The 227778-nt window shown below is 39.3% G+C and overlaps 3 protein-coding genes and 1 long non-coding RNA gene across 10 annotated transcripts; 3 read left to right on the plus strand and 1 right to left on the minus strand.

Annotated features, from left to right (window-relative positions):
• Positions 1 to 23285: 23285 nt before the first annotated feature.
• On the plus strand, positions 23286 to 28530 carry LOC115509701. The gene is made up of 3 exons (XR_003967462.1): positions 23286 to 23365; positions 25104 to 25244; positions 27698 to 28530. It is a non-coding gene; the product is annotated as an uncharacterized LOC115509701 (long non-coding RNA).
• Positions 28531 to 76450: 47920 nt separating this feature from the next.
• MGAT4A (alpha-1,3-mannosyl-glycoprotein 4-beta-N-acetylglucosaminyltransferase A) lies at positions 76451 to 199447 on the plus strand. Of its 4 annotated transcripts, none has more exons than XM_030310436.1 (16): positions 76451 to 76553; positions 81005 to 81331; positions 119394 to 119561; positions 121947 to 122087; positions 143990 to 144123; positions 164676 to 164722; positions 166471 to 166584; positions 168196 to 168271; positions 177164 to 177278; positions 178349 to 178479; positions 181368 to 181475; positions 181599 to 181792; positions 186195 to 186273; positions 186890 to 186956; positions 193263 to 193375; positions 197125 to 199447. In XM_030310436.1, the coding sequence occupies exons 2-16, from the start codon at positions 81238 to 81240 to the stop codon at positions 197284 to 197286; spliced, it is 1743 nt and encodes a 580-aa protein (XP_030166296.1). In that variant the 5' UTR covers positions 76451 to 76553; positions 81005 to 81237; the 3' UTR covers positions 197287 to 199447. The 4 variants fall into 4 exon arrangements, with proteins under 4 accessions (XP_030166296.1, XP_030166297.1, XP_030166298.1 ...); XM_030310437.1 differs by having other exon boundaries at positions 119394 to 119534; XM_030310438.1 differs by lacking the exon at positions 197125 to 199447 and adding an exon at positions 193483 to 194569.
• UNC50 (unc-50 inner nuclear membrane RNA binding protein) lies at positions 194742 to 217412 on the minus strand. Of its 4 annotated transcripts, none has more exons than XM_030310442.2 (6): positions 217325 to 217412; positions 215742 to 216025; positions 214829 to 214949; positions 201836 to 201975; positions 201649 to 201750; positions 194742 to 195018 (listed from the first exon to the last, which is right to left on the minus strand). In XM_030310442.2, the coding sequence occupies exons 2-6, from the start codon at positions 216019 to 216021 to the stop codon at positions 194939 to 194941; spliced, it is 723 nt and encodes a 240-aa protein (XP_030166302.1). In that variant the 5' UTR covers positions 216022 to 216025; positions 217325 to 217412; the 3' UTR covers positions 194742 to 194938. The 4 variants fall into 4 exon arrangements, with proteins under 4 accessions (XP_030166302.1, XP_030166303.1, XP_030166300.1 ...); XM_030310443.2 differs by having other exon boundaries at positions 194743 to 194982; positions 217325 to 217410; XM_030310440.2 differs by lacking the exon at positions 194742 to 195018 and adding an exon at positions 199832 to 200183 and having other exon boundaries at positions 217325 to 217407.
• A 144-nt stretch (positions 217413 to 217556) lies between these two features.
• Positions 217557 to 225895, plus strand: LOC115510501 (cytochrome c oxidase assembly factor 5). The gene is made up of 3 exons (XM_030310445.2): positions 217557 to 217743; positions 223733 to 223816; positions 225410 to 225895. The coding sequence occupies exons 1-3, from the start codon at positions 217645 to 217647 to the stop codon at positions 225449 to 225451; spliced, it is 225 nt and encodes a 74-aa protein (XP_030166305.1). The 5' UTR covers positions 217557 to 217644; the 3' UTR covers positions 225452 to 225895.
• The last annotated feature ends 1883 nt before the right edge of the window (positions 225896 to 227778 follow it).

A 227778-nucleotide genomic window follows, 5' to 3' on the forward strand; every position in this document is an offset into this window, starting at 1 on the left:
GACAGAGCATGAACGGGGGAGGGGCAGAGAGAGAGGGAGACACAGAATCGGAAACAGGCTCCAGGCTCTGGGCCATTAGCCCAGAGCCCGACGCGGGGCTCGAACCCACGGACCGTGAGATCGTGACCTGGCTGAAGTCGGACGCTTAACCGACTGCGCCACCCAGGCGCCCCTTGTTTTGTAATTTTTAATCATGAGTACCTTCATGAACTATGAGATGTTTTCATTCCCCTGAGGAACAAATGGATAATAGGCCTTATAGTTGTGGGGAAGGAGCGCTAAAATAAATAAACATGAAACATGAGAAAAACATGGGAAAACAGCAATACCTGCAATGGTGGGCCATAAAACAGAGGGACTTGGTTGTGGCAGAAAAAAACTATTTGAGAGTGGGTGGTTAGGAAAGGGTTTGCTAAAGAGGTGACCTAGTTATAAAAATGAACCAGCCTTGCAGAGATCTGGGGGAAAACAGCTAGAGATGACAGCTCTATAAAGCCCCATGCCCTTCCACCGGGCATGTTCAGGAAGCAGTGTAGTCAGCATGTACAGGACAAGGGGGAGAAGCAGGTGCAGACATCAGGAAACAGTCCGGACCACTTGTGGGTGGGGTGGCTGGCAGACCATGTGGGAGATGGATTTTGTTCTAAGTGCTTTGGCAAGTCAGTGAAGAGAAGTGATGGGAGGTGATGTGCTTTACATTTTAAGAAGATGGCTGTAGCTTCTGGGTGAGAATACACCGTATGGGGACACAGGGAAACAGAAAGCTAGAAGCCTATTCCATAGTCCATGTGGGATCATGGTGGTCAGGTCTACAATAATGATGGAGGTGACAAGAAGTGGATGGATTCAAAATACTTTTTAAAGAGAGTATAAAATCCATAATGCTGGTGGATTTGATTTGGTGTGAGAAGGAAAAGATGAAAGTACAGATGACACCTAGAGTTTTAGTTGGAGCTCCTGGATGAGTGGTGATATCACTTACAGAAATGGAGTGGAGGGAGGATATGCCACAAAAAGGAGTTTGATTTTGGACATTTTTAAAAATTCAATTGTAATTAACATACAGTGTTATGTTAGTTTCATGTGGACAATATAGTGATTCAACAATTCTGTACGTTACTCAGTACTCGTCAGGATGAATGTACTCTTAATCCCCTTTATTCACCCATCGCCCTTCCCTCTGGTAACCAGTTTGTTCTCTATAGTTAAGAGTCTGGTTTTTTGTCTCTTTTTTTCTTTGTTATGTTTGCTTTTTTTCTTAAATTCCACATATGAATGGAATCATATGGTATTTGTCTTTCTGTGACTAACATTTCACTTAGCATAATACCATGTAGATCAATCCATGTTGTTCAAATGGCAAGATGTCATTCTTTTTATGGCTCAGTAATATTCCATTGTGTGTGTGTGTGTGTGTGTGTGTGTGTGTGTGTATCTCACATCTCCTTTATCCATTCATCTATGGATGGATGGACACCTGGGCTGCTTCCATATCTTGGCTATTATAAATAATGCTGCAATATATATAGGTGTGCACATATCTTTTAGAATTAGTGTTTTTGTTTTCTTTGGATAAATAAATATCCACTAGTAGAATTACTGGATCATATGGTAGTTCTATTTTGGATTTTCCAAGGAACCTCCATACTGTTTTCCACAGTCACTGCACTAGCTTTCATTCCCACCAACAGTGCGCCAGGGTTCCTTTTCCTCTACATCCTTGCCAACACTTGTTATTTCTTGTCTTTTTGATAGTAGCCATTCTGACAGGTGTGATGTGATATAGAAGTTCTTCATATATTTTGGATATTAATATCTTATCAGTTATGTCATTTACAAATATCTTCTATTCAGTAGGTTGTCTCTTTGTTTTGTTGATGGTTTCCTTCACTGTGCAACAGTTTTTATTTTGATGTAGTCCCAGTAGTTTAATTTTGCTTTTGTTCCCCTTGCCGGAGGAGACATTGTTAGAAAAAGATTTCTACACCTGATGTCAAAGAGATCACTGCCTATGTTTTCTTCTAGGAATTTTATGGTTTCAGGTCTCACATGTGGATCTTTAATCCATTTTGAGTTCATTTTTGTGTATGGTGTAAGAAAGTGGTACAGTTTCATTCTTTTGCTGGTAGCTGTTCAGTTTTCCCAATATGATCTGTGGAAGAGATTGCCTTTTTCCAATTATATGGTCACCTCCTTTGTTGTATGATTTTGGACATCTTAAATTTGAGATTCCCATTAAACAACTAAATGGAAACACAAAATAAAGTTATACAGTTGGAAATGATCAGCATGGGATGATTTAGATGGGATAGGAATTCAGGGGTCTGGAAGAGGAAGAGAAGGGTCTCAGAAGTGATCCTAGGACACAGCAACACTTAGGGATTTAGAGACAGGAGCCAGCAAAGGAGGCAGGAAGGGTCTCTGAAGGAGGAGGAAAAGCAGGCAAGAGAAGAAAGAGCTGGAAGGAAGAGGGAGAACTCAGCTGTGTAGGCTGGGATCTTGGAGATCCAGCCAGATGGGAAAGAGAGTGACCATTGGGAATGAGAGTTATAGGTGACCTTGACAAGAGCAATTTCAGTAGAGTGTTAGGGACAGAAGCTCAAATAGTGAGTCAAGGGCAGCTAGCCTATTGAGACATCAGCTATGTTCAACTTTCAAAATGTTACTGTGTATGGTAGAAGAAATGGAAGTAGAGGGGACAAGGGGCATATGGCAACAGAGCATTTGTTTGTTCATTTGTTTGTTAGAAAAGACAAACAAGAGTGTGTTTATATGTGGATGGGAGTCAATGTGTAGGAGGAAAGAAGGGAATATTGTGGAAACAGGTCTTTCTGAAGCACACCTTGCCTTCCAGCTCTTCCCACAAGGATGAATGCCTACACCTGTAGGCTGCCCTTGGTCCTAGAAACAGGAGCCCCAGGTTTTGATCCAGCTGTCAAGGGAGACCCAGGGTGATGGAAATATCCTGGGTGTGTTCTTCCCCTGCTTGCCCTGGTCTTCCATTCCCACAGCCCCCTTCATACTTGAGACTCATGCATTTCTGTTGTTGTCTTTTCCCAGAACTTGACTCTTGGCGGTCTGCAGAAGAAATCTAGGCATACCTGGCATTCTTTGCCTTGGTCAAGTCTATTAAATATTTGATGGTGGAGTCACACAGTGTAGACCAATCCCGGAAGACATAACCCTCCCTAGCTTCCTAGTTCCATTGTCCACCCCCACCATCAGGACAAATTTCTCTTGGTTGTCTCAACCACATCAGGCCTATCTTCTTCACTCACAGTCATATACCACTCCAAGAGGCTTAACAGAATTTCTTCAAAACAAATGGAGTCATTTTGCCAGGGGAAATTTTGATGAATACATTTTTTTCCACTTCATTCAATCCTATCCTTTGATTAATGTTTAAAACCACCAGCAGCAGGATCCTGGGAAGTTCTTGTGACTCCACCCATCCTGAGTTGTCACACCTCACTCCTCAAAGCATCCATATTATAGGACTCAGTATAAAGCCCTGGAGATACTCTCCCTCTCGACTTCATATAGGTTTGAATAAGTCTCTCCCTAAGACCACAGTCACTGTCTCCGCTTGAGTAAGGCTGCCAATTGGAGAATAACCAAGGCTCCCTCATCCACACTGAGGGAGAACACTCATCTGTTTCATAGGACACAAGTCATCAAGAAGAAGAAAAAAATAAAAAACATAATACATAAATACATGTGCCCGTGAAATTTTAAGAAAAATACAATCAGTGAGGTGGGCTCTAGATATGCAACAGTTTTAAATGGAAGATGGAGGAATAAACAAAAAATGGAAAAATTAATTTCTTTATATTAAATCCTAAGAGAAGACAATAGGGAAATATTTCTATGGCAGCTGCAGTGGCTTCAAAATATGTCTACAAATTCTTTGAAATTCTGCCTTCAAAAGTGGAGCCTAATTCCCCTTCCCTTGAGTGTGAGATGGGCTTTGTGCCCACTTATAACTCTAGATAATGTAGCAGAAATGAGCATGTAATACTTCTGAAGCAAGGTAATGAAAGACATTGCTACTTTTACCTTTTGGACTGTTCTCTCTGAGAGAAGCCTGTCACCATGTCTTGAGGACACTCAAACAGCCTGTGGAGAAGCCCATCAAGAAGGAACCAAGACCTCCTGTTATGGGCTGAATTGTATCTCTCAAAAGTTGTATGTTGAAGTCCTAACCCAATTCCCAGTATGTCAGAATGTGACTGTATTTGGAGACAAGAAATTTAAAGAGGTAATTAAATTTTGGAGCACCTGGGTGGCTCAGTTGGTTAAGTGTCCGACTCTTGATTTCGGCTCAGGTCATGGTCTTGCAGTTCATGAGTTTGAACCCCATGTTGGGATTTGAACTGCTTGGATTTCTCTCTCTCTCTCTCTCTCAAAATAAACTTTAAAAAAGAGGTAATTAAGTTTAAATGAGGTAATCAGGGTGGGCCTGAATCCAATATGACTGGTGTCTTTATAAGAAGAGGAAGTTTGGACACAGATACACACAAAGGGAAGACCATGTAACAACACAGGGAGAAGATGACCATCTACAAACCAAAGAATGAGGCCTCAGAAGAAATCAAACATGCCAACACCTTGATCTCAGACTTCCACCCTCCAGAACTGTGAGAAAACACATTTCTGTTGTTTATACCACTTAGTCTGTGATGCTGTGTTGACAGCAGTCCCAGAAACTAACACCGCCCATCAATCACCAGCACCAGTTTGCCAGCCATTTGAATGAGCCACCTTAGAATTGGCCTCTATGGCCCCAGTCAAGCCTCCAGATGAGTGCAGCCCAGCTGACATACTGACTGCAACCTCACGCAAGATCCCGGGCCCAACTGTCCAGTGAGGCTGCTCCCAATCCTGGCCCACTGAAATTGTCAGGTGACAAATGTTGAATACAGTTTTAAGCTACTACATTTTGAAGTTATATAGTAACCGGTACCTAATACAGCAGTTTCATATACTTTTTCTGGGTCTGAAAGTGAAAAGTCCCTAATTGTTTTAAAGTTTGTATTTTCCTTGAGGTTAAGAATGTGACCATAAGCACAGTGTGAGAGATTTTTACTTAACGCCTCCCAAATTGCAGTCTGTCTTAGGGTCTGTGGCAGAGATAGCTGGGGTGGGGAGTGGGCTACACCAAAGACCTGTGAGACCCTTGCATAGTTTGAAGTTGTTTCTAGAAACAGATGTCCAGCCAGAGACTACATGTCCAGCCTCAGCCATCTCCTACCCAACACATACATCTACCTACACATGGGACCCTGTTGTTGAGTTCTGGCTAATGGACTGAGTGGCAGTGATGTGTGTCCCACACACAAAGCCCTAACTTTCTAGAGAGAGTTCAGGGGAAAATAACCAACATGGCAAGGAAGTATCCTGTGCAAGAGACTTTGGAGAAAGGAGGAGTTTAGCTCAGAAAAACCAAGGGGAGGCAGGAGAGGTATCTTCAGATGTTTGAAGAAAGAATTGACTTATTCTGTTTAATTCCCCAGGGAACAAACCAGGACCAGAAATGAAAGTTCAAGAGAAGGACAAAGAAATGTTCTAACTCATTGTCCAGCATGGGACAGGATGTCAGTCAGGAGTGAGCTCCCCAACACTCAAAGTGAGCAAGCTGAGAGAGGATGGCCATCACTCTGGGATGCTGTCCAGACCTTCACCCTGGAAAGGAGTTTGGATCAGGCAGCTTCCCCAGACTAGAGATACTCTGTATTTACAACATGTAGTTGTCTGAGGCAGGGCCTTTTACATTAGTTTTGTAATGTAATTACATTACATTGCTCTTAATACTAATTATTACCAAGAAGTAATCATCCATAAAATGATCCAAATGGGCTTTTATGCAGAATGTAGTTGTCCAGAGTGCTCTGAAAGCTTTTTATTACCAGAAGAAGGAAGCCATGCAGAACCAGCTAGTCAGAAGATGGGGCCTTCCCAGTCCCTCCCGACAGATGAACATGATGGGGGGAGGAATGCAGATCAGCTTCTCCAGCCGCACTCCTGAATCGTCCTGTCAGTTCTATTTAACTCCCATGTGGAGGGAAATATTTATTCCTTGGAAGACGAAAATCATCTCTGGTGAATAGGCTTTTTAGGACCAAATAGCAGAAATAATGCAGGCTGAATGCATGCATTTTGGGTGACAGCACAGGTGCTCAGGCAGTGGCTGACACTTACTTTATATGCATTGTCTAGCTTCCTTCCTGCCTTCTCCATAGGGAAATTATCCTTATTAGCATGGAAATAAAGGAGAGATATGTTTGTGATGCCCAGAAGATTATTAAAAACAACAACAGTCAGGCTGGTGGTTGGGGTGTGCTGGAGGAGTTTGCTTATTAACATCACCTAAGAGCACCCTGAAGTATTTGCAGAGAGACCAGAGGCCTCCAGACTTGCACGCCTATGAGCACGAGCTGCCCTCCTTGCCAGGTGCCTAGTTTGACAATTGCTATTACATTTGCAGAAAAACAAATTCAACATTTAGCCCACTATTCAATAAAGAACAACTTGCATCTGAAAGATTCCCCACAAGGAAAAGAATTCCAGTAACAAACTTAGGAAAATGCAGAATTGCTACGGAGACAAAGACAACCAGAGGCAAATCACTAGGGAGTCATTTAGACAAAATAAAGCCAATCTTTCAGAAGCTGAAGCCTTTAAATTTAGACGCCCTATCTTTTTTTCCCAAAGGTAGGGGAGGAGGGAAATGATCAGATTGTTTTCACTATCACCCACCCCCGCCACCTCATCTACCATCTTGTCTGTAAGGATCAGACACTTCCACTGGGTGGGCTGCCCAGGCTCCCATGAGGCCAGAGCAGGAGAGTTTGGATGCCTACAACCACAGAGTATAGCGACTCTCAGAGTGCCACCCTCTCCTTGACTGAATTACCGTGTCCTTTCAGATCTCTGAGCACAGGAAGAGCTTACAAAGGATGTGGGGCCAAGCACTAAACTCGAAGTGGCCAAATTAGGAGCCAGCTTTCCTGGTAGTGGCTGGAGCCAGACATGTGCTAGGTCACCTAGTGAACTTGGAGGTTCCAGCAGCTCCAGCCCTTAAAGGCTATGGTTCTGTGCATCTACGGGACACTTCTGCACTGGCCGTAGCTGGTTTCCAGACATTCTCTTCTATTTATGATCTCTTCCCATAAGGCACTGGACTTGCAAGTTGTTACAGGATTAACTGCATCCCCCCAAATTCATTGGTGGAAGTCCTAACCCCCAGTATCTCTGAGTGTGGTTGCAATTGGAGATAGGACCTTTAAAGAGGTAATTAAATTAAATGAGCTCACTAGGGTGAGCCAAAATCCGATATAACTGGTGTCCTAAGAAGAAAAGATTAGGGCACAGACATATACACACACACACACAGAGAGAGAGAGAGAGAGAGAGAGAGAGAGAGAGAGAGAGAGAGAAAGAAGACCATGTGACAACACAGGAGACCGCCATCTACAAGCCAAGCAGAGAGGCCTTAGAGGAAACCAATCCTGCTAATACCCTGACCTTGGACTTCTATCCTCCAGAGTTGAGTGAAAATAAATTCCTGTGGTTCTTTGTTATGGCAGCCCTCTAGCAAACTAATACACAGGTCTAGTGTGATCTATAGTTAGGGGTTAGAGTTCAAGTTCACAGTGGTTTGGAAATAAGTATTGAAAAGTAGGAAGTGGAGACTTTCAGGGGCCAACATGGCAGAGAAGTAGGAGGATCCATACTTCCTGCGTCTCTCAAACAAAGAAGGGCAGAAGCCAAAGGACTTTGAACACCAGAGCCTGGGAGGAAAAGAGACTGAATCTACTAGGAAGAAAATGGGCAAGCTGGAAAAAAGATTAGTGAGTAACTGCAAACTGGGGGAGATAAAAAAAAAAGGCCATGGGGCATGGAGGGGAGGGACCCCCTTCTGTGGAGAGACAAAGGGAAGAGAAAGAGAGGCTAGGGAAGTGCAAGGACCCTATCTGGACAGGAGAAAGGCCGCGGACTGAAACTGAGAGGGATCCGATCTCTGAAGGGCTTTCTTGGGACTGGAGCCGGCTCCCTGTTCTTGCACCTGGGGAGGAGGGGAGCCAGCTCTGGGTGTGGTGGTAGGTCAGGGGCTCAGTCCACGGTTGGAAAAAGTGGTTCCCTCCCGGGAAGGCTGCGCGATAGCACAGAAACTGCCTAAGTCCGCCACCCCCCGGGGGCGCAGTGTCTGGGCCCAGGGCGCAGTCTGCAGGAGGAAAAGGCAAACATCTCCCTGGAGTGCTGTGGGAAAATACAAAGTCTGCCTGCGTCCGCCACACCAGGGGCTTGCAGCAGCGAGGGCGGTGGCTCAGTCCACAGTAGGAGAAGGCGGTCCTCCCAGAAGTGTTGTAGTACAGACAAAGCCAGCCGGGACCACATATCGGGCCGTACTCAGAGGCACTTACCCAGTGCCAGAGCACACAGAGCAGGACTTTGAATCCTAACCAAGCGCAGGGTCAGGGGAGTTGGCAGAGCGAGGTCTGCCCTATCTGCGCCCACAGTGAGGATGACTCGGAGTCCCCCGGGTCCAGCTCCATGGAAAAGAGACTGGGGGATCACCATCCCCCCCCAATCACCACCACAAAGGCAGGGCCTCAGGGATCACCGCCCCCCCCCCCCCCCCCCCCCCCCCCCCCCCCCCGCTCCGGGGCCCATAGTGGAGGTGGGTCCACATTACACCAAACCACTCCCCTTTGCACTGGGTAACTGCATATCCACCGGAGCAGCACAGATCCTGGGGACAGCTCCTCCTGACAAGCGATGCAGCATTGCCTGGGTTAACTCTAGGTCAGTTCTGGATTTTTAGGTATTTTCTCTCCACCCCCCAACCCCCCATTCCTCCTCCTTGTCTCTTCCCTCCACTATGCTGGTTACTCTGGTTATTGGTCTGTCTAAACAGACATATTTAATCCATTGTCTTGATACATGTTCTACACCTCCTTCTTTACACTCCTTTTCTCTCTTTATGGAATAATTAAACCATATAGTTTCTCTGTCTGGGTAACTTTATCTTTGTTTCGTTTTCCTCTCCTCCTTCATTATTTTCCTTTCTCTCTCTCTGGATTAAGCTTTTTAGTCTCTCTGCCTAGTCCAATGTTTATTTTTTCTCCCCGCCCCCCCCCCCCCCCCCCCGCTTCTGTCATTTCTCTCTTTGTAAGTGCTCTTCTATCAGCACCGCCTCCACCCTCTTCTTTACTTGTAGTTGGTGTTTTGGGGTTTTTTTCTTTTTAGTCTTTAGTTTTTTTGTTTTTGTTTATTTGTGTGTTTACATGTTTTTGTCTCCTATTTGTCTATCTGTTTTCCTTTACAGGGATACTCCAAGGAACAAATCAAAGCACATCTGGTGGAGGGGCCAAAATATCACTAAGAGTAGGGTAATAAAATAACCAAAGTCACAACAGAGAGCAAGTAACAATCTCCGAAAAAACACCTCCTGAAGAGCCAGGCCCTGGACAGTGCATGACCCTCTTTTAATATAGCAGTGCTCACAGGTGCAGAGCACACAACAAGCTTTTATTTTTTATTTTTATTTTGTTTTAATTTTTCCAAATTTTATTTTTATTTTCATTTTTTTAATATGAAATTTATTGTGAAACTGTTTTCCATACAACACCCGGTGCTCATCCCGACAGGTGCCCCCATCAATGCCCATCACCCATTTTACCCTCCCTCCCACCCCCATCAACCCTCAGTTTATTCTCAGTTTTTAAGAGTCTCTTATGGTTTGGCTCCCTCCCTCTCAAACTTTTTTTTCCCCTTCCCCTCCCCCATGGTCTTCTGTTAAGTTCTCAGGATCCACATAAGAGTGAAAACATATGGTGTCTGTCTTTCCCTGTATGACTTATTTCATTTACACAATAAGCTTTTAAAATGCATAAGGGACAGAAAACTAGCCAAAATGATGAAACAGAAGAATTCTCCTCAAAAGAAATTCCAGGAATTAGCAACAGCTAATGAATTGATCAAAACCAATTTAAAAAAAATAAATAAATAAAAAATAAATAAATAAAAAAAATAAATAAATAAAAATAAAAAAAAATAAAAAAAAAGGGGCGCCTGGGTGGCGCAGTCGGTTAAGCGTCCGACTTCAGCCAGGTCACGATCTCGCGGCCCGTGAGTTCGAGCCCCGCGTCGGGCTCTGGGCTGATGGCTCAGAGCCTGGAGCCTGTTTCCGGTTCTGTGTCTCCCTCTCTCTCTCTGCCCCTCCCCCGTTCATGCTCTGTCTCTCTCTGTCCCAAAAATAAATAAACGTTGAAAAAAAAAAAAAAACCAATTTAAGCAATATAACTGAACAAGAATTTAGAATAATAGTCATAAAATTAATTGCTGGGCTTGAAAAAAGCATAGAGGACAGCAGAGAATCTATTGCTACAAAGATCAAGGGACTAAAAAATAGTCATGATGAAAAATGCTATAAATGAGGTGCAAAATAAAATGGAGGCGGCCACACCACAGATTGAAGAGGCAGAGGGGAGAATAATTGAATTAGAAGATAAAATTATGGAAAAAGAGGAAGCTGAGAAAAAGAGAGATAAAAAAAAAAATCCAGGAGTACAAGGGGAGAATTAGAGAACTAAGTGATGCAATCAAATGGAACAATATCCATATCATAGGAATTCCAGAAGAAGAAGAGAGAGAGAAAGGGGCTGAAGGTGTACTTGAACAAATCATAGCTAAGAACTTCCCGAATATGGGGAAGGAAACAGGAGTTGAAATCCAAGAGGCACAGAGAACTCCCTTCAGACATAATTTGAATCGATCTTCTGCATGACATATCATAGTGAAACTGGCAAAATACAAGGATAAAGAGAGAATTCTGAAAGCATCTAGGGATAAACGGGCCTTAACATACGAAGGTAGACACATAAAGGTAGTAGCAGACCTATCTAGTGACACTTGGCAGGCCAGAAAGGAATGGCAGGAAATCTTCAATGTGATGAACAGAAAAAAAATATGCAGCCAAGAATCCTTTACCCAGCAAGTCTGTCATTCAGAATAGAAGGAGAGATAAAGGTTTTCCCAAACAAAAACTGAAGTAATTCATCACCACTAAACCAGCCTTACAAGAGATCCTAAGGGGGACTCTGTGAGTGAAATGTTGCAAGGGCCACAAAGTACCAGAGACACCACTACAAGCATGAAACCTAAAGATATCACAATGACTGTAAACCCATATCTTTCATTAATAACACTGAAAGTAAATGGACTAAATACTCCAACCAAAAGACATAGGGTATCAGAATGGATAAAAAAAAAAAAAAACAAGACCCATCCATTTGCTGTTTACAAGAGACTCATTTTAGACCTGAGGAAATGGAATGGAATATACTTTCTTCTTGAGTATTGGAACATTCTCCAAGATAGATCACATACTGGGTCACAAAACAGCCCTTAATAAGTATACAAGAATTGAGATCATACCATGCATACTTTCAGACCACAATGCTATGAAACTTGAAATCAACCACAGGAAAAAGTCTGGAAAACCTTGAAAGATCATGGAGGTTAAAGAACACCCTACTAAAGAATGAATGGGTCAACCAAGCAATTAGAGAAGAAATTAAAGAATATATGGAAACAAATGAAAATGAAAATACAACAATCCAAATGCTTTGGGATGCAGCGAAGGCAGTCCTGAGAGGAAAATACATTGCAATCCAGGCCTACCTCCAGAAACAAGAAAAATCCCAAATACAAAATCTAACAGCATACCTAAACAAAATAGAACAGCGAAGACACCCCAAACCCAGCAGAAGAAGAGAAATAATAAAGATCAGAGCAGAAATAAACAATACAGAATCTAAAAACACTGTAGAGCAGATCAATGAAACCAAGAGTTGGTTTTTTGAAAAAATAAACAAAATTGATAAACCTCTAGCCAGGCTTCTCAAAAAGAAAAGGGAGATGACCCAAATAGATAACATCATGAATGAAAATGGAATTATTACAACCAATCCCTCACAAATATAAGCAATTATCAGGGAATACTATGAAAAATTATATGCCAACAAACTGGACAACCTGGAAGAAATGAACAAATTCCTAAGCACCCACCCACTTCCAAAACTCAAACGGGAAGAAATAGAAAACTTGAACAGGCCCATAACCAGCAAAGAAATTGAATCAGTTATCAAAAATCTCCCAATAAATAAGAGTCCAGGACCAGATGGCTTCCCTGGGGACTTCTACCAGACATGTAAAGCAGAGATAATGCCTATCCTTCTCAAGCTGTTCCAAAAAATAGAAAGGGAAGGAAAAATTCCAGACTCATTCTATGAAGTCAGCATTACTTTGATTCCCAAATCAGACAGAGACCCAGCAAAAAAAAGAGAACTACAGGCCAATATCCCTGATGAATATGGATGGAAAAATTCTCAACAAGATAATAGAAAATCAAATTCAACAGCATATAAAAAGAATTATTCACCGTGATCCAGTGGGATTCATTCCTGGGCTGCAGGGATGGTTCAATATTTGTAAATCAATCAGTGTTACATCATATTAATAAAAGAAAAGATAAAAACCATATGATCCTGTCAATCGATGCAGAAAAAGCATTTGACAAAATACATCATCCTTTCTTAATAAAGATGCTCGAGAAAGTCGGGATAGAAGGAACATACTTAAACATCATAAAAGCCACTTATGAAAAGCCCACAGCTAACATCATCCTCAATGGGGATAAACTGAGAGCTTTCCCCCTGAGATCAGGAACATGGCAGGGATGTCCACTCTCACTGCTGTTGTTTAACATAGTGTTGGAAGTTCTAGCATCAGCAATCAGACAACAAAATGAAATCAAAGGCATCAAAATTGGCAAAGATGAAGTCAAGCTTTCACTTTTGCAGATGACATGATATTATACATGGAAAACCCAATAGACTCCACCAAAAGTCTGCTAGAACTGATATATGAGTTCAGCAAAGTCACAGGATACAAAATTAATGTACGGAAATCAGTTGCATTTTTATACGCCAATAATGAAGCAACAGAAAGACAAATACAGAAACTGATCCCATTCACAATTTCACCAAGAAGCATAGAATACCTAGGAATAAACCTAACCAAAGATGTAAAAGATCTGTATGCTGAAAACTATAGAAACCTTATGAAGGAAATTGAGAAGATACAAAGAAATGGAAAAACATTCCATGCTCATGGATTGGAAGAATAAATGTTGTTAAAATGTCAGTACTACCCAAAGCAATCTACACATTCAATGCAATCCCAATCACAATTGCACCAGCATTCTTCTCAAAGATAGAACAAGCAATCCTAAAATTTGTATGGAACCACAAAAGACTCCGAATAGCCAAAGTAATTTTGAGGAAGAAAACCAACGCCGGAGGTATCACAGTCCCAGACTTTAGTCTCTACTACAAAGCTGTAATCATCGAGACAGTATAGTATTGGCACAAAAACAGATACATAGACAATGGAATAGAATAGGGACTCCAGTATTGGACCTACAAAATTATGGCCAACTAATCTTTGACAAAGCAGGAAAGAAGATCCAATGGAAAAATACAGTCTCTTTAACAAATGGTGCTGGGAGAACTGGACAGCAACCTGCAGAAGGATGAAACTAGACCACTTTCTTACACCATTCACAAAAATAAACTCAAAATGGATGAAGGACCTGAATGTGAGACAGGAAACCATTAAAATCCTAGAGGAGAAAGCATGGAAAATCCTCTCTGAAATCAGCCACAGCAATTTCTTACTTGATACATTTCCAAAGGCAAGGGAATTAAAAGCAAAAATGAACTATTGGGACCTCATGAAGATAAAAAGCTTCTGCACTGCAAAGGAAACAATCAACAAAACTAAAAGGCAACTGACAGAATGGGAAAAGATATTTGCAAATGACATATCAGATAAAGGGCTAGTATCCAAAATATATAAAGAATTCACCAAACTCCACACCCAAAAAACAAATAATCTAGTGAAGAAATGGGAAGACATGAATAGACACTTTTCTAAAGAAGACATCCAGATGGCCAACAGGCACATGAAAAGATGCTCAATGTTGCTCCTCATCAGGGAAATACAAATCAAAACCACACTCAGATATCACCTCATGCCAGTCAGAGTGGCTAAAATGAACAAATCAGGAGACTACAGATGCTGGCGAGGATGTGGAGAAATGGGAACCCTCTTGCACTGTTGGTGGGAATGCAAACTGGTGCAGCTGCTCTGGAAAACAGTGTGGAGGTTCCCCCAAAACTTAAAAATAGATCTACCCTATGACCCAGCAATAGCACTGTTAGGAATTTACGCAAGAGATACAGGAGTGCTGATGCATAGGGGCACTTGTTGTACCCCAATGTGTATAGCAGCACTTTCAACAACAGCCAAAGTATGGAAAGAGCCTAATGTCCATCAACTGATGAATGGATAAAGAGGATGTGGTTTATATATACAATGGAGTACTACTTGACAATGAGAAAGAATGAAATATGGCCTTTTGTAGCAACATGGATGGAATACAGGTATTATGCTAAGTGAAATAAGTCAGGCAGAGAAAGACAGATATCATATGTTTTCACTCATATGTGGGTCCTAAGAAACTTAACAGAAGACCAGGGGGGAGGAGAAGGGGGGAGAAGAAAAAAGTTAGAGAGAGGGAAGGAGGCCAACCATAAGAGATTCTTAAATACTGAGAACAGACTGAAGGTTGATGGGGGTGGGGGAGAGGGGAAAGTGAGTGATGGGCATTGAGGAGGGTGCCTGTTGGGATGAACACTGGGTGTTGTTATGGAAACCAATTTGACAATAAATTATATATAAAAAAGAAAGAAAGAAAAGTAGGAAGTGTACTTTCCCCCTGCCCTTCCCCGCCCAACTTTAATTTTCTTGTTTTAAGAATCAAGATAATGTATGCGAGGCATCTGGCTGGCTCAGTCAGTAGAGCATGCCACTCTTGATCTTGGGTTGTGAGTTCAAGCCTCACACTGGATGTAGAGATTACTTTAAAAAAAAAAAAAGAGGGATGCCTGGGTGGCTCAGTTAATTAAGCGTCAGACTCTTGATTTCCACTCAGGTCCTGATCTCACAGTTCCTGCTGACAGCATGGAGCCTGCTTGGGATTCTCTCTCTCTCTCTCTCTCTCTCTCTCTTCCCTTCCCCTACTCTCTCTCAAAATAAATGAACATTAAAAAAAGATAATGCAGGGTGCCTAGGTGGTTCAATCAGTTAAGCGTCTGACTGGCTCAGGTCATGATCTAGCAGTTTGTGAGTTCGAGTTTCACATCAGGCTCTGTGCTGACAGCTCAGAACCTGGAACCTGCTTCAGATTCTGTGTTTCCCTCTCTCTCTGTCCCTTCCCTGCTCTCACTCTGTCTCTCTCTCTCTCTCTCAAAAATAAATAAACACTAAAAAAAATTTTTTTTAAAGATAATGCATGCAGTATTAAAAAATCATAATCTGTATCTTAATCCCAGAAAACTTTTTCTGTAAAAGGCCAGGTAGTAAATAGTTTAGGCTTGCAGGCCATACAATATCTGTCACAATTAATAAATTCTGCTGTTGTTAACACAAAATCAGCCATAGCTAATAAAAGGAGTATGACTATGTTCCAGTAAAACTTTATTTACAAAAATAGGCAGCCAGCTGGAGGCCATATTTTGCTGACACCTGAGCTACAGGATAATATGAAATTAAAAAGTAAAGCCTGGCACTCCCACAGGTAGTCCCACTCACCAGAATAACCACATTTAGCTGGTTTTGTATTCTTTGGGTTATTACACCCATAATTCTAGGTAATATGCTTATAACTCTATTTCCTGATTTATTTTTTTTAATTTTTTAAAATGTTTATTTATTTTTAAGAGAGAGAGACAGAGCACAAATGGGAGAGGGGCAGACAGCCAAAGTCGGAAGCCCAACTGACTGAGCCACCCAGGTGCCCCTCTATTTCCTGATTTATTAATTTTACATAGCATCTACCAAGCCCCTTATGGAATGTGAGAAAATTGCGTGACTCACATTACCTCTTCCCTCCACTACTCCCCAAGATTCATCTTCTATAAACATATGTATTTATAGTTTTTCTTTTATTTACCTTTATTACTTTTCGTTTCTTTTTCTGTTAACAGGATAGCACTCCTCTTGATTCTCCATAGGATATGATTCCTTCATCACCTTGTGCTCTTCTCCATCCTTGCCCGACTGCTGTCAATTCCCCTATTATCTTTGTAGTACCCATGTTTTAATGTTTGCATTCCATTTTGTAAATTAACTAGGTCTTTGGTGCTCTGCCAGAAGTTGATTCTAAAAATGCAAACTAAGAAATGGCATTTACAACATTTTAATTATGTAAATATTAATCACCACATAACCAAGTAGTATGATTGGAGAAATAAATATAATTCTCTGGTACTAAATCCATCTCTTCACAGAGAACGTTCCAAGCATCAAAGCCACGTGGATTGTTTTCTCTTATACTCCAGCAAATACTCAAAATCGAATCACATCTTAGTTTGCAGTCTTATCCTGGGAATCCTATCATCAATCTTCAAAACTCTGGTTCTCTGCTCCTTTTTTTTTTTTAATTAAAAAAATGTTTATTTATTTATTTATTTTTGAGAGAGAGAGAGAGAGAGAGAGCACATGCACGCAAGTGGGGAGGGGCAGAGAGAGAGACACAGGATGTGAAGCAGGTTCTATGCTCTGAGCTGTCAGCACAGAGCCCAATGCATGGCTCCAACCCACCAACTGTGAGATCATGACCTGAGCTGAAGTCAGACGCTCAACCAACTGAGCCACACAGGCATCCCTGGTTTTCTGTTCCTTTTCCAGGTTAACCTATTCTTGTTTCATAGAATCAGTGCTCACACATGCAGCTCTGAGACTGCCATTTTTTTAATCCCCTCTATCCTTTCCCTGGGAACCTCCTCTTTGGGTTTCTTGTCTTAGTTCTTCTCTTTGAAACTATTGGTTATCCTCAAGGCTATCTTCATTGTCCTTTTGTATTTATGGACAAAAGCCAGACTGGTTGATCTAGAGTGTGTGTTGCAGGTTCTTCTGCACTTGTGTAGCCCTTTTCTCCCCAATTCCCCTTCTGGAATGGGAAGACCAAGTCCATGGACAGGGAAGGTCAACTAGCAGGCTTAATTGTGACCAGGCACTGAACTGTGAATTCTGAACCTTGAGGTTCTGGGAGTCAAGACAAAGCCTCTGTTGTCAGGCAGATTTCTCTTCTGTATCTTCTGAGCTGAGGCTCATTCTGTCATTACATCTACTTTCTACCTTCCAGAATTATATCAAAATCTTATCTGCTGTTGTATCCCCTTCTGTTCTCTGCTCTCTTGTGGAATTACTCCATTTCATACTCCATTTTACAGTCTTCTCAGTCTTCTCAGTGAAACTATGGGAAGGAGCAAGGTAAATGTGTGTTTTCCTCTTCTATCTTATCCTTCTTTTGCTTTTAAGCCATCAGCAGGCAACCTAGAAAACATGAAGCTGTGGGGTGCATTTGTCCAACAGTTGAAATACACAAGGTAGATTTACCTTTGGCAAAATCTTAAACCAAATAAGTCATACAAATATACAGCATGAATAAACTTAGACAGTTTCATATAAAACAATTGCTCAGATTGTTTTCATTGTTTAAATATAAGGAATAAGTACTTCTAAAAAAAGAGATTTGTCTGTGCCTAAATGTCTTTAACACAAACGTTCAACCTGGATTTCCCCTTCTCCAAAGAGTAAGTTATTGGCCACAGTTCTTCATATTTTAGGGGTTATTTGAAAGAATATTATTAATCCTTTAGGCAAAACTGTTTTCTCCTTCCTCCCTGTGCATTGATATCATTAATCATATTATCAGCCTGGAAAGCTAAAAGTGAAGTCAGCAGCCTAAGCTGCACTAAGTAAGGAGTAAGTTGATTGTTCCTATAGGAGCTTTGAGCTCACACACTGGCTCATGTGATTCCGGTGCTCAGTGTTCGGAGCAAAGGCTCTGGAAACCCTCAGTGAGCATTTGGTAATTGAATGGGTATTTTCTGAGCCAGGACTGTCTTCTTGAAGGATTCTCCCTTGGGAGAAAAGTCCTTCTAGCATCTCAATCCAGATGTCACATCCCCTTTAAGGTGTTGAAAGGGTTAATCCCTAGACCTTCTGAGACACAGAAAGCTGTGTACAAGGGGGCTGAGCAGGATTCACAGAAATGTGAGATGTGAGTCATTGGTTCCAGGAACTTAACATTCTTGATGAAGAACCATCAAAAGCAGCCAGAAGTCATGAAGGCATCTTTAAATTAATTGGACTCCTTCATAAATCTAAAGGATAAATTAAATAAATGAATTGTCTGAGGTCAGTTGATTTTCAGTTTACATTTCTTCTGGAACGACTGGACTACAGATTTATTACTGTGTTTCTGAAGCCACATGATTTAGTGCTGGTGCCTTTTTGAGCCTTTGATAACTGCCATGATCATTAAGGCCTTAGAAGGTATACAGATGTGTTTGCCACAATATTCACTTATGTTCTCTGTACAAAAAGCATGACCATGTTGCCAAGAATGTTACTTGAAATAGGAAAAAAATGAAGACTTTTTTTTTCTTTTTAATTCTATAATTAACCACTTAAATATCGTCTGCAAATTGGGCCTGAGGATTAAAAAGCAGCTTCTAGTACTGACACAGGGACACTCCAGACAAGGAACTTTGTTTTGAACGTGCCAAAGCGTGTAGGTGTTCATGAGTTTGCATTTTGTACCAGTGTAAAATGGATACTGTCTAACTTTTATTTCAGCCCCTTTGAGGGAGAAAGCCACCATGACCTGTGATGGTTGATTTTGTGTGTCAGCTTCACTGGATCCCCAGATGCCCAGCTATCTGGTTAAACATTACCTCTGGGTATTTCTGTCAGGGTGTTTCCAGAAAGAGATTAGCATTTGAATTGGTAGGCTGAGTAAAGCAGATGGCTCTCCCCACTGTGGGCATCTTCCAATCTGTTGAGGACAAACAAAAAGGTAGAGGAAGGGTTGGATTTGCCCTCTTGCTGCCTGACCGCTGAGCTTGAGCCACAGTCTTCTCTTGCCCTCAGGGCTCCTGGTTCTTAGGCCTTCAGACTTGGACTGGAATCTCCCCTCCTGCTCTCTGGCTCCCAGGCCTTGCAACTACACCACCAGCTTGTGGTGGGACTGGGACTTCACAGTCTCCGTAATCCTGTGAGCCAATACTTTAGATTAAATTCAGAAGTAAACAAACAAATCTTACTGGTTCCATTTCTCTGGAAAACTATCTACTAATACACCACCTAACAGTGATTTCAAATGTTGTATTTCAAGGAGCACCTGGGTGGCTCAGTGGATTGAGCGTCCAACTTCGGCTCAGGTCATGATCTCAAAGTTCATGAATTCAAGCCCCACGTCGGGCTCTGTGCTGACAGCTCAGAGCCTGGATCCTGCTTCAGATTCTGTGTCTCCCTCTCTCTGACCCTCCCCCCGTTCATGCTCTGTCTCTCAAAAGTGAATAAACGTTAAAAAAAAAAATTTAAATGTTGTATTTCAAGGATAATAACTATTTTGTCTGTCCTTCACACATTTTATTCAGGAATGACATTGGGAAATGTTTGTTCAGACTGATAATTTACCTGCTATCATTTCCGCCCGCTTTGGAAACAAGTTAGTGAAACATGGTGGACCAGAAAGTGTGTTCACTAAAGGGTGAAGCCATCCCCATTCAGGTGTGAGGGTGGGGGTGTGGGAGCATGAGGGGCCCGGGGAGAATGTTTGGATAACTTCCACTTTGAAACCAGAGGCAGGAACAAGGCTGTGTGCTTAATTTGACCTGGGAATTGTCTCTGGTTAGAAGCCAGCTTGGAGAAAGGTAAGCGTTCACCCATGGATGTGCAAAGGTTTGCCTCCTGCTCAAAAGGAAGGCTTGGGAAGAGGAGGGCATCAGTCAGGACTGTCATCCCTGCCTCCACCCTCCCACACACAGCTGACTGTAGTTCTCGGAGAGTGTACCTCCAGGTCCCTGAAGTGACACAAGTCTATAAAACCCAGGTGGTCATGGGCCTTCTCATGACAAGCTGTTGGAGTCTTATACCTTCATTAAAACTAAACCACAGCCCTGCAGTATTGCTGTGAGAGCCAGGCTAGAGGGGCTGTAGTCCATGATTGCTTTCTCTGTTGCCAGAAAGCCACCTTCAGGTGACTGCCCAGTGTGGGCCTCGATTGGCGCAAGAGGGTACAGGGGTACCCAGACCTTTCCTGGTGTCTCAAGGCCGTTCTCCTCCCAGGGTACTCTGGAGGCACCTTGATAGTGAGCTAGGTATATAGCTTAATAAAGATCAGGTACGGAGGTGCCTGGGTGGCTCAGTCGGTTGGGTATCTATCTTTGGCTCCCGTCATGATCTTATGGTTTGAGCCCCCTGTCGGGTTCTGTGCTGACAGCTCAGAGCCTGGAGCCTGCTTTGGATTCTGTGTCTCCCTCTCTCTGCCCTTTCCTTGCTCGTTCTCTCTCTCTTTCTCTCTCTCAAAAATAAATAAATAAATAAATAATCATAAAAAAAAAGATCAGGTACAGACATTTCCTACTTGATTTGAGTAGCTGATACTGGCTTCCAGGAACCTGACAAATTCTGTTCTGCTTAGCATCTACCACAGCCACAGGTAATAAATCTGGAATGAAGAGACATTCTTTCCTGTCACCACTGTTATAACTACCCTGAGGAATCCTTGAGTTATCCAAGGAGGCCTCATGCCAACCACCATGTCTGGCTTTCCCACCAGAGCAGTTTATAACCCAACAGCTATGACACTTCGATGAGGCAGATCAACACTTTGTTGGGTGTAACCAAGCTGCAAATGGATGCACAATATCAAAATAATAATAAGTTGTTGCTTGAGCTCTGAAGAAAATACATGTGAGAGCCGCGAGTGAGAGGCAGGGGGTAGCAGCTATGTATTTGCCCAAGGTGGGCCTGGGCAAGCTTCATGGAACGGTCAGGCTTTCAAGACAGGTTTGAGATGTAGCCAGAAAAGGGGAGGTTGACACTGAGGGAACAAATGGGCACGTGTTCCTGGCATCTCTGGGAGCCTGGCATCTCTGAAAGTCCTCAGGCCTCCCTGAGTACACAGTCCACAGCACCCAGGAGAGACTGGCGGGACTCCAGTGACCAGATGCTTCCAACACCAACAACACTGGGAGTTGCATTCTTTGAGGCTGGCTCATGGCCTCAGAAACTCGTTTCTTAACGGCTTCTTTGGACAAGTATGTACTGACCATCCACCATGAGCCGGGTACTAGATATGCACTGGAGGAGTCACAGAGGAAAGAATCAGATCCCACGGCAGAGACAGCGTGCCCCTCCTGTGCAGTGACACAATGTAACAACTGCTGTGGTGACAGAGGACCCCCAGGGGGCAGGCAGAAGATGTGTCCCTGACATTGGCTCGGGGGAGGGCAGAGGAAGTCAAGCCACATCTGGGGTGCTTGCATGAAGCCTCAAACCAGGAGTAGGAATTAGCTGAGGGGAGAGGGGGCACTGTGGAGAGAATGTTCAGGAGTTTAGAGTTTATTCTAAAATCCACAAAAAAATCACTGCAACGTTTTTGTTTCAATCCATGTGACAGGACCTTTGTCATAGGCTAACTACTCCCAGCTCTGTGTCTTCATTCCAGACTGGTACTCTGAACTCCATCTGCCTTCCCAGCACCTCCAGAAGCCTAGACACCTTCCCTACACACAAGTCTGGTCTTCCTAGCGATACTTCCTATGATACTGTGATATAGTAAGAAATACATATTTGCTCTTTGTCCTGGTTCCTGGCACAAGAGCTCCTAAAACCCTACAATTTCCTGATACAGGGGAGAGGAGAGTCTTTTGCTATTTGCCATAAGTCCCTTTCAAAAGTCCCCAGAGCATGCTAGGGACTCTCAGAGGATGGGGGCCAGTTGCCAGAGGAAGGAACCATGCACTTTCAGCCTCACCCCCAGACCTCCAGGAAGGGCTGAGGGATGGGAGACTGAGTTCAGTCACCTAAAGTCAATGATTCAATATATCGTGCCTACGTAACAGAACTCCCATAAAAACCATAAACGGCAGGGTTTGGAGAGCTTCTGGGTTAGTGAGCTGGAGGGTGGCGTGCCTGGAAAATGCACCCCCTTCCCCATACCTTCCCCTACATATCTCTTCCTTTTAGCTATTCTTGAGTTGTATCCTTATAGTAAACGAGTAAACATAAGTAACAGAACCAGACTGTGGTGGCTGGAGAACTGAATGGAAGGTGAAAAAGTGGCCAGTGAGGGTGATTGGCAGCAGGAGAGCTGAGTGTTACATTTTCAAGAATTTTGTGAGCCAGTTGTAAAATATAGTCGGTATTAAAAATTATGTAAAAAAAATTATGTAAAGTTACAATTAAGTGAATCACATTTTAAAACAGTAATAAATACTCAAAACACATCCCTCCCTAACGATTATACTACATTTTACAAACAGCTAGTCTCTTGAGGTCATTTTACCCCTATTGTGTCTATATAGGGACACACTTCTGTGCATGTCTTCATACTCTGTGTTGTAGTGATATCACACTGGTAGCTTGAAATTGGCCTTGATGTGGGAGTATTCCTACCACAGAAATCTGTGGACTGTACAAATCAGAGCTTTCTAGATTCCCAGAGAGCCAGGTGTTAGGCATTCACCAGAACACCATAGGTCCCTGAGAGCACTTAATGGAGAGTCATATTGCTATGGTAGCAAACCAGAAGGAGAAAAGATGGCAACAAACACAGATGGGTTTGTGCGATTCAGGGCAGAGAAGTGAGGACTTTTTTCCTGGTGACTTCCATTCTTGCGTGTCACTGAGGGCAGATTCAAGGGCTGAGTGTAAGGGAGCCAAGGAAGAAAGAAGCATGGAACTGGAGACCCAAACCAGAGAGGCTGCAAGATGAAGAGGTTGGAGGCAGAAAGAGACCAGGCAAGAGACCCAAGGCCATCAGGAGGAATGACACCAGAGTGATGGGAGAAAATGAGGGAGTAAACTGCATGGGAGGGATGGAAGGGGTAGGGAGAGTATCTGGATGTAAGACTTTAGAGCAGTCCCTTTTGAAAGTATCTGAGAGCTGCCCATGTGCAGGCATGGAGCCAAAGATAGTGGACACACAGTGGTGACTGAGACAAACATGTTCCTCATCCTCCTGCATTCTGGGGAGGAAGACAAGCAATGGGGGAAGACACATAACAATCACAAAATTGTGGCAGGCACTATGAAGGAAATAAAAGGATGCTGTGACACCAAGTAATTGTAGGTTTACTTTTTATAGGGTGATGGCCATAAACAGAACTGAAGACTGGAAAGGAGAAATCCATTTAAAATGGCCTTTTTAAAGTAGAAGGTGAGTAAAAGTATCTTATAAAAAGTAACTCTCCCTCCCATCCCAGATGCCACACTCCAATTTCCTCTCTAGAAGCAGCTATGGTTTATTACCTCCATTTCCAGAGATATCCGAGGAACAAGCTATTTGAAGATCCGTATGTGCAAGGGCCCTGAGGTAGAGTTGCTTGTGTTCTACTCTACCAACCAATTTGGTTCTTTTTTTAAAAATTTGTTTTAATGTTTATTTATTTTTGAGAGAGAGAGAGAGAGACAGAGAGAGAACCCAAAGCAGGCTCCAGGATCCGAGCTGTCAGCACAGAGTCCGACGCAGGGCTTAAACTCACTAATGGTGAGTTCATGACATGAGCCGAAGTCAGAGGCTTAACCAACTGAGCCACCCAGGCTCCCCTGCTTCTCAAACTTTATTTGCATACACGTCACCCGGATATCTTGTAGAAATCCTGATTCTGGCTCAGTATGTCTGGAGTAGAGTTTGAGATTTCTAACAAGCTCCAGGTAATTCTGACAGTGCTGATCCAGAAATTTCAGTCATAGTGGGAAAGTCCTGGGGGACCACTGGAGGCCAATCTAGTCAGAATGTCATGAGAGATGTGAGGATAGCTCAAGATGGGACTGGAGAGGTGGGCAGGGTATGCTCAGTCAAGACCTAGGGGTATAATAAGACGCTTGGATATTATTCTAAGCATAAGAGGAACTCACTTCAGGATTTTATGCAGAGTAGGGAGTAGAAGTGGCATTACATGGCATAATTTTTGTTTCTAAATCACTCAAGCTGCTGGTTGGGTAGGCAAAGTAACAGTGGGGAGACCCATTTGGAGGCTATTGCAGAAATGTCATCCAGAGATGATGGTGACCAGAATCAGTGTGGTGACCAAAAAGATGGATAGACCCTGTCAGACTCTAAATGGATTTTGAAGGTAGAGCTGAAAGAATTCCCTAATGGGTTGGCGATGGGCAGTGAGAGGAGAGGAATTAAGGATGCTTCTTGGGGTTTTGCCTTGAGCAAGCAAGTAACTGTGTTGCCATTTCCTGGGACAGAAGGAGTGGTGAAGGGAGGGGAGGAGTTTGAGAAGCCCTGAGAATTGAGTGAATTGTAGTGGAGATGTCCAGGAGTTAGATCTGTGTGTCTGGGGCTCAGAGGAGGCTCTTGGCTTGACATAGTGTTATGGAACTGGATCGCTGGCAGAAAAACCAAGTGGCACTCAGAGATCTTGGTGGATTGGAGTTTTATTTTACACTGGCGGGCTCAGAGGAGATCCTTCTCCAGAGATCTGAGTCCCCAGCACAAGCATGGGAGACAATTTATCGTCTGTTACTTCTGCATTCCGCATTAGTAGTAATTTGGTTCACACGGCAAGCAGGGCAGGAAGAAGAACCCAGAAGGAGTCCCTAAGCTAGGAACTAGACTAGCTTGTTAGTCCCATAGACCATCTTATGGTTCATAACTTTACTTATTTTCCCAGCAATATAAATTGGGAGTTGTCAGTGTCAACATGTTTTAAGGCCAAGAGAAGGGAAGAAACCAGCTAGGAAAAGGATATAGAGAAGAGCAGAGGCTCTAGGAAGAACGTTGAGGGACACCCACATTTGGAGACTGGGTAGAAGGGCCCACCAGAGGCAAGCTGGGGAGATGGTGTTGCATCTACTGCCCTCACAGGTTTGAAATGGAAAAGGGGCTACGGGCCTCAGGACCAAACGTATTTGCATTTTACCTTTTTTCTTTCTGGCATTCATAGAATGTGCTATGAACCAGAAGAGCAGGGCAAGAAGGTGAGTGAGGACCACATGTGGAACCCATCTCCCGGCTGTGGTGAGCCTAGCCCAGCACCTGCCCAGTGGATGCCTGTCTGTGGTAAAGATGAAACCTAAATCTGCAGGTCAGTCTCATACCAATGCAGGTGACAGGGCAGGAGAAGATGCCAGCCCCTTCCCTTTCCCATTCTGTTCATATTCTTTGTGTCAACCTATTACTCCAATAATTTATTCATTGTGTACCACAGCATCATTTTCTTATAATTTCATTATTACTGTTTCTAGATTTACCATTTCACATTAGATTTTTACACATGGGAGCCTAGGGGGGACATCTTTATTAGTTTATAACTTAAAATGAATATTTTATATATACACACATTTAAAATGAAGGCAGGGAAACTGTTAACCCAGTTTTATCTTAATGCTGAAATGTTATTATCACGAATTCTCAAGCCTCCGTGCACTGTGCAAACAATCCTTGAGGAAGGGATGTTATCAATTATTAAGAACAATTAAATTAGCATGGAGTTTGATTCTCCCCTAAGTTCTGTTTTGTAACTATGGAGCAGGGAGAGGACCTCTGTTCCCCGCTGGGTCTCCTGCTCAGACAAAACTGAAGCCCATCCAGCAGCACCCCCCCACCCCCGGGGAGGCCAGCCCCTGACCCACAGCTACTGCCCCTATCCTGCAGGGCACCTCAGGCCTAGGACATCTTCTTGGATGGAAGAATGAACCCAACTCCCAGGAAATTCTCCACAGGAACATGTGACCCTGATGTTTGTCACAAACTGGAGGAGGACGCTGTGTTTGGAGTTTGTCCTCCTCCTCATCTGTTAAGGACTGAATTGTATCCCCCTCAAAATTCATATGTTGAAGTTCAAACCCTCAGTACCTCAGAATGTGACTGTATTTGGAGACAGGGCCTTTAGAGACATCATGAAGTTAAAATGTGATTGTAAACACCTGCCCTGTTCCCAGGGCATGTTTACAACAGCTGTCCCCAGCCCCAGGTGGACACTGTTCTTCCCTAGAAGCCCCTTGATTCTTGACCCTGTGGTTAAGGAGTCAGACATTCCATTAAGAGCCTGATGACGTCTTTGTGAGAAGAGATTAGGAAACAAATGCACAGAGGGACGACCATCCATAAGCCAAGGAGAGAGGCCTCAGAAGAAAGCAAAGCTGCTGACACCTTGATCTTGGACTTCTGGCCTCCAGAATTGTGAGAAAACTACATTCTGTTGTTTGAGTCACCAATCTGTGGTATTTGTCTTGGCAGTCTTCACAAACTAATACACAGTCTGGGCCCCCTTCCTTACCATGTTTGGTATTCTCATAAGTGTGTCAGCTTTGCTTCCAAGGAGTCCCTACCTGGGCTTGCCCTCATGTAGATCTATCTCCTTTCTCTTTTTTAAAACAGGCTCTGGGCAGCTGTGCTTTGGAGATTATTAAAGTGTAAGAAACTTTGAATAGCTTAATATATTACTCTGATGATGGCAGTGACCCAGACCAGGAAATGAAAAACCAGGTTGAGAGGTACTTTGAACCTCATCGGCTGCCTTTGAACACACAGTAGATTCGAGGGGAGCAGAGGAACCCATCTGACCTGTCCCCACCCAAGGCCATATCTTGCACCTGCCTTGTTCCCAGGGCATGTTTACAACTGCCATCCGCAGTCCCAGGTGGTCACTGTTCTTCCCTGGAAGCCCTTTGAATTTTGGTCCTATGATTAAGGAGTCAAATAGTAACTGCAGCCAGGTGCTCCCTCAGGCCACCCCCAGTTGTTTCCTCATCCTGGGCCACCCCATCCTAATGAAAGGGATTGGGGTCTGTTCTTGCAGTGGGGGATCTGGAAACACCCCTGGTGCGGGGTGGGAGAGAGGCTTAGGAGGACTACTCTCACTGCCCCTGCTACCATGGCTGGGATAATCTCTTCACATAAATATGGATAGGGATTCTTTTTATGTTTATTTATTTATTTTGAGAGAGAGAGAGAGAGAGAGAGAGAGAGAGAGAAGGAGAGGGGCAAAGAGAGAGGGAGACAGAAAATCCCAAGCAGGCTCCATGCTGCCAGTGCAGAGCCCGATGCAGGGCTCAAACCCATGAACTGTGAGATCATGACCTCAGCAGAAATCAAGAGTCAAACGCTTAACTGACTGAGCCACCCAGGTACCCCTATAGGGATTTTTTTTACACAATATTCTACATCCTGCTGGAAAGAGCAAAGGAAAAAGCCCTAACAGTTATTTGCTTTGTGGGAATTTCTTACTCTCTGCAGACCCCTGAACCCCAACAAAATAATCCTCAATCTGGAGAAAACACATTTCAGGAAGGGTTCTGGATATTATAATTGTATTCATCTAGTCATATCAGCATGAAAAAGCATTTTTAAACATATTCCACCAAGCCCACCCCTCCCCCAAAGTTAAACCAATTAAATGCAGTTATCATGAGGCTATGGATAGCCTTGTCAAAGAGGCCTGACCTAGAAGCCGGACAGGTGAGGAGAATTAGTTCTGGATGGCTTAAGGAGCAGGTGGAAGGTACTAACCTATTGCCTGGATTTCTGGTTCTGCAGAGATTGGGAAGAGCCGGCTACTATCACAGGATGTCTACAAGTGAGAAAACTTCCCTGACCCAGATTCAAGAGGTCACCAACATGGAATTGGCCAAACAGAGTAAAGGCAGCAGATGAAGGACTGTTCCTTTCCCCATTTAGAGTGGACTTGAAGAATAGGAGATCTAACCAGAGTCCTGACCTCTTTCCTGGTACTCTGCACACAAATTTTAAGACCAGCCTGGGCTTTCAAGTGCAGGATGGGGAGGTAAGTGAGGCTGGTGATGCTCAGAGCTCACCTACCTTCTCAGATCCCCAGGGATTTCCTCTCTGCTATCAAAACCATGTGAGAAACAACAACAATAAAAAACATGCTGAAAAATGTTAGAAATTCAGCCACTTGGCAGCCTTGCAATAGCTAACAACTGTTAAGAGCCATTTGATAAACCCCAAACCACAAGTAGCCCTCAGCTAAAACCTGGTACTCTGTGTGTATTCTCAGGTAGGAAGGTTTAGAAGAGTCTGATGAAGATTCCGCAGTTCCCCAAAAGAGCCGACTCCCTGATTGAAGCTAGGGACTGTTCTTCTTTTAATTTGTGCAGCATTCCATACACTGGGCCTTTGGCAGCAGGCCTTCCTGTTAGATATGGGGACCACTAGGACCTCTGCTGTCTTCTTAGTGGACAGCAGAGACATGGAAGAGCATGGAAGAGACATGGGCTTTGGAATCAGATTTATTTTTGTTTGTGTCCCAGACCTACAATTTAATATATGTGACCCTGAGCAAGTTAATTCTTTCTGTGCCTCAGTTTCCTCATATGTAAAATGGGATAGTAATAACTACTTCTTTTGGTATTCTGAGACCAATTTCACTGTGTGTGTGTGTGTGTGTGTGTGTGTGTGTGTGTGTGTGTGTGTGTGTAGGGCTTCCCCCACACCACCAACAAGCACTGCTCTGACACCAGCTGGATGTTTTACAATTCAACTTGATTGTGACACTATGTCCCTGGAGAAAGCCTCAGGTTCCACAGGTTAAGGGTTTGGCCCTATAAGACTTCCCACCCCCCACCTCAGGTGCCAGTTGCAAGTCCAGTGCTTGTTACCTGTGCTTCTGACTGATGAGGGACCATAAGGCAAGCTGAGGGCCAAGCACAAGCTGGCACACCCCTGCCCCAAAATGGGATATGTGTGATATTCCTCAGGCACTCCTGGCTTCCCAAGAACAAAAGAAAGGACAGAAAATAAATGGAGTCTCCATCGGTTTACAAATATCTCACAATAGCCTAATCTCTAGGAACTCCCCACTATCTTAATGATAATGCTTTGCTAGAGGGAAAAACAACCTTAGTTTGACAATAGCTAGGCTTCCAGTAATCTGTAAATCCTCTTTAGCCTCCCCCAACTACACAGTATATAAGCAGTCACTCTGCACAACCCCAGTGCAGCTCTTCCTGCCCATGGGTCCTGTCCCATGCTTTATTAAGATCACCTTACTACATCAGGGTGCCTGGGTGGCTCAGTCAGTTAAGCTTCCGACTTTGGTTCAGTTCATGATCTCACAGCTCATGCGTTCGAGCCCCATGTCGGGCTCTGTGCTGACAAGTCAGAGCCTGGAACCTGCTTCAGATTCTGTTTCTCCCTCTCTCTCTGTCCCTCCCCCACTCATGTTCTGTCTCTGTCTCTCAATCATAAATAAATAATCATAAATTAAATAATTTTTTTAATTAAAAAAAAAGATCACCTTCTGCCTCCAAGATGTCTTCAAGAATTCTTTCTTGGCCATCAGCTCCAAACCCCCACCATCACCCCAAAACCCCATCACTGATCGCTGGCTTTCAATCAAACATTTTCACGACCTCCTCCTTGTGTTCAATTATTTTGCTAGAGTGGTCTACAGAACTCAGAGAAACATCTTACTAGATTACTGGTTTATTGTAAAAAGATATAACCCAGGAACATCCAGGTGGAAGAGGTGTAGAGGGTGAGGTATGGGGAAAGGGCACAGAGCTCCCATGCCCTCTGGTGCATCCCTCTCCTGGCATCTTCCATGTGTTCACCAAACTGGAATCTCTCTGAACCCAGTCCTTTTGGGGTTTTATGGAGGCTTCATTATACAAGCATGATAGATTAAATCATTGGCCACTGACAACTGATTTAACCTCCAGCCTCTCTCTCCTCTCGGGAAGCCAGGAGGATGGGACTAAAAGTTCCCCTCCTCTAATCAGGGTGGGTCTCTGGCCCTTGGGTGTGGCCCAAAACCTCACCTCATTAACATAACAAAAGACCTTTCTCACTCTCCATCCTTAGGAAATTCTGAGGGTTTGGGTAACTCTGTGCCAGAAATGGAGATGAAGATCACATATGTATTTTATATAAATCACCGTATCACATGACCTTACAGGGTTAGTGAGGATTAAATGAGTTAGTACTCGACCATAGCACACTGTAAGTGTGTTCAATAGCCATCATCGTCAGGATTAGCTGTGTGAGCCTGTTTCCCCATCTACACATGGAGCTATTATTATAAGGACTAAATGAGATACTAAATATCAAGCACCTGGCCCATAGTAATGTTCAGCTAATGTTTATTCCTTTTCTACTATGTTAGGAAAAGCTGGTAATTCAGTAACACCTCATCTGGCAGGAACATCATTGACACAGATGTGCTTACCAGTCTAAATAGCCCAACAGCCAGAATGAGTCTCACCAAGGTCATGCTCTGGGGACTGGCTTCTTCATAGTGACACTTTCACTTCCCAGACATAAAGTTCTTTTCAACACTTACAATGAGTCAGACACAAAGGCCACAATCTGAGCTTTATCTCATTTAATCCTTGTAACAACACTATGAGGTAGATATTATAATCACTATCTTACAGATGAGGAAACTGGGGCTTGGAGAAGGTAAAAAAATTTGCCCACAATCACACTGATGGTGTCACAACCCACTCATTAAATCCAGGTCTTTCTGACTACTGAGCCTGGCCTTGAACCTCTGTGCTTTCCAGAACCAGAATCAATTGTAAGCAGCTGATGCCATAGAACCTGTTACAAGCAGACAGGACAGGAGGGAGAGGAGAGAACAGAGTCGTCCTGGGCAGAGACTGAGTAGGAGCTTAATATCTCTTGGTTCCTCCCCAGCCATGCCATGCAGGCGTCCCTTCTCGTCCTTGCTCAGGTGTTGTCTCTTCCTGTTCTCTATTGCCAACCTGCTTTTCTTTGTAATTGCTTTATTGAGATATACTTCACATATGCGTAGAATTTGTCCATTTACAATGTAGAGTGCAATGGTTTTTAATATACCACAAAGCTGTGAATCATTAGAACATCATCACTATCCCCAAAAGAAACCCACACTCCTGAACCATCATGCCCCAACCCCCCCACCCATCCCCTCTAAGCCTTAGTCAGACACCCATCTACTTTCTGTCTTTGCAGATTTGCCTCTTCTGAACATTTCATATGAGTGGAATCATATTCTATGTGGTTCTTTGTGGCTGGCTTCTCTCCCTTAGCATCATATTTTCAAAATCTGGTTTTAAAGTAAATGAAAAATGGTTAAAGTTCAATATACAGTACTTGGCACAAAGTAGAGATGCTCAGTAAATACTTATGGAATTGAAATTGATCACAAATGATGGCCCTGAGTCATCAAGAAAAGGCTACATTACACTCATAAAATTATTTTTTCCCCATTTTTTAAATTTTATTTTTTTAATATACATCCAAGTTAGTTAGCATACAGTGCAACGATGATTTCAGGAGTAGATTCTTTAGTGCACCTTACCCATTTAGCCCATTCCCCCTCCCACAACCCCTCCAGCAACCCTCTATTTGTTCTTCATATTTAAGAGTCTCTTATGTTTTGTCCCCCTCCCTGTTTTTATATTATTTTTGCTTACCTTCCCTTGTGTTCATTGTTCTATGTCTTAAAGTCTTCATATGAGTGAAGTCATATGATATTTGTCTTTCTCTGACAGACTAATTTCACTTAGCATAATACCCTCTAGTTCCATCCACATAGTTGCAAATGGCAAGACATTCATCAAATTCTTGAAGGAAGCAGTGAATGATACCTTTTTGAAAATTTTCCATGAAGAATAGATCAAAACCGGGGAGCCTGGGAGGCTCAGTTGGTTAAGTATCTGACTCTTGATTTCAGCTCAGGTCATGATCTCACAGTTTGTGAGTTCAAGCCCAGAATCAGGTTCTGCGTTGACAGTGCAGAACCTGCTTGGGATTCTCCTTCTCTCCCTCTCTCTCTCTGTCTCTCGAAATAAATAAACTTAAAAAAAAATAGATAAAAATCTAAAATTTATGCTTAACTGTATCTCACTTGCTGGAAACTTGGCTTTCTAGAATGATTTGTTCTTGGAGACTCCAGATGGTGAAAGCTTTACTATACTATGTGTTCACTCCATTTTTTTTATTTGCTTAATTTGTTCTTTATTATTAAAGGTAACTGATGCTATCAAACCCCATTTCATATATCTGTGACTATTGATTTCCAAGTCTTTATCTCCCATCTTAGATGGATAGTTAGTATGTTAGTAGATTCTAACCATATACAGGGTCATCTCTGTGATTCATTGATTCATGCACCATCTTTTACCATCATTGATGAAAATTTAAGATATACTGGCCAAGACCAGCCAATGAAAACAGTCTCTTTGTGTTCCTAATACCGACAGTTCGACCATATTTTTCTGGTGTGTTGAGTGGTTTGTGTGAGATGAGTATAAACCCCTTGCTGAAGTTAATATGCATCATGTAAATGATAGCCTTTGACTTACCAAACTTAGAACCAGCAAAGTTTTACCAGTCCGGCAGGATTTGTTATTCCCAAAACCATTGAGTAGCATTTTGTGCTTATTCCCCGGGTGGGTTAAGTAGTAAGGGATCCATAATTATTAGGTATTTTCCTTTGTGACAATTCTGAGAATTATTTTCTAATTACTTTTTCTTTTTAATTGAAGTACAGTTGGCATACAAGATTTTATTAGTTTCAGGTGTACAACATAATGATTTGACAATTATATGGGAAATGTGCAGCACAATCTAAGTGTAGTTACCATCTGTCACCACACAAAGTTATTACAATGTTATTGACTCTATTCCCTGTGCTGTACTTTTCATCCCTGTGACTTACTTATTTTATAATTGGAAGTTTGTGCCTCCGTCTTAATCCCTTTCACCTGTTTCACCCATCCCCCACCTGAGAATTATTTTCACCAGTTTCTTATTTAGTTACCTTGCTAATTCTCCAAAAGTTATCAAAATCAATGGCAATTTTAGGCACTCTAAAGATCTCCAGGACTTGTGTTTTGTGCATATCTCCAATTTAAATAAATATGAATTAATTCTTTACTTCCATATCATCTTCTCCAAGAGCCCACTGTTGGCGGTAGCAGCTGCTGGCTCAGGCCAGACTTAGGGTGTGACGCTGCCTCCTAGGTGTTCCCCATGTCAGTCAGTGACAGCCTCCTAACAGTTCCAGGAACCTGCAGAACTATTCTCATAGAATGCACTGGAGTACCCTCGCCTTTCTGGAAAGTTTTGCTATTGGTCTCCAGTAGTCTGCGGGCCATGGCCGCAGCAGGATGTCCGGCTGGCCTAGAGGCATGGCAAACCCGCACAAACCCAGCCCCTCCTTCTCAAAGCTTCCCCCCACCTCTTCACCGTGACCCCTCTCCTCCAGCCCCATGCTACTGTTTCTCATGTTGCTCTGTTTCTGTCTGCTCCTAACTGGCAGGCAGCCAAAAGCCTCATCCACCAAGCCCGGAAGTCGAGTCTAGTGCAAGTTCCCCTTTAAGAGTAGGGGCTGACCCAGCATCTTGCTAATTGTATGGACCTTCCTCAGTCTTAGTTCTTGGTTGTGTTTGATCTCCAGGACTGACAAATGTTTACCGTCTTCTATGCCCATGCCAGTCTCTTCTTTGGAAACTATCTGGCTTACTCCCAAATTTCTGCAGCTCTATATTCCTAATTACAAAATGTGGAAAATCACATATAGAGCTCCATAGAAAGATAAATAGAACTCCCATATGTACCTACAATCCATCAATTCTCAATCTATTACTTTCAAATGTAGTTGATCATTCATTTCTGAGACCAGATGGTACAAAAATTATCATTCATCAATTGTTATGGTCTTTCAGAAGGGTGATTTAGAGGTGTGCCAGGACCACTTAAAAACCCTTAGAATTACTCACTCCACTCCTAGAAATTTGTCCTAAAGACATCAACAGATGTGCACCAAAATTTGTGTGCAAGAATATCATGCAGAGTTTCTATTTTGAGAAAAGTTGGAAACAGTCTTAACTGTCCAAAAATAGGACTAAACAAAATATGGTACATCAATATAGTGAAATATTATATAACCATTAAGTTATGTTGTTGAACAATATTTTTAAAATAAGAGAAATTCCAAAACTTCTGAAGAAACCTAGAAAAATAAAAATACATATAAAATGAAAAGTGAGATATACCACTTTATATAATAGTATTATCCCAATTTTGTAAGAAGAAAGAAAAATATTTCCATGTGGGCATGCTTAGGACAAACACAAAAACATTAATAGTATTTCTCTCTCTCTCTCTCTCTCTCTTTTTAAATAGTATTTATCTCTGGGTGGTAGAATTACTAGCAATTCAAAAAATATATTTTGTTGTATTTTGCAAATCTTCTGCAACAAATGTGCTATTCTCCTAATCAGAGAAACAATTATTGTTATTTGTTAAAAGAAATTAGGCCAGAAGAAAGGCAAAAACAAAACACAAAAGGCCTTAGCTGGATGTTTTTCTTAACTGCCTCACCCCATCCTTTCTCCTTGATGTAGAAAAAAGGGGGCACTAACATCTATCCTGCTAAGATGCTAATTCTGTCCTGCAGCTCTCAAAGGGACATATTTTTCCCATTTTAATTGTAAGGAAACAAATTCACAAAGAAAAGTGTGGAGAAACCAGGGTGTGAGCACAGACCCATCAGCTCTAAAGGTGTGTCTGCTGTCTGCTCTCCCTGATACCAAACCAGATTGACAAGAGGCCAAATGTGAGTCCCAGGCAAGGCTTTATCAGGGCTTGTGCTCAGCACAGGGGAGACGGCACAGAGGAAAGTGTCCTCAGGCTGACTCCCCAAGGAGAGGGCAGGGAGAGTTTTTTAAAGACACTTAGGTGGGAAAAGGGTGACATCTAAGCACGTTAAAGTGAGGATTTATTAGCACTTGTGCACTCAAAGGTCATCCTTCTTCATGTGTCTTGTGTCTAATTAATATGTTCAATCTCCACCCTTGGGGGTGATTTTTAGTATTGTAAAAAGGGGAAAGTCATGAAAAGTCAGCGCTGGGGTCGACCTTGGCGCAAACTGGTTTGGTCTTGTCTTCACCAGTCTTTGTAGTAGGTATCCTCTCTCCACTTCCCTGAAAGGTGCGCTACTCAGGAGGCATAGAGTTTGGGCTTTTTTTTTTTTTCCTTATTATCCAAGGAATACTGGATTTTGTGATCTGGGTCTAGGGGACCTGAATCCAGTCCCTGCTCTGTCTCATTCCCCCTGAGAGATTTTACCCTCCTCATTCCTAAGGGGAAGGGGACAAAGGTCTCATCTTCTGAAAGTGCTTCCTACTGAGCAGGAGCTGTTGTCCCTCTCCTACTTGGAGGTGTAAAAATCTCTCCCTAACTGTTCTAATGATTTCTAGGGGCTCGGATCCTCCTGTATTAGTATAGGTAGACTCCCTTGACTGGGAATTGTTGAAACCTGGAAGACACAAACTGTACCAGAAGGTTAAGGAGACAGGGCCCCAAAAGTAACAGCAATAAAATGATCTCTGAGAGCCCAAGGAAAGGCAAGAAACAAGTAGTGTTTGGTAGGTACCGTTAATAGAGTCCCAGATGGTTTGAGTGGTGGGGTTGTTAAAATTACGTAGCCATATAGCCCATTGGAAGATGATGTCTGCCCTTTGTTCCACCTCTCCAGAAACATTAATGAAGAGAAAACCAACTATATTTGCTTTTTTTATTTAAAAAAATTTTTTTAACATTTATTCATTTTTGAAAGGCAGAGAGAGACAGAGCACAAATGGGGGAGGGGCAGAGAGAGAGGGAGACACAGAAACAGAAGCAGGCTCCAAGGCTCTGAGCTATCAGCACAGAGCCCGAAGCAGGGCTCGAACTCACGGACCACGAGATCATGACCTGAGCCAAAGTCGGCCTCTTAACCGACTGAGCCACCCAGGCGTCCTGTACAACCAAATATATTTGTAATAGCACATATTCCTCTTTGTTTAGCTAGTGTACCATCCAAAGTGAATCCGTGGTCTAAGACTATTGAAGCCAGAGAATCTAATGATTTTCGTATGAGCTTAGAATCTTGTCCTGTCTTGGGTCACTACCGCGGACACAGTGGTTGTCACATTTTGCATGATAGCATTGTTGTTACCCCTGGTTAGTCCTATCAAGGAAACAACCAACCAAACTGACTATTTTGGCAAGCGGCAGACCTATTTTGATCTGGACCTTGATGATATCAGCCTTACACAATTGTCGGGGAGCCTGTCCCGTTGTTCAGCTGTTTAAATAATCGTATGTCCTTGGGGGCCTTTTATTATCCCCACAGAGTAACAGGCATGAAGATTGTGTAAACATGGGCCATTGTGGCAGTTTCTCTGAAGTTGACCTCAAGTTGTCCAGCTTTAGTTTGCAGGGCTTTGGGAAAAAGAACCTTTTTAGCTTTAGTTCTGAAGGATTCCAAGTCAAGAAAATGAAAGAAAATTGGAAGCCTTGGTTTGGAGAGTCATAACCAGATATTTGAGGAAACCAGAACAATTTAGGATCCAGTCCAGTTTTATAGGCAAATAACAAACATTTAAAGACATTTAAAAAACAAACATGCCCAGAACTAGAATCTAATATTCTAAAGGGTGTGTTACTGAAATGTAATCTCTCTCTCTAAAGTTACCCTCACTTTTGTCAAGGATAGCCAAATTAAAACTAATTTCTAAAAGAAGTACAGTTTTAACAAACGTGGCCTAATTATTTACATAAGCCAGCAAGAATAGTAACTGACCATATAGGTTTTAGTTTGTTTTTAAATCTGCTTTGCTAGAATTTTTTTTTTTTTTTTTTTTTTTTTTGCTGGAACTTTTTAAAAGGAATTGAGGAATTTTAGATTGAAGCCAAGCCAGATACCTGCCATCAGATTTGCCTGTAATACCTGTAGATTTGGGTGTATTCCTCTTCTCAAGGTCCCCAACATATCCTGAAGTTCTTGCACCTGCCAGGAAGTGACAGTCTTCACTTACCTGGTAAGGCTGCTGGGAACTCTATAAGCAAGGTATCAGGCCAACATTTCCAGGGGGTTCTATTGACTCCATAAAGTGAACCTTAATTCCTTAAAGCTGTCTGGTCATATCTGTGCCAATGTATGTCTCTCTCAAATATGACATTCTAGTCAAAGCCTTGGTAAAATAACCAAAGTTTCCAATGGTGTCCTGTTACATGAAAGAAAGAATACTCACTGAGAGTATCTGGATTCTGGAGGGTTCAGGTAGGGAGAAAAGATAAATGCTTCAATTTGTTCACACAGGAATATTTTATCATATTTCTGGAAGTTATGGATATTTTAAGAGAAAAAGTTTCCTCTTAAATCTGGAAGAGTAAAAATTAGAGAACCAGCAATGTTTTAAACAAGAGTCATAAAAACTATATCATCTTTCTTAATTCATTTGGTCCCATGCTACTAATTCTTATTCTGTCTGAATGTGGTTTTCCCATTAGTTCTGGAAATTCTTACCCAATTTAGTCATGATCTTAAAGATAGGGGCGCCTGGGTAGCTCAGTTGGTTAAACATTCGGCTCAGGTCATGATCTTACAGTTCATGGGTTCAAGCCCTGCGTCAGATTCTGTGCTGACAGCTCAGAGCCTGGGGTCTGCTTCAGATTCTGTGTCTCCCTCTCTCTCTCTGCCCCTCCCCTGCTTGTGCTCTGTCTCTCTCTCTGAAAAATAAATAAAAATATTTTAAAAAGAAGGTATCAGAAATCTGTATTTGTAAAAACAAACAAACAAACGGTCCTTTTCATTAATCTCCTTGAAGATGAAATACATTTTCAAGAGCATCAGAACAATAACTATAAAGGACAAAAACTCGAAAAATGACCTGGTTAAAAACCTGATGACAGCTCATTATAAGGTAATTGACAAAGAATTCTAGTTATTTCTGTGACACACAACATTTTAATAATTAGAATTACATGTGATGACATTATAACAGGACATATTAAAACTTTAAGAATTTTATGTGCTTTCTGGAACAGTTATAACTATAGCATTTACACATACAATAAAACCTAAGAAGGTCTATCATCATTTGTTTGATAATGTTTTCCATGTAACAAATCAAATAAGCAAGCTTAATTAGTCAAAAAGGACTTTATTTAGAATTTGAGTCTTGGGAAGTTTGTTAAAACAAAACAAAACAAAACAAAACAAAACAGAAGGTTTTAATGCCCATGCCTAAATAGGATCACAGATCATTACAAAACTCAAAACTTAATGATCTATTTAACTGAGGTGGCAATAAGAGATTCTGAAGGCAAAAACATTCCTTTTTATGGCTGAGTAATATTCCATTACACACACACATACACACACACATACACACACCACATTTTCTTTATCCATTCATCAGTCCACAGACATGTGGGACAGTTTGGATAATGCTGCTATGAACATCTGGGTGTATGTATCCCTTCGAATTAGTATTTTTGCATCCTTTGCACAAATCTCTTGTAGTGCAATTGCTAGATGTACATAGCTGTCAACAAAACTTAGCTCTTTAATTTTGAGGAGATTTAACCTTATTAAGGAATCAAAGACCTGATAAAGACAAAACATTATCCTGGGCAGATAAAAAAAATACCTTTGTTTACAATTTCTTGCAAAAAAGGAGAACAACATTCTAAGAAAACTTTGTCTTTTTAACAGAGAGAAAAGCCAAATTTTAATCTTATACCAGTGTACTTTTAAAAATTCATTTATTTCAATCTTAGTCCTTAACACACATAAAATTCTTTTCTAAAGATTCTTTTTCCACAAGCTTTCTAAAAATTTTTTTAATTTAGATTTTGCCCTAAGCTTTCTCTCTCAAAATAACCAGTCTCATTTTAGGACAAAATTATTTTCTCTTCCTTCAACAGAAATATATTTTCATTTCTCATACCTTTCTTATAAAAAACATAGCTTTCTTTCCTTGCCTACAGTGTTGATTTCCTTATCATTTCTATAATATCAGTTACATTTACCAGAATTTTAATTCTTAGAAACCTCAGTTTCTAGTAAAAACCAAGCAGTCAGCTATTGTTACATTCTTTAGGTTGGAAATTTATGCATACTTTTCATAATTTTTAGAAATGTTGGGTTTCTTTTATATAGTACAACTTTCAATAAAGCCTAAGACGTGCTTACTAGCAGACCTAAATTTATCTTTAGTTTCTTTGTAATAAGAAATCAAAGCAAAAGAAAGAAAGAAAGAAAAGCCAAAGCAGATAAACCTGTATTTAGTAGTCAATGCCCTAGTATTCTTATTTGGAAAAGACTTAGATATTTAATGAATATAACCCACTTTATCATCTAACTTAGCAAAACTTCAGTTTCAGGTTATCAAAGATTGTAAAAGCTATAAACCTTTTTGTTTACTCAACCTACTTGTTCTTAACAATCACCCATGAAAACTTTGTGAAACAGACAAAATTAACCATCATTTTCAGTCCTCTTTTTGTTGACAAACCGCAACAGTAGATAATATGAGCTTATTTGATTTTGCGTAAACCTTGGTAGAATAAAAGTGTTAGGTTTGCTGCTGATCACTCTAAAGACATGCCTCTTTCAGTTAAGCCAACAAACTTAAATTAGCGTTAATACCAAATTATTTAGCTGCGTCCACTAAAATGTCATCGATTTGTGACCCGTTGGGCACTGTTGTGGGGAAATCTGAAGTAGACAGTTTAAGTCCAGAGGAGCCCCTGGGCCCCTTCATGTTGAATTGGGAGGTGCTTTAATTTGAACCTCGTAAGGAGGTAGCACAAAAGTTTGGGGTGTTTTGTGCTCCTTGACAGTGAGGGTAGGAGGCACAGGGCTTGTATAGGAGCTGGCTACTCAAACCCTTCATGTGGTGGTGCAGGTGGTGGTGCAGACACAGGAGGAAGAAGAGGGGAGGGCAGAGGTGGTAGGGATGCAGCTGGCAAGGCCGGAGGCAGATTTAAGGTTTGAATTAACTTTCCTTTACCTCTGTCTCCTATCTCTCCCTCCCGCAAAACAGGCTTTTCTTCTGCACTGTTTATTTAAAATATGTCCTGGGGCACCTGGGTGGCTCAGTCGGTAAAGGATCCAACTTTGGCTCAGGTCACAATCTCACCTTTCTTGAGTTCAGCCCCGCATCAAGCTCTCCAGTGCAGAGCCTGCTTGGGATTCTGTCTTTCCCTCTCTCGGCCCCTTCCCCACTGGCTCGCGCTCTCTCTTTCTCTCACAATAAATACATAAACTTTAAAAAATAAAATAAAATATGTCCTAATGGATTTTGGGAGGGGGGTGGAATAGGAGTATTTCCCATCTTCCTAGGCAAAAGTTCAGAAAGAACTATAAATGAAGTCCAGAGTACCCCTGTTAACATTTTTTTCTCCTGAAAAGTTGGAGCTTCACTAAGTGAACTAAACGGCTTTCTTGATACGCTAAGAGAATCAAACCAAACCGCCCTACTTGTTAAATTTTTTTAATGTTAATAATTTTTGAGAGAGACAGAGACAAAGACAGCGACAGAGCATGAACAGGGGAGGGGCAGAGAGAGAGGGAGACACAGAATCTGAAACAGGCTCCAGGCTCTGAGCTATCAGCACAGAGCCTGATGTGGGGTTCAAACCCATAGACTGCGAGATCATGACCTGAGCCGAAGTCAGACACTTAACTGACTGAGCCACCCAGGTGCCCCAAAATCCCCTATTTGAAGGCAACCGAATGGGAACAAGGGATTCAAGAAAGTCATTCTGTGGCCATCTTTTCTCTTAGCTTAACATACACCCAGGCCAGTCAGTGTTACAATGAAAAAAGTCATTTCCTGTGGATATGGGTCATAGCTGTAAGTATGCCCATCAGACAGAATTCACCCCAGTGGCTCTGACATGGGACGAAATTAAGTCCTCCCATCCTTATACAGATTCCAGAAACAGACAGACAGATGAGGTACCTCTCAGCCAGACAGATTCCCCTCCTTCAAGGACAGCCTGTCTATGGAGTCACTTCTGACTTATTCCTCTTTGGAGCTGAATGACTTAGTCACTCATATTTCTTGCCAAAAAATTTATTCAAGCCTTATATTACTAACATCAATTAGTATAATGCCAATATAAAACAATAAACCCATTAACTTTAGCCCCTCTGGGTTATTCCCACAGAACATTACCAGTAACCCACAATAGCTAGAATAAAAGTCAGGACTGTCAATGCAAATTGAGAAGGTCCAGATATTAGGAGACTATGTGAATACACCTGTGAGATGCTGCAAAGCCAGAGAGGCACAAAGGGCCTTTGCTGGCACCGAATGCCAAGTTCCATGGACGCTCAGGTGTTCTCAGTTAGTTGCTCTGCTATCCTGCCGACTATGTCAAGAAATGTCAATGCAAAATGAACAAACTTTTTTTTAATTAAAAAAAATTAATTTAGATTTTTTAATTTCAATTTTTAATTTTTTTTTCAATTTTAAAGTAAAAGGAAACAAGTTCCATTTGAGCACAAGTTAGGATAATTGCTCAGAGTACACAATCTTCACAAAGAAGAGAGTGCTTCAGGGAAGGAACGTTTGGTGCAGGGTTAACATAAAAAGTTACAAATCATTAGACAAAGGACATTTCAGAAAGTTGTAGACCTCATCTTAACCTTCTAGTATGTGGAAGGCTGTATGGCTTCTGTCTCATGGGAAGTTGAGAGGTTTTACTCTTTATGTTAATGTTCCATTTTAGTAATTTTTTGAAGTTTATTTATTTTGAGAGAGAAAGAGAGAGAGAGATTGAATGCAAGCATGAGCAAGGGAGGGGAAGAGAGAGAGAGGAAGAGAAAGAATCCCAAGCAGGCTCCATGCTCAGCACTGAACTGGACACGAAACTCAGTCTCATGACCAACCATGAGCCAAAATAAAGAGTCGGATGCTCAACCAACTGAGCCACACAGGCGCCCCCATTTTAGTTATTTTTAAAATGAAGCAGATGTGCAATGTATGCTCAGGGTAGAAACAGAGCCCAGGCTCTGAGGTTTTGTCAAGTCACTTTGACCTTAGTAAATGTTAAAGTATAGCTTCCTTGGGAGCCCAGGTATTATTTAGGTGGTCTTCACAGAGACGATGAGATCTAACTGGGTGACAAATCTGACTAGAGAGGTAACAGGGAAGTCCACATGGTTCCTCTCCCCACATGTGGGAACAGAGGATGGAGAAGTACCCAGGAGTTTCTTTTTTTTTTTAATCTTCTTTTTTTTTTAATTTTTAGTGTTTATTTTATTTTATTTTTTATCTAATAATTTATTCATTTTTTATAATTTATATCCAAGTTAGTTAGCACATGGTGCAACAATGATTTCAGGAGTAGATTCCTTAATGCCCCTTACCCATTTAGCCCATCCCCCTTCCCACAACCCTCTGTTTGTTCCCCATATTTAAGAGTCTCTTATATTTTGTCCCCTTCCCTGTTTTTATATTATTTTTGTTTCCCTTACCTTATGTTCATCTGTTTTGTCTCTTAAAGTCCTCATATGAGTGAAGTCATATGATTTTTGTCTTTCTTTGACTGACTAATTTCACTTAGCATAATATCCTCCAGCTCCATCCATGTAGTTGCAAATGACAAGATTTCATTCTTGATTGCCGAGTAATACTCCATTATATATATATACCACATCTTTTTTTTTTTTTTTTTTTTTTTTTTTTTTTTTTTTTATATGAAGTTTATTGACAAATTGGTTTCCATACAACACCCAGTGCTCATCCCAAAAGGTGCCCTCCTCAATACCCATCACCCACCCGCCCCTCCCTCCCACCCCCCATCAACCCTCAGTTTGTTCTCAGTTTTTAACAGTCTCTTATGCTTTGGCTCTCTCCCACTCTAACGTCCTTTTTTTTTTTTTTTTTTTTTCCTTCCCCTCCCCCATGGGTTCCTGTTAAGTTTCTCGGGATCCACATAAGAGTGAAACCATATGGTATCTGTCTTTCTCTGTATGGCTTATTTCACTTAGCATCACACTCTCCAGTTCCATCCACGTTGCTACAAAAGGCCATATTTCATTTTTTCTCATTGCCACGTAGTATTCCATTGTGTATATAAACCACAATTTCTTTATCCATTCATCAGTTGATGGACATTTAGGCTCTTTCCATAATTTGGCTATTGTTGAGAGTGCTGCTATGAACATTGGGGTACAAGTGCCCCTATGCATCAGTACTCCTGTATCCCTTGGGTAGATTCCTAGCAGTGCTATTGCTGGGTCATAGGGTAGGTCTATTTTTAATTTTCTGAGGAACCTCCACACTGCTTTCCAGAGCGGCTGCACCAATTTGCATTCCCACCAACAGTGCAAGAGGGTTCCCGTTTCTCCACATCCTCTCCAGCATCTATAGTCTCCTGATTTGTTCATTTTGGCCACTCTGACTGGCGTGAGGTGATACCTGAGTGTGGTTTTGATTTGTATTTCCCTGATAAGGAGCGACGCTGAACATCTTTTCATGTGCCTGTTGGCCATCTGGATGTCTTCTTTAGAGAAGTGTCTATTCATGTTTTCTGCCCATTTCTTCACTGGGTTATTTGTTTTTCGGGTGTGGAGTTTGGTGAGCTCTTTATAGATTTTAGATACTAGCCCTTTGTCCGATATGTCATTTGCAAATATCTTTTCCCATTCCGTTGGTTGCCTTTTAGTTTTGTTGGTTGTTTCCTTTGCTGTGCAGAAGCTTTTTATCTTCATAAGGTCCCAGTAATTCACTTTTGCTTTTAATTCCCTTGCCTTTGGGGATGTGTCGAGTAAGAGATTGCTACGGCTGAGGTCAGAGAGGTCTTTTCCTGCTTTCTCCTCTAAGGTTCTGATGGTTTCCTGTCTCACATTTAGGTCCTTTATCCATTTTGAGTTTATTTTTGTAAATGGTGTGAGAAAGTGGTCTAGTTTCAACCTTCTGCATGTTGCTGTCCAGTTCTCCCAGCACCATTTGTTAAAGAGGCTGTCTTTTTTCCATTGGATGTTCTTTCCTGCTTTGTCAAAGATGAGTTGGCCATATGTTTGTGGGTCTAGTTCTGGGGTTTCTATTCTATTCCATTGGTCTGTGTGTCTGTTTTTGTGCCAATACCATGCTGTCTTGATGATGACAGCTTTGTAGTAGAGGCTGAAGTCTGGGATTGTGATGCCTCCTGCTTTGGTCTTCTTCTTCAAAATTCCTTTGGCTATTCGGGGCCTTTTGTGGTTCCATATGAATTTGAGGATTGCTTGTTCTAATTTCGAGAAGAATGCTGGTGCAATTTTGATTGGGATTGCATTGAATGTGTAGATAGCTTTGGGTAGTATTGACATTTTGACAATATTTATTTTTCCAATCCATGAGCAGGGAATGTCTTTCCATTTCTTTAAGTCTTCTTCAATTGCCTTCATAAGCTTTCTATAGTTTTCAGCATACAGATCCTTTACATCTTTGGTTAGATTTATTCCTAGGTATTTTATGCTTCTTGGTGCAATTGTAAATGGGATCAGTTTCTTTATTTGTCTTTCTGTTGCTTCATTGTTAGTGTATAAGAATGCAACTGATTTCTGTACATTGATTTTGTATCCTGCAACTTTGCTGAATTCATGTATCAGTTCTAGCAGACTTTTGGTGGAGTCTATCGGATTTTCCATGTATAATATCATGTCATCTGCAAAAAGCGAAAGCTTGACTTCATCTTTGCCAATTTTGATGCCTTTGATTTCCTTTTGTTGTCTGATTGCTGATGCTAGAACTTCCAGCACTATGTTAAACAACAACGGTGAGAGTGGGCATCCCTGTCGTGTTCCTGATCTCAGGGAAAAAGCTCTCAGTTTTTCCCCGTTGAGGATGATGTTAGCTGTGGGCTTTTCATAAATGGCTTTTATGATCTTTAAGTATGTTCCTTCTATCCCGACTTTCTCAAGGGTTTTTATTAAGAAAGGGTGCTGGATTTTGTCAAAGGCCTTTTCTGCATCGATTGACAGGATCATATGGTTCTTCTCTTTTTTTTTGTTAATGTGATGTATCACGTTGATTGATTTGCGAATGTTGAACCAGCCCTGCATCCCAGGAATGAATCCCACTTGATCATGGTGAATAATTCTTTTTATATGCTGTTGAATTCGATTTGCTAGTATCTTATTGAGAATTTTTGCATCCATATTCATCAGGGATATTGGCCTGTAGTTCTCTTTTTTTACTGGGTCTCTGTCTGGTTTAGGAATCAAAGTAATACTGGCTTCATAGAATGAGTCTGGAAGTTTTCCTTCCCTTTCTATTTCTTGGAATAGCTTGAGAAGGATAGGTATTATCTCTGCTTTAAACGTCTGGTAGAACTCCCCTGGGAAGCCATCTGGTCCTGGACTCTTATTTGTTGGGAGATTTTTGATAACCGATTCAATTTCTTCGCTGGTTATGGGTCTGTTCAAGCTTTCTATTTCCTCCTGATTGAGTTTTGGAAGAGTGTGGGTGTTTAGGAATTTGTCCATTTCTTCCAGGTTGTCCAATTTGTTGGCATATAATTTTTCATAGTATTCCCTGATAATTGTTTGTATCTCTGAGGGATTGGTTGTAATAATTCCATTTTCATTCATGATTTTATCTATTTGGGTCATCTCCCTTTTCTTTTTGAGAAGCCTGGCTAGAGGTTTGTCAATTTTGTTTATTTTTTCAAAAAACCAACTCTTGGTTTCGTTGATCTGCTCTACAGTTTTTTTAGATTCTATATTGTTTATTTCTGCTCTGATCTTTATTATTTCTCTTCTTCTGCTGGGTTTAGGCTGCCTTTGCTGTTCTGCTTCTAGTTCCTTTAGGTGTGCTGTTAGATTTTGTATTTGGGATTTTTCTTGTTTCTTGAGATAGGCCTGGATTGCAATGTATTTTCCTCTCAGGACTGCCTTCGCTGCGTCCCAAAGCGTTTGGATTGTTGTATTTTCATTTTCGTTTGTTTCCATATATTTTTTGATTTCTTCTCTAATTGCCTGGTTGACCCACTCATTCGTTAGTAGGGTGTTCTTTAACCTCCATGCTTTTGGAGGTTTTCCAGACTTTTTCCTGTGGTTGATTTCAAGCTTCATAGCATTGTGGTCTGAAAGTATGCATGGTATAATTTCAATTCTTGTAAACTTATGAAGGGCTGTTTTGTGACCCAGTATATGATCTATCTTGGAGAATGTTCCATGTGCACTCGAGAAGAAAGTATATTCTGTTGCTTTGGGATGCAGAGTTCTAAATATATCTGTCAAGTCCATCTGATCCAGTGTCTCATTCAGGGCCCTTGTTTCTTTATTGACCGTGTGTCTAGATGATCTATCCATTTCTGTAAGTGGGGTGTTAAAGTCCCCTGCAATTACCACATTCTTATCAATAAGGTTGCTTCTGTTTATGAGTAATTGTTTTATATATTTGGGGGCTCCGGTATTCGGTGCATAGACATTTATAATTGTTAGCTCTTCCTGATGGATAGACCCTGTAACTATTATATAATGTCCTTCTTCATCTCTTGTTACAGCCTTTAATTTAAAGTCTAGTTTGTCTGATATAAGTATGGCTACTCCAGCTTTCTTCTGGCTTCCAGTAGCATGATAAATAGTTCTCCATCCCCTCACTCTGAATCTAAAGGTGTCCTCAGGTCTAAAATGAGTCTCTTGTAGACAGCAAATAGATGGGTCTTGTTTTTTTATCCATTCTGATACCCTATGTCTTTTGGTTGGCGCATTTAATCCATTTACATTCAGTGTTATTATAGAAAGATACGGGTTTAGAGTCATTGTGATGTCTGTATGTTTTATGCTTGTAGTGATGTCTCTGGTACTTTGTCTCACAGGGTCCCCCTTAGGATCTCTTGTAGGGCTGGTTTAGTGGTGACAAATTCCTTCAGTTTTTGTTTGTTTGGGAAGACCTTTATCTCTCCTTCTATTCTAAATGACAGACTTGCTGGATAAAGGATTCTCGGCTGCATATTTTTGCTGTCTAGCACCCTGAAAATCTCGTGCCAATTCTTTCTGGCCTGCCATGTTTCAAAAGAGAGATCAGTCACGAGTCTTATAGGTCTCCCTTTATATGTGAGGGCACGTTTACCCCTTGCTGCTTTCAGAATTTTCTCTTTATCCTTGTATTTTGCCAGTTTCACTATGATATGTCGTGCAGAAGATCGATTCAAGTTACGTCTGAAGGGAGTTCTCTGTGCCTCTTGGATTTCAATGCCTTTTTCCTTCCCCAGTTCAGGGAAGTTCTCAGCTATTATTTCTTCAAGTACCCCTTCAGCACCTTTCCCTCTCTCTTCCTCCTCTGGGATACCAATTATGCGTATATTATTTCTTTTTAGTGTATCACTTAGTTCTCTAATTTTCCCCTCATACTCCTGGATTTTTTTATCTCTCTTTTTCTCAGCTTCCTCTTTTTCCATAACTTTATCTTCTAGTTCACCTATTCTCTCCTCTGCCTCTTCCATCCGAGCCGTGGTGGTTTGCATTTTGTTTTCCATTTCCTTTAAAGCGTTTTTCAGCTCCTCGTGACTGTTCCTTAGTCCCCTGATGTCTGTAGCAAGAGATTCTCTGCTGTCCTGTATGCTGTTTTCCAGCCCAGCGATTAATTTTATGACTATTATTCTAAATTCACTTTCTGTTATATTATTTAAATCCTTTTTGATCAGCTCATTAGCTGTTGTTATTTCCTGGAGATTCTTCTGAGGGGAATTCTTCCGCTTGGTCATTTTGGATAGTCCCTGGTGTGGTGAGGGCCTGCAGGGCACTTCCCCTGTGCTGTGGTGTATAACTGGAGTTGGTGGGCGGGGCCGCAGTCCGACCTGATGTCTGCCCCCAGCCCACGCTGGGGCCACAGTCAGACTGGTGTGTGCCTTCTCTTCCCCTCTCCTAGGGGCGGGATTCACTGTGGGGTGGCGTGGCCCGTCTGGGCTACTTGCACACTGCCAGGCTTGTGATGCTGGGGATCTGGCGTATTAGCTGGGGTGGGAAGGCAAGGTGCACGGCGGCAGGGGGGGCAGGCTTAGCTCGCTTCTCCTTAGGTGATCCACTTCAGGAGGGGCCCTGTGGCAGCCGGAGGGAGTCAAATCGCTGCCGGAGGTTTGGCTCCGCAGAAGCACAGAGTTGGGTGTTTGCGCGGAGCGAGCAATTTCCCTGGCCGGAGCCGGTTCCCTTTGGGATTTTGGCTGGGGGATGGGCGGGGGAGATGGCGCTGGCGAGCGCCTTTATTCCCCGCCAAACTGAGCTCTGTCGTCCGGGGGCTCCGCAGCTCACCCTCCCTTTGTCCTCCAGCCTTCCCGCTTTCCGAGCAGAGCTGTTAACTTATGACCTCCCAGACGCTAAGTCGCGCTTGCTGTCGGAACACAGTCCGTCAGGCCCCTCCGCTTTTGCAAGCCGGACTCGGGGGCTCTGCTTGGCCGGCGAGCCGCCCCTCCGCCCCGGCTCCCTCCCGCCAGTCCGTGGAGCGCGCACCGCCTCGCCGCCCTTCCTACCCTCTTCCGTGGGCCTCTCGTCTGCACTTGGGTCCGGTGACTCTGTTCTGCTAATCCTCTGGCGGTTTTCTGGGTTATTTAGGCAGGTGTAGGTGGAATAAGTGATCAGCAGGACGCGCGGTGAGCCCAGCGTCCTCCTACGCCGCCATCTTCCCCCCAACCAATATACCACATCTTTATCCATTCATCCATCGATGGACATTTGGGCTCTTTCCATACTTTGGCTATTGTTGATAGTGCTGCTATAAATATTGGGGTGCATGTGTCCCTTTGAAACAGCACACCTGTATCCCATGGATAAATGCCTAGTAGCGCAATTGCTGGGTCATAGGGTAGTTCTATTTTTAGTTTTTTGAGGAACCTGCATACTGTTTTCCAGACTACCTGCACCAGTTTTCATTCCCACCAGCAGTGCAAAAGAGATCCTCTTTCTCCACATCCTTGTCAACATCTGTTTTTGCCTGAATTATGTTAGCCATTCTAATGTTAGCCATTCTGACAGATGTGAGGTGGTATCTCAATGTGGTTTTGATTTGTATTTCCTGGATGATGAGTGATGTTGAGCATATTTTCATGTGTCGGTTGGCCATCTGGATGTCTTCTTTGGAGAAGTGTCTGTTCATGTCTTTTGCCCATTTCTTCACTGGATTTTTTGTTTTTTGGGTGCTGAGTTTGATAAATTCTCTATAGATTTTGAATACTAACCCTTTATCTGGTATGTCATTTGCAAACATCTTCTCCCATTCCATTGGTTGCCTTTTAGTTTTGCTGATTGTTTCCTTCGCTGTGCAGACACTTTTTATTTTGATGAGGTCCCAATAGTTCATTTCTGCTTTTGTTTCCCTTGCCTCCAGAGGTGTGTTGAGTAAGAAGTTGCTGTGGCCAAGATCAAAGAGGTTTTTGCCTGCTTTCTCCTCAAGGATTTTGATGGCTTCCCGTCTTACATTTAGGTCTTTCATCCGTTTTGAGTTTATTTTTTGTGTATGGTGTAAGATAGTGGTCCAGGTTCATTTTTCTGCATGTCGCTGTCCAGTTTTCCCTGAACCATTTGCTGAAGAGACTCTTTCCACTGAGTATCCTTTCCTGCTTTGTCAAAGATTAGTTGGCCATATGTTTGTGTGTCCATTTCTGGGTTCTCTGTTCTGTTCCACTGATCTGCATGTCTGTTTTTGTGCTACCCAGGAGTTTCAAAGAAAGTAACAAAATAGGGAATCTCCAGGTTGGAAGTGGGCAGTGGGCAGAGCATAGGGAGCTGGAAGAAGGGAAGGAAGAAGGAGAAAGAAAGAAAGAAAGAAAGAAAGAAAGAAAGAAAGAAAGAAAAAGAAAGAAAGGAGGGAGGGAAGGAAATGTCTTTCCACCCACCCCACAGGGATATCTATTCAGGCAAAATAACCAAACAGTGGCCAGGGGAGGAAGGCACTTTATGACAGAGTCAGCCTCAACCCACCTTCCTGCAAGTGTCTATTCAGGCAACTCACAGAGGAGAGGGGGAAAATGGGGTTTCCGGTGACTATCAGATTTCCAGCCACTACATGATGTGAGGGTTACACATACATTGGTCTCGCCTGTGGGACCCAAGTCTGCGGGTGCCATGCAGCCACCCCTACCTCTGCTGGTCAGTTACGGGGCCCAGGGCACGCTCGCACAGGCTAATCAGGATAAAGCTGCAGCCATCTTGTAGCCACCCCAGAGCATGAGAAGGAGGGGAAAGAACCTGGAAAAGAAGAGAGAGGTTTGGAGGTGATGAGGGAAGGAAATTGGGAAGGAAGAGAAAAGGGAAGAGTGTGCATGAAGGAGAGTAGTGGGAACCACGGGACACAGGAGACAGCCTTAGGTTGTGCAGGGACACTGCAACAGATGTTCAGGAGATGGCTAGTCAGCTGCATCTGACTGCCCCCAGGGGTCCCATACTCTCTCCTTGAGGGGGAAAAAGAACCCCTGGGGTCCTGGCAGAGTCCCCCAAAATACGATACCAAATCGGGTCCTTGGGTTTACTGAATAGTAGAAGTTGACAAGGGGCCAAATGTAAGTTTCAGGCAAGGCTTTATCAGGGCTTGTGCTCAGCACAGGGGAGACGGCACAGAGGAAAGTGTCCTGAGGTTGACTCCCCAAGGAGAGGGCAGGGAGAATTTTTTAAAGACACTTAGGTGGGAAAAGGGTGACATCTAAGCACGTTAAAGTGAGGATTTATTAGCACCTGTGCACCTAAAGGTCATGCTTCTTCATGTGTCTTGTGTCTAATTAATATGTTCAATCTCCACCCCTGGGGGTGATTTTTGGTATTATAATGAGGGGAAAGTTGATGAAAGGTCAGTGCTGGGGTCGACCTCTGTGCAAACTGGTTTGGTCTTGTCTTCACCAGTCTTTGTAGTAGGTATCCTCCCTCCACTTCCCTGAAAGGTGTGCTACTCAGGAGGCATAGAATTTGAGCTTTTATTTATTTATTTATTTATTTATTTATTTATTTATATGCTGGATTTTGTGGTCAGGTTGGAGGGGATCTGAGTCCAGTTCCTGCTCTGTTCCATCCCTATTTGTGATATTGTTTAAAAAGTTTATTTATTTTGAGAGAGAGAGAGAGAGAGAGAGAGAGATAATGCACAAAGCAGGGAGTGGGCAGAGAGAGAGAGAGAGAGAGAGAGAATCCCAAGGAGGCTCTGCATGTTAGCGCTGAGCCTGCTCTGTCCCATGAACTGTGAGATCATGACCTGAGTGGAAATCAAGAGTCAGACACTTTGCTGGCTGAGCCACCCAGGCACCCTGCTATTTGTGATGCTTGTAAGTTGCATCTATTCTATACTGGGGCTTTCTGTTTTATCAGAATAAACTTCCCCTTTGATAACAAAGACATTCTATTTTGTATAAAATTCTCATTCTAGCTGACTTTTTTAAGCTAAGTATACCTTAAGAGTGTCAATTCTTTAAATAATTATTGTAAAAAGACAACCTGATTCCTAGAAACATATAAACTATCAAAATTGAAACAGGAAGAAATGGGAACGAACAGACTGATAACCAGCAAAGAAACTGAATCAGTAATCAAAAAAACTCCCAACAAACAAAAGCCCAGGGCCAGGTAGCTTTGCAGGTGAATTCAACCAAACATTTAAAGAAGAGTTAATGCCTATTCTTCTCAAACTATTCCAAAAAATAGAAAAGGAAGGAAAACTTCCAAATTCATTCTATGAGGCCAGCATTACCCTGATACCAAAACCAGATAAAGACTCCACTAAAAAAGAGAACTGCAGACAAATATCCTTGATAAACATGGATGCAAAAATTCTCAGGAAAATACTAGCAAACTGAATCCAACAATACATTTTAAATCATTTGAGAGAGAGAGCATGAGCAGGGGAGAGACAGAGAGAGAGGGACAGAGGATCCGAAGCAGGCCCCACACTGACAGCAGCATGCCCATGCAGGGTTCTCACGAACCGTGAGATCATGACCCAAGCCAAAGTCAGATGCTCAGCCAACTGAGCCACCCACTCAGGCACCATCATTCACCCTGATCAAGTGGAATTTATTCCTGGGTTGTAAAGATGGTTCAATATTCACAAAGCAATCGTGAAACACCACATCAATAAAAGAAAAGAACCATACGATCATTTCAATAGAGGCAGAAAAAGCATTTGACAAAGTACAGCATACATTTGTGATAAAAACCCTCAACAAAGTAGGTTTAGAGGGAATATACCTCAACATAATAAAGGCCATATACGGAAAAACCCACAGCCAATATCATCCTCAGTAGGGAAAAACTGTGAGCTTTTCCTCTATGGTCAGGAACAAGACAGGGATGTTCACTCTCACCACTGTTATTTAGCATAATACTGGAAGTCTTAGCCACAGCAATCAGACAACAAAAATAAGTAAAAGTCATGCAAATCAGTGAGAAGAAGTCAAAATTTGGCTATTTGCAAATGACATGATACTCTATATAGAAAACCCTAAAGACTCCACTACAAAACTGCTAGAACTGATACACGAATTCAGTAAAGTTGCAGAATACAAAATCAACATGCAGAAATCTGTTGCATTTCTAGACACCAATAATGAAACAGCAGAAAGAGAAATTAAGGAATCAATACCATTTACAATTTCACGAAAAACTATAAGATACCTAGGATTCAGCCTAACCAAAGAGGTGAAATACCTGTACTCTAAAAGCTATAAAACACTAATGAAAGAATTGAAGATGACACGAAGAAATGGAAAGACATTCCATACTCATGGATTGGAAGAACAAATATTGTTAAAATGTCTACACTACCCAAAGCAATCTACACATTTAATGCAATCTCTATTAAAATACCAACAGCATTTTTCACAGAACTAGAACAAACAATCCTAAAATCTATAGGAGCCACAAAAGACCCCTAATAGCCAAAGCAGTCTTCAAAAAGAAAAGCAAATCTGGAGGCATAACAATTCTGGACTTCAAGTTATATTACAAAGCTGTAGTGATCAAGACAATATGGTACTGGCACAAAAATAGACACAGATCAATAAAACAGAATAGAAAAATCCAGAAAGTAAATAGTCAATCTTTGCCAAAGCAGGAAAGAATATCCAATAGGAAAAAGTCTCTTTAACAAGTGGTGTTGGGAAAACCGGACAGCAATGTGAAAAGAATGAAACTGGATCACTTTCTTACACACACACACAAAATAAATTCATTATGAATTAAAGAACTAAATGTGAGACCTGAAAAATCCTAGACACCATAAAATCCTGAATAAGAACACAGGCAGTAGTTTCTTTGACATCAGCTGTAGCAACTTCTTTCTAGATATGTCTCCTGAGGCAAGGGAAACAAAAGCAAAAATGAACTATTGGGATTTCATCAACATAAAAAGCTTCTGTACAGTGAATACCCAAATGATACAAAAATACAAAAAAATGCAAAGGGACACATGCACCCTGATGTTTATAGCAGCATTATCTACAATAGCCAAACTATAGAAACAGCCTAAGTGTCCATGACTGATGAATGGATGGAGAAGATATGAGATATGTATATTTTATACACTATATCTATATGTAGATATAGATATTACACAGCCATAAAGAAGAATGAAATCTTGCCATTTGCAATAACGTGGATGAGACAGTATTATGTTAAGTGAAATAAATCAATCAGAGAAAGACATATACCATATGATTTCACTTATATGTGGAATTTAAGAAGCAAAACAAATAAAGGGTGGGGGGCGGGGAGAGAGAGAGGCAAACCAAGAAACAGACTCTTAACTATAGAAAATTGGTTATCGAAAGGGAGGTGGGGTGGGGGGATGGGTTAAATAGGTGATAGGGAGTAAGGAGGGCACTTGTTGTGATGAGCACTGGGTGCTGTATGGAAGTGATGAATCACTATATTGTACACTGGAAACTAATATTATACTGTATGTTATCTGACTAGAATTTAAATAAAAACCTAGGGTTGCCTGGGGGCTCAGTCGGTTAAGCTTCCAACTCTTGATCTCAGCTTAGGCCTTGATCTCAGGTTTGTGAGCTTGAGCCCCATATTGGGCTCTGTCCCAAGTATGAAGCCTACTTAAAAAAAATTTAACTAAAACTTAAAAAAGTAGTAAAAAAAAAAAAAAAAGACAACCTGATTGGTCTGAATAAAATTGAACAAATGAATGTTCCAACAAGCTGGATTATAGCATTCTTGCCTGTGTTTTATTATTTTGGTACGGTAATAATTATAAACAAATATCCAACACACAAATGTTAGACAAGTTACAGTTCATTGTCATAAGGTTAAGGAAGGTTGTCATCTCCCCAGTTCCTCATAGAAGATGCTCGTGGCTATTGGCATTAGAATTTTGCCTGTGTAGGTGAAGGCCTGATAGGTTGCGGGAAGCCCCAGGTGGGGACTGAGCAGGCCTCGAATACTCCTACGTGTCACCCCGGAGTCCATATGGTTGTGAGGTCACCTAGATTTGAGATACAACTTGTAATTATGTCACATATGTCATTTTGCCATTTGTCTGCGCCCGCATTTATCCTGCCACCGTGTAACAATGGCCACTGTGTCCTTTGTTGTGCTGCTAATTTGTTATCGTAAGACCTAGGAGGAACTGTGCACTCAAGCCTGAGTTGGGCGAAGCCCAACTATTATTCTTCACATTTTATGATTAGGATACAGGGACCAAAAATGTTAAGCAATTTGCCCAAGGTCATGAGTGCATCAATCTCTCAGAGCTGTACTGTTCAATACGACAGCATTGTGCTACTGTCACATGTGACTGTTGCTATGAGTACTCAGTGTGTGGCTGGTCCAAATCGAGATGTACTATAAGTGTAAACTCTGTCTTGGGCTTCAAAACTGAGTCTGAAGAAAGAATGTAAACTATATCTTTCATAATTTTTTTGTATTGATTACATATTTAAATGATTGTTTGGGATACATTAAGCAAAATATATTATTCAAACTCTTTTCACCCTTTTATTTTTACCTTTTTAAAATGTGGCTACTAGATGATCTTAAATTACAAATGGGATTCACATTACATTTCAGCTGGACAGTAGTGTCACAGAACCGATCTCTTCATCTATAAGGTGAAGTTTACAGTGAGAACACATGTAAAGTGCCCAAGTAGCAAGTGTTGTATAAATGGTTTTGTTCCTCCCCCCACCACATTTCCTCACCAGAACACCCATAGGTGAATTTCTAGAGGCTTTAATAGGAACGTTGTTCTTCTGTTTCCAACCAGATTCCTCTTCAGCAAGGGCATGATTTTAGTCATGAGTTACTCGAAATCTTACGGTGTACAGTTTGTAAATAGCAAGTCAGAAATCTGAAAACTCAGGCCAAGATCCTGAAACTGCCTTACCTACAGCAGAGGCATTAGAGAATGTACCCATTCATAAACTTGCCACAGATGCTGGTGAAAAGATGGACTGACATGTAGGCAGGAAATGCACACAGGGTAATTCATTGCCATTGAAGCTCACTGAGCATCTATCTGGTCGTGATATGAATTATTTATGGATTTCCCCTTGGCACCTTTCTGTTGCAGGTTAATGTCAGGACAGGACCTGCACTTCCCTCTCCGGCCCCCCTGCTGAGCAGCTATGTACAGGGTCAGTGCCCCATCCTAGAACTGGCTGTCCTCCAAGTGGACCCAGCAACTGGCCACTACAATTAGGCTTACTTGTCCAACTGCCAGAAGAAGGATGAATTCATCCAACAGCCAGCCCAGTACTCCTGAACGAGGAACTTGAGATAATTTATAGAATTGATTTATGCTGTTCCTCTTTCCACAAGAATTTGTGGTGGCTATATGATATAAGTGGGCTTTTGTTGAATTTACACAACTGTCCTCTAATTCCACGTTTCTGACGTCCCAGTCAGGAATGACAAATTCCTATGCAGTATGCTACAGTGCCCAGCAGTTACAGTGATGAAGAGTAAGGCAACGGGGAGTGGTGTGAAGAATGCCGGGCCCTCCAGACCCAAGCAGGTCATTGCCTTGTGAGGATGCACATCTGGGGCTGTTACATACTCTGATTTTTCACAAGAAGTCAAATTCCCAGATTTTAATGTGGAAATCTCATGATTTTAAAACTTGGGGACTGGGGCACCTGGGTGGCTCAGTCAGTTGAGCATCTGACTTTGGCTCAGGTCATGATCTCGCGGTTCATGGGTTCGGGCCCCGCATCGGGCTCTGTGCTGACAGCTTGGGGCCTGAAGCCTGCTTCACACATATTCTGTGTCTCCCTCTCTCTCTGCTCCTCCCCTGCTCACACTCTGTCTCTCTCTCAAAAATAAATAAAGATTTAATAATAATAATAATAATAATAATAATAATAATAACTTGGGGATTAAGGGAATCCTTCCATTGATCCAATTCAACCAGGCTGTTTATAATTTCTGATCTTGTTTGTTTACCTATATAAATGGCAGAACTTTGTGGGAAGGTACTGTAACTTTTATTCTCCCATATTCTTTTTTGTTCTCTCTCCCCCTCACCACACCATGCACACTGCATATAGCATTTGTATCAATTATGATTTCCAGGACTAGACACTAATTTGCCACCTTAATCATTAGTGTTCCAGATTCTTCTTTTTTGTGCGTACTTCTCCTTGTTACTCGAAATTCTCCAGACACCAAGAGAGAAGAGGAAGTATGAACAGGAGTCAGTAATGGGTCTTTTCTGACAATATACCCTCATCTGTAAGACAGTGTGGGCAAACTCCCTTTGCATGGTTTATGTATGGCATTGCCAAGGCATGGCCCAGGGGGCAGTGGCTTAGGAGAGAAGAAGGGAGGAATTCCAGGTCAGGATTCAGAATTCCTCTCCTTCTGATTGAAGATAGTGCTAAAATAATAAAGGCATGCCTGACCCATCTCCATTCACCCTACCCTATTCCCAGCTCTCCATGGGCCACCCATCTCTGGGAATATGCTCCCTTATCTGGGACTTGTTTTGGGATGAAGGCCTCCTGCCTCCTAATGCTCTCCCCCATTCAACCAGACACTTTGTCTTTGATGACATGCCCTGAGGTCCCAGAGAAGCCTAGGCTATGTCTGCATAAGTCAACAAGACCTTAAGTAAAATTCAGTTAGGTAACTGGCTATGTTGAGCCTAACAGGTCATTTGTTTGGTTTTTGTGCCTTTGTTTGGTTTTGTAGTATTGAGAAAGTCACAAACTGAGTTCTGTCCAAAGGAAGTCAATCCAGACCACTTTCTTACTGATGCTGTGAAGCCAAAATTTTGAGAACCACAATGTAGCTATAAAAGATATTAATTTTAAGGAATTGAAAGAAGACAGCTGTATTTTTCAGGAAATGAATTAAGAAACACTCAGTGAAGCAATATATGCTTCCACCTATGCAAAAGCCCAGACACGCAGCAGAAATCTGCCATGTTTGTGCACTCATGGGCCACGCCACGAGCAGATAGTTACAATGCTGATGGTGGGGGGGAGGGGGGGGCGGGGCGGGGATCAGACTGAGTTCTGCCACAGTGCATCTACTTTACTGGTAAAAATACAGGAAGAACAACTTCCTGTGAAACTCTAACTTGGTAGATGAAACATGTGATACAGAGTGCAAAGTTTTACTACTTTCAGAGAAATCCAGTGCACAAACAGAATTTGTTCCTTATGACCTTTGTCCACCCAGTCTTGGAGCTCATGGCCCTTCCTTAGATTTCTTCAGCTAATGACACCAACACACACATTCCAAAATTCTCTGTAGGGAACAGGGGAACAGCCTGATCCCCATTTTTGAGGATATGGGTATTCAGAGACCATGTTTTGTATTTGAGGACACATTTTTTGCCTCCATATTTTGTTTTTACTACATGGTCTACATTTTCTGATGCAGGACATGTCTTGATGCTTGACCTTTTCTGTTCTGGGTACACATTGCTTCCCAATCCCATAATTTGAGGTAGCGCTTATAGCTTATGGAGTGTGGCAGTCTATTGTTTTAGGCAACCCAGGCTCTCTGTGGGTATATCTCCAGGTGTGTAGTGACTAGGGGCTGTGGCTGATTTTCTTCCAATTCCAGTCCCCATACAGGCAATATTAGAGAAACAGTCATACAGAAAAACACAATCACATAACTTGGTGTTCAGTAGGAAAATCTACGTTTCCCTAAACTGAACGTGCTTTCCTTCAGTCATCTGGTGCTCCATGTTTCTTGGCATTGCTTCATGTTCACCTCATCTTCATGATAACACAGGAGTGGGCATTTTGAAAATATGCCTCCTGGTCACAGTACAGACTGGGCTCCAGGCTGGAGCTGGACATTCACAGTGCCTTTGTCAGGTCCCATCTCCAAGCCACAGTTGAGTGGTCCTGGGATGGGGTCTTGACCCATGTGAGCCAATCACCCTCCTCCCCTGGAATTTTAAGACTGGAAATGAGAAAAAAACGAGTGTCTTCCCAGTGGATAAAATTGTACAGAGAACTATGTAGACAGAGGCAGGTGTGCAGTCAGCAAGAAGGAAGCCACACAAGGAGAGATGCAGAGCTGAGGCATCCCAGGGGTGTTTGGGTTCAGCTGTTCCTGAGGCTGTCTTCATCCCTACTCTCCTGCAGCTTCTAACCTAGCAATTGTCCATAAAATCCCCTTTTTGGCTAAATCTTGTTCTAATTGGGTTCCAGCACTTACAACCAAAGTTGTCCTAATCATTACAGTGAAGTTAGGTCATGCGCAATCAATATAAACAAGTATACAGTAAATTGCATTTTACTTCAGGGGTATGTTCCTAAAGACCTTTTGACACTTTATACTGGACGGTATTTGCTTCCTGGCCAAGATGGCACTACCATGTATCATTACTATAAATAGTGTGCAATTTACTTGGCCCTCCAGCTTTGATTTGTGTCTAAGTTTGCAGGGTTGTTTTTCTTTTCCTTTTTCTTTTTTTAAGTAGTCAGAATTTGGGGTTGGGGTGGGATTTTTGGTGGCTATAAAAGGTGTCCAAAAATTCTTCTACATTTCTCCTGTCAAAAGACTTTATAGGTACAATTTCCCAAAGTAGTGGCATTAATTACCCTCCCATCAGCAGTATAGAAGGTTTCCAGTTACTTCATATTTTCAGCAATACTTGGTATTGTCAGTCTATTTTATTTGAGTTCTTTGATACTATTATGCAATGGATATCCAATGGTATCACATTATAGTTTTACTTTGTATTTTCCTAATGACTAAGAAAATTGAGCACTTTTTCATATATTTATGGATATTTGGAGACTGTATTTCATTAAGTGTCTGTTCAAGTCTCCAGCCCATTTTCCTATTGGGTTGACTGCCTCTTAGTGACTGATAGAGGTTCATTGTATACTCTGGACATAAGTCTACCTTACATACATGGTGCAAATATCTTCTCCCACATGTGGCTTTCTTCTTCATTCTATTATTAGTGTCTTTTGGTGAACAGGAGTTTTTTATTTTAACAAAAATGAAAAGAAAAACCTTCCAATTTTTTTCTTTCATGGTTAGTGCTTTTTATATTTTGTTTGAGAAATCTTTGCCCCGAGGTATGAAGTTATTCTCCTATGTTTGCTTCTCAAGATTTTATTGTTTTACTGGTCCCAGTTAGGTCATACACCCACCCTTGGGTCTGATTTTATGCAGAGTTTGTGTGCCCCACATCAACAGCTCTTAATTATCATTCTAACTAGAAACACGCTGGGTGGCTGAGGATGAAGATCATCTGTGAACCATTGCATTTGGCCGTATGTAACAAACATTGGGAAAGTGGTGGCTTAAATAGAGTAGGGCAGTAGTTCTCAACTTTTGCTGTGCACTAGAATCATCTGGAAGCTTAAAAAAAAAAAACCTGCATGCCCAGGCTGTACCCCTTATCAATTACATCAGAATCTTTTGAGGTGAGATCCAGGCAACAATAATTTTTAAATCTCCTCTGATGAGTCCTATGGGCAGCTCAAGCTGGGAACCACCAGTTAGGGTTTACTTTTCTTTTACATGACAAGAAGTCTGAAGTTAGGCAGTTCAAGGCTGGTGTGGCAGCTTCACAAAGCATTAAGAAACCAGATTCCTCCTAACCTTGAGCTTTACTATCCCTGGGGATGTAGTCAAAAAATAACAGCTAAAGCCCCAGCCATTGGGTCCCTATTTCACACAATAGGAAGGAGGAAGGTTGAGGGTAAAAGTCTTCACTTAACAATTTCTGTGTAACTGTCAATGGCAGGAACTTCATCATATTGTCATCCACATCTGAAAGGGAGACTGGGAAATGTATTTATTAAGTTGGGATATTGCTGTTCCCAAAAAGATCAGGGTTCTGTTAGTAAAGAAAAGTGGAGAACTGATATTGGAAAGGCAACTGTTTCTACTGTGAGTCTGCTTATGAAACAAAACCAACAGATACCCATTCTAGAGAGTTCTCTTCATATCCCTGGGACCCCTTCAGTTATAGTGGAAGAAACACATATGCCACACAATCTAATTATAACTGAAATAAAAGTGTGTTTTCTAAAAAGATCAAGACATATTAAACCATATTTTTACATATGTCTTATTGAAAAAGAGGTCTTCAGCTTAAAGAGCTATATTTCTTTTCTCAGACATTTTTATTGCATGAGGCCCCCTTGTGATTTAAAAATCATATTTTTTTCTGACTAGTATCAGGAAAGAGAAGCAAAAATGGTCATGTGTTTTTGAGAAAAACTATGATAAGGTACTGTTGGCCAGGCAGGAAACAGCACACCCATGGCAGGCTTTGAGTGCCACGCTGCAGAGTTTGGGGCTCATCCTCTGCAGTGGATGGAGCACTCCTTACCCCCAACCACTCCCCAGTCCTTCTCTCCAATAAAGACTAACTTATTGCCAGGTGTGCCCCAGTTTTTGGTTCTAGTTCTTGGTTCCATCCCTCAGGAAGCTCAGATGTATCCCTTTTGTATGTCTAAGCTAGACGGCAGGGGTTTCTGTAACCCTTTGCTGGAAGGCTAATGTTAAGAGGTCTTGTTCTAATGAGGAGGCAGGAGAAATGAGATCAAATGCCTGTGCCGGTTGTGAGAAACAGACAGATGGGAGTTGCAGCTGACCCCAAGTGCAGGAAGAGAAAGGGAGAGGAGCAAAGGTTGAGTCTGAGACTTCTGCCTCAGTCACTGTGAGCAAGGGGGGATACTAACCCCTTAAATGGGGACATGGGCAGGAAAAGATGTATTGTGGAGAAAGATAATGAGTTTGGTTTGAGAAGGAAAAAACAACCAGAGCTGGTCGCTAACATATGTGGAAAGGGAGTCCCCTCTGGGCTCATTCTTTGTTGGAAAGTCTACAGTGGGAAGACAATCGGACAGAGATACAGGAGGGGCCATGAGGCCTTACGCTGACTTACGGAGAGGTGTGCTGGGGGCAGAGATGGGGATGGAGGAGGCACACTGGCAAAAAGCAGAGGGAGAAAGAGGACAAAGGGCCTCCACTGAGCAGCACAACTTGGACCCATTAACATGGCAGGGTGGGAAGAAGGCATAAACTCAAAACTAGAAAGAACACAGAACAGTGAAGTGCTGTGCACAGTACAGCAGAGGGCTTTTCAAAGGAAGAGGGGGGAAATCCAGGCTGAGAACCATCAGGTTGAGCATTCGAGGGTCCTGGGAAAAACTGGCCATTCTGCAAGCATAAAGATACAACTGGAACTCTCCTAGCAACCCCACCCCCACCCTCCAAACACTACCACCACACTTTGGTGTTCTCCACCAGGACAGTTTCCATACTTGCATACATGTGTATACCTTTTCTTTGTTCAAGGTTGGAATTGTATTTCACACATTGACTGTAAGTTGTTTTTATTAAAGTGAACATAAAGTGATCACTATAGTGTTTGGGCAGGTCTGGGTTAGGACAGAACTTGAGCATACAGGAGCTGCAGAGGCCTTCAGGCTGCAAAGCATGGTGGGAGAAGAAGGGACCCCTTCCTGCCCTGGGTGTGGTTTCCCCAGCCCCTCCCTGCCAGAGCACTCTTTCTATCCATCCTTTGTCCCATCTTAAAGGGTGAATGCTCTTGGAGAGGACACTGTACTGAAGTTCACAAAGGCTCAGCCAGTCACGAAAAGATGAGAACCGAAGATGGGAAATTGTGTCTAATCTTTAGTAATCCTTTCTGTGACTGCTCCAGACTTTCCCCATGTCCACCAGGCCCCTGATCCCATTCCCATCTGCTTTCTGCTGCTCTAAGGGCAAGCTATTTAACAAAATATCAAGCCTAGGAGGCCTCAAGTTTCAGGTAGCTCCCCCAGGACCCCCAATCAGAATGGCAAGGACTGTATGCTGTAAAGCCTCACAACATCCCCGCAAGGTGACCAATATCATATTTATTTTACAGATGTGAAAACTGGGCTTCTGAACATTAAGTATAACTAGGCCTAATTACTTGATATGTTAATATAATATGCATAATATAATTTATAACATATATACTAATATGAGGCACACACCTTATTAAAATATATATCATATATTCCTATATACCACATTGATTAAATGGAAAATCTGGGATTCAAACTAAGCCTGAGGCTCAGGTCTACTGATTCCCATGAAGACATTATGAACTAAGGAGATTTTGGAGAGGTTGGAAGCCAAGATCTACTGTTCAGCTATGGCTAGAAAATGTGTTTTGTTTGGTCCACCTGCTATTTTAAAATATGGAAAATTAACATTAGAATCAGAATTTCAGTTTCTTCTGAAAAAGCAGATCTGGCTCCTCTGGGTCTCTATCCCCAGGAGGTGATAAGTGGTCAGAGCCGTGTAGGGGCTGCCCCTTCACACTGGGCAACTGGGTGGAAGTACACTCATCCCCGACTATGGTCACTGGTTTTGATGACCTGTCTGGGCCCAAAGGCCTGTGCTGCCTTGGTGTGATGCAGTGTCCTTTCCAGGGACATTCACTCTTAAAAAAACAAAAGCACACCCACAAAAACAACTTTGTAATGGAATAACTGACAAACATAATTGTATGTATTTGAAGTGTATGACATGATTTGATAAACATATGTATTGTAGAATGATTACCAACATCAAGATAATTATCAAAGAGAAAGTCCTTATACTTAAGTGATAAGTCATAACAAAATACTAATAATGTTCAGGCAACAGAGAATCACCAAGAAAAGTATTTTTTGTCTGGGGTTCTCCCCTAAAATTAAGCCCATATAAATAACTTCTGATTTCTGCATACTCTCAAATTCAAGCTGGAAACTTGTTACATTTTTTTATGTAAAAAGTGGGTTGTTCATTTGTTTTGACCTCTTATCTCTGGCTTTTTAAAAAAAAACTTGAGGTATAATTGACATATAACACTATATTAGTTTCAGGCGTAGAACAGAATGATTTGCTATTTGGAGATACTGTGAAATGATCACTACAGTAAGTCTAGTTAACATCCATCATCACATATCATTACAAAAAAGTTTTTTTCTTGTGATGAGGACATTGTTTTTGTATTTTCCTCAAGTCATTTCATTTAATCATACAAGTAGAATGGTCTCCAAACATAATGCATTGCCAAGCCAAATACAGAAGATGATCACTGGATCGTAATAACTTTGCCCTCTCCTGTTTATGAGATTTAACGCCACCCCAAAAGCTTTTTAACAGTTTTGGGAGAGGCCGTTATTTTGCAAAATGTACTTTCTGTTTCTGGGCCTTATGTGTAGGGCCATTTAGGGAGCAGCCGTGTTTGCACAGTGAGTTTTTCTGTGGAAAGTTGTTTTTGCGAGAGACACTCACTTAGTGTTTTCACATTGCTGTATCCCTGTTGGCAGCAAAATTAAATGCCAGTAAAAGGTGAAAGTTACCAACTGCAGCTCCTATGGTGAGAACCTCAATGTTGTAAAGAAATGGACTTACCTGAAGAAGGACCAGTACCAACTCTGTGTAGCTCGTCACTGGTACAAACCACGTGTTTTCTCTGAGGATCCAAGAGGCTTCTGCTGAAGTTATTTCCTTTCTTCCCCAGTGGATCAAGGGGAAATCCATGGAGCTGCTATTCCTTTGCACGTTTCTCCTATACTATTCACTCATGGGTGGGTCAATTAATTAATTTTAAAACATTCACCTAGCACTTGTGTGCCAGGCCTCATCCACCCTTTCTTCTGGGCATAAATAGTGTAAGACCCTGGATGGGAGTGAGGATGGAGAGAAAGAAAAGAAATTAGAGTCATGCTAAATGGCCGACTGGAACATGCAACCTCAGGGAGCTCTCTCAGGAAAAGGACTGAGCTGAGCTGTAGCCTGTGCATAGGTTGGTATGACTCACCCTCACCCTGACCTGGGTTCTGGGGTGCAGGCTCACCTTTCTGCTTCTTTCCTCTCTCACCACACCCCTCTCCCCGGTCTCCTCCACCTCCAGCTCCTTTGGGTATAGTGGGAAGACTCAGGATATTGAGTTCTGGGCTTTGTTGACCCTAAGCCAGTGATGTGACCTTAGCCAAGCCACCTTGCTGCTCTGGACAGTGATTTCTTTTTATGTGAAAAAAGCACTTTCCCAGAGAGACTTTAGGGTTCCTCCTTGCTCCTAGGGTCCTCAATTCTAGGCTCAGGATGTTGGCAGATTTTTCAGCTTTCCTACATAACTTTTGGCCCCATAACAAGTGATGATGAACTTAGCCTGAGTCACTCTCTAAAATGAGCCAGCCTTTAAATACAATACCTACTTGAAAGCTTTCTATGATTGTGTTTAGTTTCTGCAAAGTTCCTAGGACTCCTTTTATACCTTAGCAGTGGTTGGGGAAGGCCAGCGTCATGATTAAGGACACAGACTCCAGCAGGATGGCTGGGCTGATTCCCAGCTTAGTGACTTCTTAGTTGCATGAATTTGGGCAAGTTATTTAATGTCTCTTGCCTCAGTTTTCTTGTGTGTAAAACAGGCAAAATGAGAGTTTCAGCCTTTTAGAGTTGTTGTGAAGATTAAATTAAATATTATTATTTTAATGTTTATTTATTTATTTTGAGAGAGAGAGAAAGTGAGAGAGAGCCACTCTACTGAAATGGCTCTCGTGAAGGCGGCCAGTGGCCTTGCTGATAAACCCATGGCTTCTACTCACCCCCATCCCTCTCCATCTTGCTGGTGTCACCTGATCTTTCTTCTGAAGTCTGATGTTCATTTCCCACTCCTGCCAAAGAGCAATAGCTCTTTATCTCTTAACAACTCTAAGGGCAGCAGAGTCTGAATTGAAGTCATCTTCCTCCCATACATCTCCAACACTGTAACTTCTGCTTTGGTTTGGAATGCTAGTAGCAATCAGCCCCATCGCTGGGTTCAAAATCTTTGTGCCATTTTTTCCACTTCCTCTCTCTGGTCTTCTAAGCTAGGACTGATTAGCTCTTGCCCAGAGGATCCAACCTCCTTCCCTCATCCCCCACTGTGCAGGCTGCCACCAGGAGGATCAGGACCCACCTTCTGACCACAGCTCTGACCAGCCATTCTCAAAAACATCTGATGATTGCACCTCATCTACTGAACAAAGTTCATACTCCTTCTGCTAGCACCGAAGCACTCTTCCAGTATCCCATCCCCAACCACCTGACCCCAAACACCATTCTTTCCATGCAACCTCACTTCCTGCTATATTCCTGCCCTTTCCCCACACTCCAGACAAATTGAATAGCTGTGTTCAGTTGTGTGTGCCACCGAGTGCTTTGTGCCCAGAACATAGTAAACACTCTGTAAATATGTGCCAAACAGGAAAGAAATATGATACGTGGTCAAATGACAACTATGGCAAATGCTAAAAGGGGGAAGAAGTTTTCTAAATATTTGTTCTTTTCTGCAGAGGCCAAGATGATGACTTTTCCTTTAGCCTTGGAACTTGAAGAAATTGGCACATGTACTTTCACTGCAAGGTTGAAGCTTTCATTTGAAAGGAGAAATTATTTCACATTGCTGGGCAGGGGGTACTTTCATAATTATAAAAACATTTGACAGACACTCAAGTGTAATGTCCCTTTATAGGAGGGCAATGAAACAGTAAATTATAAGGACCATTAGACGATTAGAGGAATTATAGGATGGGGTTTTTTTTTACCCTTATCAGATTTTTCTAGTTAAAAACTCAATTCTCATTTTTGAGGCAAGTTCTTTTGGGCAATTTCCCAATACAATTACAATTTATTTTTCCATTAACTGGGAGTAGTTCTTATATTTTTTCATTCTAAGTCCATGATGCCAAATCTACATTGTGCTAGAAGTTTGGGAGTCCAACTCCCTAGTACTTCTGAATATCATCTTCTGTGTTATTGCTGAATGGCAACATAAATGTGACCAGTGAGATACAATTCAGGTTGGAAAATTAGAAGGCTGATAAAAAAAAAATAATACCACACAGGCAGGTTTTTTTTTTTTAATGTTTTTATTTATTTTGGGGAGAGAGAGAGGGTGAGTGCAAGCTGGGGAGGGGCAGAACGAGGGAGGACAGAGGATCTGAAGCAAGGTCCATGCTGATAGCAGAGAGCCTGATGGATGGCTTGAACTCACAAACCATGACATCGTGACATGAGCCAAAGTCAGAAGCTTAACCAACTGAGCCACCCAGGTGCCCCATACATAGACAGTTCTAATGAATGCTAAAATACAAGAGGATTTATCTGACTGATCTCCTGTTTTGGGTTTTGGGGAAATAAATGGAATGTGGAGATTATGATCATCATTATTAGAAATAGATTATTTCTGGGGCACCTGGGTGGCTCAGTCGGTTAAGCCTCCAACTTTGGCTCAGGTCACGATCTTGCAGGTTCGTGAGTTCGAGCCCCATGTCAGGCTCTGTGCTAACAGCTTGGAGCCTGGAGCCTGCTTTGGATTCTGTGTCTCCCCCCCCCCCACCACCTCTGCCCCTCCCCCATCATGCTCTGTCTCTCTCTCACTCACTCAAAAATAAACATTGAAAAATTAAAAAAAAATTTTAGTTTATTTATTTATTTTGAGAGAGAGAGAGCACAGCAGGGGAGGGGCAGAAAGAAGGAAAGACAGAATCCCAAGCAGACTCTGCACTGTCAGCATAGAACCTGATGTAGGGCTTGAACTTTTGAACCTTGAGATCATGATCTGAGCTGAGATCAAGAGTCTGATGCTTAACTGACTGAGCCACGCAGGCACCCCAGAAATAGATTATTTCTATCCTCTGTATGACAGTTTTAGAATCTGTATATCAATAAGTCATGCCCTTATCAAACCTTGACCTTGTTGGATCTCTGGCTGCCTTGATGAGGTTTGGTGGCTTGGCCTCTCTATCTCTTCAGCCCATGACTAATTGTTTTAAATTCAAATTTCAAAATGGAAATAAGTAAAATTACCTACTTTTTTCAATGCACAGGTGACAGGAGAATGGAATAATAGAGCACATAATATACACTGTGGGTAATCTAAAATACAAGTCCTATTTTTGAAGACCGGGCAGCCTTCCTCAAATCCCTGACCCCTCTGCTCTGCCCTTCATGAAGAGTTGTGTGAGGGTAGTTTTAAGAAGTGTAGGAATCAAGCCTTCAGCCTCCTAGACAAGTTCAAGTCTGACTGTCCTTGTCCTGCCTGCAGTACACACTCCCCTCCTACAGTGGCTTGACCTGATAGACAGGTCCAGCACTGCTTCAGTCGTGCCTCCACTGCTTAGTCTGCTTCTCCCTCAGGCTGCTGCTTCTTACCCTTTTGTGGACTCATTTCTCTTCTCTCTACTTTCCTCTCTACCTCCGCCTTCCTTTTTGCTCAAGGTTTCTGTCTTCTCCATCCTCTGTCTTTCAGCTTCTGCCCTGATACTGCATGATATTGCATGTCCTTTTCATCGTTATTATTATTATTTTGTTTTAGAGAGAGAGAGAGGGAATGAGGGGAGGAGAGGGACAGAGGGAGAGACAGAAAGAATCCCAAGCAGGTTCCATGCTCAGCATGCAGCCTGATGATGGGTAGGGCCGGGGGATGGTGGTGCTCAATCCCATGGACCCTAAGATCATGACCTGAGCCTAAATCAAGAGTTGGATGCTCAACTAAATCAAGGGAGCCACCCAAGTGCCCCAGTATGTCTTTGTTTCAAAACACTTCAGAGAAGAGATTTGCTGAGTTCTGTTGGTCTTGGTCCAGTTTAAATCACCTCTATAGGGCAGGGTACAAGTGTTAGGACTCTGTATCCTGGGACACTAGCTAGTCTGTTAATAGTTAGACATCTGTGAGTTGGCCATCACATTGTTGTGAGTCACAACTCTTGATTATGTATATATCTGTCTACCTGTAGATCTATATATCATTGAATTAAACTAGGAAAATGATTACTCAATATATTTAGCCTGTTTGATATGCAAAGCTTTAGATAACATGGAGTGCTTATGAGGAAAACCAACAGGAACAAAAGGTTCTCCACAATGAAAGCATGGGGCAATTACTCATTGGAGAAAGACATCATCTGAGGAAATGCCAGGCTGGCTGTCTGGGAGATGACACAAGGCTATGAACCAGGCCTGGGAGCCCAGAGGAAAAGAAACAGTGCCCAACTAGCACAAGACTTGAGTTTACCTAAAATGAGGCCTCCGTGTTTCTAACTCAACTGTGTTCAAGTTTTTTGTACCTCTGTTAGACCTGTTCTCTTGCTCCCCAACCTGGGAAGCACTTGTTGACACCCCTCTTACCTCTAGGGTATGAACTGAACCTTGCTCCTTCATCCCCTTCTCATACAGAACCAGAGGCATGTCACTATTATAGCATGTACCCTCAATAAGCATTTGTTAACTACACAAAACAAATGGCTGTCCAGAAACTTTTTTAAAACTTTTTAAAAATGTTTATTTATTTTTGAGAGAGAGAGAGATGAAGTGAAGCAGGGGAAAGGCAGAGAGAGAGAGACATAGAATCCACTTAACTGACTGAGCCACCCAGGCGCCGAGAGACACAGAATCTGAATCAAGCTCCAGGCTCTGAGCTGTCAGCACAGAGCCCGATGTGGGGCTCAAACTCACGAGCTGTGAGATCATGACCTGAGCCGAAGTTGGAGGCTAAGCCAACTGAGCCACCCAGGCGCCCCCCAAAAACTTTTTTTAGAGAATTTCTTAAAAATTCATTTTACAAACCACTCTCTGTAGATTGTCTTGGAATGTCTAAACTGGTACTTCCATGCACCAAGATTTTATATTCAGAGGACCTTCTCAAGTTCTTACACTGTTTCCACCTCCCCGAACTCCTTATAATGAAGATGACCTGAACAAATCTATTGAATGGAGTGTTCAGAATTCTGGAAGATTCTTTTCTCTGAAGAGACACCTGAGTTCTCACTATAGTTCATTTCTGAAGTGATATGGCATTTTCAGTGGCATCTGAGACACCCATATTAGAACATTAATTTACTGAAGACAACCGTCTTTCTCTATTCTCCTTTCGCTTATCATATGCCTTGTGATTTTGATCCTAGATCAATTTAAAGTTTAAAGTAGGAAGCACAAGCAAGGCAAGGAGCAAATATTTACTAAGCACCTCTAGTAGAGGTGTGCAGATGGACTGTATAATAGCAGCTCAGTAAATATTTGTTTGATAATCCTAAAACTCATAAGACCCATTTTCTTTTCTTTTTTTTTTTTATGTTTTATTTATTTTGGAGAGAGTGCACATGAGCAGGAGAGGGGCCAAGGGAGAGAATGACAGAGGATCCCAAGCAGGCTCCACACTGACAGCAGCAAGCCCCATGTGGGGCTCCAACTCAAGAACCGTGAGATCATGACCTTAGCTGAAGTTGGAAGTTCAACCGAAGGAGCCATCCAGGTGTTCCCCCATTTTCTTAAATTCAGATAAGAATGCTACAGCAATTCTGTAGTTGGTATCAATGACATGAGAACTTCTTTACCCTTGAATATTAGAATTTGTTATAATATTGCTTAAAAAATTTAAAAAAATATTTATTTTTGAGAGACAGAGAGAGACAGAGCATGAGCAGGGGAGGGGCAGAGAGGGGGGGGTGGAGACACAGAATCCGAAGCAGGCTCCAGGCTCTTAGCTGTCAGCACAGAGCCTGACATGGGGCTGGAACTCACAAACTGCGAGATCATGACCTGAGCCGAAGTCGGACGCTTAACTGACAGAGCCACCCAAGCGCCCGTATAATATTGCTTTTTTAAAAAAAATATTTTATTTATTTTTGAGAGAGAGCACACAAGCAGCGGAGGGGCAGAGAGAGAGGGGGACAGAGGATCCGAAGCAGGCTCTGCACTCACAGCAGTGTGCCTGATGTGGGGCTGGAACTCACAAGCCCTGAGATCGTGACCTGAGCTGAAGATGGATGCTCAACTGACTGAGCCACTCAGGTGTCCCAATATTGCTTTTCAACTCAGAAATCATCAGTGCTTTCCTCTTATCTGATCCTGAGGCTAGAACTCTATTGCACTCTCCTCCATGACCTGCCCCATTTCCCACAGTGCCTCTGCTTACTCCCTCCACCCAGGTGTCCTGAACAACCAGTGTGCACTGCCTTCTGTGTGTGTGTGCTCCTTCTCTTGTAATGCTTATGTCTTTTTCCCCCTACACTTGCTTGAATCCTACACCTGTTCTTGAAGGCTCAGAGCAAGTGTGTCTTGTTTCACAGAGTTCTCCTTCAATCCATCAATGAACCCTTGCAGAGTAGCTCCCCTGTGCCTGCCATACATTGCTTAATAAGATGTTCCCTACCCACAAGCAATAACAGCTGAGTGAATGAGGCACCTAAGTCAGCAGAGTATATTGGGGCGGCCCAGCTGTTTTCACTTAGCAAAATACAGAGAAAATGGTAACATTCTTCATGGCCCCCAGGCTGCCTGCAGCTGGAGGGTTCCGACTGCCCCAGATCTGACCCAACCACTTGAAAGGTTGAGAGGTGTCAAAGCTTGCTCTTCCTCCAGCTAACACCAGCCTGGAATCTCAGGAAAATGGTACAGTGTGATGAATCCATAGGTAGGAGTAGGGATAGGATTGTCATGGGTCCCTCTCCCAGGTTTGGAGGTAAGGACGGGCTTTGCAGGGAAGTGGCAACCAGCTGAATCATGAGGGATGTTAGCTAGCCAAAGAGGGTGGTGGAATGGGGATGGGGAGTGAGTTGCTTGAGCCTCTGCCACTTTGTGGAAGGGAGGGAAGGTTTCAGGATGGCATGGCTTGGCTTGAGGGTTAGAAGAATGTGGCTCCAGTGGCAAGCAGGCATGAGACAATGAGAGCCTTGGGTGTTCTTCCAAATAGACTGTGAACTCCTTGAGGGTTAAGACCACATTTTACAATTCCGTGTCTTCTAGACTACTGATCATGTAAGGGCTTAATACATTATCGTTTGATAGAAAAGTCTCTCTTTACTAGCGACAGTGTTGTGATGGCTGCCCATGAGACAGGTTAATGGTCTCTTTTGGGAACCATGTGAATGTGAACTGTGTTTTCTAGAGTTTGTATAAGTCCCACAGGAGCAGAAAGATCTGACAGCCTTACAGTTCTCCATCCCTCATGTTTCCAGGACAAGCTTCTGGTTTTGCTTTCAAGAATGCCTGACATAGCTTTTTATTCTGACACTGGGTCAGTTATCTACCCATTGTCTCTGGTCTCACAGGTGCTGCCTTTGTGTCCTCGGCTCTGCGATACTGGAGCTGGGAGTGAGCTAGCTGCAGTTCCCCCGGCTTCCTGGAACTTTCTGTTAGTGTCTGCCAACAGGAGGCACTAGCTGGAGATCAGAAGGCATATGAAAGAGAGAAGCTTCCTGCTTCTGCCACCAACAGTGTGGCAGTTGCTTGAGGTTGTTGGCAACAGCTGCATGAGCTGAGGGGGTAGGGTGATTGCTGCCTGCCACCCAGGTTGAGGCAGCATTTTTTAAGGGTTCCATAACCAATAGCAGTAGTTCTTCAATAGTGGGTGCAAGCTCAAAGTTTCCACCTACGGGCATTAGCAGCCCCTGATCCTTGGGTATCCATCCTGCTTTCTCTTTGCTCTTCACCCCCTTCTTTCTTCATCCAGCCCTTTCAATACCTTTGCAATCAATCTCCTGTGTATTAATTCCTCTCTCCAAAATACCTAGAATAGTTTCTTTTTTCTTGTCTGACTGGTCTTTGGCTGATACAGACATGTACTTGTAGGGCTGTGACCAGTCACTATAAAAGAGGGTAAAGAAATACTGGGTTATTATGAAAAAGGTGACAAAGATTATGTTGTCTAGATATCCATAGCTCCAAATGGCATAGTATTTGGAAGTCATGATCCTGAGTGTATTTTTGTTAAAATTTTTTTAATGTTTATTTATTTTTGAGAGAGAAGGAGACACAGAGTGTAAGTGGGGAAGGGGCAGAAAGAGAGGGAGACAAAGAATACAAAGCAGACTCCTGGCTCCAAGATGTCAGCAGAGAGCCCAATGCGGGGTTCGAACCCACGAACTGGGGGATCATGACTTGAGTCAAAGTCGGACGCTTAACTGACTGAGCCACCCAGGTGACCCTGAATGTATTTTCGAGTTAAGGTTTTTATTCTGTTTGAAATAAACTGATAGAGTAGCACAGTTGAACTGCCGGAATTGGTTTTATGCATGGACGGATTTCAGATGCAGGGCTGTTGATCCAGCATCTTTTACAAGTACCAAATTCACAGAGGAAGAAAAAAGAAAAAAAATCCCTAAAGCACGCTAATTCTCTGGTGCACAATTCTCTTCCACTGTGCCTTCAGAGTATACATCAAATATAATAAAACCAGTGAGTCAGCTTTAATGGTGTGGCTAAAAAGGGAGTGATCCCTCCAATCCTCCTAAACACTCTTGGCAGAGACTTTTCCTGCCACAAGGCATTGCTGATTGTTCTAACAATGCCTGGAAGAGAGCCCTTTCCTGGTAAGATGGTTGGATTTTCTTTTGTCTTGGGGCTTTCCTTGAAAAATTTTAGCTATGTCTTATACACATATGCAAACACCACTGACCATAACACTTAATAGTGAGGTCTTATAATTCCAAAATTACATAGTCACACAAGATGGCTTTTGTCTGAACAATCTGATAGACCCATTTACCCCAACAGTGTGAATGTGAATGAAATAGGACAGGCATCTTTCAAGGTTTCTCTCACATGGAGATGAGCAAAGGTGTGAGGAGGAAGGGTAAAAATAAATAAAAATAATTTAGTTCTCTGCTGTCCTTCATCTGGATTAGCCTTAATGTCCACCTAGAGTTGAATATTAAATAGTTTGGTTCTATTTGAATTCTCTTGTTAATTTCTTGGCCTTTGTGTGCTCTGTTTGATTACATGACAGAAACAGTTGGGACACTGTGCCTGAAACACATAACCTTTTACTTCCTACCCTGGTCCTGGTTCCCCTGTAGCTTCTAGACTATAGTGATAGAGCACACTGTTTATCAAGTGAAATGAGAGAGTTCCTGCCACTTCTCAGGAACCATTTAAAAAAGCCAGGAAGGACCTCCCGGTGCGATTCCTCTTGAAGCCTTTACAATTTAAAGAAGATCCCATTCAAGCAAGAAGCCAACAAACCAGAATCACTTTGATAAGCACTCATATATGATGCAGTTTGATTGCTAATGTATGGAAGGGACTGGAGTTAAAGAGAACTACAGATCATGTCCTTGATTTCTTACAAGTTGATTGCTATAGGCATGGCCTCACCAACAACTACGCACCATGAGAGCAATAAAGGGAAAAGATTAGCTTCTGGTGTGTACTCGGCTTTTAGCTCAGGTATTGCCTTCAGGAAGACTCCCCTGCCCTGAGAATCTGATTGATGGCCCCATCCTATCTTCTATTCTAGTGCCTTGAATTTGTGGCACTGTCTTGGGATTTAATTCCTTACCCACCACTCGCACTAGTATGTGAGTGTCCTGTGGTTAGATGCCAGGTGCCTCTGTACCTCATAAATACTCAGAAAACATGGAAAGAACATAGCAGTTTTGTTGGGGACAGAATACAGAATGGTGAAGTTATAGGCAGAACTTCTTGCCTAAGCATTTCCCTTATTTCCACTGACTGAATTAAAGGCCTGGACAAGGCAAAAAGAGAAACTGTAGAGTAGAGAAGGAACAAAAAGGGAATAATAGAGGAGGAGAATCATCACAGAAAAGATAAGAAAAAGAGAAAGGACTCAGTGGGATTTGGAATGACTGCCTTTATTAAACAGATACCATAGATTCTGGAAAATCCAGAATCGTGTGCTCTGCAGTTAGGATGAATGAACAGCCAATTATGATCAATGCCTTGGAGGCACATATTCCATGTCTTTCCAATTCTTAGGACAATGAACTGAAATCCAGATTTTCCTGAGCTAAAATGTGAATGGTCTGTGACCAGTTTAACTGTATGGCCAGATTTCTTCCCAAACCTGCCCTCCTGCTGACAGGGAGAAGCAACATATTATCAAAAAGGCCCCCAAAGGAAAGCAGTTGTGATTTTTGTTTTTTTGTTTTTGTTTGTTCTACTTGCCTTCTGTCTTCTGCTGTAGGTTTCTCCACTAACCAGTGTCCAAAGGGAATTCCTGCTGTCTTCCTGAATAAGCCCATTGAGTCTGTAACTGAAACTTGTCCTTCCAGGCTTTCCTTTCTCCTCTGACATATGCCTCTGCTTACAGAATGTTTGTGAATGCTTTCATTTCCTTCTTTCACTGAGAAGGGGAAAAATGGAGAAAGTGGAGAGAAACATATCTTTTTAATATTCATCCATTCAACAAAATTGGTCAATTGCTGAGGGCTTGAGCAGAGAGGTAGTGTGGTGGAATGACGTAGGGGCTCTGGAATCAAACAGACCAGGATGTGAATTCTGGTTCTATCATTTACTGGCTGACTAAATTACTATTTGTATCTGCCAAGTCAGTCTCCCAGGGCCTCAGTTCCTTCCTCTGTAAAATAGGAACAGTAGCTACCTGTGCTATTTGACCTTTTGGCCAATCCTGTGGGCATGGCTTGGTGGCTTTCTTCATCATTTGTCAAATGGCAGAGCTTTCTCCATTTGCAAGAGGGAGTGTGCTTGTCTGTCATTAAGAGCAATGTGTAATAAGACCTAGGATTTTCCAATCCCAAAATATATTTTAGGCAAGATGTATTAAACAATGTCTCAGATGGTCTCAGTCTTTATTGCTTACATCTGGTCATGAAATCTTATTGCCAGCTTGCTACCAGGAAATGTCTTTGTCATAGAATACAGTAAATCTGACTCTCAGGCCACCAAAGCAGAGAGAGAAGTTGTCATTTAATGTCATGGCTGGTGGATAGTAGATGAACCTTTTTGTCTGTTTCCTCTGAATCAAGAGAGGACCACAGGAGGAAGGGAATCATGTATCTCTTCCCTGACCTTTAAAACAGGTCAACATTCAGAGAGAAATATCACCATGGAAGAACTGAGAAACTCATACATATCATAGCTGATTGTTAATTACTGTTACCTTGAGACAAAAAAAAAAAAAAAAAAAGCACGGGGGTGGGGGTTGGATTTTTCTGGGGGAAACAAACCATTGAGGTTTGCCTCTTAGTTTTGAATTTTTGGATTGCTGTTTTCTAAAAAGAATTTGGCAGCTTGGCAAGAAGAAGGGTGTCTCCTTGATCTTCGGCCTCTCAATTCCCTGTAAATATTAACTTGCAGGGTTGTTGTTGGGATTACTGTAACGGTTAAAATAACACATCTTTGGTGTATTATCCAAAAGATGATGTGCCCAACTGTAGTTACTATTAACCCAAGTCGCAGTACCTATGAATACTAAGCAAACCAGAGGCAGACCGCTCAGGCTGTCTATAGTTGATTATCTAGTTGGTTCTGAAGTTAACTTCAAACGTTTTGACATGGTGACCGACTGGAACACGGGGCTCAGGAGAAAGGGTCAGGACAGGTGATGAAGCGGAAAAATCAAAGGCGTTAACACCCAAATGATCTGCCTTTAAATCTTGTATTTCTCCTTCCTATGCTTACGCTAGTCCTTCTTCCTGAGTCCCAGCAAATTGGGGATAGCGATGCCTGTCGCTGGGGATGCCCTGAAGGTCAGAGATGGACGGTGAGGCTGGAACTACGGGGCCTCGGAAGCTATTGTTTGGATTAGGGCGGGAGCCGCCCCTGGGACTTGTCGCCCGGAGGAATGCTGCCCAGGCTGGACGGTCGGGTAACGGGACAGCAGCTGGGGCTAGGGGCTCGGGCTGAGGCAGCCCCGGGTGGTCGGGTCGCGAGCCCAGGCGTAGGCCGAGGGCTCCCTGGGGCCTTGCGTTGGCAGCCTGAGCTGCCTCTGCACACGCCGGGGAGGATTAAAACCAGATGTGGCGGCGGGGCGGCGCGGAGACGCCAAGCTCCCGCAGCCTGGGGCCGGAGACCAACACGCCGCTCCAAACCTCGCCGTGACATTAAATGAAGGGGGAGAAAAGGATCTCAGGAGAGTTATATGGGCTGCGAGACGGCGCCCCTAAATGACAGCCAGGCGGGCCACTGATGCGAGCAGCTCGGCCGCACGGGGGCGCTCAGTGGAGGGCGCGCAGCACCGGCGGCCAATGGCTGGCGGGGTCGCGGGCGGGGCCGAGGGGCGGGGCGGCCGCGGCGCTCCAGCGGCGGGGGCGGAGTCGCGCTGGGGAGGCGGGGCGCCCGGCAGCGGCGGCGGCGGCAGCGGCGGCCACAGCAGCCTTGGCGGCGGCCGCGGCAGGACTGGCAGCGCCAGCGGCGGGTGAGGGGCTTGTGGCTCGCGGCTTGTGGCGGCGGCGGCGCACGGGCTGCCTCGAGGTAGGGGCGCAGGGCGGCTGCGCGGAGGGGCGCGGGATGGAGGGGCGGTGCCGGTTTCTGGGCTCTGAGACGCTGGGGTCGCGGAAGATCCACCTGCTGGTAACGGAGCCGCCCGCGCCGCGGCCCGACCCGGAGCTCGCGCGTCTCAGGCTGCTGCGGGGCCGGCTCCGGGCGCGGGCTGGGCCTCGGGGCGGGGCGCGGGCCGGGACGCTCTGGCCGCGCGGTCAGCCCCGCGCCACCGCTGCCTCTGCTACAGACCCTCGGTGCCGTGCTCTCTCCCGGTGGCCGGCAGGGCGCCTGGTGCGTTTCCCGGCGCGGCGGGGCTCGTTGACTTTGGGGCAAAGTGGAGGAAAGTGTGGGCTTGGGGGGTACTGGGGAGAAGGGAGAGTTGCCCGCGGGACCCGGCAGTCCCAGGGCCCACACCGGTCCCGGAGTCGGCGCCTTCGCCGGGCCGGGGGCAGGTGAGGCGGGGGCCAGGAGGTCCCGGGCACTGAGGCAAGGGCTGCTCCCGCCGTGGCGGAGGAGGCGTGCAGCTGTCGTACTGAATATTTCTACAAAGTGAAGATGCGGGGGTCCGGTATGAAAGAGTACCCCCATCCCCTCAGGCCCCAGTTCCCCCTGAAGGAGGAAGCTGCAAGTGGGACCCTTAGGTTGGGTCTGGGTGATTGCACAGAGTGTACCAGGTGACACCTCCAAGGCGTGTTTTATGAGCTGGCAGTCATACCACTTGCGCGCCCGCTTTTATTTCTCGAAGCGTGTGTTTCTCTGAAGCCCATTCATTGCTTACAATCCGAATTGCGAAATATAAGCAGACATAATGTATGTTTTTAATGCTTCCCATGTATTTTGCTGTTGTGCTTTTGCCGTCGGACGAATTCTCATAAAAAATAATGACAACAACGTTCGTTGGAATTTAGAACCTAAATTTAGAATCAAATAATAATGCGTTTTTTGGTTTGGTCTTTCTGAATGTTAAAAAAATAGTTTTATTAACAGGTTATCATGGCAGAGGTTTCTTTAGCCCACACTTGTAAATCTGAAAACGCACTGGATGATGAAATTATGTAAGCTGTATTGATGAAAAATATTAATCATTTTATAAATTTAAAATAAATTAATTTTTCCATAATACTGTGTATAAAGTTATATAGGTTATAGTTATATAGAAGCATTATGGATTTCATGCTTCTGCCTTTCATTCCTCAGGCACCTCTGTCCTGTCTGTGGGATTATTAGGGAATATGCCAAGTGTTCAGCAAAGTGTTCTCAGCCATAAAACATAGTGAATATTTAAGAGAACACTTTAAAATACAGTTTCTTGAATCTAATAATAAAATACAGGACTGCAGCCCTTAAAGGGAAGTTAACTAAAACAGACTTTTCAGTTTGAGATCTAGAGTTGAAGTTCCATTCATCTTTGTCAGGGTGAAGAAGATATTAGTAATTTTAGCCACTTCCTTTTTTGTTTTTCAAGATTCAGATGTGTTAAGTAATAATCTCAGAGATTAAGGTGTTAGATTAATATTTTTGCAAATGTGGACATCAATAAAGAATAGGCGTCACTTTGTTTCTTGCCTTAGGCAGTTGGTCAATTCATAGGGCTCTTGGCTGTCCAGCCTGTGACTGCCTCTTCTGGTTGAAGACCGTGGAGATCATTAGTTTTGTTTTTGTGGAGTCTTCACTTACACTATGCAGTTAAACTTCGTCGGTGTGGAAATTCTAATTAAAATGTATGACTACGTTCCTACTGAGTAAAATGCTCTTACATTTCTCCTGCAGAATTTCAGGTCTTATTTGTTAGTAGAATTGATAAGTATCTTCTTCAAACCAGAGCTTAATAGCTTCCTGGATCAAATATTTAATATTCCATATATTTTTCATACGTTATTAATAGTATATCTGTAGTCTACTTTGATTTTAGAAGTCATTTACTTTTACTGTCTCTATGTATTTATACTGAGTTTTATCATATGGGCTTACTTTGTATTTAATAAAACTATTTAAAAATATCCTTTATTTTAGGAGTCTTTCTTTACTTCCCCATAATTATTAATTGGATGTTTAATAACCTGTATATTTTTAGATCTTTTACCAGGACAAAATCCTTCCTGAAGTAGGGGTAGGGCTAAGTATATAACAACAGAAAGTTATATGCATTTTTATATAATGTCACACCAGGATTATAATTCTACATTATATAATTCACTGAGTTATCATATCTCTTTTTATAATCAGAACTCATTGTGTGCTTACTGATATAAGATAATGCCACGAAGGTTTTAAATTCTAAACCATTAAATGTGGGTGTGTTTGACGTTCATTTGTCTTAACTATAGAAGGTGAATAACTTTGGTTTTAAAAAATACTGATAACTTGTGAGAATACCTTTGGAGTTCCTTGTTTTCAGATAGTAATAGGAAGCAAGAAAGTAGAGTTCAGTGCTTCTAGAATATCATACTATAGTGAGAGATCTACTGGCCAAGGAAAGTTAAAAGGCATGGTGGGTGTGTATGTGGGATGGGGGGAGGGGTGCTTAGCCAAAGGTTACAGGAAGTGAGAAATTCTTTTAAAGTTTCAGGTTTTAAATTTGGAAATTTCCTATGAAATTTTCATCTTTTTTCATAATAGATCAATATTTGTTATAGTATAGAAAATATTTTAAATTCACACGGTTAAAGATAATGCCTCAGGAAGGGTCTCTAGACTTTGAGTGTCCCCAGCCCTTCTCTTCATTCTTCCAAGCTGCTGGTCACCTAGTTTGAGAGGGAAAGGGTGGTAGGTCAGAGCTTGAACTTTGGAGTCCTACAAATTAGGGTTCTTTCTCTGAGTTCATTTCTCTTGTGTGTAAAATAGGGTTAGTAATGCCTGTCTCATTAAACCTGAAACAGTATAACCTTGTGTGTGTCAATTATACTTCAGTTAAAAAAATGCCTCCCTCATAGGGTTTTGTGAAGATTTAAAGCATATAATAGATGCATAGGAAACACTTGGTGAGTTGTAGTGTCTTATCATTGATACCATTAGTACTATGCTCTAGACCAGTGGAGATTTCTAGTAATGTTCAGTTTCACAAAGTAGCTCAGATGGTAGTTTCTGAATTGCCTACAAATGGCCACTTTAATCAGCCATACTTTCTTGCTGAGGAAATTGTCCCTTGGGCTTGTTCGGCATTTTTGGAGGTGCATTAACTCAACCCACTAGAGTATGCCTTAGTATATTTCCAAGTGCATCTTGTGGTCCCTTTGAGGCCACTGGGAATCAATGCACATCTTAGAGTGCCTGACATGCTCCCAAGGGAATGACACTGGCTGTGCGTAGATTAGACTAAACCAGTGGCTGGCTGCAGTGTTTTGTTTGTTTGTTTGTTTTTATTTTTACACAGTTAACTTTTATGGAGAACCTATTAAGTGCTGGGTGATATGCTTAAGTGCTTATAAGGACTTGATTTAATTTGATTTTCTCAACAGCTTTGTTAGATGGGTGGTGATCTCCAGATTTTCTGAGTTAAAACAATGCTAACTGATGGTCCTAGGTGATACAGTGCGCTGGTTGGTTGCTGCATTTTCTAAATGCCTGAGTATTCCCAATTTACACCTTAGGAGTAGGTTAGTTACTGGAAAAACTACACTTATTTCATGATTATGATAAATAGCAGTAATAACTATAACCTGTTATTTATAACATTATGTGTGTCCTAGAGGAGGAGCCAGGAGAGGCTTTTTTCTCACTTTATGGATGAAACTGCGAGGCCTAGATAAGTGCACACTGGAAGTCATATAAGTAATGATGTTGCTGTATCTAGAGCTCAGGTTTTTTTGATGTTTGCATATTGTAGTCTGTCATTTTTTCTTAATATTTTTAAAACGTTAACTATTACTTTGCAATAGGAAATCTAAGGAGAGCAACAGTTATGCTACTTAGAACTGTTGTGTGATCTTTGGAGTTATCAGCTTGGAATCTTTGGCTTACTATTTGTTTAACAAGTCTCATAACTTCCCCCTTTAAATAATGAACCATTACTTTCTTTTTTTTTTTAATTAAAAAAATTTAATGTTTATTCTTGAGAGAGAGCGAGCGAGAGCGAGCATGAATGGGGGAGGGGCAGAGAGAGAGAGGGAGACACAGAATGTAAAGCAGACTCCAGGTTCCAGGCTGTTAGCACAGAGCCCGACCCAGGGCCTGAACTCAAGAACCACAAGATCATGACCTGAGCTGAAGTCAGATGCTTAACCAACTGAGCCACCCAGGCGCCCCGAACCATTACTTTCTTTCCTGGAGGACAAAAACCACATAATTCTAGTATATTAAATGAGTTGTTTAGATGTGAGGATAATCTTTGTAGGTAGAGTTTAGCCCAACCAAAAGTCTGTTTATAATGGTGAATAATAAATGAAGAAACTAATATTTTGCATTATTGAACAAGCTTTTCTTTCTTTTTTTTCCCTGAATAGGAAGAAAGAAGCCTGAGACATCAGCCTATGAAGACTGAAGACCATCCTGAATAGCAATTATGAATGGTGTTGCTGCTAGGCTTGTTCTGCAGAGCATCTGAAATGAACCTCTCTTATTGATTGTTTTTATTGGCCCAGAGCCAGGAGTACTGGATTCAGTTGACTTCACGATTAAAAGAAAACAGTTTTGGTTACCATCATAAACATATGAACCATTGTGATGGTGAAATGAGATGAGGCTCCGAAATGGAACTGTAGCTACTGTTTTAGCATTTATCACTTCGTTCCTTACTTTATCTTGGTATACCACGTGGCAAAATGGGAAAGGTAAGGAAAATATCTCCAAAAAAGTGCATGAAATGTAGTAGGCTTTTTGCTTTGTAGATGGTGCTTAAATGCTTAGGTTAAATACCCCAACAATCTGTATGTTTTATGTTCTCTGCTGGTGGCCTGCTAGTTTATTTCTGACACAGCAATGAAACCATGTTCTTGGACAGAGGAGACGGAGAATTTCTAATTTGAATGGGGTTTGTTTTCGATTTCTTATAATTACACTTGGAGAAATGGATACTGATCAGTGGTTATATTATACATGACAGCCAAGTTGAATAATAAAGACTTTTGTTTTGGCATTTTATTTTTATTAAACATCATAAATGTTTAATAAGCTTCCTTGTACTGGATGTTGTATAAAGTACGTAAAAGGACACAATCAGTGCCTTCATGAAATTTACATGCTGATTATACTAATGATTTGGTGCTGTGTAGTTAATGATTTAAACTACATGTGTTGATAGATTGCTTTTTGGGCAAGAGAATTTATGAAGTGGGTGAGGATAAATTCTTATTCAAAAATTAGAAACAAGTTTTAAGTTTATTGTGTTCAGACTTTTGAACTGTGTTTTTTTTTTTTTTCTTTTCTTTCTTTTTTTTTTTTTTATGAAATTTATTGACAAATTGGTTTCCATACAACACCCAGTGCTCATGAACTGTGCTTTTAAGGAAGGATGTTTGTTCAGTGATATTCAGGGATAATGCCTTTGTTTTTTTTTTTTTTTTATGTTTATTTTTTTTTTGAGAGAGAGAGAGAGGATGCCTGAATGTTGGGGAGCATGAAAGGAAGAGGGGCAGAGAGAGGGGGACAGAGGATCCGAAGTGGGTCCTGCACTGACAGCAGGGAGCCCCAGCCTGATGTGGGACTTGAACTCACAACCTGCTAGCTGGATCATGACCTGAGCTGAAGTCGGAGGCTCAACTGAGTGAGCCACCCAGGCGCCTAGCCTTTCTTTGCTTTTTTGAAGAGAAAATATTTGGAGTAAATTCCCACCCACCTTTTTTACTTGTCTCCATTCCTCATGTTAATCTAAGGATTGTTGATGTCAAAGAAGGATGGAGGTATGTATTTGGTTTGCTAGAATCAAGTTAGAGTAGTCATCATCACCAGGTTCTTTGAGAGTCCTATTGCTGGCAGTATTTTATTAACTTGTGTGAGGATAACTGAAAAGGTGGATTCATTATTTAATTTTCCTCTGGTGTATATATAGATGTGTATATATACATGTGCATATATCTGTGTATGTATTATAAAGTAAACTGATTAAAGTGAAAAATATGATCTGTTCTTTGAGCAAGTATATTCCCTTTTCTGAGTTGGGCTGTAATTTTGAGAGGAACTATTGGGGGTAAAAATTGATTAAAAACTTGCTGAAGACCTTTATTCTTTGTGGACAAATATATACATTTTAGATGTCATTTTTTAATTGTATCATAAGAAGACATACTTAGGAAGAACTTTAACTAGTTAACTTAATCAAACTGTTAATTGTCCCAGACATGAACAAAACAGATTACTGGCCTTAAAAGTTTACTTATGAAATAAGAGAATTGACCATAGGAGAACATATGGATTTTTTTCTTATCAGGAAACTTATCTAGTCAGAGTTATAGTAATGGAGAAACTTGACTCTTCTTACTGTGTCTTATTTAAAGGATTAAAATTTTTGGAATCTCCATTTCATTCATCTTGTTTCTTAGGTAAAGGCATTGTAAGCATTATTTTCTTTTTGTATTAAGTTGTCTTTGGAATAAAAAATTTAAAAATATAAAGATTCTTTCATCTGTGGTATTAGATACACACATAGTCTGTTGTCTTTGATTATCTTTCTTTGAACATCTCTGTAATCCTTCCATGCATACTCTTCTGCTCTGTTTTTCTTAGTGTTTTGTCCCTACTTTTTCAGGTGTCAATAGAGGACTCCTGTTATGGTTATGTAAAATCCTCTGTGTTTTAATGTTATCATTTATATAATAGTTTAGCTGCTGAACATTTGGATACTTTCTAGATCATTCTGGTGGTCAGATAGCCTGGATTTTCCAGAGCAGGCCTCATTCCAGATACTCGATTCTAGTTTACTCATAAACCATGTGCTCTGATTTTTATATTGAAAGCACAGTTTCCATTTTCACTGACTTTGCTGGGCTAGTAGTTTTTATTTTTCATTCATTGGTCCCTTTCATAGCTACCTATCCTGCCTAGCACTGTATTAAATGCTATGAATATGAAAAGAAATAAGAAACTTAACACCTCTAAACTCAGGGACTTCTAGGGGAAGATGCAGGTACACAAATATGATACCATCAATAGATTGAGATACAAGTAATAGAACAGTGCTGGGGAAGCATATTACATGTTATAAATGATTTCATTTAATCCTTATAATGACCCTGGGAAGAATTATACACCCTTTCAAAAGATGAGAAAACCAAGGCAGAGTGGTTAAGAAACCTGCCAAGGTCATACATTTAAGTGGAAGAGTGAAGTTTGAACTCAATCATGCTGATTCCAGAGATTATGCTCTTAGCTACTGGTCTGCTGCCCAGAAGAGCAGAGACCGAGGCTACTAATTCTTGAGTCATTTCACAGAGGAATAGTAAATATGAAGGTGATGCTGGGAAGAGTAGTAGACAGTGGGCATATCAGGTGGAGGGAGTTCTATGTGTAACCACAAAGTTCTAAAGTGGCATAAAGTATTTGTGTCTTGGAATTATGAAACACTCAGTTTGATTGGCACATAGGACTCCTCGACTGTCAAAGTTTAGTTGGTAAATGCAGTGCAGTTCCTATCATATTTTTTCATAGGTCTTCATTCAACACTTGGAAGAATACATGAGCTGGTCAATGGGATTGGTATAAATTTGGGAGGATGTTAGGCACTCAACCTGAGGAAAGATGGACTTTGGTCTGCAGGGTATGCAGAATTCCTACCTAAAAATGCGGCAGAATTCTAATTACATGGAATGGACGGGTTGGGAAAGTTGTAAGAAGAAGTTGTGAGAGTGGGACTAGAGTTATTACACATCCCACTTGTAGCTGGGGTTCTCCTAATGAACTTTCTCCTTTGGTCAGGAACAATCCAGAAATTGGGGAAGACCAAACAAGCAGTCTGTATCTCCATATATAACATTCATGTACATGTTTCTGCATGGACATATGTTTGTTGGTATTTGCCTAGGAGTGGAATTGCTGGATCATGTAATAATTCTATATATTTAATCATTTGAGGAGCTGCCAGACTGTTTTCCATAGCAGCTGGGCCATTATGCATTCCTTCCAATAGGGTGTGAGGGTCCCAATTTCTTCACATTCTTGACAACCCTTATTATCGGGCTTTTTTAAAAAAATATTTATTTATTTTGAGAGAGGGAGAGCGAGAGCATGATTGGTGGAGGGGCAGAGAGAGAATCCTAAGCAGGCTCCTTGCTGTCAGTACAGAGCCTGATGCTGGGCTCCATCTCACAAACCATGAGATCATGACCTGAGCCAAAATCAAGAGTCAGACGCTTAACTGACTGAGCCACCCAGGCGCCCCTATCTGGCTTTTTGATCTCATCCTAGCGGTAGGGAGATGGTATTTTATTGTGCTTTTGATTTGCATTTCTCTGATGACTAATGATGTCCAACATCTTTTAATATACTTTGAGCAATTTGTGTATATTCTTTGGAAGATTGTCAGTTCAGATCCTTTGCTTACATTAAAAAGGGGTAATTTATCTTTTTATTAATTTGTAAGAGTTCTTTGTATATTCTAGATACAATTTCCTTATCAGATATATGACTTGCAAATATTATCTCCCATTCCATGGGTTGTCTTTCACATTCTTGATGGTGTCCTGTGAAGCACAAGAGTTTTAAATTTTGATGAAGTTCAGTCTATTTTGTTGTTGTTATTGTTCTTGCTTATGCTTCTGGTGTCATATCTGAAAATTCATTACCAAATCCAAGATCATGAAAATTCTGCTATTTTACTTGTTAGAGTCTTGACCTTTGATCCATTTTAAGTCAATTTTTGTGTGTGGTATGAAGTAAAGGTCCAACTTAATTCTTTTGCGCGTGGCTATCCAGTTGTCCTATCACGGTTTGTTTCAAAGGGTAGTTTTTCCCATTGAATGGTCTTGGTACTCTTATTGAAAAATCAGTTGATCATAGATGTATGGATTTATTTCTGAACTCTCAATTCTATTCCATTGATATTCCTTGTGCTAGTACTACACTATCTTGATCATTGTTGCATTGTAGTAAGTTCTGAAATTGGGAAGTGTAAGCCCTGCTACTCTATATTTTTTCAGGATTTTTTTTGGCTATTTTGGGTCCTTTGCAATTCCATGTGAATTTTAGCATCCACTTACCAGTTTGTATAAAGAAGTCAGCTGGGATTATGATAGGATTGCACTGAATCTATAGATCAGATTGGGTTGTATTACCATGTTAGCAATGTTAGTTAGGTCTTCCAGTCCATAAAGCATAAGATTTCATTTATTTAGGTCTTTAGTTTTTTTCAACAATTTTTGTGTATGATTCCACAGTGTAAGTTTTATGATTTTATTAAATTTATTCCTAGGTATTGTATACTTTCTGATAGCATTCTAGAGTTGTTTTGTTTTTTCTGAATGGAGTTTTCTTAATTTTACTTGTCAATTTTCATGTCAAGTGTATAGAAAAACGATTGATTTTTATATATTGGTCTTGTATCCTGCAACCTTGCTGAGCTTATTTATTCCTTAAAAAATTTTTTTAATATTTATTTTTGAAAGAGAGAGCGCGCAAGTGGGGGAGATGCAGAGAGAGAGGGAGACACAGAATCTGAAGCAGGCTCCAGGCTCTGAGCTGTCAGCACAGAGCCTGATGCGGGGCTCGAACCCATAAGCTGTGAGGTCATGACCTGAGCCGAAGTCAGGTGCTCAACCAACTGAGCCACCAAGGCACCCCTATTTATTAGTTATAATAATGGATTCCTTAGGAGTTTCTGTGTCCAAGATCATGCCATCTGTGAATAGAAATAATTTTCTTTCTTTCTAGTCTGGATGCCTTTTATTTCTTTGTGCTGTTTAATTGTCTGGCTAGAACCTCCATTTTAGTGTTAAATAGGAGTGGTGTAAGAGCTGACATCTGTGTCTTGATCTTAGGGAGATTTGAGAAGTGTTCTCTTTTATTTGTGGAAGATAAGTATTCTTTGAACGTTTGGTGGAATAAGCACTGACGTCATGTGGGCTTGAGCTTTTTTTTGTGGGTAGTTTTGTGATGACTGATAGAATCTCACACATGTTACAGGTCTTTTCAGATTGTGTATTTCTTCTCTAGTCAATTTCTGTAGGTTGTATTGTTCTAGGAATTTGTCCATTTTGTTTAAGCTATTTAATTTGTTGGTGTACAGTTCATAATATTTCTTTGTAATTCTTTCTACTTTTATAAGCTCAGTAGAAGTGCCCCTCTTTTATTTCTTTTTCTAATAGTTCTAGGTTTTTTTTCTTGGTCAAACTATATAAAAGTTTGTTGATTTTGTTGATCTTTTAAAGAACCAGCTTTTGGTTTCTTGATTTTCTCTACTTACTCTTTGTTTCATTACTTTCTACTCTAATCTTGATCCTTTTCTTCTGCTTCTTTTAGGCTTAGTTTGCTCTTCTTTATTTAGTGCAGGTAAGACTTTTTAGAAGGCAAGATTATTGATTTGTGATCTTTTTTCTTTCATGATGTGGACATTTATAGCTATAAATTTCCTTCTAAGGACTGTTTTAGTTGCATCCTATAAGTTTTGGTATGTTATGTCTTGCTTTTAATTCATTTCAAAGTAATTTCTGATTTCTTTTTAAATTTTTTTTCTTTCACCAGTTGGTTGTTGAGGAGAGTCTAGTTTAATTTTCTCATATTTGTAAGTGTCCCAGATTTTTCTGTTATTGGTGCCTAATTCCATTCCACTGTGGTCAGAAGACATGCTTTATATTATTTCTATCCTTTTAAATTTATTTAGGTTTTTAAAAATGACCTAGCATATGGTCTATCCTCTAGAATGTTCCATGTGCACTTGAAACTGTATATTCTGTTGTTGTAGCATAGAATGTTCTGTAGATGTCGGTCAGGTCCAGCTGTTGTATAGTGCTATTCAAGCATTCTGTTTCCTTGTTGACCTCCCATCTAGTTCTATCCATTATTGAAAGTAGAGTATTGAAGTCACCAACTATTGTAGAATTATCTATTTCTGTCTTCATTTCTGTTAGTTTTTGCTGCATGTATTTTGGTGTTCTGTTATCGGGTGCATATATTTTTTATTTTACTTTTAAATAAATTTTTTTAAGTTTATTTATTTTGAGAGAGAGAGAGAGAGAGATAGCATGGGCAGGGGAGGGGCAGAGAGAGAGGGAGACACAGAATTGTAAATAGGCTCCAGGCTGCAAGCTGTCAACACAGTCTGATGCAAGGCTGGAGCCCATGAACTGTGAGATCATGCCAAGTGAGCCACTTAGGCGCCTCTTATTTTCAAATATTTATATTAGTTTTATTTTATATTATTTACTTATTATTATGTATTCCCACTTTATCTCTAGGAACATTTTTGTTTTAAAGTCTGCTTTGTGTGATATCACTATGGCCACTCCAGCTTTTCTGTGGTTTCTGCTTGTGTGTTTTGCCTTATTACATTCTTGTACTTTAAACTATTTGTGTCTTTAAATGTACAGTTTGTCTCCTGTAAACAATATATAATTGGATCATGATGTTCTGGATCTAGTCTGACAATGTCTACCTTTTGTTTTAGGTTTTTTTAATGAGTCTTTTTTTTTTATGTTTATTTATTTATTTTAGAGAGAGCATAAGCAGGGGAGGGGCAAAGAGGGGGAATCCCAAGCAGGCTCCATGCTCTGCGCTGAGCCCTACATGGGCTCCATCCCATGATCCTGGGATCATGACCTGAACTGATATCAAGAGTTAGATGTTTAACTGACTGAGCCATCCAGGTGCCCCTACCTTTTGATTGGGCTGTTTATCCATCCGTGTTTACTGTTATTGATATAGTTTGATTTATATCTGCCATCGTTTTGCTTTTTCCTTTTGTTTTTTTAAAAAATTTATTATTTTTAAGAGAGAGAGAGACAGAGAGAGTGAGTGAGCACGAGTGGGGGAGGGGCAGAGAGCGGGAGATACAGAATCCGAAGCAGGCTCCAGGCTCCAAGCTGTCAGCATAGAGCCTGACATTGGGCTTTAACTCACAAACCATGAGATGATGATCTGTGAGGAGGTCGATGCTTAACTAAGTCATCCAGGCACCTCTGCCATTATTTTGTTTTTCATATGTCTCACATATTTTTAGTTCCTCTTTTTCTTCTTTACTTTTTTTGCATTGATTGAATGTTTTCTAATGTAGCATTTTAATTTCATTAATGACTTTTTTCATTCTATTTTGAGTAAAATTTAGTGGTTGTTCTAGGGTTCATCATATACAGTCTCAAGAGAAACTGTCTCAGATTTATACTAACTTAATTCCAGTAATATATAGAAATGTTACTCCTATATATGGCTCTTTTACCCCCCCTTTTGTGTTGTACACTTCACATCTGTCAATATTATAAACCCAACAATACAGTATTATTATTTTACCATCTGTTATTTTCTTAGCACATTACAGCTTTATTCTCACTTACCTCCTTTGTTCTGTTATTGGCAAGTATATTACATTTCCATGTGTCATAGACTCAGCAATATGTTATATGCATATCATTTTATACTATTTTTCTTTTATTTTTTTATATATTTTTAAAAGTTTATTGATTTATTTTGAGAGTGAGAGGGTGTGAGCAGGGGAGGGGCAGATAGAGAGGGAGAGAGAATCCCAAACAAGCTCCATGCTGTCAGCACGGAGCCTGATGCAGGGCTCTATCTCAAGATCTGTGAGATCATGACCTGAGCCAAAATCAAGAGTCACACGCTTAATTAACTGACTGAGCCACCCAGGCTCCCCGATATACTATTTCTTTTTATTTTTTATTTATTTATTTTAATGTTAATTCATTTTTTGAGAGAGAGAGTTCAAGTGGGAGAGGGGCAGAGAGAGAGGGAGACAGAATCTGAACCAGGCTTCAGGCTCTAAGCTGTCAGCACAGAGCCCAATGTGGGACTTGAACTCATGAACCATAGGATCATGACCTGAGCCTAAGTGGGACACTTAGCCAACTCAGCCACCCAGGCACCCCTACTATTTCTTTTTTAACTCATTTAAGAGAAAGAAAAAAATATGCCTTAACAGTGTCTATTAAAATTATGTAATCACTGGTGCTCTTCGCGTGGATTTAAATTACTGTCTAGGAGTACTTGCTTTCAGCTTAATGAATTCCTTTAGTATTTCTTGTAAGGCAGGTCTGCTAGCAATGAATGTTTTCAATTTTTGTTTCTCTTGGAATATGTGTATTTTACCTCCATTTTTTATTTTTAGTTTTTATTAAATTTTTTAAAATGTTTATTTTTGAGAGAGAGTGAGAGAGACAGAGTGCAAGCAGGGGAGGGGCAGAGAGAGAGGGAAACTCAGAATTTGGGGCAGCCTCCAGGCTCTGGGCTGTCAGCGCAGAGCCCGATGCAGGGCTCAGACCCAGCAACCGTGAGATCATGACCTGAGCCAACGTCGGACACTTAACTGGCTGAGCCACCCAGGTGCCCCTTACTGTCATTTTTTTTATATAAAACTCTGCTGGACTTAGCAGTCCTGGTTGACAAGGTTTTTGTTTTGTTTTGAAGTGCTTTGTGTTATCCCACTGCCTTTAGCCTCCAGTATTTCTTCTGAAAAGTTAGCTGTTAATCTCCTTGGGGTTCCTTTATCAGTGATGTATTATTTTTCCTTTGTGGTTTTTAAGATTGTCTTGTGTTTGACTTTTATCAGTTTTACCATGATGTGTCTTTGGGTCTTGTTTCCTAGATGAGTAGATTACTGTTTGTCAATAACTGGGAGATATCCAGTCATTTTCTTTGAATATATATGTATTTTTTACCTTCTCTCCTCTCTCCTGGTATTCCCAGTACCTTTATGATGGTATTCTTAATGGTATTCCAAATTTCTCTGAGGTTATTCATTTTTCTTCATCCTTTTTGCTCTTTCTTCAGTTTACATAATCTCTACTGATCTGTCTTCAAGTTGGCTGATTCCTTCTTTTGCCAGTTCACATCTACTTTTGAGGCCTCTAGTGAATTTTTTTATTTGTGTTATTGTACTTTTCAACCTCAGAGTTTGCATTTGGTTCTTTCTTAAAATTTCTGTTTCTTTATTGATACTCTATTTGGTGCAACATGGTCCTACCTTCCCTGTTTAGTGAAGTTTTCTTTTAGTTCCGTGGACATATTTATGATGGCTGCTTTGAAATATTTACCTGTTAAATCCTACATTGAGTCATACTGACAGGGAATGTCTTATGCTGCCTGCTTTTTTTTCTGGTGTATGGGTCATATTTATGTATTTCTTTGCATGTCTCATAATTTTTTGTTGTAAACTGGACATCTTGGGTAATGTAGCAACACTGGATACTCTCCCACCTGTACCCCTAGGGCTTGTTATCATTTGCTTGTTTATTTGCTTATTTATTTGTTTAGTTACTGACTGGATTATTTTAGTGTATCTTCCCTCTCGCCCCCACGAGGTTGAGTCTGTGTGTTGTTTCTCAGGGAGACACAGTTTTGGGTATGCCACAGTCTTCCTGAAATGACTGTTATTACTGGTAGGATTCTCTTCCACTCTTTCAGTGACCACCACGCTAATTGCTGGCTGATTGTTCTGCTGTTTACAGTAGTGCACTGGAGCATAAATTCTGCTACAAACTAATCTAATCAAATTGTGGTTCCTTTAAAGAAATGCTTCTGAGTTCAGTGATTTTTCTATTTGTCGTGACCACAGGAATGCTCCTCCTAGCTATCCCTTTCCCTAGTTCTTTCTTGCAAACTAGCCGCCAATGCCTACAGTCTAGGTTCCATCTTCTTAAGATCCACAATTTTCCCAGTTCCCTTCACCACAACCTTTGCTGTTTTTGAGACAGCTCTTAGTTTAAACTCCTCAGCTCTCTATTGCAAATGAAGGTAGTTCCTTTGGGAGGAGATTAGGAGCCATCTATTTTGTGGCCCGCTTTTCCACGAGGCAGGATTTCTGAGCCAGGGCTCTGGAGGTGGGGGTGAGGACAATGACAAGTTTCTCTCTGAGTGGTACCCCCACTCTAAGAGCTGAGCGCTGGGTGAGGGGAGGGACCCAGCAGCCTGAGGATGTCTCCTGGCATGGAACCACTGCCTCACTAGCAGTGGAATGGCTTTAGGGGCCCCAGTATTCTCAGTATGCTGCATCCAAGATAGAGACTTGGGTGCATGATAAGATCAGATGTCCTATCCTGTTAGGTGTAAAACTATAGAGGCTAAATAAAGCATTTTATTTAAAACTATGAGTCTTACTTGCAAATAAAAGCAGTAAATAAAATTTTTTAGATTTTTTAAGTGTTTCTTTACAAAATAAGAAAGCTCATTTTAAACAGGGTATAAGGGAAATTAATAGAAAATCTAGGATTTGGAGTGCACTGTCATAGTTTTGGCTCATCAAAATTGTATAATCGTGTTTGTTGAGTGCCTTCTGTTTGTCAGGCACTATTAGAAGTTTGGGTTATATTACTGAACATATCAGAGAAAAATCCCTGCTTTAGTGTGTGTGTGTGGGGGGTGGGGATAAAAGGAGATAGCTAAAGAACAATAAATAAACAGTAAACTGATGAATAATAACTTAAAAAAATTTTTTTTAACGTTTATTTTATTTTTGAGACAGAGAGAGACAGAGCATGAACGGGGGAGGGGCAGAGAGAGAGGGAGACACAGAATCGGAAGCAGGCTCCAGGCTCTGAGCCATCAGCCCAGAGCCCGACGCGGGGCTCGAACTCACGGACCGTGAGATCGTGACCTGAACCGAAGTCAGACACTTAACCGACTGAGCCACCCAGGCGCCCCAATAATAACTGTTTTTTAAGCTTTTTATTTTGAAATAATTTTAGATTTACAATAAATCTGAAAAATAGTATGCAGAATTCCTTTATACCCCCTAATATGAACAACCTACATTACCACAGAGTATAATGTTCTAAACCCCAAATTGACTTTGATATAGTAGTATTACATCTGCAAACCTTATTGGAATTTCACCAGTTGTTACTCTAATGCCCTTCTATCCTAGGATCCAGTCCAGGATCCCACATTGTATTCAGTTGTCATGTTTTCTAGTCTCCTCCTTGATGGGAAGTTACCTTAGTCTTTTCTTTTATGTTCTTGGCACTTTTGAAGCCCTGGCTAGTTATTTTTAAAAATATCCCTTAATTTGAATTTGTCTGATTATTTCTCATGATTAGATTGAGGTAATGCATTTTTGGCAAGAATATCACAGAAGTGCCATTGTATCCTTCATAGTTAATCATATCACAAGGTACATGATGCTGAAATGTCTTAACCACTGGTTATGTTAACTCTGATCACTTGGTTAAACTGGTGTCTGCCTGGCTTTTCCACTGTAAAGTTACTGTTTTTTGTTTTTTTTTTCCTTTGTAATTAATAAGCATTTGGTGGAGGCTTCTTTAAAACTAAGCAGATATCCTGTTTCTCATCATACTTTTGCCCACAAATTTTAACATCCATTGATTATTTTTTTCTGCAATAATTATTACTGTGGTGTTTGCCAAATGTGATTTTCCATGTCTGTCATTTCTTCTATATTTAGTAATTGGAACTCTGCTGAAACGAAGAGGTGTCACTTCTCCATCATTTCTTCTTTCTTGTGTCTTGATATGAGTATGGACTCATGGATATTTATTGTGTTTTGTGGGCTATAATACATTATTATCATTAATTATTTTGGTGTTTAAATTGTTGCAGAGGTGGCCATTGGGAGCTTCAAGTTGGCTTCTGTGCCTTCAACATGCCCCTCCTGTTTTTTCCAAATTTATTGAGGTGAAATTCACATAACATAAAATATAAAGTATATTAAAATGAACACTTCATTGGCATTTAGTGCAGTCACAATGTTGTGCAACCAGCACTTCTATCTAGTTCTTATTCATTTTTTGAGTAATTTTTGATTCTCTGGTGCTATAAGATACTCCAGGTTTATCTTGTATTTTCTCTGCCCCAGCCCTGGAAGTAGTCATTTCTTCAAGGAGGACCCTCTAGTTCCTTTAAAGAATGGACTCTTGGTGTGCTCATTCCTACTATGGTGTCACCACTTATACCCTAAGTAGACAGTGCAAGAAAGTATATGTATGTCTACACATATATTAAAAACAACAACAACACATGAGTTCATACTAATCCTTCTGATTTTAATCCAGTACAATGGTGTTCATTCTGGTTTCTACATTTCTTTTTTTGTAACTTGTCTCCAACAGTAAAAAAAAAGAAAAAAAAGGCTGTTAGTATCCCAATATATTTACTTATTTGCTCAATTGCAGTATATAAAGATAGTAGTTTCAGAATTTCTAACCGATATCCAAGTGAAAAATAAATCTGTTGGGGTACCATATCTTCATATAGGACTTTTTGTCTTATAAGTATAGAGTGAAATGCTGTTTTCCAAAGTTACCTAGCTTATTTCTTAGCCACTTTCTTTTCAGTGTGGTTATGCCATTCATTTATAATACACATGATTTCATTTATTACTGCTTATATTGTATTTTGGGTACCACTCCTGTTTATTTGCAGTCATTTACATTTTGGATATGTGAAACATCGTGGTTCTGACACTCAACCGTAAAAAAAGATCACCTAAGAGAAATGCCACTCGTCATTCCTTCTACTCCATTTCCCTTCCTTCTACCCAGTTCCATCTATCCCTTGAAGGTATTCAGTCTCATTTTGTTTTAACCTTTCTGTATTTCTTGTTGCACAAATTGAGCAGGTACATGAATATTTCCTCGTATCCTTTTCTTTCTTGCGTTATGGGAAGCGTACTATAGATACCCTTCTGTGCTTTGCTCTTCCCACTTGAGCAACATGCCCTGGAGATTATTCCATAACAGTTCATGAAGATTGTCCTCATTCTTTTTTTGTTTTTGTTTTTTGCTTTTTTAAAAAGTTTGTTTATTTGTTGTTGTTTTTTTTCACAACTTTATAATACTCCATTGTGTGGATGTACCATAACCATAATTTATCCAACCACTCTCCTCTTCAGGGGCATTTAGGTTTTTACTGCATTCATTTAGTATTTTAAGTGAATGTTTTCAGTATTCCTGAAAGTGAATTACTGAAGTGAATTCCTTCAGTAAAGGAAATCTAGTTTATAGATTTTTTTTAATCTTAAGTTTAATTTTAGCTTTAATTTTTTTATCCAAACCATGAGAAATCAAGAACTTAATTTTTTGGAAGAAAACTGTAGTTGCCATCTGTGATATAAACATGAAGGTCTAGAGGTAGATTGATTTGTTTACCATTTAGATTTGAATAACTTATTCAGGAAAAGTAGATTTTGTCTCTCTTTTGCTAAAGTATATTTTGTTTGCCTACTAAAGTTAATATTTAGTTTCAAAACCTAAAGATAAAAGGTAGGCCAATATTTAAGAAGCTTTATTCTATACCTTTCTGACAAGAAGCTATAAAGTAACTTAGAACAAATACAATCAGTATTCTTATTTTTCCAATTTAAAAAGTAATAAATATTCACATGCCAGGTTTTTTACCTTCTCACAGTTGAGGCGATATGATAAAATTTTCTAGCCAAGGGGACACTGAGTTGGTATGTGTATTGATCTTCATTTCAACAGGTTTCGATACTTACTGTCTTCAGAGAAATTTTATTAAAGTAAATGTTTTAATTGAAGTGTAACATACATATAAAGAGTGCATAATTGAAGGAATATTGCTCTATAAATTGTCACAAAGTGGTCACATCTGTGTAACAAACTCTGGAAGGAGAACATTTCAGCACTACATGTCTTGGTGTGTGTTGGTACCTAATATTTTTGGCATTTTACCTAGAAGTTGCTGATATAGCCTTTCTCATGGTACTTCTCTGAAGGAACCAAATCTTGGATTCATTTCTCTATTGCAGTTTGCATTTAGGCTTTCTGCTTGCCCAGGATTTACTGAATGTTGTGTTTGCTCATCTTGAACCTTCCCAAGCGATAGGAAGGCAAGGATGATTAATACACAAAACCTGCCCTATGAAGGAATAACTTAGTTTCAGGAACCAGACCAATACTCAGAATAAGTACTATTGTTATTTCTGCTCTCATGGAGGTGTGGACCCTGTGCTATGATAGCATCAAGGTAGAAACAGTTTATTCTGATAAGGGATTGTGGAAAACCTTTTAAGTTGTATTCGAGGGGCACCTGGGTGGCTCAGTCAGTTAAGCGTCCGACTCTTGGTTTTGACTCAGGTCATGATCTCATGGTTCATGGATTCAAGCCCAGTGTTGGGCTCTGTGCTGACAATGTGGTGCCTGCTTGGGATTCTCTCTCCCTATCTCTCTGCCCCACCCCTGCTTGCTCTCCATCTCTCTCTCTCTCTCTCTCTCTCTCTCTCTCTCTCTCAAAACAAAAACATTTTTTTTCTTTTTTTTTCTCTTTTTTCTTTTTTTTTTTAAATTTTTTTTCAACGTTTTTTATTTATTTTGGGACAGAGAGAGACAGAGCATGAACGGGGGAGGGGCAGAGAGAGAGGGAGACACAGAATCGGAAACAGGCTCCAGGCTCCGAGCCATCAGCCCAGAGCCTGACGCGGGGCTCGAACTCACGGACCGCGAGATCGTGACCTGGCTGAAGTCGGACGCTTAACCGACTGCGCCACCCAGGCGCCCCAAAACAAACATTTTTAATAAAACATTTTTAATAAAGTTATATTTGAGTTGGTCTGAAAGATAAGTAGGAATTTGATAGGAAAAATGTACTTCCTGTGATAATAGAGAAGGTAGATGTTGGGTTGAATCAGGTGTGTACAAGTGGCAGAAGACTTGAATGGCAGTAACATTTGACCTATTCAGGACCAGAAGTGTTGACCTTATGCATAAAGGGTAGAAGGGGAATGGGAAGAGACTGGGGAATAAGATGGTACTGGAAGCTTTTGTTAGATCAGAAGTAGGTATGATGGTGGTGAAGGAGATGAGAGATCTGAAGAGCTAGGAAAGAGTTGATCTTTCGATGAAGAGGGTCGTTGTTTTGGGGCACCTGCGTGGCTAAGTTGGTTAAGCGTCTGACTCTTGATTTCAGCTTGGGTCATGATCTTGTGGTTCGTGGGTTCAAGCCCAGCATTGGGCTCTGTACTGACAGTGAGGAAGGAGCCTGCTTGGGATTCTCTGTCTCCCACACTCTCTGCCCCCCACCCCCTCTCTTCCGCTCTCTCTCAAAAATAAATAAACATTAAAAAAAAAAAAGAAAAAGAAAATACCTCTTAAAAAATAGAGCCATTGTCTTATTACTTTGTCCTAAATTTTACTTCTAATAATATATCCTATTTCTTTAGACTTGGGTGCATTTTTTTGGGTAGGTGATGACATGACACTAATACATGTGCATGCACACATCTTTTTTCTCATAATTTTGCTTAAAAGTACAGCTGATTCTTTTGAACTTCAGACATCTCAGACAAAAAAGTACAAATATTGCAAAACTTACTCCCATACATACATACATTTATTTATTTATTTATTTATTTATTTATTTATTTATTTATTTATTTATATTTCTTTCTAACTTGAGAGAGAAAGAGTGCACGAGCTGGGGAGAGGGGCAGAGGGAGGAAGAGACAGAATCTCATGCAGGCTCCATGCTCAGCATAGAGCCCAATGCAGGGCTGGATCCCATGACTGTGAGATCATGACCTGAGCCAAAATCAAGAGTCTGATGTTCAAGTGACTGAGCCAAGCCACCCAGGCGCCCCTCCCATATTTATATTGAAACTTTTCTGAACCATCAGTACCATGGGCTTCATACATTTCTTTACTTCTGAACGTCCCTAAGGTTATGGAATTCTTATGTATACCTTTCTGAGGTTTTAGAAATCTCACCAGCCTGGGGGAAAAAAAAGTGAATGTCTGCTGAGACCACTTATGTTACACATGATCAGGGTTATTGACTGAGTCTTGAATGGAGTAGGGGACCTGGTTGCTTCTCCCAAGATGATTTAAATCTGGACTGCTTATTATCTAGTTGGGTCCTTTTTTGCAATTAAACTTAATTTGTTAGGTTAATAAGGCCACTTAAGTTCCCATTGCTCATATAGATTTTCGTTTTTTTCCATGCTGGTAATTCCATGCTGGTATTTTTCCTCTGGATTAAATTCTTAATTGTCCTCTTATCATTACCCTGTCCTGGTAGAGATTATTACAAATTTAAGCATGCCTTATTAGAATCTTGTGATTAGAAGGCTGCCTAGAATTTTCTTCCTCTGAGATAAGGGATTAGTCTAGGAGTTTGATCATTTTAGGACAGATCATGGAATATTTTCTTTTTTTTTTTTTAAACTAAATTTCTTTGTATGACCTTATTCTGATCATTCCCCTTTCCCCTCCTTGTTCTTGTTACAGTTTTTTTTTCCCCAAAACTTTTGGGCTTGCACAGAATTTCCCCTCATTTCTTTGTAGACACAGATAGAAATTTATGTCTCTGGAAACAAATACTCCAGTATATTGACAGTCTTCTATTTATTTAAATCAATAAAAAATTAACCGTGTTCTGGGGGAAGGGGGAAAATTAACCATATTCTTTTCTTTACCTTTTCCACATTTCAACCTGTTTCTGAATATTTTATTTTTCTCTTTTTCAGTACTATTTACAAAATAAGTGTATATCCACTAAATGTAATTTTTTTTTCTTCAAATGTCCACATTGTCACAACTTGTCTACTGGAGGCCCTTTTAGGCTGTTTCTTTTATCTCTTTAGAACTCTCCCTGACATCTTTGAAAGCATCCTTGCTTTCTTAGCCTAATTCCATGCTTCTAGACACATCCTGGTCCCCACCCCACCTTCATCAGTAGATGTGAAATTAGCTGTATCTTAAGACTTCTAGTTCATTTCAGTAGGAACTGTATTAGAGACCAAAATTTGGGTGCCCATGATACTTAGTGATGGACAAAAATGTTGCCCTTGTTCTTAGGAAATGGTCATAGGTTGATTTTTCTTATTTAACTGATCACATTGCTGTGTCCTACTTTCCCTTCTGTGTAAGGTTTCATCGATCACTCCAACTTTGCTCTATGTTGATGAACTGCAGCTTTCTAAAGAGGAGTTCCAATAGGATTGGAATTTTGCAGGGAAACTGGCAGTCTGGGACTTGTTACTTAAAAGAGAATGTGGAAAGTTGTACGGGAGAGGAAAAGAGCTTGCCTGCTAGATTATCTCTTTCTTCACTGTGGCAAACAGCCAGTTGTTACTTGAATTTACCTCTTTGTTAGTCCTGGCAAATGTCTGTGCAGAGAAACTTCTGTTGGCACTTGGATTGCTATTTCAGAGTACCAAAACTTAAAAAAAAAGAAAAAGAAAAAAAGTTGCCCACAAATCCTGTGTGTGAGTTATGGAAAAAGGAGGTAAATGTTCCAGGAAATAAAATAATCCTAAACTGGATGTCTAATGGTTGCTGCCATGACAGAATTTTTCCTGGTACCTTGTTCTTTCATTATGCCAGTTGAGGTTAAGCTTGAAAAGTTGACCTCCAAAACTTGTGGTGTGGTTTCCTATTTTTGTTGCCCGTCTTAATTTGTATTTATCTCAAGTTACCTCTTTTGTAGCTCTTCAATATTCCCCCAAATCTCTTACCCTTCCTATCCTGCCGTCCACTTTTTACACTTAATCAGTGGTAAGGTCCTATTTGTTTGCATATGATTTTGCAGAGAAATAATAAGACTGATTAGAACTCTACTATTGCTCTATAGTGCTGCCATTTCAGGAGAAATCAGCCTGTTGTTCATGACTGAAAATAAGTACAGAGTTGGTATTTGGGAACAATGAAGAATACCATTTGTCGACCGTGTTTTGCATCCACGATCTCATTAGGTCTTCACAACAGCTCTAGGGAAGTAGGTGAATATTAAATCCCTATATGACGTGGAGATATTCAGGCAACCAGTAAATTATTTAATCCCAATCCATTATGATAGAATACAAGATGTGAGCCCAGGTGTGTCTCATGCCATGCTTGTACCACCAGACGCAGATCTTAGAGACAGCCAGCCAGCTACCTCCTGAGTGTGTGTACTTAGAAGAACTTGTGGAATTCTCATTTTGTTGGTTACCTAATGTGACTTTTTCATGTGCTTTTTCTAAAGCAGTATTTCCTTCACTAGTATTTGAGTCTGTTGTCACTCTATTTATGTTACATTCTTTTCAAAGGATGAGGTTTCAATTTTTAATAAATTTAGCAAAAATCCATTTTAACTTGATTGTTTTTAGGTTAAAAAGTTAGTTCACCATTAGTTAAAGGATACTTAACTTTTGCAAACAATCTGTTGTATACTCTAACAAAGTTACCTTTAAGTTGAAATGTCTGTATTATTAGTTGCCAGTATTTCTAGAAGTCTGTGTTAACTTGAGTCATGATGGATTTTTGTTTTGTCACTGAGTAGAGCTGTTAAAGCGTTTTCCTAGCAAATTGTGTTTAAGAGTTTAGAGTTTAGAATGGCATGACTTCCCCCCCCCCAACCCAGAGGTAATTACACAGAATATTAATCTTTAGGAATTTAGGTTTTATTGCTTTGATTCAGAGGAGGACACTTATAAATCTGGTGACTTTGGTTAAAATAAAACACATTGTCCACGACTGTCTCAAATTTAGTGTGTATCTCTTTTTATTATGGATGTGAAAATCAGACCATTGTCAGTTGTGCTCACTGAAATAATCTTGACATTGAGGAAATCACAGAGGGAGGGTGCATAGGCTTGAGTATATATTTTTGATCTATAACAAAGTTGATTAAGGTAAGCCTAAGGCAAATTTTTATTGGTAGTTAGAAAATGTAGGTTTGCAGTGTGGAACTTAAGTTACTTTGAAACCATTTTCTATGAGTGAGTCCTGTTGAGAGTCAGATATATCATTGAATGTGTGGACTTCTTGACTTGTAAGAGATGTTTAACTATTTGGATTAGGTCATGGAGAGATCCAGAAAGAATTCCAGAGATTGCAAATGACCAGCCTTACTCTGGAATTAATAAGATTGTGTCTCTTTCCAGAAGTGAAAGACAGGGTGGGTGTAGAGGTTATTAAATTCTTAAGATGCTTTTCATGGTTTTCTTTTCCTGAGGAATAATGGCACTGTCATCATTTTGGGAGAAATAAGAATCTAGAGACCTTGCTTCCCTTGTAGCCTTCCTCCTTGATTTTGGAAAAGTCACTCTAGCTCTCTTGAGACTTTTTTTTAATGGTTTTTAATTTTAATTTTCATTCTACTTTTATGATCATGGGGAAATTTTAAACATTGGGAGAAGTGCTAGAAGACAAAATGTAGGCAAACAGGGTTTTGTTTCTTTTTTAAAGGACAAGAAGGTGGATATTGCTGACTACAGAACTTGGCATTTGGGGACACTTTGTGACGATGAATACTTACAAGAATAAGCAGTGATTGCTAGTAGCCAGCAAAAATGAACTAGTATTTAATCTAGACAATCAACTTCCTAAAGACAGAGACCATTTTCTTACCCCACCCCACCCTTCCCCATTTTAAAAATTTAAAAGTATACATAAAAATATAGTAATATAGAAGTATTTTCTCTAGATGTTTGTTTGTACTTCCAGTCTTTTCATCTTTAATTAATAAAGCATGGCAGACCTACCTAAAATCTCCCACCTATTTTTTTTCATTTCATCTTTTTATTAATATTTTGAGCAAAGCCCACTATGTCAACTGTGTTTATTATTCATCCTTTTTCATTCCTTTCTTGCTTATTTTGGATCAATTAAGTATTTTTCCATTTTCTCCCTATGTTAATTTAGAGGATACATACTCTTTTTAAAAAATTGAGATACAATTCAAATACCATAAAATTAACCATTTTAATTTTTTTAGGCTTATTTATTTAGAGAGAGAGTACACACAAGTGGGGGAGGAACAGACAGAGAGAGGGGGAGAGAGAGAGAATCCCAAGCAGGTTCCACACTATCAGCACAGAGCCTGATATGGGGCTTTGGCTCATGAACTGTGAAATCATGATCTGAGCCTAAATTAAGAGTCAAATGCTTAACTGACTGAGCCACCCAGGAGCCTCTAAAACTAACCATTTTAAAGTATGCTAGTCAGTGGTTTTAATATATTCATGAAGTTGTGCAAACATCACCACTAATTCCAGAACATTTTTGTCAACCCAGAAGAAAACCCTGTACTTGTTAGCAGTCACTTTTCATTCTGTCTCCCCTCCCCCCACACCTGTATTTCACCTTTGCCCCCTACCTTGATCAAGGTAAACATATCATGTTTGTGTACTCTTCTAATCCAGTTTTTATACATTGATTTATGTATATAAATTGTATGTATAAGTGTGTCTGTATATAGGTGTGTGTTTAAAATGTTTACACAAATAGCTTTATGATGTATATGTACTAGTACTATGCAAATATTATTCTGTATTCATAAAAACATCTTGAATTTTTTTTCTCACATCATTTCAGTGTTTCTGGGGAAGGACATTCCCTAGAAATCCCTACTCTACCATTTTCGCTGATGTCACACTATAGCCACTTTTTATACCATTCTGTTCTGTAGTTCCCAGCAAGATTCTGGTCCAAGTTATTCTAAAGTGGGCATATAACATTTTCATCCTTGTTCATTCAAGAGCCTGTCTTTTAGAGGTTAGGTCATGGCATGGCAGATGTGAATTTTTTGTCCTTACACACTTGATAGGTAATGGTTGGGACATGACATCAAACCCTCTGTGTTATCATCAGTCTCTTCAACATCCACATTGTATTTCTCATTTTCAGTGTTTGGGTACCCTTGGTTCTTGGTATCTAGTAATAGGAATTTTATTGTTGATTTTCATTAATTTCAGATTATTCAGTGATCACATAATCAGTTGGGTGACCATAAATAACATTTTCAATGGACATTGTTTATTTCCTCTGCAATTAGGGTGATGATATAATGTCCAGCCTGAGGCACTTGAGAGTAAAGGGAGTGCTGTTAACAATTACAGTGGGGTAATGGTTGTAAATTGGAACTGTCTTGAGCAAAGAAATATGTAGTAAAGTGAAAGACCGTGATAGACAGTGATTGGCCATGTTTGGACAGAACAGGGAAACTGATTCAGTTGTGCTGGGAAGTGATAGCTCAGTGATCTCGAGCCATCATTCAGAATCATTGTGAACCTGTGTACCTGAGAGAGTGCATGATCCAGAGTATGAATCAAACATGTGAAACCAGCACAGGATTGCAATCAGTGCTTTAGGAAGGAAGCATAAAGAGTGAGGAGAGGGGAAACATTTCCTGAGGTGGTGGCAAGCATTTGTTGAAGCAATAATGAAAGGAAATTCTCTTTTAGTGTGTTGATTAAGCTCTAGAAGGTTAATGAACTCTCTTCTCAAGGGAAATGAGTTTTGCCCTTTCTGAACCAATTGGACACAAGAGTAAAGATAACGTGGGTTTCCTTATCAGAAAACTAAGATTGATGATAAAGGAGAAATAAGACACTCTAAGATATCATCCTGTCACCTTCCTTAAAGAAAGTTTCTTCTTGCATGTGAATTGTTCTTTCTATGTTCTTTTGGTGGACTCTATAGAAGTTAATATGCTAAACTATCTTAGTGGTTAAACTGCTACAGTAGTGAATTAGATCTTGAGGGAAATGTCAGTTACAGGGTATTAGGGTTTTACAGGCATTGTGCTCTTGGATTTGTTAGTAGCTTTCTTCATATTGCTCCTTTTGCTCTCTCTCTTTAGCTTAGTTAAATCATTCATTTAGCTAGTGTTTATTGAGTGTATACAAGGTACTGTTCGACTAGGCACTGGTGATAGAGTGGTAAACAAGATAGTCTTTGTGACAGCAAGGATATCACCTGTTTATAGAGATGCTAAGGGTGGAGGCAGGGAGTTACCCAATAATATTTGAGCAACTGAACAGACTATTTTGGATAGCAGTGAATACTGACACTAAGATAAGCAAATGTGATGGAGAATGCCAGAGGTAGGAATGAAGGCTATTAAGATACAGATAGTCAGAGAAGGCCTTTCTGAGTAGGTGGCAGTTTCGTTGAGGCCTAAATGATAAGCCAAAGCAGTAGAGTGAAGAGGGAGTCTTAGCAGTAGGAATACCAGGTGTGAAAGTGCTGAGGTAAGAATGCGCTTGGCATGTTGAAGGAACACAAAATCAGTGCGGGTAGAGCCTAGTGTGGGGGGTATGGCAGAGATGGGCATCAAGAGTTCTGTGATAAATTTGAGACGCTTAGGCTAGAGATACAGATTTTAGTATTATCAGCATGCAGATGAAATTTAAAGTCCTAGGAATGGATGAGATAATTTACAGGATTGAGCCCTGTCAACTCTATCTTTGAGGTCAAGTAGAAGAGGAGAAGCAGTTGGTGAAGTAGGAAGAATGTTAGGACATTGTAATCCCAAAGAAATCAATTGAGGGAAGTGTTTCGAGAAGGAGAAAAGTAGTCGGTCACGTAGGACGCTGCTGAAAGCTTGTGTGATGTGAGGACAGATCAGTTTTGTGTACAACTCTCATTTCTAATTCTGACATCTCACTGGTCTCCAGGGTTTAGCTCACCTTCATCTCCTAAGTTGTCACCATCCAGTACTTACTAGTACCCCAAAAGTGTTGTGTTTCTTACTCTCACAATGTTCCTCCCCTGACCCTCTTTGCCATAGCCTTGCCTTTCCTGTACACTTCAGCTTAACTGCCTTAGCTTCCCCATGATCTCTAGCTTTCCCTTTGACCCGTCATGCCGTCTCCTTGCCAGCATGTCATCTGTGTTCCATGGTGGCCAAGAACTAGTCTTGGAGCTGAGTACAGAAATACCCTCACCCTCAGCCTCCTGTCAGTATCTCCCAGGGTGTTGCATCCTGGTACCTCCTCATTCTCTCTTTCCAACTCCATTCTCTGAGTACTGTGATCACCACCTTTTTGTGGTTGTTTCTCCTCGGCTTCTTATTAAACGGAGTGGGTCTTCTGGTTCTACTTTCTAGGTCCTTCAGTTAAAGCCATGGTATTGCTATCTGTTTATGTGTTTTATACTTTTCTTTTAAGTAAGGTTCACACCCAGTGTAGAGCCCAATGTGGGGCCTGAACTCGTGATGGTGAGATCAAGAGTCAGATGCTTAGGGGCGCCTGGGTAGCTTAGTCAATTGAGCATCAGCTCTTGATTTCTGCTCAGATCATGATCTCATGGTTGGTGAAATTGAGCCCCATGTCAACTCTGCGCTGACAGCATGGAGCCTGCTTGGGATTTTCTCTCTCTCTTTCTCTCTCTCTCTCTCTCTGCTCCTCCCCTGCTCATGCTCGCTCACTCTCTCTCCTTCTCTCAATAAGTAAATAAACATTAAAAAAAAAAAAGATATGCTTAACCAACTGAGCCCTGCTGTGTTTTGTGGTTATAAATTAAATAACATTTTTATTAAAGTGTAATATGCTTGTAGTTAATAAAATATATGATTACCCTCAAAGGTTATATTGAAAGAATGGTATCCAACTTCATTTCTCTGTACTGTCCTAGTCTCATTTCCTAGAAGTGGCTATTTTTAGTACTTTTGGCTGTTCTTTCTGATATTGCCATATTTATAAATGACATATATATGTTATTATTTCTTGATTTTTAAAAAATTTTAGATATAATCTATGGACTTTCTATTATAGATGAGCATTTGGCTCTTAGTCTCTTTTTCTTTTGCCATCAGAAATCTGTTGAGCCTCAACTCCACTATTTCCATTTTGTTTTATAATTTCTACCTCTTTATTTTCTCTGTTCATTACATCAGTTTTATCACACTTTCCTTTAATTCTCTAAATGTGGTTTTATTTGGTTCTTTTTTAGTAGTTGTTTTGAAGTCTTCATCTGATAAATCCAACATCTGGGAATACTCAGATCATTTCTATGGACTGCTTTTTAATTGCCCCTCTCCAATTATGGGTCACACTTCCTTTTTTCTTTGCATGTCTTGTAAATACATGTTGACCACTGTATATTTTAGATAATATATTGATGCAACTCGATTTTTTTTTTTTTTTTTTTAATCACTGATGGTGGTGGTGGTTTTGCTTGCTCATTTGTTCAGTGACTTGGTTGGGTTAAATCTCCAAAGTCTGTCTGTCCCATGGTATGTGACTACTGATCTCTATGTTTTTATTTTGATTTGTTTTTATTTTTAAGTGCACAGAATAGTGTTCAGTCAAAGACCGATCAGGGTTTGGAGTCAAGCACTTTGAGCCAGTAAGACCTCTATTCTCTGCTGATGGGTGCATGTGGGCTGTGGAGCAGTCCTACTTTGGGCTGTTTTCAAGTCAGCTCTGGCTTTACTTTCCTCTTGGTTCTATTTCAGTTCTTCTGTGTGTGTCCATGGGTTTTGTCAGATAGGCACGTGTGGGTAGCTTGGGCCTGCTCTGGTCTCTGTTGTGCGTGCTCATAGCCTACAATCAACCTGAACTGTGAAGAGCTTTTTAAGCTCCCTCTCACTAACTCCCTAGAACTCCGTGTTAAGTCTCCTTAAGTCTGCCAGTCCATTGCTTGCTCCATATGGTACAGTAGCCTCAGGCTAGCAGAGCCACTGGTCCACCCTTTCATTTGCCTCAGAGATTGCCACTTTGACCTGTAGTCCCAATCAAGTGAGTCCCCTCTGGCAATGACAGTGAATCTGCTGGTTTCAAGGTCTGCCCCCTCCTTGTTGAACATCTGAAGTAATATAGCTGAGGTGGGATGAGGCAGCTCCTGGCAAGAAAGCCACATACTTACGCTGTTCTTACCCAAAGTGCAGTTTTTTTTCATGAATAAACGCTTCTCAATTTGTTGTATGTCTCTGGTTGATTGCCAGAGCACCGAAATGGTTGTTTTTGACTCGTTTGGCTAGCTTTATAGTTGCTCTTGGGGAAGAGAAATCTGTGGACCTCCTCCATCTGTTGTGCTAGAAGTTAGAAGTCCCCTGGGCATTTTTAAAAAGTCCGTCAGGTGATTCTGATTTGCAGGCAGGCTTGAGACCCATTATACCTAGGATTCTCCGAACTCGTATAAATACGTACACATAAAATCATGGTGTAAAGTTTTTGCCATAGTGAATTTCTAAAAAAAGAAAAGTCTTTAGTATCTGAGGTATTATAAATAAGGACCTAATGTTAAAATAGGACCTGAAGGGGGTTAGAATATAGACCTAAATTCTGCCAGGTAGGCCAGCTGCGTTTCTTGTTTATGTATTAAAGTTGGCAGATTTAGCCCTTGGGCTTGGTGTGGTATTATTTTATGTTCAGCTTAGTTGGCTACCATCCATTTCCTAAAACACTTTCCTAATCTAATTTTTCCAGGTTGGAAAGCTGCTTAAGCATGTGCTGTGTTCAGAGGTTGTCTGGAAATCTACGCTTGACGTATTCTTAACTCTGAAAGGATATTATTCATGGTTGACATATTAGAGGAGGGCTAAATTGAGAACACTGGATTATTACAGAACATTAGCTAACTGAATTTTTTGTGATGCTTTCGAAAGACTGCCAGCCAGGCTTTGGGGATATGAGTAATTGTCTAGTTCTGGGCTCCATTGTTTAATGAAGTACATGGATAAAGTGCATTGCACCCTTAAACCGGCAGTAGACAAGAATAGCATAAAAAAAAGCTAGCATATCACTCTTATTTAATAGAATATAAATGCATGGAAATGTGAAAATGCTGGTCAACAGAATCTATCTAGCAGGTAGAGCTGTGTTAACATTTTTGATATATTTTCCTTCATTTTTCTGGACTGGTGATTCTCAAAGTGTGGTTCAAGGACATGAGTCCCAACACCTTTTCAGGAGGTTCATGAAATCAAGACTATTTTTGTAAAAATACTACTTATTTGGTTATTTGCCTTTTTTATTCTCAAAAGAGATAGCAGAAGCAAATATGAGAATTCAGCTGTATTTTGTTAAGACAGACATTAAAGATATTTGAGCAAATGTCACTCTATTAAATGTTTTTGGTTTAGAAAATAGTAATTTTTGGCAAAATATGTTATTTATGTTAACATGTAGTGGGTTTATTTTTTAAAGAATTTTAAATATTTTACATGTTAATTGGTTTTAATTTCTGATATGGGAAGTGTTGATATAATTCACATAAAAGGTCTTTTGGGGTCCTCTAATTTTTGAAAAATTTTGTAAAGGGGTTCTGAGACCAAAAAGTTTGAGAGCTACTATACTAAATATAATGTAATTGGCATCATATTGGGAGTGTTGGATAGCTCACATTTTTGCTTAATATGTCACAGATGTTTCCCATGTCATTATTTTTATTGGGTCCATAACATTCTTTTATATAATTACCATCACTAGCTTAACCTTATAAATAATGCTGATAAATTTTGCACATGTCAGTTTATGATAATTTTCCTTTTAATTTAAGAGGATTTGCAGCTCGCTGGCATAGCTACTTATTACCTAGCATTCTACAAGGCATTGACATGAAAAAATCTAAAATGTGATTCCTGCTGTAAAGAGAGTTAACAACAGATCTGAGACTGCTTATTATTCGAAAGACCTGCTTCCAAGGCTGGACCTTGGCTCACATCTGGTAACTTGCCTGGTAAACACTGATATAAAACTTACCCTACATTGTAAGAATGGTTTATTGTGCCTAAATTATTTATACAAGCAATTTGGTTTATGCTGAACACCTGCTTTCCTTATTAGAGTCAGGAATTTTGGTATGTGCTAGGCAGAGAGCTTACCTACGTGACCAGCCTCCAATAACAACCTTGGACACTGAGTCTCTAATGAGCTTTACTGGTGGACAACACTTTGCATGTGTGTCAAAATTCATTGCTAGCAGAAGTAAGTGTGTCCTGTACCACTCTGTTGGGAGAAGTGCTGGATGCTTGTATCTGGCTGCTTTCAAGACTTTTTGTCTCTAGTTTTCTGAAGTTCATTTATGGTGTTTCTTGGTATAGATTTCTTTGGGTTTATCTTTTTTGGAATTTTCTCAGCTTCTTACGTCTTAATGTATGTTCATATCTTTTACCAAATTTGGGATATTCTAGCCATTACTTTTTCTAATACTTTTTCCACCCCACTGTCTTGGTGTTTTCCCTCTGGGACTCTGTTGACAAGAGTGTTAGATTTTAGATCTTTTGTTACAGTTTCAAAGGTCCCTGACACTCATAAAAATTTTTTTCCAGTCTCTTTTCTCTTTGTTGTTCAGATTGGGCAATTTTGGTGGTCTTTCTCAAGATTCGCTGATACTGTCTTCTGTCTTCTTCATTCTGCTATTGAGCCCACACATTAAAGTTTTTATTTCAATTATCATATTTTCTGTTCTAAAATTTCATTTGTTTCTATAATTTTTATTTTGTATTTCTTTGTGTAGGGTTTCTTTCTTTCTTTCTCTTTTTCATTTGTTTAATCTGCCCATGGAAACATTTTTATGATGGCTGCTTTCAAATCCTTATCAGATAATTCCACCATCTGTGTCATCTTGGTGATGGCATGTATTCATTATCTTTTCTTTTTCTTTTTTTTTTTAATTTTTTTTTAATGTTTATTTATTTTTGAGACAGAGACAGAGCATGAACTGGGAGGGTCAGAGAGAGAGGGAGACACAGAATCTGAAGCAGGCTCCAGGCTCTGAGCAGTCAGCACAGAGCCGGACGCGGGGCTCGAACTCACAGACCATGATACCATGACCTGAGCTGAAGTCGGACGATCAACCGACTGAGCCACCTAGGCGCCCCGTATCTTTTCTTTTTCAAGTTGAGATTTTATTGATTCTCAGTATGATGGGTGATTTTCAGCTGTATCCAGGGCATTTTAGATATTATGTTATGAGACTCTGGGCCTTGTTTAAGTTGTCTGTCTTAGCTGGCCTTCTCTTACACGATTTTTTGGGGGGAAGTTGGAGTGCCACTTTATCACTGCCAGGTGAGGATAGAAGTCCAACCTCCTTACTTTCCCTCTGTTGATACCCATTAGGAAGGGGCATCTCATTTCTGCTGTGCAAGGGTAGGAGGTTGGTTCCCCATTAGGCGTCTGGTGACGCCACTCTGGTTGGCAGAGGGGGAGGAACCTGTCACTACTTTCCATTTGGCCTCCACTGATATTTCATTGTGGGGGCACTTTACTGTTGAAGGGTAATGAAAGTCCTGGATCTTCGTACATTTTTTTCTGATATGGCCCGTGTGTGTGTGAGTGTGTGTGTGTGTGGGGGGGGGGGCTTTGTTACAGTTGGATAGGGGTGGAAGTCTAGACTCCCCAATTCGCTTTTGCTAGTGAGGTAGGGATTGGACCATGGTGGTTTTCATGGTGTTTGGTCAGGAATATAGTGGTTATTGTCTAAAAGGTTTCTCCCTTGCTAGGTCGTCCCATCCTTAGTCCTTTTTAGAGAGAGTGGGTTTTTCTTGGGATGTTTTTGTGTGCTCCTGTTTGTGTTTCCTGGATGGTGGCTTCTCCAGTACTCTGTCTGGAATATATGAGGCAAAAAGAAAACTCAAGAGAACTCACTATTGTGTCGTTCCTTAGGTTCCATTGTCCCTTCTATCTGCTGACTTCTGTACGCCTTTAAGAACCTTCCTTGTGTTTGTAATATGTAATGTCCAGGGTTTTTGTTATACTTAGTGGAAAGAATAGGGAGATGTCTATTTTGATCTGTAACTGGAGTCTTGATCTTGAACTTGACAGAATTCATTTATGATGTTGTCATCTGAAGAGTCCTAGTCTGAGATTTTACTTTTATAATCCATTTCACCAACAGTGAGTTTAGGGTAATATTACCTGTCTCTGCATTCATTTTCTGATTTATCTAGTAATTGTGAAATGTTTTCCTGTCAGTTTCCTTTTTGTTGTTGTTGCCATTATGGTTACAGGAAGGAAAAATCCTAAATTCTCAATTGTTTTCAGTGAAGTTTACAAAAGACTACAAAGTTAGTGTTTCCAAGCGAGTGAACTGTATTTATGTCAATTGGACAAAAAAAAGTTCTCAGTAATTCAAAATAAAGACAACAGAAAAGGTGGGGATATTTCTAGGTGGATAGGGGGAACATGAATAATAGGAAAGAATAAAGAGGTGAAAGATGTGAAGTTTGTGGATGATAATGAAAAGTGCGGAAAGAAACAGAAAAATTTGAAAAGAGTTTTGCAGAAAAGTATTAGGAAAGGTAGATAATAAGGAACAGAGGAAAGTGAAGAGAAGGAAGAAAACATGAAATAAAGTATAAAAGGAATAAGCAGATCTAGTGAGGGAGATACAGAAAGTGAACACGACGTTTGCTGGTAGGGCTAGTCCATAGTGTAGGGTTGCCTAGTGATTAGTATCCTGCTTTTTATTTTTTATTTTTTAAAGGTATATAAGTATGTATTTATTTTCTATTTAAATTTTATGCTTTTTAAATAAAGGTGATTCTAATGTAGAATAAATGCTCTGTCTTAAGGGATTTTTTTTAAAATAGTAAATACTAATATTTTTATTCTGGCATAAAGCAGTATTTTATACATTAACTTACAGAAAACGTATTTTATGTACAATTGTAAAGAAACTGCTGCACAGATAACTCCAATGTAAAAATGGATTGTATTTTAAAAGTTCATTGAGTTTGATACTTCATGGGAAAATACATACCATTGTATCTTTTGGAATACAAATTTTTTGTTTTGGGAATAAAGCAACACCTCTTTGGAAAAGTGTCTGCCAGTAAGTTTAAGTACTTAAGGAAAAGAGTTCATGGCTGTCTGATAATTTTTACTCCAAGCTCCTTATAGCTTTCTGAATTTTTAAAAATCAGGTTTAATAGAATCATGGTCAATATAATTTAGTAAAGAACAGTTATAAACATATGGCTAAGTATACTCTAGTAAGCATTATCCTAAGTTATGCAATTTATTGTTTTTTCATCTCATTTCACTATGATAATGGAATTTAGAACTTTATGATAATTGCTAAAAAGAGATTTCCCTTACCTCAGGGAAATCAAGGAAAATGATTTGTAGCTATTTAATGGGAAACTACATCTAAGAGTGTGTTGTAATAGGTATATGCAGCATCATTTGATTATCTTAAGGTGTTGTGCTTTATTTATATGATCAGTGGATAGATTTTAACTTATTAAGCCTTTACCTGGAAGTCTGTTTTGAATTTTTTTTTTCAACGTTTTTATTTATTTTTGGGACAGAGAGAGACAGAGCATGAACGGGGGTGGGGCAGAGAGAGAGGGAGACACAGAATCGGAAACAGGCTCCAGGCTCCGAGCCATCAGCCCAGAGCCTGACGCGGGGCTCGAACTCACGGACCGCGAGATCGTGACCTGGCTGAAGTCGGACGCTTAACCGACTGCGCCACCCAGGCGCCCCCTGGAAGTCTGTTTTGAATGATATTGTTAATGATTATACTACTTAGGGGACAACTTGGAAACAGTGATTGTATTCCAGAAAACTTCTCACCCATAGCTTCTCTGGTATTCATTCACTAGTTAGGATTCTGTTTTGTAAGCATAGTGAAAACATTATGTAAGGGAACAGAGGAATTTTACTCTTTGTTTTAATCTAAATAAAGTATATGATTTTGTGTATCAATGGGCTCCATTTTCCCTTTGAGTTTAGAAGGGTGCTGCAGGTTTAATCCGTGCTTGTATGGTAGATCCTGACTGGAATACTCTAGGGACATTGAATGGTCTTGTTAATTCTACATAATTCTTAAGAGGTCCTTGGAAATAGGTGTCCACCGAATATTTTAAAATATGTCTATGCCCCAAGTATAATCTTGAGGATTATGTCCTGAACATTTTAATGCTCCCTTCTCTCCCTGGATCTCTTAACATGTAAGCCAGAGAGAGGAGAAGCAGCTAGTGCATATTGGAGCAGAACCACACAAATGTCCAGGCTGCCTGAGTCTAGACCTACTTTGAGGACAGTATTGGCTTAATGCTGTTCAGTGGGTAGCTTAGCATCACCTTGGAGCTTGTTAGAAATTCTTCTTTTTTTATTATTTTTTTAATAAAAAAAAACTTTTTTAATGTTTACTTATTTTTGAGACAGAGGGAGACAGAGCACGAGTTGGGGAGGGACAGAGAGAGAGGGAGACACAGAATCTGAAACAGGCTCCAGGCTCTGAGCTGTCAGCACAGAGCCCGATGCGGGGCTTGAACCCACGAACTGTGAGATCATGACCTGAGCCAAAGTCAGACACTTAACTGACTGAGCCACCCAGGTAACCCAGAGCTTGTTAGAAATTCTTAAGTACCATGCTAGACCTACTGGAATCAGAATCTCTTGAGGTGGGGGTCCAGAATTTTGTGTTTTAACAATCTGTGTTTTAACAATCCAAGTAGTAATGTTAGAGCAGTAATGTTAGAGAATAAGATACTTAGTCTTGTTTGTAACTTTTAGCTGTCCATTCTAATTAGAATTGTTCAAATTCATTTCATCCTCTGTCTTTTGGACTCCTATTCACTATGTCTTTTGGCTTTTCTAGACCAGTTCTTTTTTTTTTTTTTAATTTTTAAAAATGTTTGTTTATTTTTCAGAGAGAAAGAAAATGCAAGCAGGGGAGGGGCAGAGAGAGAGAGGGAGACACAGAATATGAAGCCGGCTCCAGGCTCTGAGCTGTCTGCACAGAACCTAACATGGGTCTCGAGTTCATGAACTGTGAGATCATGACCCGAGCCAAAATCGTACACTTTACCTACTGAAGTCACCTAGGCTCCCCTTTTCTAGACTAGTTCTAAACCCTTTCTGAATCCAGTTCTTTTGTTTTTTAAGAGATTTTTAAGTAGGAAATTGCCCATAATTTCATCTGGGCCTTCTTCCTTTTAAAAAATGGTTGCATAAGAATGGTAAATGTGCAATGAAATGTTTTTCAAAGGCAATGACTTCCTGAAAAATAAAGCTTGTTAAATTGTGGAATCTATTACTAAGGGAGCTCCTTGCTCATATATGTGTATGTATGTCACACACACACACACACACACACACACACACACACACATATATATATTTTAATATTTGTGTGAAGTAGTTCGTTGTAGTATTAAAGGACAGAGGGATGGACCAGATGACTTATCAACATTCTTTCCAGTGCCAGGATTTTATTGTTTAATATATATTAAAATTAAGAAATTTAAAAGTGGGTTTAATTTTTGGTAATTTTAAGTTTAACATAAGCCAGCTTTTGTTTTTATTTTTATTTTGAGAATGAGACAGAGCAAGGGAAGGGTGGAGAGAGAGGGAGAGAGAGAATCCAAAGCAGGCTCCACACTGTCAGCACAGAGCCATATACAGGGCTTGAACTCATGAACTGTGAGATCATTTCTTGAGCCAAATCCAAGAGTCAGATGCTTAGCCAACTGAGCCACTCAGAAGCCAGTTTTTAATGTTGGCTCATAGAACTCAGTAGTATCCCCCACATCTTGCTAATAAAAAAGTACTATTGTTTGAAAATGAACTTTTTTGTTCTGTTTTTATATATAATATACTGGGTTTTTATAGCACCTTTTTGTTTGTGTTAATTTTTCATCTATACTGTTTATACATTTTTTTAATTGTTGAGTCCAAAGCTGTTATTTTTAAATTGTTGAACCATATAAAATTGCCATTTTTGTTAAAAATAATCAAATATCAGCGATTTTATATGGTTCAACCTAATAAGTCTTTGAAGACCTAAAGATACACTTTTACTGGAAAACTGGCTTGATTATTTGATTTGAAGGAATTAAAGTGGTTTGTCTGGAAATTTTGTATGTTTCAGAGTCTTAGGTTCACAGAACATGATTTGTACTTTCATTGTCTAATCTGGATATATAATTTTCTACAGTTAAAAAGATTCGGGTCACCTGGGTGGTTCAGTCAGTTGAGTGTTTGACTATTGATTTCGGCTCAGGTCATGATCTCATGGTTTGTGAGTTCAAGCCCTGAGCTGACAGTGCAGAGCCTGCTTGGGATTCTCTCCCTCTTCCTCTCTCTCTTCCCCTGCTTGTATGCTCTCTCCCTCTCTCTCTCTCTCTCAAAATAAATAAACTTACAAAAAAAAATTTTTTTTAAGTTAGGTTCTGTCTACAATAAAACAAAACAAACAGAACTAGGCATTTCCTGGTAAGATGATAATATAAGAGTTTCCCACACCGTCTTGCCATGTCCCCTCCCCCATAGAAACTGATTGAAATGATTAAAGAAAAGCAAAAAAAAAAAAAAAAAAAAAAGGAATTGTGCTAGTAATGTTGAAAACAGAGAATTGTCAAACACGTAATCACAAATTTGAAGAAACTGTTTTTATGTTATACTAAAGTGTGAACTTCTGGGATGATACACTACTCTCCTCAAGGGAGCAGTATAGTACTATGGGAAATATAGGTGGAGAAAATTCTAGAAGTCACTAGTGAGCCTGTGTTTGGGTAGATGATGGAGGATGGGCTGCACAGGAGGGCTGTGTAATGATCATATGTAACTCCTTTCTGTTTGGAGGAGCCAACAGCGTTCTGTGGTATTCCTGGCAGGACTAGCTCAAGGCTTTACACCACACATACTCTTTTTCACTGACATGGCTTTCTGGCTGGAGTATGGACTTGCTGTGATGTCATGGAGAGAACCCTTTGAATGCGGAAGGGTGGAGTTAGAAACAAAGGATGGATGTGAGAGATGGGAAATGACCCAATTGGAACCCTTTCATAGCTGTGGACTTTGGGCTAAGAGCAGCAGTAGTATCTTGCCCTGAAAGAAGATACTTAGGACTCTATCCAGTACTTCATGGGCCCAAGGGATCTTTTCACAAGCATGGCCAGGTCATCTGAAAGCAGGACAGCACTTTGGAATTAGGGTTGGGAGTATTTATCCATTGGTACTGTTACTCTCTTTACTTGGTGAAGCTGGCCTCTGGGAAGTTGGTTTCAAAAAGTACCAAGAAAATGCAGGGACAGAGACTGCCCTCAAGTCCATATCCCATCTTCCCACTCAAGAGCTGCTAAAAGACCTAACCTGTATGTCATCCGGTCCCTCCTGCTTACTTTTTAAAAACTTACATTTTTAAGTTTATTTATTTAATTATTTTGAGAGGGGGGGAGGGGAGGGGCAGAGAGAGAGGGGTACAGAGGATCCGAAGCAGGCTCCATGCCAATAGCAGAGAGCCTGATGCGGGTCTCCAACTCATGAACTGTGAGATGATGACCTGAGCCAAAGTCAGACACTTAACCGACTTTAAGGAGCCCCTTGAAAACTTATTTTTAAAAAAGTCTCAACTGAAGAAGAGTTACAAGGGTAGTACAAAATGACTTTTCTATACATATCATCTGTTATGAACATAACCTTTCTATCAATTTGTTGATAGTTTCTTTTCAGAACCATTTGGGAGTAAATTACAGAAATCATGCCTTTTTACCCCTAAATAATTTAATGTTTATTTCCTAGGAACAAGGAATTCTGTTTAAGTACTACAGTATAAGGATCATACTTAGGGAATTTAACATTGGCACAGTATCTACTGTATATTCTGTTATTTTTTCCGGTAATGTTCTTTGTAGCATTTAGTTTGTCCGGTCTAGGATTCAGTCCATGGCTGTGCTTTGCATTTTGTTGTCATGACTCCTTTAGTCTCTTAATCTGTGATAGTTCCTAGTAAGCCTTTGTCTTTGATGACCTTGACATTTTTTATAATACAAGCTTTTTGTTTTGTACATTATCTCTCAGTTTGGATGTGTGTGATGTTTCCTTGAGATTAGATTCAGATCATGCATTTTTTGGCAGGAATGCCACATAAATGAGGTGTGTCCTCTGTGCATCATATCAGAGGCACGTTGTATCTGTTTTCTGGGTGCTGACATGAACTTTGATCACATAAGTTAGATATCTGGCAGGTTTCTTCATAGTAAAATTAGCATATTTTTCCTTTTGTAAATTAATAAGTACTTTGTAGGGAGATACCCTGAGGTGACATACATACCCCATTTGTTCCTCAGAAAACTTTGATCTGCTGGTTTTAGCATCCATTTTTGATTCTTGCCTGAATCAGTTATTGCTATGATAGTTGTAAAATGGTAATTTTCCAACATCCATCATTCCTTCTACATTTATTAGCTTGCAATCTACTAAAAGAAACACATCTCCCTCACCTGTTAATTTTTGTTTATTATTTTATTAATGTTTATTTTGAGCGAGAGAGCAGGGGACGGGCAGAGGGAAAGGGAGAGAGAGAACCCAAAGCAGGGGTTGAGAGCTGAGAGCACAGGGCCAGACGCGGGGTTTGATCCAATAAACCATGAGATCATGACCTGAGCCTAAATCAGGAATTGGATTCTTAACTGACTGAGCCATCCAGGTGCCCCTCATTTATTATTTATATGAGGTCATGGATTCTTATTTTATTCAATAGGTTATAAGCTATTACTGTCAATATTTGTTTTGGTACTTAAGTTGTCTCTAATTTGGCCAATAGGGGCCCATAAAGTACCATGCTGTGCCCTTTTGACAAGTCCTGTCTTTTTGTAAATAACATTTTCTTAGTTTACACCAAATTGTTTCAGGTTCATCTTAAAGTTACTTCTCCAGAGAGTTCTAATTCTCTTTTGGGCAGATGATGTCAAGAAACCACTATCTCAGCACTGTGTAAGTGTTAAGAAGAGGATTTTAAATTGCTTATGTAAAGAGGGAAGAACTGAGAGGAAGTTTACTCATGCTAATTTTGGACACAGCCTGCTTGGTGTAACTGGCCCTTATCCACACTGTCCAGACCTGGCAGTCTACACTGTTTTAATTCCTGTAGCCTTCTAGTGTGTTCTGATCTCAGAGCATATTCCCCTTTATTATTTATTTATTGTTTGTTTGTTTGTTTGTTTGTTTTGACTCTTCAGAAACATCTCTCCTGTAGGTGAATTTTAGAGTCACGTGTCAAAAGTCATATACCAAAAAAGTTTCAGTGTTCTTTTGAAAGACATTGAATTGAATTTATAATTAAACTTAGGGTAGAATTTATCTTTTTTTTTTTTTTTTTTTTTTTTTTTTTTTTACAAGTTTGAATCTTCTCGCTTAGGATTGAGAGATGACTTCGTTAACTCTTCCATTAGAGGTTTCAGTAAAGGGTTTGTAGTTTTCATCATATGAATCTTATAAAATTTTTTTTAATGCTTGTTTATTTTTAAAAGACAGTGTGAGCAGGTTAGGGACAGAGAGGGAGACACAGAATCTGAAGCAGACTCCAGGCTCTGAGCTGTCAGCACAGAGCCCGATGCAGGGCTCAAACTCACAAACTGCAAGATCATGAACTGAGCTGAAGTCGGACGCTTCACCGACGGAGCCACCCAGGTGCCCCCATCATATGAATCTTGCATATCTCTTGTTACAATTCTTTTAGTTTTTGTTAGAGTATAATTGTTTATAGTTTTGTGTTTGTGAATAGTATCTTTTTAACATTTCTTTTATTATGAATGTATGCATACGGACATGCGCCTAAACTATGAATGTATAGTGATGAATTTTTTTGAACCACTACCCAGAGCAGTCAATAGGACCTAGCTGGCACTCTGAAGCTCCTTATATGCCCCTCCTAATCACAGCCTTCTTTTTCCTTTCTTCCCTCCTAAAGCCAGCAAGTTAAGGAGAATATAGCTGCTTATATGGTGATTGTTCAATGTATGGAAGAATGACAATTGAGCAGGGCAGACTTTTTTTCCCTGACACAGAATTCTGAAGAGATGTTTATTGTGTGAGCTTTTGTGTAAGGGACAAGGAACAAGATAATTGCCTGTTGTTAAGAATATCTTTATAACCGTGCAGATTTATTTTTTTAGGTCTGTTTCTTATTGAGTCTGTCCTTGAAGAAGGCAGAGATAATAATATTAAATAAAAAGTAGTCTTTCTAAGGTGTGTTTTGTTTAGATATCAAAATAGTAGCCTTGGATTATCCAGCTTGATACAGAAGTTGAAAACCATTGTTCTGGTTTCTCTTAGTTTAATGAGCTTGTAGAAATTGCTCATACTACTCCTATATCCCTCAACTACCTTTCAGCATTGCTGATCAAAATTAATGAATGGTTTGTCCTCCACCATCTCTTAGATTTTGATGTCAGATTCAGTCCTTAGGCATCGTCTCACTGTGCACTTTGTCTGTGAGCTGATACTGTTGTTTCAATGCCTGCATTTATCCTCATGAAATCCACTTTTATTTCCCAAACCAGGTTTTCCTGACCTGTGATTCTCTCAAATTAAAATGGATGACTGTTAACTGGAGTCATTTTACACCTGCCTAATAAGAAGTTTTAGAAATAAGGAATTAAAAAAAATTTTTTTGTAATGTTTGTTTATTTTTGAGAGAGAGAGAGAGACAGAGCATGAGTGGGGGAGGGGCAGAGAGAAAGGGAGACACAGAATCCAAAGCAGGCACCAGGCTGTGAGCTGTCAGCACAGAGCTGAACGCAGAACTCGAACCCACTGACCAGGAGATCATGACCTGTGCCAAAGTTGGACACTTAACCGACTGAGCCACCCAGGCGTCCCTAGGAATCAGGAATTTGACCAAAGTCTGGCCTAGGGAAATCTTTGCAGAATTGGAAGTACAGAGGAAAAAGCTTATAGAAATTAATGATAATGCTATAAAAGAGGTAATATTCATTTTATTAATTATATTATCATCAGTTTCAATACTTCATCTCTCTATCTTAATACAAATAAGGTCTTTATATTTGTTTGAACCTTTTGAGAAATGATGTTAGTAGTATGCCTGAAATGTTAATTCTAAAAACTTTGTCCTTTTTCTCCCTGTCTTTACATTTCTGAAAGACTAAGTAGAAAGTGTTTGCATTCTTACAGATATTAAGAGCATTAGGGTTAGTTGTAGCTTTGCTATGTATAAGTGGTTGGGGCTCTTTTTTCAGTTCTGTCTCAATACATAAATGAACATCTTTCTGAAAAATGTGACTTTAAAATTTCTAATCTTACAGTTAGGTTTTATGTTTCTTCTTTTTTTAAAGAAATATATTAAAAACCTTTGGTTTTGCTTCTAGAAAAACTGATTGCTTATCAACGAGAGTTTCTTGCCTTGAAAGAACGTCTTCGTATAGCTGAACATAGAATCTCGCAGCGCTCTTCTGAATTAAATGCCATTGTACAGCAGTTCAAGCGTGTAGGAGCAGAAACAAATGGAAGTAAGGATGCATTAAATAAGTTTTCAGGTACAAATGATATTTTTAGTTTCATAAAAGTTATGTTTTCAAAGGGTTATGTGAAATAATTTATTTGAAAGTTGTATAAAGTAGCTTATCAACCAGCATATATTACTCTTTTCAGAGAGAAACATCGCACAAAACTTTGTATAATGGTAAATTATAAAACAATTTTTATTAATTGCTAAGTTTGATTTTAAGAGAGTAATAATTGATTTAGATTTCAGTTGTGTAAATTTCACCAACTAGAGCAAAAACCCAGATCTCTTCAAAAATATATTCCAAATGAAATTAAAATTTAACTTTGTGTTTTTACACACATAAATGTTTTTACACATAAATCTTTCAAGATTAATATACCTTTTCATTTAGCATCATCTTTTACCATTTATTCTTCTTGTCTTTAGATTCACTACCTAACCTTATTTAAAAAAAAAACTTTTTTTCATGTTTATTTTTGAGAGAAAGAGAGACAGAGTGTGATCAGGGGAGGGGCAGAGAGAGAGGGAGACACAGAATCCAAAGCAGGCTCCTGGCTCTGAGCTGTCAGCACAGAGCTCACGTAGGGCTTGAACCCTTGAACCGTGAGATCATGACCTGAGCCAAAGTTGGATGCTTAACCAACCCAGGCACTCCACTACATTACCTTACCTTTGAATTTTCATGCTTTGTCTTCCCCTCCTGATTGTGAAATTTGTGTTGTGGCACAATAACACTTAAAAATATGGAATGGAATAGATAATAAAAAATCACCCATAAGCCTGCTGTCGAATGATTTCTCTTAACATTTTTTCATTTCCTTCTGGTCTTTTTTCCATGCAAGTTTATCTTCAAAATTGTAATTGTTATAGCCTGATTTTTACTTTTGAAATTATGCTATTAGCATTTATTGTGTCATTTAATATTTTTCAAAAATACCATTTTTAATGGCCTTTTGTCAGTTAACCATATACCATAATATATTAAACAATTTTACTATTAGGCAAATAAGATTTTTCTGTGTTATTTTCTCTCCCTAGTTTATAACTCTGTGATGGATGTCTTTATGTATAACTTGGTCACATTTCTGGTAGCCCTTAAGTTACTTTTATTAGATTATGACTTCCTTAAAAACAAGGATCTATGTTTTAATGTCTGTTGATTTCCAAACACATGACACAGTGGCTGGGACAAAGTAGATGATCGCTAAATATTTATTGAGAGCATGAAAGTAAAATTCCTAAAAGGGAAATGATTGAGTGAGTAATAAGACAGAAATGTTTTAGGGTTTTTGATGCTGTCTTGAATAGCTGTAACATATATCAGATTATCACCAAAATTTAATAGCATTATTTGATCTGCCAACTTGATAGATTGAAATTGGTGCCTTGTAATTTATAATTGTTTCTTTACTTATAAGATTAAACATTAATTTCATTAAACATATCACAGTCATTTGCAGTTTTTGGTGAATTTTTGGTTCTTATATTTTTAATGGAGTCTTCATATTGTTTCACATGAAATCTTTTTTGAAGCTTTAAGTCCTTATTGCTGACTTCCATATTTAAAATGTTAAATTACTGTTGGGATTTTAAAATGTTGCCTACCAGATCAGAGTTTTTATTTCATGTTATATTAAAAGATTCATTAATTCCTCCAAGAAAAACTGGAAAATGATTTGAAAGTTAGGATCTGTCTTAAATTGTGCTGTTTAAATTATTGTACTTGAATTTCTTTGAAAAAAAAAATCTTCCATTTGAAAATTTGGTAAAATAGAATAGCATAAGGAAAGAGAAAATTATGGGTGGTGAATGTGCTTACTACGTTTTCATAAACGCGTAGCATGTTTAAAAAATATTTATTTATTTATTTATTTATTTATTTATTTATTTATTTATTTTTGAGACAGAGAGAGACAGAGCATGAGCAGGGGAGGGACAGAGAGAGGGGGAGACACAGAATCTGAAGCGGGCTCCAGGCTCTGTGCTGTCAGCACAGAGTCCGACATGGGGCTCGAACTCACGGAGTGTGAGATCATGACCTGAGCTGAAGTTGGACACTCAACCGACTGAGCCACCCAGGCACCCCAACGGGTAGCATGTTTATTAGTGTGTGTTCTGCAGGGCCTAAATTCTGAACCATTACAATAGCAAGTGATGAAAGCCTTCTACCTTCTCCTGGTACTTTGGCTGACCTTTTTAGCTTCCTTCAAGTGCTGTCAGCATCAGACTCTGAGACTCTGGCTGAAGAAGTGTCTTTTTCATTTTAAAATGAGATCTTGTTTACCAAAGTATGAAATCAGGAAAGAAAATTCTTTAGTTCTAGTTCTCATAAATTTTTACTGCTGTATTTGCGAAATCAGCAATTTCTGTAAGTAAGGTGACCCTGTGCATTAATTTTGTTTTTTTGTTTTAGATAATACCCTAAAGCTATTAAAGGAGTTAACAAGCAAAAAATCTCTTCAAGTGCCAAGCATTTATTATCATTTGCCTCATTTATTGCAAAATGAAAGAAGCCTTCAGCCTGCTCTGCAGATTGGTAATGGAAGAACAGGAGGTATGTTTATTTTGTTCCTTACTGTGGTTGTACTGCTGGTTTTAATTGGATCTTGGGATATAACATTGACCATTAGAAACCTGGCAGGTCAAAAAAGAAAAATTCCTTCTCTGTGCGTAGTAACTTAGGCCTCTTTTACGTTGAAAGGAGTTGGACATTTTTATCCATAGATCAGACTGTAGAACTGAAAAGGGTCACGAGAAATCTGGTTTAAGCCCCATCTCCAGGCAGAAAAATGTTTAACCTTTTTAATTTTTCAGTTTTCAAAATTTTAGATGTAGAGAGATGACTTTGTTTCTTTTATCATCTTTCATCATTAATAGCTCTTCAGTCTTTTCAAGAGAGGTTTTCTTATGTTTGCCCCTGCTTTTTCTTAGCTAGAAGGCATATATAAACTTTTGTTTAACCTTTCACACAGTAATAGAAATACTTTGGTTTGCCTTTTTTTTTTTTTTTTTTTTTTGAGAGAGATTGAGGGTACCAGTGAGCGAGGGGCAGAGAGAGAGGGAGAATACCATGAGGGGCAGAAGACAGAGAGAAAGGGAGGGAGGGAGAGAGAGAGAAGCAGAGCTCACCTGAAGCAGGGCTCAAGTTTACCTGATGCAGGGCTGGAACTCACCAACCATGGTGTCGTGATCTATGCCAAAGTCAAATGATTAACCAACTGAGCCACCCAGGCGCCCCTGCTTTTTTTCTAATATATGAAAAGGTAGTTATTGCATATTTTATTCCTTTTGTTAGAACCACCAGAGCTTCTTGAATTTTCCTTGTGGGCCCTCTTTACCATTTTTTTATGATTTTTATTCTTTTATTTTGATCTTGTTTATCTTTTCTTTGGAGATTTTAAAATGTAGAGACCAAAATATCATTTTGCTCCCCTAATAAGTCTTTGACAAATGACAAAACCATTACCTAATAGATACACAAAGATATCTTTGTGATAATGTTTCTGAAAAGTTGATTTAATCTGCTTTTGATTCAATAGGATTCTTAGGTATTTTACTTTTGTGTGTTGCATTTACCATATTATTAGCATAAGCTTTTATATTTGTCTTTTTTTCTGCTATCTTTCTATTTTATGAATCATTTAAAATCTTCCTAAGGAAGTGATAATTCTTAAAATATTAGGTTAAAACTAAATCATTTTTCCATTTCTTTATTGATTCACTAAATATTTATCCAGCAGGTACTGGATGTGCAAAGACTAACAAGATGTGTAGTGTACTCTAAATTATTTTCCTTAGAACATTGATCATTAATTATTTCTGAAGTTGATATTTTGTCTCTCCCTTGAACAATCACTATTTGGGTCAGATGTCTCAGCCATTCAGTACATTTGTTGGTTTAGAGGATACCTTCATTAATAAGAATATCAAATGAAAAGAAAGTGCGAGTATTTTTAAAGTCATTTAAGACTTTAGAACCTCTAATAGGTTCAAGGAGGGACTCCTGGGTGGCTCAGTTGGTTAAACGCCTGACTTCAGCTCAGGTCATGATCTTGAGACTACTCGTGAGTTCAAGCCCCTCATTGGGCTCTGTGCTGACAGCTCACAGCCTGGAGCCGGCTTCACATTCTGTGTCTCCCTCTCTCCCTGCTCCTCCCCTGCCCTCTCTCTCTCTCTCTCTCTCTCTGTCTCTCAAAAATAAATAAACAGGGTGGAGGGGAAGCCTGCCCAACAAGGCAGAGCCCCTGAGTTTGGCTTACAAAATTAGAGGGGCCAGACTGTGTGAGTTCTGACAGCCAGCGGGACTTAACATCTGGAATGTTAAAAGTCAGCAGCTCTGCTTGGAGAGCAGGAGGGCAGGAGGACACCGGGAGGGAGAGGTGTTGAGCCCTGGAAGACAGAGCTCAGCTCGGTGGGGAACAAAGGTGCTGGCCAGTGCCATCTCCCTCTCCCATCCCCCAGCCAAAATCCCAAAGGGAACAAGTTCCCGTCACTGAACTTGCTTGCACTGCGCAAATACCCAACGCTGTGCTTCTGTGGATCCATCCCTCCGACAGTTCTGCCTCCCTCCTGGTGCTGCAGGGCCCCTCCCACAGGGGACCACCGATGGCAAAGCGAGCTAAGCCTGCCCCTCCCGCCCCTGTGCACCTTCGGATCCACCCTGGCTAATAGGCCAGATCCCATCAAAGCAGCACCACAAGCCTGGCAGTGTGCAGGTAGCCCAGACAGGGGCCACACCACATCAGAGTGAGTCCTACCCCTGGGAGAGGGGAAGATAAGGTACACACCAGTCTGACTCTGGCCCCAGTGGTGGGCTGGGGGCAGATATTAGGTCTGACTGCAGCCCCGCCCACCAACACAAGTTACTCCAGACGGCACAGGGGAAGTGTCCTGCAGTTCCACGCACTCCAGGGACTATCCAAAATGACGAAACAGAAGAATTCTCCTCAAAAGAAACTCCAGGAAGTAGCGACAGCTAACGAATTGATCAAAAACGATTTAAGCAATATAACGGACCATGAATTTAGAATAATAGTCATAAAATTAATCGCTGGGCTTGAAAAACGTATAGAGGACAGCAGAGAATCTATTACTACAGAGATCAAGGGACTAAGAAACAGTCATGAGGAGCTAAAAAATGCTCTAAATGAGGTGCAAAATACAATGGAGGCGACTGCAGCTCGGATTGAAGAGGCAGAGGAGAGAATAGGTGAATTAGAAGATAAAATTATGGAAAAAGAGGAAGCTGAGAAAAAGATAAAAAATCCAGGAGTATGAGGGGAGAATTAGAGAACTAAGTGATGCAATCAAGTACAACAATATCCATATAATAGGGATTCCAGAAGAGGAAGAGAGAGAGAAAGGGGCTGAAGGTGTACTTGAACAAATCATAGTTGAGAACTTCCCTGATCTGGGGAAGGAAACAGGCAATGAAATCCAAGAGGCACAGAGAACTCCCTTCAGATGTAACTTGAATTGATCTTCCGCGTGACATATCATAGTGAAACTGGCAAAATACAAGGATAAACAGAAAATTCTGAAAGCAGCTAGGGATAAACACGCTCTAACATATAAAGGGAGACTGATAAGACTAGTGACGATCTATCTTCTGAAACTTGGCAGGCCAGAAAGGAATGGCAGGAAATCTTCAATGTGATGAACAGAAAAAATATGCAGCCAAGAATCCTTTATCCAGCAAGTCTGTCATTCAGAATAGAAGGAGAGAGGAAGGTCTTCCCAAACAAACAAAAGCTGAAGGAATTCATCACCACTAAACCAGCCCTACAAGAGATCCTAAGGGGGATTCTGTGAGTGAAATGTTGCAAGGACCACAAAGTACCAGAGACATCACTGCAAGCATGAAACCTACAGACAATGACTCTAAACCCATATCTTTCAATAGTAACACTGAATGTAAATGGACTAAATGTTCCAACCAAAAGACATAGGGTATCAGAATGGATAAAAAAAACAAGACCCATCTATTTGCTGTCTACAAGAGTCTCATTTTAGACCTGAGGACACCTTCAGATTGAAAGTCAGGGGAGGGAGAACTATCTATCATGCTACTGGAAGTCAAAAGAAAGCTGGAGTAGCCATACTTACATCAGACAAACTAGACTTTAAATTAAAGGCTGTAACAAGAGATGAAGAAGGGCATTATATAATAATTACAGGGTCTATCTATCAGGAAGAGCTAACAATTGTAAATGTCTATGCGCCAAATACAGGAGCCCCCAAATATATAAAACAATCACAAACATAAGCAACCTTATTGATAAGAATGTGGTGATTGCAGGGGACTTTAATACTCCACTTAAACAATAGATAGATCATCTAGACACAGGATCAATAAAGAAACAAGGGCCCTGAATGATACATTGGACCAGATGGACTTGACAGATATATTTAGAACTCTGCATACCAAAGCAACAGAATATACTTTCTTCTCGAGTGCACATGGAACATTCTCCAAGATAGATCACATACTGGGTCACAAAAATAAATAAATATTAAAAAAAAAGAACCTCTGATAAGTTCTCCTGCAGTAGCTCATTGTTATTTTGTGAATATAACATTCTCTCTTATCCTTTTTGAAGATGGTTCCATCCCATTTGTTTATGACTTTATCATAACATATATAAATATAATGAAATCTTGGTCAAGCAGCTCCACTAGTTAACATTCTTACTAAGCTAGCACTATTTTTGGGAGGAAGAAAACACAGAAAACTTGAAAATAAAAACAAGAAAACCCTCAGATTTATGTTAAAAATCTTCCTAAATCCTTAAGCATTGGTTCTTAACATTTTTAGAGTCACAGAACCCTTTGGATATTGTAGGAAAGCTATAAACCTTCTACTTAGAAAAATGCACATAAGAAAAGTAATTTTGTATGTAATTTCTGGGATTTTGTAGAACTCCCAAAACTTTTTTAGGGACTTTATATTAAGAACTTCTGTTTTTTTAGATCAAAGAAAAACTGCTTCTTGCTACAAATTCTGTTCTTCACTGGTCAGGCTGATTAATGAACAGCACTCAGACCAGCTAAGTCTTCCTAAGTGCTCCAGGGAGAAGAGTGCTCCAGGAAAGCTACTGACTGTCTAAAGAGGGGCTGGAATTCCTAGTGAAGAACAAAAAAACTGCCAGCCCACCCTACCCAAACCACATCTAGATCCTCCCACAAAATTTGCAGAGGAGGCTGCAATAAGTAGATACAGTGTGTGCAGATAGGTAAAAGGGCATATTGTACAACTAGCATTACAAAATATTTAAGGAAACCCACATCGTGAATGACTTAATACTCAAAGGAAATTGAATTTGCAGAACAAGCGCAATATAATTTAGAAATTAAACATAATATATTTTAGAAGGATGAGAAGCTAGTTCATAACTGACTGTTGTAAAAGTATCTATTGGAAATCTCTGTGTTCTGATTTCATTGATTATATATAAAATTTACATATAAATGGACTGATAAGCAGAGTAGATACAGCTGAAGATCAGATTAGCAGTCTGAAAGTTGAAAAATTGTAGTTCTGGAATGCTGCATAAAGGGCACAAAGAATTGGGGTATACAAAAGTTCTAATAATCCATCTAATAGAAATTTCAGAAGTAGAGAACAAAGGGACTGAAGAGAGGAAATAAGCAAATATGTAATAGAAGAAAATTTCTTTGAGTTGAAGAAACTCCCTGCTCTTCAGATTTAGGGCCCATTTAGTGCCAAGCAAGATGGCTGAGAAAAGACCCTCCATAGGTTACCTACCAAAATGGCATTACTGATGGGTAGAGGACAGCAGGTTAAAAAATCCATGAGTACTTGCTATGTGCCAGGTACTTTGCCAGGTACTTAGGTACACAAAATTAGATGGAGTTCCTAGTGTTGTGGAGCTTCAATCTAAATAAGGGAGAATGCATGAGTCAAATAATCAATTATGTAAATAATTATACAGTTAAAAGGATACCTTGATAATGTATAAAAGGGGGATTTGCCTCAATTAAGGATTTCAGGGGAGTCTTAAAAAGGCATTTGACCTGAAATCAGTGAAATATGTCATTCAGTGGTGAAGGTAGGTTTCTTAGTTGCTTAATTCTGCTGTAAAAATTTCCACAAACCCAGTGACTTAAAACAACGTAAGTTTATTATCTTATAGTTTTGGTGGCCAGAAGTCCTAAAATCGGTGTGTTGACTAGGGTGTGTTCCTTCTGTTGCTTTAAGGGACAGTCCACCTCCTTTCCTTTTCCAGCTTCTAGAGGCTGACTACCTACCTTCATTAGTGCCCCTTGCTTTATCTGCAGATCTCTCTGTGACCCTGACCTTTTACTTACATTGTCACATCTCCTTCTCTCACAGACTCTCCTACCTTCCTCTCATAAGGACTCTTGTGAATTCATTAGGTTCACCTGGGTAATCCAGGATAATCTTCCAATCTCAAAATCCTTAATCACATCCACAAAGTCCCTTTTGGCATGTTAGGTAATATATTCACAAATTCTAGGAATTAGGACATGGACATGGTGGGGGGCATTATTATGGCTGCCACATGGGAGAATAAAGTATTCCAGAAAAGGAGAAGAGCATCACAAAAGCCCTGTGATGGAAAGGAGCATGTGTGGAATGTTCTAGAAAATGAAAGGAGGTCGCTATAAATGAAGTGTAGAGTGAGGGGGAAATATGGAATAAGATGAGACTAGAGATGCATTGGAGCCAGACAGTGCAGGAACCTGCAGACCTTTTATTGGATTTGGACTTTTATCCTACCCAAGAGCAGAAAGAACCCCCCTGCGCCTCAGTGGCTCAGTTGGTTAAGCATCCAACTCTTGATTTTGGTTCAGGTCATGATCTCACCATTAGTGAATTTGAGTCCCACAGCGGACTCTGTGCTGACAGTGTGGATGGAGCCTGCTTGGGATTCTCTTTCCTTCTTTCTCTGTTCCTTTCCTGTTTGTGTTCTCATTCTCTCTCTCAAAATAAATAAACTTAAAAAAGTTAAGAAGCCCCTGAAGGGTCTTAAGCAAGACTTACTTAGGATAACTTTATAAGATTTAAATTTTGCAGGAGCACCTAGGTGGCCAGTCATTTGAGTGTCGGTCTCTTAATTTTGGCTCAGGTCATGATCCCGGGGTTGTGGGATTGAGCCCCTTGCCAGGCTTCACACTGAGTGTGGAGCCTGCTTGGGATCTCCGCCCCCCCCAAACTTCTCTCTCCCTCCCCCCTCCCCCACTCACACGTATGTGTGTGTGCACACATGTCTCTCTCAAATTAAAAAAAAAAAGATTTAAATTTTTAAGAGACCACATTTGCTGCAGTGGGAAGAGTGACTGAATTTGTGGGAAGGAGAGTAGATTTGAAAGGCCCCAATAAGAGGCTACTGTACTGATCCCCTTGAAAAAGGATAGGCGTGGACTAGGTAATAGTGATAATAGTGGAGATGGAAACAAGAAGATGGATGTAGGAGTTGTTTGAAATGTATGGGGACATATAATGGGAGCACATAATGATGGACAGAGGTAAAGGATGTGGTGAAGGATGAAGTCTTAGGTTTCTAGATCATGTAACTGGGTGGATGGTGGCCACTCTTCACTGAGATAGGGGACAATAGAAAATATTTTGCAGCATTGGTTTTTGAGATCATAACTTGAACCTGGATATGTTAAGGCAGGAGGTGATTGTGGAGGGTAGTCAGTTGGATATTTAGATCAGGGACTCGAGATCTGAGTTAGATTTAATTTTATGGCTCATCATTTGCGAATAACTGATTGAAGATACAGGGATGGATAGGGCCTAAGACTGAGCCTTGAAGGTTTTTCAGAGTTAATTTTCAGGAAAGAGGAAGATAAGGCCAAGGAAGATGAAGAAGGTACAACTAGGCAGTAGAGATAAAGTATATTGTCACGGAATATAGGGAAAGGAATGAGAAATAAATGACTAAGATGAAAACCTAAGGACACATGATAGGCTAAAAATACTTGACTAACAACCAATATTTTAAAAAGAGAATAATTTAGTTATAATAGAAGGTAGAGTAGTGATTGAAGATGGAGGATCCAAAATTAAGATTGTTCCTAAATGTTTCTTGATTTTAAAGATTTTTTTTAAGTGTATTTATTTATTTTGGGGGTGGGACAGGAGCAGGGAGAGAGGGTGAGAGAGAATCCCAAGCAGGCTCCACACTGTCAGTTCATAGCTCAATGTGGGGCTCGATCTCATGAATGTGAGATCATGACCCGAGCTGAAATCGGATTCTTAACCAACTGAGCCACCCAGGCACCCCACAATTTTTCTTAATTTTAAAGGAAGGACTAGAATTTGAAAACTTATCAGGAAGGTTGAAGAAAACCAAAATAACAACAGTTGATAGCTCTGTCCTATTTTACAACTGTATTTTAGATTGTCTAGTACATAATAGATGTATCACAGATACTGCACAATTGAATAGGAAATATTGGACAGTTAATAAGTGGAACAAAGCACTGAGTTCAACCTTTTGGCTCTATTTCTGTTGGGTTCCTTGGTCCACCTTGCTTCTCCCTAAAAGGATGATATAGCCATTTTGTTCAGATTGCTGATATATTTATTCTGAACTCTCCTGCCTTAGAATACATACATTTTCTAGATTATAAACCATAAAAGTATGTTGTGGTCTAGAAGAACAAGTGGACCAGAAAGGGCAATCTTACCTTGGTCCAGAAGGCATGAAAAAAAAATTTTGTGGTAATTTTGTGAATTACCACAAACCTGAATACCTTTAATTCTGTAGGTTTAGCTGGAATTAGTATTTTAATTTTTTTTTAACTAAAAGTTTTTCAAGTTTACTTATTTTAAGAGAGAGAGGGAGAGAATCCTAAGCAGGCTCCATGCTGTCAGCGTGGAGACCAATACGGGGCTCGAACTCACTAACTGTAAGATCATGACCCGAGCCAAAATCAAGAGTCAGACGCTTAAGTGACTAAACCACCCAGATGCCCCTAGTATTTTCATTTTTATTGCTTTTGGATATCTTGAGTGCCTTGGTTTTAAACTAAAGAATTTACATTTCGGATCTCAGACAGTATATTTAGGGAGAAATGGTTTCTTCTCTACACATGCCTTTTAAACTTAAAACAGAAACAAAACAACTCAAGACCATGATAGGGATAGAGTTTGCATTATTATTTTATATCATTTTTGTTTGCATGCTCTGGGTCAGTATGTATTTTATTTTTCCATAAACAAAGTCTTTGAACTCTGTATGAACTAACATTTCTTTGGAATGCTTCACAGGACAGTTGTTACATTTTTAGCCTGTATTCTAAACACTTAAAATATTTTTAATTTAAATTCTGAGGTAAAGTTGACCTTAGAACCATGTGAGGTTAGAGGCACTGACCACCCCCTCATACTGCACAGTCAAAAATGCATGTATAACTTTGACTCCCCCAAAACTTAACTGCTAATGGCCTGTTGACCATTAAGCATTACCAGTAACATAAACTGTTGCTTAACATACCTATTTTTTATTATGTGTATCACATACTGTATTCTTACCATAAAGTAAGCAAGAAAAAAGAAAATGTTAAGAAAATCATAAAGCAGAGAAAATACATTTATAGTGCTGGACTGTATTTACTGAGAAAAGTCCACTTATAAGTGCACCTGCACAGTTCAAACCCACGTTCAAGAGTCCACTGTATATGGGAATCTGCTTCCAGGGTAACTCATCCTGCCTGTAGGAATCTCAGAATAAAACAGAAATCTTGATTTAGAACACTTTCCTCCTCAGTTGTGGTGTTCTCATCCATTTAATCAGGTCACAGTTATTCCTCTTTCTTATTTTCTCTAGTCTTAAGCCCTATTGGTAACTGTCTCCAAAATATATCCCAAATTCATCCACTCATCCCCTTTTCCAGACCCTATTTCAGACCATCTAACTTCTTTTTTTAAGAAGTTTTTTGGGGGCACCTGGGTGGCTCAGTCGGTAAGTGCCCAACTTTGGCTCAGGTCATGATCTCACATTTTGTGAGTTTGAGCCCCGCATTGGGCTCTGTACTGATAGCTCAGAGACTGGCGCCTGCTTCAGATTCTGTATTTCCCTCTCTCTCTCCCCTCCCCTGCTTGCACGTTCTCTCTCTCTCTCTCTCTCAAAAATAAATAAACATTTTAAAAATAATAAAAATAAAATACTTAAAAGTTTTATTTATTTATTTATTTTGAGGAAGAGAGAGTGTGTATGCAGTGAGCTGGGGAGAGGCAGAGAGAGGGAGAATGAGTATTAAGCAGGCTCTTCACTGACAGGTGCAGAGTCAGACACAGGGCTAGATCTCACGAACTGTGAGATGATGACCTGAGCCAAAATCAAGAGTTGAATGCTTAACCGACTGAGCCACCCTCGTTCCCTGCAGACCACCTAACTTCCCAAAATGCTTTTACTCTGAATGCTTTTGTATCTGTTTGCCACAAAATTTGGTAGTCTTTTAAAATTAAAAATTGGAAAATGTCACTCCCCTACTTACAACTTTACAATGGCTCTCTCTTATACTCAGTTAAGACTCTAACTAATTCTCTGAATCTAGGCTCATTCTGCTTTCAATACATTCTGTTCTATTTCTTCACTCTGTTAAGATCATTCTTTCTTTGACGCCTTGCTGTTTTTTCTTCTGGAGTCTTCTTCCTCTGCTCTTTCTCATCATTAGTTATCAGTTATGTTGACATAAGAGAGGCCTTCCATTACCTCACTATAGAGATACCTGTCTCTTCCCCTGTTCCCCACCCACTCTTTTTAATATTGCCATATTTTAATTTGTATGGTACATATCACCCTCTAAGATTATATTATTTATCTTTTCCCCTTTTCTAGAATGTAAATTCCCTGAGGGCAGGAACCTCGTTCACTATTATGCCTATCACCTAGAATAATGTCTTGCATTTGATAGGTGTTCAGTAAGAATGTTTGGAACAAATAGGGCAAATCTCTTTTTTAAATAGTTTTATTTTATTTAATTAATTTAATTTTAAAATTGAAGTATAAATTTCAGGTGTACAGTACAAAGATTTAATAATTCTATACATTACTCAGTGCTCATCATAAGTGTACTCTTAATCCTCTTGATCTGTTTTACTCATCCCCTCACCCACCTCCTGTTTGGCAACCACCAGCTTACTCTCTGTATTGAAGAGTCCATTTTTTTGTCTTGTTTTGTTTTGTTTTCTTTTTTTTTTTCTTTTTTTTTTTAAAAAATTTTTTTTTTCAATGTTTATTTATTTTTGGGACAGAGAGAGACAGAGCATGAACGGGGGAGGGGCAGAGTGAGAGGGAGACACAGAATCGGAAACAGGCTCCAGGCTCCGAGCCATCAGCCCGGAGCCTGACGCGGGGCTCGAACTCACGGACCGCGAGATCGTGACCTGGCTGAAGTCGGACGCTTAACCGACTGCGCCACCCAGGCGCCCCTGTTTTGTTTTCTTAAATTGCACATGTGAGTGCATATGTTATTTGTCTTTGTCTGACTTATTTCACTTACCGTTAACCTTCTAGGTACATCCATGTTGTTGCAAATGGCAAGATCTTGTTCTTTTTATGGCCGAGTAATATTCCATTGTATTTATATACTGCATCTTCCTTATCCATTCATTTATGGATAGAAACTTAGATTGCTTCCATATCTTGGCTATTGTAAATAATGCTGCATTAAATGTAGGAGTGCATATATATTTTTGAATTAGTGTTTTCCTTTTCTTTGGGTACCCAGTAGTGGAATTACTGGATCATATGGTAGTTCTATTATTAATTTTTTGAGGAACCTCCATCCTGTTTTCCACAGTGGCTGCACCAGCTTGCATTCCCACAAACAGTGCATGAGGGTTTGTCTTTCTGTATATCCCTGCCAACACTTGCTATTTTTTTGTCTTTTTGATTTTGGCCATTCTAGAAGTATGAGGTAATACCTCGTTGTGGTTTTGATTTGCATTTCTCTTATAATGAATGATGTTGAACATCTTTTTATGTCTCTTGGACATGTATGTCCTCTTTGGAAAAATGTCTTCTCAGGTCCTCTGCCCACTTTTTAATTAGATTATTTGTGGGGTTTTTTGGTGTTCAGTTGTAGGAAGTTCTTTATATATTTTAGATTATGAACCACTTACTGGATATATCATTTCCAAAACTATCTTCTCCCATACACTGCATTGTCTTTTTATTTTGTTGATTGTTTCCTTTGCTGTGCAAAAGCTTTTTATTTTTTGTATAGTCTCAATAGTTTATTTTTGCCTTTGTTTCCCTCGCCTGAGGATACAGACCCATAAAAATGTTAAGACCAGTGTCCAAGAGGTTACTACTGCCTATCTTTTCTTTCAGGAGTTTTATAGTTTCATGTCTCACAGGTCTTTAATCCATTTTGAATTCATTTTTGTGTATGGTATAAGAAAGTGGTCCAGTTTCATTCTTTTGCATGTAGCTGTCCAGTTTTCCCAACAGTGTTTACTGAAGAGACTCTCTCTCTCATTGCATATTCTGTTTTTTTTTTTTAATTAAAAAAACTTATTTTAATTTGAGAGAGAGAGAGAGAGAGAGAGAGAGCAAGAGCATAGGAGAGGGACGGGGGGGGGAGAGAGAGAAAAAATCTTAAACAGTCCTCGCTCAGTAGTGGGCCCTACAGTGGGCTTGGATCCCACGATCCTGGGATCATGACCTGAGCTGAAATTAAGAGTTGGATGCTTAACTGACTGAGCCAGCCAGGTGCCATTCCTATTGTATATTGCCTCGTTTGTCATAGATTAATTGACCATATAAGTGTGGGTTTATTTCTAGGTTCTCTATTCTGTTCCATTGGTCTTTGTGTCAGTTTTTGTGCCAGTACCCACACTATTTTGATAAGGATAGCTTTGAGTATATCTTGAAATGTGGGATTGTGATACCTCCAGTTTTGTTCATTCTCAGGGTTCTTTTGCCTATTTAGGGTCTTTTGTAGTTCCATACAAACTTTAGAATTCTTTGTTTTAGTTCTGTGAAAAATGCTGTTGTTAGTTTGATACAAATTGCATGGACTCTGTAGATTGCTTTGGGTAGTATAAACATTTTAGCAGTGTGGATTCTTGTAATCCATGAGCATGGAATATGTTTCCATTTTTGTCATCTTCAGTTCTTCCTTTCATAATTGGTTTTTAGTTTTCAGAGTAGTCTTTCACCTCCTTGTTAAGTGTATTCCTCAGTATTTTATTCTTTTTGGTGCAATTGTAAATGGGATTTTCTTAATTTCTCTTTTTTAAATTTCATTTTTTTAATTAATTAACTAATTAATTTTAGAGAGAGCATTCACGAGCAGAGGACAGTGACAGAGGGAGAGAGAGGGACAGAGAGAATCTCAAGCAGACTCCACGCTCAGCATAGAGCCTGACATGGGGCTTGATCCTACAACCTTGGGATCGTTACCTGAGCCAAAATTAAGATTCAGACACTCAACTGACTGACCCACCCAGGCACACCCTGATTTCTTTTTCTGCTGTTAGTATATAGAAATACAACTGATTTCCTTATATTTTGTATACTGTGACTTTACCAAATTCATTTGGCAATTCTAGTAGTTTTTTGGTTGAGTCTTTAGTTTTCTATGTATAATATGTCATCTGCACATAGTAAAAGTTTTCCTTCTTCCTTACCAATTTGGATGCCTTTTATTTCTTATTCTTGTTTGATTGCTGCAGCTAAGACTTCCAATACTGGGTTGAATAATAGTGGTGAGAGTGGACATCCTTGTCTTGTTCCTGATTTTAGAGAGTATCTTTCAATGTTTCACCATTGGGTGTGGTGCTAACTGTGGGTTTTTCATATATGGTGTTTATTATGTTGTGATATGTTCCATCTAAACCTACTTTGTTGAGGTTTTTTTTTTTTTAATGTTTATTTTTGAGAGAGAGAGTATGAGCAGGGGAGGGGCAGAGAGTGAGGGAGACACAGAACTCAAAGTGGGCTTCAGGCTCTGTGCTGTCAGCACAGAGCCAGACACGGGGCTCAAACTCATGCACCATGAGATCATGACCTGAGACGAAGTTGGGTGCTTAACAACCGAGTCACCCAGGATCCCCATTGTTGAGTTTTTATCATAACAGATACTGGATTTTGTCAAATGCTTTTTTTTCATCTATTGAGATGATTATATGGTTTTTAATCTTTTCTTTTGTTAATATGATCTATCATGTTGATAGGTTTATGAATATTTTGAACCACCTTTGCATCCCTGGAATAAATTCCCCATGATTGTGGTGAATGATTTTTTTATTTATTGTTAGATTCAGTTTGCTAATATTTTGTTGAGGATTTTTTCATCTATGTTCATTAGAGATACTGGGTTTTAGTTTTCTTTTTTTGTAGTGTCTTTATCTGGTTTTGGTATGACAGTAATGCTGGACTCATAGTAGAATGAATTTGGAAGCTTTCCTTCCTCTTCTATTTTTTTTTGGATAAATTGAGAAGAATAGGTATTAACTTTTCTTTAAATATTTGGTAGAATTCACCTGGAAACCCATCTGGTCCTGGACTTATGTTTTAGGGGAGGTTTTTTTTTCATTACTGATTCAGTTTTACTGCCAGTAATCAGTATGTTCAAATTTTCTTTCTTTCTGATTCAGTTTTGGAAGGAATTTATCCATTTCTCCTAGCTTGTCCAATTTGTTGGCATATAATTTTTCATAATACTCTTATAAACCTTTTTATTTCTGTGATGTTGTTATTTCTCCTTTGTTTTAATTTTAATTTATTGGAGTCTAATTTTATTTATTGGAGTCTCTCTCTTGATGAGTCTGACTAAAGGTATATTAATTTTCTTGATCTTTTGCAAGAACCAGCTCCTGGTTTGATTGATCTGTCCTGTTGTTTTTAAAGTCTCTGAGTTATTTCTGATCTAATCTTTATTATTTCCTTTATACTACTGGCATTGGACCTTGTTTGTTCTTTTTCTAGCTCCTTTGAGTGTTAGGTTAATTTGTTTACTTGAGATTTGTCTTGTTTCTTGAGGTAGCCTTGTGTTGCTATAAGCTTTTCTTTTGGAGCAGCTTTTGCTGTTTCCCAAAGATTTTGGACTGTTGTGTTTTCATTTTCATGTTCTCTATGTATTTTTTTTATTTCCTCTTTGATTTTTTGGTTGAATCATTCATTGTTCAGTAGCTTGTTATTTATACTCAATGTATTTGTATTCTTTACAGATTTTTTCTTGTAATTGATTTCTAGTTTCATACTATTGTGGTTAGAAAAGATGGGTGACATGATTTCAGTCTTTTTGAATTTATTGAGACATGTTTTATGGTCTAAACATATGGTATATTATGGAGAATGTTCCGTATCCCCTTGAAAAGAATGTGTAGTCTTCTGTTTTTGGATTGAATGTTCTGAATATATCTAATATGTCATTCAAAGCCACTGTTTCTTTGTTGATTTTCTGTCTGGATGATCTATCCATTACTGTAAATGGGGTGTCCCTTACTATTATTATAGTACTGTCAATTTCTTCCTTTATGTCTGTTAATAGTTATTTTATGTATTTAGGTTCTTCCATGTTGGATGCATAAATATTTACAATTGTTGTATCCTTTTGTTGGATTGTTCCCTATGTCATTATGTAGTGTCCTTTGTCTCTTTATAGTCTCTGTTTTACAGTCTGTTTTGTCTAATTTAAATATGACTTTCCCAGTTTTGTTTTCACTTCCATTTGTGTAATAAATGTTTTTCCATCCCTTCACTGTCAATCTGCATGTCTTTAAGTCTGAAATGAGTCTCTTACAGGCAGCATATAGATGGGTCTTGCTTTTTTTATCTGTTCAGTCACTTTACGTCTTTTGATTGGAGTATTTAGTCCATTTACATTTAAAGTAGTTATTGATAAGTTTGTACTTACTGCCATTTTGTTACTTGTTTTCTGGTTGTTTTGTAGTTCTGGTTTTTTCTGCTCTAGTTTTTTCCTCTGTGGTTTGATGGATTTCTGTAGTGTTACACTTGGATTCCTTCTCTCTCTCTCTCTCTCTCTCTCTCTCTCTCTCTCTCTCTCTCTCTCGTGTGTGGTGTGTGTGTGTGATAGGTTTTTTATTTGTTACCATTAGGTTCATTTAGAACATCTTATGTGGATGTCAGTCTATAGTAAATTGATGGTTACTTAAGTTTTTGAACCCATTTTAAAAGCACTGAATTTTTGCTACCCCATTCTTACATATTATGTATGTGATGTCATACATACTTTTATTCTATTACTCTCTTGACTGATTTTTATAGTTATAATTAATTTTACTGCCTTTGTGCTTTAACCTTCATACTGGTTTTATTAGTGATTATCTACTACTTTTATTATATTTTTGTATTTACCTGTGAAACTGTTTTCCTTTCATAATTTTCTTACACTTAATGGCTTTTTCTTTCTACTCAAAGAATTACCTTTAACATTTTTTTTGTAAGGCAGGTTTAGTGGTGATGAACTCCTTTAACTTTTGTTTATCTGGGAAACTCATTATCTCTTTTTCTGTTCTGAATGATTGCCTTGCTGAGTAGAGATTTCTTGATTACATATTTTATCCTTTCAGGATTTTGAATATATCATGCCACTCCCTTCTGCCTTGAGGAGTTTGTTTTAAAATCAGCTGATAGACTTATATGGTTTCTCTTATATATAATGGTTTTCTCTTGCTGCTATTAAAATTCTCCCTTTATCACTCCTTTTTGTCATTTTAATTATTATGTGTCTTGGTGTGGAACTCCTTGTGTAAATTTTGTTGGGGGCTCTCTGTGCCTCCTGGGTCTGGATGTCTGATTCCTTCCCTAGATTAGGGACATTTTGCGTGATTATTTCTTCAAATAACTTTTCTTCACCTTCCCTCTCCTTCTGGGATCCCTGTAATGTGAACGTTACTACACTTGATGATATCGTTGAGTTCCCTGAACCTATTCTCATTTTTTATTTTTCTTATTTTCTTTTTCATGTTCAGCTTGGATGTTTTCCATTACTCTCTCTTCCAGATCACTGCTTGGTTTTACCTTCTTAATGCTGCTACTGATTTACTCTGGTGTATTTTGTACTTCAGATATTGAATTTTTTATCTCTGACTGGTTCTTTTTTATATTTTCTGTATCTTTGTTGAGGGTCTTACTGAGATCCTCCACTCTTTTCTCAAGTTCAATGAGTATCTTTATGACCATTAATTTGAATTCTTTATCAGGCATTTGCCTGTCTCCATTTCAATTAGCTCTCTTGCTGTGATTTTGTCCTATTCTTTCATTTGGGCCATATTGCTCTATCTCTTCATTTTGTCTAACTCTGTGTTTGTTTCTGCCTATTAGAGAAGTCAGCTATATCTTCCTGCTCTTGCAAGTAGTAGCCTTATGAAGAAGAGGTCCTGTGGTGCCTTGGAGCACAATAACCTCTGTTTGCCGGAACCAGGCACTTCAGGGGTATCTCCCGTGTGGCTGTGTAGGCCCTACTGTGTGACTGAGCTGCATTTGCCTTCAGTCCATTTGACGGCAAAGGCCCACTTTACCTATTTGGGGCACATTGGGCAGGATTTAGTGTCTGTGCTCTTAGTGGGCTTTTGTAGTAGGTCAGCAGTCAGACCAGGTGCCTGCCATTAAGTCCATGTGGTGGGACTGCAGTTGCAGTGAACCGCAGGGCACTATCTCTGTACTGTCAGCTATAAGGTTTGGCTGCTGGGACCGTGAGCACACTGGTTTGTATGGTTATAACCCCCTCTCTCCAGGGCAGGAGTCACTTTGGAGCGGCTCTGGTCCCTGCTAGGGTTGCTTGCATGGTGCATTGGGGCAGAAGTGGAGGGGCCCTTGGGTGGCTCAGTCGATTAAGCATCCGACTTTGGCTCAGGTCATGATCTCGTGGTTTGTGAGTTCGAGCCCTGCATCAGGCTCTGTGCTGACAGCTCAGAGCCTGGAGCCTGCTTCAGATTCTGTGTCTCCTCCTCTCTCTGCCCCTCCCATGTTCATGCTCTGTTTCTGTCTCTCAATAATAAACGTTAAAAAAAAAAAAAAGTGGCTTTGGAGGGATGCCTGCTAAGTGGGTTGGGTTGGATGGGGTGCCTCTGAAGGGGAATGCAGAGGTGGGGCACTTGGTACTAGCAAGATAAGTGGGGAGTGTTTGTGCTGGTTTCTGCAAGTGTCTAGCTATGTAGGCAGGGAAAATGGGGGAGACAGGGGTAAAAGAATGGCACTTGCTAGCACTTCTGTTCTGGGAGAAGTCTCCTGGAGATTCCTTCCCCTGCAGTGCAAAATCTGAGTTACCCTAGGCACTTTTCAAACTGCTGCTTCCTTGCAGTGTCTCTGCAGGGTTGTTATGCTGGCTCTTTAAGCGTAGGGACTTAGCTTCCTATTGATCTCCAGCTCTCCTGGAGCTAAACCACCTGGTTTTAAAGTACCTGGAGTTAAGTACCTCTTGATTATAAAAACTCTGGAAGTTAAGCCCCACTGGTTTTCAAAGCCAAATGTTATGGGGACCCGTCTCTCCAGTGTGGGTTCCTGCCTGTGGTGCTTGGTATGGGTTCTGCTCCTTTCCCTTCTGTTTGGGGTTAGTCTTACTGGGGTTTGGTTCCTAGGTGCGTTTCCACCCCTCCTATGCTTTTCAATGTGGCATTCTCTGTGATTAACTGGAAAGTCTGTTCTGCCAGTCTTTGAGTCTTTTTCAGAGTTAGTTGCACTGACGTAGCTTTTGTCTCAGTGTGTACATGAGCTCAGGATCTTCCTACTCTGCCATCTTCCCAGATGGGACTGCCCAGAAGTCCCAATATGACAGATCTCTTGAGCTCCTGGAAGCTCTTCATCTCAAAATGGAAGAGAAGACTATGGCATAGATTTTTGGGGATATCTTTTAAACCATTTGGATCTTAGTATTCTTTTTTTTTTGAGGGGGGTTGGTATTTCTTTTTAAATTTTAATTCCAATATAGTTAATATATAGTGTTAAATTAGTTTCAGGTATACAATATAGTGATTTTCTTTTTTAATTTTTTTTTCAACGTTTATTTATTTTTGGGACAGAGAGAGACAGAGCATGAACGGGGGAGGGGCAGAGAGAGAGGGAGACACAGAATCGGAAACAGGCTCCAGGCTCTGAGCCATCAGCCCAGAGCCCGACGCGGGGCTCGAACTCACGGACCGCGAGATCGTGACCTGGCTGAAGTCGGACGCTTAACCGACTGCGCCACCCAGGCGCCCCGACAATATAGTGATTTTTATATATTACTCAGTGCTTATCATGGTAAATGTCCTCTTTATTCCTCACCACCTATTTCATTCATTCTCCCACTCACCTCCCTTCTGGTAACCATCTGTTTTTGGTTTATCTCTTTTTTTGTTTGTTTTATTTCTTAAATTATACCCATGGGTGAAATCATATGGTATTTGTCTTTCTCTGACTTATTTCACTGAACATTATATTCTCTAGGTCCTTCCATGTTGTTGCAAATGGCAAGATTGCGTTCTTTTTATGGCTGAGTAATAGTCCATTGTATAAATATACACCACATCTTTATCCTTTCATCAATCTATGGACACTGGGCTGCTTCTGTTATTTGGCTATTGTAAATAATGTTGCAATAAACATAGGGATGCATATATCTTTTTGAATTAGTGACTTCATATTCTTTGGGTAAATACCAAATAGTCCAATTACTGGATCATAGGGTAGTTCTATTTTTAATTTTTTGAGGAATCTCCATACTGTTTTCTGCAGCGGCTGTACCAGTTTGCATTTCCATGAACAGTACATGAGGGCTCCTTTTTTCTCCATATCTTCGCCAACACCTGCTATTTCTTTTGTGGTTGATTTTAGCCATTCTAACAGATATGAGGTGTTATCTCATTGTGGTATTGATTTGCATCTCCCTGATGATGAGTGATGCTGAGCATCTTTTCATGTACCTGTTGGCCATCTGTATGTCTCCTTTGGAGACATTTTTTTCTTTTTTTGAGAGAGAGGGCACAAATGAGCAAAAGGCAGGGAGGTAAGGGGAGAGAGAGAGAGAGAGAGAATCCCATGAAGGGCAGAGAGAGATGGGTGGGGGGAGAGAGAGGAGTGGGGCTCAAACTCACCCAATGCAGGACTTGAACTCACAAACCGTGAGATCATGACCTGAGCTGAAGTCAGATGCTTAACTGACTGAGCCACCCAGGTGCCCTTTGGAGAAATATTTGTTCATATCTTCTGCCCACTTTTTAATTGGATTATTCATTTTTCTGGTGTTTAGTTTATTCTTTATATATTTTGGATACTAACCCTTATCATATATATTATTTGTAAATTATCTTCTCCCACTCAGTAGGTTGTCTTTTAGTTTTGTTGGTAGTTTTTCCTTTGATGTGCAGAAGCTTTTTATTTTGATGTAGTTAATTTTTGCTTTTGTTCCCTTGCCCAGGAGACACATTGCTAGAAAAATGTTGCTCTGGCCAATGTCAGAGAAGTTATTGCCAATGCTCTCTTCTAGGATTTTTATGGTTTCATGTCCACATTTTGGTGTTTAATCCGTTTTGAGTTTATTTTTGTGTATAGTGTAACAAAGTGTTCCAGTTTCATTCTTTTGTATATAGCCAAATTATGGATCTTAGTATTCTTATTTGCAGAATCATGGTGGTAGATTCATTGAGCTATGATCTTCGAGCTTCCTTCTAACTTTAGAATTTCATGACTTCTAAGTATTTTCTAGCATTTCCAATAAATTGTTTCATTATTAAGACAAGCATTTTTAATATTTGTAAAATATATCTCTACTGTTGTATAACAGCATATTAAGGCTTTTTTAAAAATTTATTTTGAGAGAGAGAGAGAGCATGCGCGCACAAGTGAGCCTGGGGAGAGGCAGAGAGAGAGACAGGGAGGGAGAGAATCCCAAGCAGGCTCTGCGCTGCCAGTGCCAAGCCTGATGTGGAGTTTGATGCCATGAACTGCAAGATCATGACCTGAGCCGAAATCAAGACTTGGATGCTTAACCAACTGAACCACCCAGGTGCCCCAAGATACTAAAGCTTTTTCAAAGGTGTTATTTAAAAAAAAAAAAAACAAAAAAAAACCTTTCTGAGAAATACAGTCCTATTGTAACACAATATATGCATTCCTAAAATTTATGCTATGCTGAATTGTGCAATAAAAGAAGAAAAACGAAGTTAGTATCATAGTTAGAAACTTTGTCAATTACACATACAGAAAGATAAGAACATAGTAAAAACAGCACAGTTTTACACATGTTAAATTATTAATACAAAAGTGCTATAATCAATATAGTACTCTACCTTGAATAATACTTGAGGTTTGCCTGTTAAAATGTGTTTCAGAAGGGTTGCAGTTTGGAAGGTTTTGAGAGGTGATGCAATCTGGTGGAAGTTTCAACACCAGCTGTGGATAGGTGTGGTTCTTAGCATGCAGTGAACTGAGGCAGCTGGTAGAGGTTGGAGGTATATACCATTCATGTATTTCTACATTGCTTAGTTCAGTTTTTTTAACTCATTTCAAGTGGATGCAGTTTTCTGTTTACCTAGTGAATGCTTGTCCCAGAGGAGAAATTGCATGTAAACACATGTGAAATCCACATTATGCTCAGATATTTGCCTGATGTATTAGTCACTCAGGAAAAAATTTGCATTGGAAAAACAAGCATTATAGTAAAACTGGATGTAATTTTAGACTTAAAAGAAGTTGCACAAATAGTATACACAGTGTTTTCATATACCTCACCTGGTTCCCCTAAATGTTCGAATTATGTAACCATAATATAATGATCAAACCCAGGAACTTTGTATTGATGCTATAGTATTGACTCACCTTAGATCCTATTCAGATTTTGTCATTTTTTTCATTGTTTTTCTTTTTCTGTTCCAGGATCCAACTCAGGATTCCATATTTCATTTAATTGTCATGTCTCCTTTGTCTTCTGCCATCTTGGACAGTTCTTTCTTTGTCTTTCCTGATCTTAACGCTTCAGAGAGTACCTGGACAATTATTTTGTAGATTATCCCTCTAATGTGGATTTGTCTGATATTTCTTCATAGTTAGGTTGAAGTTTGCATTTTTGGCAGGAAAACCACAGAAGGGATGTTGTGTCCTTCTGATTGCATTATATACATGGTATCTGAGATGTTAATTTTTAAGATGTGTTCAGTGTTTCTTGTAGTTGTATAATTTATATTTGTTTACACTTTATAGTCATTTGTTTTTAATATGAGGTTTAATGTCTTCATTTTTATCAGTACCTTGACATATTTTATGGATAAGCCCTGTAAAAAGGATTATACTGTTATGGGTATCCCTTTATATCCTCCGATTATTTTTCTGTGTAAAGTAGTTTATTTTGTGGTTTATTTTGATTCCTCAATTATTATTGAGTAGTACATTTTGATTTTTCAGTTATTTCTATCAATTTGAGAGGGTATAATCACTTTTGAAATACAGTGTTACTCTATACTGTCTTGTGAAATCTTTTTATATAATTACTATCATTATTTTCTTTCAGTGTCAATAGTAATGGGAATTCCCACGGTGAAGAGAGAAGTTAAATCTTACCTCATAGAAACTCTTCATTCCCTTATTGATAATCTGTATCCTGAAGAGAAGTTGGACTGTGTTATAGTAGTCTTCATAGGAGAGGTAATTATTTAATTCTTATTATTTTTTTTTACCACATATAATCTATAAGAGTCGAAACCATAATTGAATGTTTTAATATGCTTTTATAAACATCTTTTTAAAATGTGATGAATAAAGTTTCGATGATATATTACTTCTCATAGTTAAATGTAAGTCTAACTGGTGTTTGCCTTAGCTTCTCTCCTGCAGTAACAATCCACAAACAGTAATCTGTTGTGAATAGGATAATATTATACATATAAATCTTTTAAGAGCAGTGAGTTCCTTAAAAGGATAATGTTCTTAATGTTTTCTTTAATGTAGAAGTGAACACATGCATACTGCTTAAAACTATTACAGAAATGTATAATGAAAATTTACCTGTTACTCCTCCATGTATATATAACTACTATTGATATTCTGAAATACATTTTAAGATATTTTTCCTGTGGCTTGTATACATATATATAAATGGGATTTTTCTCTATATTTTTTCATATCATGGACATTTTTCTACTAAAACGAATATCATAACATCATTTTTTTATGACTGCTAAATATTCCATTGTATGGTTTTAACATAATTGATTTAATTTCTGATTGATAAACATTTAGACTGTTTCCAAATATTTGCTCTTTTTTTTAAAGACTGTACTGTGCATTACCCTAAGTAAATTGTTGGGCACGTGTGTAGTTACTGATGTGGGATCCAGTCATAAATGTGGAATTGCCAGGTCATAGTCTATATACATTAAAATGTTCATACATGGCCAAAATGCCCTGCAGAAGCTGAACCAGCAGGGTTCCACCAGAAGGGAGAAAGCAGTTTATCCCTCTTCCAGCAATCTGTGAGAGAGCCTGTTTTCCTGTCCCCACACTCTGTTATGTAATACTAGTCTTTACATTTTTATGCCAAGTTGATGGATAAAAATAATATACTGCTTTTGTTTAATTTGGATTTCCTTACAAATGGGATTAAGTATTGGTTTATGTGTGTCTTTTGACTATTTGTATTTATGCAAATTTTATTTGTTAATCACATACTGTATGTCGGTAGAGATTGGTACAATATCCTTGGAAAGCAATTTGGCAATAGCTATTACAATTTAAAGTGCTATACTCAGTGACCTAACATTCTGCTTCTAAAAATTGATCCAATAGAAACATTTGCACATGCGTAAATATATTCAGGCTCATACACACATTTATATAGCTCCTACATATGCATTAATTAGATGAATAGAGAAAATGATCTTGTGGAATATACTCCAAATGATTAGTAGCAGATATCGTGAGAGTTGGGATTATGGGACTATGCCACCTTCTCTTGTATACAATTTTATAAAATTTTGAGCCTGTACTGATTTTAATGAGGGAAAAAAGCCTTAACACTATATAAGAAAAAAATATACACTTACATAAAGGAAAAACTCAGTTTTTTTCTTCCATACAGGAAGAATTCAGTTCTTTCCTACTGTGTGTTTCTTCCCTGTGTGTCTCTACTTTTACGTAAACACTTTATTGACACTTCTAGTCACCAAATGTGTGGAAGCTTTCCTCCACACCAAGCAATCCTCTGTGACAGCAGCTAGGTGTCCTACAATTTAACCTAATTCTGCTGCTATCTACCTGAAATTAGCATCAGATCTCCTAGGTTAAGGGATTAGTTCCACAAAACCAGCCCCTACCCCCACATATGCACATATTTCTGATGCCAGTTGCAAGCCCAGGTTGTCACTTGTATTTCTGACCAACTAACTACAGATTGGAGGTTCCAAAGACTCCCCCCTGTGCCTTCTTGAGTTCAGTTAACTTGTTAGAGTGCCTTACAGAACTCTGCACAACACTCACAGTTTGCTAATTCATTAAAGGCTACAGATGCACATCCAGATGGAAGAGGTGCATGGGGAAGTGTATGTAGGAAGGGGCATGGAGCTTCCATGCTGTCTGAGGGTGCCACTCTCCCAGCACCTTCCTTTATTCACCAGCATTGAAGGTGTCCAACCCTGTCCTTTTTTTTTTTTTTTAGTTTTTTTTTTAATTGTTTTTAATGTTTATTGATTTTAGAGAGAGACACACACAGAGTGCAAGCGGGAGAGGGGCAGAGAGAGAGGGAGACACAGAATTGCAAACAGGCTCTAGGCTCTGAGCTGTCAGCACAGAGCCTGACACGGGGCTTGAACCAACAAACGGTGACATCATGACCTGAGCCGAAGTCAGATGCTCAACTGACTGACCCACCCAGGTGCCCCCTTTTGGGTTTTTATGAAGGCCTCATTACATGATTTATGAAATAATGATTTATTAAATCATTGGCCATCGATGATTGATTCAACCTCCAGCTCTTCTCCCCTCCCCAAAGGTTGGAGAGGGGTAGGACTGAAAGTTTCAACCCTCTGATCACATGGTTGACTCTCCTGGCAGCCAGCCCCCATCCTTCATTGGGGGGTGTGTCCAAAACTGATCTCATTAACATAACAAAAGACACTTTTGTTGCTCTCATCACTTAGGAAATTCCCAGGTTTCCAGAGCTCTGTGCCAGAAATGGGACAAAGACCAAATATATACGTATTATTATAAATCACAATATTATAACTTAGAAATAGAATTCCGTATTCAGGCACAGATGTAATTCACTCAGATGTAATAACATGGGTTTTGGAATCAGACAACCCATATTCAGGGCCTGAATTCTGTCACTGCCACTTGAGTAGGTCATTTTTTCTCTCTTCATCCTGTTTCGTCATCTCTAAAATGAGAATTCTGCTATTGAGCCTTTTAAGCTCAACAGTGTTGCCTGCAGGTACAATGAGATCACACACGGAGAGGTGTCGTGCGCTGACTGCAGTTTAAGTGCCCGCAGTAATCTGATCTCCAAAGACTCCTCTCCTGAATTGCAGTATTTGTATATGTATCTATATAGAATTTCAGCTATTTGTAAGAAAGTCTATTCTGAACAGAATAATTTATAGAATTCATTGAATTGCTTTTAGGCAATTTAAAATTATTAATCACTGTATTTGATTCTGCCTTGATTAGTAGTTTTAATCTAAGTGTCTGGTAACCTGTGCTTCATTAACACTAGTAACAAGCGCATATACTGTGGCTGTGACCTGATCTACAGTTTGCATGGTCCAGATCTACACTATGTCTCTAGTATCCTTCTAAGCCCATATTTTCAACTGCCTACTTGATAACATTAGTTGAATGTTTTATGAGCAACTTTTAATCTCTCCATAACTAAGTTAATCTGATTTTCTCAAACTGCTTCTCTTTCAGGTTTCCCATGTGTTTATTAAAGGTTCTTTACATCATGGAATTAATAGTTCTGTGTTCCAGTCATTTTACTCTTATTTTGTTATGTAGACCTCAGTGTGTTCTGAGTTCTATTTGTGTTATTCCTTAGCCTGAAACATTGCCTCTTCCTTCCTCTTTTTTTTAAAAATTATTTTAAGTTTATTTATTTATTTTGAGAGAGACAGAGACAGCGTGAGTAGGGGAGGGGTGGAGAGAGAGAGAATCCCAAGCAGGCTCCACATTACCAGCGCAGAGCCCAAGGCAGGGCTCAAACTCACAAAACCGTAAGACCATGACCTGAGCCAAAACTGAGATTCGGACGCTTAACTGACTGAGCCACCCAGGCACCCCTTCCTTTCTCTTTCTTCATCATCCTTAAGCCTCTCTGGGAGGAGAAGAGAGACAGAAAAGTAGTTACTAACTCTTTGTTCTTTGTTCTTCTCTGGTGATTTCTGTCTTTGGGTCATTTAGGCATAAATGATGAGACATTTATAGAACATGCAAAATTTTGAACAGTTGACTCTTGACGTATTGTTTGAAAGTTCACTAGCTCTATTCTAGAATTGTAGGAGTTAAGAGGAATAAATTCCAGTTGCTCTGAAGGATCCATGATATGATCCAAGTGTGATATTTAGATTTTAAGATTATATCATTTTTGTGTTTACTTTTACTTACTACTTTTACTTTAATTATAACCTTTGTATTTTAATGATCATTTGTTGTCTGTATGCCTCACTATTATATATTTTATAATTTTTCTTGTACTATATTATCATTTATATTATTTCTGCCGCTCATGACCATTTTTGACAAAACATTTTCCTATATTGTACTCGATTTTAGCAAAATTTGTTTTTCCTGTTCTATATAAGAATAGAAATATAAGTATTTGGAGAATTCTCTATTTTATGAATTTTGGTGGGAGGAAACTTTTCTCCCATTATGAAACTAAAAATGTTAGATAATTGCTTTACCAGTTCAGGCCTATGACATGAGCTCAGCCACTTGATATTCCTATCCTGTACTTTGCGTGGAGCTTAATTATTTTCTGATAACACAGAAAACCCAAAAGAATAAACAAATTATTAGAAATAATAGGGGAATTTATCAAGGTAGCTGGATATAGGTTCAATTTATATTTCTGTATGTTAGTCACAAAAAAATATTTTTTCTAAATATATTTTCTAAAGAGCAGGGATTGTGGAATATATATCAGTTTGGGATTGTCTCATGTTTCCTTATGATTAAATTCAGGTTTTACATTCTTTTAGCAAGAACACCATACAAGTGATATGGTATTCTTTTTCAGACTGTCATATTAAGATGATGTTGATATATCTCATTATCAGCATTGTTAACTTATCACACTTGATTAAGTTGGTGTCTGACAGGTTTCTCTACTATAAATATACTCTTTTTCATTATGTACTTAGAAGCTTTCTTTTGGAGTGATACCTTGAGATATTGCAAATATCTTGTTTCTCCTCATAACTTTTTCCCAACTAATCATCCTTGATGATTCTTGCCTGTAACAATTATTATGTTTGCTGAATGGTGACTTTCTAGTTCCTTTCACATTTATTCATTGGAATTCTATAAGGAAAAGCTATCCTTTTCTCGAATTTTATTTATTTTGTCAGTTATTGATATCAGGGTGCTCTTGTGGATATTACTATAAATTTTTTACTTTGTTACTAAAATTGTTCCATTTTTGGCCATTGATTGTCCTTTGGAGTTGGCTACTCTGTCCTTTCAATATGTCCCATCATTTTTCCTTATATTCTAGCAGTGTAAGATGTTCTAGGCTCATCTTGTATTTTCCCTACCCCAAACCTGGAATCAGCCATGTCCCCAAGCAACCTGGTTCTGTTAATTGGAGAATAGTATTAGAAACCAAGACCTGGGTTCTAGATAGGCTCATTGCTTCTGAGGGATCAGTGCTTCTAATCCTTTCAGTGAGCAGAACTAGGAAATACTTGTATGCATACATACACATCTGTACATCTATCTAGGTCCTATGTCCATTTATCTGTATATGTTAAAAATTATGAGTTTGTTATGATACCTTTGATTCCAATGCAGTACTGCAGGGTTCATTCTAGCCTCTTCCAATTCCTTATTCTTATTTTCCCCCTCAGTGGGAAACTTGGCTCTTGTGATTCACAGTATATCTACTTAACTTGCTTAATCCTAAATAAACGTAGTTTCTGAATTGCTAACCTATTTAAATCTACTGATTAAAGTTCATTTTCTGGGACGCCTGGGTGGCTCAGTCAGTTAAGCGTCTGACTTCAGCTCAGGTCATGATCTTATAGTCCATGAGTTTGAGCCCCGCGTCAGGCTCTGTGCTGACAGCTCAGAGCCTGGAGCCTGCTTTGGATTCTGTGTCTCCCTCTCTCTCTGCCCCTCCCCTGCTCATGCTGTGTCTGTCTCTGTCTCAAAAATAAATAAAAACATTTACAAATTTTTTTTAAAAAGGTCATTTTCTAATTTCTTAAGAAAGGTCCATATAACCGTTTTCCCTGAGGTTCTGTGTAGTCAAAAATGTTATCTTCTGTCTTTATTCTTCGCATAAGTATAGAAGCTTTTAGTCACATTTTCTTTTTTGAGGAGTTGGGGTGAATGGGGAGTGGTTCTGCTGAGGCTAGCCAGATGACCTTCCACACTTCTTACTCCTTGCTATAAGAAACTCATATTGCCAGTTGCCCAAATGATTCTTTTTCTGTCTTTAAAGCTTAGTCATCTTGCTATAACATGTCTTGGTTTCAACCATTGTGGATCATTTTTCCCTGGCACATAATATGCTCTTTAGGTATATAAGATCATATCATATCTTAACTCAAGGAAAGAACTTTTGAATGCTCTTTCTATTAGCATTTTAAGATATACAACAAAGTTGAAAGAATTTTACAGTTACACCTGTATACATAACACCTGCAATGTACTACTAAGGTTTTAGTATTTTTATTTATCATATCTCTACCTATCCATCCTTTATCCATCATTAATCCATTGTATTTATGTATCTTCTTTGGGGAAGTTTCTCCAAATCATTTGCCCATTTAAAAAAATTGTGTGGTTTTTTGTCAACGTTTATTTATTTTGGGACAGAGAGAGACAGAGCATGAACGGGGGAGGGGCAGAGAGAGAGGGAGACACAGAATCGGAAACAGGCTCCAGGCTCTGAGCCATCAGCCCAGAGCCCGACGCGGGGCTTGAACTCACGGACCGCGAGATCGTGCCCTGGCTGAAGTCGGACGCTTAACCGACTGCGCCACCCAGGCGCCCCTGTGTGGTTTTTTGTATTTTGTTTTTGAGTTAGCAGAATTCTTTATATATACTGGATACCATTCCTTTGTCAGTTAGGGGTGTTTTGTGAGTATTTCCTTGCAATCTGTGGAAGTCTTTTTATGTTTTTCGCATTTTCTTGGTGAGTAGAAGTTTTTAATTTTGATGAAATCTAATTTATCAGTGTCTTCTACATTTGTGATTATTGTTCTCTATGACCTAAAAAATCCTTGCTTAGCCCCAAATTGTGAAGATCATCTTTTCTGAAAACTTTGTTTTAACTTTTCTATTTTAGGTCTGTTATCCATCTTGGGTTAATTTTTGTTATGGTATAACAAAGTATTCACTTGCATTGTTTTTCATGTTGGGTGTTTGTTTCTTCCAGTACCAGTTATTGAAAACACTTTCCTTTCCCAGGTGGATTGCTTTGGTGCCTTTGTTGAAAATCCAGTGTCCAAATAAGTGTGGGTCTCTTTTTCTGTTCTGTTCCATTGACCTGTTGGTTGATCCTCATGCAAAGACCTTACTTTCTCGATTACTATATCTTTGAATTAAGTTTTGAAATCAGGTTGGGTTAAGTCCTCCAATTTTGTTATTTTCAGGATTGATTTAGGTATTTTAGGTCCTTTGCATTTCCATATACATTTTAGAATCCTCACAATCATTTCTAATATCTGGTATTGCTTCATGGTGACAAGTGCTTCAGCTGTGTGTTTTTTCTTTTAAATTAATGGGAAATATCTGGTCACAATTTTTTTCTGTTTTGTGGCTCTCACTGTAGTTTTTTTTTTTTTTTTAATTCATTCATAGGTTTTGTTGAATTTCTTCCACTTTTCTCATTTTTTTGTACTGTTGCTGTGCTGGTTCCTTTTTTATGAATCATCATAGAAAGAAGTGGCTTTTTTTTCCCTAGGCCACTGGTTTATAGGAAGAGGAGGGGGCAGAGTAGTGTTCCAGACTAGGGTTTTTTTTTTTTCTTCTTTCTAGTCAAAGGCTCTCTTTGTGGCTGCTACAGAGTCAGGCTGCTTCCTGCAAATATAGTTAGTCTTTGCAGTTCTTCAGGCTACCTCTGATTATTGGAACCACACTGGATTCCTTTTGAGCTTGAGAAGCTTGGTTGTTAATATTGGTCGTATTGAAAATCGAGTTTGCAGTTTTGTATCCATTTCTCATTGATAATTCTGTATAATGTCAATGCTATCTTTATAGGCAAATTCTATATAAGTGGTTTAGTCTTTTCTAGTTAGATAGTTTAGTGTGCTTTCAGCCAGAGTTTAGTTACCTGACTGCTTCAGAACTTTTTACCACCCAAAGCACTGGAGGAGTATAGTAGCCTCAGAAACAGTAGTCCTCTGTATAGTTAGGTTTGCTCAAACTCTCATAAATGACCTGTTAGCCATCTTTTTTAATAAAGGCAGAAGTACAGATATCATGCTAAGTATTCAGTGAACAAACACTTATTGAAGTACCAAAATGAGGAAGGTACTGGAAGAGATTAAAAAAGAAACCCACTGGACAATAGATTGTCCCCTTAACTTGTAATCTAGCATTACACAGGGACATTTTTTTTCTCTACTTTTCTTGTTTTTCTGCACTTCAAAAAAATATTTATTAGTTGTAAATGCACATGGCTAAAGAATCCCAGTAGTCAGTGGAGTTTGTTATACTAAACAGTAGTCTCCTGTCCTCACTCTTCTACCTCCCCTGCCGTTTCCTTCTTTTCCCTTCTCCATTTCCTTCTCCTCTGAGACTTTTTATGTCTTCTAGCCCTGGCTTGCTGGCAATCAGGCAAAGTAGACAGCCCTCCCTCTAATGCTCTTCAGTTGACATTTTTCTTTGATCTTTTCAAAGAACTCACTTTTAGTTTTGTTAACTTTATCATTCCTTTATTTTCCTGTTGCATTAATTTCCATTTTTTATTTTTCTTTCTTTCTGTTTGCATTTAGTTTGGTTTACTCTTTTTTCTAGAGTGTCTTCAAATTTTTTTTAATGTTTATTTTTTTGAGAGAGAGAGACAGAGACAGAGCACGAGTGGGGGAGGGGCAGACAGAGAGGGAGACATAGAATCCAAAGCATGCTCCAGGCTCTGAGCTGTCAGCACAGAGCCTGACGTGTGGCTCGAACTCACAAGCTGTGAGATCATGACCTGAGCTGAAGTCAGACGCTTAGCCAGCTGAGCCACTCAGTCGCCCCTCTTTTTTCTAGATTTTTAAGGTGAATTCTTAGATTTTTGGCTGGAGAACTTTTCTAGTAGAGGCAATTTTAACGTATAAATTTCTCATTAGCTGCATCTCATAAACTTTGTTAAGTTTCATTTTCGTTCAGACCAAAATACTTTCTAAATTCCCTTGTGATTACTGGTTTGACCCATGGATTATTTGGAAATGTGTTGTTTAATTTTTACCTATTCGTAGATTTCCCAAATTTCCTTCTGTTGTTTGATTTCTAATTCAGGCTTTTTAAATTTATCAGTACTTGTTTATGGGCCAGGAGATGGTCTATCCTGGACAGGGTTTCATGTGTGCTTTAAAAGAATGGATTCTGGGGGCGCCTGGGTGGCGCAGTCGGTTAAGCGTCCGACATCAGCCAGGTCATGATCTCGCGGTCCGTGAGTTCGAGCCCCGCGTCAGGCTCTGGGCTGATGGCTCGGAGTCTGGAGCCTGTTTCCGATTCTGTGTCTCCCTCTCTCTCTGCCCCTCCCCCGTTCATGCTCTGTCTCTCTCTGTCCCAAAAATAAATAAAAAACGTTGAAAAAAAATTAAAAAAAAAAAAAAAAAAAAAGAATGGATTCTGCTATTGTCAAGGGGAGTGTTTCATAAGTGTCTGTTAGGTCAGGTTCGTAGTGTTGTTCAAGTCTTCTGTAGACTTGCTGATTATCTGTCTAGTGTTTCTATTCTTGATTTTAAATTACAGATTACTGTGTTAGTGCATCAGTAGTGTTTTTGACCTATAATTTTTTTAGCAGTTATATTTTAAGATGTTTACTTATACATTTGTTACAAATCATACAGATGCCAATTAGGAAGAAATTGTACATGTATAATAACCTATAAAATTTGCTCATAGTTCAACAAATATTTACCAAAATACTGGTAAGTACCAGGCATATCATTGAATAAAACAAAGCCTCTGCCCAGTGAAGTTTACATTATAGAAAAATACATATTAAAAAACAAATATATAATACATTAAATGGTAGTAAGTGCTAGAAGAATAAGTCAGAATAAATGGGAAAGGGAGTATGGGATTGCCAGGGGATGGTTTATTAGACTGGTCAGGACATTTGGGCAAAGATTTGAAGGATGTGGGAGTTGAACAATCCAAGCTGACTAACAGCATGTGCAAAGACCCCAAGGCAAGAACATTGCTTGGCACATTTTGTGAAACAGTGAGGAGAGACCTGTGTGGTTAGAGCAGAAAAGGTGAAGGGTTCAGTAGTAGGAAGTAGTCAGAGAAGGAGTGGGGTGGGCCAGGTCACATAGGACGCTACAGGCCATTGTAAGAACTTTGCTTTTACTCTGAGTCAGAGGGCTAACATTTTTTTGTAAAGGGCCACATGGCAAATATCTTTGGTTTTACAAGCCATACATTTTCTGTTGCATCTATTCAACTCTGCTGATACAGCCTAAAAACAGCCAGACAATATGTAAATGAATGGGTGGGGTTGTGTTCCAATAAGATTTTACTTTATGAAAACTGGCAGTGGGAGGTGCCTGGGTGGCTCAGTTGGGTAAGCTTTGACTTTGACTCAGGTCATGATCTCACAAGTTCGAGCCCCACTTTGGGCTCTGTGCTGATAGCTCAGAGCCTGGGCCCTGCTTCAGATTCTGTGTCTCCTTCTCTTTCTGCCCCTCCCCAGGTCATGCTCTGACTCTCTTTCTCTCTCTCAAAAATAAATAAACATTAACAAATTAAAAAAAAAAATTTTTTAATGTTAAAAAAAAAAAAACAGGCAGTGGGGGGCGCCTGGGTGGCTCAGTTGGTTGAGTGTCCGACTTTGGCTCAGGTCATGATCTCGTGGTCTGTGAGTTCGAGCCCCGCGTCCTGCTCTGTGCTGACAGCTCAGAGCCTGGAGCCTGTATCAGATTCTGTGTCTCCCTCTCTTTCTGCCCCTCCCCCACTCATGCTCTGTCTCTTCTCTGTCTCAGAAATAAATAAACATTAAAAAAAATAAAAAAAAAAAACAGGCAGTAGGTCTGTTTTGATATAATTACGACAAAATCATTTGAGGGTTTCAAGTAGGGAAGACACTTGACTTACTTTTTATTCCTTTAATGTTTTAAAATACTTTATTTTGAAATAATTTTGGATTTACAGAATATTTTCACAAATAATAGAGAATATTCCTTTCACTCAGCTTGTTGTAATGTTAACTTATGCAGCCCTAATAAAATGATCAAAACCAGGAAGTTAACATTGGTATAATACTAATTATAGCTAAACTGTAGGTTTTATTCAAATTTGGTATTTTTCCACCTAATGTCATTTTTCTATTTTAGCATCCAGTCCTAAATACCACACTGCATTTAGTTGTTCTGACTCCTTAGTTTCCTTCTATCCCTGATAGTTCTTGCACTTTTCTTGTCTTTCATGAATTTGGAAACCATTAGTGAGTACACTAGTCAGTTACTTTATAGAATGTCTCAGTTGGGATTTGTCTGATATTTTCTCATGATTAGATTGTAGTTACGTATTTTTGGTGAGAATAATATGACTGACCTTTTAAAAGGATCACACTACTTTGGAAAGGGAAGAAGCAAGGAGATTACTTAGGAGACTTGTTGTAATAATCCAGGTGAGGCTTGGACTAGGATTTGTAAAGGTGGTAAGAATTTGAACTGAATGGGTTCTGATTAGAAAAGTTTGAGAACTATTGCTGTAGCATCAACTGTTTAGGAGAAGGAAAGGAAGAAAGGCTATAACAGATATATTAGAAAAGAAGTTGTTTTTTGTTGTTGTTTTTTAATGTTGTTTATTCTTTCTTTTATCTTTCAACAACTTGACCATTTTAGAAGCTAGTAAAGCTAACTAGTATTTGTTAGTCTTTGTTGCTATATTTGCATTGAATTTGAAGTATCATAAAGCCAAGCATTAAATGGGTGGGAATAGCTTTTCCTTGGACCTTAGGGAAGTAAAATTTATTATGAGCTGCCAGCCCCATTCTAGCACCTGTCTTTTAGTCCTTTTGACTTGCCACTTGTACACATTATCTTTCTGGAATTTTCATTGGTTTCTTATTATGTAAAGTGACATCTGCTTCAGGCCCTGAAAGAGTTAATAAGGACTGGGCTTATTTTCCTGCTGTAAGTAACTAGAAGGCTGAACAAAATATGATTCATTTGTTCTCAGACGTTGGACAACAGACTGTGCATGATGTGATTCCCAGAGACAGAAAAATAAGTGCAGTGGATACCACAGTTCCCCCAACTTTCTGCCTGGAGATGCATTCCAGATCACATTGCAGGAAGGGCAGTTGCAAATAGAGCAAGTGGAAACTGCAGGTTAGAGTTGCAGAAAGGAGACTGCTGCACAGAAAATGATGATGCCTTTTTTGTGTTTGTTGTATTAGGGCCACACATATGTAGGGTGAAATTAACAAGTCTGGGGGGGGAGGGGGAATGATCAGGGAACTATAACCCGAACAGTTCCCATTGCTCACACAGGATGGGTTCTGACCAACTGGAATGGCAGGGCATTTAGTGGCAACTCCAGAGGAGTTAAAATATCCTTGAAACGGTTATTCTAGGCCCATCCCAGTAAAGCTTAAAAAGAGGCCTATGGGGGGTCAACTGATGAACAAATAACGGCCTGTTAAAATAAAGCCCAATACTTTTTTAAAAAACAACAAGGTTAAGACACTCAACAATGTAACATTTGTAATGTTTATTATCAAATAAAAAATGGTTAGTATGCCAAGGAAAAAAATGAGTCATAACTAAAAGAAAATTTAGCTAATAGAAACAAATCTAGAAATGACAGAGGTGATAGAACTGGCAGGAAAGGACAATAAAACAACTATTACAAACATTTTCAAGTCCTTAAAACAATGAGGAATGGAATGGAAGATGTATTAAAGAACCAAATGGTGGAACATATAGCAATGAAAAGTACAATATCTGAAATTTAAAATTTACTGAATAATCTTAAAGGCAGATTAGACCCTGCAGAAGGAAAGGTCAGTGATTTTAAAAATAACAATAGAATGTATCCAAAATTAAATTAAATAGGGGAAAAGACTGAAAAAATTAAGAATAGCGTCTCAGTGACCAATGGGATAATATTAATTGATCTACCATACGAAATTCCAGAATGGAGAGGAAAAAGAAGGAATAATTGCTTTTTGGAAACAAGAAAAGTATAAACCCTTAGATTCAAGAAGTCCAAAAAGTCCTAGGCAGAATAAACACAAAACCATTGTCAGGTATGTCCTAATCAAATTGCTGAAAACCAGAGATAAAGAGAAGATCTTGAAAGAAGCCAAAGACACATTATGCACAGAAAAAGAAAAGAATACTACTCTAGATTCTTGTTAGAAAGTATGAAGGCCTGAGACAATGGAACATCATCTTTAAAGTGTTGGAGGGGGAGCCCGTTTTTTTTTTTGTTTTTGTTTTTGTTTTTTTCATTTTTAAGGTTTTAGTTGAATTGTATTTAATCATTTAGTATTAAGTGTTCATGCTACATACAGCCTCATGACACCCAGGTGTGTGGGCATCTGTGAAAGCAGTGCACAGATATAGTGCAATCTCTATCCAAATAACAATGACATTTTTCTCAGAACTAGAACAGAGAATCAAAGGGCACCTTTATCCCTTCTACGGGTGGGCCACCTGAGGGCCTTTCCACTGTGCTCACTTGCCTGGTCTCCTGCTATGTCACGGGCTTCTGAATTCTAAGCAAGTTCTTTCACAATATTTGTTTGAGACTTTGTTTCATTTCTTTCATTTCTTGATAGAATGAATAAACAGAAAATGAGTAAGGATAGAGATGACTTAAACAATAGTATCAGCCTAATGATATAAAATCTTAAGAGGTAATTTAGAAGGTAACTATCAAAGGTGGTGGATATTGTTTTTATTTTCATGACATCTTTCCAGAGACTATCTTATGGTCTATTGGAGTGATTCAACCTTTTTAAAAAATTGAATTATAATTGACGTACAATACTATAGTAGTTTCAGATGTACAGGATAGAGATTCAATATTTTATACATTATAAAATGATGACCACAATAGATCTGGTTACCATCTATCACCATGCAAAATTGTTACAGTATTATTGACTATATCCTGATGCTGTACATTACATCCCCATGACTTATTTATTTTGTTACTAGAAGTTTGTACCTTTTAATGTCCTTCACCTGTTCGCCAATGCCCCCAACCGCATCCACTATTTTCTATATCTATGAGTCTGTTTTTATTCTGTTTGTAAATTTTGTTTTGTTTTGTTTTTTAGATTCCATGTATAAGTGAAATTATATAGTGTTTGTCTTTGACTCATTTCACTTAATGCAGGTCCATCCATGTTGTCACACAGATGGGAAAATTTCATTCTTTTTTTATGGCTGAATAATATTCCACATTGTTTCTATACCACATCTTCTTTGTCTATTTATCTATCACTGGACACTTGGGTTGCTTCCACATCTTGGCTTTTGTAAATAATGCTGCATTGAACATAGGGAAACTATATCTTCTCAAATCAGTGGTTTTGTTTTCTTTGGATAAATACCCAGAAATGGAATTGTTAAATCATATGGTAGCAGTATTTTTAATTTTTTGTGGACTCTGTACTATTTTCCACAGTGGCTGCACCAATTTACATTCCCACCAACAGTGCACAAGGGTTCTCTTTTCTCAGCATTCTTGCCAACACTTGTTATTTCTTGTCTTTTTGATACTAGCCATTCTGACAGGTTTAACATTGCTTTGATTTGCACTTCCTTGATAATAATTAGTGATGGTGAGCATCTTCTCATGTGCCTGTGTGTATGTCTTTTTTTGAAAAATGTCTATTCAGTTCTTCTCATTTTTAAATCAGGCTTTTTAGGGGCGCCTGGGTGGCACAGTCGGTTAAGCGTCCGACTTCAGCCAGGTCACGATCTCACGGTCTGTGAGTTCGAGCCCCGCGTCAGGCTCTGGGCTGATGGCTCGGAGCCTGGAGCCTGTTTCCGATTCTGTGTCTCCCTCTCTCTCTGCCCCTCCCCCGTTCATGCTCTGTCTCTCTCTGTCCCAAAAATAAATAAAAAACGTTGAAAAAAAATTTATAAAAAAAATAAAAAATAAAAAATAAATCAGGCTTTTTAGTTTTTTGTTTTTGGATTGTATCAGTTTTTTTATATATTTTGGATAGCAACCTTTTATCAGATGTATCATTTCCAAGTATCTCCTCCCATTCAGTAGGTTGCCTTTTCATTTTGTTGATGGTTTCTTATGTCACACAAAAGCTTTTTGTTTGATGTAGTTCCATTTGTTTATTTTTGCTTTTGTTTACTTTGCCTGAGGGGAAATATCCAAAAAAGTATTTCTGAGACTGATGTCAAAGTGTTTACCATCTATTTTTTTTCTAGGAGTTTTATGGCTTAATTTCTTACATTTCAGTCTTTGATGAATTCTGAGTTAATTTTTGTCTTTGGTATAAGATTTTATTCTGGTCCAGTTTTATTCTTTTGCATGTGACTGCAGTTTTCTCAACACGATTGAAGAAACTGATTTATACCTTTGTATGTTCTTGTCTCTTTGTTGTAAATTAGTTGACCATTTAAGGGTAGGTTTATTTCTGTGCTCTCTTCTACTCCATTGAATATTTGTCTTTTTTCCATCAGTGCCATACTGTTTTGATTACTATGGCTTTGTAGTATAGTTTGAAATCAGGAGCATGTTACCTCCAGCTTTGTTCTTTCTTCTCTCTCAAAATTGCTTTGGCTATTTAGGATCTTTTGTGTCTCCATATGAATTTTGGGATTATTTGTTCTAGTTCTGAGAAAAATGCCATTGGTAAATTTGGTAGGGATTGCACTGAATCTGTAGAGTGCTTTGAGCAGTATGGACATTTTAACAATATGAATCCTAACAAGCCAAGAGCATGGTATATCTTTCCCTTTGTTTGTGTTGTCTTTAATTTCTTCCATCACGGTCTTAGGGTTTTCGGAGTGCAGATCCTTGACCTCCTTGGTCAAATTTCTTACCTATTCTATTCTTTTTAATACAGTTGTAATGGGATGGTTTTCTTAATTTTTTTCCCTAATAGTTCATTATTAGTGTACAGAAACACAACGGATTTCTGTGTGTTAACTGTGTATCATGCGAATTTACTGAATTTGTTAGTTTTAATAGTTTTTTTTTTTTTTGGTGGAGTCTTTAGGGTTTTCTATGCATAATCATGTCAACTGCAAATAGGGCAGTTTTACTTTCTTTTCCATTTGAATGCCTTTTATTTCTTGCCTCATTGCTAAGACTTCTAATACTACTTTGAATAAAAGTATTGAGAGCAGGAATCCTTGTCTTGTTTCTGATCTTAGAAGAAAAGCTTTCAGCTTTTCACCCTTTTATTGTTAAGTATTATGTTAACTGTGTGTTTCTCAAATATGGCCTTTTTTATGTTGATGTAAATTCCCTTATACCTACTTTGTTGAGAGTTTTCATCATAAATAGATGTTGAATTTTGTCAGGTGCATCTTCTGCATCTGTTGAGATGATCTTGTAATTTCTGTCTCTCGTTTTTTTAATGTGTATCACAATAATTGATTTGCGGATATTAAAACATTCTTGCATCCCTACTTGGTTATGGTGTATGATCCTTTTGATGTATTGTGGAATTTGGTTGCTGATATTTTTGTTGAGTATTTCTGTGTCTGTGTTCATCAGGGAAATTGGCCTGTAATTGCTTTCTTGGGGTAGTATCTGTCTGGTTTTCGTGTCAGGGTAATACTGGCCTTGTAAAATGGGAAGTGTTTCTCTTCAATTTTTTGGGATAATTTGTGAAGTATAGATATTATCTCTTCTTTAAATATTTGATAGAATTCACCTGTGAAGCCATTTTGTCCCAAACTTTTGTTTGTTGGGAGGTTTTTTAAAGATCTCTTTTAGGGGTGCCTGGGGGGCTCAGTCGGTTGAGCGACCCACTTTGGCTCAGGTCATGATCTCGCAGTTTGTGAGTTTGAGCCCTGCATCGGCCTCTGTGCTGGAAGCTCGGAGCTCGGAGCTTGGAGCCTGGAGCCTGCTTTGGATTCTGTGTCTCCTCCTCTTTCTGCCCCTTCCCAGCTCACACCCTGTGTGTGTCTCTCTCTCTCTCTCTCTCTCTCTCTCTCTCTCTCTCAAAAATAAACATTAAAAAAAATTTTAAAAAAAAGATCTGTTTTATTCTTAGAGTGTACATGAGTGGGGGAGAGGGGTAGAGAGAGGGAGAGGAAAAAAGAGAAGATGAGTGAGAGAGAGAAGAGAGAGGGAGAGAGGGAGAGGGGGGAGGGAGGGAGGGAGGAGAGAATATGTTAAGCAGACTCCATGCTCAGCATGGAGACTGATGCAGGGCTTGATCCCTGGACTCTGGGATCATAACCTGGGCCAAAATCAAGAGTCAGGATGCTCAACTGACTGAGCCACCCAGGCACCACAGGAGTTTGTTGTTGTTTTGTTATTTTACTGATTTTATTTCTTTATGATTTGTAATTAGTCTGTTCAGATTTTCTATTTCTTCATGATTCAGTGTTGGAAGATTATGTTTCTAGGAATTTATCCATTTCTTCTAGGTTTTCTAATTTGTTTGTAAATAATTGTTCATAGTATTCTCTTGACATCCTTTATGTTTCTGTGATAAGGGTTTTTTTTTTTTTTTTCCTCTTTCATTTCTGATTTTATTTATTTAGGCTTTCTCTTTCTTGATGGATCTGGCTAAAAGTTTGTCCATCTTTTCAGAGAACCAGCTTTAGTTTCATTGACCTTTACTTTTTAGTTTCTATTTCATTTATTTTTGCCCTGAACTTTATTATTTCCTTCCATTAACTTGGGGCCTTTTTTTTTTCTTTTTTTCTAGTTGCTTTAAATGTAAAATAAGATTGCTTATTTGAGATTTTTCTTGTTTCTTGAGGGAGGCCTGTATCACTACGAACTTCCCTCTTAAAACTTATTTTGCTGTGTCCTAGATTTTGGGACATCGAGTTTCTATTTTCATTTGTCTCAAGTTATTTTTTGATTGCCTACTTGATTTCTTTAATTTGACCCATTGATTGTTTGCTCTCCACGTATTTAATTTCTAGTTTAATATAGTTGTGGTTGGAAAAGATACTTGATGTGATTCCAGTCTTCTTAAACTTATTGAGACTTGTTTTGTGGCTTAACATGTGATCTATCCTGGTGAATGTTCCATGTTTCATGTTCCATGAAAACAATGTGTATTCTGCTGGTTTGGAGTGCAGTATTCTGTGCTCTGTCTCACCAGGACTGGTCCAGTGCAGCAATATGATCTAAGCTTTTCTGTTAAGCATCCCATTGATTAGGTATTCCCAATTTGTACATAGATATTTACAAATCACACATATATGCTATTAATAGTATATTGTACTCCCTAAAATATATCAAAAATAGAAAGGTAGAACATTCTTTTTTAATATTTTTTTACATTTAACTTTTTAAATCACTTTTTTGTAATTTACCTATTTAAAGTCACAGCTATGCAATCACCATCTCAATTTTCAAACATTTTAATCACCCCAAAAAACAACTCTGTACACCTTACCCATCACCCATTAATACCCTTCTCCCCCCAGCCCTAGGAGACCATTAATCTACTTTCTATCTATGTAGATTATTCTATTCTGGATGCTTTATACAAGTAAAGGCATATAATATGTGGTCACACATTGAACAAATGTGAACGTGTTCAAGGTTCATCCCTGTTGTAGTACATATTAATAATGCATATACATACTAATACAATAGCATATAGTTTTAATATAAAATACTTAATTTTACTTAACCATGAGGAACACTTGATTCTCCAGGAAAAAATGCTCTTTCTTTTTCTATGTATGTCCACTTTCCTTCCCACCTTTCCCACGTATATACAATTCACATACCCCTAGAATACACATATCTCAGTTTTATATTTGTAGATGCATTCCCAGAATTGAGTGATAATATTGCCTTTGAAAAAGTCTCCACACGCTTTTAAAAAAGATTCAGGAAAAAGTGCTCTCTTTTAATTTAATGCAAGCAAGCCCCAGAGATCTGATATTGCCTATCTTATTATCAACATTTAAGAGTGGGGGAGAGGCAAGAACAGTTTCCAACCACAACTGTATAATGGAGATAACGATTTGCCTGGCTGTTTCTAGGCCAGTTATACATTTAGCTTTCTTCAGAAGATTCCCAGAATTCCCTTAGCTGATACCAGAAAGGATTTATTCTCTGGTGGAAAAGTGATATCAATTACAGTCGTTTAAGCAAACCTTTTGTTAGTTCTGTTGATTAGCATAAGGATTACAGCATAAGGATTACATATAATATTAGATTTGGCTCATGTGAATTTCATTCGTATTATTACACATTACTTAATGAATCTACATTTACTTTTTCTTCTTGACCTACGTCTTGGACAGCCAACTGGGAATAGGGAGGTGGTCTTGTTCATCTCTGTATTCCTGTTTTCCTTGGATAGGCAAATCACTGGCCCTCAATAAATGCTTAACAAATTGAATTCCAGGTTGTTTTTTAAATTTATTAATATCTATATAAACCAACCTTGATCATATTCTCCAGAATCATAGCTGATGTGTGAAAAGATACTCATTAGTTATATATGTTGGTGATAAATTATTTCAAAAGAGATCGCTGACATTTGGTTCATATAGGGGAAGTACAGAAGATTTTGAGCAGTGTGCCAGTTGTATCTCCATAGTTGTTAAGAGTTTGAAGAATGTGGTCTTAATGTCTCACTCTTAAGTCTTTAAATTTAACAATAAAAATAGGAATTACTTGCAGTCAAAAGAAATTAAAGTTAACATACTTTTATAGACCATTTTCTATACCACAACTTTTTATAACTTAATAGTTTTGTAATTTCCAAAATTTATCTTTTTGTTTTGGTTTGTTTTCTTTTTATCAAGTATTAAGTGTTTTGTCAATCTATAACATAGATCGTATTTTATGTATGATTGATTCTTTTTAGCATTTTAATATAAACTGTGACTGTATTTAAAATCGGTAGGGGGCTGGGGCGCCTGGGTGGCGCAGTCGGTTAAGCGTCCGACTTCAGCCAGGTCACGATCTCGCGGTCCGTGAGTTCGAGCCCCGCGTCGGGCTCTGTGCTGACAGCCCGGAGCCTGGAGCCTGTTTCTGATTCTGTGTCTCCCTCTCTCTCTGCCCCTCCCCTGTTCATGCTCTGTCTCTCTCTGTCTCAAAAATAAATAAACGGTAAAAAATAAAAAAAAAAAATAAAAAAAAATAAAATAAAATCGGTAGGGGGTATTAGACTTTATTTGTATAGAATTCTAACTGTGTGTAGAGTGATTTTTGACTTGGGTTCTAATCATTATCAGCCTAATAATGAGAATCATAATAATACAGACCATAACTGCTTTTTATTACATAGTTTCATCATTTAATGTCAGAGTCGCTAAGATATTATCTCCTCCTGCCTTTTATTTTTTTTAAATAAAAATGGAAAAATCTTTCTCTATTGTTTATCCCATTATTTATTCACTACTTCTAGTTTGGATAGTTGAGAAGAGGTAGAAATAATTTCTGTACTCCGTTTTTTCTACTGAATCGAACAAGGACAGTTGAAGGTAATAAAACTGACATCTGCTTATTGTATTAGTAAGTACTCAATGATATATCGTAGTTCAATAAAGTAGAAATGCAAATCCATAAGCTGTCTGAAATTTTAATGCACTGCTTTAATTGAATGCTGTTAATTATTCATTATCAAAAGTTAAATAAAAATTTAAAAACATTAATGTATGTACAATTTTTTTTCTTTTTCCCAGACAGATAGTGATTATGTACACAGTGTTGTAGCCAACCTGGAGAAAGAGTAAGTTGTTAAATATGAAAATGATCTTATAGTTACTGTTACTTCTTGGCTTTTTGCTAAAAGAAAATGCTTTCTTTTTATAGTTCCTTTCTCTGTGAAGTTCATTTTTCATTGGGCCATCTATAATTGGTCTTTAACCTTATCATAAAGTAGGTGCATATATATCCAGTTTTCTGATGGTGGATAAATTGGTGTATTTCAATATAGAAAAGATTTGAATGTCCTACATATATGACCCTATCCAATAAATTCTTAATCTTGAAGATAGTGAATATAGAGAGAGTCTGTTGACCAAGAAAAAAACTTCTGCTGTCAGGGTAGATAGTCTTGCAGCAGTTTCAAACCTCAGTGCTAAATTATGGCTGAATCTGTACTGTTCTGCAAAAATTGAGTAACAGTTTGCTGTGAGCAAGGCACTTAGCAGGTAACAGGTGGAAATCTTAGTAAGTTTCAGATATTAGTGTTTATATCATCTTCATAGTTTTAATAGTGATATCATAAAACTAGTCTTGATAAGGGTTTCTTCACTGAGTTTTATGTTTTTGCCCCAAAAATGTATCTTTTACTTAAAAAAGACAAAAAGAAGCAACAATTACTTGCCAACTCTAGATTTAAAATAATGCAGCTCTTTCTTTGTCCATCAAAATGCTAAAACCAGAGATTTTAAAAAATATATGCAGAGTTCAGAAATGTGCATTTGTTAGATTTTTTTTTCCCCTCAAGTGCTCGATTTCTTGGCAGCCTTTATATAAATACAGTTTAGTATAGCCTCCTTAAATATAGGAACAAGGCAGTAACTATTGGCCCCTCCTCCCACAGAGCATGTGGACAGGTCTCTGGGGCTTAAGCTGTGATTTTGTCAGTTCTCTTCTTCCTCAATGTATAGGAAAACCAAGCCCAGAAAAAGGTACATTTAAGCACAAAGGACATATGTGCGAAGGCAGGTAGCTGCACAAGAATTTTGTGGAGATTGGCAAAAACTAAATAAGGGAGAATGCAAATGTGAAAAAAATTACATTTGAGTTAGTAAAGCTGCTTATAAAAACCTTAGAACAGATGTTCTCAACCTTGGCTCTGTTGACCTTTTCGGCTCGATAATTCTTTGTTGTGAGGAATGTTGTATGCATTGTAGGATATTTAGTGGCATCCCTGGTGTCTCCCCACTAAATGTCAGTAGTAGTACCCACAGTTAGGACAACCACATTCCTCCAGACATTGCTAAGCGTCTGCCTGGGGGACAGGATGGCCCCAGTTGAGAAATGACTACTTTAGAATGACATATAATCTATAACTCACAACTAAACCTTTCTGAAAGTGGAATAACTGGTTTTTGCATACATATATAGAGACACACAGTCAATAGTTTATTTTTTTTTCAATTCTCTATTTTCTGTGATACCTTGATTTGATTTTTAAAAATTCTGATACTTTTTAGGAATATAATATCTGCATTTGGCCCAGGATTTCTATGCTTCTCTAAGGATAGTAGCATTTTACACTGTTCTTAAAGCATTATTTAAAAAAAAAAAAAAGGCAAAAAAAACCCCACCAAAACCCTTTTGTTATTGGAAAAGTTTGCATTTTCTGGCAAGTAAAATCAATGATGAGCTACTTCACTGAAGACACTGTGATGTGACCATTACAGTATACGTTACTGATGTGTTTTATGTTAAACACAGTAAGTTGAGCATTAAGATAAATAAAATCCCACAGAACTTAAATGACTCAGCTATCCTTTCTCATGGTAGATTTTCTAAAGAAATCAGTTCTGGTTTGGTGGAAATAATATCACCTCCTGAAAGCTATTATCCTGACCTGACAAACTTAAAGGAGACATTTGGAGACTCTAAAGAAAGAGTAAGGTGAGCCTGTGTTAAGATCCCCCACCCTTGTGAGTATGATACATAATAAATGTAATCCTTATTTATTGAAATGTACCACATTTTAGGGTTGAGCTAATTTGTGAGAGCTAATGAATTTTGGTTATTTTATTGGAAATTCTGATGAGAGGTTGAATTTGGTATGCTCAATAACTTGTATAACTGCTTTTCTGTGGTATAACTTTTCTTAAGAGTATTTTCAATACAATTCAGAAGCTAGTTCATATAGAAATCAAATGTTTGTATGCAAAATAAATGAGAACTGATGCAATGAAAGTGATAAAAACAATAATACTGTTCTGCAGAATTATATTATAATAAATGTATTTAGTCAACTGGATTTGTCTCTGACTCTCTCAAATTGAAGGACTTAAAACTTTCAGTGTGTTGTTATTAAAAACATTGTAATCTAAGAGACATTGACATTAGTTTTGGATTTTCTATAGTCATAAAAAAAGGAAAAATACAGTTTTGGGAAGAGACTTACTGTGTTTCTTGAGTGAATTTTTCTGAAAGATACGTCCACATGGTTGTCTCTCAATAAATATAATTTTAGTTTTAAAAAATTTAGGGTTGAATTTGGTAAAAAATTTTAAGTCATCTCATTAAATTCAAAACAGTTTATAAAGTATATTCTGGAGAAGTTTACTTATTATTTAAACCTTTTATTTTTTTTAACTAGCTTTTACAACCACTTTTCTTATTCAACATTAGTCTGTTTCTGCAGGCTACCAGGAATTCACTGAAAGGACTTAATATTGTAAACCTTAATACGTTTTGGGGTTTTTAAGCATTCAGTACAGTATTTATTAATTTCCACCTGTATGCAAAGCACAGCCCTGGTCACCAAAGCAGTGATCCCCAAAGTATAATTTTTGAAGCACCAAGTTCCAGAGACATTAAAATGTTAAATTTGAAAAAAGGTCCTATGGTCAAAAAAGTTTGGAAAATATTAGACTAAAAAGTTTTTTTCTTTTTTAAGTTTATTTATTTTGAGAGAGAGAGAGAGTGCCAACACCAGTGGGGGAGGGGCAGAGAGAGAGGGAGAGAGAAAGGATACTAAGCAGGCTCCATGCTATCAGCACAGAGCCCAATGCAGGGCTCAAACTTATGAACCTCACAGTTCATGACCTAAGCCTAAGTCAAGAGTCGGACATTTAACTGACTGAGCTACCCGGGTGCCCCAAAAGTTTTTCCCAACAAATGTATTCACTATTTCAATGCCTCTAATATATTAATATGTCTCCAGAAGGAGAATATATGTGCTTCCCAAATTTACTTGACACTTGACTTCATTTTTCCTCAGGATGTCTTGAGGATTAGTGTTTTGGGGAATATGTTTTGATAAAGGCTTCATTAGAGAAAAGTGAAGTCTCTTTCATGATCCTCTACATGTGTATGTATGTGTGTGCCTGTATCTGTGTATCTATAGGTAGATAATTTGCATACATGTATATTATATACCGTGTATATACATGTGTGTATTATAAAATATCACAACATACAATATGTACTCTAAAATATTTACACCTAATCTTATTTTGCTAAATTTGAGTCTGATTCCTAACTTATTTTTGAAAAAATTTTTTTCAGATGGAGAACAAAGCAAAATCTGGATTATTGTTTTCTAATGATGTATGCTCAGGAAAAGGGAATATATTACATTCAGGTAAGTGTGATTTTTGTTTTCCTTTCATGTTTTTCACACTTTTGAAGAAGTAGTATCAAGAGTATATGTTCATTGAAACAGGAAGTTCGGAAAGTGTAAACCCTCTAAGATGTATATGTTGATAATAATATATCAGAAAGCAGAAAGGTCTGTCATAGTCACTGATAATGTGGGCTGTGCATTTCCATTCTCCAGTTTAGCCCAACACTAGCTTTCCAGATAACGGTGTGACAGTGGGTGCGTCACTCACCTCTTCTTCTCTCATCCCGCCATCTCTGCTCTCATTCTCCCTCTCTCTACTGTTAAAAAGAACGAAGGTTTAGTTACTTGGCAAAATTTAAAGAAGGATTTTTTTACAGATTGTTTTTTTTTTGGTGGTCTTACAGTAGGATAGGTTTTGTTTTTGTTTTTGTTGTTTTGTTTTTTGCATGCTACAGTACATTTACATTTATATTGAAGATAAGAATAAGTTTGTTATGATGTGGGTTTTAAGTTAGCCAGATAGGCAACAACGTAAATAATTCTAGGAAGCTCTTATTTCTTCTAAATCTCCTTCTCCTTAGTGACATTACAATTGGAATTTCATTTCTTTAACCAAAGGTCTTTATTCCTTGTTCATATGCAGATACTGCACGCTATGCCTGTCATTTTTTTTTTTAGTTAAAAAGTTTATTAGATATTTCCCTGGAAGTATACTTTGATTGATGGGAGTGGTAAAAAAGGGGCTCTGGGTCCCTTAATCAGAAAGGAAATAAATGGTTTGCAACTTCTGGCATAGGTTTGGGAGGGAAGGAAAGAAAGAAAAGCCTCCTATCACCTGGGAAGGCCGACTTACTGAGGACAGACTTTGTCTCCTTTGACATTTTATCTTGGGCCACCTGTGTTCAAATGTGCATGATGAACCTTTTTCCTTGGTTCTCAGGCTGGGAAATGTAAATGATGATAGGGTCAGAATATGGCATTGTATGTAACAGTATACAAGAGTTATGAGTGTAAAAACATGGTATCCTAAAATTAGTACATTTCCTTTAAATGTCTTAGAGAAGTCTTTAATTTCAAAATAATAACTTCAAAACATTTTATTAAACATGTCTCCTATTATTGTAGTGGAAGCTTGCTGTTTGTTCTAGGGCCAATATATATTTACACTATGACCAAGAACTTTATAGAGAGAACTTTAAAACGTGTAGTTATATTGCTTTTAAATTTTATTTTAAATTTCTCTCTAAGGAAAGAATGGAATCTTAAAGCTTTTTTTTGGTGTGGAGTATAGGAAAAGTAAGCATTTAGGAAATTAAGGAAAGAATGTGGTTAAGAAAGAGGATAAGGAAAACTTAAAGCAGGGCATGTATATATGGTGTTATAACAACAGTAGCTGTGAACTAACATTTATTGCACACTTACACCATGTGTCATCCATTGTTCTTTACAACTTAGACTTTACACATATTAACTCATTTAATACAACTCTTTTTCACAAGAGCAAGACCATACTGTACATACTGTCTTGTAATCTGTTTTACTGTCGTTTAACATATTATAGATATCTTTACATGCCAGTAATTACAGACTGGAATAATTTTTAATCTCATTGAAATATCATTATTCAGATATCATAATGACCTTACTGTTGGTCATTTAGATTGTTCCTAACATTTCAGTTGTGTCACAGATGAATCCAGTGAACATTCTGGAAATTACCCAATTTTCCCAAAAATCATGCCTCCAAAAAGAGGGAATAGCTTTACATTGAATTCTTGACATAATTTCATTTTACATAGAATTCTCTCAGTGAGTTCATTATAATTTGCAAAATATTGGTGGGAAGGGGCACCTGGGTAAGTCGGTTAAGCATCTGACTCTTAGTTTCAGCTCAGATCATGATCTCATGGTTTGTGAGTTGGAGCCGCGTTGACAGTGCTGAGCCTGCTTGGGATTCTCTCTCCTCCTCCCCCTCTTCCCCTCCCCTGTGCATGCAGGCACATTCTCCCTTTCCCTCTCTCCCAAAATAAGTAAAATAAGCTTAAAGAAAAAAAAGTATTGGTGGGGAAAACACATTAGCCTGAAAAGCCCTCAGTTTAATACTAGTTTTGAATGTTTGTGAAGGATAGAAATCACCTGGCAAAATTGGAGAAAAATTAATGTGGGGAAGGAAAGACATTCAATCCAGACTTGATAATTATCCTAGGTGTGTGACTTCATGAAATATATTTATTTATTTTTTATTCTTTTTTTTTAAATATGAAATTTATGTGAAATTGGTTTCCATACAACACCCAGTGCTCATCCCAACAGGTGCCCTCCTCAATACACATCACCCACCCTCCACTCCCTCCCACCCGCCATCAACCCTCAGTTCTCAGTTTTTAAGAGTCTCTTATGTTTTGGCTCCCTCCCTCTCTAACCTTTTTTTTTTTCCTTCCCCTCCCCCATGGTCTTCTGTTAAGTTTCTCAGGATCCACGTAAGAGTGAAAACATATGGTATCTGTCTTTCTCTGTATGACTTATTTCACTTAGCATCACACTCTCCAGTTCCATCCACATTGCTACAAAAGGCCGTATTTCATTCTTTATCATTGCCACGTAGTATTCCATTGTGTATATAAACCATAATTTCTTTATCCATTCATCAGTTGATGGACATTTAGGCTCTTTCCATAATTTGGCTATTGTTGAAAGTGCTGCTATAAACATTGGGGTACAAGTGCCCCATGCATCAGTACTCCTGTATCCCTTGGGTAAATTTGTAGCAGTGCTAGATGTGTGACTTCATGGTTGCATATGTTGGAGTATGTCCTACCCAGGTTTTTGAGAGAGTGCTTTTAAAAAAGGCAGTAGGGCACCTGGGTGGCTCAGTTGGTTAAGCATCTGACTCCCACTCAGGTCATGATCTTGCAGTTGGTGAGTTTGAGCCCAATGTTGGGCTCGCTGCTGAAAGCATGGAGCCTGCTTCAGATCCTCTGTCCCCGTGTCTCTCTGCTCCCCCCTCACATGCTGTATCTCTCTCTCAAAAATAAATAAATATTTGGAAAAAATAAATAAATAAAAAAGGCAAAAGAACCAGAGGTTACTCTGTGGTCATCACAGGCATTCTCCTAAAGGTGGAAAAAATGTCACCCGTGCTAATGTTACGTTTTGGCTTGAAATGAAGTTTCGTGTGACAGAATCATACACTTTCATAAAGTCCTGTATCACAGACGACTTGGAATTGAAGACCATGTCTTCTGGAACACTTGTTGGGTGATTCAGGTACTTCCGAGATGGCACTGAGTAATTCCTGCTGTATCACGTAACAAGGCACATTATGTCTGGTTGCCCCACTTGTATTGATGCTGACACTAATCAGTGGGCTTGGTGGTGTCAGCCTCATCTGTCTTTGTAAAGCTTCCCAGCAGCCACTCCTCTGATTTCCACATTCTTTGATTATTTTTCCCCAGATCAGTTATTTCATTAGAGGTGCCGAGTGATAATTTTCTAATTGTGTAATTTGTAATGTTCTTATAAGTTGAGTTCATCTGTAAAGAACTTTTCCTCAACTCTTTGGTTACCTTGAAAAATAGTTCACAAAGGAAAGGCAGAATAAATGCCTATTCTTTCTCTTCATTAAATTTCAAAGGTGGTATCCTAGAAATCACCAGTGGTGGTCATTTAAAAAATATTGTTATGAACGCATGGATTTTTAAATATATTTGATTTCCCTTAGACCTTGCAGTCACTATTCATATTGAGGCTTACACTGGTACATCATAAGCTGGTGGGAATCTCTTAAAATTGGCTCTTGTAGTCCTTCAATGTAAGTCTAGTAATCTTAGATCATTTCTTTGCTGACTGGCAGAAGATTTGCACATTTTCTATGGGAGATCTAGAATCAGCCATTTCGCTAAGGAGCTCTTTTCCATTTAGAAGCAAATAGTATTTGGGACCCCAGTCCAGGTGCTCGAGATGCTTATTGCTATTATGGTGTCTTTGCTTCCAGGCTAAACTTTTAGCAAGGGAAAGAGTATTTTATTTTTCAGGAGAAAAATCTATAAGCTCATATTAGTATTCCCAAATCAAATGAAGATTTGGGGGTTTTTACTTGACTTTTTTGAATTTATATATGTATTTCTTTTGCATTGAAAGTCTTGGTTTTTTAATCACATTATCCTAATAATATTATTCTATAGTATAGCTGAAATACTTACAAAATAATGATACAATTGTCACTACTATTAGACTGATGAATGCAATTTAAATTTTCTTTGTGCTTCCCCCCTCCTTAGAATATATACCAGTATGGATATATTGTCAAAATACTATGTTTTAAAGTAACTGGAAATAATTCTTTATACTGTATGATCATGCTGCCAAATTGATATGAAATTTGGTTTGTTTCGTTTTGTATTCAGTTTTTAGCATTTTTTATCCTTTTTAGTTGTAAAAAAAATTTTCCAAAATCGTAACTTATATAAGATACACAGAAGTCTCACTTTATTTATCTATTTAATTTAATTTAATTTAATTTAATTTAATTTAATTTAAATTTACTTTACTTTTATTTTATTTATTCTATTCTATTCTATTCTATTCTATTCTATTCTATTCTATTTATTTTGAGAGAGAAAGAGAGGAGCATGAGTTGGGGAGGGACAGAGAGAGAGAATCCCAAGCAGGCTCCACACTGTCAGTGCAGAGCCTTGAACTTACGAACTGTGAGATCATGACCTGAGCCGAGACCAAGAGTTGGATGCTTAACCAGCTGAGCCACCCAGGTGCCCCAGAAGTCTCACTTTTATCCCTGTTTCCTCCCTCTCCCATGGGTAACCACCATTAATTTTTTATTTCTTTTTATACTTTTAAAATTTTTAAGCAAAAATATATTTTTTTTTCTGATACTGCATTTGCATACTATAAAAACAATATTTTGCATCTTGTTTTTTAGCCTCCCTTTGTAAACTAGCGATCACTAATGAGATGTAAGATTTTATTTATTTTCTTAAATGTTTGTTTATTTTGAGAGAGAGAGTGAGTGGGGGAGAGGCAGAGAGAGAGCAAGAGAATCCGAAGAAGGCTCCATTCTGTGAGTGCAGAGCCTGATGCAGGGCTCAAACTCACAAACTGTGAGATCATGACCTGAGCCGAAGTCCAAAACTTAACCAGCTGAGCCCCCCAGGCTCCCTGAGATGTAAGATTTTTTAAAGAATGGCTCTTGCCGGGGCGCCTGGGTGGCGCAGTCGGTTAAGCGTCCGACTTCAGCCAGGTCACGATCTTGCGGTGCGTGAGTTCGAGCCCCGCATCAGGCTCTGGGCTGATGGCTCAGAGCCTGGAGCCTGTTTCCGATTCTGTGTCTCCCTCTCTCTCTGCCCCTCCCCCATTCATGCTCTGTCTCTCTCTGTCCCAAAAATAAACGTTGAAAAAAAAAAAAAAAAAAAAAAAAAAAAAAAAAAAAGAATGGCTCTTGCCACGACAAAACACTGATGTCAGAGAAGTACATATGTTCACTAAAAAACCTGTACATAAAGGCTTATAGCAGCTTTTTTCATAATAGCCCAAATCTAGAAACAACCCATATGTTCTTCAGCCGGTGAATGTTACACAAACTGTGTCACATCTATACCACAGAATACTAAATAATGAAAAGAAACAAACTATTGATACACAGCACATCTGGGATCTCAGGTAATTATGGGCACTTTAAAATTGAATCTTAAAAGGTTGCATACTGTATGATTCCATTCATGTGGCATTCTTGAAATGACAAAGTTGTAGAGATGGAGAACAGACTATTGGTTACCAGATGCTGGAAGTGGGGAAGGAAGGAGGTAGCTGTGAATATAAAGGGTAGCGGTAGCACAAGAATCCTCACGATGGAACTGTCTCCCAAAAACTACATGGAACTAAATACATACACGAATACATACACAAACCTGAATGCATGTAAAACTGGTGAAATTTAATAAGGTCATCAAATTGTATCAGAGTCAGTTTATTGAGAGAGAGAGAATCCCAAGCAGGCTTGACCAGAGCCGAAACCAAGAGTCCAATGCTTAACCAACTGAACTACCCAGTTACTCCAAGTTTTTTTAATTTTTTTAAAAATTTTTTTAATGTTTATTTATTTTTGAGAGACAGAGTGTGAATGAAGGAGGGACAGAGAGAGAAAGAGACACAGAATCTAAAGCAGGCTCCAGGCCCTGAGCTGTCAGCCCAGAGCCTGACATGGGACTAGAACTCATGAACAGTGAGATCATGACCTGAGCTAAAGTCAGACACTTAACCAACTGAGCCATCCAGGTGCCCTTCCAAGAAGTTTTTTTTTTTAAAGTGAAGTTGCTTATATATAGAAATATATTGCATTTCTATACACTAATAACAAAGTAGCAGGAAGAGAAATTAAGAAAACAATCCTGTTTAGAGTTGCACCAAAAAGAATAAAATACCTAAGAATAAACTTTAACCAAGGAGGTGAAAGACATGTACTCTGAAAGCTATAGGACAGTGATAAAAGAAATTAAAGATAATACAAACAAATAGATATTCCATGTTCATGGAATGGAAGAATTAATATTGTTAAAATGTCCATACAACCTAAGCAATCTACAGATTCAGTGCAATCCCTATCAAAATACCAACAGCATTTTTCTCAGAACTAGAACAAATAATACCGAAATTTATATGGAACCACAAAATACCCTGAAAAGCCAAAGCAATCTGAAGAAAGAAGAACAAATCCGGAGGTAACACAATCCTAGATTTTAAGATATACTACAAAGCTATAGTAATCAAAACAGCATGGTATAAGCCCCGAAATAGACACATAGATCAATGGAACAGAATAGAGAACCCAGAAATAAAAGCGAAGTTGTTTGATGTGAGAATGGAACAAAGCAGTTTTACTAATTTAATGTAAAAATGTAAATTTATGGGGGCGCCTGGGTGGCTCAGTTGGCTAAGCGTCCAACTTCGGCTCAGGTCATGATCTCACAGTTTGTGAGTTCGAGCCCCACCTCGGGCTCTGTGGCGACAGCTCAGAGCCTGAAGCCTGCTTTGGATTCTGTGTCTTATTCTCTCTCTGCCCCTCCCCACTTGTGCTTTGTCTCTCTCTGTCTCTCAAAAATAAATAAACGTAAAAAAAATTTTTTTTAAATGTGAATTTGTGTATGGTAACCAAAATTAGTGTATTGAATTTCAAATAGGCATTTGACTATTTCATCTACATCTCTGTGCATTTAAATAGCTTGTTTTTGAATTTACTTATTAGAATAATTTGGAATTGCCTGATGTTAGGGATCATCTTCCTTGGGGTATAGATAGTATTTAGATGTGAGTGTAGACACCTCTTTTTTTCAGAAAGCAAGGTTAGGTGCCAGTATAGCTCTGTGCTTTGTCTGGTTTTCCCTCCAGCTTCCCTGAAGCATAAAACATGCCTTGCCTGTTCACTGATGTATTATTCCCTGGGTTTAGTATCGTGTCTGGAACACAATAGAAGCTCAATAAATATTTGGTGAGTCATTATCATGTCTTTCCAAGTACTCCTACTGTTTCTTCACAGATAGGAAGAAGAAAGCTTGTAGGACTTAAATACCTGAAAAATATACATACTAAAATAAGTGAAAATTGCTTGGCAGGTAACTGGAAGTGATAATGTGGCATTAAGAAAAGGAAAAAAAAATTTCAAGGTCATTAAAATCATCTTGTGACTTAAAATTTTTATGAGAGGAGATTCTGGGGAGGAAGTCTTTGCATATGCTTGTGATCCTTGATCCTTTGTCAACTCCCAGTTGAATTGGTAAAAATCCCAAGTGTGAATAACACATGGGCCAACTGTGTGGAATTAACTGGCACTCTGAATTGCTACAGCTTCTTAAGTATTTTGAAAATAACTTTTAAAATACAAAAAGTGAGGGGCACCTGGGTGGCTGGTCAGTTAAGCGTCCAACTCTGGATTTTGGCTCAGTTCATGATCTAACAGTTTGTGGGATCGAGCCCCAAGCTGTTAGTGAAGAGCCTGTTTGAGATTCTCTCTCCCTCTCTCTCTCTGCTCCTTCCCCGCTTGTGTGTTCTTTCTCTCTCTCTCTCTCTCTCAAAATAAATAAATAAACATTAAAAAAATAAAATACAAGAAGCGAGCTTTCAGGAATCTATCCTACAGAAATGAAAAGCAGTAATATGTAAATATAAGCAAATTTATTACATCATTGTTTGCATTGGCAAAAAATGAGAAATAAGCTAGATGTGTGTCTATGATCAGGAAAGAGTTGAACGAATTGTTTCACATTGATAACATGGAATATTATGCATTTAGTAAATATCAACCTGGAAAGATATTCATGATATATTAAGAGACAAAAGACAGTTTGATAATATGATCCCTTATTATAAAAACGTACATGTGGATGGGCAAGTGCGTGTGGACCTTTTTGTGCCGTGTGTCCATATAAGAGGTAGCAAATAGGTGCACACCCAACTTTTAACATTGGTTACCTCAACTAGCAGGGTGGAGGGCAGAGAAGGAAAGCTGCTGGCTTTTTCTTTGACCTCGAACAAGTATTATATAAAAATTTAAAAAAAAAAGGCTCACAAAAATTCTTCTCCTTTGAAAAGTAAAAAAAAGTAAAAAAAAAAAATTCTTCTCCTTTCTGGGTGCTCAGAAAGGACCAGAAAAGAGTAATTCGTGGAGTGGTGCTGTGATCTCCCATAGTAACAGAGTGGTTTAGGTGACTTGATATGTGTGCCTCTTCCATTTTATTTTCCTCATTTTCTTTTAATAAAATTTATTTTTATATTTTCATCATTTTTGACCATTGTTTTCTTGATTTGTGTTTAAAAGTATGCTTGAGTTTTCTTATAATAAAGAATGTCCTTTAAACCTTTCCATCTCTTTGATTTATTAATCTGATCAACTTTCTTTAGCTTGAAGATGATATTATTGTCAAACAGAATTACTTTAACACTATAAAAAATTTTGCACTTCAACTTTCTTCTGAGGAATGGATGATACTAGAATTCTCCCAACTGGGCTTCATTGGTAAGAAAAGTGTCAGATTTATCTACTTTTCAGAAATAACTGTGACTTTTGTAATGGTGAACTAATTTCTTTTACCTTCAAACTGTCTTTTTTTCTCTGGAAATAGATTGTTTTTGAGGAAATTTAATTTAGGTAAACTTCCATGTATAAAGTGATGAAAATCAACCCAAAATAGTATTTGGGTACTTTTAAGGTTGTAATATTTGCTGTGGAGTTCTCCAGGCAGCCCTTCTGGCTTCTTGTGTACACACGTAAAGCCAGCCATGGTCCTGAGCATGTCTGATTTCTTCTCTGACACCTCCAGCTCCCTGATTATGGCCCAGTGCTTTTGCAGCATTGGGGTTCTTTTAAAAAGAATGCCACACTAAATGTTTTCTAGTATGAATACCCTAGTATTTGATGTAGTACTTGACAGTGATTCATTCATAATCATTTGTTACTTTCATAGACAAGGTTCTCATTGAAAATTTTTTTCTCACTAAAGTTCATAAATTATACAATTAGAATATGTTTAAAGTTGAAGAATTTCAGGAAGTTTACAGGTTTTAAGAAACAGGATAAAATTTCACTTCTTGTAGTACTTTAAATATTAGAGGCTAGGCCTTTGACCTTGTTGATCATTTATCAAAAAACTTAAGAGTCAGAAACATCTTTGTGAAGGTTTCAGTGAAGGCAGAATTGGAATGCCTGTTTTTTGCATTTATTTATTAGGTTAAATGTTTTGTTTGTTTTTTTTTACCTAAACCTAAAGGATCCTAAAGTTCCTTTTTTTCTAATGGGAAGAATGTTAATAAGACACAAAGGAAAAATCTCTGACTTGCTTCTTGAGCCAGTAGTTGTATGATAGATTTTGTGATGGAGAAAGTCAGGAGTTTCGTAGTTGTGTGACAACCCAGAAATGTTTAGCTAAAGCAAGTTTGTTTGCTTTTGATAAGACAAGTAGGGAAATTATTCATAATGATTTGTATTTGAGAGCACAAGCTTTATTTGTTGTATAGATTTCATTTATTTAAGCCATTTTGTTGCTTGGTTTCTTTATGAAAGCTATTGACTGAGAATGTTTTTTTCAGGTAAAATGTTTCAAGCACCAGACCTCACTCTGATTGTGGAATTCATATTTATGTTCTATAAGGAGAAACCCATTGATTGGCTCTTGGACCATATACTCTGGGTAAAAGTCTGCAACCCTGAGAAAGATGCAGTAAGTTAATTTCTTATGAGGGTGGATGTAGGAGTGCTGACCACACGGCCTCCATCTTTGGCCCATCATTGTGTTCACGTTCACTCTATCACCTCTCTTGGGGCTACATGTTCAAGGCCCCATGGTGATTAATATACATAGGTTAGAAGTGCCGGCTAAGGCTGGGCTGACGAGAGGCTTGTTTTGGCTTCGCATGTATCTCTTAGAGATAATACAGTCTTTCCCCTTCCTCATGCACAGGTGGTACCACAAGATCTACTTAAAGGTTAGCTGTCAATTAGTGCATGTACACCCGTTGACCTCCCTACATGGCCCTTGCTCACTCCAATGTGTCCTCTCACAGTAAAATCTGTGGACTAAGGTCCAGACTTTGCAGAGAAAAACTGCACAGTTGGATCATCATCCCAGTCAGTTCCTCCCCGACGTCAGTTACCTTGGGTAAAATTCTGTGCTTTCTCAGTTGGAGGGACACTTTACTGTCCCTCTCCTGCCTTCTAACCGTGGAAGAGGCTTCTTTTCTGTATCCCGTGAAAGGGACTTTCAGGGAGCCAGGATTTATAAATGAACAGTTAAAGAGCTGAATGAAGTGTTTTCACTTAACATTTGAAGTGCTTGCTTGCTTTCTTGAACTGACAAAAAGTTCCTAAATTAGAGGGATTTTTAAATAACATGGAAAACCCTGTAAATCAGTGAAGTCCACCCTTCTTTAAATTGCTGATAAATGTTAGTAAGTGTCGTTAGGCTTTGTTATTTGGTTACTGTTGGCTATAGATGTTCTCATAGCTGTCCCAGGGGTATTGTTTCAGCTTTCTTCATACTCTCTGTCATTGTTCCTTTTTCAAACGCTTGGGGGACAGTATCAGACCCCAATACATCTGTAAATAAGGAATAAAATAGAAGTAATATTTTATACCAAAACAGTAGCAAGGAAAAAAAGTACCTTTTAGTGTATTACTTGCAAGAAACCAGTGTTCATATTAATATGCTGACCTTTGGGATTATGGTAGGTAAGTAACTGAACGATTTTTGCTTTGATTATTCAAATATGTTATTTCCATAGAGATCTTATTGTAAAAAGTAATTAGATACGTTTTCTTTGTCCAATTTGAATTGTACCACTGGAAAAAAAATAAATTTTTATTTATTTGCTGTAATCATAAATAAAATGTGAATACACATTCTCAGAAATAAGTCAATTTTGACATGTAATAACAGGAAATATTTATTATGGGCATGTGTCTTCATAGGGATGACTTAGCATTCATTCTAACAAACATTTAATTTGACTTCATGACCGTATTATATTCTCTAAAATAGTTTAATCATCCTACCTGCCAGTGAGTTTTTAGGACACTGTCTTGTGTTTATAAGCCATTCTCTCTCTCTCTCTCTCTCTCTCTCTCTCTCTCTTTCTCTCTCTTTTAATCACTTTTTTAGAGCAAATCATAGAGTATAGCCAAATAGCAAAGTATCTGCTTTCCAACAGTGATGATTACATATAAATTGATTTGGACAATTTGTTTTTATGATGTAAGTCCTGACCTGTATTTTCTTTGTACTTCACAGGAATCTGTATTGTAGGACACAAATAAAATCCTATGATCTTTATACTTCTGCAATATACTTGCATTTAATTGGTCCTGTGCAGTTTTATCTAATATATGGTTAGGTTCTAAAATGAGCCTGTGAGGTGAAAATCTCCAATAGTAAAAATTAAAATCATCTATAAATTTTAGCACACAGCCCTGTGGAGAATTTTGTCTATTCTGTCACTCCTTCTTAGGCCATGTTTTTCTGTGGCCCATAATTCTTCAGTTGCTTCCTCTAGAATGTCAGGGAAACTGTCACCGCAAACTTGCTGGCCTCCAGCACAATATCTCTCTGACAGTGGTTTGGGAAACCCCACAGAGCATTCACACATTCTTTCACAGGTTTATTAACCCACTTTGTTCAGGCACAAGTGGGCTCAGTGTCAGGCACTGTTCTTTTCTTCTTCCTCTCTGTCCCGCACCTTCCCTCCTTCTACCCCTCTTGCTCTTCTCCTATCCTCAACCCTTCCCTCTCCTTTTCACTTGAGTAGTTGAATTTTTGTAAATAAAATGTTATATTACCTCTGTTCTAGTGTTAGTAGTAATAGTAATGAAGTAAAACCTTTTGAGAAAAATGCAGCATTTTAATACCCAGTAAATAATTGCAGGCCTTTTGTCCAGCTCTTGGTTTTGGCTCAGGTCATGATCTCATGGTTTGGTGGGATTGAGCCCCATTTCAGGCTCCATACTGGCAGCGCAGAGTCTGCTTAAGATTCTGTCTCTCCCCCTCTCTCTGCCCTTCCCCTGCTTGCTCTCTCTCTCTCAAAATAAATAAACTTAAAAAAAAGTCAAATCTACATTGATATATCTTGAAATATGGTTAGAATTAAATCCTTAACTCTTCTCTTAGATGTACTTATTTTAAATTTCCATATCATATCCGTTTATCAAGTAGGTAGCAAATCTATTAATATCTTAAAGAGGACCCTTAAAAAATATGACTTGGAATTATGAGATGAAGTTGGATTTTATTTTCAATATTCCTTTTTTTCTTTTTTTTAAATGTTAATTAGTTTTGAGAGAAAGAGCGCAAGCAGGGGGAGGGGCAGAGAGAGAGAGACACACAGAATCTGAAGCAGGCTCCAGTCTCTGAGCTGTCAGCACAGAGCCCGACATGGGGCTTGAACCCATGAACCATGAGATCATGACCTGAGCCAAAGTTGGACGCTTAACTGACTGAGCCACCCAGGCTCCTCTTTCTTTTCAATATTCTTTAAAAGGGCTTCTGGTTTTTCTGATGAGGACAAGATTTCACTTTGCATTGTGACACTTTTTTTTTTTTTTTTTTTTTTTTTTTAGAAACATTGTGATAGACAGAAAGCCAATCTACGAATTCGCTTCAGACCTTCCCTTTTCCAACATGTTGGTCTGCATTCTTCTCTATCAGGAAAAATTCAGAAACTCACGGTTGGTGATTTAATTTTATTTTTCTCATGCACATACAGTTTGTTATTTAGGGTACAGTTATTGTTCTTCTTAAGTATAAATAATCTATAAGTTGTTTAATAGTATACATGTCTCTCCTCCTAGGATAAAGATTACATGAAACCATTACTTCTTAAGATCCATGTAAACCCACCTGCAGAGATATCTACTTCTTTGAAGGTGTACCAAGGACATACACTGGAGAAAACTTACATGGGGGAAGATTTCTTCTGGGCTATAACCCCAATAGCCGGAGACTACATCTTATTCAAATTTGATAAGCCAGTCAATGTGGAAAGGTTGGTGACTGTTAAAATCTATTTGGTCTTATAGTTTTACACGTCTTAAGATGTGTGATTTATGATGGCTTTTTTGTGTGTATAATAGCTGTGAGGAGGTAGTGAGTCTCAAATGTTAGGTTATAAAATATATTTCCTACAATTCAGTAATCAAATGGGTGTGTTGTTTTCAGATATAATATCAGCCTTTAGTGTGTTTATTAAATTCTGTTGGTATTTCTGAACATTTATTTAGTATAGTTTTTTAAAATTACTTTTATGTGGAACTCTCAAAATATAAAGTTAGTTTTCATGTCCTTATTATTGGCTATCCCTTAGGATTTAACTGAGAGCTAGTCAGTTACCTAGCAGTTTGGCTGAAATGATAAATTTGACAGACTGTGACTATCCCTGGTCAGTGGTTTTACAGATGCTGGATTACTTTTAGACGACCATGGTAACCCTTTTGTGTTTTTCAGAATTTATGTTCATTTCGCAAAATTTAGGACTCTTTTCTCCCTGTTTTTTAATAGCGATGATTCCTTCTACCTCTCCTCAGCTTTGGGTGTGTTCTCTAGATAGTCTATGATACATTTAAATGTAATCCCCTAAAACTAATTCTGTAGTTATGTTACATGTTCTCACATGAGGGCCATCCAGTTTTTAGAACCCGCCAAAAATCATCTAGGATAATTCTATTTAAGGTGGTCAGAAACAGTGCATAGTTATAATGTTATTAATTTTATTTTGTTACTCTAAACTGATTCTAAAGAGGAATTTAAATGTATAAAACTGTATCTGGCAATGGACTATCATTGGGAAAATATTTCCAAGTAATTCTTCGCATTTATGAGCATATAATATTTTTGTTGTTAGTTAATGTTCATTTTCGTAGTATATAGTGTGATACTTAGTACTTTGAGGTAGTGTTTACCATACTTAAAAGAGTCATAAATATCTGATGAGGTTTTAATATCTAAAATACATATAGAACTTCTATAACTCACCACCAAAAAAATAAACAATTTGATGAAAAAATACACGGAGGATCTGAAGAGACATTTTCCTATTACATACAGATGATGTACAGATACCCAGCAGATGCACGTAAAGAAACTCACATCAGTAATCATCAGGGAAATGCAAGTCAAAACAATGGGTTATCACCTCATACCAGTTAGAATGGCTAAAAGCAAAATGACAAGAAATAACAAGTGTTGATGAGGATGTGGAGAAAAAGGAACTCTTGTGCACTGTTGGAGGGAATGCTGACTGGTGCAGCCACTGTGGAAAACAGTATGGGGGTTACCCCCAAAATTAAAAATAGAAATACAGTACGATCCAATAATGCCACTGCTGGGTATTTACCCAAAGAAAAGGAAAACGCTAACTCGAAAAGATAAATGCACCCCTCTGCAGCATTATTTACAATAGCCAAGATATGGAAACAACCCAAGTGTCCATCAGTAGACAAATGAATAAGGAAAATGTGGTGTATATATATATACACAAAAGAACATTACATACCCACATAAAGAATGAGATCTTATTAGTGACAACATGGATGGACCTAGAGGGTTATTATGCTAAGTGAAATAAGTTAGACTGAGAAAAACAAATACCATTTAATTCCACTCATAAGTGGAATCTGAAGGAAACAAACAAAAACCCACAAATAAACAAAAAGAATCAGACCTTTAAATACAGAAAACAAACCAGTTGCCAGAGGAGAGGTCGGGGGATAGGCAAAATGGTGAAGGAGAGTAGGAGATACAGGCTTCTAGTTATGGAATGAATAAATCACTGGAATAAAAGGCACAGCATTAGAAATATAGTCTGCGATACTGTAATATTGTGATATGGTGTGGTGACAAGTGGTAGCTACATTTGTGGTGAGCACAGCATAACATAGGTTGAATCACTATGTTGTACACCGGAAACTAATGTAACATTGTATTTCGACTGTACTCAAAAAATTTTAAAGCAGAGTCATCATAGAATTAGAAACAATTTTCTTTCATCTCGTAAAGAAGAATAGTCTTAAACCATATCTGTTGGTTTGTTTTTAGCAAATTAAAATAGTGCCAGCAAAGAATCTGCTAAAGAACTCATATGGGAGATCACATTTCTTTTATTATTTTTTTTAACGTTTATTTATTTTTGAGAGACAGAGAGCAAGAGAGAGAGAGCACGAGCAGGGCAGGGGCAGAGAGAGAGGGAGACACAGAATCTGAAGCAGGCTCCAGGCTCTGAGCTGTCAGCACAGAGCTCGATGTGGAGCTCAAACCCATGAACCGCGACATGGTGATCTGGGCTGAAGTCGGACGCTTAACCACCTGAGCCACCCAGGTGCCCCTGGAGGTCACATTTCATAACAAATATATTTTCAGTAAACCTCTGTAAGGTAATATTTACTTGCCCCTATTGAGAATACATTTATAGTAAAATGCAATTTTATTTTTAATTTTTAATGTTTATTTTTGAGAGAGAGAGAGACAGAATGTGAGCTGGGAAGGGGCAGAGAGAGGGAGACGCAGAATCTGAAGCAGGCTCCAGGCCCTGAGCTGTCAGCACAGAGCTCAATGCAGGGCTCAAACTCACAAGCCGCGAGATCATGACCTGAGCTGAAGTCGGACACTTAACCTACTGAGCCACCCAGGTGCCCCGATAGTAAAACACAATTCTTTTAAAATCAGAGTACATATGAATTTTCTTGGAGTTCTTGGAGAGACCCACCTTTCCTAGAATAGAGAAAAGGAATCACTTTTCAACTTGCATAATAACTTGTTTGCTGAGAAGGGGAGAAGCAGAAGTTGTATTTGTCAGTACATAAATGAAGTGTTAGGAACAGTATTTTCTGACTGTATAACATATGTTTTGATTATGTAAAAATTTTAAAATATGAAAAATGAGAAAAACACAGCCTCAGCACCACCATTGTGACCTTTTGGCACATTTTTTCTTGGTAATTCTGTGCACTTTTTACTTTGAAAACCATCATGATCTGTATATTATTTGTGTCTTATATTTGCAATTATCCTGTCATAAGTGATTCGTAAACATTTTAATGCTTGCACAGTATCCCATTGTGTGGCTGTACCATCATTTACTTCTTCTAATGTTAAACGTTGCAGATGGTATTGAGTTTTTCACTATAAGCTATCACATAGTGAACACCTCTGAATCAGTCTATCTAAACTGTAAGTTCTGCCCATCCCTCTTTTCTTAGAAGTGGCTTCCCCAGTCCCATATCGTTGTACCTATAGGTGAAATAATGAGTGGCCCATAGCTATAGGAAGCAGCATTCCAAATCAAAGATGCCTTTAAAAAAAAAGAGTGTCTCTTATCTGGAAATGTTGGAATTATTTTTTGTTGTAGCTTAGAGGGAGCTAATCTTAGAGGGTGCCCTGCCCTGTGTAACATTTGAAAATCATGTTTCATCACAGGTGATTTTTTGCCCACAAATAACATACTATATCATAGCCAAACTATAACTGTTCCCTGCTGGGTATTTTTAATATGCAAAGCACTTTGTCAGCCTCTCATCAACTCCTTGCTATAGTCATGTGAGCTATGTAGGACTCTCTGCACTGTATAGAGGAAACTCGGGCTCAGAAAGCTAATATAACTTTCTAAAGGTGAAAATTCTATTAAGTGAGAGTCCTAGAATTTGGATCCAGGTCTTTCTGACTCTAAGTATAAACTTGTAACCATTTAACTTAGCTAAACTTAAGTTTTAGATTTAGATTTAGATTTAGATATGCTTTGTATGCCCTGTCTGGTTTTTACCACCCCCCACCCATACTTACATATCCACATTAATTTTCAGGATATCAGAACCTGAGGATATTATTCTCATACCCAGAGAGGATTTTAGATTTATCATAGTCATTATTCAAATGTTTGTTCATACTGATAAGTGGAATTATTCAGATATTTAGAATTGGTTACGTTGCTTACAGGCTACTATTTGTATTGGATAAAGCTAGTCTTTGAACTTACCATGGATCATGGCTGTCCTGGTGAAAGTTTTCTCTGATGCAAGATACAGTAATATTATATAGGCACTGCAGCTTTGATTAATCTTCTTGAGAGGTTTATGTATGTAAAGGAGTATAAACAGCAACATAAAACTGTCCTTTAAAAAAAAAACCTGTTAAATACATTATTATGCTAAGCAATACACATGACCCTTCTAAAGAAAGGAATTAGCACATCACCGAAATGTTGAGTCTTTTAAGTTTTGAAGCTTCCAGCAACTATTCGGAGTACATAATAATGTGCCCTTGTGCCAAGTTCTGGTGCTGTCAGCTTTGTGGTCAGAGTCCTGTTGATAAAGCTTACTCAGAGGTAAGAGCATCTTCTTAAATCTTCGTAAAGTCTACTCTGACTCATATTTTTATTTTTATGTTTTTATTTTCAGTTATTTGTTCCATAGTGGCAATCAAGAACATCCAGGAGATATTCTCCTAAACACAACTGTGGAAGTTTTGCCTCTTAAGGTATGCCTATTTTCCCCCTGATTTTTCTTAAGAACTAAGATCAGTAGTAGACTTATCTTGAGGTTATTCTTGATTAGAAGATGAGGGAAAATTTTCATGATTGTAGGACCTCAGTGGCAAGCAACATTAATATATTGTCCTTTTTGCCTTATTCATAGAAAGAGCCTTCATTTTGTTTCCTGTTGGAAAATACCTTGGACGTTCCTACCAGGAAAATAAATGAATCATCATTTTACTCTAATGTTTATATTTTGAGTCCCAAAATACCATGTGGTTTTAATGCCTGTTGATTAATACATAAAATTAATTTATTGGTCTTTAAGGAGTGCTTAGATTTCTTTCGAGTTAACACAGTTCCATGTATTTTTAATAAAAAATAGTGCCCTATTAAATTGGTTTAAATTTAAAATTTAAATTTTTTAGCCACTAGTATATACAAATTCAGATAGTTAAAAGAATACTTGTATTGTTAGGCTTTTTAAAGTTCAAGACTCATGACATTTTCCCTTTTTTAAAGATAACTGTGCCACAAATGCCACTTTTCTATTAAGCTAAATTAGCTCTGTTTTAAATAGAAGTAATCATTTGTAAAATTAATGTTTTTGTTCTGTTTTAGAGTGAAGGTTTGGAAATAAGCAAAGAAACCAAAGACAAACGATTAGAAGATGGTTATTTCAGAATAGGTAATACCTCCTACTTTAAACTGGTAAATTGTTTTTGACTTGTCTGGACTTAATCCTAAAGTAATTTTAAACTCTTGTCAGATGTTAAGCAGCTTTAGGGTTACAATTACCAACGTCCTCCAAGTTGTATTCTCATGTTTTAGTGCATACTTTTATTATCTTGACCCACCCAGAGTTTCCGATCAAAGGTTCATTTGCTGGTTCCTCTTTCTTTCTCCACCCGCTATTTCATTGTTGATTCTCACTGATAATCTGTCTTCTGCTGCCTTCTGCTGCCTTCCACAGTCTCTTACTGGGTGACCTTCGCCATTTACAGGGTCTCAACAACATCCACGTGCCAGAATCTATGCCTTTAGCCTCTTGCTTCCCTCCTGAACATTAGGTCTGTATTGAGATGCTTTTGGACCTGGCCACCTGGAGGTCATACAGGTGTCTACTCTGAGCATCTGTAATGTGGTCATTTCTTTTAGTCAGAAAGAACCAGGGAAAGAGAGCTAATAAGAGCCTTGCTGGGTGGGAACAATCCACAAAGACTGGCCCTACATAGGGGCCTGGACTTAATTGGATCAGAGTGTACAGACAGCAATTTATACTTGAAGGCGTTGTTGAAAACTAAACAGTCAGCTGACAGTTAGTGGAAACCTGATGGCTGAGGGTGGGGTAGGGTGGATGTATGGCATCATGCTAAGGGCAGTCTTGTGAAAGAAACCCAAGTTGTGAGGAGAAGAGCCTTTTTAGAGAAACACTGGAAGGAAGGAATGGACCACAGTCAGGGTGCAGCAGGAGTATGGCCACAGGGAGCCTGACCTTGGAAGTCCTGCCCAGTGCCAGAGTTTGGGAATTCTAGGCAGTCTTCAGTAATTTCCTCCTTCATTTTCCCCTTTGTTTATTTCTTTTAATGCTCACCTATCAGACCACCGGGTTAAGGACAAAAGTTAAATTTGTTGTCTGGAAAGATAATACACGCACATGTTTTAAAAAGCATAAACTTAAGTCTCCCTCCCTCTTCTTTTCCCTCCTACCCAGTACTTCCCAGAGGCAATTCTTATGATTTGTGTCCTTCCAGAAGTATTCTGTTCATAAATAAAAGTAGGAATATTTTCTTCAAAAACACACAGTAGCACACAAATAACATACATACTCTATGATCTTTGTTCGGCATCTTTTCACTGACTGAAGTACTACATATGTACATATGGAAGATGAACATTCTAAAAAGTTGCACTATTTCAGGCGCACAGAAGATACAAATAGTAATTGAGTGAATATCTGTGTATCTGGTTTAAGATTTGCCAATTCAGTTGTTCTTCCCTAACGTCTTTTCCCTTTCCACCAAGGGTAACTACTGTCATAAATTTGGTGGTTACCATTTGCATGTACATTTCTAGCACATATGTAGGATATATTCCTGAACAATGCACAGTGTTATTTTGCTTGTTCTTAAATCTGAGATAAATGATATCATTCTGTAGCCTGCAGTTTTCTCTCACCATCATGAGATTCATCCATGTGGGTGCGTGTATCTACGGCTCATTCATTTTCACTGCTGTGCAAATTTTCATGGATGAATATATCACTGTTCTCTTGTTTGGTTATAATGTTTGTTTCCATTTTCTTTCTTTTTTCTTTCTTTTGCTGTTATAAACAATGCTGGTTTGAACTCTTCTGCACATGTAGGGAGTTTCTCTACATTGGGAATGCAAGTAGGTCTTTAGCTGCATTATCTTCAGTTTTACTTTATTCTTTGTATTCTTTCTTCACTCTTTTAATTGGCTGCCTAGTATTCCCTTGTATTAGCATATCTTAATTGATATGGCCAGTCACCTAGCGACGAATGGTTGTTAACAGTTTTTGCTGTGATACTTATATTCTTTTTGGACATGCGAGAGTATATCTGCAGGATAAAATTGCGGGGTCAAAGTGTTTGAATGAGACCAGTTATATCGTTAGGTAATTATTTTTCTAATTAACTGAGCTCATCAGATGACAGTATGATGTCTCATTAAGTGTTGTGAGTTTCAAAGTATTTTTCAGCCCTAAACCCCCTGCCTAACTTAATAATTCAATAATACTTTCTTGTAGCATTGCTCCTTACCCCAGTCCAGCCCCAATATGTGTACATACTTTTATGAAATAGTGTATTAATAACTTTTTAATAAACACATTACTTTGTAAGTTGATACATTTAATATTTCTTGTACATATGAATGCATGTCTTCTCTAGTATGGTTTTCACTTTAAACGTATCTTATCTTACTAAGAGCCTAATCATTATGTCATAAAACTCTAGAATAGACTGCTGAATAATGAGTAAATGATAGCCCATGGGCCACATCAGGCCCACTTCCTGTTTTTCCCCCCCCACTTCCTGTTTTTGAATGGACCATGAGCTTAGAATGATTAACATTTTTTTATTTTTATTTTTAAATGGTTTGAAAAAATGAATTATATATTGTGGCATGTAAAACTTATAAAAATTTAAATTTCAGTGTCCATAAATAAAATTTTATTGGAACACATCCATGCTTATTTATTTACATATTGTCTGTGTGCTTTCTTTAAAAATATTTTTAATGTTTATTTTGAGAGAGAGAGAGAGAGAGAGAGAGACAGCACAAGCAGGGGAGGGGCAGAGAGTGAGGAGAGACAGATTCTCAAGCAGGCTCCATGATGTCAGCACAGAGCCTGACACACGGGGCTCAGTCTCAACAATGGTGAGAACATGACCTGAGCCAAAATCAGCAATCAGATGCTTAACTGACTGAGCCACTCAGGCGCCCCTGTCTATGTGCTTTTGTGCTGCAACCGCAGAGGTGAGCAAGTAGTTCCAATAGTGATTGAGGAGGTGCACTGATTGCTTCCACCTGACGCTCAGTGCACTAAAATAGCAGTGATACATTCATAATTTGACAATTTCTCTGTCAAATTTAATGTTTATTTTTGAGAGAGTGAGTGTGAGCCAGGGAAGGGGCAGAGAGAGAGGGAGACACAGAATCCAAAGCAGGCTCCAGGCTCTGAGCTATCAGCACAGAGCCCGATGTGGGTCTCGAATTCATGAACCATGAGACCATGACCTGAGCCAAAGTTGGATGCTTAACTGACTGAGCCACCCAGGCGCCCCATAATTTGACAGTTTCAAGTGCCCCACGCACCCACACACCACCATAGTGTGACATTTTTTAAAAAATGACCAGTACTTATCCATCATGTCAAAACAATAAAAGTGGACTTTGAATGTCAGTGCTTTTTAACAGTGTGAAATGTAATTATTTCACAAAATCAGTTGACAGATTGTTGTGGTTATTAGGCAGTGATGCAATAGCTGTGCTAGAGAATACATTACTGTTCTAAGCAGTCATAATATTCCCAACTCACAGGAATACAATGTTCAGAAAATTAGAATATTTTATTACAGCATAATTTCTTCACAAAAATAAAAAATTCAGATGAGGATATAACCAAAGTGAGTTTCAGAATGGTTTGTGTGTTAGCCAAGTAAAATCAGTTACCAATAGTGAGTTAAATCCTATTTAATTGAAGTAGTCAAAGATACGTGTGTAGATCAATTAACCTTATTTAAGACCATCGAGGGGCACCTGGGTGGCTCAGTTGGTTAAGCATCTGACTTTAGCTCAGGTCATGATCTCATGGTTTGTGGGTTCGAGCCCCGTGTCGGGCTCTGCGCTGACAGCTCAGAGCCTGGAGCCTGCCTCAGATTCTGTGTCTCCCTGTCTCTCTGCTCCTCCCCGGCTCACTCCCTCTCTCTCTCCCTCTCTCTCTCTCAAAAATAAATAAACGTTAAAAAAAATTTTTTTAAGACCATCAAGCTTTCGGCAACAATTAAGTGAAGAATTGAAGACATTGGGAATGGTATTAGTCAAAAAACAAAGCATATTATTTCCTTGGGTCTTGATGAGTTGATAGATATTAACTGGTACTGCCCAGTTGTTATTTGGAGTCAATGCCAAACTTGAAGTGACTAAAGAATTGGCCTCTGAAAAGTCTGCATGGCACCAAGTATAGGCATGAATATTTTCAAACAAGCTGAGAAAACACAAATTGAGTACAACCTGAAGTGGAATCTGCCAGGATGTGTTATAATGAACAGTGGTAAAAATATGTATGGAAAAGAAAGCTTAGTTGGGTAAATTTACGAAGCCTGTGAAAATGTAGGGTGTTTAAAGCCTATGGTTATTTATTTTACTATTCATCAGGTATTTTACAGGAAATAATTGAATTTGCCACATATCATTTTTTTAAAGTTTATTTATTTTGAGAGAGAGAGCAGGGGAGGGACGGGGGTGGGGGGGAGAATTCCAAGCAGGCTCCATGCCGTCAGTGCAGAGCCCAGCCCAGGGTTCAAACCCACGAACCATGGGATCATGACTTGAATTGACACCAAGAGCCAGATGCTTAACCGACTGAGCCACCCAGGTGTGCCTGTATCATTATTTTATTGAACCAGCAGCATTAGCAGTGAACACCATTTACTCTCTTGGACTTTACCATAATCAGTTCTGTGAACTTGTGTCAGAAATAGGAACTGAATAGCATGACTTGTACCATATAGCAGTTCTGGGGCTTAGCACTGATCACATTTATTGTGAAAAAAGAAACCTTTTTGTTTTTTAACCTCAACAACAAGATTGAAATTTTTCCCAGTGGCAAGAACTGCCCTCAACCACTATTCTCTCTTTGAAAATTAGTGTTTCCTGCAGGCTTGATAACGTTTCTTAATTCAACCTAAAATTATAAGACCAAATAGTACTCACATGCAAAAAACCCTATGTTTCAGTCAAATCACTGATGACAGTTGTTATTTGAACTATAAGTAATATCAAACTAATCAAGGAGCTTCCACCTAACTTTTGCTTGGAAGTGACTCATCTGCAATGTAGTGACACATACAAGGCAAATATCAAGGAGAAGAACCTAATGGAATTCCATAAATACCTTCCAAGTGATGAATACGCTCCATTAAAATCACGTACTTATGGACTGGTGTCAGTATTTCTCAGTATGTAGGCTGTGTGAAAGGAAATATCCAAGATAAAATACATAAAATCTCATTATAGACCCACTTTAACAGATGAACATTTGCAGTCGATTTTGATGAGGATCACTTTGAATCCCAGATAACTAAAATGTTAACCCTTGCAAAAGGAATTATGATCTCCTTAGTACACCTGCATTAGCAAAAGACGAACTCAGTGGTAGTTCTTATAATATGAATTTCATCAATAAAAACTTTGTGGAACTTTTTCTCTATATAAGTACCAACCTAATATCTTCAGTTTTCCTCCTGGCCCACAAAGCCCCAAATATTTACTATCTGCCCTTTATTATTTTTCCCCCTAATGTTTGTTTATTTTGAGAGAGAGTTGTGTGCACAAGCCAGAGAGGAGGGACAGAGAGAGTGAGAGAGAATCCCAAGCAGGCTCCATGCTGTCAGCACAGAGCCTGGCTCGGGGCTCGATCCCACAGATTGTGAGATCATGACCTGAGCTGAAATCAAGAATCAGATGCTTAACCAACTGAGCCATCCAGGCGCCCCTGTCTGCCCTTTATAATAAGAAAAGGGTTGCCAGTTCCTGGCTTAGAGAAATGTGGCCAAGAACACACCATTTTTCTGTCACTTTTTCAACAGCTTTTTGTTGTTGTTTGAAGAATATTCCTCATAGCAAGAAAAAGTAGGTAAAGAGCATGTTAACCTTTTTATAGAACTTCTTGGTCCTATCCCTAAAGAGAGCTTTTTTAGCTTGTCATTTATAATGGATTTTTCTATTAAAACTGCCTAGAGGAGATATCACTTGTTAATTCCTTCTAAGTGTGACCTTGGAAAGAATACACAGAGATTGAACCCCTGCTCTAAGTCCACCTATTGTATGTATGTCTTAAAAGCATTGAAATTTGTTGTTCTAACGTACCCTCAGAGGGGTCAGACTGAGTGATGGTATAGGGTATACTTCCTTACTCATAGGATGAGGTTTGGTGAAGTCACATTTTGTTAAAAACCTGCATGTTAAAACATTTTTGATGCAAGAACAAATAAATATATACCTTCTAATTTGCAATAGGAAAAAAGCAGAGCTCTGCCTGTTTTAATAGGTTGCTTCTAATGAAAGCTTACACTACTTCATGAAAAATTTGAAAGTTGAATAAAAGTAGAAGGGGAAAAAATTCACCCAGGCCCTGTGTAAAGACATCCACTGAAAATATTTTGTTTTTCTTTCCTGCTTTAAGTCAGTGATGTCCTATGTGTGCTTGTTTCAGTCGACCCAACGTATGTTGATTTTTATTTTGAAGGAAAATTTGAGAATGGTGTTGCTGAAGGAATGGTGGATCCCAGTCTAAACCCCATTTCAGCCTTTCGACTTTCAGTCATTCAGAATTCTGCTGTTTGGGCCATTCTTAACGAGGTAAGACAATATGATAAATCAGTGAAACAGATTGTACTTTCTTTTTTACCACATTTTGATTTCATGTATAAGGCCTTTATTGTATTTCTCATTATTTTGTATTTCAGATTCATATTAAAAAAGTCACCAACTGATCATCCGCTAAGAAACCAGTTCATTTTTTTCCTGTGAATTTGTTAATTAAAGATAGTTAAGCATGTATCTTTTTTTTTTTTTTTTTACTTGAACACTACCTCTTGTGAAATCTACTGTAGATAAGATGATTGTCATTTCCACTTGGAAAGTGAACCTCCCATGGGTAATTGCATTCATTCGAACCTAAGCTGTCCTCCAATTTTAACTTGACTCAAACATTTTACAGTTACGACAGCCTGTTAATATGACTTGTACTATTTTGGTATTATACTAATACATAAGAGTTGTACATATTGTTACATTCCTTAAATTTGAGAAAAATTAATGTTACATACATTTTATGAAGGGGGTACTTTTGAAGTTCATTTATTTTACTATTATAGACCCTCTTTTATAGATTATCAGGGATTATATATATATAAATATATAAATATACATAAAAATGTTATGGAGTTAATTTATTAGAAACATTTAAGAAGTACATATTTTTGTGCAGTAAATTTTTGAATCAATACTTTTTTTGGAAAGTTACCTTGCTTTTTTAAGTTCTTTCTATATTTTTCTTTGGAAATGCAAACATTACAAATTAATGCCATTTTTCAAATGCACTGCCATTTAAGAATGATTCTAGATTGATTTCCTAACTGAAGTACTTTTATAATCGCAGTGATTCTGAACAAAATATTTTCAAAGGCATTTGTCATTCCTTAAAGCCAAGATTTTAAAGACCAATGTCCTTCTTGAGGGTTATTTTACTATACTGTTTATGGTGTAAAAAATCAGTCTGATAAATTTTAATGTGCAGGGGTCATGCATTCAACCCAAATTATCATGGACTGAACTCATTACATTCCCTCTGATATGTAAGATGACAGATCTTTTTTCTCTTTTAATCTTTGTCTTTACTCCATGAGTTAGATGCATTATCTCTTGTCGATCCTTTTGTATCTGCACCCATTTTATGAGTTCTGACAAAATGTTTTCTAGGAAATGTTATTGTATGAGTCAAAATCACTTAATTTTAAAGAAAAATAAAATTGTAATATTGGTTTTTAGGGAGAGGTATTGTAGCAGTTGTATGTTTTTCCAAAGTGGTTTATTCTGTTGCATTATAAACTTCTAAGTAAATTTATATCTGAAGAGTATTTATTACTCTTAAACATGTAATTCCAAATGTTATTACTACTGTAAACAAAAATACTATCAGCCTTAGCAGTCAGTGATCTTTACAAAAGTACTTTATTTTTAAAAAGTTATGAGTTATCAGCATCAGTTCCCAACCAGTCTGGTGTGCCTCAGGCAGGGTGCCAGGTGGGTTACAGATGTGCAGAGACTGATCCCCTGAACTCGCAGACTAGCCAGTGGCTGAAGCCTCGGGTGGCTGGAGGTTCCACCTGGTTGCCTCTCGCCTAGAGGAGCTTCGTGTGGTTAGCCAGGATCCTGCAGCAAGAGCTTCCAGACAGCCTTGTTGTCTGTACAGTGTGGCGGGTTAAAGTTGTTGGAAAACACTGAAAGGGTAGTTACTTCCATTACTCACATCTGAATCGTCGTTAGTCACTTTTCTTGATTAAAGAGGTACACTTTGCCAATAATCTTTATGTCAAAGTCTAGTTAAAAATCTTGATTGGGTTTTTAAAATTTACTCTTCGTTTTCTTTAATTTACTTTTTATTTTGTATTTCCCTGGCCGGATCCTTGCAGGCAGATTTCATTTTAAAAACTAACCTTTTGTTACAAAATTTTGGCAGCTGCTTCACATACTAAATGACTGTTGTGACAACTAAGTGTCCGGGGGGAAATTCTGGAGGTGGGTTGAGACGTCCTCGTGTTTCCCTGCTTCCACAGTAGCCCACTCTGATTTTAGAGAGAAAGCCATGCTCTGAAAATCTAAGAAGGTGACAGTTATCACAGCTTGTCACCATTTGGTAGGGCGTCTGTCTTTAGACTGACGAGCCTTACTAGCCAGCATTTCCCTGTTTCATGCTCAGTCTCCTCTCCCAGGCTTAGCTCATCGCCCCCCCCCCACCCCCCACCGCCCCCATTCCCAAGAATAGTTTGAACCAAATCTTACCCACCGTTCAGAAACTGTCTTGTGTGTTCCTCCCCATGAATTGTTTCCAGTGCCTAGTAGCGCCTGGGACAGTGCCTGGCATGTGGGAGGTGCCCAGTCCGGGTCACCCACACTCCTCTTTCTTTTTAACTCCCTTTACCCACGTTCCTTGCCACCCTCTTACACACTCGGCTGTCGAGTTTCTGATTGTTCACAGGGCATGTGTTTGTGTGTGTACGTGTGTGCGCACACATTCTCCAACTGACCAGGCTTCAAGCTCCTGGGGACAAGTCTGTGACTCATCCTTTGCATCTGTCCTCTGATGCAGCAGGTGCTCGGATCGTCTCATTGTTAGTCTCTCCCTTCCCCCACTTCCTCCCTAGAAGGTTAGAAACAGCCATGCTTTCCTCAAGCAACACATCATAGTGGTAGCCCTGAAGAGTAGTTGGGACAGAGCCTTCGAGGAGGTGAAGAGTACCTGAGACTGAAGGAAGGAGGTGCTTAGCCTTGAGAGGACACGGAGCCACTCTTATGAGAACAGTGAGTGGGGAATGCGTCCAGTGGTGGGACTAATTATTAACATAGAGAGAGAAATCAAACATGGTTTGCATCTGGTGTGTAAACATAAACACATCAACTGTTAAGACTCTAGAGCTGCGCTGTCCGGTATACAGTCGTATACAGGCACATGGTAGCTATTTAAATTTAAATTAATAAAACCTCAGCTCCTCAGTCACACTAGCTACAGTTCAATGCTTGTTAGACACACGTGGCTAGTGGCCCCTGCAATGGACAGCACAGACCCTAGAGCCTTCCCTCATTGCAGAAAGTTTTGTTGGACAGCGCCATGTCAGGAGTGCTATTATGAACGCTTCAGAAACCAGAGTAAACCATGTCTGCTAAAAGCAGACATGCAGAATATATCACAGTGCAGATGATGGGTATGGTAGGTGAGAAGGTCGAGGACTGTTCCTAGGATTCTAAGATCTAAGATTTCGCAGTTCTCGAAGTCTCCCGCGTTCTGTACGGCACACACAGTGCTGCACTGTGTAGTCAAAAAAACGGTGGTTTCAGGCAGTGGGATTGAAAAGCTTTGGAAAAAGTGAATGCATATGGATTATTTAGCAGCCAGTCTGTAGACACGTACGTGTATATTAATTCAACCACCGGAGAGGTCTTCAAAAAAGGTATGGCTTCTCAGATTAGTAGTTGTACCAGCAAGGGATTAGAGGATGTCATTATTTTTAAAAAGCTTCGGCAACATTCTGAAGGCTTCTTTTAAATCTGTCATCGTAATGAAAAGGTTGTCTCCTAACAGTACTGTCCTCAAAGACAAGTTTGGTTATGTGGAAACAGCATGTTGGGAGCGATTGGTAATAGCCGTGTGTATTTGTAGTAGCCGGAAGTCTGCACGTGACCCTCAGGTACCTATAGGAGATTCTCCCCCTTTGTGTGTGGGTGGAACCCATGAATACCATCCATAACTATGTTATACAGCAAAAGGGAGATTATCTGGGGACAGCTTACCTAATCATGTGAGCCCCTTAAAAGCAGTGTTTTCTCAGGCTGGTAGCAGAAGTCAGAGATTGACAGCAAGAGAACTCAAGGCACACGAGAAGAAATGCAGATGCCCGGAAGGAGCTGACAGAGGCCTCAGCCAACAGCCCAGGGAGTGGGTACTCCAGCTCTACAGCCACAGGAACTCAGTTAATCAACAACCTGAATGAGCCTGCAACTACAATCCCCTCCAGCAGAGGAGAACCCGGCCCACCACCACCTTGATTCCAGCCTTGTGAGACCCACTGCCGAGAACACCAATCAAGCCCACCCTGACTTCTGGCCTGCAGACTGTGAGATAATAAATAGGTATGGTCTTCAGCTTCTGAATTTGTGATTTGTTACACAGTAGAAAATGAATATAATATTGAAAAGAGATGACAAGTCTTCATACGTGATTGCCTGTAGTTAAGTTGGATATTTCTCGATAACCACAGGGGTCAAGTCTTACACTAGCAAACTTTTACCTGGGCATCCTTTGGAGTTTCTCTCCCAGAGAATCTGAAGTAGTCCTGACTGGAAGTTTGTCACCAAAAACATCTTAGCAGTGTATCTTAGCAGTGTTTTGTAAAGAAACTGCTAGAATGGTATTGTGCTCGTACTAGAACCAGGATCCAGTGTATATAGAATCTTTTTCCTGGAAGAGGTGTTATTTTGTGCTGGTTTAGTCTGCTCTGATCCTGTCAGTATACTATTTAAGAATGATGAACAGTAGTATTTTAAATATTAGGAGAGAGAAAAGACTTCTGCCTTTATGTAAGAGATCAGATAATCTACTCCGTACTGAAGAACTTAATTTTTTTTAAACCCACTTGTTTATTGTCTGAGCACAGATCAAATTCTGTAGGTGTCAACCAAATTTTTATACTTTGCAAATATTTTCCAAAATACCTCTCTGCTTCCAAGCCATTAATTGCTGGTGAAGCTTGTTTTCATTTTGTACATTAATTTTTGTGCTTATTTTTACTATATTGCCATACCCTTAATAGAAGAAAAGCAGAGCTAAAGGGAAGAAAATGAGATGCTGAGACTGTCAGAAGGTGAGAAATTGGAGTCATAATCATCTTAAGTGTTCTAAGGGAACTCAAATAGCCCAGCTCTTTCTTTTATAGAAAAAGAAACTTTTCCAAGCTATGTAGCATTACTTACAGTGTGTGAAATTTAGTTTGATAGCTGTACAATTTTAATCTTGATATATGCCATGATAACTAGTATGCTTAGTTTACTTCTTTAATGCATGTGAACATAACAATGCTGAAAAGACTACTACCACAGTATTAAAAAAAAAAAAAAAGGATGTTATATATATCCCTGTCATCAGTACCTATATATAAACTCTTCTTGCCTAAAACACTCCACCTTTTTGGGCACTAACTAGATCATTTTCAAGGAAACAAAAAGGAAAGAGCTGGCACTCCCGCGCGTGTGTGTGCGTGTGCGTGTTGAGAATTTAAAAGACATTGTTTAGGAAAATAAGCTGGGAATTGAATGGAAAGCACTCTGTGCAAAGTATCCTTCCCAGTGTTGTTCACAGTGCAGTAACAATGTTAATAGTGGTGCTAAACTTGTTCTCCAAATAAGCATTGTTTGTTGTGGGGAATTTTTAATGGTATCTTGGACATTAGGAAGGCTACTTTATGTATCTCTTGCTCCTCGTTGTTTTCTGATTAGTAATTAGCAAATCCCCCTGGAGTAAAAGGTTTGGTATTTTAGTTTGATTAGCATTCCATTATTTGAAATGTTCAGTGTTTGCTGGAAATTGGGTGAAAATACCTTTTGAAGACACATTCTTTGAGCCTTAAAAATGGCTGATACCGACAGTACTGTAAGATGCACTGCCAGCAGATTTGATACTTTTCATTTCAGTACAGTGATGTTTTCTAAGAAAGATTTAGAAATCAGTTGATTAAACATAACAATTATGTTTCATTTATGGAATGAAAAACTAATGTGTTTCTGAGAACGCCGGTAAGGTTATGGCTGTTTCTGGAAGCACCTGTTAGAGAAGGTGCCTGAGGAATTGCTTTTCCAGGTTGTACCAGATTTTTGTTTTCTCCTTTAATGTACATATTTTCCTTAAAATGTTTTCATTAGGTGAATGGGTAATATCTGTAGTAATATTTTAGGTACCTGTTAGATTTTTCAAGGAAGATTATTTATTTTCAAATTTGCTGCTATAATTGAAAACCCAATAACTGGTCCTGTTGACTGTGCCTTTCATCACTGTTTCTCTGTGCCACGACCGTTCATGTGTATTTGAAATAAAGAAGTTTAAGAAGAAGCCATGTTGAATTCAAGAGTTCTTCTAATAAAAATAGATAAAACTTTTAATGAGTAGCAAATTTTATCATTAGTTTTAACACTGATTATTTAGTTATGTGGGTTTTGGAGAGGTCTTCAAAGAAAGAAAAAGCCTTAGTGTTAAGAGATACAGGTGTTCAGTCAAATGTACACTACGAAGAGTAGCCACCATATGCCTCTCTGATCTATAATTGGGGTTTCTTTTGTAGAGAAAATGTTGTAAAGGATTTTAATTTGAGTTACATTACAGGCTGAGGAGGCTTTTGAAGGTTATAGTAGGATCGTGTGGTCTACAGCAATGTTTAAAATACAGCTCATTAGCAATGGGGCCAGACTACCTTGGAACAGTGGTGAGGAGCACATGACTATCCCCATGTCCTCCAAATGGTTATTCTTTCAAAAAACAGGTGAAACTTTAGTTTAAAAAATATTTATTATAGAAATGTACATTTAATTAGTTTTAAGGAATGTACTTGACAATAGTGTTAACATATATATTTCTTCAAACTTGCAAACTTTACACCCTGAAGGTATCTACAAAGATGGTTTATTTACAAGTTTCAGGAGAAATCTCACTTCCCCAAGACTGCCTGCTGCGCAGGGAAGACGGGATAGTCTCATCACCGCTTTCATTTCACTCTGTACTTGTAGAAGGAACACAGTGTGTGCGTGAAGTTCCATCCTAGCGCTAGTGACAGGCCGTAGAGCAGAATGAGAGGTGCAAATGGATAAAGAAGAATTACCGTATTTTTCAAAAATGGCAATGCTGGAAAAGAAACAAATCCAGATTCAATTTTTAAAAAAAGCAAATATGACTAATGAACATTCTGAAAGCTCTTATTACAACAGGTGGGGCCAAAAAGAAAGCCAAAAGATGTTTTGGATCCAGGAGATGCTGCTCTAAAGCCAGAACAGGCTACTCTGTGTTGCCCCCTCCTCACAGCTGTGAAGAAACCAGGACGAGGGATTATTTCAGCACAAAAGCCTAGTGAGAAGCAGATTCGGGACTTCAGACAGGTTACAAGTAAGGGACAAAACATCACAAATATTAATGAAGACGGTGGTGGATTTAAACAGGTGACTGCCTCAGAAGCCTCTAAGATAATGGAGCTATTTGAGATCTCCCAGTATACAAAGCATCACACCTCCACCTTGAGAAGGGGAGAGCTCAGCCGGTAAGCATCCAAGGCTTCAGGAAAAAGCTAAAACTCTCAGATATAAAATCTGTCCCCAGATATCCGTGTTTCCTTTTGCTCAGTAGTTACTTAGTGGGTCCCTACCACATGCATCCCAACCTGAACATCTCTCCTCTAGGAAGCCCCCAAAGTGAAACTGAGCCATACACAACTAAATTGGAGGGAGTTGCCAAGAGTGAGCAAATATCCATTTAGAGAAACCACAATGTTGCAGTATGCTAATCACAATTTAAAACTTTCTCAAAATGTGAAAATTCATTACAAATATGTCACAAACCTGTCCCTTGGATTGGAGAAAGGACTCCCCATGCCCAGAACAAGGTGTTACAATCTGAGGGGGTTATGTGGTCCCTGGCAAAGCGGCCTATGGGGGTGGGGTAGGAAGGGCCAGAGGAGCCAGTTGTACATGAGCACCAGGGGTATTTACAGTAAGGTCCTAATCACTCAGAGTGATGAGAAAGGAAGAACTGAGTAAATTTCTCATTCACACTAAGAAAAATAAGCTTCTAGCAGGATCTAAGAGTAAATTTGCAAACACATCCTCCAATCAGTAGAGGTTGGGCCTGATCTGTGACCATCTGCAGAACCATAAAGTGATCGTATAACCAAAGTGAGGCAAAGGTTTTTTAACACCTTGAAAGGCCTGTAAAGGTTTCTATACCTCATGGGCATCCCTGAGACCCAGCCGGTGCCTCACTCTAACTGGCAGCTGGGACCAAGAAACAGAAAGCCAGGGAGAAAAGGAAACGGGTCATGTGTTTCTGCAAGTAACTTGGGAGATATTGAATATGGTTTAACGTGGTTCCTCAGAATTACAAAATCTGTTATAGAGCGGCCGTGCCACTTTGCAGCTGCAAGGCCATGGGGAAAGTTACTCAATTTCTGTGGCCTCATCTGAAAAATGGGGTTAAGTAAATCTAACTGTGAAGATTAAATGAGACAATGCATATAAAAGTAAGCAATTGTGTTACTATTGCAGCAACTTTCCCTTCTCCCAGTTATGTTTTCAGTCAACCAAAACGATTTGTGACTTACCACTGTATCCTAGGAAGGTTACATAGATATAATAGCCAACTGCCACCAACCATAAGGTATTTCCAACTAAATATCCGATAAAGGTGTCTGTCAGGATAACATCTGTGGAAGAGATGCATACATTGAATCTCTTCAGTACATACAGTGATGACTTTTCACGATCATTTGAGAAGCACCTGCTACTTACGGTTGATGAAGAAAAGCTGGATAAAGTGCAGAATGACTAGGAGAGGATAAAAAGCATTCAGATGCACGTCGAAGGCATAGCCCCACTCCACATCATAGTCTCTGCTCTGCCGTTTCACTAAATACTTGTTAGAGATAAACCTAAAGAGCAAAGTTAAAATTTCTTTCACGATACAATAAAGTTAATTCCATAAATATTTACTGACTACCTTCTGTGTACCAAGCATTATTCCAGATACTGGAGATAAAGTAGTGAACAAAACACACAAATCTCTGCCTTTGATCTAGTTAGAGTCGTCAGATGGCATTATGCAGAAAAATTAAGCAATAAAGAAGGATAGAAAATAGTTGAAATGTGATATTGAGTAGGATAGTCCTAAGAAGGTAATATCTGGGTCAAGACCAAGGGCAAGGAGGGAATTACCTGGGGTAGAGCATTCCAGGCAGAGGGGAGTCCGAACACAGAGGTGGAGAAGGTGGTGGAGGACAGAGGAGGTGGCAGGGTACCTGGCCTGTGGGAGGCGTGGATGAGGAGACGAGTGTGCCTGGAACAAGCGAGAAGAGTAGTAGGAAATGAAGCAGGGAGCCAGGTGGTATGAAGCCTATGACCACTTTAAGACCTTTGGCTTTTACTCTTGATGAAATAAGAAGTCACTGGAGTTCTCAGAAGAGTGTATGACTCACTGTTTGGACGGGGTTCCTCTGACTGCCGATCTGAGAATACACTCCAGAGACAAGAGGGGAAACAGACCAGCTGGGAGGCTGCTGCAAGTAAGAGATGAGCAGGGATGATAGCAGAGGAGATGGTGACATGCAGGAAATGCTACACCGGAGGGCAGAGCCAGGAGGATGTGTTTACTGCATGTAGAGTAAGATAAAAAATGAGCAGTCAAGGATGACTGATTTTTGCCTGAAACAAATGGAAGATTGAGTTGCCATTAACTACAGTGGGGTGACTGCAGAAAGAGTGGTCTGGGGCAGTGCAGGAGTTTGGATTTGGGCCTGTTATGCTGAAGATACCTATTAACATGAAGAAGTCTATGAAGTCTAGAATTTAGAGGAGGTCGGAAATGGAGACACTCATCCATGTATAGATAGTGAAAGGCATGCGCCTCAATGACACCCTCCCCAAAGAAAGAATGTAGATATAGAATAGGTGCAAGGCCTAACACCCAAAAGGTCACCCCTCTATTAAAAGGTCCAGAAATCCGGAGGAACCAGGAAGGAAAAAGCGGCCAGTGACAGATCTAGCCGTAAGAACAACTGTCACTGGTTCCACAGCATGGCCTATGAGTTTGGTTAAATGATGAGTGACTGAAAAGTAAAATGCCCAGGTAATAGAAAATTAGACCTTCGAAGGAAAATAACAAAGAGGATCATCTGTTTTATAAACACAACTGCAGAAACTCAGTGGACTTTTATGTGTATGGTTTCATTTCAAGGGTAAAGAAAATGCTATGCCTACTGTGGAAATAAAAAGAAAAACTAAGAGGTATATAATACTAATAAAACAGTCCTGTACATGGTTATCTGAAAATATCAATACAACTTTGAACAAACTCTAACTTACCAACACGTCTTCCATTTTAGCTAAGAACACGGGCCATTATAATAAACAGAATAAGGGACGCCTGGGTGGCTCAGTCTGTTAAGCACCTGACTTCGGCTCAGGTCATGATCTCACAGTTCATGAGTTCGAGCCCTGCGTTGGGCTCTGTGCTGACAGCTCGGAGCCTGCTTTGGATTCTATGTCTCCCTCTCTCTCTGCTCCTCCCCTGCTCATGCTCTGTTTTTCTCTGTCTCTCAAAAATAAATAAACATTAAAAAAATTAAAAAAAAAAACAACAGAATAACTATCCAGCTCACTACCCGAGAGCTCCCATGCATTCTGTGATCCTCCTGCTGCTCCTACCCCTCTGCTTATTTCTTACATGAGCGCCTTCCGGGCTTCTGTCCCCAGTCTTATCTCTAGAACACAGACATTCCTTCTGAGAGAGCTCAGACATCTGTGGTTTCCACCTCCCACCTCTGCATTAATGATGCCAGCCATGTCCGCATCTTGGCCCAGACTGTAGTAGGCTCGGAGTCCCCCACCCCAGTGTCTACTGTACCTTTATCTCCAGTAAAATCCTCAAGCCACCCGAACTCAACATGTCCAACATGGAATGCTTCATCCTCATCCGTCACTTCTGAGCCAAAAATCTTGCAGGCTCTCTTCCAGGAGGCCTCTGCCTCCTCCCCACTCTTCCCTCCTCTCACCATACCTGATTACCACAGGATGCTCTCTGATTCATCTCTCTCTCCTTTCTTCCTGAGTTCCCTACACTATCTGGGCCTGCTCTACATTTGTGCCCCCACAGTCAAATCCAGCCTTGTCACTCTTCTTCAGCTCTTTCACAGCCACAGAAGAGGTTTTTCCTAAATCTTTACCCTAAAGCCTCCAAGTTCCCTACCTCTCTCCACTCCCCAACCAACACATGCAAGCTATGAGATAAAGTCCAATTCTTTCTTCTGAACGGCACTGAAGGCCACACACCTTCCTGAACTGGTGAGTGTCACCCTGTGCAACCAGACCCAGCATGCTGTTCCTCATTTCTGGGCCTGTGCCTCTGGTACCAGCAATCAACGATCCCATCTCCCCCAAACACCTCCTCCTGCTGGTTCCTATGGCGCCTCTGGGAGTACAGCAACCACATGTCATCACTCATATTTCTAACACCATTCACAACACAGTGTAAGCTTTCAAAAATATAAAGAGTCCTTTTCTATGTAACCAAAACTGTAATATGGAGTCATAGTAAAGGTGCTGAACTCCAGGATGACTTGGCTTCTGTGGCCCTCCAGAGTCCATGTTTGCTACAAACGATTCCTTTGAAAGCCTTATTTATTGGAATTGTTTCATATACCATGTTTTTCATGAGTATTCACATTCGTAGCATCAGAGGTTAGTCTTAGGATTTTGTTTAAAATTCTGTTTAAAATTGCTAGGTACTTTTCATACCACAATCTTTTCAAATAAAATTAGATAACTAACTCCATTTTACAAAAGAGGAGACTGGGACTAAATTAACGTAAATGAGCTGGCATTTGAACCTAGGCCCATCTGTGACTAAAATTTCTATAGTGTTTTCTCTGATACACATGACCACAACCTCTACTCAACCGCTGGCCCTCTGTGAACTCACTCGATGCATCCATTCCCCTTATCTGGTATGCCAACCACAGAGGAGCCTGTATCTCTGAGAAAACGGAAAAACCAAATGCTGGATTTCTACACTTACACCAGTACACTACCGCTGTTAAACCAAACCCAGAAGTCAGACTGCGTACCTGTTCAGTAAAACCTGTGTGTGTATGAGCAAGAAGGCACCAAAAGCTTAACAAATCCTTTTTCAAATGTATTTCATTTATGTCAGATATTCAGAGCAAGATTCCATGAAATAATCCTCTATAGCTTAAACATCTAGAAATGACCCACTGACAAATGTAGGAGGAAATCGTGCCATCATCCACACAACCTAAGCAGAACTGGCTAACTGCATATTTTTGCAAAACCAGGGACTTTGTTAATATGAGATGATCATGATTTCAGTTCACTTATTTGCTGCACTTTGACAATACAGACCATCCCTTAGAGTATTTTCTGATACAAACACTGACATAGGAGGGCAAGTTATAATCATCTTGACAGTCAAAACAGATGCTTTCAAGAGACAAGGTCCAGATACTGATGGAGGAAGACCCTGAACTCCCTCCCCTCCACAGACACACCAAATCTATACCAACATCTGGACTAATTCCTTTGGGAAAAAAAACTGAGGGCTGACAACAGTTTCTGCACAACAAAGGAGAGAAGGACCAGACAGAGACACAGTAACAGGAACCCACCCCTGATGCTGCCAGCTACAGTGTGGAGGGACAGAGCCACAGAACCAGGAACAGATTCCACAGCTGTGGGGCACAGAAAAAAAAGCCTCAGTTTACAAGGGCCACCTGAATTTAAAGGAACCGGCCCTTGAGCATCTGCCAAATAGCTGGAATCTCAGGAATCGGTCTCCAGTGGTCTGAGAGCTGGCAAGTGCCACTGTTGATGTCTCCTCCCTCCCCCAAAGCCAACACTGACAGCACAGATAGCTAGCCGGCCACTTCAGGGAACCCTGGGACCCTAGCCCACACCAGCCCAAGCCCCACTGAGGCACACACAAAAAGCAGTGGTTTAAAAGACAACCAGAATATTAAAAAAACCTAACCCTCTGCCTAATGGCCAAGGCCTGTGGGAACATATTCTGTGGCCAAACCGGCTGGTGAGTGCCACCATTTTTGTCCCCCCACCTCACCTGATCACTCTGACTGGAACAGGGTATGATGTCCTAACTGGCCAGCACTTCAGTAAACCCCACACACCTAGCCCACACTCACTGCAGCTCCAATTCTACCAGGGCTCCCGCTGTGCACAGTGCCCCGGGAGTCCCCCCTGCCAGCCTGAGCCCATTTCGACTCCACTGTCCCACCAGGGCACCCCGGGCCCACGCCCACTTCAGCTTCAGATTTCCCACTGGGGTGTGCCCCATGTGCAACACCCAGAGCCCCTACCCCGGCCCAGGCCCACTACAGCTCCGGCCAAAGTCAGCAGGCATACACAGTGTATGTGGGACATTCCTACATGAATCCAATCCTTCAAGACTAGAAGTAGCTGTTCTGCCTAATTCACAGACACAAATACCTAAACTAAAACAAAATAAGGAGGCAGAGGAATATACTCCAAGTGAAAGAATGAGATTAACAATCTACCTGATAAATAGTTCAAAGTAATGGTCAAAAACATACTCACCAGACTTGAAACGAGAGAGGTTTGATGAACCTAGTGAGAACTTCAACAGAGAGAAAATATAAAAGAGAACCAATCAGAGTTGAAGAATGTAGTAACTGAAATGAAAACTACACTAGAGAGAAACAGCAGATTAAAGGACGCAGAAGAATGGAAGAGTGATCTGGAAGGCAGGAAATGGAAAGCAACTAAGGTGAACAACAAAAAGAAAAATTAAAAACAAAAATAAGGATAGATTAAGGGATCTTTGGGACAATATCAAGCATATTAACATTTGCATTATATGAATCCCAGAAGGAAAAGAGAAAGGGCAGCAAATGTACCTGAAAAAATAATAGCTGAAAACTTCCCTAACCAGGGGAAGGAAACCAACATCCAGGTCCAGGAGCAGAGAGAGCCCTAAACAAGATCAACCCAAGAAGGCTCATACCATTGCAACTAATAATTAATATGTCAAAGATTAAAGATAAAGACAGAATCTTAATGCAGCTAGGGTAAAACAACTATTTATGTACAAAAGAAGCACAATAAGGCTATCAGCTGATTTTTCAGCAGAAACTTGCAGGCTAGAAGGGAATGACAGGCTATATTCACAGTGCTGAAAGAAAAAAAACTACGACCAAGAATACTCAACCCAGCAAGGTAAACATTCAGAATTGGAGGAGACATAAAGAGTTTTCCAGACAAACAGAACCTAAAGGAGTTCACCACCACAAAACTGGCCTTGAAATGTTAGAGGGAGCTCTTTAAGCAAGAGGGAAAAGGCCATAAACAGAAAAATGTGAAAGACAAAATTTCACAAGTAAAAGCAAACATACAATAAAGGTAGTAGATTAATCACTTTATAAAGCCAGTATGAAGCTTAAAAGACAAGTACTAAAACCAATTACATCTAAAAATTAGTTAAAAGACTTAACAAAAACAAAAGGTGTAAAATATGACATAAAATATGTAGGGGACATAAAAATATAGTGCTTTTAGAATGTGTTCCAACTTAAGTGACCGTCAACTTTAAGTAGAGACTGCAATATACACAAAATGTTAACATATGTACCTTATGGTAACCACAAACCAAAACCTTTAACAGATATACAAAAAATAGATAAAAGAATCCAGCATAATGCTAAAGAATGTCATCAACTATAAGGAAGACAGCAAGAAAATAAAGAACTACAAAACCACCCAGAAAACTAACAAGATTGGAATAAGTCCATACCTATCAATAACTATTTTCAATGTAAATGGTCTAAATGCTCCAATCAAAACTCACAGGGTGTACTGGAAGTCCTAGCCACAGCAAATAATAAAAAGAAATAAAAGGCATCCAAATTGGTAAGGAAGAAGTAAAACTTTCTCTGTTTGCAGATGGCTTGATATTATATACAGAAAACCTGAAAGACCACCAAAAAACTTCTAGAACTGATGAGTGAATTCAGTAAAGTTGCAGGATACAAAATCAGTGTACATAAAACTGTTGCATTTCTATACACCAACAATGAAGCAGCAGAAAGAAAAATTAGGAAAACCCATCTGCAGTTGCACCCAAAATAATAAGATACCTAGGAATCAACCTAACCAAAGAGGTGGAAAATCTGTACTCTGAAGACTATAAACATTGATAAAAGAAGACGGACAAGATTGATAAAAGAAATGGAAAGACATTCCATTCTCATGGATTGGAAGAACAAATGCTGTTAAAATATTCATGCCACTCAAAGCAATCAACACATTTAATGCAATCCCTGTCAAAACACCAACAGCATTCTTCACAGAACTAGAACAAATAATCCTAAAATGTGTATGGAGCCACAAGAGACCCTGAATAGCCAAAGCAATCTTGAAAAAGAAAAACAAAACTGAAGGTATCACAACTCTAGATTTCAAGTTATATTACAAAGCTGTAGTGATCAAAACAGTATGGTACTGGCACAAAAATAGACACGTAGATCAATGGACCAGAATAGAAAACCCAGCAATGAATCCACAACTGTACAGTCAGTCTTCAACAAAGCAGGAAGGAATATCCAGTGGCAAAAAGACGGTCTCTTCAACAAATGGTATTGGGAAAACTGGACCGCTACATGTAAAAGAATGAAACTAGACCACTTTCTTAACACTCTACATGAAAATAAATTCAAAATGGATTAAAGACCTAAATGTGAGACCTGAGGTTTCACTAGAAACCTAAAACTCCTAGAAGAGAACACAGGCAGTAACAGCAGTAACTTCTTTGACATTGGCTGTAGCAACTTCTTTCTAGATATGTCTCCTGAGGCAAGGGAAACAGAAGCAAAAATAAACTATTGAGACTTTATCAAAATGAAAAGCTTCTGCAGAGTGAAAGAAAGAATCAACAAAACTAAAAGGCAACCTACTGAATGGGAAATATTTGCAAATGACCTATATGATAAAGGATTAGTACCCAAAATATAGAAAGAACTTATACAACACCCAAAAAACAGTCCAATTAAAAAATAGGCAGAAGACATGAACAGGCATTTTTCCAAAGACAAAGAGATGGCCAATAGACACATGAAAAGATGCTCAACACCACTAATCGTTAGGGAACTGCAAATCAAAAGTACAATGAGATATCACCTCACACCTGTCAGAATGGCTAAAATCAACAACCTAAGAAACAACAGATGTGGGCAAGGATATGGAGAAAGGAACCCTTGTGCACTGTTGGTGGGAAACCAATCTGGTGTAGCCACTCTGGATAACAGTATGGAGATTCCTTCAAAAGTTAAAAATAGAACTCCCCAAAGGAAGCCTGTTTGGCTCAGTCAGCTAAGCATCCGACTTGATTTTGGCTCAAATCATGATCTCAGGGTTCGTGGGTTTGAGCCCTGCATCGAGCTCTGCACTTAGCATGGAGCCTGCTTGGAATTCTCTTTCTGCCCCTCCCCTGCTCCCTCTCTCTCTCTCTCTCAAAAATATATAAAAACTTAAAAAAAAATAGAACTACCCTATGATCCAGCAATCAACTACTGGGTATTTACCCAAAGAATACAAGAATGCTAATTCAAAGGGATACATGCGCACCCCTATGTTTATAGCAGCATTATTTCCAATAGCCAAGATACAGAAACAGCCCAAGTATCCATAGGTTAATGAATGGATAAAGATGTGGTGTGCGTGTGTGTGTGTATGCATGGGTGTACACACACACACACACAGGAATATTATTCAGCCATAAAAAAGGATGAAATGTTGTCATTTGCAACCATATGGATGGAGCTAGAGAGTATAATGCTAAGCAAAACAGGTCAGAGAAAGACAACATATAATTTCACTCATACGTGGAATTTATGAAACAAAACAAAGGAAAAAAGAGTGAGAGACAAAATAAGAAACAGACTCTTAATTATAGAGAACAAACTGATGATTACCAGAGGGGAGATGGGTGGGGGAATGGGTTAAATGGGTGATGGGGATTAAGGCAAGCACTTGTGATGAGCAGAGGGTAATGTATGGAAGTGTTGAATTACTATATTGTACACCTGAAACCAATGTAACATTGTATGTTAACTATCAGAAATTAAAATAAAAACTTAAAAAAAAAGACATAAGGTGACTGAATGGGTAAGAAAATAAGACCCAGCTGAATGTTGCCAACAAGACTCATTTCAGAGCTAAAGACACATACAGACTAAAAGTGAAGGGATAGAAAAAGATACTCCATGCAAATGGAAGCTGAAAAAAAAAAAAAAAAAGCCTGGGTAGCAATAGTTCTATCACACAAAATACACTTTAAAACAAAGACTGTCAGGGCACCTGGGTGGCTCAGTCGGTTAAGTGTCTGACTTCAGCTCAGGTCATGATCTCACAGTTTGTGGGTTCGAGCCCTGCTTCGGGCTCTGTGCTGACAGCTCAGAGCCTGGACTCTGCTTCGGATTCTGTGTCTCCCTCTCACTCTGCTCCTCCCCCACTCATGCTCTGTCTCTCTCTCTCTCAAAAGTAAATAAACATTTAAAAAATTTTTTTAAAAAAAGACTAAGAGACCAAAAAAGGTATTACATAATGATAAATGGCTCCATCCAACAAGATATAACAACTGTAAATATTTATGCATACAACATACGAACACCCAAATACACAAAGCAAATACTAACAGATAAAAAGAAACTGACAGTTATATAAAATAGGGGACTTTAATACCCCCCTTACATCAATGCATAGATCACCCAGACAGAAAATCAATAAGGAAGGAGTGGCTGTCAACAACATATTAGACCAGATGGACTTAACACATATACATAGAATAGGGTGCCTGGGTGGTTCAGTAAGTTGAGCATCCAACTCTTGGTTTCAGCTCAGGTCATGATCCCAGGATTATGGGATCAGGCCCTGCATTGGGCTCCCTGCTGAGCAGTGGAGGCTGCTTGAGATATTCATTCTCTCATTCTCTCTCTCTCTCTCCCCATCTCTCCCTCTCATCCTCCACTCATGCTTTAAAATAAAATTTTAAAAAGTTAAAAAAAAACCAAACATATGTACAGAATACTCCATCCAAAAACAGTAGAACACACAATCTTTTCAAGAGCATATGAAACATTCTCCAGGACATATCACATTTTAGGCCTTAAAACAAACCTCAATAAATTTAAGAAGCCTGAAATCATATCAAAATCTTTTCTAATCACATAGCACGAAACTAGAAATCAGTTATAAGAAAAAAATGGAAAAAACACAAACATGTGAAGCCTAAATGACATGCTATTAAAACAATGGGTCAACAACAAAAACAAAGGAAATAAAAAAATACCTTGAGATGAATGAAAGTGGAAACACAACATCCCAAGAATCTTTGGGGCACAGCAAGAGCAGTTCTAAGAGTGAAGTTCTAGCAAGACTACCTCAGGAAAAAACAAAAATTTCAAACAATCTAACTTTACATCTAAAAAAATGAGAAAAGAAGAACAAAGCCTGAAGATAATGGAAGGAAGTAATAAAAATCAGAGTAGAAATAAATGAAATAGGAACTAAAACACAATAGAAAAGATCAATGAAACCAAGAGCTGGTTCTTTGAAAAGATAAACAAAATTCATAAACCTTCAGCCAGAGTCATCAAGAAAATGAAACAGAATTCAAATAAGTAAAATCAGAAATGCTAAGAGGTAACAACTCACACTACAGAAATACAAAGGTTTATAAGAGACTACTATGAAAAATTATATGCCAACAAATTAGACAAGTAAGAAGAAATGGATAAATTCTTAGAAAAATACAATCATCCAAACTGAATCAGGAAGAAATAGAAAATGTGAATAGATGTATTATTATAAGTAATGAAACTGAATCAGTAATCAAAATCTTCCCCCAAAACAAAAGTCTAGGACCAGATGATTTCACAGGTGAATTCTACCAAACACTTAAAGAAGAGTTAATACCTATTCTTCTCAAACTATTGCAAAAAATAGAAGAGGAAGGAAAATTTTCAAATCAGTTCTATCAGGCCAGCATTACCCAGGTACCAAAGCCAGACAAAGACATTACAAAAAAGGGAAACTTTAGACCAATATCCCTGATGAACATAGATCCAAAAATACTCAACAAAATATTGGCAAACCAAATTCATCAATACATTATAAGGATATTTCACTTCAACAAATGGGATTTATTCCAGGGATGCAAGGATGGTTCAATATCTGCAAATCACTGTGATACACATTAACAAAATGGAGGATAAAAATCATATAATCATCTCAATAGATACAGAAAAAGCATCTAACAAAATTCAACATTCATTCATGATAAAAATTCTCAACAAAATGGGCTTAGAGGGAATGTACCTAACCTAATGAAGGCCATATATGATAAACCCACAGCTAATATCATGCTCAATGGTGAAAGGCTGAAAGCTTTTCCTCTAAGATCAGGAACAAAACAAGAATGTCCACTCTTGTCACTTTTATTCAACATAGTACTGGAAGTCGTAGCCGTGGCAATCAAGGAATCAGACAAGAAAAAGGAATAATAGGCATCCAAATTGGTAAGGAAAAGTAAAACTGTCACTCTTTGTTGATGACATGACCCTATATAGAGAAAACCTGAAAGACTCCACCAAAAAACTATTAGAACTAATCAATGAATTCAGTGAAGCTGCAGGACACGAAATTAATATGTAGAAATCTGTATTTCAATAATGAAGTAGCAGAAAGAGAAACTAAGAAAACAATCCCATTTATGACTGTATCAAAAAATTCCTAAGAATAAATTTAACCAAGGAGATAAAAGACATCTACTCTAAAAATTGTAAGACACTGATGAAAGAAACTGAAGAGGACACAACAAATGCAAAGATATTCCATTTTCATGGACTGAAGAACCAATATTGTTAAAATGTCCATACTATCCAAAGCAATCTACAGATTCAATACAATCTCTATCAAAATGCCAGCAATATTTTTCAGAGAACTAGAACAAAGAATTCTAAAATTTGTATAGAACCACAAGAGACCCCAAATAGCCGAAGCAACCTTGAGAAAGAAAAACAAAGCTGGAGATACTACAATCCAGGTATCAATATATACTACAAAGCTATAGTAATCAAAATAGTATGGTACTGGCACAAAAAAGGACAGACCAATGGAAGTGGATATAGAGCCAAGAAATAAACTCACACTTATGTGGCCAATTAACCTATAACAAAGGAGGCAAGAATATACAATGAGGAAGACAGTCTCTTCAATAAATGGTGTTGGAAAAAGTGGACAGTTACATGCAAAGGAATGAAACTGGACCACTTTCTTACACCATACACAAAAATAAATTCAAAATGGATTAAAGACCTAGTCATGAGACATGAAACCATAAAGCCCCTAAAAGAAAACATAAGCATTAATCTCTTGGACATTGGTCTCAGCAACATTTTTATGGATCTGTCTCCTCAGACAAGGGAAACAAAAGCAAAAATAAACTATTGGGACTACACCAAAATTAAAAGCTTTTGCATATCAAAGGAAACCATGAACAAAATAAAAGGCAATCAAGTAAATGGGAGAAGATATTTGCAAATGATATATCTGATAGGGGGTTAGTATCCAAAATATACAAAGAACTTATACAACTCAACACCAAAAAGAATCCAATTAAAAAGTGGGCAGAGGACCTGATCATTTTTCCAAAGAAGAAATACAAATGGCCAATAAAATATGAAAAGTTGCTCAATATCACTCATCATCAGGGAAATGCAAATCAAAACCACAATGAGATATCACCTAACACCTGTCAGAATGGCTAGTATCAAAAATATAAGAAATAATCGGTGTTGGCAAGGATGTGCAGAAAAGGGAACCCTTATGTACTGCCACTAGGAATGTAATCTGGAGCTACCACTGTGGAAAACATTATGGAGGCTTATCAAAAAATTACAAACAGAAATACCATATGACCCAGCAATACCAATACTGGGTATTTAGCCAAAGAAAATGAAAACATTAATTTGAAAAGTTATATGCACACAAATATCTATTGCAGCATTATTTACAACAGTCAAGATACGGAAGCAACCTAAAGGTCCGTCAATAGTTGAATGGATAAAGAAGATATGTGGTGTATAAATATATACATACACACAGACACACAAACACGCACACATTCTGAAATATTACTCGGTCATAAAAGAAGAATGAGATCTTGCCATTAGTGACAACACAGATGGACCTAGAGGAATGTGAAATAAGTCAGAAAAGACAAATACGGTATGATTTCACGAACATGTGGAAACTAAAAAACAAAATGAACAAAAAACAGAAACAGATTCACAAATACAGAGAACTAGTAGAGGAGATGGAGTTGAGGGGATGGGTGGTATAAGTGGAGGGGATTAAGAGGTACAAACTTCCAGTTATAAAATAAATCAGACACGAAGATAAAAAATACAGCATAAGGAATGCCATGAGTAATATTGTAACAACACTGCATGGTGACAGACACTACACTTAGCATTTCACAATGTATGTAATTATCAAATCACTGTGTTGTACACCTGAAATTATTATAACACTGTATGTCAACTATCCATCAATAGTAAAAAAATGTTTAATTCATGCTTTCAATTCATCTATCTCATTTCAATTTACATCAGCTACTTTATCTCTAAAGGAAGCAAATGTAGGCTCTACAGCAGTACTTGAAAAACTAATTATTATGGTACTTACCACATTAAAGTTGATATGAGAAGACCAACGCCTACACAATCTATGAATACAACCCAAAGGAGAAGCTTTATTGTCTCAAAAAATCCCATGTCCAGAACAAAGCCAAATCCTATGGTGGACACTGAAACAAAGATTTACATAATAAATTCAAGTACTCTCCTAAGTTCTGGGGGATGTGGGGCACAATCCCTGCCCTCCAGATGCCCACACGTGTGGTGGAGGAGACAGTCATGTAAACAAAACCCCAAAGACGTGTTATATGTATATATAACTAACAGAGAAATGCAGACTACCCTGGAACACAGAATGGCTACTGAGGTATCTGAAGTTCACTGTGGAGGCCACCGTCTATGGTTCACCAGAGTGGTCCCAACATTTAAAACACCACTAGTTCTGGAAAGGCACTCACATATTTAAGTCCAGGTAAAGGTGAAAAAGATCTTACATGTTTACATCTAACACCCTAAAGGTGGTTAGGACTTTCACACTACCTTATCGGAGAACTTAAAAGTAGTTTCTCAAGTTCACATTGGTATTTTTAGAGCTCTCACTCTGGATTTTGCCTGTGGAATGCAATTTCCAGTCTTGATATTCCTTTTCACAGAAAGTTTGCATTTGGTATCAATTTTTTACCATAGTAGTGGTAAATAAAGACACAGAGTGACTCTGTCCTCTTCCTTTCAAAGTTCAAGGGAACAATTTACTCTGGCATCTGCTTGGGACCGTTAGAACCAGAAAGAATATAACATTCTTTCTTGTGAGATTTTTGAGGCTTCAGAAAGGAAGAAATAGATTCAAATATCCCAAATTCTGACCCACAATATGTTTATAACAAAAGATCCTGCAAATGACAAATTCAATCTAAAACACTCAATTTGTTCTTCAACCCTCTTATAGAGAAACTAACACTTACCACAGAGCCAGATACTTAACAGGACCAAGAAAGCAGGGTCATCTCTGGCCCACTGATCCTTTGTCTGCTTTCGATAATGAAAATTTCTATAAACTCTCTGTGGGGAAGTAAACAGGTAGAGCATCTGCCATGCAGCAAACTCAAAGTCCATCTGCCGAAAACGAAAAAGTCTTCTCAGGTATTTGTAGCGTTTTGCTCCAGCTGTGTGTCTTGCTGCATCCCTGGTATTCAACACTCCATTCCCCTGCACTGGGGAATTCACTGAAGTACTTGGTAACATCTTCCTAGATGGAAGAAAAAAATTCTTTTACGTGTAATTTTAAGAACCTATCGGCTACCAACACCCCTCTTCTGAGATATTTAGGAGGGATGGTATCTTACATTTCCATCCCAATCCCTTGATAACAGTCAGGGGTCAAAAGCTAATGGAGATGGTTCTGAGGTTTGTATGGGGGCTCAAGAACTCATCACTGCTCTTCAGGCAAGGGCAGCAGCACACCCTTCTGAACCGTCATAGCACTTACAACAGGGTCAGTATGTTTCCCACACTTCACCTCTCTCAATAATCAGGCAGCCTACCCAGGTAACTACTATATATAATATATATATATATATATATATATATATATATATATATATATATACACACACACACACACACATATATATATATTTTTTAAAAAGGCACAGGATTTTGCACATATATATATATATATATATATATATGGACAGAGAGAGAGAGAGAGAGAGAGAGAGAATTCCCAGCAGGCTCCGTGCTGTAAGCAGGGAGCCTGGGGCTCGAACCCATGAACCCTGAGATCACGACCCAAGCGGAAATCAAGAGTGGCCCGCCTTAAACCAACTGAGCCACCCAGGCGCCCCCAAAATCCTGTGCTCTTAACCATCAAGTCTTTAAGGGAAGAGGTTTTTGTTTGTTTGTTTGTTTTTTTAACAGCCAATTAGAAACGTTATCGACAAGGTAAAAATAAATGGCCTATTCACACAGGTCCATCAGTGCAAGACCATCAAGCAATTCTCACTAGAATGTGACATAAAAACAAAACTCAAGTCCACAGTGTTTTACTCCCTGAAATAGTTCAGCAGAGGGAATGGCAGCGGTTGTAATCAGTCCAGAAGCCCGGTGAGCGCAGGTCACCGTCCAGCCCCCACGTCCCGGCAGCCCAGTTCCCCGCTCCACTCCCCAAGCCCCCCAGACGCCAGCAGCGCCTCGCGGGGCCCAGGTGTTCACGTCAGCCTGGGGCTGCGGGCAGGGTTGCCATATTTAACAAATAAAAACACAGGACGCCCAGTTACATTTGGATCTCAGATACAGGTATAGTTTTTAGCATAAGCATGTCCGAAACATTGTGTCGGACATACACTAAAACGTCGTCCGTGGTTTATGTGGAATTCAAGTGTAATTGGGCATCCTTAATTGTTTCTGACAACTCTACCGCAGGCCGAGCAGCCGGACCCGGGTATGGCCACTCCAGAGCCGAGGAACATCGGGCCGTGAGGTGCCGGAGGAAAAGACACCTAGCGAGCCCGAGCCGCGCCCCGGCAGAGCGGTCTTCCAGCCTCACCTGGAGCCCCGCTGCGGCCTCCAAGGGGTCCAAGCTAGCCCTCCACCTCCGCCCCGCAGCCCAACCCCGCAGCCCAGCCCAGCACCCGCCGGCGCGACTTCCCTTCCCGCAACGTAGCCGGCGCTGGGGGCCCGACGCGTCACTTGCGCCCACTTCCGCCGCGCCCGCGGCCTCTCGCGCCCCGTAGTTTTCCGGGGGCCAGTCGGAAGTTGTTTCTGCCGGCTTCCGGTTCCTGCCGTCGCGAGTGTCGCTTGCTCCCAACCCGGTCGCAGCCGTTGCGGACGCAAGCGGGTCTTGGCCGCTGGGGCCCCCTCGCAGTCATGCCCCGGTATTACGAGGATAAGCCGGAGGGCGGCGCGTGCGCGGGCGTGAAGGAGGACCTGGGCGCATGTCTGCTGCAGTCGGACTGTGTGCTCCAGGTAGCGCAGCCGGGCGCTCGGGGTGATGAGACGCTGGAACCGGAGAGGCAGGGCCCGGCCAAGGTTTCCCGGTCAGCCTGCGGTGGTGGTCAGGAGACGGGACCCAGAGTTAGAAGTCGTAGGTGTAGATCACAGCTCCAGTTTAATGAACCTGGGCACATCCGCTGTCGGAGCTTCAGCTCCCTCCGGTGTTAAATTGGAGATAAGAAAACCACCTCTTTGGATTTTTGTAAAGATAAACGATTTCGGTTCAAGAAACATGTATTAGATGCTGCCTGCCACTGCTAGCTTCAGGAGATATAAAGGAGAATGAGACAGGTTTCTTGCGTATTAGGAAATGAGACTCTAAATTAACAGAATTACATAAACCTGGTACACTGTATTGACTAGCAGTTTCTCCTTTCTCTGTTACGTTATGGCTGAATATATGTTATATTTACTTTCTCTTGGTTTGGGTTTGTTTCTGAATTGGAGTTCGATACGTTCTTGGATAAGTTGTAAACGAAGCAGCTCCATTTTCCCACTATTCTGTATCTTGCTTCCACTACATTCCCCTCACTACAGCCACGTCTTCTCAATCTTAGTGTAGTGAGGCAAGCAGTGAGGTCCAAAGTTAACTGGGGACCTGGGTAATTTGCTCTTATTTCAAAGGAAAGACAACTGCCCCCAAATGGATATCCATCATAAAGCTGTTATCAGTATTTCTACTGATTCATGATTTACATTTGGTTCACTGATTTTAGCAGTCAGTGAGACTGGTCGCTCCGGTGTGTCGTAAAGCTTGAGTTGTTGTGAATTTAAGAGGTTCTCTAGTCCAGCTCTCTTACACAGATGAGGAAACTGAGGTGCCCTGTCCAGGGCTGTTTCCAATCTGCTGCTTCATTGGTGCAGATATTCAGCCAGCTCTTAGTAAACGCCTGGTAAGTGGCAGGCATGATGCCATGCACTGGTGACACAAAGATGAATTGTTTCAGTCACTACCTTAAATGAGTTTAGTCGGATGGGAAGAACAGACATGTAAGGAGCTAAATTCCTGTAATAAGGGCTGTGTAAGCATTTAGTTAATATTTGTTTAATGATGAGATTTGGAAACAAAATGCTACAGGAGTCCAATGAAGAGCAACTTATTCTTGAGAATTTGGAAACTTCTCACAGAAAAGGTGACATTTGATCTGAGTCTTAAAGTTGGAGTAGTAGATTATCAAGTAAAAGAGTCGGGAATGTGGTGGTTGAGGAAAGAAGCTGAAAGAACAACATGGGCAAGTCAGAGAGATGTGACCAAGAGAAGCTAGTGCCCTCTTAGGCCTGGGTGATAGGGAATGTGACAGAAAGCTTGAGAGGAAGACTGTCGTGTGAAAGCCCTTGTATGTCAGAGTGAGGGCCCTAGATTTTCTCCTGACCCTCAGCATCAGAAGGCCATAGAGATGAGCAATCAAGGGAATAAAGTACACGATGGGACTGAGAAAAGAAACTGTAGAGGAGGAAACTGAAGGCAAGGAGGATACCAAGTTGCTTTTTTGCAATAATCCATTTATTTAGTCAGCATTTGAGTGCCAAGCTCTAATTCAGAGGATATACAGATGATTGGGATACATTCCCTCCTGTGTAGAAATTAGATCTCTGGAAAACTGGGCAGAGATAATGGCCAGGACACATGGCACAGACTTTGCTTTCCCCAGCTGAATATGTGGCTCTATTGATGCTGGTCAATTAAGAGAACATGATGTTTGTAAAAAAGTACTTTAAATGGGAATGTGTGTACAGTTTATGTTAAATTCATCCTGACTTCAAGAGGAGTGTAAAAGGGCAGTATTGAGGCAAAACATTGAGGTCTGTAGATAAGAGGACAATATCCTACCTTTTCAGATAGTGTCACTGGCAGCTACAGCCTACCATGCCCCTCCTAGGGACTCTGAAGACCAAGGGACATTCTGCTGAGGTCTGTGTCTGCCCTGAATGACCTCATTTATGATAAAATTTAGCTCCTTGTATAAAGTTAATCTGATCTTCTGGCAGATGGATGCTGTAGTCTTCCTTGCCAATCTTTAACCCACTGGAAAAGCTGCTGGACCTGACTCTTAGGAGGAATTCAAAATAAATATTTAGTGCTACAATGGGAAATAGTCAAGGAACTATAGGGTTTGAGAGAAGCTCAGGGTAATGGGGGTGAGGATGTCAACCCCTGTGGGGCTGGAAAGGAGAAGCAAGGAAAAAGCAGATTCAAAAGGCAGCTCTTGGATAGACTTCTTAGGATTTTATGACTCCTGGGGGATCAAAAAGGTTGAAACTATGCTCAAGAAACCTGAATCACAGGTTATCTCCTGTGTGTCTCCATTAACAAGCTCTCAGACCTGCTGACTTAATCAGAATTACCTGGAGATGGGGCAGAGAGCTTAAAAGTATAGATCCCACTGCTCCTCCTACCCCTATAAAAGTGTCCCACGTTGATTCTTGGGCACAGCCATGTTTGGGAATCACTGATCTTTTAGTTTTTTTTTTTTTAACATTTATTCATTTTTTGAGAGACAGAGTGTGAGTGGGGGAGGGGCAGAGAAAGAGGGAGACACAGAATCTGAAGCTGGCACCAGGCTCTGAGCTGTCAGCACAGAGCCCAATGCGGGGCTTGAACCCACGGACTGTGAGATCATGACCCGAGCCGAAGTCAGTCACTTAACCGACTGAGCCACCCAGGCGCCCCAGGAATCACTGATCTTGCCCTCAGAAGGTAAATAAACTTGGGAGTGTATTAGTTAGGATATAGGTTCGGGTAGATGGTACAGATATCCAAAATAACATTGGCTTGAACAAGATAGGAAATTCTCTTTGGGGTGCCTGGGTGGCTCAGTCAGTTAAGCGTCCGACTTCTGCTCAGGTCATGATCTCTCGATTTGTGAGTTCGAGCCCTGCGTCAGGCTCTGTGCTGACAGCTCAGAGCCTGAAGCCTGCTTCAGATTCTGTGTCTCCCTGTCTCTCAGCCCCTCCCATCCTTACGCTCTGTCTCTCAATAATAAATAAACGTTAAAAATTAAAAAAAAAAAAAAAAAGATAGAAAATTCTCTTTTGCTCTTTGTGTGTGCCTGTAAATAGGTCCTGGACAGCTCCCCTCAGCCTTCCATAGACCCAGACACTGTTGATCTTGTGGTTTTAGGTGATGTGATGGGAGACAGGATGTTATTCTCACACGCGTGGTCCAAGATTGCCTTCCTTCCATATCATCAGGCCATGACGTGATGATGTGAAGTGATAAGAGGGGGCAAGTCACTTGCCTTTAAGGACCAATGCAGAAGATTTACATTTCAGTTCCTCACATATTCTAGTGGCTAGAACTTAGTCATATGACCACACCCAGTTGCAAGGGTGGCTGGGAAATCTAGCGCAGCCATATGCCTCACAAGAAAGGAAGAGTTAAATGTTAAGGGACAACTGGCAGTCTGCCATTTGGTGTAGAGGTGAAGGAGGATGAATTAACCTGTCTCTATCTCTCTTAGAATAAGATGGATCTTTCCATTAGGCAGTTGGCAGTCTGGCATGAAAGCTTATGAAAAAGATACCGTTTGGGGAAGCATCAGTTTAGAGTTCTAGTCTTTGGTATAGTTTTATTTATTCTTCTGTTTGCTGTCACATCATTCACATGGGCAACAAACATCCCATCGGCAACATCTTATTACAGAGTTTTAGGGTGGAACACAGTGCACGGAAGCTTGCTACTCTGTTCTGATTCACTTTTGTGATTCACTGATACAGATGACAATTAAAATCTAGAACCTAAGCAGGCAGACAGACTAGAAAGTGGCAAGATTCCCAAGAATTGGGAATGCCACAGATATGGTACCCTGTAGCATTTTTCACAGTAAAAACAAGAAGGGCGACATGGCACTTGCAAAATAAAGGTTTGGAGGAGTGGTTGCAGTGGTAGGGTTGAGGTACCAAAATCTGCTTGAAGGTAAACCCTGGATGATGAAGAGTTGGTGAAATTGGGGTTACATTTTCCCCAGTGCATGAATGCACCAGATGTTTCTATTTAAGTAGTAAGTATTCTAAGTTCTTTATTAACATTCTAAGCGTTCAGTACCACACTAACAATGTTCTGATTTTAGGGCACCTAATTCTGGCTGTTTGAGCTTTTAAAATTAACACTGAGCCAGGGTCATTTTATTCTCAGACAAAATTGCTTGACCCATTTTACACTGGAACTCACCTTGAGTAGGAAGGTTTCATCATTTTCCTTTATATTGCCAAGCACTGCATGAGGCTAATGTTTATAAGCAGTGTATGTTTTATTTCTTTAATAGGTAATCATAATGTTAAGGTTTTGATTTTTTTTCTTCACAAATTGTGTATCACAGTTTGATGTAATTAAAGCTCAGGTAATTCAGAAAATTTAAGTCCTGTCAACTTTTTCCAGATGTTGTTTTATATATTTACATTCCTGGGAAACAGAATCCCTTTAGCACCTCTCCCTGTTACCCTCTGGCACTTCTCTATGTGACACGCCACTCTGCCGGTTGGCATTTGTACATGTATACCTTCTTTGCTACCTGGTTGTAAAAGCCCTGTCTGAGCAGGAATATCTAACATTTTTTAACCTCCCACTGAACTGATCTGGGGCCATTCTGAATATTTTTTAAAGTAAATTAGTTGTGAGGGCTTAGTTAATAGACAAATTAGTAAGATAGGGCATCCAAAAAGAGAAATTTTGCTGCAATTAAATTTTAATCTTGCCTCTTTGAATTGTGAAGTATATATATTTTTAAATGTCCATTTATCAATTTTGACAGAGAAAGGCTGAGCAGGGGCTTGGCAGAGAAAGAGGGAGAGAGAACCCCAAGCAGGCCCCATGCTGCCAGTGCAGAGCCCAATGCCAGACTCAATCCTATGACCCATGAGATCGTGACCTGAGCTGAAATCAAGAGTCAGACGCTTAACCTCCTAAGGCACCCAGGCGCCCCTGAATTCTGAAGCACATTATTGATGTTCTCTGTGTCCAGCATATTTAAATGCCTTTGTGTTAAGTTAAACATGTCTTTGTTAAAAAATATTTTAAGATTATGAAGAGGTATTAAAATTTTTGTTCCATGTTTACCTTGAAAAACCCATACTAAATTCTAGCTCTCACCTAGTTTTGCAGATGTAATTTTGTCAAGTCTGATTTTTAATGCTTATAGTTTAAAAAATCTTATTTAAGAATCAAAAATAAGTTTCTCCTGTGAGCATTCTTATAGGTGCTTCTTACCTTGGCAGGAAGGGAATGGTTTAGTCCAGTTTGCTTCTTAGCCTTCTTTTAGCTTTCACTGCTTAAAGTTGGGTTCATTTCACACCAGGCCCAGGCAGATCTTTTCTCACAAATATGTCTCAATTCTGTTAACATCTCCCCTTCCTCTTCCGGTTCTATGTGGTTGTGCTTCTGAAATTAGAGAATTTGACCGTTGGGTGGGGGGCAGGGATGTGTTGGAGGTAATCGTGCTTGCACTAAAAGGATATATACCTGGAGGCTTTAAAGCCACTTGATAGGTCTTTCCAGAACAAACCCATTTCCCACTACAGCCGGCCTGATCAATTGTATGTACATGCATGTGTACATGTATGCATGTCCACTCATCTATCTTGATGAGTTCTGGAGTGTAAAAATTTTAGAAACACTGAAGGAAAAAAAAATTATTACTTTCACCTTTACTCTCTTACCCATAAGGAGCTAATAATACTAGTTGCGAGATATATAAAAATTTGAAAGAAAAGTATCTTATGGACACTAGTATTTTCAAGAACTCAAGGGCACCCTAAAAAGTGCTCCAAAATTATTTGATACATTTTTTATTCTATCCTGTTCTCCCTAAACATCAGCAGTCAAAATGAATCACAAAATATTTTGTCATATAATTTACTACTTTTTTTCTTTAACTTTAAAAAAAAGCACTACTTTCAAAACGATAGTTATTTTGTACTTTGTGAGGAAATTCTCCAGGTATTTATATTGTTTTCTGTGTCCTAGGAAGGAAAATCCCCTCGACAGTGTCTGAAGGAAGGAAACTGCAAAGCTTTGAAATACTCATTTTTTGAATGTAAAAGATCAATGGTAAGAGGCTATATAGCTTTTGCAAAGCTTATGCTAAAAATTTTAGGTATGCTAAAAATTAAGTATGTGAATGACCTAGCAATTACATATATGTTGCAAGTGAGATCATTCAGAAAAAAGAATGTGGATAATATTATTTATGTATTACTTCTACTTTGACACTAGAAAGCGCCATCTAGGGAACTCCTGAGTGGACTAATAGATTCGTACAGCCTTTGTCCAAGAGTGATTCACTATTAGTGCTCTAAGATGCCAATTTGCCTTATATACTGACTTTAAAACCCTCTACGTACCCCACCACCCTTGGAAGAGGCTGCACTGTGAGCTTTAAGTCAAAGAACATGTAGTCATCCTATGAGTAGATACTTTAAACATTTTTAATCCCTAAATGTTAGGTGTGATTTACTGTTTAAAGATTTCAAATACATTTCAATGTTCATTTTGAGTTTATTTTTAAATTTTTTTTAACGTTTATTCATTTTTGATGGAGACAAAGTGCAAGTAGGGGAGGGGCAGAGAGAGAGGGAGACACAGAATTTGAAGCAGGCTCTGGGCTGAGCTGTCAGCCCAGAGCCAGCCCAGAGCCTGATGCAGGGCTCGAACCCACCAACCACAAGATCGTGACCTGAGCCAAAGTCCGACACTTAACAGACTGAGCCACCTAGGCGCCCCTTGGGTTTATTTTTGCGTACGGTATAAGAAAGTGGTCTAGGTTCATGCTTCTGCATGTTGCTGTCCAGTTTTTCCAACACCATTTGCTGAAGAGACCATCTTTTTTCCATTGGTGATTCTTTCCTGCTTTGTGGAAGATCAGTTGGCCATACGTTTGTGGGTCCATTTCTGAGTTCTCCATTCTGTTCCATTGATCTTTGTGTCTGTTTTTGTGCTAGTACCATACTGTCTTGATGATTACAGCTTTGTAATACAGCTTGAAGTCAGAATTGTGATGTGCCTTGGTTTTCTTTCTCAACATTACTTTGGCTATTCAGGGTCTCTTCTGATTCCATACAAATTTTAGAATTGTTTGTTCTAGCTCTGTGAAGAATGTTGGTGTTATTTTGATAGGGATCGCATTGAATATATAGATTGCTTGCGTAGTTATCGACATTGTAACAATATTTGTTCTTCCAGTCCATGAGCATGGAATGTTTTTCCATTGTTTTGTGTCTTCTTCAGTTTCTTTCATAAGCTTTCTATAGTTTTGAGTGTACAAATTTTTCACCTCTTTGGTTAGGTTTATTCCTACGTATTTTATGTTTTTTTGGTGCAGTTCAAGTACATCTGAATATTAACCCAAACAAAACTTAATAAAAAAAAATTAAGTTTGCTAGAAGCACACATATTGAGTATAGTTGAGGGAAAAATATAAATATAATTCGGATTCTACTTGAGAAGAAAATCCTTATTGGGACCTTAAATGGAACTTTTGTTTTTAATGCCATCTTTATTATTTTTTTTTCTTGGTAGCTCTGACAATTGTCTTTTTGACTGTGCTGGAAACTGGTTTACTTCTGTCACAGATTGAGACCACTTACCAAAGCTGTGTTTAATTGTGTTGTACAAAATCTGATTTAATTATATGTTTATTTTCAGTTGGATGCCAGATCAAGATTCCGAGGAAGAAAAGGATATTGACGCCAATATGCTGAAACCAAAATGAAAACAATAAAGGATTTTCTCTGATCACTTAAAACAGAGAAGCCAAAATAGGAGACAGACTTGCTGTATCTGATGGGTTAGACCAGTATTTCCCTCCACAAACACTGGAGAAAATGGATGAGTTCTGTTTTTGAATATGTATAAAGTAAATGATCCTTCCTCTAAGTTATTTTTGAAAGAAAAATATAATCGAACAGCTATGAGCTGAGAGCAACATAATGTGTATTGAGAATTGTTCTAAACCACAAAAAGTGGAAAGATTGTTATTTTCCAACTTGACTCTTCGACCAGATGACTCGGTACATCCTTTGTGAATATTATGAAGGCCACTGATGGGACTGTTAAAATTGATAACATTCAGTGTGGGGAGAAAATGTCTATTGGGAAAGCTTTGGATAAAGATTTCTTTTACTCAATCTGTCCTATTTAGTTCTAAAAATGTGTTTGATTCCTTGGAGGAGAAATGCTTCATTTGCACTGATTCACTAGAGTAACAACCTCACAACTTTAATATTAATATCATACAGTAGGCGTAGCTGGATACAAACCTCTGATTGTTGCCAGGGCTCTTGTCCTCCATTTCGGGACTGTTTTTCTCGTTTCGGGCTTCATTTTCAGGCTGGTCCTCTCTCACATAATGGGGAAGAGGCCTGGCAGCCAAAAGTGCACATCCTTAAGTCCATGATCCAAAAGAAAGAGCTAACCTTTTCTAGGGTCCACTAATCAAATCCTACAAAAGGACTGTTGTCTTCCCTGGATCACTTGCCCCTGAATTAGACCAGTCCCTGTGGAGAAAGGGATGAGGCCACGTGATTTTGGCCTGGCCTGGGTCTTACACACGGTAATGGGTCACCCCCAACAGAAGCACATTGGATGAGTGATGGGCCTTATCCCAAAAGAAAAGGATTCAGAGAAAACTGAAACAATAGATGTTCATAGAGAAAGCATGAGCGAAAACCAGGAAATGCTTGAAAAAGTTTAGAATCACAGTAATTCTGATCACTTAATACAATCAAGAGCCAAATATAAATCCAAGTTTCAACTCTCTTTTCAGTGGTGAAGAATAAATGAAGAAGCATAGCTTCTTTATGTGGCCATGGTTCTTTGCAGTTCAAGCAATCAAGGTGTTCTATAGCTCAACTGGTTTTTTAAAGGTTCGCCTAAAGTGAGAATTCCACACTGGTCCCCATTGCAGAGTATCACTGAGGTCTGCTGTTGTGTTTGTGTGGTACTGCTTTTCACTGGAAAAGGGAAAAATATTTTTTTTCCCTGTTTAAGTGCTCCAACTTTTATTAAAAGAACTTTGATAAGAAACTCCAGAATTATTTTATAGAACCCTCTTTTTGTAGTAACAGCTTGAAAGCTTCATTTAGAGAAATTCACATTCCATAGATTCATGCTTAAAGCATACAATTTTGTTTTTTGGAGTATAGTCACAAGTTTGTGCAACCATCATCGCCATCTAATTCCTGAACATTCTCAAGGGAAACCCCATACCCATTAGCAGTTACTCCCCATCCCTCCTTTCCCCCCAATTCCCAGCAACCACTAATATACTTTCTATGTCCATAGATTTGCATATTCTGGGCATGTCATAAAAATGGAGTTACGTGTTGGGGCGCCTGGGTGGCGCAGTCGGTTAAGCATCCGACTTCAGCCAGGTCACGATCTCGCGGTCCGTGAGTTCGAGCCCCGCGTCAGGCTCTGGGCTGATGGCTCAGAGCCTGGAGCCTGTTTCCAATTCTGTGTCTCCCTCTCTCTCTGCCCCTCGCCCGTTCATGCTCTGTCTCTCTCTGTCCCAAAAATAAATAAACGTTGAAAAAAAAATTAAAAAGAAAAAATTCTTTAAAAAAAAAAAACAATGGAGTTACGTGTGGCCTGTCGAGACTGGCTTCTTTCACTTATCATGTTTTCAAGGTTCATCCATATGTGTAGCATCCGTCCATTCCTTTTTATTGCTGAATACTCTTCCATAGTATAGATAGACTACATTTTATGTATCTATCAGCTGATGGACTTTGGGTTTTTTGCACTTTGGAGCTATGAAGACTAATGTTATGACTATTCATGAACAAGTTTTACGTGGATATAGGTTTCATTTCTCCAGGGTAAATACCTAACAACGGTATTACCGCCAAACTTTTACACAGTGGCTACACCATTTCACATTCCCACCAGCAAAAGATTTCCATTGCTCCAGATCAGCAACAGTTACATTCCATCTATTTGATTATAGCCATTCTACAAGGTGTGAACCGGTATCTAATTGGGATTTTGATTAGCATGTCCCTAATGGCTACTGA

Source organism: Lynx canadensis, chromosome A3 (genome assembly GCF_007474595.2).
Source record: "Lynx canadensis isolate LIC74 chromosome A3, mLynCan4.pri.v2, whole genome shotgun sequence".
In the NCBI taxonomy this organism is placed as follows: Eukaryota; Metazoa; Chordata; class Mammalia; order Carnivora; family Felidae; genus Lynx; species Lynx canadensis.

Excerpts from the sequence above, each read along its gene's own strand:
- MGAT4A (XM_030310436.1), top strand. The coding sequence starts at position 81,238 with ATGAGGCTCCGAAATGGAACTGTAGCTACTGTTTTAGCATTTATCACT. Across the intron at positions 81,332-119,393 it reads CACGTGGCAAAATGGGAAAG|AAAAACTGATTGCTTATCAA; the intron begins GTAAGGAAAATA and ends TTTTGCTTCTAG. Across the intron at positions 181,793-186,194 it reads AAGCCAGTCAATGTGGAAAG|TTATTTGTTCCATAGTGGCA; the intron begins GTTGGTGACTGT and ends TTTTATTTTCAG.
- UNC50 (XM_030310440.2), bottom strand. The coding sequence starts at position 216,021 with ATGTTACCAAGTACTTCAGTGAATTCCCCAGTGCAGGGGAATGGAGTG. Across the intron at positions 214,950-215,741 it reads GTTAAGTATCTGGCTCTGTG|TGTCCACCATAGGATTTGGC; the intron begins GTAAGTGTTAGT and ends TCTTTGTTTCAG. Across the intron at positions 200,184-201,648 it reads AACCTTCCTAGGATACAGTG|CATTGCCATTTTTGAAAAAT; the intron begins GTAAGTCACAAA and ends TTTCTTTTCCAG.
- LOC115510501 (XM_030310445.2), top strand. The coding sequence starts at position 217,645 with ATGCCCCGGTATTACGAGGATAAGCCGGAGGGCGGCGCGTGCGCGGGC. Across the intron at positions 217,744-223,732 it reads AGTCGGACTGTGTGCTCCAG|GAAGGAAAATCCCCTCGACA; the intron begins GTAGCGCAGCCG and ends TCTGTGTCCTAG. Across the intron at positions 223,817-225,409 it reads TTGAATGTAAAAGATCAATG|TTGGATGCCAGATCAAGATT; the intron begins GTAAGAGGCTAT and ends GTTTATTTTCAG.